This window comes from Schistocerca nitens, chromosome 2 (assembly GCF_023898315.1).
Source record: "Schistocerca nitens isolate TAMUIC-IGC-003100 chromosome 2, iqSchNite1.1, whole genome shotgun sequence".
In the NCBI taxonomy this organism is placed as follows: domain Eukaryota; kingdom Metazoa; phylum Arthropoda; class Insecta; order Orthoptera; family Acrididae; genus Schistocerca; species Schistocerca nitens.
In genome coordinates, this window is record NC_064615.1 from 1165076334 (window position 1) to 1165364691 (window position 288358).

Here is a 288358-nt window from a genome sequence, read left to right on the forward strand (position 1 = left end):
AAATTTTTGATACTGTGATGGGGCAGGAATTGCAGACAGTTTTTAAAGTTATCATCCCCAAAATTTACTTGACATGTTCATTACTGAAGTCAGGTTCCTCACTGTACCACGATTTTCACTTAATAGTAATCCTACTTTTCAAGGAGTTCACGACCTGGTTCTATCGAATGCTGCGAGAGGGATACCATCTGTAGAAGATGCCAGGTAAGAGGCGTCCACAGTACTCTTGCCAATATGTGCCACATATACAAAATTTCAAAACACAGATCTCGCGTCTAAGGTCCACTCATTACATTAGACGCTGGGGCATGTACTTACCACCGTAAGGGGAGTGTTGTAGTTGTATATTTTGAGAGGTGGTAGTACAGACCAAAACAAGACAAAAATGTCCAGTAAACATTGAACAGTAACACTGAACTGCATACCTTAAGATCTATGAGCAATTGCTCGTCTTCGCTACTGCAGTTAATGTATGGGCAGGAATTACTGACGATACACCAATAGAACCTTACATACTACCACACAAGCTGACTTGTGCAAGGTTAAACGACCTGCTTGTCCTGATAGAGGAGGTACCATTCCAACAATAACTGTACATGTGGATCATGGAATCGTTTGATAGAGCACCAGCTCATTTCCTCCAACACGTCAGATGAAGCCACACGCAGACATTTCATGGGCAATGGATTGGCCAGGGACGTCCAATACGTTCGCCGACTCGTTCCCCCAATCTTAATCCCTTGAATTTTTGGTTGTGGGACACTTGGAATCTTTCGTGTCAGCAAGCTTCATGAACACGTCATCAATGCCTGCCAGCACATTCTTGACTAACCTCGAGTTTTTGAGAGAGTATGTGATTCCCTAAAACGTCTGACAGATGCATGCCGTACTATGGATGGGCACCATATTGAACGCCTCCTTTACCAGTGACTCACAGGTGTAGGTCGTATGTAATACTAAGCAGATTACATTAGAAACTCTCCTGTTTCACAGTAAAAGAATGACGTATTCTCATTTGTTTACTCATTTCTTTATGGTGTTCTCTAAGTCGCTGCTAACAGCAAAGAACTTGCAGTGAAAAATAAGTTTCTACATTAGCCAAGATGAAAAGGTGTTCATAGCCCTTTAGGCATGCATTTTTGCTGAACTTCAGGTATATTGCAAATTTTTTTTCTTGTTTTGGTCCATATTACAACCTATAAAACAATGAATTCTTTTTGAAAACCTTGTATATAAGAATTTTAACCTGAAGGCAAATGTAAGAACATATCCACTAAAATGTCTGTAACAAGATGGTGAAATGTTACTTTGATATATTCGTAAAACCTTTTAATTTGTACAGCTGAAATGTTGATGTGCTAGTAGCCGACAATAAATAAATAAGTGAATATAAATTCCAGATCTGACTCAAACTTCCATTTTCACTGACGTTGTCATCTACGTTCACAGCCAGCAGCTGACACAACTCTTCACTGGGCTGCTCGACTAACATTTGTAAAGTATACACACAACTGTATTTAGGAGCAATTAATATGCAATTAATCTTCCAGCTAGTCTCAGCAGTCGGATGTGTAATGATTTTAATCTCCATGTTTTGTTCAAAATAGAAATTAATAATACTTTTGTTTGTTTAAAGATATGAAATTTCTAATTAGCTGCATTTTCCTTCATGTAATCTGTTCCTCACTAAATAAATCTGATCGTTTTTGGCTTGCCTTGTGTCTTCTGGCGGCGAGAAAAAGTTAAAAAATGTCAGATAGGACTGAATGGCTATCACATAATTTTTCTCAGCATGGTAACAACAGAAGTAGCCAGTACATAATTTGCACCAACACAGGTCTCACTCAACAGTAGTCATGTAGCATGCGAAGCTCTCTCTCACATTGTACATTAAAATAAGAGTGTGGAGGCTCGAAGAACATTTCATCGCAGAAATTGCAAAACATACAAAATCCACAGCAACAGAATACACATTCGCATCACTCAACGCTAAGGGGCTATCATTAGGCAAAAAAATCCTATCAAGAAAGAATTCTAGATGTTGATCATTACTCTTTTACAACTGATTTTTAAGGTATCCCGACCTGGTGTGATTCTCATCGTAAAGCTGTGAAACAGGTGTAACAAGGTCAATATCGCTTTCTCAGCAGACATCATCCTACTCATGAAGTGGATGGTGATTGAATCTATTGGTCCAAAAGTTGCCATCATGCCAGTAGTTTACGTAGATATCAAGAAATTTCCCTGCACTTTCTTTACTTCAGAGGTACTAGACAGAAGGAAAGAGAATGTACATACTAGTAAGTAACAATTCACAAATTATGTTAAAAATATTACTCAAAAATCTTGGAGCAGAATCATGAAATATTTTCTTTCAGGTCATGGGATAGAGACAAATCACTAAAAGCTGACAGAAAATATTTGGCCCCTTGTTCTCAAATTAATATACAAATCACATACCAAATACTCTTAATTATGACAATATAGCTACTTACACAGATGATACAACTCTACTACTCAAGAACAACGACACAAAATCTGTAAATAAAAGCCAGTTTGGAACTAAATAATAGTATATAAATATTTACTGAAATAAATTTGCATAACAACATTCTTAAAACACTTTGTTTGGATTTAAGACTAAAAAATCATCTCAATGAAGATATCAATACCTGCACTGATGAACGCATATCAGGAAAATGCACGTATTCAATATTCCGTCAGATAATAATCGCTTAAAATGTAAACTGGGGTAAAGACATAGAATGTATTAGTAAATTCTGGTATCTATAACATAAATATTATCAAAATAATACACTATGCACTAATTCGTTTTAAGTTAAGTTGTGGGATAATTTTGTGGGGAGACACTGCCCAAATAATTACTAATAAAGTTTTCAGAATGGTAAATAGAGCAATAATAATGATATCTAACATTAAATGGAGATAATCATGTAGGCGAGCATTTAAAGCACTTAAGGTACTAACGCAACGAAACATATAGCTCTACAAACTACTATACTGGACAAAACTTAAAAACCACTGTGATGTGATCCTGTTGCTCCAGATACTGACGCACAACACAGGCATGAAACACGAAAACAGAACTTCTTTCCTGATTCTAGACACAACACCATGAAATTAGAACCAAAGCCGTCGTATGCAGGCCACAAGCCATAGAAAAATTCTCTTCAAACACGAGATAAATAAAAAACAAAAGGACTTTCAAAACGTTTTTGATGCAAAACTGTTTGTATAGTATAACCGAATTTATGGACACTATAGTTTAAGACAAATTGTTATGTAATACTGTGTAGAAAACGAGATGTGGCTTGTAATAAAATACAGCCGAGAAGAAATAAACGAGATTGTAGTTTAATATGAAACGGGTTTATAGCATTGATGTACATAATTATAATTTGCAAAAATTAGCTATTAATTATACATATACTTTTCCATACTTGTGACACAATTTCGGCTTGATCCACACAATGCGTTATCTTCTTCTCCCTAAAATCACTCTTGGTCAGATAGGTTTTGTGCTACCAGTAACAAAGTCTCGTTTATCTCTAGGAGGAACTGTCAAACATTGCTGCACAGATTTCTTAGCATATGTTTCGTAAGCTTATAGAACTTGAGAGTGCAACAGTCGTGATTTAGGGTCAAGTGTAAATTGCACAATAATAGCACTCCTCCAGTGGCTGACATACGTAACAAACATGTGTTTTATAGGGCAATAATTTAGAAGTGATGATAACAATGACATGAACATTGTGTATGCGCTTACATATTTACGGCAGATGTTTATGTATGTAGATAATATTGTCATAAATATTATGTAACTGATGAAGCTTATACATGTTTTTGACAAACATTTTAGATGCAAATACCGTAAGTTACACCAGTATTGTCAATACCTTTACGTGTAAATTTCTGTTAATGGTGAATGGCGACGCGAATGTGTCTGATCTGTTTGAATGGCGAACTAGAACTACTGTTTTTCTTTGTCGTCAGTTTCGTAAATAAGGAGATGAAAGAAAAGACATCCACAGATTAATTGTTATTATTGTGATCTGTGGCCTACGTAATCGTAGGTTGTGTACAATCATTGATTACAGCTGTGGTTTCACTTATTCAAAATTACTGGTTTGATTCATAACCACATTGGAGGTGGAAAAGAAAGTGATACTGCTGTGTGTGAATTTTCCTTTAGTTTAGCCTCTGACTTGGTTTTAGTAAAATCTATATTAAATGCCCTTGAGCAACAAGGGATTGATTCGACATTTTATAATAATCAGGAATATACTTGTTACGGCCATAGCCTGAAGTACAGCCAGTCCCCAGGTCGATGTGATGACGCAACAATGTGCTGTCGCTTTCATGCACGTGGCGGCTGCTGCTTTTCGGAGAAGGTCCCACCTCAGAGACTGCGACATGTTCTTTTCTGACAAATCGTCTTCTTTGTGAGTACTATAGTAATTCCTGGTAAAGCCCAGTTTACTCCACGTGAATTCGTTGTGGCATGGTCAGACGAGCAAGAAAAGTCGGAGGACACGGAAAGTGACAAATACGATTTTAAAACTGACAAAATAGATTAATTTCATGATTTTTACACTTTTCTTTCCTCCTGCTGACCAGTTAGGATTAGCGGAAGTTGGACGACCGGGGCTCTACTGTGTCATTATTTGTGATATTTATATCCTTCCTGGCGTTTTTCTTTAAAAGTGGTGGTAAATCAGCAACCGAACAGAACTACCGTCCAACGGTATGTCGATTTAAATTATTCTTATTATCCTTCCGCAGGCTGTTCCACGGAGTAATCAGCAGGCCGAGGTTGGCATACATGCAAATGCGGACCCTACATATGAGATGAAAAGCAGGTTCTCAGACACTTTGAATACTCTGCTGCAAGAAAAAACAAATAATAGCGGAATGTTCACTAGACATAGATGCTGCTCTCGTATAGAGGACGCTAAACAAGGCAAGTAAAAAAAAAGAAAAGGGAGCGTTGACTGCCCTCGGCAAGGAAAATATGACATTATTGAAGTTGACGGGAAAGAAGAACTTATTGTGTCAGTAACAATAGACAACAGCGTTATTTTGTACTACATGCGTACAGAAGGATCGTTCGAATTATTTGAAAGCTGGACATGGAGTTGGCACACATATTGAAAAAAAAAACTGCAAACTAAATACAAAAATACACCCAAAGAAAACATTACAATGCATCTCCGCTTATGCAAGCCTCGTCAGACTAAGTTGTCCAGTCCCAAGAAAAGTTTAGTTCCTAAACCTCTCATATTTAAAGAATTTAACTCAAGATGCCAGGTAGATTTCATAGATCTGCAAAGTAAACCTGACAGTAGGTACAAGTTTATACTCAGTTACGAGGAGCATTTATAACCAAGTTTATGTTATTGCGTCCCCTGAAAAGCAAAAGAGCAAAAGAAGTTGCTTACCTGCTACTTGATATTTCACCATTTTAGGTGCTGCAAGTCGGCTTCAGTGAGGTAATAGGAGAGAATTTTCGAGCCAAGTTATAAATGAACTAAAGAACACGTGGCCCAAAAAGAAAAAAAGACGTCAGGAGCTCATCTCAGTTCGCAAACACAAGATGCGGAAATGCTTAAACATTTAAACGCAAAATTCCCACCAGCTTAAGTTGGAGAATGTTCTCGTCCTTGTACCAGCTCTTGACAGAGGTCTTGGTGATCCCAGAAGCGGTCTTGCAGTTGTCTTGAGCGTCGAGGGCGCTTCCTACAAGCTAGGAACAAAGAATGGTGTTCTAAAGCAACTGTATTCCACAAGAGAGTCTTCTATTCTGCACTGGAAACTACTCACGTTGGAATCCGTGATTACAGAAGAAAAATCATTAAGAACACTCTTTTCTCCACAATTAATGACCGGCTGCCAAGGGTACACTCGACGCAGCTGCGCTACTGTATGTGCGACAAATCGCTGCAGATGTAGAAATCAGAACGTGTTGTGCAATTCCAGATGTCATAAAAGCTTATCTTTTTGTAATAAGTGATGATTAATTGTAATAAATGAGATTTATAATGTGAATGGATTTATAAAGTTTGAAATCATGTACACTGATCAAATATCTAAACAATTGTGCAATTCTAAATGTCATAAAAGTTCATACTATAATTCAAGTGATGCAAGATTTTAATAATAGAGACTGATAAAATGAATAGTTTCTATAAAGTTGAAATAATGCAGACACTCCAATTAGTCACAACTTCTTTTATTCGACTTTGTCCGATGGACTCCTGCCATTTCGTAAATTGGCATGCCAAATCCAGAAATCAAGAAAGGATCGGACGCTGGCCAGTCAATCTGCAGCGACATTGGCCATTTCCTGACTTGGCCGGCCACTTCCCACTTTGGCCGATTTCGCACCTTGCCCCTAACATACACATCAAAACTGCAGCTTCCATTATACTTCTAGATACTGGGAGACTCTGACGTGAAAAAGAAACCATGTAAGGAGGATTCGCATCACCAACACTATTCTCAGCAGTCATAGAAGAATTTTGCAGATCGACAGTTCGGAAAAAAAGAAGTAGGATATGTGTTATGGAACATTCCTAAAAAAACCTACCGTTTACTGATAACATTTTACTATTTTCCTCTATTGAGGATGAACCTCATCCATTACTGTAAGAACTGAACTGAGTAAGTTTCGAAGTAAGCCTGATATAAAATACAATAAAAAAAGTAATACATGTGTCAAACGAAAATTAAACGAACTTCAGTATCCATCCAGCAGTGAGAAACTAGATGTGGGGGATGAATTTTCCTTTGTCTTCATGAGCCATAGTGAAATAACAGCCCTATTCTTTGTGTAAAATGTGTAGTTTTGAAGCATTTATGAGTGACGGAGCGAACGTTGAGTTATTTTGCCTTTGTTGGTAAGCGCTAATATCAAAATACAATGATGTGAAGTTCTGTAACAGCATTCCTGTCGAATGACACCAAAACGGCTGCGGGGTTAACATCTCCATAGAACTACGATCATCGTAGACAGCGTCCCATAGTGTCCTGCGTGAAACACCCAGGACCATGATGTACCATCTGGTGAAAGGTATTTTTGTAAAGCACTGCTGAGAAGCTGTTCAGTAATGTTATTAGCGTCTACGTCTTCTCAACCTACTACACTCTGCATGGTGGAGAGTACTACGTGCCACTGTTAGTGATTTTACTTTCTATTCGCGAGAGAAAATGAGTCTCTGTACACTACAGTAGGTGCTCAGATCTCGCGCATCTGATTCTCACGACGCCTATACGAGACATACGATGGTAGCAGTAGCCACGCATTGTTCGTCGAATGCAGGCTCTCTGAATTTAACCAAAAAGGTTTCGTAAGAACATTACGTTTGTTACACATATTCCCATCTGAATTCCCGAGCACCTCTGTCACACTTTCAGATAGACTACAGTCACCTGTTACGATCCTAGCACTTCGTCTCCGAATTTGTTCGGTGTCTACCATCATGCACACGTGCGGAGGACTTGAAACGCTGAACAAAATAATTGGTCGCAATAATGCCTTTTATGGGATTTCCCTTATTGAGGGACTGCAATTTTACAGAACATTTCCAAAAAAGTCTTCTGTTCAACTCCTTAATACGGATTTTACCTGTACATCCCATTTTCATCGAATCGTAGTATTATTCCTAAATATTTAAACAGTGTAACATGCTCCAGATGTTTCTTACGAATCTTGTAATACGAAACTATTTACCTCTTTCTCTACTTTCTAGCCACCATCTTGTTTTCATCCATATTTATATTTTTATTCATTTACATCCAAATAGCTAACACATTTTTGCGGTAACAATTGCTCTGACTACAAGTGTTGAGTGAAATAAATGTTAGTTCAAAAAATGACTCTGAGCACTATGGGACTTAACTACTGAGATCTTCAGTCCCCTATAACTTAGAATTACTTAAACCTAACTAACCAAAGGACATCACACACATCCATGCCCGAGGCAGGATTCGAACCTGCGACCGTAGCAGTCGCGCGGGTCCAGACTGAAGCGCCTAGAACTCGGCCACCCCGGCCGGCTAATATAAGTGTTAGTGTCAGTGGTGTTGAGAAACACTTGAAATCGTTAAAACTGAACGAAAGTCCAGGGCCCGATGGAATCCCTATCATATTCTACAATGAATTTGCGGCTGAGTTAGCCCACTTTTAACTATAATCCATCGTAGATTCCTCGAAAAATAACTGTGCCCATAGTTGGAAGAAAGCACAGGTCACATCCGTCTACAAGAAGTGTAGCGGAAGTTATTCCCAAAACTACCGTGCAGTATCCATAACATCGATTAATTGCACAGTCTTAGAAAATATTCTGAAACCAAAAATTATGACGTATCTCGAACAGAATGACCCCCTTCATGGCAACCAGCATGGATTCGAAAAACATCGCTCATGTGGAACTCAACTTCCAATTTTCACACATTATATACTGAAACCTTCGGATCAATTCAGTCACGCTCTTGCAGTATTTATGGACATCCGAAAAACATTTCACTCAGTACCGCATCTATGCTTATTATCAAAAGTACGATCGTAGGGAATATGAAGCGAAATTTGTAAGTGGATTGAGGATTTTTTGATAGGAGGACGCAGCATGTTATCTTGGATGGAGAGTCATCGACTGATGTAGAAGTAACTTCGGGTGTGCCCCAGGGAAGTGTGGTGGCTCCCTCGGTGTTCACGTTCCACATTACTGACCTTGCTGGCAATATTAGTAGTAACTTCAGACTTTTCGCAGATGATGGAGTTATCTATAATGAAGTACTCTCTGGAAGAAGCTGAAAAAATATTGAGTCAGATCCTGATAAGATTCCAAAGTGGTGTAAAGATTTAAAACTTGTTTTAAATGTTCAGAAATGTAAAGTAGTATACTTCACAAAATTAAAAAATGTACTGTCCTACGACTATAATATCAGTGAGCCACATTTCGAATCAGACACCTCGTACACATACCTGGATGTAACTCTTTGCAGGGACATGAAATGGAATGATCAAGTACGTTCAGTGGGATTACTTACAGATTTCTCGTGCGCCCATACTAGGACATTGCTCAAGTGCGAGCGACTCTTACCAGATAGGACTAACAGATGATTTTGGAGGTATACAGAAAATGACAGAACGAATGATTGTTTGACCAGTGGGTGAGTGTCACAGAGATGCTGAAGAAACTGAACCGATAGACTCTTGAAGACAGACGTGAACTATACCGAGAAAGCCTCTTTACAAGTTTCCAAGAACCAGCTTTAAGTGATGACTCTAGGAATACACTATAAGCTCCTACGGATCACTCCCGTAGGGATTGTGAGGACAAGATTAGGTTAATTACAGCATGCACAGAGGCAGTTGGAGTCATTCTTTGGGCGCACCATACGTAAATAGAACGCGCAAAACCCCAAATAACTAATACAATGTGACGTACCCTCCGCCATACACTTCGTAGTGGTTTGTAGAGTATAGATGTAGATGTAGTTGTGGACTGTATCTCTATTTCTACTAAGTCATTAAGATTATACTGGGCTCCCAAATACGGTTTTTGTAGACCGATTTCCCAATTCTGATTTCCAAATGTTGATCATATAAACGCTCCAACAACTATTCTGGATTAACGACGAGTATTCACTCGTGTATTAACGCTCCTTTGAGACTTTTTGAAATTTGCATTTAACAGAGGTGTGAACGAAGCGATTGTGTGTGGATTGAAGGAGACTGACCTGGAAGTTGCTAATTTCCTTCAGGTAATGGAAGAAAATCGCATTTTATATTTGTTAGACGGAGAGAGATACTAAAATGATCATGTATTTCCTGAATTAGATAAATCTAAGTCACTAGAAAAGTCACCGTTCGCTGTATTCTGATACTGTTCACTCTCACTGAAAACGACTGCGGAGCCGACACAGGAGCGAAAATGTTAAGCTGTAGAGCTGACTCCCTTGGCGGAGTCGCCTAATCGCCAAGGAGTGCCGCTGTTTGTACCATGACCCTGTGGAAAACGAGCAAACCAGGCACTGCCGATACATATGGAGAAAGCTGTTTTCATTTATCACCGACATCTTTGAGGAGAATCAGAATACGTAAGGGAAACATTTGAATCGTTCTCTATCACCCCGAGACACATAAATACACACTATGTGATCAAAAGTATCCGGACACCTGGCGCAGCAAGGGAAGGTGTTTTTATGTACAAAACAAATATTTCTGTACTTTCTGCGGAGGACAACCAAGCACAGAAACAAATGAAAATATTGCTTGAATTGCTTCACTTGCGAATGAAATGTGATTCCTTTAAACTTTAGACTACGATCAGATCGATTAGTACACCCATAAACAAAGATCGATTAGTACACCCATAAACAACGCAGACTGGCATTTTTGATGAAACAACTACTTCTCCACACAATAAAAGCACCCAACACTGTCGAAACTGGGCGCGGGCACGTCATAGTGACGTTACGGGGAAGTATCACCGCATTTTCCCATGGAGGTACGAACGCAGTGAATCTAATGTTTTGGGCTAGTTAAGATGGCGGACATCGGCTTCAAGTTTGTGACGTACTGACACTTCCCTTCTTTTTTATACCCCCATGATTTGACAGCCGGAGAGACACTAACGCTCCGTGTGGTGAGAAAGCAGACACTCACATGCGTCGAACGGATAATGTTTGTTCATAATTATTCTCTACTTAACTAAAGAAATAGTTTTGTTTTAAGTTCCATGCCTTATTAAATTATCAAGAGACATGAATTATAGTGAAATACATATGCTGCAACTTATTCATACTTTCGAATATGCGCATATCTGCAACTTATTCCGCGAAAAGCCAGAGAATATAAGCAAATATTTCATGTCTGAGAAGCAAATATTTCTCCTGTTGTCCGTTGTTATTATAATAGGCACTTTCCTTGACACTTAAAAATTTTTTATGGGTTCTAATGAGTCGCCCATTCTTCTAACACAAGAATAATTTTTCTAAATGTAATTACTTTTATTTCAAAAGCAAATGTTTTGAAGATTCTTGCGGTTTGTGGCTGAGATTTAGCAACAATTCTGGAACTGGATTCTTCTGTATGTGAAACAGTTTTACTCCTTTTGACACTTTCCTATTATGTCTGTATGCTTTTACCTTTAACTTACAGTTGCAGTTGCTTATTTGATACGTTAAATAATGTAGGTGTTACATTCCATATAGGTTTCTACGTTCCACGTTCACTCATTTGGCTGAAAGTGTAGGGAACAAAACTCTGCTTTGTTGGGTAGATAAAGGACGTCTTTCTGCAAAGAGTTGGGTTTTATTTTTTTTTATTTACACGTCAAGTTCCATAGGACCACATTGAAGAGCAAACCTCCAAGTTCATGGTACGTATCGGTACATGAAATTACAACATAAAACTAACATAGATAAAAATAAAATGTTTATGGATCCGAAAAAAGTCAGTCCATAAGTTTAAGTAAACGCAAACAACAATACAAAGGAATCAGCTTACTTTTTCAGGGAACTCCTCGACAGAATAGAATGAGTGACCCATGAGGAAACTCTACAGTTTCGATTTGAAAGCGCGTGGATTACTGCTACGATTTTTGAATTCGGGTGGTAGCTTATTGAAAATAGATGCAGCAGTATACTGCACACCTTTCTGCACAAGAGTAAAGGAAGTCCGATCCAAATGCAGGTTTGATTTCCGCCGAATATTAACTGAGTGAAAGCTGCATATTCTTGGGAATAAGCTAATATTATTAAGAAGAAATGACAGTAAGGAATGTATATATTGAGAGGCCAATGTCAAAGTACCCAGACTCGTGGACAGTGGTCGACAAGAGGTTCATGAACCACATATTACCCGAACCGCCTGGTTGTGAGCCAAAAATATCCTTTTAGAATGGGAAGAGCTACCCCAGAATATAATATCATACGACATAAGCGAATGAAAATAAGCAAAGTAGACTAATTTTTGTGTCGAACGATCACTCACTTCAGATACCGTTAGAATAGTAAAAATGGCAGCATTAAGTCTCTGAACAAGATCCTGAACGTGCTCTTTCCATGACAGCTTACTATCTATCTGAACACCTAGAAATCTGAACTGTTCAGTTTCACTAATCATATGCCCAGTTTGTGAAATTAAAACGTCAGGTTTTGTTGAATTGTGTGTTAGAAACTGCAAAAACTGAATCTTACTGTGATTTAGCGTTAGTTTATTTTCTGCAAGCCATTAACTTATTTCATGAACTGCACTATTTGAAACCGAGCCAATGTTACACACAACATCCTTTACTACCAAACTAGTGTCACCAGCAAACAGAAAAATTTTAGTTACCCATAATACTAGAGGTTGTATCATTTATATAAATAATAAATAAGGAACAGTAGTGGCCCCAACACTGATTCCTGGGGTATCCCCCCCCCCCCCCCCCCCCCACTTGACGGTTCACCACTCAGCCACTCAGACCCCACATCACAGCCATTTTCAACATTGTTAGTAGTGACCTATTGCTGTCTGTTGCTAAAGTATGAGATGAACCAATTGTGAGCCACTCCCTGTATTCTGTATTGGTCCAACTTCTGGAGCAATATTTTGTGATCAACACAATCAAATGCCTTAGTTAAACCAAAAAATACGCCTTGCTCTCGAAACCTTTTGTGGAACCCATCCAGTACCTAACAGAGAAAAGAGAATATAGCATTTTCAGTTATTAAGCAACTTCTAAAGCCAAACTGTACATTTGATAGTAAATCGTGTTATATAAAATGCTTACATACACAGCCTTTTCAATATCTTTAGCAAACACTGATGGTATAGAAATAGGTCTAAGATTGTCCTACATTATCCCTTCCTCCCTTTATAAAAAGTGGCGTTACTACTGAGTACTTTAATCGATCAGGAAACTGATCATTCCTAAAGGAAAATTTACAAATATGGCTAAATACAGGGCTAACATGTGCAGCACATTACTTTAATATTCTGCTAGTCACTCCATCATAACCATGAGAGTCCTTAGTCTTCAGTGATTTAATTATTGACTCAATCTCCCTCTTATCTGTATCACAGAAGAATATTTCAGACATCAATCTCGGAAACGCATTGCCAAGAAAGTTACATGATTCCCTGTAGAAACTAAATTTTTATTTAATTCGCCAGCAATGCTCAGAAAATGATTGTTGAATACTGTACATATATCTGATTTACAACTAGGAGAAATATTTTTACTACGAAATGACTTTATATCGTCGACCTTGTGCTGCTGAACAGACACTTCCTTCACAACTGACCATATGGTTTTAATTTTATCCTGTGAATTAGCTATTTCCATACCACATACTCTTTGCTATCCTAATAACATTTTTAAGCAACTTACAATACTGTTTGTAATTGGCTACTGCAACTTGATTGTGAATACTTCTAACATTTTGATAAAATTCCTGCTTTGTTCTACATGATATCTTCATCCCTCTAGTCAGCCACTCAGACTGCCTATTACTGCTAGTACCCCGTTTAGAACGTTCTAATGGAAAGCAACTCTCAAAGTGCATGAGAAATATGTTAAGGAAAGCATTATATTTATCATCTATGTTACTGGCACTATAAACATCCTGCCACTCTTGTTCCTTGACAAGGTTTATAAGAACTCTCTATTGCTGTTGCATTAATTTTCCTACATAGTTTGTAATTAAATGTGACTTTTGTTAGAGTACAATATCTTTTTAGTGTTAAAATTTGTGCATCATGGTCTGAAAGGCCATCCACCCTTTTACTAACAGAATACTCATCTAGTAATGAAGAATGAATAAAAATATTGTCTATGGCTGTGCTAGTGTTCCCCTGAACCCTAGTTGGAAGAAACACAGTGTGCATCAGATCATATGAATTTAGCAGATTTACCCAACATCCTTTTTCTTGCACCATCACACACAAAATTTATATTGAAGTCACCCCATATAACTAATTTCTGGTACTTCCTACAAGGTGAATCAAGAGCCCTCTCTAGCTTGAGCAGAAATGCTCTGAAGTCAGAGTTAGGGGACCTATAAACAACAATAATTAGAAGTTTAGTTTCACTAAATTCAACTGCCCCTGCACAACATTCAAATGTCTGTTCAGTGCAGTGCCATGATAGGTCTATGGACTCCAATGGTATACTGTTTTTTATGGATGTTCTGGTGTTTACTTATAATTTTTTGTTGCTGAAGGAAAACGACATTTTCAGAAAATGTCTGTACGCTACAGGAGACTGGTAAATAAACTGTCCTGTGACGTACCGTTACGTACCGCACTAGGTCCTTAGGTAACTAAATAATGACACATGTGGTGTAATTTTTCCGTTATTGTCGATTTTTATGGCACTACACACATTCCCTACTGTAAAAACTGTTACACATCAATATAAGCTGTAGTATTCACATTCATCCGACATCGTATTCAGAAGTGTTGCTTTCTGGCCGGTTAGGGCGCTGCTGTCGCTGTGGGAAAAAAAAGAGGCGGAGTGACACCACTGTTAGGTTAGTCAGCGATTGTGATTGTAACGTTATCGCAAAGGCCATGCCAAGGTGCAAATTTTAAGTTGACAAACCATATAACTCTAAAAATAAGCTTCACACGAAAAAATGTGTAAAATCCAAAGTTGATTATTTTCGAGGGGGATATCTGCTGGTGCGGGGTGGGGCGGGATGCAACTTTAAAATTTCAAATTGGAACACCCATTTTTTTAATTGCAGAATCACATTCTACATAAAAAACTACGTACATTTGTCTTAAACGCTTGTTTTGATTCTTGATAGTTGGCGCTGTAATTAATGAAAATCCATGTTCTCATTTCTGCGCGGAAAATGGTTACCGATAAATAAAAAAATCCTTATTTACTTCGTAAATTTTGATTCGCCAAAACTAAAACTCACCCGGAGAGAGGGGTTTGAGAGAGAGGAATTAGAATTTTACAAATTTTGGCTCAAATATCTGTGGAAAAAATTTATATTTGAGTTTTAGCGCTAAGTGAACTAGTGTTGCATTTTTCATTGGGAATAAAGTGTTTATTCGAGAATAATTGGCGTCTAATGTATCTACGTCATAACAATATAATAAAATGGATCGTTATGTAATAAGAAAAGGAAAACTAGAAACATCTGAAGATTCCGGTCACCATTCAGCCGCAAAAACAACACCAGTTGTACAGGCAGAGCCCAGCACTTCGTCGAAACTTCCACAACAAAATTCATCGACTGATTCCTTATATTCCACGGATATTGGCAATTATTCGGATATATTAGCGTCAGGAAATTTTAGTGATTATATAAAACGCAAGCTTCTCAAAGCTCTAAGGAAACCTGAAAAAGGTTATATCTTTCCTACTTCCGAGATCAAGAAACATATTTCATGGAAAGCAAAATATTCCTCTGTGAGGGCATAGAGATGATGGGAGTCTAGTAGAAAACTAAAATAATCTTGAAAGTACAGTGAGCAACGAGAAAGCTTTAGAGCTCTTCTAAGATTTAGAATTGACGCTGGAGACTTGCAGCTGAAACATCATCTTGAGACCACTAGAGCGAACGCCACTTACATAAGTAAAACAAGGTGTACGAACTTATTTCATGGTGTGAAACAGTGATGTTATCGAGAATACTGGTTGGAAATCGAAGATCCTCGTTATTACAGCATAATCTTCGCTGAGACTATGGACATAGCGCACGTCGCCCAGCTGAGTTTAGCTGCAAAATATGTCAAGGGTGGCGGCAAATTACACCAAAGTTTTTGGGTTTCGTTGATATCCATAAAGACAATGATTTTAGTGGAAACATTGACGATGAACCTCAAGAGAGTGAAGATGAAGAGCGTAGTGTTACTGGTGAAGTATTAATTACTACGATTCTCAGGAGAACGTAAAGCCTTTCTCTCTGTCACTGGAGAACCGTGTGGGTATAAGCTGTGATGGTTGCTCAGTTAATATGTCAGAATTGAAAGGAGCTGTGGCTACAATAAAAAAAAAAAAAAAAAAGCTATCATCGCGCAAGTAGCACCGTGCCGAAGTCATCAGCTCAACCTCGCTATCTCTCGCACTTGCAAAGTTACAAGTGTGAGAAACTCACTTGTACTACTGAAGTGGTATCTTTCTTTACAGCGTCTAGCAAGCGGTAGGCAACACTGAAGAGTCACCTAAAACACTCGCTGCAGCCACATTGTCAAACGAGATGGGTTGAGCGACATGATGCTGTTATTCAATTCGCAGCTGATCTCGGAACAGTTTGCAAAGTTCTTAAAGAAATGCGGTGTTGGAGGGATAGAACAACGGCTGCCAAAGGCAATATTCTCCTTCGAGCTCTCTCTAATTGAGAGTTTATTATCACTCTGTTTACACTGAGTGACATTATGAGCATAACATATCCAGACCACAAAATCTTACAAGACCCTAGCTTGAACGTTGCGATGGCAAAAGCAAAATTAGATTCGATGCTCAGGGTATACGACGGCATGAGGGCTAATGCTGATAGCCACTTTGCTCGTATTGTTGAAGACGTGAAGGTAGTTATGGGAGAGCTAGAAGTGGAGTTGAGTGCTCCTCGTCTTACAAGTAGACAAAGACACAGAGAAAACTACGATCATAATGATGATTATATGTCATATTGCAAAATAACTGTTTTTATTTCAACACTGGACCATGTTACGACTGACATGAGAGAAACGTTTTGTCGAAGAAAATATTTATCACGTAAAATTCAACACACTTTTGCCCACACAACTACTCAAACATGACGGTAATGATCTGGCACGTAAACTGAATTAGTGCTTAACTGAACTACCGTTCTTTGAAGAAGAATCTCTCTTTGTGATTAAAAAAGAGACTAATGGGAGAGATACTTCAATACAAGTAAACGAGCATAAACCCCTTTAATGATCGTGATTCTGTTATGCAGGCGTTGTCTGTTTGTCCTAGACATGGCTATCCTACTTTGCACATGCTGTACAAAATATTTGCTTGTATGCCTGCATCTTTTGCTACAGCAGAAAAGTTTTTCAACATTGCGGCATACAAAGACATGGCTGAGGTCGACAATGAAGGAGGAGCGACTTAGTCGCTTATTTCTGTTGAACTGACCCTGATTGTCCTATTGACGATGTAATTAATCAATTTGGCAAGAAGAATAGGCGCACAGAATTCATCATTTAAGGAAGAGAGCCACAATTGTAACTTTTTTATATCATAAGATGGCATTGTCTTGTACATTTGTGTAATCAGTTTAAATAAAACTTTCTTAAACTTTGCATGTGACTTGATTATTTTTTATTACTGTAAAAGTAAGGGTAGCTCAAGATATCTTTAGCGCTCCCTCCTTGAGGTTTTTCTGTATCTGCCACTGCTTGGGGTCAGTAGTAGTAGTAGTAGCTTTATTCATCAGTAGATGTCGTTTTACAAGGATATAGGACATGTGAAAGTATTTACAAGTTTAGACCAATTCAAAATAAGCTATATCGTATACACATACATTTACATACTTCTAGTTGGACACAGTCATTAGATTTACACCTGGTATATAATACTTTTTTTTTACAAATAACTTATTAAATAATGTAATATTACACTGTTCACTCATATTTCACTATCAGTCACTGCACACCCTATACACACATCATTTCATAACACTGCTGTCTTCAGAGCCATCCCTAACCCCACATTGATTCGCCTCACAGCTCCATCAAGTTGTGGTCGATAATGACTCCGGAACAGCTCAACAAAGTGTATGTTGGTGCCATGAGTCAGGGAAGCTATGTTGTCCAGGTCACCACCTATGTCATATGTCCCATCACTGTCCAAACTGTTTTGTAAAGTACTTACATAAAGACCCTAAGTCCTCTAACACTTAGCCCTCATTTGGCTTGAAGATACTGATGGCTTGGCACTGCCCTCTAAACTTTCCTGTAACTGGGGGCCCACACCTCGCCCATGGCTACTACCTAGCACCAGCGCTTTCTTCTTCCTAACGATTTGTACATTCCTAGGCTTCTTGGCTTCGGCTGAAGTGTGCTGCACCTTTTCTGCTCCTCGTTCTATCTGAGGCTCTTCTACATTTAATTCTGGCAGTGGTACCTGTTTCTGGTGTTGATGCTAAAATTGTCAGATCGCGTTCCGTTTCTTCCTACCCTCCTACCAGTTGCCAGTTCCCAACCATCCTCTTCTCCCCTATCTCTCTTGATCCTTATCAGTTCCTACCTTGATTTCTCCACCTGTGCCTGAAGGGCACAGATTTTCCTTTCATGTTCCCCAATCAAAATATTCCCACTATATACTCTGCAGTTCCAGGAGAGGACCTCTTCTCCCAACAATCTCCCCACTGCATCCATCCCCCCTCCCCCCCACCATCCCAGTGAAACTATTTCCTACAAGATTGGCAACAAATCCCTCTACTCACTACCCTATAACAGCTCCCACATTTCTCACTCATGGTCAGTTTCGAAAAAATAATTAAGTTTACAGAACATTTTAAATTTGTCAAAGACACGAGATTGGCTGTGTATAAACAAAAACGACACAAAGGTCTTATGTGCAATTGTTGTTGTTTTATGCTGATTTAGAGATACAATGACAGAGGAATGAATTAGTAATTACTTTCCTTTTAGAGAATTTACATTATCAGGCATGTTTGATCAGGTTTCTAAAATGTTTATAACTCGGAAAATTTTGGCCTAGATCGCGTCTATCTAACTAGTAAACAATACGAAATGTATTAGTTATTAAAGTTTTAGAAATGTTTAATTGCACTTTATTACGACAGTAGACACTAATGAAACTAATAACTGTCTTTTTAAAACGAATTTTGCATTATCAAGAAAACTTGAGTAGAATTTTTTGTGTTTATGTCACGCAAAATTTGGGGGTACGTCGCGATTATGGGGACTTCTGATAACACGAAGTTTTTTCAAAAACAAGCTCGGCTGAGTCGCTAATATTCAGTTGTATGACAAGAACGGACACTACAGCAAGTATATAAAACAAAGAACATTTAAATTTGACGCTATTTCCTCTTAAATAAGTTCCTTTAGCGGACGAAGAAAATACTGACAGGTTTCAGATAGATTATCTAATGGTAAGACAGAGATTTAGGAACCAGGTTTTAAATTGTAAGACTTTCCAGGGGCAGATGTGGACTCTGACCACAATCTATTGATTATGACCTGTAGATTAAAACTGAAGAAACTGCAAAAAGGTGGGAATTTAAGGAGATGGGACCTGGATAAACTGAAAGAACCAGAGGTTGTACAGAGTTTCAGGGAGAGCATAAGGGAACAATTGACAGGAATGGGGGAAAGAAATACAGTAGAAGAAGAATGGGTAGCTTTGAGGGATGAACTAGTGAAGGCAGCAGAGGATCAAGTAGGTAAAAAGACGAGGGCTAGTAGAATTCCTTGGGTAACAGAAAATATATTGAATTTAATTGATGAAAGGAGAAAATATAAAAATGCAGTAAATGAAGCAGGCAAAAAGGAATACAAATGTCTAAAAATGAGATCGACAGGAAGTGCAAAATGGCTAAGCAGGGATGGTTAGAGGACAAATGTAATGATGTAGAGACTTATCTCACTAAGGGTAAGATAAATACTGCCTACAGGAAAATTAAAGAGACCTTTGGAGATAAGAGAACCTCTTGCATGAACATCAAGAGCTCAGATGGAAACCCAGTTCTAAGCAAAGAAGGGAAAGCAGAAAGGTGGAAGGAGTATATAGAAGGTCTATACAAGGGCGATGTACTTGAGGACAATATTATGGAAATGGAAGAGGATGTAGATGAAGATGAAATGGGAGATACGATACTGCGTGAAGAGTTTGACAGAGCACTGAAAGACTTGAGTCGAAACAAGGCCCCCGGAGTACACAACATTCCATTGTAACTACTGACGGCCTTGGGGGAGCCAGTCCTGACAAAACTCTACCAACTGGTGAGCAAGATATATGAGACAGACGAAATACCCTGAGACTTCAAGTAGAATATAATAATTCCAATCCCAAAGAAGGCAGGTGTTGACAGATGTGAAAATTACCAAACTATCAGTTTAATAAGTCACAGCTGCAAAATACTAACGCGAATTCTTTACAGAAGAATGGAAAAACTGGTAGAAGCCGACCTTGGGGAAGATCAGTTTGGATTCCGTAGAAATGTTGGAACACGTGAGGCACTACTGATCCTAAGACTCATCTTAGAAGCTAGATTAAGGAAGGGCAAACCTACGTTTCTAGCATTGGTAGACTTAGAGAAAGCTTTTGACAATGTCGACTGGAATACTCTCTTTCAAATTCTGAAGGTGGCAGGGGTAAAATACAGGGAGCAAAATGCTATTTACAATTTGTACAGAAACCAGATGGAAGTTATAAGAATCGAGGGGCATGAAAGGGAAGCAGTGGTTGGGAAGGGAGTGAGACAGGGCTGTAGTCTATCCCTGATGTTATTCAATGTGTATATTGAGCAAGCAGTGAAGGAAACAAAAGAAAAATTCGGAGTAGGTATTAAAATCCATGGAGAAGAAATAAAAACTTTGAGGTTCGCCGATGACATTGTAATTCTGTCAGAGACAGCAAAGGACTTGGAAGAGCAGTTGAACGGAATGGACAGTGTCTTGAAAGGAGGATATCAGATGAACATCAACAAAAGCAAAACGAGGATAATTGAATGCAGTCGATTTAAGTCGGGTGATGCTGAGGGAATTAGATTAGGAAATGAGACACTTAAAGTAGTAAAGGAGTTTTGCTATTTAGGGAACAAAATAACTGATGAAGGTCGAAGTAGAGAGGATATAAAATGTAGACTGGTAATAGCAAGGAAAGCGTTTCTGAAGAAGAGAAATTTGTTAACATCGAGTATAGATTTAAGTGTCAGGAAGTCATTTCTGAAAGTATTTGTATGGAGTGTAGCCATGTATGGAAGTGAAACATGGACGATAAATAGTTTGGAGAAGAAGAGAATAGAAGCTTTTGAAATGTGGTGCTACAGAAAAATGCTGAAGATTAGATGGGTAGATCACATAACTAATGAGGAAGTATTGAATAGGATTGGGGAGAAGTTTGTGGCACAACTTGACTAGAAGAAGGGATCTGTTGGTAGGACATGTTCTGAGGCATCAAGGGATCACCAATTTGGTATTGGAGGGCAGCGTGGAGGGTAAAAATCGTAGAGGGAGACCAAGAGATGAATACACTAAGCAGATTCAGAAGGATGTAGGTTGCGGTAGGTACTGAGAGATGAAGGAGCTTGCACAGGATAGAGTAGCATGGAGAGCTGTATCAAACCAGTCTCAGGACTGACGACCACAACAACAACAACAGAAAATACCTGTCATCTCACTTGGCGGCCATCTTGGGAACGTATTGATAGTTCTTTTTAACTAGCAAAAGAACCACTGTTCTTTACTGAATACTTGTTTTTCTTTTTATTTTACTGATTTATTTATTTTGCACTGTGAATTCCAGTAGTTGACCGCTTCCGCAGGAGTGAAAGGCAAAATAACTGTTTCACATGCAGCATTAGTTTTCTATCAATAACAGAAGTATGTGGGTGAAATGTTTTAGTATGCTTTTGTAATAAAGGAAATTCGTTTATTAGTATAATATCAGGTATTTACACAAAATAAGCGCATATAATTTCTGAGTTTTGCTTAATGCAGTACAGGTACCAAAACGATATCAAAACAGGAAGCATAAAATTGTTCAAAACGTTGATTATACTTATACAGTGATCTAGATATTACGATATGTCGTCCGCCTGCTTAGCTGCGTGGTAACGTGCTGGGCTCCCATGCAACGGGCCTGGGTTCGATTCCCGGCCGGGTTGGAGGTTTTCTCCGCTCGGGCACTGGGTGTTGTGTTCTCCGCATCACCGGTGCGCAAGTCGGCCAATATGGCGTTGAATGAAATTAGACTTGCACTTGACGGCCGAACTTCCCCGTATGGGGGCCTTCTGGCCAAGGATGCCATATGCTCATTTCCATTTTTATTTATTTATTTTTTTTACGATATGTCGTCTCGAAATCTTAGTCATTCATCAACTCTCAACTCATGGAAATAACCCTACAAGGATTTTGAAATAGTTTTCTTTCACAATTGAGATTTTCATCCATTTGCGAAGTGTGTAGAGTCAAAAGTAGATTTCTCCAGGCATATATGAAGATCATTAATTCTTCTGCTAATACAAAGCACAAAATTCCATCTCTAATAAAATTACACTGTAGATTGAGAATCCTTAGGGACGTGGAATGAGTCAACAACAAGCAAATTGTAAAAAGACTTTATTAACATCAATGTACCTATAGTGCATAGTTATATTCATACCAACAACAGCTTATTAATTCAAGTAAAAAGAAAATTGCTCCTACCTATAGTGCATCGTTATATTCATACCAACAACAGCTAATTAATTCAAGTAAAAAGAAAGTTGCTCCTTTGATAAAAGTTGCTGCATGAACAGTTACGCTCAATACTTGCTGTTTGCCTCCCACAGGTAACTTAATACTAACTAGATTACACTTGATTCTCCAAACAAAATGATTACTTATATCTGGAAAAACCGAGTCTTATTATCTAATATATAGCACATTCGTATATAGCACAGTTCAGGCATTTCAAAAGTTAAGGTGATAAAACATTTTTAATGCATAGAAGTTTGGAAAGTGATACTCTGAATTACACACTGAAACAAACATAAGACGTTAAAAACATGCAGAGAATGTTTGCAGAATGGGATTCAGATTCGTTACTTTATTTCACACACACAAATACAAAGATAAGGGATCAGCTGTAAGTGCCACCACTTGTGTATGTAACTCTATTTTAAAAACAATCTAAAAATCACTGATTAGTGAGGAGGAGGAGGAGCAGATTAGTGTTTAACGTCCCGTCGACAACGAGGTCATTAGAGACGGAGCACAAGCTCGGATTAGGGAAAGATGGGGAAGGAAATTTGTTAACATCTAGTATAGATTTAAGTGTCAGGATGTCGTTTCTGAAAGTATTTGTATGGAGTGTAGCCATGTATGGAAGTGAAACATGGACGATAAATAGTTTGGACAAGAAGAGAATAGAAGCTTTCGAAATGTGGTACTACAGAAGAATGCTGAAGATAAGGTGGGTAGATCACGTAGCTAATGAGGAGGTATTGAATAGGATTGGGGAGAAGAGAAGTTTGTGGCACAACTTGACTAGAAGAAGGGATCGGTTGGTAGGACATGTTTTGAGGCATCAAGGGATCACAAATTTAGCATTGGAGGGCAGCGTGGAGGGTAAAAATCGTAGAGGGAGACCAAGAGATGAATACACTAAGCAGATTCAGAAGGATGTAGGTTGCAGTAGGTACTGGGAGATGAAGAAGCTTGCACAGGATAGAGTAGCATGGAGAGCTGCATCAAACCAGTCTCAGGACTGAAGACCACAACAACAACAACGGGGAAGGAAATCAGCCGTGCCCTTTCGAAGGAACTATGGTGTCACCGTCAGACACCACACTTGCTAGGTGGTAGCCATTAAATAGGCCGCGGTCCGTTAGTATACGTCGGATCCGCGTGTCGCCACTGTCAGTGATTGCAGACCGAGCGCCGCCACACGGCAGGTCTAGAGACACTTCCTAGCACTCTCCCCAGTTGTACAGCCTACTTTGCCAGAGATGGATCACTGACAAATACGCTCTCATTTGCCGAGACGATAGTTAGCATAGCCTTCAGCTACGTCATTTGCTACGACCTAGCAAGGCGCCATTACCAGTTTATATTGAGATTGTAATTAATGTATCATCAAGAGCGATGTTCTCCAATTATGGATTAAAGTTAAGTATTCAAGCAACTACGTTCTTTTCTTGATGGGATAATTACTTTACCTTGTTCCAGACCTCACGCCAGTCTGCGTGAGCTTAACCGCGTGCATTTCGGCCTCCTCTAGCAACACGGTGTTGGCTCTTCTGCCAACACATCAGGAACCATCCCGGCATTTGCCTGAAGTGATCTAGGGAAATCACGGAAAACCCAAATCAGGATGGCCGGACGCGGGATTGAACCGTCGTCCTCCCGAATACGAGTCCAGTGTGCTAACCACTGCGCCACCTCACTCGGTCACTCATTATTAAACAAAATTATTTTTGTCCGGACACTTTTAATAAGTGCATGGTGTATCTTCTTGCTGTAGAGTATTACTTCATCACATAGCCTTATTTTACAATACTCAATTAGTACAGCTTTTCTCGTTTGATGAATGTGATTATCAAGGGGAGGAGTGTTTGCCGCATGTTTATTAAGCTGAAGGAAAACGTCATTCCATATGTCCTAAGCTGCGGTAACTAATTTCTTAAAAGGGTTTCTCACATTAAAAATGGACATTTGTCTAATACCTTCAGGCCCATTTTGCACAGATAAGGATGATCATTGGGTATAATAGTTGAGCCACCTCTGTTCTTTCTGTTCATTATAACGGTACTAAAAATTTAAGAACATGGTGAAATTTGCCAAATGAGGCACTCCAGTATTTTGTTCAGTTTCCTAGCCAAATGCAATGTGGAAGAAACAGGATGAGGTATGTAAACATAGTCGCTATTTATTACAATGGAAGAGCAATTAGCACTAGTAAATGAACCAATCTGTATGTGTACCAAAAATCTCTTGGAAGCAGCTTCAAACTGCTGGATTGATATTGTGCTCCTCTATTACATATCGCAGCATTAAAAAACAGTTCCAGCAGGTCTTGAGTGAGTTTATATGCCAGTACGAAAATGTTTAGTGGTGCAGATTTGCTTCTGACATCGTCATACGCATCTAAAGATGAGTGTAGGCAGTTAATTATACCTATAAAATCTGTTGCTGTTGACTGAAGCAGTTAAATTCGCTCAGTTTTTTTTAAATATCTGGCAAACTTTTACTTGCTTTACATACTGGCATCACTAAGTGGCAAAAGTAGTAAAATATAGACGCTCATTTTGCATAAAAACCGGTATTTATGTATTTAATTTTTAGTCAGAAAAGTGACGTTGCCTGCCAGACTGATTTTTTGTGTTCGACTCCAGTGGAAACAGTGGACTAAAAGACTCACAATGCAACAAAAACAAGTATTCACGGAGGACCTGTAATTCTGTAGCTTGTAAACAAAAATATCAGTACGTTTCACTTGGCCACATGTATAAACAATAATCACCGCATTAATATTTGGAATTTTGGAGAAATCGAGTTAACTGCACCACTACATGTGTAACTCAAAAGACAAATTGTTTTCTTGTTAAAATCAATGCTTGATTTGAGCTATAAATCAGAAAAACTGTGACAGTCAACTCCACTGCTCACAGTGCGTAATAACAGAAACTCCGCGCCTGCCCCGAGTCACGTGACTTAAATGTTTATTTCAGTGTATTGACGTCACACGCAGTCTATGTTATCAATGGTCTGTGGTGTAGCGTCCATAGAAGTAAAAAAAAGATAGAGACCTTGCCTCAGGTATGATGTCATTACTCAAAACAGACGAGTGGAATCGCAAACTATAATTCTGACAGCGTCATAAAACAACAAAACCAGTTCTCGTTGAATGGACCAGTAAAGTTCTCTGAGGAGATTCTTTTCATGTAAAGTGGCAATCTTTTGCTTGCTTTACATACCGGCATCACTCTTAAGTGGTAAAAGTCATAAAATATAAGTGTGAAAACCGGACATTGTGACAGAAATGAATTTCATTTCTTATAAAAACGTAACAAAATATTTCACACGTTTTGTTGAGGAAACGTCAGAAAAGTAGTGCTGCCTGCCAGACTAATATTTTGTCTTCTACTCCTTTAGAAGCTGCGGCCTAAAAGATTCACAGTGCAACAAAAACAAGAATTCAGTAAAGAACTGTAATTCTGTTACTTTTAAACAGAACTGTCAGTATGTTACACCTGGCCACATGTAAAAACGATAATAATCGCTTTCATATTAGATTAACTACACTACTACATGTGTAACAGCAATAAGGCAGATTGTTTTATTGTTAAAATGAATGCTTAATTTCAGCTGAAATGAGAAAAACTGTAACTGTCAACGCCCCTCCACTCATTTAGTAATAAAAGAAACTCGGCTTTCTGTTGCAAATCACGTGACTTATATGTTGGTTTCAGTGCAACGATGTCACACGCAGTCTATATTACACATTGTCTATAGTGCGGTGAATCTCATGTTATTGGGCTACGTAAGATGGCGGACGTCGGCTTCAAGTTTGTGAAGTAATGACGGCTGCCTTCTTTTTTTTACCTCCAAGGAACAATGGCATTATAATCTTTGAGATTTAGATCTTTATTCCGAGCACCATTCGTCACTGTAGTGGACAAAATGTTACGAGACAGTTCTGTAACACGTGTACTATAATATTGTTATAAACAGTCTTGTTTAATACGTTCCCCGACTTCGTCATTATTGGTAAGATTCTATTGCAACTTGGTTTTAATACTGAGCTTTGGTATTCTGCTTGAATATTTCAAGCAACCATATTAGAATACAATCGGAGATATTTGGTCTTTGACTGGCATTTGTACAGTGAATGAGAGCTACGTCAACTTTTAAATATGCAGTTACTGGTTAACAGTAAATAGCACGACACTTATAGCGATAAAAATGTCGATATGCAGATCGGACAATTTTATTAGCTCATGACGAGATATCCAACCCCGAGGGAGATTTTAGAAGGGAAGTTCTCTGTTGTTAAAACTCTTTCATCATGGCAGTGGAAAACTATTTCTCAAGACATCCTGCTGATAACCCATACGTGCAGAGGCATCCAGAGGCGAGTGTATATCATACATAGTAGGTTGATACCGCACAAATAGTCTAGGGATCCCCACTCGACAATCATAGGTTTTGTTGAAATTTTGTGTGCAGGTTTGTTAAATGATTAAAGGAAGATATACAAATATTAAGCTCGTAAGTTTTAATACTTCGTATGAAGGGTGACAAAGTGTAGCGGTGACGTTTCAGAATTTTTCATCTAGTTTGAAGTGCCATGTTTCAATGAATAATTGTAGTAAAGCTGCATAATTGGGCTCGATCGTCGAATAGTTACAGTTCTGCACATTTTGCAAGTTTTATATCCTTTGGTTCACTATTTTCACCCCCAGCATCATTCGAATTCGCCCATAATTTGTGACAAGTTTAAGGAGTTGCTTTAGGAGGCTTTTCTTTTGTGAACTTGTGTAGTGGCCTGTTTCCCAAACCTAACAAACTTCATAACACCGAGTTCGAGATATATTTGGATGCAGTCGACCGAAACATCTGCCGTAAAAATAAGTGAATGTCAAGCCCTTATATCTTGTAAGGCTTCTCTATCCACGCTTGCTCGAACCGCTACTTGAAAGAGCATCCATTCCTCTATAGAATTTGAAATTCCCAGTATTGCTGCTCTTCCTTTAGATCTACATTTATCCAGCAACATTTTCAGGGCAAGCCCATGACATGTTGATCACTACCTTAAGTTCTATATTTATTTCCCTTACTTCCTATCCACTCTTGCTTTAACCGTTACTTGAAAGAGCATCCATTCCTCTATAGAATTTAAATTCCCAGTACTACTGCTCTTCTTTTAGATCTACTTTCATCCAGTAACATTTTCAGGGCAAGTCCGATATGTGTTGATAACTACCCTATGTTCTATGTTTATTTCCAAACAAATTGAACAAATTCTAGTGCCCGAAGTCCCTGCTATTCTGATACACTTCATGTTCTACAAAAGTTCGGTTTGCAGTTTCATGAACGAGTGTGATACGTTGTAGTACAGAGCATGTGATTCGTTTGCTATCGCCAATGATCATATAGCAAACATTTCAGCGTAGCGTTATAAGAAGTGAATACACGAAGCCACGTACATCGTTTACTCGTGTTTCAAGAATTGGTTTGAAACATCACATCTTAAACATGGCGGTGCTATTACAGTTAGTGTATGGGCTCAATCTCTTTTGAATCTTTTTTTTTTTATTTTGTAAATGGTGCATAATCTACAGCCATTGCCGGCCGCAGTGGTCGTGCGGTTCTAGCGCTGTAGTCCGGAACCGCGGGACTGCTACGGTCGCAGATTCGAATCCTGCCTCGGGCATGGATGTGTGTGATGTCGTTAGGTTAGTTAGATTTAAGTAGTTCTAAGTTCTAGGGGACTGATGACCTAAGATGTTAAGTCCCATAGTGCTCAGAGCCATTTTTTTCTACAGCCATTTGTCATCCATTGGTTGATAAAGTCCTCTTACAGACTTTTCCATCCATCAATATCCTCAGCTGTAGGAATCCATCTAGCTATCTCATCTTTCCTGACAATGTATCTGATATAATTTTATGCAGCGTCACTCAGTGTCTTCGCCAAATGGTTGCGTTAGTCCACACGATGGCACTATTAGGGCGTTCTTTTGGTGCACTTCTATAGTTGAGTCGCCGAAAGAAGGTCCCTGACAAATGACAGTGCCGTTGCCAGCCAGCTTCCAGATGTGAAGCGCAAATAGCTGCAGGCGAAAACAACAGTGCTTTAAAGAGGCGTATGCGGATTTGTGTTGTGTGATAGGATGCGATAAATATGCGAAGTATCCGCACCACAACTTTCAGAGATGTCCGTTCGCTGGAAATGGCTCTGAGCACTATGGGACTCAACATCTGAGGTCATCAGTCCCGTAGAACTTAGAACTACTTAAACCTAACTAACCTAAGGACATCACACACATCCATGCCCGAGGCAGGATTCGAACCTGCGACCGTAGCGGTCACGCGGTTCCAAACTGCAGCGCCTAGAACCGCACGGCCACTTCGGCCGGCTCCGTTCGCTGACTCAACCATAGGATCTTGAATCGACAGGGCGTAAAATTGCACATCGCTTAAATAAAATTTTATTATTATTATGCATAATATTGTCTACCATGTTTTCTCATAAAGTAGCTGCTATTTCCCGTTGACCACTCTCGTTTACGAAACGTAACGCGTAATTGTGGAGTGATTAGGAATTCATGTTGTAAATTTGTTTAAATTACTTTTAACTGTATCGCTCTGGCCGAAGTTGGCTAATGTTTAGAAAGCGATGTCAACGCGTAGCGGTTGTCGCTGCATAGAGACGATATTCGGAATGCGTTACCGTCTGAGGGTGGATGCAGCTAATTAGAAGGTAATGTGGGCCGGCCTGCGACCAGCTTTTCGTCATACGTATCTATTTTACCAAACGTCTAATCCGGTTCATGGCACCAAACCCAGTTGCAGGTTGCCTGTCTAACGGTTTCTAAGGGCAAAAAAAGATTTATTTTCAGTATTTCGTGTAATTATTGACCGAAATTAAAAATTTAAAATGCTGACATGATCTGCTTATGTCAAAGGTTTAACACAGTAAGACAAGTATTGCAGATAGAAACTATTTGTTTGAATTGAGGCACCGTAACTCACTGCTCGCAGATACCCGAACTGTATTCATCCGTTATTTGAGAATCAGAATACTTAGCGACTTGCAACAAACTTTATACACAATTTCAAACCTTTTCGAAACTTCTTCTCGCTTACCCTCCCCAAGAAATTATGAAGGAAGAAAGTTTATAGCTTACTGCATTTTCGCTGTTCATTCAGTAAGACTGCCGCATTAGGCATGACTTTTTAATTTATTACTTCTTTACTATTAGCTCTATTCGCCACGCATTTTGCAGACAGTATCTACGTATACCGCTTAGTGCAAAATCATATCACTGTATGACGCGTAGCTCAGGAGATACGACGCCATAAATACATAAGTGCGTCAAAAACTATCTTTTGCTTAAAATTACCCAGACTAGACCACCAAGAGTTTGATAACGTGAGCATTAGGGACTTCCGACAAACTGCAAAATATTTTCAAAAACCTTTTTAAACTTGTTTCACTTTGGCGCTTAAAATTACCAGACTAGACCACCAAGAGTTTGATAACGTGAGCGTTAGGGACTTCCGACAAACTGCAAAATATTTTCAAAAACCTTTTTAAGCTTGTTTCACTTTGGCGCTTAATGTCAAATATTTTATACATCAACAAAATTGTAAAGCAGTCAGAGTGTTGAAACTGTCTCATGCTTGGGAGTTCAATTCTTTAATGAATCGGGAGCTAACTGGTACATCTGTAATCAGTAAGCCGCCGTACTGTGTGTGACGGAGAGTATTTCTGCTGAAATCTGTATACCGTATACTACGAGTTTCCCCGATTATGTGGATAGCCTTCATTTTTTGTGTTACGTTGGCTTCTTACCCAAATGACTTTTATACGCCAGAAAATACAGACTGATTGCATTGTGTAGACGCACTTTCCTTCACTTTCATCAAAATAAATTCTGGTTGTGTTTCGTAAGGTAAAGGGGAAAACCTTAATTTGTTCTGAATAGAATTGGAGAGAAGAGAAATTTGTGGCACAACTTGACTAGAAGAAGGGATCGGTTGGTAGGGCATATGCTGAGGCATCAGGGGATCACCAGCGTGGAGGGTAAAAATCGTAGAGGGAGACCAAGGGATGAGTACAGTAAACAGATTCAGAAGGATGTAGGTTGCAGCAGGTACTGGGAGATGAAGAAGCTTGCACAGGAGTAGCATGGAGAGCTGCATCAAACCAGTCTCTGGACTGAAGACCACAACAGCAACAATGATGATTGAGCTGTGTGACTCTAGAAGAATGACATAGAGAAATATAGCCGGAAGGCACTTTTTGGATAGTTTTATTTATGCGAATATGCCTTTAGGGCTTTCATGCGTCTTCAGTTGGCATAATACATTTATGTTTCCATCAGCATAACGTTTTTATCGACTGCATTTTTAACGCTGCAGCTGCCTTACGGAAAATAACGATTCTTTTAGCTATCGCGATTCCTGTTAGGTGCAATTTTTTGATCTGTAATATTTAGCTCCTTTTTCCTTCTTTGTGTGCAAGATGGACGTCTTTTACGAAAAGCAAAACAAAATAATGCTCTGCAGTGATGCCAAGAATGTTTGTTTCCTTACAAGATGTACGATGATTTTCGATAGTAAGCCTCATACAAACATTTAAAACATGAATTCCTGTTGCAATATAGAGAATTCAAACAACGTAAGGAACAGAAGTAGTTTATCCAATATAGTGGAGAACAGCTAATCTACTACACAATCTACAACTTGTCATCTGCAAATAACAACTAGATTTAATGCTACCAGGATACACAACTAATAGCTTCATGAGAGTAAGAAAATAAACAAATACAGCCACTGAAGACAGCACAAAAAGTGCTGAAATATGTTTCGGTAAAAACAACGGTGTCTCGCATAAGACGGAATTACTTTCCAGTTTTTCTTAACAAGCAGGGGAATAAGAACTGCAACATCCATAATAGGGTTATTTACAGTCTGCCTCTGAGTTCATTACACGTTATCAGAGATCACAATAAAAAGAGCCTTTTTATAAGCTTATGAGGTTCAGAGCTCCAGGACAGAAAAAAATTTCGCGACACATGCTGTTGGGCGATGTCAAGTAAAACGTCGCCAGAGTTTGATTGAGAAAGCCTGTAGTTAGAAAGCTTAAACTCGAACCCGGAGAATGAGCACGCTAGCATTCCTGAATTGGTTAAATATCAAAGCATGATAACTTCACAAAAATTTGTGTAGTCATGGTAGAGACACCTATAACAAAGCAACAATGTGACTGGACTTGAAATTACTTACAACGAGGTCGCAGAAAGAGCATTAAGTGATCATTACTAACCTTACAGTAAAGCTACCTGATTTTGGGAAGATACGCAACTAACAGTTTTATATGAGAAAAAAAAATAAACAAATGAATCCACTGAAAATAGCACCAAAAGTGTTGAAACATTTCTGGATGAAAACAAAACTATAAAACGGCTTCTTGTATAAGGCAGAATTTCCCTCCATGTAGCCTGTAAATAGCTACAACCTGGAGCAGTAGTCACCATACTCTTCCCACTTGAGTAGAACAATAGTCGGAACATGCTGCTAACATGATAAGATTCAGTACATACACGACCATGCTAGTTAATGACCTAAAATTTTTGTATCAGATTTGTAGCTGCAAAAGATATGCATAAAAGACAAGTTGAATAATCTTTCTGGATTTCTTGCGATAGTGCTTGTCTAGCTGTGAGTGATGTGGGCGCAAATTGTACTTCTCTTCGGCGTTATGAGAACATGTTGTATGTCATAAATACGATGATATATATTTACATTGTGATTGCATTGTGACTATTTAAAATGTTTTTACAGACACGGCTTTCGAAACCAGATTTCCCGCCTTTCACAACTGGTCGGTTTTTGCCTTGAGACCACCCATGCCACGTATTGTTACCACTCAAAACTGCAGTGTCATGTGTGTTCGCACCAAAATATCTTTTATGTTTTCTTCAGCGATAAAAAATTGTTTTCTTCACTTTGAATTTTCAGTTCAATGTGACAGCGTTCCATTTGGTGTTCTCATATTAGTTACTGAAGTACTAGTGAGCATCTAACCACAGAAATTGGATGCAAACACATGTGACAGAATTTAAAATGGGTAATCCAGTTTCTAATCTCGCCTCTGCCACAAACATTTGATGGTCGCATTTTAAACATAATAGCGCACATTCAGTGTTAAAGAAATACTTACTTCAGACTGAACAGTACGGTTGTACTTGGTTGGAGATGAACTCAGCTGAAACTCATTCATTCATCGTTTTGGGCGGCATCGATAAGGAGAACCTATGGGGTGTGGAACTAGTCAAGGAAGACATTTGAAAAAAAAAAAATAATAAATGGTGGGAACGTTACCTGTACGCTGTATTAAGAATAAGCTATATCTGTATTGATTAATGCTATTCATGCTTATGACAGCTAATGTAATCATCAGGAAAGCTACTACTTCGAGCAGACCTGCTGCGTCCTCATTTATGCTAAACAGCTAACATTAATAGTTCAGTATTCGCTTAGTTACATTGGTCTGTGGAGCTATTTTACCAAATAAATCAGTGTTGTAGAATATACATAAAACATAAAAAAGTAATAATTATTGTGTAACGTTGAGAACCGAGCGAGGAGGCGCAGTAGCTAGCACATGGAACTCGCATTCGGGAGGACGACGATTCATATCTCCGTCTGGCCATCCAGATTTACGTTTTCGTGATTTCTCTAAATCGCTTTAGACAAATACTTGAATAATTCCCTTGAAAGGTTACGGTCAATTTCTTTCCCCAACCTTTGCTAATCCCAGTTTGTGCTCGTTGTCGAAGGGGCGTTAAACACTAATCTTTCTTCCTTTTTGTTACGTTGAAATTAAGAGAAGGTTCTGAGCGTCTTTTGAAGTCACAAATTAAATCGTGCCATGTGTTACGAAATTGTATTTGCATCGATGACAAAACATTGGATGCTTCATGTACGTCGCATGGTTATATCCTGAAAACACAGCAGATACAAGCACAATAAACGCACTATGTGATTTTTTCCCGAAGCAGCAATAATACTCTTTCGTTTGACTTTCAGAAGGAGAGCCCTCCATTGTTAGCCCTGTGACACAGTTGAAACTTCATACAGTCAAACAAGTGTGGCTTAGGTGAAAACACTCAATAGTTTCCGAATAAATGAGGCTCATAGTTCGACGCGACTTAATTAATCCGCTTGCGCGGAGTACAGCCAAAGATGACGGTAAGTGCAGTGGCGAAAAACAATTTCGAGTTTTTTAAAATCCATTCTGGTGGTTTTCTTTCCTTTGTTGTCGTGGAAGCATGTGACTTCCAATATTTTTTATGACGTCATGAAATACAGTGGAATTATTGAGACAAATCTCATTACAAATATTTTTTCCCATCACAAATCTTATATAATCTTAGATAATTAATGGTAACTGAAAAACCTATAAATAACAGTATTTCAATTTCATCTTTGATTTTTAATTTTACGCTTAATTTTGTATTCCCCAGAGTGATATCCATCACAAAAACATTTACAGCATAAAAATTCGGAGCACCTCGAGCAACATGCGAAGGTACACATACAACAGTCAGATTTCTTTTAGTGTGAATATTATTAGGAAAAGCAACGTCCTTAACGTTGCTAACTACCACGCGATCGGGAGATAATGTTGCGGCAAACCATGCATACTGAATCAGTTTCTCGGAAGTTGGAGACTTCCACTTTTATGAATCGATACTTTCCGGAAAATTGTTACTAACACTTTTAATTTGTGTCCAGGAAGTCAGTGGCAAATTTGGTTGTCGAGTCCCACAAGAGGGAGACCAGTAAATGGAACGGCATCTGAATATGTATGCAGCAGTCACAAAATCTGGAAAGCTCACAAAGGAAACTTGTGATCAGTTTTTGGACAAAGATCTGCCACCTTACACAGGAACCGTGCCGTTTCTGTATATCGTAGATTCGTGGAGTGTAGAGAAGTCCTTTATGCAATGACTTGTTTGTTGCCAAAATTGCAATATCGACCTTTAAAGGTAATTCCCCCGGAGTATACCGTTCTATCAACCCGGAAAAGTATAGTTTTACTGATCGGTGAGGAATTACATACGCCAATTATTGGAGTGCACAGCAAACTGAAATCACAAATGAAAGCGATGCAATTGAAATACATGCAATTATTCCTTTCGTGAAAATGCTTTGATATGCATAGTTTGTCATCAAATCATGGTTTCTCACAAAATTATCTCCAGATCGGGGGGTATTGTATTTCACGATGTCAAAGAAAAACATTTGAGGTCACGTTCTTTCATGACAACAAAAGAAAAAAAAAACACAGGAATGGATCTGAAGGCGCGCCGATATTCTAAAAGCCGCTGCACTACCACATAGTTGGTCAGACGCCTTGCGAGGCGACTGGTGAGGTCGCATCGAAATTTTCGACGGTAATTTTCTCGGAGACTATCGGCTGTTGGCATCCTTCGACTGTATCATAGAGCGACGTATGGTGTGTTGCCCTTTAAATACGACGAGTCCAGGGGAAAAACCTGATAAGTCCAAAATGGTTTAATAGACCAGCCAGTGTAGTTTTAGCTGGTTTTACAGAACTGGTCAAAAACCCGATCAGTCAAAAGATATTCTGATATCTTGAAAGGATGTGCAGGCGAAAAGCATTATAAGTCCACGCAAAACAGGGGATTATCCTGACAAGTCCAGAGAATGCAACGATAAAATTTTATGACTTAATAATCCCCAGCCCGCGCAGGTCTGTTTTCACTAATGTTATCGTTGTTTTATCATTGTTGCCACAGTCATTGTTGTGTATAAGTTGGCCATTGTTGTTAGCTTTTTGGTGTTTGTGAAGGAAGTTAGATCTAGCATTATATTCTGTCAGTGTAAAATGAATAAAGAAGACAGTGACTCATCTACTTGCCAAGAAAACAATAGAGTGTCATCTAAGAAGCTGACAAAGAAAAGTAAGAAGTATGGTCGCGTTAGAGATTCAAGTCACGTGAAACAGGAGAACCAAGTAAGTGCAAAAACAATTGTTTTGATATTGTCAGTGGTGAAAATAAAAGGAATATTATTAATAACATGAACCACTTTCAAAATCATGATGAAATAAACCTCTATTTGAGTAGTTTAACCACAGTGGTCCCTGTACAGTGCAGGCATCCTAGAAGAGAAGAGCAGGAAGCAAAGTTTCGTGATGCATCATATAAATTCAGTGTTCGTATTACCATTAATGGAAGTGTCCAAGAAGTACATGTGGTGTGCAAGCAAACATTTATGTCGTTACACGGAATAAAGAAGGGCAAGGTAGATCATTTACTGAAGAAACTTAAATATGGAGACCAACCTCTACGAGACGGGCGAGGGAAACACTGATCCCGCCCCCAAGCTTTGAAAGATGAAACACGTACAACAATAAGAGGGCAAATTAAATCATTTAAAGTTCGCAACGGCCACTACAGTTTAACGAAGTCAGAAAAACATTTACCTACCAGAGTATTTGAATATTAAAAAAATGTTCCATATATTCAAGATAGATTAAGGAAAGGCAAACCTACGTTTCTAGCATTTATAGCCTTAGAGAAAGCTTTTGACAATGTTGACTGGAATACTCTCTTTCAAATTCTGAAGTTGACAATGGTAAAATACAGGGAGCGAAAGGCTATTTACAATTTGTACATAAACCAGAAGGCAGTTATAAGAGTTGAGGGACATGAAAGGGAAGCAGTGGTTGGGAAGGAAGTGAGACAGAGTTGTAGCCTATCCCTGACGTTACTCAATCTGTATATTGAGCAAGCAGCAAAGGAAACAAAAGAAAAATTCAGAGTAGGAATTAAAATCCATGGAGAAGAAATTAAAACTTTGAGGTTCGCCGATGACATAGTAATTCTGTCAGAGACAGCAAAGAACTTGGAAGAGCAGTTGAACGGAATGGACAGTGTCTTGAAAGGAGGATATAAGATGAACATCAACAAAAGCAAAACGAAGATAATGGAATGTAGTCGAATTAAGTCGGGCGATGCTGAGAGAATTAGATTAGGAAATGAGACACTTAAAGCAGTAAAGGAGTTTTGCTGTTTGGGGAGCAAAATAACGGATGATGGTCGAAGTAGAGAGGATATAAAATGTAGACTGGCAGTGGATAGGAAAGCGTTTCTGAAGAAGAGAAATTTGTTAACATCAAGTATAGATTTAAGTGTTAGGAAGTAGATTCTGAAAGTATTTGTATGTAGTGTAGCCATGTATGGAAGTGAAACATGGACGATAAATAGTTTGGACAAGAAGAGAATATAAGCTTTTGAAATGTGGTGCTATATAAGAATGCTGAAGATTAGATGGGTCGATCACATAACTAATGAGGAGGTATTGACTAAAATTGGGGAGAAGAGAAATTTGTGGCCCAACTTGACTAGAAGATGGGATCGGTTGGTAGGACATGTTCTGAGGCATCAAGGGATCACCAATTTAGTATTGGAGGGCAGCGTGGAGGGTAAAAATCGTAGAGGGAGACCAAGAGATGAATACACTAAACAGATTCAGAAGGATGTAGGTTGCAGTAGGTACTGGGATATGAAGAAGCTTGCACAGGATAGAGTAGCACGGAGAGCTGCATCAAACCAGTCTTTGGACTGAAGACAACAACAACAACAACAACAACAACAACATATTCAAGGAGAAGTTTCAGGATCAGAACGTGTCGTATGAAACATACCGCACTATATTCAATTCAGATTTCTATATGAGTTTTGGATATCCACGGTCTGATACTTGTGGCTCATGCGATGAGTATCTAGCCAAGAAGAAAAATTTGGCCCATGAATTGCATCTCAGAAAAGAAAAAGTGTTCTATGACAGGAAGAAAAGGCAAAGATGGAATGTCAAAAAATCCATCAAAGGTTGCAATTACGATGGGATATAGCAAAAAGTCGCCTTTTACAAATATAAAGACAACTGAAGTTTATTATAAACGACAGCTTTCTATATTTATATTCAATTTTCATGTTTTGGCAACAGGGGAGGGCTATTTTTACATGCATCCAGAGAGCACAGGCCGAAAAGGAGCAGACGAAGTTCCATCGTTCCTACATAATTTTGTGCAGAATTTTCTAAATCCAGAAGTCAGACACCGGAGATCTTCTGCGACTCCTGCGGAGGGCAAAACAAGAATGCCACTGTGTTCAGATTCCTTCACCATCTGGTCCATACAGAAAAACGATTAGACTATGTAAAGATGACATTCCTCATAAGAGTTAATCATACCTCGAATGTGATAAAAATATTGGTATGATAGGCCAAACTCAGGAATGTCAAATTACAAAGGACTGGTGTCAGGTTTTTCAGAATTCATGCACACACCCTTCGCCTTTTATCATCATTGATGTTAAGGAGAAACTAGAGATAATCAAATGCTGGGCAGAGCATCTGGATAATACAATAAACAAGAAGAAACTCCCTTTCCAGTCGAGGCCAATAAGAGAATTGGAAGTCACATGACACCATGCAGCACTGGTTCGGTATAGAGGAAGCTACAATGGAGCATATGAGCAAGTTTCATTACTTCTTCGTGGTAAGAAAGGGCAAGATTCCAGCCCGAAAGAAGGTGAGTTCAGCCTACCCTCTGCTAAATATGAAGGTATAGTAATTATTTTACAGCAATATGTTTTGAAAGTTTTTTTATTTATTGAAATAAGTATTTTTTTAGTATTAGGCATATAGCTATTTAAATTAAAGGATTCTGATTTTTTGCAGATGATCTTAAAATATCTGCTGAGAAATACAGACATTTACAAAACTTGAAAAGATTTTGCCATAGTGAAGTGCAAGTGTATTTTGATCATCTTTTGCAGTAATCCACCATCGAAAAAGCAGAAGACCTTTTACAGAAGATTATTAAATGATTATACGAGATAATTTGTTGTAACATGAATTTGAAATCTTGTAGTTACCCGCAATATGTTATGGACTTGTCATATTTTTCCTCTGTACGACCTGCCTTCGTAATAAAAATGCATCATATTATTGTAAATCCTATTCAGATGTGTATGATTTGAGCAGTACTCTTTCTCTGAAAGATATATTAAGGTCTAAAACAAAAATGAAGAATATAACTTGAAAAACTAAAATTTTATGAGTCTTGAAACTTTAAATTTCGTCTCCTGAAAAAATAAGAATTGTGACTTATCAAGTTTTTCCCCTGGACTCTTCATATAGTAACGTCACGATGACAGGTTACTAACCTTCGTGTATGGTGCTGTTCGACATATCGCTTGCATTTAGAAAAACTCGCTAACTTGTATCTTAAGTCCATCAAATACGTTCTTTGCCTGAGAAATGGGGAAGAGTCTGTCGTTTGAGTCGCTATCATAATTTTTCGTTTAACATCAGAAAGTTTTTCAGGTTGCTTTCAAACTGAATTTTGATGTCTGACGGGCAGCAAAATTAATTTCGTTAACTGAAAAAGTTACTTCTTGACAGCTCCTTTTATTCCACAGGAGAATGTGTATTTGTGTAATGCACAAAAGGTGGTAAACAGGAATCAGTAAACCACACTTTTACATTTAAAAAAGTTAAATAAACGCACTTGCAAATGGTCACATGTAACCATATATACTTATGAATGTGTACAATGACTCGTTCCACATCGTTACTTACTATTAATTGCACAAGTGATCCACGGAACATAAACTAGTTACCTAACTAAGGTGTCATTAGAATGACGTGGAAGCTTAGTCCCAAACGGCTTTCAACTTTTGCTACATCAATTTCAACAACGGATTTGGAATAGCAGCGGCAGAATATGCATAGCCGGGGGAGATATAAAATTTTACATATTGCTGTACGTGTACATTATGTCATAATGTCTGAGTGTCAGTGTAGTTTGTGCTTATAGTAATTGCCAAGATTTGTCGTTCTCTCGGGGAAAGTGTTACAGCTCTAGTCAGTACACAGTACACTTTGAACTACGCTGCTAGAAGTAGACTCGTGCCTGCCATGAAATTATCTGCCGCATCTGTCACTGTTTTTACATCAGTTAGATAACAATAAACCTACAAATTCATGGAGAATTTTACCATGACACAGAGTAACTCGCCCTACGAGTAATCTTATTTCTGAGATTCTTAGTACCTAACTGATATTTAATGTCATTATTTTCAGACTTTTTAGCGTTTTTATGTGTTTTAGTTTTTCAGGAAGACATACTACTGCCATGGCTGCTACTCATTTTCATCCACATCTTATTCTGGGCTTAAAGACGGGAGTAAAAGGAAATGCCCAGTATATTAAGGGCAATAATGTATTATATCCTGTTGGAGGAGTTCTCGCACTACATAACTTCAAAGAGAAAGAACAAAGCTATATTCGATTGGAAGAGAACGAGAAAGCTTTGACAATGATTCATGTGAGCATGGACAGGTATGACGTGTGATGTTTACTGTTGTATTTACTTTGTAGCGGCCTGTAAAAAGGACCGGCCGCTGTGGCCGAGTGGTTCTAGGCGCTACAGTCTGGAACCGCTTGATCGCTACGGTCGCAGGTTCGAATCCTGCCTCGGGCATGGATGTGTGTGATGTCCTTTGGTTAGTTAGGTTTAAATAGTTCTAAGTTCTAGGGGACTGATGACCTCAGAAGTTAAGTCCCATAGAGCTCAAAGCCATTTGAACCATTTTTTTAGCCTGTACAAAGAACAACTTCTAGTTACTTGGAACAATCCAGTACTCTGCTAGTGGATCGGCGCTGCTATTGTGAACTATTTTCGTGAGTTACAGTAATTATTAGTAAGTGTTAGTATCGGCATTCCTTATGTCATAAAATGATAAATGGCTGATATCGGTATTTAGAACTACACATATTGCTAATGAATATCTCGTGCAGTGGGTGGAAAAGCAATGCTCCTTAATTACAGTCTTTTAGTTGGTATCCACTGATGTAAATTGTTCTGTAAATGTGAAAATAACTATAGCACATTGTATGAAAAAGATAATTCATAAGTTTATTTTATGACTGGGAGATTTGTTCGAATGTATCCCTTACAACAAAGTGTAGTTGCTGTTTATTTGCAAATACTATTTGATAACCTAGTTAAGAAATTATGTACATAGTTTTTAAACATATAATGCCGTATGCATGATCTCATTTCTCTGTCTGAGATATCTTCTCCTTCTGTTTCTTATTCTTGTGCTTTTGTGGAGCATCAGTGCAGGCTCGGCATGGTTGTTAACGGATTTGGCATGGTTAATTGAAGGGGTAGCCAGATGTCCTTCCTCTCGCCACCCCATTACCCCCCAGGACGGAATATATATATATAGTATTATTCGTGTGAAAGTGAGAGAACATTTTATGAATGTTTCTAAATCGTGTAATTGAAGCGTGATTTGAGTAACAGTCTGGTATTCACGTAGTGGGATGTGGGAAACAGCCTAAAACCCGCGTCCACGCTGGTCATCACAGCGATCCTCGTCGCTAACACACCGGGCGGATTCAACCAGGGGCCAGCGTACCTCACCATCCCGAAAGCAGCACCTTAACATGCACGTCTAACTGGGCGGGTACTTCTCCGTCTGCATCTATATTCTTTTGACGGAACACAGGTTTCTTTTTTATTCCCAATAACACAGAAATGACATTTTTTCGTTACAATTGTTTTTGGAGCTTGTAGAATAATTGCGAGTATACTACTCAACATTTATTTTTTACTTTGCTGTAAATGGAATAATTTAATGTAGAACTGCCAAAAAATATTTGAATTCCTGAAGATTCCTCGGTTCGGTTATTAACGTTGAGTTATTTTATATTGCAAGGTTAAAAGAGATTCAGTAGAGATGTTCTGCTCGGGCCCAACGGTTACTGAATTTTATTCTAATAGGTTCAAAGTATATACAGATATAGTGATATAGCGTCACGTATTAGTGGCTGAGATGTATTCTCAGCATAAATAAATTTCAAATTATCTAAGAATTCAGAATAAATAAAGAAAAATGAAGATTAAAAGGCGATGGAAAATTGAAGAGCACTAATATGTAAGACTAAAATCTCCGTGAGTGATTTCTTCAGCTTTCAGTATTCAGTATTTAGCCTCCACGTGCACTGGTGTTTTCGAGGGTTTTTTCTCTTTCGGGAATCAGAAGTCTTGAAACCCAAATGCACAAACACGTCTCATGTGTAAATTTTATCTCATTAACTTGTGGATGGTATCCAATGAAATTTTCAGTATTTCTGAAAGTGTTGATGAGATTATTCGTCAATCTTGTCTCAGAGTGACAGCTGTGGTGTTGATGTTTTCTTCCGTAAGATCAGTCACTGAAGCTCATATTCCATCCTCCTTTGAAGTAGAATGTCTCTCCCCTTTTTAAGCAATTAAACCCATCTTCGAAGTGTGCTGTGGGGAAGAACATACTCTCCATACACTCCAGTAACGTTGCATGGGCCCCTGCCGAAGATTTGCTGAGGCGAAGGTGAATTTCAAAGCCACTAATTGTTCAATGCGTGAGATATTGTTGTAGTATGCGGTACTGAAGTTTTCATAGCTTGCCCGATTTTCGCAGACGGGAACCACGAGTCCAACCAATAAAACTAGTAAAGCGCATTTGTTATACATCAAGCTAATGTAATATCATAAGATTAACTTCTAGCGCGAAAATCATGACTGTGAAAAAATTATTATCATTCTTTATGGAACAGCTCACATATTTACAGAAAACCTACTTTCTGTATTTCAGTAATGGCCAAATTCCTGACAATGCCGCTAACTCCAATTAAACTCAAAGGAGGGCCCAGTTAAACAAATGAGGAACAAGGGTCTACATCTACATCTACATTTATACTCCGCAAGCCACCCAACGGTGTGTGGCGGAGGGCACTTTACGTGCAACTGTCATTACCTCGCTTTTCTGTTCCAGTCGCGTATGGTTCGCGGGAAGAACGACTGTCTGAAAGCCTCCGTGCGCGCTCGTATCTCTCCAATTTTACATTCGTGATCTCCTCGGGAGGTATAAGTAGGGCGAAGCTATATATTCGATACCTCATCCAGAAACGCACCCTCTCGAAACCTGGATAGCAAGCTACACCGCGATGCAGAGCGCCTCTCTTGCAGACTCTGCCACTTGAGTTTGCTAAACATCTCCGTAACGCTATCACGGTTACCAAATAACCCTGTGACGAAACGCACCGCTCTTCTTTCGATTTTCTCTATCTCCTCCGTCAACCCGATCTGGTACGGATCCCACACTGATGAGCAATACTCAAGTATAGGTCAAACGAGTGTTTTGTAAGCCACCTCCTTTGTTGATAGACTACATTTGCTAAGGACTCTCCCAATGAATCTCAACCTGGTACCCGCCTTACCAACAATTAATTTTATATGATCATTCCACTTCAAATCGTTCCGCACGCATACTCCCAGATATTTTACAGAAGTAACTGCTACCAGTGTTTGTTCTGCTATCATATAATCATACAATAAAGGATCCTTCTTTCTATGTATTCGCAATACATTACATTTATCTATGTTAAGGGTCAGTTGCCACTCCCTGCACCAAGTGCCTATCCGCTGCAGATCTTCCTGCATTTCGCTACAATTTTTTATGCTGCAACTTCTCTGTATACTACAGCATCGTCCGCGAAAAGGCGCTTGGAACTTCCGACACTATCTACTAGGTCATTTATACAGTATATATTGTGAAAAGCAATGGTCCCATAACACTCCCCTGTGGCACGCCAGAGGTTACCTTAACGTCTGTAGACGTCTCTCCATTAATAACAACATGCTGTGTTCTGTTTGCTAAAAACTCTTCAATCCAGCCACACAGCTGGTCTGATATTCCGTAGGCTCTTTGTTTATCAGGCGACAGTACGGAACTGTATCGAACGCCTTCTGGAAGTCAAGGAAAATAGCATCTACCTGGGAGCCTGTATGTAATATTTTCTGGGTCTCATGAACAAATAAAGCGAGTTGGGTCTCACACGATCGCTGTTTCCGGAATATGTGTTGATTCCTACAGAGTAGATTCTGGGTTTCCAAAAACGACATGATACGCGAGCAAAAAACATGTTCTAAAATTCTACATGTTGTGTCTAGTTCACACAGCATAGACACAATGAGGTAGCTAGGTGCACGCTAAACTAACGCAGACGGGCTTGAAGTACTGGAACAGGAGACTTATTAATGCACTAAAGAAAAGTACGTAGTTTTATAATACTTAACTTTATCCTCTTGTTGGAATACATCTCTCTTGAATATTAGGAAGCTATAAGCACTGATACAAATGGCGCCTTGCTAGGTAGTAGCTATGGACTAAGCTGAAGGCTATTCTATCTGTCTCTCGGCAAATGAGAGGAAGACTTGGTAGGTCTGGTCGCAAGCTATGTCTTCCGTACAACTGGGGCGAGGTCTAGTCCGTGTCTTGTGACCTGCCATGTGGTGGCGCTAGGTTTGCGATCACACAGTGGCGACACGCGGGTCCGACATGTACTACAGGACCGCGGCCGATTTAAGTTACCACCTAGCAAGTGTGGTGTCTGGCTGTGACACCACATTCCTCCCCCGCAAATCGGCGAACGGTCGTGAGATAAGGCTTCCGCCCGCCGTGGGGAGGACCCCATGTTGACGTATGCGATGAGGTGGGGAGCCTAACAACAGGCGAGGCTGTGCCACCCGCACCCGGCCATTCGGTCCGAGGGGAGCTAGGAAACGCCTGCAAACCTAGTCCAGGGTGCACGTCAACATGGGGTGTATGCGCACGTAATGAGACAGGAGGGGCCGAAGGGTCGACCTCCATGTGATCGGAGCCCCTGACGGGCGAAGACGGCATCTGGTCCGGAGCGGGCAAGAGGTCCATGGTGGAGGACGGCTGGTCACGGGAAGCGAGCGGCGGCGCGTGACCCTGGGAGGCGCCAGGCGGCTGCAGCGAAGCGTCCGCTGCGGGCGGCGCCGGCAGCGGCTGCGGCGGCGGCGCGACGCCATGAGGCAAAATGGAAGGCAGCGTCGGTAACACCTGGGGATGAGGCGAGCCAGTAGATGGGTCCCCAGGGCGCTGACCTGACGGCACCGCCGCTGAAAGCAGACGGGGAGCGGCAGAACCCAGGCGACGACAGAGGCGCAGCTGATTGAGATGCCGACGCACCTCACCAGAGCCCCCAAAACCGAATACATCGCGCGGCCGAGGCAGCGAAGAATGCGCCCTGCGAGCCAACGCCGTGAACCGCGATAGTTGCGATAATAGACAACGTCGCCAGGAGCAAAAGCAGGAGTCAGCCGCTGCACAGGAACCTGATGTGGCGGATGCAGCAAAGACATCAAGGTGCGATGAGAACGACCATGGAGCAACTCAGCCGGCGAGCGACAATCGCGGGGCTGAGAGCGATACGAAGACAAAAAGAGCAACAATGCATCCTCCCGAGAATGCGACTCTTTCAATTTCAACATCTGTGACTTGAAAGTCCGGACCAATCGTTCCGCGGCACCGTTGGACTGAGGCGAAAACGGCGCGGACGTCAGATGTTGAATACCATTGGCCTTGCAGAATGACTGAAATTCTGCGGACATGAATTGTGGGCCATTGTCGGAAACAATAGTCTGCGGAAGACCCTCAATGCAAAAGATAGCAGACAAGGCTTGGATTGTGGCAGAAGACGTCGTGGAAGACATTCGGACAACAAAAGGAAAATTACTGAAAGCATCGACCACAACCAACCATCGAGCATTCCAGAATGGACCAGCAAAATCGATATGCAATCGTTGCCAAGGGGAAGTGGCTTTCGGCCATGCAAAGAATTTCCGCGGCGGTGCGGATTGTTGTTCGGCACACGCCACGCAAGAGGAGCACATATTCGTAATCGCAGCATCGATGCCGAACCAAGTACAGTGCTGACGAGCAAGTTGTTTCGTACGCACTATACCCCAATGTCCTTGGTGGAGAAGCCGTAAGACAGAGTACTGTAACGAACGTGGGACCACGACTCTGGACTGATCATTATCGGAACGCAACAACAAAACACCACGTCGTACAAAAAGTCTCTCCTTGTGAGCAAAAAAACGGCGAACCAAAGGATCTTCGATCCGTGACTTTGACAAGGGCCATTGCGTAGCAACAAAACGCAAAACAGTAGCAAGGACAGGATCAGCAGCTGTGGCTGTAGCTACACGACGAAAATCAATCGGAAAAGATGCGACCACGTCATCGGCTTCCGAATCAATGAACATGCAAGCAAGTTCGGAAGAATCGAATGCTTTATCCTCAGCAACAGGCAAACGGGACAACGCATCAGCGTTTCCGTGCTTAGCAGTGGACCGATACAAGATATCGTAGCGGTACTGCGAGAGAAAAAGTGACCAGCGAATGAATTTCTGCGCTGTACGTGGAGGTACAGGCTTGTTCGGATGAAAAAGCGATGTCAACGGTTTGTGGTCTGTGATGATGGTAAAGTGACGACCATACAAGAAGACATGGAACTTGGTAACACCAAACACGAGAGCTAAAGCGTCTTTCTCTATCTGTGAATAATTTCTTTGCGCAGAAGAGAGCAATTTGGACGCAAAGGCAATAGGGCGATCATGCGAGCCATCTTTGTGCGCAAGCACAGCACCGATCCCGAAATCCGATGCATCTACCATCAACAAAAGGGGTTTCTGGGGATCGAATGGCGTAAGGCAAGTATTTGAAAGTAACGCCGATTTCAACTGGCGAAAGGCGCGTTCGCATTCCGTCGTCCAGACGAACGGAACACCTTTACGGCGTAAGCGATGAAGCGGAGCTGAAATGGAAGAAGCATTGCGCACAAACCTGTTTGGAATTAATGCTAAAATAAAGCAGGTGTGGATGCACACCCGAATGGCAGTCATTTGAAGCGATACAAGCCAAGATGCGTGTTTACCACCAAGACGCGCTGGGATTCTTCGTCCACAGGTATCTGCAAGTACGCATCTGCTAGGTCCAATTTGGAAAAATATTTTCCCGGGCACAGTTTGTCAAAAAGATCTTCCGGGCGGGGCAAAGGAAAAGTAGCAGTCACAAGGTGTGGATTCACAGTTGCCTTGAAGTCCACACAAAGTCGCAATTTTCCGGAAGGGTTTGGCAAAATGACTAAGGGTGAGGCCCAGAGAGAAGCCTGCACACGTTCAATTACACCTTGAGATTCTAAATCGTGCAATGTTCTTGCGACCTCATCACGCAATGCGTGGGGAACATTGCGCGCTCTGAAAAATTTTGGTTGCGCGTTCACGTTCAGTTCCAAGTGTGCTTCATAGTTCTTAGCGCAACCAAGGCCCGGTGCAAAAATGTCTGCAAATTCGTCACATAGACTAGAAACACTGGCTGAAGGCACAGTCTGATTCACTGATAGGACCTGATTGACGATAGACAAGTTAAACAACTGAAATAAATCTAAACCAAACAAGTTCACTGCCGTAGAAGAATGAAGAACGTAAAATGACACAAGTTTAGTTTGTCCCCTGTATGTTGCAATAAGGCTGCACTGTCCTAACACAGGTATATGCTGTCCTGAGTAACTATGTAACTTAACATTTGCGGCACGCAATGGCGGGGCGCCCAGTTGTTTGTACGTGTCGTGATTGAGCAACGAAACTGCAGCTCCGGTATCGAGCTGGAATGGGATCACTTTGCCTTCAAAGTCCAAGTCTACAAAAAGTTTATTGTCCTGCTGACGACAAGAGCGACTGTCACGTGCAATTTGAACTGATACAGGTACAGAAGCACTTGCGACTTTACGGAATTTCCTGCGACGTCGACGCACACTTTTTGTGGGACGAACACAGTCACTGTTAGCTAAAGTGTCACTGGACGGGTGGGAATGAACTACATGAATGTCCATGGGTGAAGGTCCACGAGCCTGATTGTCCTGGGGTCGATTCCGGCGCGAAGCAAAAGGCCTGGAATTTGTGTGATTGTCTGATCGAAGCTTTTTCTGGCAAACACTTTGAACATGTCCCTTCTTTTGACAGTAAAAGCAAATAGCTTGGCGTGACGGGCAATTTTCACGCGAATGTCTAGTTGCACACCGCGGGCATGATTTCACTGCAGTGGCTTGCTTACGCGGCGCACGGGTTTGCGAGCTAGGCTGCCGCTGCTGTGCGGACGGGCGCGAGGGCCGTGTAGCGTCCCGGGCAGCGCGGCCGGCGGGCCGGTTAATGTGACACACGGCTGGCGAAGTTTCAAATGATTCCTGAGCAAAGTCAAGTGTGTCTTGCCTATCCAATATGTCTATCACTTGTTGAAGGGAGGGATTAACTAGTTTCAAAATCTGTTCCCTTATGCGAACATCAGAAACGTTCTGTGCTATTGCATCACGCACCATAGTGTCTGAATAAGGAAGTCCACAGTCACATTCAAATGCACACTCCCTAGTAAGTCCTTGCAAAGTTGCTACCCACTCCCTATTAGTCTGACCGGCCGTACGTTTTGTACGAAAGAACGTATACCGTTTTGCAACTACATTTACTGTTTCTTTGAAATAGGCATCTAAAGCAGACAAAATTTCTTCGTAGGACAGAGTTGCTACGTCGCGTCGGGGAAACAATTTCACAATCACACGGTAGGTAGACACACCGACACAAGAAAGCAAAAACGGCTGCCGCTCATTACCTTGAATTCTGTAGGCTGCTAGATGGAAGGCAAATTGTCGGGACCACTCAGTCCACGACTCTTCGGCCGCCACGTATGGTCGAAAAGGAGGTGCAACAGCGTTTTGTGGCAGCGGTAGCGAAGAAGCGGCGGCCGCCGCATCGGTTTGCAGCGCACGTTGACCCTGGACGAGCTGTCCAAGGGCTTCCAATAACGCCTGCGTCTGCTGATTCTGCAAGCGAAAAAATTCGGACAGTACATCTGGAGATTGTGGCGAAGCCATGACACAAGCGAATCAGAGCAAAGTACAATCAATTTATGTAACGTGGGCGCGGCACCACTCCTCGGCGCCAAATAATGTTGTGTCTAGTTCACACAGCATAGACACAATGAGGTAGCTAGGTGCACGCTAAACTAACGCAGACGGGCTTGAAGTACTGGAACAGGAGACTTATTAATGCACTAAAGAAAAGTACGTAGTTTTATAATACTTAACTTTATTCTCTTGTTGGAATACATCTCTCTTGAATATTAGGAAGCTATAAGCACTGATACAAATGGCGCCTTGCTAGGTAGTAGCTATGGACTAAGCTGAAGGCTATTCTATCTGTCTCTCGGCAAATGAGAGGAAGACTTGGTAGGTCTGGTCGCAAGCTATGTCTTCCGTACAACTGGGGCGAGGTCTAGTCCGTGTCTTGTGACCTGCCATGTGGTGGCGCTAGGTTTGCGATCACACAGTGGCGACACGCGGGTCCGACATGTACTACAGGACCGCGGCCGATTTAAGTTACCACCTAGCAAGTGTGGTGTCTGGCTGTGACACCACACTACAACAGATCGACGTCAGAGATATAGGTCTATAGTTTTGCGCATCTGCTCGACGACCCTTCTTGAAGACTGGGACCACCTGTGCTCTTTTCAATCATATGGAACCTTACGTTCCTCTAGAGACTTGCGGTACACGGCTGTTAGAAGGGACGCAAGCTCTTTCGCGTACTCTGTGTAGAATCGAATTGATATCCAGTCAGGTCTAGTGGACTTTCCTCTGTTGAGTGATTCCAGTTGCTTTTCTATTCCTTGGACACTTATTTCGATGTCAGCCATTTTTTCGTTTGTGCGAGGATTTAGAGAAGGAACTGCAGTGCGGTCTTCCTCTGTGAAACAGCTTTGGAACAACGTGTTTAGTATTTCAGCTTTACGCGTGTCATCCTCTGTTTCAATGCCATCATCATCCCGGAGTGTCTGGATATGCTGTTTCGAGCCATTTACTGATTTAACGTAAGACCAGAACTTCCTAGGATTTTCTGTCAAGTCGGTACATAGAATTTTACTTTCGAATTCACTGAACGCTTCACGCATAGCCCTCCTTACGCTAACTTTGACATCGTTTAGCTTCTGTTTGTCTGAGAGGTTTTGGCTGCGTTTAAACTTGCAGTGAAGCTCTCTTTGCTTTCGCAGTAGTTTCCTAACTTTGTTGTTGAACCACGGTGGGTTTTTCCCGTCCCTCACAGTTTTACTCGGCACGTACCTGTCTAAAACGCATTTTACGATTGCCTTGAACTTTTTCCATAAACACTCAACATTGTCAGTGTCGGAACAGAAATTTTCGTTTTGATCTGTTAGGTAGTCTGAAATATGCCTTCTATTACTCTTGCTAAACAGATAAATCTTCCTCCCTTTTTTTATAATCCTATTAACTTCCATATTCAAGGATGCTCCAACGGCTTTATGATCACTGATTCCCTGTTCTGCTCTTACAGAGTCGAAAAGTTCGTGTCTGTTTGTTATCAGTAGGTCCAAGATGTTATCTCCACGAGTCGGTTCTCTGTTTAATTGCTCGAGGTAATTTTCGGATAGTGCACTCAGTATAATGTCACTCGATGCTCTGTCCCTACCACCCATCCTAAACATCTGAGTGTCCCAGTCTATATCTGGTAAATTGAAATTTCCACCTAAGACTATAACATGCTGAGAAAATTTATGTGAAATGTATTCCAAATTATCTCTCAGTTGTTCTGCCACTAATGCTGCTGAGCCGGGAGGTCGGTGAAAGGAGCCAACTATTAACCTAGCTCGGTTGTTGAGTGTAACCTCCACCCATAATAATTCACAGGAACTATCCACTTCTACTTCACTACAGGATAAACTACTACTAACAGCGACAAACACGCCACCACCGGTTGCATGCAATCTATCCTTTCTAAACACCGTCTGTGCCTTTGTAAAAATTTCGGCAGAATTTATCTCTGGCTTCAGCTCTGAAAAAGAGACTGCAGTGTTCTTTCCAAGATCATGCTCCGATTCTAATGACCTCGTTCGTCGTCGATGGTATGTTAAACCCTAATCTTCCTTCCCTTTGACCGCCAAACTTGAAAGGCAAAAGTGCGGGCTGGAACAAGGAAAAAATCCAGTAAAAATGGACTTCAAAATGCATACCATAACGGCTACGAAATGCCTTACGTGTCGCAAACAAAGGGCGACATACAAAATAGTGTCTTCTTCAGAATAGACATATACAGGTCTCTGCTACATAGCGATTGCTAATGATAGAGGCTACGATGGGTCGGCTAATGAGGTGGCGAACGTTACAGTTGCTATCGAAGAGGGCTGCCACCAGCCGGGCGCGGCGCTTACGTCCTCTTTACCCAGGGGCCACTGTTGTCGCGTTGTCGTCCTGGAGGGAGGACTGTCAGCGTGCGATTGGCTGACCTCTTCTCAAGCCGTCTCTTCTCTGACGTGTTGGCGCTGACTTTACACCGTAACAAGTACCATTCTAGACACGAGATGCAATCAGGTGTATATCTCATTAAGGGTACTACGAATGCAATTAACCTGTTGGTGGGGTAGTTTGGCACCGTGCGTGGCAATGAGTGAGTGTGGTGCGTAAAAATCTCTGAAATATCGAACAAGAAATACTCATAGGTAAAACTAAATAATATATGACTTACGAATGTTACCATATATTGACGGTGAAATGTTATGATGACAGAGTCCTCAACGTTTCTCATCCATACTGTTGTGGCTGGAAGTGGATAATCGTGGTTGGCAGATATCTCAGTACAATGCGCAATGTGGAACACTTCGTACTCTATGGCTTTCGAACTTTACAGTATTAGTGAGTATAATCGCTTATACAATCTTCACCCTGATCCACCCATATTGGCATTAATATTACGTTACGCGTTTTTAATTCCGGGTAGCACCACGGGGCCGATACTAGTTTAGTAATATTGTCTTAACATTATTTAAATGAAGCTGGAAAGGAAGGGAAGTTACTTTATTTCATTAGGCATTTATTTTTCTTTGCGTATACATAAGTATAACATCTTGTTTTCTCAATACTTCCTTCTAAACCATATTTGCAGTTTCCCTGAGCGACTGTAAACGAAGAAATGTGAGCACGCTACGTACAGTACTCCGTCAGAGAAACATGATTCCATTAAGTTAACGCCACAGTACTTGAATGTTTGCTCCTAAGCTTTGTTGATGGTCATACAGTATGCTAATTTAAATGGGAACTGCAGTTGTCTTAAGTTGAAGGCCAACCCACATGACAATAGGGTGTTTGTGGTATAAAAACCATCTGACTATTTTGTTTAGTAGTCATTATACTCGCTCCGATGATGTTACTGTGGAGCTGCGTGATGCAGAGTCTTGTGTCATTACATAGTTTTGGCGAATTTAGATCGCACAGTAAAATGACTCGCGAGCCAACCTTCAATTTGAGGCATTGCAACAGCATTCCAGGTATATTCAACGAACTAAAAAATTCGCTTGGAAAATGTACACTGGCATTATCATCAGTCACTGAATCGATTGAGATGGAAGATGTTTCTGGTCCCAGGATGAGCTCTTGGACTGTGGACTGTCTTGTTGATTTCGTTGACAATTTCGCTTTTCAGCGCCCATAACCAGTCTGAATTGGTGTAATTGTTGGCGATACCCGTTATATATGGATTATAACATTATTACAAAAATCATGTGTGATTCTGAAATGGACGGAATTTGCGTCTGCTGGTTATGTGCCTTCTCCTATAGGTTTCGGCCAAATCCTTGCGCTCTTACGTCTCCTGATGTTTGGTTTCTCACATACGTTGTTAATCTGAGTACCTTTATTTGCAACCATATGAAAGACTTCTTTATGCAGGCATTTGTTTCCTCCACTGCTGTCGATTTCGGAAAATCTAGGAGCCTTTGGCAATAATCGCTTGGCAAAATTAATCAAACACCTCCCATTAAACTGATATTATCCGGTACGTCCTCCAGTGTTCCAATTAATAAAAAAAATGAAATAATATATTCGCACCTGCACAGTAAAGTTCGTAAGACACAGAGTATACAGCTTTTCCTAAGCGTATTTATTGCTCCATATTTCGCGGATTTTTGCTCGTCACACTCACTTACCACTACGCACTGTGGCAGAGGGTTGTCATGGAGAAAAGTCTATTAGGACGTGAACATACAATCCTGAAATGAAATGTAAGGAATCAGTGGACATGAAATCCAAAAAATACAATGAAATTAAATTATATAAGTGATTAATGTAATTAATAGAGGAAAAATCAGTCACGCAGTTATCTTGAAGAAGTCTTGCACAAATAGCTGACTACAGGAACTTCTGGTCTGAGGCACAATATGCACCAGTTTTCACGTGTTATGATGAATTCATTGTCTTCAGTGCTTCCAGTAGGTTCTGCATCAATACCACGTTTTATGGGAAGGCTACTGCTTTCTAATAAAGTAAGTTTGTCAAACCAGGGTAACATATGTCAACACAGTTTCAATCACAAGTTACAAGAAAACTCATGTTGGTTTCTATAGATGATATTTTAGCATTTATTTATTACTATGATTATTTATTATTACGATTAATTTTGCCTGCTTATTCACTGGTTATTATTATTTTTGCATAGATCATATTCTCTTGGAACGAAATATAAAAACAGAAATTAATTTCTAATATTCTTATTTTTATTCTCATGGAGTGGATACCATCATTTCTTTGCTTATTAAAAAAATGAATTTGTATATAGTCATATAAAATAATTTAGTGAACATAATATAGGTTATAGTAATATTAACAACTATTACGCTGTATCATTACAAATGTGTTAGATTTTCAGCCTTTATTACGTCACAGAAAGTAAATATAGCTTCAGTATGTACAGAATATCAGAAACCAAATTTTGTCATTCCAATATGGTAACAGCTATAATTTCTACATTAGAATTTATTTCAACTCCAAGTTCAGTCTTTGTATTCAGGAATTTGGTAAAGCAATCTGACAACTTAAAATTTTGTAGTTAATATTGTAATGTTTTAAGTCTGAGTAAAAACTTACAGTATTAGAAATGCAGTCTGGATTCATAATTGAGTGAAAAAGCTATTCATTGGTAATAGATTTCTAATGAACAGATATACAGTCTATCAGCCTATAAGAAACTAAACTCCACCCGAACAGGCCCAAGGACGTTGGTAATTTTTAATGGAGCATGTGTGGGAATAGTCAGTGAGCTCATAAGAATATTTTTCGACCCAAACTAGGTCAGCCCAGATCTCTAATTTGAGGTGATCAGATCCATAATAGCCGCCCGGGATTAGCCGAGCGGTCTCAGGCGCTGCAGTCATGGACGGTGCGGCTGGTCCCGGCGGAGGTTCGAGTCCTCCCTCGGGCATGGGAGTGTGTGTTTGTCCCTACGATAATTTATGTTAAGTAGTGTGTAAGCTTAGGGACTGATAACCTTAGCAGTTAAGTCCCATAAGATTTCACACGCATTTGAACATTTGAAAATCCATAATATGAATGTCAAAGCCTCAAAAATTTGTGATAATATTTTTATAGCAATGTCTGTTACATTAGATTTGATTGGTAATTGAATTGCATTTCCCAAATAAGTAAGATTTTGACTTTTAACAGCATTATTAGTACTTCTTCTTACATTCTCTATAACAGACAACGATGCTGATGTACGATGAAACTCCTGCCCAACACTAGCAGGTGCTGTTGCTCATGGAGTAGATTTTCAGTAGATTTATTATGTTTTTTGTTACATTTAGGATGTGTAGCCACACTTAGCACCAACGTCTTTAGTAGTCATTAATTATGAATGGTGATATTACTGGGCAAATGTATGGGTATATATCCACACAAAATTCATGTGGGCTGCTAGAAGAAACATTAAATTTCTATCATTTGGTGTGGCATTAGTATGATGATGAATTTCCTATTAAAAACTCTTTGGTGGGAGAAAAAGAAACTAGCAAAGTATCAAAAAATCGGTAGATGGAGAGAAATAATTGTATGCAGAAGTTTTCAAATAGTTCAAATGGCTCTGAGCACTATGGGACTTAACGTCTTAGGTCATCAGTCCCCTAGAACTTAGAACTATTTAAACCTAATTAACCTAAGGACACCACACACATCCATGCCCGAGGCAGGATTCGAACCTGCGACCGTAGCAGTCCTGCGGTTCCGGACTGTAGTGCCCAGAACCGCACGGCTATCGCGGCCGGCAGAAGTTTTCACCTCGATTATTTGATCTCATCTCATTATGATTCTTTCTTAGAAAAACAGAAAGATGTGTAACCTAGATGGATGTAAAAGTACTTCCTCTGCTCCTAATGTGACTGCATCTACAGTAATCCCTGCCGTTGGGAACTTTCTAGTAAAAGTGGGAAACTGCCTGAAAATCCCTGTGTGGCAGGTGAAATTAAGCCCAATCTTTTTATTAAAAGACACAAGGGAGGCTTCACAAATACTAATCAGATGAGAGCTGCACTCGAATAAAACTGATATATGATGGACCTAAAAATATGTATAATTGCAGCATGTGGGTATGCATAAAAAATATAATGACTGGTTCTTTATCAGAGAAACTGGTAATGACGAAACAGTTTGTATCCAGGTCTTTGACATAGTGATGTTTGCTCCTCTCTTTCGGTCTTTGTCAGTTTCTTACTCTATAGGGGCCTCACATATGGTTGGAAACGGTACCTGAAAAATACTTTGAATAACTGTAAATAGGATAGGGAATTACTGTCTACTGAATGTACTAACAAGCTACTGTAGTAAGATGGATTATATTCTTGATAAGATTCGTTCACATTCATGACGACCAAGTTCTTTATAATCTCCATAATTATATTTAAAATCTTAACTATACAAAATTTCCTTGCTAGCAGTTGTCTTTAAGAGTTCGTCAGTATCACAGTTTCCGTAATTAGAAAAAAGTTCGCCGTTGGAAAATTTAATGATTGTTGCTCATCAGAAAAGTGTATGTCATGAAACAGCCATAGCAGTCTTTATCAGTTCTTCACACGTAAATATTAATGCACCTGCCACATGATATTTATCATAAATGCCAGTACGAAAAACGTTTAGCAGGAATTCAGATTAATTTATTCGACATTTATGTTGCTCCAAAATTGAAGTCCTGTACAGCTCACAACGAAAATATAACCGAGTTCTACAGCAGGCAGAGGGCAGAAAGACATGGAGACTGCATTTATAAACTGAAAAGCTTGTGCCCCCAGCAACCTCATGCAACCATACAGATTATGTTTATTAAAACAGATTATTGCCTTGTCGTTTCGTATTTCGCAGTTGGAAAGGAACATTTTCCTGAGTGAAGCCCAGCAATAAGTATCATCCGATCTTATAAAACAAAACAAACAGAAATTTTTAAAGGAATCATGTGCACACCTAAATGCTTTTATGGAACCATTCAAAAGCGGATTATTGCTGAAAATTTCGTGATACAAAACCCAAGTGCCATACCACATCACTGATTGCTAGATTATATAATAATTACAATTTCAAGACTAAGTCAGAACCTAGAAGTAGATAATTTACATAGTTTTTATGTTTTGCATAGTGTTAGATTTTACCAAAATTATTCATTCAATATTGAAAAATATGGAAAAATCAACTCTGCTGCAAGTGTATTATACGTATATACAATTTCAGGTTTCTGCCAAACCTGGAGTTTACATTTCTGTTTCCTACAGCTCCTAGAAACATAACATAACGTGCAATAACTCCAAAAATATTTACGTCACATTTTCCGCAAAACCTCCAAAATCAAGACGTTTGAATAACATTAATAGCGCTGAAAAGGTGATTACGAGTTTAAATTCGCGAGTAGAGTACTGAACGACGCACATATAGTATTCAATAAGAAAGAGATAAACACGTTAAACGTTTTAAATACAATGCAAGGTAAAACATATCGGACATCACACTAAAACAACTTGTAGTGGCAATTAAGAATGCAAAAAACTGCAAAATTGAATAGCAATTAAAAATCTGCCATAGGTTACAAAATAAACACACTTCTAGAGAAGGAACTAGTGAGATATGAAGATAACTGTAGTCTCAAACAAAATGTTTCAAAGGCAAAAAGCAATATAAACAAAAAAATTAGAGAGAATCAGCTAATAACCACAAAAGCAGATAAAGGCCACACGATTGTAAATGTGAAAGATACTGAATACGTGCAAAGCACTCTTTAAATTTTTTACAGAAAATAACATAGTTCACAACTTAACACAAACTCAAATAAAACAGCTGCATATGAAAATTAAAGGACAGTTAAAGAAAATATATTTCTTCCAGACAGAATATGAAAAGACATACATCACCATCCCAAACTACAGTACATAAGGAAAGATGTTCAATCAGACCAGTAGTTAACAGTATGAACAGTCTTGCACACAAACTATCTTAAAACTCATTTTTTTTTATAAAATTTACTTCGCAATTGAAGAAACTGATACTTTAACGAACAGTACCACATTAATCACTGAAGTAAGAGTAATAAATATTCCATATGGTGCCCACTTTATATCACTAGACTTCATCAAGCGGTATTCTAATATCCCTGTTAAAGTAGCCATTGCTGTCACAAACAATAATTTATTAAAGCACAAAAAATTTATTCAATTTATAGAGTTACTGAACCTCAACTAGAATTATTTTACATACACTGCCAATATTCATCAACAATCAGATCGACTAGCCATAGGCTCATCCATACATGACACAGTAGCAGACATTATCATAAACCATCTAGAAGAAAAAATATTCAGCACCCAGGAACACTGCTTAAAGACATAGAGCATTACAAAATACAAGTAGCAGATACGTTATTTATAGCCAAAGGTGACATCACTAACATCAAAAACTTGATCAGTTAGGGGCGCAAGAGAATAATTTCACAGCTGATTATCAGAAACATAATAGCAGTCATCTGTGTACAGAAAATCACAACAGGCACAATATCAAGATATACAGCAAAAGACAATATCCAGCATCACAATTGCTGCCACATCATTTCATCCATATATACACAAGAAGACTGCATACAAAACGATGGTACAAACATCAAACAAAATTCCATTGAACAAAGAACGTAGAGAGAGGCAAATTGCAGTGGCTACAAACTTCCCCAGCTCAGTGATAGGCAAAATACATAAGGAAACAGCAAAAGGGAAAAAAATTCCTGGCTCTTCTGATGGAACTAATAATACCTTACTTAGGCAGCATTTCTCAAAAAAATAAATAAATAAATAAATAAATAAATAAATAAATAAAAATTAAAAAAATAAAGAAACGCAAATCTACTTAAATCACATAATGTGAACGTAGCTTTCTCCATAAACTACAGCATAAATTAGTGCACATCTTAAAAAATAAGAAATATAAATTCTCAGACTCCCGAATATACAAAAATACATGTAGAACTAGCTCAACTTAGTACATAGGCCAGACTGGTAGAAAATTTCGTACTACGTCCCCTGATCGCAACTGGTATGCACATAAGCAGTTCATAAATTCAACAATGGCAATAGACATAAAAAACGTTGGACATAATTCAGAAACATAAAAGAAGTTCTTGAGATACTCTGTCACTTTCATAAAGAACATACAGTGGATTTAATGGAAGGAATTTTTATACATCATAAAAAGCAAGGAGAAAAAATTCTCAATAATAAAGTGGATAGTGAATCAATAAATTTTCTCAAATATTTCTCCTGCATATAATAACTGTAGTAAATTCCAAAAATGTGTTCAGTTCTTCTTACACTCTACTCAGTACCTTCACAAAAAAGTATAAAATAGAATACAAAGCATAACTGATAATTTAAAAGTCAGTAATTGCCAATAATGGTAATATAAAAGTTGTAAGTGACAACTTTACGTAAATAATGTAATCCAGAGATAATGTCTGACTGTATCCAAACCCTTCGTGAAGCTGTACTAACATGATATCCTTGTAGCTTATTTTGATTTCACAAGCGAACAGTCCGAGTGATAGTTTGCATGTGTGTGGGTTTCTGTGTAATGGAGGCAGTACAGTACCTGCAAGTAGGCAGACAAAAATACAATTTCTTACATAACATGTAAAAAATCGCAAGATTTATTGTTGTGGGTTGGCAGGAGAGCCAACACCGTTTTATTAGAGGAAGCCGAAAGGCACGCGTTTTAGCTCACGCAGGCTGGCGTGAGGTCTGGAACAGGTCAAGGAAATTAGAATTTAGAAAAACGGACGTAGCTGGTGGAATACTTAACTTTAATCCATTAATGATGAGCGTCGCTCTTGACTGTACATGGTTCATAATATCAATAGTAACTGAACATGGCGCCTTGCTAGGTCGTAGCAAATGACGTAGCTGAAGGCTATGCTAACTATCGTCTCGGCAAATGAGAGCGTATTTTGTCAGTGAACCATCGCTAGCGAAGCCGGTTGTACAACTGGGGCGAGTGCTAGGAAGTCTCTCTAGACCTGCCGTGTGGCGGCGCTCGGTCTGCAATCACTGATAGTGGCGACACGCGGGTCCGACGTATACTAACGGACCGCGGCAGATTTAAAGGCTACCACCTAGCAAGTGTGGTGTCTGGCGGTGACACCACATTTATCTTACCCAATTTTCCGATTTCAGTATCATAATCTCGGAAAGATAACCACAGTTCAAGAGAGGCAGAGCAACACACATGCAAACTTGAGTCAAAACACTTACGAGTTAATATTTGCACTTGATAACGAGAAGAAATTCTTCACACGTATCGTCGTAAGCATGGAAAACCTGTGCACTGTTTCATTATTTGAATCAAAAGAGTGCACACATACTAAAATTATCAAAGAAGATTTTAACGATCCATCTGGCAAATACTGCTCTTATAATGGGATAAGGTATGTCACAAATAATAATATGTATCAGATAATGAGACGAAAGAGAGAGATGCAGAAGAGTAATGACAGAACTGCATTTAGAGCGGTCTGACATTGTTTGATTGGCAGCATGGATCATCTGGAGTCTCGATTAGCATCACAAGTAGGGGCTACCATCGATAAATTAGCAGAAGAATTAACGCGGCTGCCGAGGAACAGAACGATCGAAATACTTACCCGACGTAGCAGCTGCTTTCTTTATTCTTTTGACGCTTCGCCACAGAGTAACAGATTTTACCAGCATGGCGCCTTAACTGTAGGTCAATACGGCAGTGCGACAGACAACACCGAGCGCGGAAGGACGTTTTGGCTCCTCAAAGTGCAGCTGAAGCGTTCGGGTGGCTGGTCAACCAGAGGACCAGAGGCCTATTCGAGTACTCGTATCTAGTAAAACACAGTCGACTTAGAAGAGTTGAACTTATTTTTATGACCTATTTAAAGGGAATTTTTGCAGCAGGTTCTGAAGGAGCCACTATGTGTTTTTACCGTCAGTTTTACTCACAGGAATACGAGGTGTGGCTAGAAAAAAACCGGACTAGTACTGGTGAAACAATAAAACGAATGCAATAAGGCTGAAAGTCGCGTGGCCTGTCACGTGACTCTCGCTCCGCCTTCTGCTCGAGTTTCATCTGCCTCCTGCACTTAGTCTGCCCGTGGCGTCTGTTTTAAGTAGTTGACGTTTTGTCTGTGCGTCGGAAAATGTTGAGTGTACAGAAAGAACAGCGTGTTAACATCAAATTTTGTTTCAAACTAGGAAAATCTGCAAGTGAAACGTTTGTAATGTTACAACAAGTGTACGGCGATGATTGTTTATCGCGAACACAAGTGTTTGAGTGGTTTAAACGATTTAAAGATGGCCGCGAAGACACCAGTGATGACACTCGCACTGGCAGACCATTGTCAGCAAAAACTGATGCAAACATTGAAAAAATCGGTAAACTTGTTCGACAAGATCGCCGTTTAACAATCAGAGCAGTGTCTGAGTTAACAGGAGTTGACAAGGAAAGTGTCGAACAAGTTTACCGATTTTTTCAATGTTTGCATCAGTTTTTGCTGACAATGGTCTGCCAGTGCGAGTGTCATCACTGGTGTCTTCGCGGCCATCTTTAAATCGTTTAAACCACTCAAACACTTGTGTTCGCGATAAACAATCATCGCCGTGCACTTGTTGTAACATTACAAACGTTTCACTTGCAGATTTTCCTAGTTTGAAACAAAATTTGATGTTAACACGCTGTTCTTTCTGTACACTCAACATTTTCCGACGCACAGACAAAACGTCAAGTACTTAAAACAGACGCCACGGGCAGACTGAGTGCAGGAGGCAGATGAAACTCGAGCAGTAGGCGGAGCGAGAGTCACGTGACAGGCCACGCGACTTTCAGCCTTATTGCATTCGTTTTATTGTTTCACCAGTACTAGTCCGGTTTTTTTCTAGCCACACCTCGTATCTCTATGCGTGCAGGTGGGCCCTTGCTAACGGAATTGGCTCCGTTTCAGTTAAAGCGCCATGTGGACGATTATTTGTAGCTTGATAATACCTATTGTGCCACAAAAATCGGGGAAATACCTCTAACGAATATCATTGCGCCATCGTCATGTCAAGGCCACGTAGCGAACATTAATTTTAATTAATGTTCCAATTTCCGCACTTAATAACTCCTAAAGCTTTTCAGTTAATTTTTGTCTTTGATGACGCCTTCTACTATATTTTACGTGTTTTTTTTTTATCTTTGTTGCGAGTACGGCTCCACAAGGAGATGTCAATTACTTAAAAGTTGGCCAAAAATAAAAAATAATAAACGTCGCTATCATATTGCATAAACTTTAGTTTCTTATTTAACTGCTATAACATTTTACTTTGTACATAGAATAGGAGCAGAGAACCATATTTGGGATTGTACTGCTGTCTAAAATAACAGAGGAAATGAAATACACCGCCTGACAAAAAATCCGAAGCCCACGGAAGGGAAGGGGAAACGAAATGACCTTCACGGCTTGAGATGGAATGTAATGTTATTTCAGTGATTACAATATCGAGTCAAATTTACAATGAACTTGGCAGCATGAGCCCTCTTATCAATATGACGTCGCGCCCCGTCGGGCGTCGATGCATCCACTGGTTCGGATGGGAAGACTGTCATAAAGCCGTTGTGTACTCTAGTGAGGCAAGCCGAACCACGACTGCTGTAACTGGTGCTGGAAGTTTGCACCGGGATGGTGCTGACGTCCGAGCTGGTCCTACACTTGTTTTATTGGGGACAGATCTGGCGATCTTGCTGGTCACAACAGTAATACAACACTGTCGCACGAGAGGTAATACACGAGGAAGCAGGATGTCCGTAAAGTACAGTTGTGTCCTCAGAGTTCCCTCAGTCAGCACCAGCAGTCACCTGAAGTCATGACCGATGGCTCCCTGCACCAGGAGCGACACGGCTGCACCTCTCCAAAGCACTGGAAGAATGGGACCGCTGCCAAGTCGCTGTCACACTCGCCGACGGTGGTCATCTGGGATAGTGCATTCATCGCTGAACACATTGCGAACCCATTCATCAGCAGTCCTTGCTTATTGGTCACAGCACCACTTCACATACAGCCGTTTGTGTTGTGGTGTTCATGGCGCAATATATGCATGGGTCGGTAACTCGATAGTGCCCCTGCTGCTGTTTTCCGATATGGGCGTCCACAGAGGATCCAGGAGGGCCAGGGTATGGGGGATTACCATTGCCTCTCTTTCGCACTTGACGCTTGACGACGAGTATGCCGGACGTCACGTTCCCACTCAACCCAATACTGGACCACTTTCACATCCGAATGCCCCACAAATCTGAATATTGCACGATTTGACCAGCCGACCAAACAGAGACTACATTGAGGGCCCTTTCAAACACTGCCATGTTCTGATAACGCTGTCTAACTAAAGTATGCGGCAGCTCCGTGTTTTCCACAGTGATCACGCAACATCGCCCACTGTTTAGGCCCTTCTGTGCCTTACCAGCTCTGGTAACACCACTAAACATGAACAACAGTAACGCACTTTGGTTGCTATTCTAGCTGTGACAGAGAATTGCCACTCTAATCAATTACTCACCGATGGTGAGTAGCTATACGAAGCTGACATTGACATCCGACCATCTGGATGCTTCACTTTTCTGTCAGGCAGTGTATTTATCACGTATTTTACGTTTTTTTGCGAACTGAAAAATTTCTTTTTCAGAACGATGGCAGCTATTGTGTATCAAACAGACGAACGTTATATTTCGGTGTATGATTTGACAACATTGAAGCAAAAAAAAGTAATCTGTGTTTCTCCTGACATTCCTGGCAAGGAAATTGTTGTTGCCTGTTTCACATTTGATTTAAAGTTCTTAATGGTAATTCTTGGCAAGCCTCAGTGGATGCTACTGTGTTATGAGTTACAAACGGGAGATCTAAAGTCCTCAACACAAGCAATTAATGAAGATGGAACAGGAGAAGTCTATCAGGTCAGTGATTTCATCTTACATAAAACAGTAATCTAAAAACTGTGTTGATGAATAACTGTATTTACAAGTCCAGAAATTTGTGCTGACAGGGTTCGTTCTGTCACCGTCACTACTCCTTCTTGACTCTCTGACAGCAATGCTCCTATAAATATGTGGTACTGTGTGCAGTGCAAAACCATATTTAATTTTAGACGTCGGTTCCAATGGACATTTAGGACCGATGATTGCAAAATTAATTAATTTTTTCCCTTTTTATATTTGCTCTTTATGTTTCAAAAGGCAGTTTACGATAAAACTAAAAATAGCAACGTTGTCCCTTGACTAGAGAAATGAATATTTGACTTTTGTTTCACCGGTGCCTCCCGTAGTGAGAAAAATTAATGTTACAAAGAGTACAAAATGATATGTGAAGTGGAATTCTGGTCAGAAAAATTGAAAATTCAACTGGATATGGCGAATTGTGAACAAATTCGCACTTATAACTTTTCAGTAACGCAAATATGTTCTGAACGTTCCACAAAAATATTGATTACAAAAGGCTTTATACATATTCTCCCACAAGAGTTGCTACACTACTACATATTTATGGAGCATAAACACACACAAAAAATTTACTTAAAATTCCGATATATTTTGCTAGTCTGAAGTATTAATCCTGCAAAAATTATACTTAAGGTGAGAGAAAGAAAAATGAAATGATCTTACGGCATTGTTGGCCGGGAGACCCCATGCGGGGTGTTCGGCCGCCAAGCGTGCAATTAACAGTGAAGATAGCAAATCATTTTCTGTAATCTTAATATTTTGATACAGTATCAATAAGAACACAGAAATGCGGTGTTATCATGTTGGCCAATTTGGGTCCTTAATGTTTGTCCTGTTACTTATCTTACCCTGCATATGAGAAGGATTAGCTGCAAATTTCTTTCACTAGTTCCCTTCGAAATTTGACATTCAGTAAATCTGTAATTACAGTAAAGGGAATTATTAATGTATTTTTGCTAGGTTTATAAGCGTTTAATAATTCATTTACTAAGCGCGCTCTCCAAGAAGACACTCGGTACGGTGAGTGATGGAAGTAACAGATTCGACAAAAGTCACATGACGATGCTCGACTTTGGACCGATATTCACTTGTTTCAGGTGACTACGAACCTCAGCCTGGCGCACACTGGCACTGTAGGCACCTTTCTCTGTTATCTTTGGTGAACTGAGCTTTGTTGCGTGTGCTGTTAGCTATACGTGTCCACGGCCAGTTTAAGGACCGAGCCACAAGAGAGGCCGGTTAGGACGCCAAGCGGAGGAGGCGCCTAGTATAAAATTAGTATACAGAATGTGTCGTAATTAATAGTGAAAACTTACGCGGCTCAAAGTATTAGATAAAAGATGCAAAGAGATAAGTGTGAATTTGTTGTTAAAAGCCACCACTGACTTCAGTATCAGTTCTCCTCAGTGGAGATATATTTGAAACGTAAACTTTTAGACTCAGTCCCCATCCAGTTGGGCTACCTCAATAAGAAATGTAATACTCCTTCAGCACGCCACATGTGCTGCACACTGGTATCTGCTAAAGAAGATTCTCCACGTGACTTCTCTGCAGTAGATAACGAATTTTTTCTGCATTTGCCTATCGATGGTGTATTTTGAAGAAGCACATATTTTATCTGAGTGTAACACTTGTCAGCGGTACCCTTTGGGAGAGCCGAATAGATGCCTTTGAGCCTCTTAGATAAAACGATGAACAAATGCAAAATTTTGTTTATAAAGACAGCAAAGATTACAAAACAGGTGCTTTTGAAAGAAAAAGTGCCACTGGTATTCTTGTACAGTTCTGACAAGGCTGAAAGTATATGGTTAACAAAAGCAAATATGTACGAATAAACAAGAGTCCGCAAACGAGTCTTGACTGTGTGGGCAGCAGCCACCACTGACTTCAAAATAAAATATTGTCCTGGTTAGTATTTTTGACAAGTGAAACGGTCTATTAATGTAGACATCATATTTCTTGCACTGACTCTGCCGTTGTGTAGTAAGGACAAGATAACAATACGTTAATGGAGTCCCAACTGTGAAAAACTGATGAAGGAATTGCTACACACAGTGTCTTACGATTACCGGTATATTAAAATTCCGTGAATGAGCAACCTTAATTTTCTTGTTATCGGATCTTTACTTTGTGCGTAAAATTAATTTTTCACCTGCTCCATAGGAGTATGACCTTATAAATTTTTTAACATTTTAAAAATTATACTTACTTCTGAAAACTGATGAGTGATAACATACGACGAACTCTTGTAGAAAGAGGTCCTTTTGAAGTACCTCATAACGGTCATATCACGCTTTCTTGGAGTACTCCGGAAATTACTTTTACATCTGTCGATTTTGTTTCGTCAAGAGCGACGTGTTGAGTTCTGTATGCAAAGAAGTCATGAATCCAGTCGCAAATCTGCTCTGATACCTGACAAGCTCGTATTTTTTTCATTAAACAGTAGTAGGAGACCGTGTCAAATTCCTTTGTGAAGTCAAGCAACAGGGCATCAACCTGAGCGCAATTGCCTACGGCGCTGTGGATATCTGGAGGAAGAGAGCGAGCTCAGTTTCACAGGACCTTTGTTTGCGGAATCCATGTTGATTTTTATAGAGGAGATCTTCCTTGTCCAAGAAGGTTCTTGAGTATAAAACATGTTCCATAATTCTACAACAGATTAAGGTCATAATTCTTGAGCATAAAACATGTTTCATAATTCTACAACAGATTGACGTCAACGATGTAGGTCTGTAATTGTGTGCATCTGGCCAACGGTATTTCTTAAAAACGGGAACTACCTGCGGTTGCTTCCAGTCGCTAGGTAGCCTCGTTGTTCAAACGATATACGATAAATTACTGCTAGAGGGGGAGCAAGTTCTTTCGCATAATATTTGCAGAATCTTATAGGTATCTTATCTGGTGCTGACGCCTTTCCACTACTGAATGACTGTAGTTGTTTTTCTATTCCGGGATCGATTACCTCAATATCTGCCATTTCGATGTTCGTACGACGTTTGAAAGGAGGGACAGTGCTACGATCTTCCGCGGTGAAGCAACTTCGGAAGACGAAATTCAGTATTTGGGCCTTCTCTCTATTATCTTCTATTTCGGTGTCAGTATGGTTCATATGTTCAAATGTATGTGAATTCCTAAGGAACCAAACTGCTGAGGTCAATGGTCCCTAAACTTACACACTGCTTAAACTAACCTAAACTAGCGTATGCTAAGAACAACACACACACATCCATGCCCGAGGGAGGGCTCGAATCTTCGGTGGGAGGGGCTGCGCAATCCGTGACATGGCGCCTCAAACCACGTGGCCACACCGCGCGTCGCCAGTATGGTCACTGAGTGAGTAAATAGATGCTTTTGACCACTTAATGGTTTTACATGCGACCAAAACCTCTTAGGGTTTTTACTCAGATCGGTTGACAAAGTTTTACTTTCAAAGTCATTGAACGCTTCTCTCATTGCTCTCCTTACGCGCGTTTCCGTTTCGTTCAGCTAGGTTTTTACTTCTCTTGAATCTGAGACGAAGTTCTCTTTGTTTATGTAGCAGTTTTCCTTAAGAAGTTACTCGGTACAAATTTGTCTTGGGCATTTTGCACGATGCCTTTGAATTTTTTCCGTTCTTACTCCACATCTTCGTCGTCATGCTGACTGCTCAGATACTCTGAAATTTAATAAAAATATCTTCCTACTTTTCTTAACATTCCTTGTAAGACCCATTGTAATAGATGCCTTGTGATCACTGATACCTTTCTCTGCATTAACTGACTCGATAACTTCAGGTCTGTTTGTTGCCAGGAGATCTAAGATGTTACCCTCACGAGTTAGTTCTCTATCTGCTCAAAGTAATTTTCGTACGAGACATCCAGAACAATGTCACACGAATCCCTGATAGAATGACACTCCCAGTCTATACCTGGCAAGTTGATGTCACCCTCTATTACAAAGGAAGAATCGGGAAAGTTACTAACGATATTCTGCAAGTTCTGTCTGAAGAGCCCTACCACTGGAGGTCCTGACCCAGACGGTCTAGAAAAGCATCCGATTACCATTTTTGACCGATCTTTGGTACTTAACTTCACCCAGATTATTTCACAATCAAAATCCGTGATAACCTCGTCTTCATTGGCGACTAACCTATTCCTACGATAAATACAGCAATCTGAACTTAGGATTTCGTTGTCATTAACGTCCAAGTTCAACCAACTTTCTGTCCGTAATACTGATAACCTTCAGTAAGCCATACTAATTCTTGAACCTTTCCTTGGATGCTCCTGCAGTTTTCTAAAATCATATTAACCTTTTCTATCTCCGATCTGCGGTATTGCGGCTAATTTATCAGGGAAATAGTCTTTGCTCACTAGGGAGGGTTGCACGCCGCGTGTACTCCGCTACCCTAGTAGCCGCTTCCTGTCGTATAGTGCACACCTGACCTACTAAATGAAACCATACAGATCTGCAACCGATAGCGGAGATCGAGAAATTCGCATGCGATACCGTCGCAGAGTCGTCTCAGTCTCTGATTCAGACGCTCTACTCTGCTTCAAACCAGAAGACCGCGATCAACCATGGGTACGATGTTACAAATAGACAGCTTAACCTGCACCCCGCGTGCGATACTAGTTGCCTTCACCAAATCAGTGATCCGCCGAAAGGAGCCGAGGATGCCCTCATAACCCAAGCACCAGGCGTCATTCGTGCCGACATGTGCCACTACATGCAGCCGGTTGCAACCAGTGCGCTCGGTAGCAGCTGGCAGAAAACATACCGAGTGCACACTGCCATTTCCCGCCGTGCTTCCTATTTCCCTGAGGGGCTCTATCACCCGTCTAACATTGGAGCTCCCGGTGATAAGCATACCCACTCTCTGCTCTTGTCCGGTCTGGACAGGAAATCGGTGGCTGGGCCAATAGAAGAAGCATCTCATGCTGGCTGAGAATTATCAACACTGGGCAACACCTCGTACCTGTCGTTAAGACGTAGGGAGCCAGCCGCACGGCCTGCTCCCTCTTTCGCCTTCCGCCCACTGACACGTGACCCACCACTGTCTGCCACCCACTCTGGAGTGAGAACGGGCCGGTCAGATGTTGCGTATCGGAAGCTGCAGTGACATACAGGTCACCAGGGGATTCCAGTGGCACCAGACGTGTTGCAGGTCTCGTCTCCAGCGCTCATAAGTCACCACAACTTAGAGCACTAGCCAGAAGACTGTCGACGGTAGTCAACGCTGCTTCCAGCTGTTTACGGACAGCAGCCAATTCTCCTTGTGTCCGCTGACAATACTTGTGCAGAGCGTATATGCACTAGTAAGAGATCTAGTATACCGACAAATGCGGTCAAATGGATCGCATTTGATGTCAGTAGTACATATCACCGACTCAGGTGACAGAGGGTGGAACTCCGTATAATGCCAGTCGGCTGTGTGCAGTGTTAGTGAGTGCGTACATGCCGTCACTGCAGATAGGAAACAGACGCCATGAGTGACAGCGAGCGTTGTATTCATAAACCACGGCTGTGACAACGCCATGCGGAAAACAGTTATCATATGATGAAAAAGCAATCTCGGTGTATACGGGAAATGAGGCTCTCTGATCGTCAAATAGCCAAGAAGTTGAACCAATGAAGTACAGAGATTGATAATTTCGTGAGATGGGCCGTATGATATGGACAGAAAAGAAAATATGGGGAAAATAGAAAATTATCTGAGGCATAGAAACGATTACTGTCAGCCGCAGGAAGGGCCACAAACCGTTATTCTTCTCAATTTGTTGCCGATTTACAGTTGCCAGTGACTGCCAGACATGTACGGCAAATATTGTCACAACATTTTGCACTCAAGAAGTGGCTGTAGAAACCTGTTCTAACATTCAGACATAAAGAAGCTACTCTGAAAAGCATATGTCATGGACTTTAGAATGGGAAAAATTAATCTTCAGTGATGAGAAAAAATTTAATTTAGATTATCCAGATGGATTTCAATATTACTGGCATGACTTGAGAGCAGAACAGCTGGTAAGAATGAGCAGAAATTTTGGTGATAAAAGTGTTAAGATTTGGAAAACCGTCTGCGTTAAAGGCAAATCACGCATTCCTTGACTGAACACTAGAATGAACTCTTACATGTAAGCTGACATGCTAGAGAGAGAGGTGATTAGAATGTATGAGAACGTATGGGACGAATGTCTAATGTTTCAACAAAACAATACATCTGTGCATGTCTCTGCTACAACCAAAAACTGGTTTGAAGATAATGGTGTTGATGTTTGCCTGGCCGGCACATACCCGGATTTGAAACTAAATCCTTGGTGAATATTTGGAAGGCGTGTTTATCGCAGCGGAAGGCGTTTTCAGGCCGTATGAGAGCTGAAAAGAGCGATACGAGAATAGTTGGCGATAATTTCACTGCAAGAACCGCAAAACCTAACAAAACGAATGTCAAAGAGAATTTTTGAGGTAATAAGGCGAAACAGAGGTTGGACAAAGTACTGATAGTGCAATAACGCAACAGGCCAATGAATATATTTATACCAATTTTCATTTAGGAAATGCGAACAGCTTACTTTGTTACTCTGTGTTCTGAAAGAGACGATGGAATTCCGTAATGATATTTTACGTTAGTTCGGTTCTGTAATGGAGAGGCCAACAGATCAGAGCGGAACTGTGTGTAGGGCCGCTGCTCCAGCGCTGCGTCGCGCCAGGGTGTAGTCGGGCCGGGGGCCGGCGCGGCAGCAGGCAGGCTCGCACGACTGCGTGAGTGGCAAACGCACAGACGGGCCGATCTGCAATCTTCTTCAAACGATTTTAAAGAAATAACGTGAATCTCACAGTTTTATTCGTCAGCTTCCAGATGAACTGCTTATCATTTTGTTAATAGTCATAGATACTGTGATATTTCAAAATTAATCAATCTACTGCAAGATAATCGAATAGTTTGCTATGAAAAATAGAGGTCGCTATGAATTTGCGTTTGGTGCATGTTAGGTCATATGTACTACCAAATTTAGTTAACATATTGAACCGTTCTTTAAACTTGGACTGGGATCAATTGCTCACTCCATTCTCGAAAAAATGGATGGTATATAGCGAGTCCGTTCCGTTCGTGCGCCCGGACGATAAAGCGAGAATGAAATACTCATAATAGCTTCGTATCTCATAAACAGTTTTAAATATGGAAACAAGATTTTGGCAAACGATAGTACGCAAAGAGGAGAGCAGGTTGCCATATGGTTACCGTGTATAACTTCTTATCCAGTACGATATGCAGGTGAGTACAGGTTTTACTCAGTGGATTAATGTACTTTTTAAGGGTTATCAACAGCTAATGAAACGAGAACTGTTACAGGTTCCTAGAAAGCGGAATTAGTTTTTGAGGCATAGCTCTGACTTTCACAACAGGATTCATAATCATTGTAAGGATTATGGAGTCAAATGCCAAAGTGTTGTGGAATTGCCCTCAGTCACGACACATGACTGCCTTCTGAAGATGATTTTCTAAATACTGTAAATGATTTACAATACACAGAACTTTCCAAATCCAATCGGCGATGTTAACAGAAGACATATTCTTCTGAAATGCTCAGAAAATTCTGGTACAATGTTCACAACTATAAAACATTTTCATTTTTCAATCATGCTACAAGCAGTTGCAAATCCTCACAGTAAATTCAATATAATCGGTGTCGGGTGATGTGGAAAGCGAAGGGACGATGGTAGATTTGATTCTTCTAGTGTATTCTTCTAGTGTAATTCAAGTAGAAGGGCTTAACATACCACCAGAGTTTCCAAAAACAAAGGCGTCCGGTGTGTTGCCTGTTGTGTTCATTGGAGATAACGCATATCCCTCGTTAAGGTACTTTATCAACTCTTACAGCCTATAAGTTTTAGATCCAGGGAAAGAATATTCCGACAAACGCTTTTCCTGACCATGACGATCAACTGAATGTGCTTTAGGAATAATGAGAGCTAAGTGGAGCATATTTTGGAAGCCAATACAAACCTCACGAGAATTTGCTGAAGATACTGAAAATGTACATGTTCTCCGCAACACTGTCATTGACCTGTTAGGATCCCTCAGCGTCGATCAGCAACACACAGTAGAAATCCAGCGTTCTATACAAGGCACTTACCTGACAGGACGAAACAAACATTAACACAGTTTCAAATGAAGCTGTCAAAACGAGGTGGTTTTGAAAACATTTTTTCACATAGTAAAACACTATTTTCATGTGTTTGTCAGCCATGCTACTTCAACTTTATTATCTCGTATCTTTTCAAGAGAACGAAAGAAATAATACATTAAGGCAATGTATTCTGTACTTGTAGTCTGTAATGCTGCTGCCACCTCTAGTTGTTTTTCTCGTTTCTTAACGGATGACGAGTAAAAACAGCTGTTGTTAAGGCTCCCGCTGAAGCCACTTTCTCAGCACTACAAAATGAACACAAGCGCCAGCAACAGTAGTGAAGTGACTCAGTTATGCGCACAAACAGCCAAATGCTGCCGGCATTGGCCGAATACAGCCAGACACTCAAATACTCTGGTCACCGCACACAGAAGCAAACGCCACTTTAATCACACGCACTGAACAACAATGGTTTGTTTCGCCAGTGCTGTTCTTCTCGCCATGCCGCACTGCTGTGATCGTGTCGCAGCACGCCACCGTAACCGGGGTCTTATATGTAAATACTACTTTCATAATACACTACATACACCAACGCTTCAGACATTGTACTATTACTGTCGTAGATACCCCACCTTCATACTACATTCCACTACTGTAGATGCCTTGCAACATCTTAAATACTACACTGAATAGATGTACGACGATGTTCATGAAGCGAACGAAAATTCTAAAGTCTGCTACTGGTAAAAACAGTGTAACTGTGTTTGCAACAAAGCTACAAGAATTCACATTTCATTGTTGTGCAGTGGTCTGGTATGGAATTATGTTTTGGATCGACCAGGTCAGCAAAGCTTCCCAAAGAAATACTACAAACTTACCGAGTGCTATGGATCTAGTTGAAACTGTTAACAGTTTGTTTGGAGATGATATTACCAGCAGAGGGTTTAATCGCATGGTAATTCATGGAAAAGTACTTGCTGACATACTTGGCTGTGATTCAGACTTTGAAGAAGAAAAGGAAATCCATCAAAGGAGAGTGAAGAAGCAGTTTACTTATGAGTCTAACGAGGTACCCATTAATGAATGTGGGGGTTTCCTAAGGTAATTTTTTTCTACCTTATTGCTGATTGAGCTATCTACTCACTAAAATATAGATTTGACCTAATGGACATTCGTAGAAAGGGCTTCAGCTATTTATGCAATATTCATAATCTGCAGACGTGGAGAGGTGAACAATTAAAACCCACATACTTGGCTCTTGATACTGCATTAAGTGATGTTGACAAATGTGACATCATTGCGAAGCGACTAAACGACGAAATTTTGATCTTAGCCCCAATTATTCCTCCAGGAAGTCAGCATAAGGCTCACTATTTTACATTACAAAAGCAAATTTATTCAATTTTTGGCAATATTTTGGGAATCTTATGAATTCTCCTGACGTTACCATTTATCTGGAACTAATGGTCAAAGAAAATTTTCAAAAATCAAGTTGATAAATACCTACCTTGGGTCAACACTTTCTCAGGAATAATTATGTGGTCTGTCAGCCTTTTCCGTTGAAAGCAGTATCATGAAGTCATATGAAACATTAGCTAGTAGCTTAGAGACTAGAATAATTTCAGAGTTGTCACCCAAGGGAAAACTGGCCAGTACATACACTGAAAAATTGTACGAATTATACATGTCTCTATTAATGAAATATTTTTATTTTGTATCACACAGAAATTTGTGTTTTCCTTTTCTCTTTTGTACGTAAGAAATTTGACCATTTCACCGATTGAAACTACTTTCGTGGCAAACTTTCTGGTACTGAGTTTTTTCTCATATAACACTAAACTTATTTAGTTGAAGAGTGTCTTTGCTTGACATGTCAATATAAAATCAGATTTTTTCTTGTATTTTCGTTGCAATTTTTTCCAGTGGCGAATGAAATAATTTGTAAATTATAGAATTAATAACGGAAATTTTATATGTTCATCCTTTCCACTCAGTCCACTCAGTTTAATACTTCTTATCGTAGCTATAAAAATACAGCTGGTCCAGGTTCTTTCTGCTTTTCACTTAAACTGAACCAAGTTGTTTTCTACTGTTATTTAACCCCTGAATAAGATCCAGAAATGTACTTCTATTACGAAGGAATGTTTGTGAAGTACATATTTTAAAAGAAAAAAAATTCATTTCCAGGATCATTAAATTTAAATTTGTTGTTAAAAGTCTCGCCATGAGCCCAAGGAAAGGCGTCTAGGTCTGAGGAGGGGGGTCCTTCAGAGGGAGGGGGGGGGGGGCAAATGACATGTCATTTATGGGGAAAAATGTTTTCAACCCGGTACTGGTGGGCTGCATCCAACTCAGGCCAAACGCAGTTCAGATACTTTTGGGCATGATAAGATCCTCGAAATGCTTTAGATTCGTGCTTCTGCGTTACATCTGGCAAAACGTACTTTTTAGCTTTGAAATGTCGTTTATGAGTAACGTGCATCGATCCCTGGTAAATTTCAGGCTAATTTGGACACCAGAGATATTCCTTAGCGAGAGACTTTTTGTTGACCTGGAAGGGGTAGCGTAGTACGAAATAGAAGTTAAGTGTTTTCAAAGTACCACAGTTGAGTTAATGCTGGTACTACCAGGGGACTACAAAAAGTAAATTACTCATTCTTGTGGTAGACCAAATAATTTTTATTGAACACAGCACTACGCTTCAAAGTGACACAGGTACGTGACAGCATTTGTAAACGTAGTCACCAAGTCTCCATAAACGACGACGGAACGTTCTACCAATCACTCTGTTCCCCGACGACAGAAATCCGCTCCTTTGTCACGGAGCCACCCGACAACCGCTGTGTGGGTTGTCCTCATCACTGGAAAATCTGCAAGTGCTGCGATCAGTTCCTCGACTGGCTGTGCATTGTCGTCTGTGGTCGCTGTTGATGGCCTTCCAGCCTCATCTAGATCATCCACATCCGTATGGCCTTTGTTAAATTATTTGCACCACTTCGCCAGGACTGCACGCGACACTGCATTTGTTCCATATACCGCGACTATACCACAACAAATATGTGAGAAATTTAGGTATTCTGCCCACAAAAATTGCACTGTCAGTTTTGGAGTGCGTGTCCTCCATTTCACTCGCACATTTGCATGCACCTGTTATCGGTATCGCAGCTGCAGGACACCCAGAACACAGTCTGCCTCTGACAATCCACCGCCCGCATCTCGTGGTCGTGCGGTAGCGTTCTCGCTTCCCACGCCCGGGTTCCCGGGTTCGATTCCCGGCGGGGTCAGGGATTTTCTCTGCCTCGTGATGGCTGGGTGTTGTGTGCTGTCCTTAGGTTAGTTAGGTTTAAGTAGTTCTAAGTTCTAGGGGACTTATGACCACAGCAGTTGAGTCCCATAGTGCTCAGAGCCATTTGAACCACTTTTTTGACAATCCACCACTTTTGTTGTGCAATAGTCTTAGCTCGTGACGACATGTGTAACATACTTTTTGAAGTCCCCTCGTACTTGGTTATACTTACACATAATCAACCGAAATAATTTGGAAACAATTAGTAACAAATTAAATACCTGTTTCAGGCTGCGCCCAACCCCAGCGACAACACAGTGATTTGCGTTGTCGGTCCCGGCCTGTTCCGTCTCCTTAGCGTGCTGGACAACTCATGGACGCAGTACGGATACGCTATGACCCAATATGTCCCATTCACGTGCGCCTCTTGGGTCACGTTCGACCGTCTCGTCTGTGGGACGAAAGATGGCAGACTAATAATATTCGAATCTGGAGATCTGAAGTATATCTATGACATGGCGGAAACTAGTCTGATTGACACGAAAAGTTTCGAGGAGTAAGTAAGTTTTAGCTAGTCCACTTTTGAGGTATAGCTATAACCAGAGCTCCAGACACAGAAAGTTCTTCGATATTTTTTGTAAATTTTCCGAAAGTTCCCTTATAAAAGACAAAGTCTGAATCAAGTCAAGAAGAAATTAAAGACATTAGCTGGCAGTGGGTATTGATTTAAATGAATGAGGAGAGATGAAAATTTGTGCGTGACCGGGATTTGAACCGGGGCTTCCTGCTTACTAGGTAAATGGGCTTACCACTACGTCATCCAGACACAGTGGTCATCCAAGCCACTATCTTCAAAAAAATTCCTTTGTTTCTTGATTTTTAGTGGCCTTAGGATATATATGCTTATACAAAGTTCGAAGCTATGAACCTAAGACTGTTCACTTTCTATAAATTGTTATATTGCTCTGTATTAGAGAATTTTTAAGTAATCAGTTACACACAGATGATTAAAAACGCATTATGGGCTGTCAGAACAGCTGCGTTGAAGATTTCGTTTTGTTTCAGATAATTGCTACAAGATAACTGCTGCTGTAAGTAGACTGCTTTACCGAAGTAAATTTGTTATCTCCTCTCGAGAAAGGGCTCGTCTCACACAATTGGTGACTTATAAGTCGTGAAACGCGCGATACAACTGGTGGAAGTAGGTGAAGAGGCAGACGTGGTGAAGTAAAGGATGAAGCGAACGAACAACTGGGGGTAACGGCGAGGGGTCAAGAAGCTTGAAGCGGCGCCATCTTCCGAGGACTGACACTCTCATCTTCCTCAGACGAGGTGTAAAAACGGGGTCGACCTACTTACCCAGCTCCAAACTGAAGACAACACATTCATTCAGCTTGCTGGATATCAGAAGGAAATAATAATTTTTTGTGTTTAATGCTCATCATGGTAACATTTTTCAAATCTTCTGACAGATTAACACTGTCAGATCGGAACACGAACATGGGACGCGCAGCTCTGACCCGCCCACACAGCTGTATTCCCACCAGTATCTGATTTCCTACATTACGAACTTCACAGAAGTTCTTCTGCATACACTGCAGGACAAGCACTCCAGGAAAAAAGGATATTGCGGGGACATGGCTTGGCCAGAGCCTGGCCGCAAGGGCGCCCATCCTTGGGGGCAAAATGGTGGTCGCGCACCCCCTCCCCACTCCGCCAACTATCTGTGAAAGGAAAACAAAGTGTCGTCAGATGTTTTTCAGTCAAGAAAATGATTCAAAAGTGGGTGTTATGCAGGTTTTTGACAGAATCAGAACTGGAACTTTCTTATGTCTACTTGAAATGGCCATTCATCTTCCAAAATATTAAAAATACTCCATACCCCCAGGTCTAGTCTAGTCCCATACTGTCGTATGGGTGCCCTTGAGCCTAGGCAATTGTTTCCAAAATGAATTTTTTTACTTTGCAACGAAGAGAGCACTGATTCGAAACTTCCTGGCAAATTAAAACACTGCGCTCCACCCAGACTCAATCCGGCAGAGCACTGGCACACGAAAGTAAAAGGCCCCATGTTTGAGCCCCAGTCCGGCACACAATTTTAACCTGCCAGGAAGTTTAGAATCAGCGCACACTCCTCTGCAGAATGAAATTTCAATTCTGCCTTTTTTTTAAATCGGCTTGCCTTCTATACTTGTGCTAGTTCCAAATATTAACTTCGCCGATGTGTTAACAGAAGTGGCAATCGTATCTTGCACAGCTCGAGAAAAGAGAAAAGGGAAGTTGTTGCCAAGAAAATCTGAACGACCTTAGCGTCCTTTTTCTTGCCAAAAATGTTTTTCACATCTAAAAGAAAAAGAGCTAGCTGAACCCATGGATAACTACGTGGAGCTGTTGTTTCAAAATTTTTTTTTCCTCAGCAACAGAATACAGGGTATTCTGTATGATTAAGGTATTTCTTTCGAAAGGTACTGAACGTTATCTGTATTACGTAACAAACTATGTGAGACTGCTTGTTGATGGTAGTGATATAACTTATAGCCTAGTTGGCAAGCTGAACTCGAAGTAATTTAAGATTATTAAAAGAAGGTGGCAATTTTCACTTTGTCTACTTTTATTTTATTAGTTCACAACTAGTGTCTGCCTGTTGAGCTACTCACACGTGATTTCCTGGATAACACAACACTATCTCCATCTATAGAAATGTAATGATATGAATGTAAACTTAACCGAAATATACTCTTTGGAGTACAAAGATATTGACTTTATCCATTACGGATACTTTAGGACCCATGACTGTTATTTGAATGTAAATACATATAACTGCAACCAGTCACTTTTTTGAATAGTTATTTATTATTTCATGAACCAGTTTGCAAACCTTTTCAAGTTCATCTTCAGATGATTTTCGGGAAGTAACATTACTGTTTCTATCATAATGCTGGGTGCTGGATTTTGGCGGTATGGGCAGCTTTTCCTGTTAGTACTTATCTGTCTGCTTCAATTCTAATGGCCAGCTGGTACATTACTTCACACGCTTTTACCGTATCTGTAAGCATTTACACTGTCATACAGAAACTTTGCCAGCATTCAGCATGCGTCTGGTGAGGTTGTGTTTATTGCATGGATTATTTTCTCTTCGGCATTAGCAGAATCTACTGAGAAAATGTGTATTCTGTAGAACTGTTTGCCTATTAATAGGAGTATCTGGCTGATTCTGACTGAAAATTTCGATTTATTTTAAGAGATCCATTTATTTCCCTTCCTTCGCAGAGTGCAGAATTTGGAGATTTTTGTCCATGTTTTTGGATGTATGTTTTTTGTTTAGGATAGGTAGTGCAAAGGCACTTATATTTTTAATGTTGGACTTTAAGTGATTTATTAAATGAGTCTGTTCTCTTGATGGTGTGTCTTATGCTATTATCATTAGTATGGTTTTCAGTATTACAGTATTCATATAGCTTTGTTTTGGATGTTTTATTAAAAATGATCCCATAGATATTTGTAGTTTTTAGATTATTTACTGTGGCTAAATTTTCTTTTATTACTATTTCTTTGATGATTTCATCTACACCAAGTTGATACTTTATTAACCTCCATATTAGTAAGTGAAAATATATCTTCTTATGAAGTTTTGGATGATGAGATTTGTTATTGATTAATTTGTCTGCAGTTCTCATCATCATCATCATCATCATTTAAGACTGATTATGCCTTTCAGCGTTCAGTCTGGAGCATAGGCCCCTTATAAAATTCCTCCATGATCCTCTATTCAGTGCTAATATTGGTGCCTCTTCTGATGTTAAACCTATTACTTCAAAATCATTCTTAACCGAATCCAGATACCTTCTCCTTGGTCTGCCCCGACTCCTCCTACCCTCTACTGCTGAACCCATGAGTCTCTTGGGTAACCTTGCTTCTCCCATGCGTGTAATATGATCCACCATCTAAGCCTGTTCGCCCTGACTGCTACATCTATAGAGTTCATTCTCAGTTTTTCTTTGATTTCTTCATTGTGGACGCCCTCCTGCCATTGTTCCCATCTACTAGTACCTCCAATCCTAGCTACTTTCATATCCGTAACCTCAACCTTGTTGATAAGGTAACCTGAAGCCACCCAGCTTTCGCTCCCATACAACAAAGTTGGTCGAAAGATTGAACGGTGCACAGTTAATTTAGTCTTGGTACTGACTTCCTTCTTGCAGAAGAGAGTAGATCGTAGCTAAGCGCTCACTGCATTAGCTTTGCTACACCTCGCTTCCAGTTCTTTCACTATGTTGCCATCCTGTGAGAATATGCATCCTAAGTACTTGAAACCGTCCATCTGTTCTAAATTTGTTCCTCCTATTTGGCACTCAATCCGTTTATATCTCTTTCCCACTGACATTACTTTCGTTTTGGAGATGCTAAATCTTCATACCATAGTCCTTACATTTCTGATCTAGCTCTGAAATATTACTTTGCAAACTTTCAATCGAATCTCCATCACAACTAAGTCATCCGCATATGCAAGACTGCTTATTTTGTGTTCACGTATCTTAATCACACCAAGCCAGTCTATTGTTTTCAACATATGATCCGTAAATAATATGAACAACAGTGGAGACAGGTTGCAGCTTTGTCTTACCCCTGAAACTACTCTGAACCATGAACTCAATTTACCGTCAACTCTAACTGCTGCCTGACTATCCATGTAAAGACCTTTAATTGCTTGCAAAAGTTTGCCTCCTATTCTATAATCTCGTAGAACAGACAATAACTTCCTCCTAGGTACCCGGTCATATGCTTTTTCTAGATCTATAAAGCATAGATACAATTCCCTGTTCCACTCATAACACTTCTCCATTATTTTCCATAAGCTAAAGATCTGGTCCTGACAACCTCTAAGAGGTCTAAGCCCACACTGATTTTCATCCAATTGGTCCTCAACTAATACTCGCAGTTTCCTTTCAACAATACCTGAGAAGATTTTACCCACAACGCTGATTAAAGAGATACCTCTGTAGTTGTTACAATCTTTTCTGTTTCCATGTTTAAAGATTGGTGTGATTACTGCTTTTGTCCAGTCTGATGGAACCTGTCCCGACTCCCAGGCCATCTCACTTATCCTGTGTAGCCATTTAAGACCTGACATTCCACTGTATTTGATGAGTTCCGACTTAATTTCATCCACCCCAGCTGTTTTATTGCACTGCAATCTATTGACCATTTTCTCCACTTCCTCAAATGTGATCCTATTTCCATCATCATTCCTATGCCATTGTACCTCGAAATCTGAAACATTACTGATCGTATTTTCACCTACATTGAGCAACTCTTCAAAATATTCCCTCCATCTGCCCAAGGCATCCACAGGATTCACCAGCAGTTTTCCTGGCCTGTCCAAAATACTTGTCATTTCCTTCTTACCTCCCTTTCGAAGACTGCTAATTACACTCCAGAATGGTTTTCCAGCAGCTTGACCCATAGTCTCCATCCTGTTTCCAAAGTTTTCCCAAGATTTCTTCTTGGATGCTGCAATTATCTGTTTGGCTTTGTTTCTTTCTTCAACATAACTTTCTCTGTCTACCTGAGTTCTAGTATGCAGCCATTTTTGATAAGCCTTCTTTTTCCTTTTACAGGCTGCCTTGACTGTATCATTCCACCAGGCTGTTTGCTTCATCCTACTTTTACACTCTACTGTTCCAAGACATTCTTTAGCCATTTCTAGTACTGTGTCCCTGTACATTGTCCATTTCTTTTCCAATGACTGTAATTGACTACATTCAAGTAACTGGTACCTTTCTGAGATCGCTGTTATGTACTTGTGCCTGATTTCCTTATCCTGAAGTTTCTCCACTCTTATCCTCCTACATATGGACCTGACCTCCTGCACTTTCGGCCTCACAATCCCAATTTCACTGCAGATTAAATAATGATCAGTGTCATCAAAGAATCCCCTGAATACACGTGTGTGCCTCACAGCCTTCCTGAATTCCTGATTTGTTATTATATAGTCAATGACAGATCTGGTTCCCCTGCCTTCCCAAGTATACCGGTGAATGTTCTTATATTTAAAAAAGGAGTTTGTGATTACTAAGCCCATACTGACACAGAAATCCAAGAGGTGTTTCCCGTTCCTGTTGGCCTCCATATCCTCTCCAAATTTACCCATAACCTTTTCATACCCTTCTGTTCGATTTCCAATCATGGCGTTAAAATCACCCATGAGCAGAACACTGTCCTTGTCCTTTACTCTAACAACTACATCACTGAGTGCCTCATAAAAGCAATCCATCTTATCTTGATCTGTCCCTTCACAATGCGAATATACTGACACAATCCTAATTTTCTTGCTAGACACTGTCAAATCTATCCACATCAGTCGTTCGTTTACATACCTTATTGCAATTACGCTGGGTTCAATTTCTTTCCTGATGTAAAGCCCTACACCCCATTGTGCTATTCCTGCTTTGACTCCTGACAGGTAGACTTTGTATTCTCCCACTTCCTCTTCTTTCTCACCCCTTACCCGAATGTCACTATCAGCTAAAACGTCCAGCCCCACCTTTCTTGCAGCCTCTGCCAGCTCTACCTTCTTCCCAGAGTAGCCCCCATTGATATTAATAGCTCCCCATCTCATTACCATTTGTTTGCAAAGTCGTATGTTATGAGTCCCTGGTTGTCAGTTAGAGGTGGGACTCCGTCACCTCCAAAGGTCCAAGGCATTTTGCTCTGATTGTTGCCAGCATCATATTTAAAGTTCCATGAAAGCTGGTTGCTAGCCTTACTTGCCCCGAGTCCCATTGGGTTTTACCCCTAACGGCTGAGGGACTAACTGGTGGATTTGGTACTCTTTGCCGTATGCGCACAAAGGTGACCACAACTCAGAATATGTCCGAGATGCCCAGCCTTATTCCAAAGTAACTGGTATCCCGACTGTCGGAACCACTTAACTTGGCCACTCATACGTTGCCTGTGGTTCATGAACTAGGACATCACTACAGGAACCCACACCATGAACCACCTGCAGTTCTTGGATCTTGAAAAATTCCTAATTTGTCAACTGAATCTTCTTTCTTTATTGTAGTATCTAAGAAGTTAATAGAGGTATTTATTTCAATTTCGCTGGTGAATTTGATTTTATCATGCGTTTTCTTTAGTTTTGCATGCGTTTCCTATATCTTCTTGTGTATCCTTTAATAGAACAAAAGTTTCCAATATCTGTTAGGTTTATGATATTTTTGTTATTTTATAATACTTTTCATGTCCTTTATTTGATTTTAGTTTTTATTTCGATACTGTTTCATTTCTTACCATTTTTAGCTCTGTTCAAATTCATGTATAAATATGGTCATAGCATTAGAAATTCTATGCATAGCTTTATTCTTTGGTCGATGTGATACCTATGCCAATGTCAAACCAACATAGCAGCATATGTTAACCAGAACGAATAAAACACTCAAATAATCTGCCATTTCAATACTTATGACACATTTTTCTACTGCAGGTACATTTCTTTCTAATAAGTATGTACTCATATCATTACGTTCCTGTTAAGAGAGATAATGTAGTGTATTATTGCCTTTTGTAAAGAATATCACTTCAGGACGGCGGAAGATAAAGATACTAAGTGTGAATTTTTAGCTCTGTTCAAATTCATGTATAAATATGGTCATAGCATTAGAAATTCTATGCATAGCTTTATTCTTTGGTCGATGTGATACCTATGCCAATGTCAAACCAACATAGCAGCATATGTTAACCAGAACGAATAAAACACTCAAATAATCTGCCATTTCAATACTTATGACACATTTTTCTACTGCAGGTACATTTCTTTCTAATAAGTATGTACTCATATCATTACGTTCCTGTTAAGAGAGATAATGTAGTGTATTATTGCCTTTTGTAAAGAATATCACTTCAGGACGGCGGAAGATAAAGATACTAAGTGTGAAGCGATGAAACAAATTCAACACAAATGGAAAATACTACCTCCTTTTGTAAATTTATTGCTCTGGTACTGGCTGTGAAGAGAAAAAACACACAGAGATTTGTTTTATAACACTAAAAAACGTGTGAGGCCTCCACTGATAGTTCATTTACAACTTAAAGTGCATTTGTCGATGAGAATAGTTTCATTTTTGTAGCAAAGTAAATACCCAGCCACACAGTGTATACTACAGGACACTTCAGTGAAATAGCATCCCGAAAAGTAGTGACACACTTTCATATAGGTTTGAACTGAGGATTTCTATGCTTTCAGCTACACACTTTCAACTATACTTCAAAGACAGCCAAACATTACAGTCACTTCATGCTAAGGCATTAACCTAATATTGCAGTAAAAATGTTTGTCATCTTCTGCTGATAATGCTACCTTACGTTGTCAATCAATAGGCATTACACGACACTATCCCTCCATACACCACTATATTACAGCGAAATGGTAGCAAATTACCCCTTCATAACCGTGTTTCAGCAAAATTGTAATAAATTTCGACACACATCGAGATTCGGGTTTCGTAACTGTGTTTCAAGTAATTTGTAAACATGGCTTGCTCTTTTTCCAGCGGGATGATAGGAAACAAATAAAAAATGCCTAGCTTTCTTGTAAAATTGGCTTACTGATTTACATATATACATGTATACAAATAATAGAATATTATTTATTTCATGCCATTTTTCATTCATTCAGTAATAGTAGCTAGTAACAACAGCAGAAGCAGTAATAATTGTAGTAGTACTAGTAGTAGTAGTAGTAGTAGTACCCTTCTTTTCATGACGCCTTTGTAAACTCTTGGTATTACAATGCATGTTCCTTTTAAGTAACGGTCAGCTTGATGGAGTCATTGTCCATGGAAAATTCTTTGTATAGCTTTTGGGCATCTTTGCTAAAACATTTCTAACAACTTCTTGCCACGTTTTTCATCTTCAAATTCAGTATATCTTCAAATTGATTATTCAGTTTCAACTTTTCAACTGATTTGAGGATATATATTAATTGACCTATACTGGTAGGGAATCCATTATTTTGCCTCTCTGAGATCCACTTTACTAACTGATCTACACATTCTTCACCTTGTTACATGTAGGACGCATCTGCCTTTGAACTGGCAATTTTATAGAATTTTTATATATGTGACTTGTTCTGGAAGCACTGTACAGTTTACTTGCACTTGCTGTGATCTCATTTTTTACAGCTGCCAAAGCTTGAAGCCTTTGATTTTCTTTGTACTTGGTATCTTCATCTCAAGTTACAGCTGGAAAACTGAAGCAAAATAATATGCTAAGATATGTGTTTTGTAACAGTTCATATGTGGAATCAGCATTGTGACACTAAATTGGTCTAGGTGTAAAGTGTAAATTAGACAGTAACTGCACTCTTCCAGTAGCTGACAGTTACAAAAAAGTAATTGGGATGCCTGTTTGTGTCAGATACGATTGCTTGTCTACTTAGCATAGTATTTTAGCCAATATGTGTTTTGTGCAGTTATACACTTGGTCAGGATTTTGAGTATAGTCTCATTTAGGCCTACAATGAAATGACAGGTGCCTACTCAGCATGTTTTGAACCACATGTGTTTTGTAACGATTTAGACATCTGAAACACTTAATTTTAGAGCCTCCAGTCAACGTTTTAGACATTAATTTTGACAGATCTCATAGATTTGGAAATAACGTTATGACACTTGACCTAAACAAAATGTGTGTGTGTGTGTGTGTGTGTGTGTGTGTGTGTGTGTGTGTGTGTGTGTGTGTGTGTGTGAGTGAGTGTGTGAGATGAGTCAAAGGTTTCACTGACATAACTGTATGTCAGATTACTGTTCACTCAGCATCTTGCCCTCTGTGTCCTTCAGCTGAGAGTTCAAGGTCAAAGAGGCCTGGAATTGGTGTACCATTCCTACTGTTTCCTTAAGTTGCACCGAGGAGGGGTGAATACAATCCTTTTGAAAATAAAGCAGATAGGATTAATTTGTGACCTCCTCCAAGTGATTACAAAGAATCTTTGCAAAAACACCTGTGAAAAGAAAATGTTTGCACAAAGAACGAATATAAAATTTTCTAACATTATTATTCGCGAAAAATCGTGAAGTAAATGCTTCCACATTGACAGAAATACGTAAGAAACTGTCAGTTACCTTTGTCGCGAAAGCTGAACATACTAATGACAAGGCCGAGGGAGCACCCACTTACAGCTAATATAATGTCGCCCCCTGCAGACTTGTGTGCATGTATGACTGTGTTACTGCGCTACTGCCCAAGGGTCAAAGTCTAGAAACAGCATGCTGTGAGACTATAACAGTTACAAGAGCGAACAGTTAGGTAAACCACTATGTGATCAGTGGCAGACTGTGGCCATGGTATATGCATTCTGGGTCTGTATGAACGAAGTAAATCCACGGCTGGTTCGAGATCATTCTTCACACAAGCGACACATCATTTGGTTCTCATTCCCTCTCCGACATTATTTGCTCTTATTTTCTATGGGATGTTGTTATGAACTTTGGGTTATTTTTTAAAAAAAAATAAATACTACATAGACATTCCTCTAGAGCAGAAATAAATTTCTGTGTCGTATTCCTATGCTAAATATTAAAAGAGGAAACAATAGTTTCTATTAAATAACTGCTGAGATATATTAAAGGTGTGTAACTATATCTACTGTATTGATATAGCTTCAGTAACAACGTGCTATTTATTAAACTAGATCGAAGTAATGTAAGGATAACGCTTACGTTATTTTGTAGCCTAAGGGTGGAATTGTATAATTCTCTAATTTACAGACTATTTCACTTTCCGGTAGAAAAATAGGGCAAAAACACAGAAAACATTATCTAATTTTATACAGACATGTTAAATAAAAGGAAAGTCATCAGTAAGTAGTAAAAGTTTTGAAAATTTCACTTGAAAGTTGTTTAAAATTGATCAATATGATCAGTTTTTTTGTACAGGTAACTGAAGAGGAAAAGGTAACACGGAAGTGAAATATTCTATGTGGTGTCACCGCCAGACACCACACTTGCTAGGTGGTAATCTTTAAAACGGCCGCGGTCCGTTAGTATACGTCGGACCCGCATGTCGCCACTATCAGTGATTGCAGGCCGAGCGCCGCCACACGGCAGGTTTAGTCTAGAGAGACTCCCTAGCACTCGCCCCAGTTGTACAGCCGACTTTGCTAGCGATGGTTCATTGTCTACATACGCTCTCATTTGCAGGGACGACAGTTTAGTATAGCCTTCAGCTACGTCATTTGCTACGACCTAGCAAGGCGCCATATTCAGTTACTATAATTACTTCAAGAATGTATTCTGAACAGATAATATTGTGAATCATGTACCGTCAAGAGCGACGTTCATCATTAATGGATTAAAGTTAAGTATAGAACTAATTACGTCCGTTTTCTGAATTCTCATTCCTTGTCATGTTCCAGACCTCACGTCAGTATAGTTCTTCCCTCCTCATGCCAGCCTGCGTGAGCTAAAACGCGTGCATTTCGGCCTCCACTCGTAACACAGCGTTGGCTCTTCTGCTAACACAAAATTCTATTAATAAATTTTTGTGAGGGTCACACATAAAATGTCTTCTTCAGTAGGAGCGAGGTGTACAGTAGACTACAACTGATCAAAAGTACCCAGACGGCCTTATGTAATGCGGAAATGACCACTATATGTAACACGGGGCAGACCCACCAGCATAAAAAGGAGGCAGGCTGTATTCTGTTATCAGAAGGGAAGCAGCAGCAGCAGCAGAATGGGTCGATCAGCAGAGTTAAGTGATCTTGAATGTGGGCTAGTCACTGGACGTCACCTGAGTAACAAATGCAGTCAGGGTATTCCAACCCTTCTAAACCTGCCCAAGTCAAGTGTCAGTGACGCGACTGTGAAACTACGACCAGGCAGACTTCTGTTACTGACAGATAGTGCATGTCGAGAATAGTGGAGCATGGTTGTAAAAAATCGCATGAAATCATCGAGATTTCCAAAGTGCTATCAGCAGTACATCTACAATGAACGTACTTAGAGAGTTAAAAGGAATGGGAAGACAATTTTTGGGTGGCTCCGCATAAGCCGCACATTTCTACAGTCAAAGATAAGTAACACTGAGGCAGTGTAAAGAAGGATGTCACTTGAATGACTAGGCGCGAATGATTTGGAGTAATGAATTACGCAATACCATGTGGCAATCCGACGACAGTGGTTTGGTTAGGCAGGTGACTAGAGAACGTTAACTGCCATCAAGGGCAGTGCCAGCATTGAGGTATGGAGGAGATGGTGTTATGGTGTGGGGGCTGTTTTTCGTGATTGAAGTGTGGTCCCATTATTTCGCTTAAGAAAATTCTATATGTGGCTAATATGAACCTATTTAATTGCAATGAGTACTGTGCATAGTAGACGAATAGTTCGAAGTCAATGATTGATTGTATTAGTACAACAATGCACCTTGTTATAAAGCAGCATCTGTGAGCCAATGGTTTGTGGACAATAGCATTCCTGAAATGGACTATCTGTCAAGACTCCTGGCATAAGACTCCTGACCTGAACCTAGTGGAACGCCTTTGGGATGAGTTACAAATTTGAGATATTGTTGTACAGTCATACTTGTAGGTTACAGAATTTGTGATTCTATTTCTGTCTGTTGTCCTGGGTCTGACAAGGTGAAGGAAGTAGCGTGTCTTTCACGTCAAATACTCTTGTTCTCTGCTCTTAAATCATGAAATTTTAAAGAGGAGACTGCTGCGAGGTGTGAGAGTGTTTCAATAAAATTGTCTATTAAAGTACTTACTGGCATAATGATAGTTGTGGAAGTACTGGTATAATTATAGTTGTGGAAGTATGATAAAAGCGTAATTAAAAGCGAGGATTAAGTTATGCACTCCACATCATTATGCTATATTTCAAATTAGCCTTTAAAACATATACTATTTTCTAGAAATTCTTTTGTTTTGAAGTTGTTTACTAATTTATAACCACGTTTGGTTTTGAAGTTCCTTTGGTAATCGTTTTTCCGACTAAATTATCAGAATTCAGAACCATATAATATGCAGACAACCATTGTTGATGTAATGGGATACATTATTACAGTAATTGCAGCAGAAGACAGAGCACAAAGCAACAATCAGGCCACGGCTACAGTGTGCCAGCACTGCCCATTTAACTGTGTGGCCATTCAAGTGATGCTCCTGCGTCATCAGTCCAGATGCCGACACGTGGGCCAGTCTGTAGGATGTACTGGAGTCTGACCCACTGCCAGTTAGAACAGCTGCCCGGTCATTGCCTCTGTTCCAGGTCGTTCAGCGTAACATACATATGCAGATACTACCGCGAAGTCAGCAGGGAACACCAGCATTTAAATCCAGCCAAAGTAGCTCATCACTGTTGAACAGCTGGGGCAGTTATGTGACGCCCAGTCTCTGATGGACAGCGCCATGCCGATGATGTAGCCGTATCTACCATCACCAGGCCTCGAATCCTTGCCCATCGCTTGAGCACCTGGACGTTCGGACTAGTCAGCAATTTGCTGCCTTATCTCAGTATCCAATTATATACTACTGGAAAATGAAAAAATGAACAACATGATGCAAGTGAGTAAGGCATTCCGTACTTACGGGACACGATCAGAGTGCAGTTAATGTGGTGATAAAAATGCGCAGTCCTGCGGATAAACCATGAACCATATTGTCAGCTGTGGAACGCTGCAAGGTTCATAGCAGTTCTTTATCTCCAGAACCAGTAGCAGCAAGTTTACCACGGCATGCGGAAATCCGTCTGCGTCTGCAACATTGTTAACATGTGGGTGTGAGCCGTTGCGCAACTGACAGAGTTTGTAGTCGTAGTGTAGAACTGGGCTACAAAAATATACTTTTTTATATTAGGTGCATTGTGCTGACACCTACTGCCAGGCACTCCATATCAGCGACCTCAGAATCATTAGACATTGTGAGAGAGTAATGTGGGGCGCTCCGCGGAACTCACGGACTTCGAACGTGGTCAGGTGACTGGGTGTAACTTGTGTCACACGACTGTACGCGAGATTTCCACACTCCTAAAACTTCCTATGTCCACTGTTTCCGATGCGATAGTGAAGTGGAAACGTGAAGGGACACGTACAACAGAAAAGCGTACAAAGGATCTCGTCTGTTGACTGACAGAGACTGCCGACAGTTGAAGAGGGTCGTAATGTGTAATAGGCAGACATCTACCCAGATCATCACACAAGAATTGCAAACTGCATCAGGGTCCACAGCAAGTACTATGACAGTTAGGCGGGAGGGAGGAAACTTGGATTTCATGGTCGAGCGGCTGCTCATAAGCCACACATCACGCCGGTAAACGCCAAACGACGCGACGCCTCACTTGGTGTAAGGAATGTAACCATTGGACGATTGAACAGTGGAAAAACGTTGTGTGGAGTGACGAATCACGGTACACAACGTGGCGATCCGATGGCAGGGTGTTGGTATGGCGAATGCCCGGTGAATGTCATCTGCCAGTGTGTGTAGTGCCAACAGTAAAATTCGGAGGCGGTGGTGTTGTCGTGTTTTTCATGGAGGGGGCTTGCACCCCTTGTTCTGAGTGGCACTGTCACAGCACAGGTCTACATTGATGTTTTAAACACCTTCTTGCTTCCCACTGTTGAAGAGCAATTCGGGGATGGCGATTGCATCTTTCAACACGATCGAGCATGCACGGCCAGTGGCGGAGTGATTACACGACAATAACACCCCTGTAATGGACTGGCCTGCACAGAGTCCTGACCTGATCCAATAGAACACGTTTGTGATGTTTTGGAGCGCCGACTTCGTGCTGCCATTCCTCAAGAATCCTTCCACCACCTGACTGAATGTATGCCTGCGGGAGTGGAAGCTGTCATCAAGGCTAAGGGTGAGCCAACGCCATATTGAATTCCAGCATTACCGTTGGAGGGCGCCACGAATTTGTAAGTCATTTTCAGCCAGGTGTCCGGATACTTTTGATCACATAGTGTATGTCAACTATCCAGGCCAGCACAATCCTCAGATCTGCTCCCCATGGAGAATTTTTGGGACTGGATGAAACGCTATCTTGCGCGCTTTGCAGGTCTGGCAGGAAATGGGCCAAATGAGTCACCAGGTGCAAACTGCATGGCAGGCAATTCCGCAAGATTACATTCGAAATCTCTACTATCGTTCCCATGGGAGAATTGCAGCCTACATTGCTGCAAAAGGAGGGTATAAATGGCACTAGCACTGAAATTTCGCACACCCTGTCGTCAGTTCCTCGGATGCGAATGACTCCGTGGTTGTGATCGTTTGTTGTATACACTCTCAAGAATATGTCATTAAAATTTCTCTCTGTTGAGTTGACGACTTCTTGGTGTTATTTTATCGTTTAGTATTGTAATTGGTGTCAGAAGATGAAGATGAAGATGTAGATGAAGACGGCAGCCAGTTCCATGGTTCCATAGCAGTACCTTTCCGAAGACGGAAGAGGTGTAGATGAATGGGAGACAGGGAGTTGAAGAATCGTCTGGGATAGCAAGATATTTAAGTAGCAGGCTGGACTTTAATATCCACTCGTAGGATTCCCTACAGCCTGGGCTTGACCGTTCCCTGATTTCCCTATAATGTGAGGTCAGATACTGGTGAACTATTTTGTAACGAACCGAGGGCGATCCGTAACGAAGTGCAATTTACCTGTGCACTGTCACATCCTGTAGTTTGTTGGGCATGCGGACAGAAAGAGGGCTCTACGTCAACCAGTGTCCAGAGTGTGGCTGGTTCGGGCATACGAAACCTTGGGTACCCCAAAAACCTCGATAATTCCTTAAGGATAAGCCTTAATCGGCATTAGGTTTTCATTGTAAATAGCGATTATGCAAAAAAAAAATGTTTTAGGATGACTAAGGGCAATAGGAACAACATGTATTTTAGTAATTAAAGATATGTGTCATGTACAATGTACGTTCATGGCTAAGGCAAGAATATTAGGGGCTGTAGTCTGGGGAAATGTAGCCCCCAGTGAAAATAGTTCACAGATACCACTGGATTCATTAAAGTAGGTTTAAGCAACAGTATAGTGCCAATAAATTAGAGCAAGAATAAAGAACAACAACAGTATTGCTTGGTTAGGTTTCACTGTTCTCACGTCAAGCGGTATTGTATCGAAACAGCAAAAGCGCTGAGATACCACCTTGATGCAGGATAGTCGCTGGCTGTGACGTCATCAGTTAAACCGCTCCAAGTCCCTCGAGAAGCAATGTTCATGGTAGCAGTAGTTCCACCATCAATATCCGATCAAGCGAAAGCAGTGACATAGCGAGTCTGTCAGATGTTGAAAGATATGAGAAAGCATTGGAATTAAAGAAATTTTTTGTACGACACAGGAGGAACAGATATAGCGTCTTTAGCCGGCCAAGAATCAAGAAGCTTTACAGAGTTATTGGGCAGCACAGGTCGGGCTGATACAGCTGGCAATGTTACCACTTGATAAGTATCTCGGAGAGAGAGGAATTAATAAAGAGTGAAAAGAGTGATAAGTTTCAGAAGTTCCGATAGATTCCCCAGCCACGATGTCTTGACACTGAACCTAGGTAGGGTACCATGGATCTCCTACTGTTGTAAATAAACTTTTACGAATTACTGAGAAAGATATCACGCTGCAAAAGGATAGTGTGCAAACTGGAAAGCGTGCACAGGCCAGTATTTGGCACTGCAAGTATCATTCGGTTTGCATAGGTCAGTTTTCTTCCCAGTCGATTAGGGAAAGGTTTAGCCCACGGTATATGTATTCACCTTCTTAGTTGTTAATGATAGGTAGTAAGTATTAGTGTAATCTTGTAAGAGGTAATACGGCGAGGAGTAGATGACACCAAGTTAAATCTTAGTGCTTAGAAGGCACACTGATACCCACTCCCTCTCACGTAGTGGAGCCAAAAGGACAGAATTAACTACGCACGATCACACTGTGTGTGAGCCAAGATCGAAAGACGTGTGAGTAGTGATAAGGGCCAAGTGTCACCATGAGTGTGCTGGAAATATGAAGTGTAAACGCGTGTAAATAAATCTGAGCTTATGAGACAGCAAACTTTTCAGCGTAAATCCGAGGATTTATGTTTTCCTAGGAAGGAGAAATTGTAAGGGGATAAATTATTGCAGCACTTGGAGCAGAAGATGAAGTCTAGAATGGTAATCAAGTCACAGCTGCAGTCGGTCGGCACTGGTCATTGAACTGCGTGAACAGTGGAAGCAACACCTTGTGTCGTAAGACCATGTGTACCATCACCAGGCCAACAATCAAGAAGTACTGTATCCTGATCCACAGTCAGGTATGAGACTGGTTACCACATCTGCTCCAGATCGTTTGGATTAACACACAAACCCAGCGACTACCACTAATTCAGTGGGGAGCAGCAGCATTTAAAGCTGACCAACCCAGCTGTGAACATTGACCTGCTCAGACAGTTACGGGACACTCCGTTTGTGATGCACAGTGCCGTACTGGTGACGCGGCCGCATCTACCACCACCAGACCTTGGCGGCGCCTGCCCGGCACAATTTCACTCATACCGCACCGAAAGCGGGTCCACCAGTTGACGGTAAACGACATATTCACCTCTATCGCCATCGTCACTAGCAGTTTCCGGATCCCATGGTGGTAAACAAACAGTAATAAAGAGCTTTGTTTAACCTCAGCAGAACCTTCTTCTGCTGCACCTGCATCCATCTTCAGAAGAGAACCACCGACGACACCCAGCCAAAGTCTCATGCTCAAATGTGTTTCAGGACCTTATTGTCATCAATAGTCGATACATTTATTAAGTTGTGTAAAAGCAAAGGTGTTTTAACTGATAATTATTGTGAAGAAATAAATCTAAAAACATTTCACATTTGTTGTAATTCTTTCCTTATTTTCTAATACTTTGGGTTCTGTAGGACATTCTTCACATTCTTTTTTTAGCTAGCCATCTGCAACAAAATAAAGTTATTGTGATTTGATGTGCGAATTAACAAATTACTTGACCCATTAAGGTAATTTCTTGTACAAAAATATTAGTTGTCTGTATTTTCATGCTATCTGCCCTCATTTGTGAATGAAGTTCGAATTTTTTGTTTGTTTCTGTTATTTCCAAAACAGATAAACATACAGATGGTGATAGATACTACAAAAATGACTAAGTAATCACACAATACAGTCACGAAGTGATTTGTTAACCGGCCAACCACACTTGCTTCGTTGCAGATGGCAAGTTACACAGTAAGGAAAAGAAGATCGTACAGAGCCTAACGTTCCAGATAAAAAGAAAAATCACAACAAACATAAAATTTTTCAGGCTTAAATTCATCACAGTTATTACTAATAAAACATCTTTGTTTTGTACAGAACTGAAATAAAAGTACACCCTGATGATGACAGAACGGTGCTGAAAAATGTCTGGGCGTCAAAAAGGAACAGTTGTTTGCATAAATAGATGGACCTGAATTTCCGTATTATATGCTATTATCTACGCGAAATTCAACTATTAGTCACTAATCTGGTAATAAGCTACGTGTGAATCGGAAGTTGCATCGTGCAGTCATTTAGGCATATTATTGACTCGATTAACGTGTGTCAAATTTATTCCGCAATTACGTAAACAGGGATGACATATTTAAGTATTTTATCATATGTTATAATAAGCAAAAGAATAAATCAATAAACGACAAGAAAATAGAGATCAAAAGTTGATGAAACGATAAAAAAATAATTTATTTAGTGTTTGGCATCTAAGTACATTTCAAAGTTGAATTACATTATTTCTAAATACTTAATTACAAACAAACATCTTGTCCTTGTATGTATTTGATGGAATTGGCATTGCCATCAGCCATTTCTCATCATAATATCATCGTTATTACTATTATTAATCGTGTGGTAATTACACATCACTTTAGAAATAAAATTTAACATATATATATATATATATATATATATATATATATATATATATATATATAATTTACAAATCTACTGACTTACTATTTATATAATTGATCACATCTGCTGCGGTATCCAAGAAGATCGAGGGGTTTTCAGGGTACGAATTTCGAGGGCACTATTCAATAATGTGGGTAACAGTCTGTTTTGGAGAGCCACACATGCAGCCGCAGTGGTAGCTTCTCCCCATCTGTACACTAGGTCACTGCATCTACTGTCGTTAGTCCGGATACTGTTGAGTTTGCTCCATGTCCTAGGGGACAGATCAAGTTCCCATTGTTTGTTGTTAACTTGGAGAAAGCTATTGAACTCTAGTAGATTGTTGTTATAGCATTTTTGCGTCCAAACTTCGTGCAGGTTGAAGTTATAGTCTACCAGGTTGCAAGTTGTTCTGAGTAGGATTGGCGAAGGGAGAGGACATTTGGAGCAGAGCTTGTTGATTCGGAAAGCAGGAATTCCACTTAGCCATCTATATGCCCTGAAGCTGCACTTTTCCCTGATGTGTTGGATAGTCTGCCTTGGTGCACTGCAGTCACATGCTGGTGAGGACAGCATTCCCCATTTAAAAAGTGAATCCGCACTTCTTCCACGTCTCATTGTCAGCTGGTTGAGATTTGACCATATCTTGTGGGGCCGATTAAACACAGGGTCTGTTAAGGTAATAACTAGAATATTGGTGGGGCACTTCGAGCCACTCTATCCTCCAGGTATTGTTGGTATTAGTACCAGTGAGACTGTTTGCAAGTGCAAGAGAAGGCCGGCCGCGGTGGTCTAGCGGTTCTAGGCGCTCAGTCAGGAACCGCGCGACTGCTACGGTCGCAGGTTCGAATCCTGCCTCGGGCATGGATGTGTGTGATGTCCTTAGGTTAGTTAGATTTAAGTAGTTCTAAGTTCTAGGGGACTTATGACCACAGCTGTTGAGTCCCATGGTGCTCAGAGCCATTTTGCAAGAGAAGGATGTTTTGAAGGAAGTCTGTTGACTCTGAAATCAGGGATGTTAGAATTCTCGGTTAGTACAGGATTTGCTAAGATGTTGATGTATTTCCTAATCGAGACACCTTTCCTTCGCAGGTTTCTGAGTGGTACGTTACTCAGAAAATGCAGCCTAATGGTGGGAGTAGACCTAATTGTTTGTGAAATAATACACATCGTTTCGTTAAGTTGGACCTTAATTTTGTTTACATAGGCGCCGTTCAAACATGCCCGTGGACAGTACTCTGCACCGCTGAGTATACCAAGCTCAATGCATAAGCCCGCAGAGTTGTCGCTGATGATAGCCATGTGGTTCCACAAGCTTTTTGAAAAAGTTTATTTCTTGTCCTCAACTTCGCAGCAGTTTTTGCGAGGTACGATTTAAAAGGCAGGGTTCTATCCAGCGTGGTACCTAGAAATTTTGGCTCTTCAGAGTGGTTAAGGCAGATGTGATCAATACAGACTTTCAGAGCCCTGTTGGCTTGTCAATTATCAAGATAGCAGCAAGTCACTTCGGTCAAAGCAGCATTAAATGTGAGTCAACAGTCGGAAGTACTCTGAGTACAGACAATTCCTTCCATAGTTTCAGAAAGAGAAAGTATTGTGGCTATGACCGACTCATTAATTTCATATCAGTAGATGTTAGCCTCAAACTGTGGCTACGACTGTCTGCTTATGACGCTGTAGTGTACGGCGATGCGTCATTGAGTGACGCTAGAATGATACAGGCTGACATAGGTAAAATTTATATTTTGTTTTATGACTGGGAGATTGCTCTGAATGAAGAAAAATGTGAGGTAATGCAGACGAGTAGGAAAAACAGTCGTGTAATTTTCGAATAAGCCCGCTCGGCTAGCCGCGCGGTGTAACGCGCTGCTTCAGGCTCTCCCCGGCACGGATTACTGTCGAGGTCTGGCGTGCAGGCCAGCCTGTGGATGTTTTTTAAGGTAGTCTTCCGCGAATGCGGGCTGGTTCCCCTTATTCCGCCTCCGTTACACTATGTTGGCGATTGCTGCGCAAACTGTCTCCAGGTACGTGCACACCATAATTACTCTACCACGCAGCAAACATTTGGGGTTACACTGGTCTGCTCGTCTGGTATGAGACGTTCCCGGAAGGGGGGGGGGGGGGGCACTGGGGGCCGAACCACACAATAACACTAGGTTTGGTGTTGCGGTACGGTGGGATGGGATGGGGTGGGTAGACTACTGTGTCCTGTTGTGGGGTTGTGAACCACTGAGGGCTACAGCGGGACGAAGCCTCTCCGTCGTGTCTAGGTCCCCGGTTTCATACACAATACACAATGTTCGAATATATTATTGGAACGGTGGTCTGATCATTTAATATTAAAAGACTACGACCAAGGTGTGGACGGGGCCAAGGAATTGACATATCATACGTGATTTAACACATAAATAATTTATTCATAACATACAATACATAACACCAACTACGTAAATCCTGCTTCGATGCCTACAATTGCCCAAAATTGGAGGGCCACCACTTTCGAATTGGAAAGGCTTTAATTTAAGAAACTAAAACGCCTATTATAATTTTTAAAAATTATAATAACACAACACATAAATAAGCGCTAAGTGAACGCACTCTTAATTCTTTAATTATTAATCACAAACCGTGGGTTTACCACATTTTAATTCTCATTGCAATATAAAACATAAATACATGAATTCACAATATAAAACATAAATACATGAATTCACAAGTATGGCTTGAAAATTTCTACTTGGACAACCTATGGTCCTAAAGCTTTCGTATTACATTCCAGCCATCGATACGAGGGCCACCATAACAGAAGTACTCTAGTTGCTTTTAGGATAGGTGCTCCCATTAGCTTAATCACTGAGCAGATATTTATTTAAGCGACAGGAAAGATAGTTAATGCAAATAGAAGGTATTTCTAAAGGTTTTTTTTCTTCCTTTTAACAAGGGGTTTTAGTAAGGTGGAAATTACACTTTGAGGAGACGCAATAGCAATCTAGCGGGCACGCCTTCACGAGGACGCCATGCCACTACACACGTACTAAACTAGCCGCGTATCCGCTGTTCAAGCTAAACATTAACAACACAGTTCCATATTCCTGACACCCAAATAGTCGGGATCCCAACAAAACCAAAAATCCCAAGAGCGCAAGATCCAGCATAGCTTCAGAACAGATGTTACTTCATGCGGTTGCCTTCACAAATACAGGTATCGAAATGAAAACAAGAACGTGTAACAACATTCCCTAATCAGCACAATGTTCTTCTTTAGGTCCCGGTAGCGCTATACAACGCTGACATGCCCATGTTAACAAACCTCTAAGGCAACACCCTTCCAACTGACGAGCCGAAACCGATGTGACCCCTTATCAGCTCTATGACAGGACTCGAACCCCCAACTACTGTCAGTGCAACTCACTTAGAATAAATACAGCGCAAATAGTATGGCGGACACATATACCCAGGGATTAACAGAACATTAGACTGAACTAGAATTAGCCTTAATAATACAGCACTAGATCTTGGGAGACAAGGAACTAACTCACCACCCGAAATTCTGCAACCACAGGGCGGGAGGATGAACTACCAAAACATAGAAGTGCAAACGTACACAAATAACTACAAAAATAAACCACTACACCGGTTAGCAACGATACGTGGAGGAATCTGCACTGTCAGAATTGCACCAGTGAACAGAACAGAGGATTGCCACAGCGGTGGCCACAAGGCGGGAAAGACGACTGGATGAACTCAATCCCAAAGGGCGATCAACTTGAAACATTCACACTGCTCCACCGCCCCATGATGGTTACTGTTTGTTTGCCTTCGTCGACGCAGGCGATGATTAGACTGCCATCCGCCTCCCGCGGACAACCAGTGAAGAGCGGACAGAGGGGCCCAACCAGGCCGGCGTTCCTCCACGGGTAGAAGTGCGGGTTAGTTAACAACACCCGTACGCGGAAGGCAGGATGTCGACGTCACCAGAGCAGACACGAAGGCCACTGCGCGACAACCTCCTCCAGCGTGACCGCGCTCGCCTATAAATAGTACAGGCCAAAGAGTCTGCTGCAGTGAACACGTGAGTCGGTCGTGTTACAAACCTACGATTTCTAAGTACACCAAAGGCAGCACTCGCAATCGATAGTGGGTACACTACGGGCGGGAGTTCAAACGAAAGAGCTTCATAAAAGACAAACCCTGAACAACAGCGGAAAAACGAAATAGAAGCGAAGCAATAAAAGACAGCAACGAGATGCTAGAGCCCGATTGCGCCCAAACACTGTCGATTACCAAAAATATTGGCTCCACACGACGCTCAGGAAACGAGCCATGGAAAGATGGAAGTACACACGGCTCAATTATTAGTGATGTACTGTTTGGCGGAGTCATGTCTATGAAAGACCTAGCTGTAACGTTCCAAAGCGATGTGAAATGAAACGAGAACATATGGTTGATTGCAGGGAAGGCAACGCTCCACTTCGGGTTCATAAGAGAATCATACAGAAGTGTAGCTCATTTACAAAGATTTTGCGAGGCACGATTTAAAAGGCAGGGTTCTATCTAGCTTGTGCCCAGATATTTTGTCTCCTTATAGTGGCTACCTTTGAGGATTGCTCGAGTGCTTGGGATTCCCACCAGGTTAGATTAAAGGAATACATCGAAGCAATTCAGAGACGCACTGTTAGGTTTGTTAGCTGCAGGTTTCGTCAGAAAACGAGTATTACGAAAATGTTTCACGAACTCAAATGGGAATCTCTGGACGGAATGTTTCGCAAAACATTATTGAAGAAGTTTAGAGGCTAAAATCTCCAACTGATGGCTGAACGGTTCTGCTGCAAGCAACTTACATCTTACACAAGAACCTCGAAGAAAAGAAAAAAGAAGTTACGGCTCATTTGGAGGAATATCAAAAGCTTCTTTTCCCTCGCTCCATTTGCGAGTGGAAAAGGTAGGGAATGAGATGCGTCCTATGATGGCTTGGGGAGTATGCATGTAGGTCTAAAACCACTGATCAGTTAAATTTGTTGATTAGTTACTTATACGAGGGTTGGAACTTAAATAGTGGCAATTATTTATCCACAACCGATACAAAAGAGTTACATGTTTGGACCTGTCACTGTCCTTCAAAGTAGTCACCAGCATTGTGTAGAACCCGTTGCCACCAATGTGGGAAGCGTAGCATACCGTTAGCAGAGCCTGTTCTGTTGATGGTGCGAGTGGAGAAGTTGTTCCTTCATCTTCGGAATCAAATCAAAGTCACAAGGACCTAAGTCCGGGGAGTTTGGTAGATGGTACAGTACTTCCCAGTCCCATCGACCGAACAGAGCAGTCACAGATTGCGCTGCATCCGCCCGCGCATTGTCGTGCAAAATGATGGGTGGGTTGCGCAGAAAGTGTCGCGGCTGTATATGTATCATTATAATTACTTTCTTTTGTGCAATGAATACTTTTTCGCCGCGCGGGATTAGCCGAGCGGTCTAGGCGTTGCAGTCATGGACTGTGCGGCTGGTCCCGGTGGAGGTTCGAATCCTCCCTCGGGCATGGGTGTGTGTGTTTGTCCTTAGGATACTTTAGGTTAAGTAGTGTGGAAGCTTATGACCTTAGCAGTTGAAGTCCCATAAGATTTCACACACATTTGAACATTTTTTGAACACTTTTTCCTCAAGCGTGGAGTTCCCACAAGATTTTGCAAAAACAGACGTAATGTCTGATGGGATAGCAGCAATCAGTGATTGTATAATGTTACTTATAATCCGTCTTGGTTGCAAAAAAAAAATGCAATGACGGATTATAAGTAACATTAGTTCCCACAAGACATCAGTAAATGAAAATATACAAAATAACTTACTGTGTTCGGTATCTCCAAAGTTGCCCTTTATCCTTATAGTAACAGTAACCAAACCGAACTATATAGTTTTCCCACATTAAGATTTCAAAAATAGACGCACCCAAGAACTTAGAACTTTCTAGCCTGTTTGCCATTTCTTTTGGTGTACTTGGGTAACAAGAGGTATGATGCATCTGACAGTACAACACAGGATGAGCTGTGTTCTTTTAAAGTTAAAGAAAGCCCTTTTGTTCAAAGCCAGACAGTAAGTTTCACAAAAACAGCATTTCCTATTTTCTCCATTGATACGTCTTTGTTCCGCTTGACAACAGTACATGTAACATCTGCAGATAGGACTAATTCTTGATTCAAATAAAATGGGAGATCATTAACATAAATGAGGAACAGTAGTGACCAGTGATTGGTCCCTATGGGAACTCCCATGGTAATTGTTCCCAATGCAGATGATGTGGCGTCACCCGTTGTAATACCCCAACAACCTAGTGTAAAGTCCTACATTCTATTTCTTAAACCGGAAGTAAACCAGACATGTGCTGAAGTACGTATCCCATAAAATCGTAACTTCTCGAAGAGAATATTATGATTGCCCGTCTTAAAAACAATAGCTTGTTTCGCTTTAATTTAACTCTCGTCAGAACCTTTGATCAACTGTGCTTTTGGTAGAGATTTATCTGTTGTCTATAGGTTGTAATGTGAACCATTTCGAAAACACCGCCAGGCTCTGCAGAGAGCACTGCTATTTCTGCTCACAACTTTTTCAGGTTGCCACCACTAACGCGTCCCGAAACTGAAACGGAAGAGGACGTTCGAAGTACTGAGATCCGCGAGATAGTCTCCGGTGCGAAAGGCTTTGCATATAATTATGGAGAATCGGCTGTTCATTTCTTCGAAAGACTGAGTGCTAATGCCTACTCAAAAAGGAATGTCTTTAACATTCCTTGTCCTGAAATCGCTGAGAGGGAACCTGGCATTAACTGCATTCAGAATCTGAGTATGAATAATGATGGAGATTATCTCGTTGCAACTACCCGCTACTCACAGATATATTCTGCATTTTTAATGGGACCCACTATAGCACAAGTGAGTAATTTCTTCGAAAGATCTCGTTTTGCATATTTTTTGTGTCGTCAGTGCTGAATATATCTATCGATTTGTTTGATAGCAACCAGAAATTGAGTTCGATCTATTGGGAGAAAGTTTGCATCATGGAGAGATAAATGGACTTTCAACATGTCGATGGAAACCCATTTTCATAACGTGTGGCAAAGCTGATCGCACCGTTCGAATTTGGAACTACGAAGAACAGAAACTTACGATGTCTGTGCAGTATCAGGAAGATGTATACTGTGTTGCTCTGCACCCAACTGGTGAGTGTTCGAATTCTGAATCACATAGTATTACTTAGCTATTTGGAAGTACTTAGGCTTTCAGCTAGTAGTTTGTAGCATATCCTTGCGTTATTAATACAGCACTTAACCTTAACGTCTCTGGACTACAAAAAGGGAAAGTGTAGTATAAACTATAGAAAATCGTTTGAAAGGTTGAGAAATGAGTCCAATCAGGGTTATATTTGCAGAGAAAATTTTGAATTAAAATAAGAGTCGTGTGGCATTGTCGTCTGTGAGATACTGATATGTTTGCCTCTTATCCAGGGAGTTTTATCATCCTCTGACTACAATAATCCCTTTCCTAGCGGAGTGTGAATTGTGTTTTATATGTTGCGTGTAGGTAACTGCTATACATGTGTACATAGTATAGTGGCATGCATGTTTTCTATAACGACAAAAGAAGAGAAAGGGTGTGTAATTATAAACACATGCCTCCAGATGTGTAAGCACACACTGCCCTACTCCCTGTCCTGACCGTGCCTATAGTATCCAATTCATATTCTACAGGCGCCATTTCGACCTTGGACCTTTGTCTGCACAATCACATTGGTATGTATATTTTCCTTAAAACTTACGGATATGTTAACGATTAAGCTTATAGACTGAACAGGATAAAAGGGCACTGAAACCGATTGAAACAGTGTCTGGTCACCAGAACGTTATTAAAGGACCGATAGAGAACATTCGGTAAATTAGAAAAACGACGTAAGTAAGTGATCAGAGGACACAAAATGGAGAAATACAGCACGTTATTGAGGGCGATCGACAGAAATATTCATGATGCCACATGGCATAACAATGGGGCATGTTGCCTCATCGGGCCATGTGACCAGTGGTAAAACTTATGCTTGGACACATAAACGCTTTGGGATCAAGTACAGGTTGTATCAAGGAAATTTCAACCTCCACCAAGATTTGCAGAAACGATATACGTTCAGTATAAACTGTAACTTACTCCATGTCGTAGATCCACACGAAATTATTATAACCTAGCAGTGGCATGGAGGCGTTGGTGACCGGATGCAATCGTAGCTACGAGTTGCCATTGTAATTCCAGATGATCTGATAGTTGCAACTGGTGAGAAGCAAGATCATGACTTTCTTCAACCAACCGGGAATCTATTACCGGCTCTTCTAGTGCCTGTAGCATTCAGTTGTAACTGTCTCAACATGGCGCCTAAACTGCAGGACCATATGGTCCAGAGACTGACTGGACCATCCACGGAAGTGTATCTCGTCGGCAGAAGAAACCGGGTGCCAGTGAGGCAGAGCTCTTGCCGTATTACTTAACAGCTCGGGTTTCAAAGAAAACAACCGACTGCGCGGAGAGCTCTACTTTTCCGTGCCCATTTGCACAGTTTTGGGCAGGTCGATTACTTCAGTTACATTGCCAGACAACGACTTCTTGTAACCACTGGAACCGTTTCTGTGGTGCCTCTCCGGTGCATTCATGCGCGTAGGACCATTCAAACACCTGTATACCGCGGCGTCATTACTGTCTATTTGTTATATCATGATCACAATCACAGCACAAATAAAATCACTACTTAAAATACAGTTAAAACTAGCTTAGCCCCCGCTGCTTTGCTAGCGTAGACTGTATGGTCTGCAAAGATTTTTTTGTTTATTTTTATTTTATCGAATTTTTCTTGTTCGCAAATTGCAACACCTTCTCAGCTTTTCACACTAATTAAGGCCATATAAGCAAAGTCTTTTCCGATTGTACTTCCGACCAAAAAGCGATTCTGGTAGCTGGAGCCCAAGATTTTATAATGCCTGTTGCGTACTTGTGGAGATATTTCCATAGCAACTTTCATCCCCTAACAAATATTTTTTTGTGTCTAACCGAGAAATGAAATAGCAATTTTCGTAAATTTAGCTTTAAAATTTTTTTAATGTAACGAAATCTTTCCTTAAAAATTTTCATCTCCTATTGCACTCCCTTAGCGGATGAAATTGCAGAAATAGCAAAACACGTATTTTTTTTTTATTTCTAACAGAGGAATCAAATACCAAGTGTCACAGATGGAGCGTTAAAAAATCCTTCAGTAGTTCTTTACTAAGTATTTATTTTCAAAAAACTTTCACCCCATAAGTGGCTGAATAACCAAAAATGCTGAAACACGTATTTTTTATTTTCTGGCTGAGGAACAAAATACCAGTTTCCGTAGTTCTAGCTTCAAAATTCCCTTAATAGCGACATGATTGCAAAAAGTCTTTCATCGCCTATTTCACCCCCTTAGGAGTGGTATTTCGGACAACCATTCTGCCCATGTGGGCAATTGCTGACGGTCCGCCACATTTTAACGTCCTGTCCGGATTTTAACACACTGCGTCTTGATCTTGGCCTGTCATGTACTCTAGATGCCATTTTAGCGGATGACCCACGAGCAGCTGCTCGCGTTCTTCGTTTTATCAACTTGACAAACCTCTCTAAGGACATTTGATTATGCTGTTTTTTTTTTTAATCCTATGCCTGTCAGTCTGTCTTTTATCGTGTTTTCCCTTTTAGTTGCTGTTTTAAACTTGTGCCTCGCGGTGCATTCCTAACGTAGTCGGGGCGCTAATGACCATTGAAGTTGTGCGCCCTAAAACCACACAAAAAACCCTTCTTAAACAATGCCTACAGTATAAGTTCCACACCTTCTCCAAACTTCAAGTTTCAATCCTTAGCGTTTCACGCTGCGCGATGATAAGTCGGTGAATCAGTGTGACCCTAATTCACCCCCTTAGATGATGAATTTCAAGAACACAGTGAAACATATTTTTTCATCTCTAACTAAGAAGCCAAAAACAAATTTTCGAACATTTAACTTTAAAAACGTCTTAGCAATGAAATACTTTCATAAAACGTTTCACCTCCTATTTCATCCGCTTAGGGACAGAATTTCCAAAAACAGTGACATGCGTAGGTTTTATTCCTAACAGAGAAACCAAATACAATTTTTCATAGGTGTAGCTTCAAAAATGTTTGCACAATGAGATACTTTTATAAAAACTTTCATCCCCATTATACTCTCACAGGGGTTGAATTTCAAAAACAGTGAAACACGTATTTTTTTATTTCTAAATTAGAAACTAAACTTAAATTTTCATACTTGTAGCTCTAAAGAAGCTTTCATAATAAAATATTTTCATAAAAAGTCTCATGATCTATTTCACACCCTTAGGGGTTGAAATTCTAAAAACAAAAATTTATAACTGAGAAGTCAAATATCAGTGTTCGCAGATGTAGCTTTAAAAATACTTACTTTAGTGGTTCTTTAATAATGATATATTTTCGAGAAAAGCTTTCACCTACTATTTCACCCCCATGGGGTTAAATTTCCAAAATGTTGGAACACGTATTACTTTATTGCTGACCGAGAACCCAAATACCAAGTTTTGTAGGTCTAGCTTCAAAAGCGCCTTAATTGCGACATATTTCAAAAACCCTTATCCACTATTTCATCCCTTTAGGATTGGAATTTCGAAAAAAATCTTCATAAACGACACATATAGTATAAGATACGCCCGTTCTGCAAATTTCAAGTTTGTGTCTCAAGCGGTTTGGGCTGGATGATGATGAGTCGGTCAGCCAATCAGTCAGAATATTGCCTTTATAGACTGCTCGCCATTAAAATTGCTACACCAAGAAGAAATGCAGATGACAAACGGGTATTCATTGGACAAATATATTATACTAGAACTGACATGTGATTATATTTTCACCCATTTTGGATGCATAGATCCTGAGAAATCAGTACCCAGAAAAACCACCCTGGCCAAAATAACGGCCTCGGTACGCCTGGGCATTGAGTCAAACAGAGCTTGGATGGCGTGTACAGGTACAGCTGCCCATGCAGCTTCAACACGATACCACAGTTCATCAAGAGTAGTGACTGGCGTATTGTGACGAGTTATTTGCTCGGCCACCATTGACCAGACATTTTCAGTTGGTGAGAGATCTGGAGAATGTGCTGGCCATGGCAGCAGTCGAAAATTTTCTGTATCCAGAAAGGCCTATGCAGGACCTACAACGTGCGGTCGTGCATTATCCTGCTGAAATGTAGGGTTTCGCAGGGATCGAGTGAAGGGTAGAACCACGGGTCCTAACACATCTGAAATGTAACGTCCACTATTCAAAGTGCCGTCTATACGAACAAGAGGTGACCGAGACATGTAACCAATGGCACCCCATACCATCACGCCGGGTGATACGCCAGTACGGCGATGACGAATACACGCTTCCAATGTGCGTTCACTGCGATGTCGCCAAACACGGATTCGACAATCATGATGCTGTAAACAGAACGGATTCATCCCAAAATATGACGTTTTGCCATTGGTGCACCCAGGTTCGTCGATGAGTACATCATAGGCCGTTGGGATCCAGCACAGCGTTCCGTATTACCCTCCTGAACCCACCGATTCCATATTCTGCTAACAGTTATTGGATCTCGACCAACGCGAGCAGCAATGTCGCGATACGACAAACCGCAATCGCGATAGGCTACAATCCGACCTTTATCAAAGTCGGAAACGTGATGGTACGCATTCTCCTCCTTACACGAGGCATCACAACAACGTTTCACCAGGCAATGCCGGTCAGCTGCTGTTTGTGTATGAGAAATCGGTTGGAAATATTCCTCATGTCAGCACGTTGTAGGTGTCGCCGCCGGCTCCAACCTTGTGTGAATGCTCTGAAAAGCTAATCATATGCCTGTCACAGCATTTTCTTCCTGTCGGTTAAATTTCGCGTCTGTAGCACATCATCTTCCTGGTGTAGCAATTTTAGTGAAACGGCCGAACAGCGCGGCGCGGAGCTCCGCATGGGTCAGCTGCCGTCGCGTTGTTACCGGGGGAGGGCAGGGCAGGGCGCGGCGCGGCGCGACAGCCGGCAAATGTGCGAGCAGGCCCGTCAGCAGTTTCTCTCAAACGTTTTGAAAGAAACTACTCTGTGAAAAAATTTGATTCCAGCACATCTCATAGCCTTATTCGTCAGCTTCCAGATGAACTGCTTACCATTTAGTAACCGCCCTACTTCTTTTGATATTTCAAAATTAACCAATCCACTGCAACAAAATCGAATAGTTTGCAATGAAAAGCAGAGCTCGCTATGAATCTGCATTTGGTGAAAGTTAGGTCATCTGTTGCTGCATACCAAATGTAGTCAACATATTGAACTATTCTTCAAACTTGGGCTGGGACATATAACTTACTCCATTCTGGAGAAAATGGATAGTACATAGCACACTTAGTTCCACTCGCGTCTCCAGGCAATAAAGTGATCAGGAAATATTCATAACACCATTTATCGCATTAAAGATTTGGGGTATTCAAATACGACTTTGGCAATGATACCACACAAAGAGGAGATTAGATTGGCATAAGGTTAATGTGCTTAAATTCCTTATCTAACCCGAAATAGTAACTACAGATTTTTTTCAACGGACTAATGTAATTCTTTCAGGTCCTCGACAGCTGGTGAAATGAGCATTGTTACAGGTTCCTATAAAAAAGAAGTAGTTCTCGAGACATGGGTCTGACATTCATAATAGGATTCATAATCGTTGTAAGAGTTGTGGAGTCAACTACCGAAGTATTGCAGGATTGCCTCCAGCTATAACACATCTCAGTGTCTTCTGAAAATTATTTTCCAAATACTGTAAATGATTCATAAAACGTAGAGAACTTTCCAAATACAGTCGATGATCCTGACAGAAAACACATTTGCCTAAAACACTCAGAAAATTCTGGCGCAATGTTTACAACTACGAAACAATTTCATTCAATCATCCTACCAGCAATTTCAGATCCTCGCAGGAAATTCATTACAGTCGATGTCAGGTGATACGGGATGGCAAGCGAAAGCGGTAATTTCATTCTTTTAGTGTATTTCGCTTGGTGCAAGAAGGGGAGCTTAATATATCGCCAGACTTTCCACTAACAAAGACATCAGGTGTTTTGCCTTTTGTGTTCATTGGAGATAAGGCATCTCCACTGTTAAGGTATTTTACGGTCGATGGGTTTCAGATTCATGGAAGGAATATTCCGAGAAATGCTTTCCCAGGCCATGACGATTAACTGAATGTACTTGACGAGTGATGGACGCTAAGTGGACCATATTCCGGAAGCCAATACAAACCTCGCCAGAATTTGCTGACGATACCGTAAAATGTACATGTTCTCCTCAACACTGTCATCGATCTGTTAGGATCCCTCAGTATCGGTGAGCAACACACAGTAGAAATCGAGCTTTCTATACAAGATACTTACCTGACAGAACGAAACTTTCACAGAGTTTCAAATGAAGCTGTCAAAACGAGATAGTTTTCAAAACATTTTTTCACATTATAAAACATTATTTTCATGTGTTTGTCAACCATGCAACTTCAACTTTATTATCTCACATCGTTTCAAGACAACGAAAGAAATAATACATTAAGGCAATGTATTCTGTACTTGTAGTCTGTAATACTGCTGCCGCCTCTAGTTGTTTTGCTGGTTTCATAAACGGATGACGAGTAAAAACAGTTGCTGTCAAGCCTCCCGCTGATCTCACTTTGTCAACAGTGCAACAAAAGAAATAGAAAGGGTACCAGGAAACAATAAGTCACAGGAGGGTAATTGTTCCTGTGTTCTGAGAATATTTCGTACTTGCATTATAGCCGCTGTCCAAAGTCTGTGGGCATGGTCGTTCACTAGCAGGATTAGTTTGGCATCGTGGTCACGAAGTGATTCGGGCACTTTTGCGGTACAACATCGCGCTTGGTTTAAACATGGACCAGTGCTTTGAAGAAATGACTCATGTACTCGGTAATGTTGTGTCCAGGTCGTACAACTATACCCAGGTGGCACAGAGAATTCTAAAGAGGGATTTCCCTCTGGCGGATGCTGAGAGAACGGGAAGGCCACGATCATCAGTTATGGATAAAAACGTTGTTGCTGTGAGGAAAATGCTAGGCGAAAACAGGCAAGTGACCCATAAGCAGATAGAGGATACTCTAGGGCTAAATGCACCAGTAATTCGTTCGATTCTGCATCATCATTTGCAAGTAAAGAAACTTTGTTTTCTGTGGGTGCCGCATAGACTGCCGGAAGAGCAATAACACGTCGTGTGACATGGTGTCCGGAGGCGTTGAAGAAGAATAAGTGAATAACGTCGTGACAGGTGACGAGACTTGGCTGTACAATTAAGACGTGCCCACTAAGACTCAAAATAAAGTTTGTGTCTTTGAAGATGACGACACACCCGTAGCTGTCAGAAAATCCCGATCAGCAAAGAAAAAAATTATAGCTATTATTTTTCTTTTTTTTTCAAATCGAGTGGAATTTATTCCAAGATGGCGGCGATAGATATGGAAGCATTGCAATGACGTCATGCCAGGAAGTTCATATCTTGGCGGGAAGATAGATCATTTGGGCTACTCCACTAATATAACCCCCTCCCCTTCCCCAGAAAATGGTGGGAACTACGAATTCCAGGAGGACAATGCAACACATCATAGCTACCTCCACTAACCTAAGAAAATGGCGAGGAAAAAGGTCAGTTGTTATCCAACCGCTACCTCTTCCTAGGAATCTGTGGGAAAAGGACTCAGCGTGTGCTGGATAGGATGGATAATCATCATCATCATCATCATCATTTAAGACTGATTATGCCTTTCAGCGTTCAGTCTGGAGCATAGTCCCCCTTATAAAATTCCTCCATGATTCCCTATTCAGTGCTAACATTGGTGCCTCTTCCGATGTTAAGCCTATTACTTCAAAATCATTCTTAACCGAATCCAGATACCTTCTCCTTGGTCTGCCCCGACTCCTCCTACCCTCTGCTGCTGAACCCATGAGTCTCTTGGGTAACCTTGCTTCTCCCATGCGTCTAACATGACCCCACCATCTAAGCCTGTTCGCCCTGACTGCTACATCTATAGAGTTCATTCCAAGTTTTTCTTTGATTTCCTCATTGTGGACACCCTCCTGCCATTGTTCCCATCTAATAGTACCTGCAATCATCCTAGCTACTTTCATATCCGTAGCCTCAACCTTGTTGATGAGGTAACCTGAATCCACCCAGCTTTCGCTCCCATACAACAAAGTTGGTCGAAAGATTGAACGGTGCACAGTTAATTTAGTCTTGGTACTGACTTCCTTCTTGCAGAAGAGAGTAGATCGTAGCTAAGCGCTCACTGCATTAGCTTTGCTACACCTCGCTTCCAGTTCTTTCACTATGTTGCCATCCTGTGAGAATATACATCCTAAGTACTTGAAACCGTCCACCTGTTCTAAATTTGTTCCTCCTATTTGGCACTCAATCCGTTTATATCTCTTTCCCACTGACATTACTTTCGTTTTGGAGATGCTAATCTTCATACCATTGTCCTTACATTTCTGATCTAGCTCTGAAATATTACTTTGCAAACTTTCAATCGAATCTCCATCACAACTAAGTCATCCGCATATGCAAGACTGCTTATTTTGTGTTCACGTATCTTAATCTCACCCAGCCAGTCTATTGTTTTCAACATATGATCCATAAATAATATGAACAACAGTGGAGACAGGTTGCAGCCTTGTCTTACCCCTGAAACTACTCTGAACCATGAACTCAATTTACCGTCAACTCTAACTGCTGCCTGACTATCAATGTAAAGACCTTTAATTGCTTGCAAACGTTTGCCTCCTATTCCATAATCTCGTAGAACAGACAATAACTTCCTCCTAGGAACCCGTTCATATGCCTTTTCTAGATCTATAAAGCATAGATACAATTCCCTGTTCCACTCATAACACTTCTCCGTTATTTGCCGTAAGCTAAAGATCTGGTCCTGACAACCTCTAAGACGCCTAAACCCACACCGATTTTCATCCAATTGGTCCTCAACTAATACTCGCAGTTTCCTTTCAACAATACCTGAGAAGATTTTACCCACAACGCTGATTAATGAGATACCTCTGTAGTTGTTACAATCTTTTCTGTTTCCATGTTTAAAGATTGATGTGATTACTGCTTTCGTCCAGTCTGATGGAACCTGTCCCGGCTCCCAGGCCATTTCAATTATCCTGTGTAGCCATTTAAGACCTGACATTCCACTGCATTTGATGAATTTGGACTTAATTTCATCCACCACAGCTGCTTTATTGCACTGCAATCTATTGACCATTTTCTCCACTTCCTCAAATGTGATCCTATTTCCATCATCATTCCTATGCCATTGTACCTCGAAATCTGAAACATTACTGATCGTATTTTCACCTACATTGAGCAACTCTTCAAAATATTCCCTCCATCTGCCCAAGGCATCCACAGGATTCACCAGCAGTTTTCCTGGCCTGTCCAAAATACTTGTCATTTCCTTCTTACCTCCCTTTCGAAGACTGCTAATTACACTCCAGAATGGTTTTCCAGCAGCTTGACCCAAAGTCTCCATCCTGTTTCCAAAGTCTTCCCAAGATTTCTTCTTGGATGCTGCAATTATCTGTTTGGCTTTGTTTCTTTCTTCAACATAAGTTACTCTGTCTACCTGAGTTCTAGCAGTGGATAGGATGGATATATGTCTTTATTTAAACAGTCCTAATTTAAACAATTTGAGGCATTAACTCCATCCAGTGTGTTCACCATGGGGTGCGGAGTCTTGCTGACCTAGTACACAGTACCAGCCACCAGAAGGCAACGTTAGCCCTCCTGTGACATAATGCAAAGTGGCGGTCTGAGGGAAAATGGCGGGAAAAGGACTCAGCCTGTGCTGGGCTGCTGGAGAGAGGAAGGAGTGTACTTTATTTATATTGAAACAATTTATTAGGGATGGATTTGAGATAGTATATTTATTACACTGATACAAAAGACTCGCTCTGATGTGCTTGGGGTCACACTACACAGTAGACAGAGCTTCCAACTACTTGTGAATCACCGCAATAATGCAGTACACTAATGTACAGACACGCAAACAACTCGTAAATTACCGAAATAATACATTCCACACCCAACAGAGCTGCAAACAACTCGTAGATCACCGAAATAATGCATGTAAAACGCTCTGCAGAGACGCTTGCTAATTGTAAACTGTCGAAATAATGTATTGCACAGCTTACAGTCCTGCAAGCTACTCGCAAATCACCGAAATAATGCACTACATTGATGCGCAGAGAGGCAAACAACTCGTAAACTGTCAAAATAATGCATCTACAAGACTATGCAAACATGCTTGGTAATCATCAACTGTCGAAATCATGCACTGCACACCTGTTCACAAAATAATGCAACAGACACCAAAACAATTCGTAAATTGTCAAAAGATAATGCGTGTGTAGCGCTCACAACACAACAGCTGAAAATTATCCAGTGCACAAACACTCAGTGCATGTAAAAAACACTTTCAAACTATCATTAACTGCAACTATCAGAGAATCCAATGCACGCACGTGCTTTGCAGGTCCAGCTGAATGCTAGCCATTAGCTCTAGCGCCGCTGCCGACGGCATGTGAAAGTCGCCTGTGGTCCAGTGAATATCTAATTGCCGAGCGACTCACCCTCACAGATGCTGCAGAAATCCGTTCCATTGCTTCTCAGAATAGCACAGGCTGCTTTCTCCCTAGCAATCCTAACAGGACATGTGAGCTGTGTCTAGCACGCGTGCACGAAACCTGTGGACTGACGTCACAGGTTGCGCTATAGAAATCTGTTCCTGAATAACATAGACTGCTTTCTCTCCCTTGAGATCCTAACGGGAGATGCGAGATGCTTCTAGCCCCCGCGTGTGAAACCTGTGGATGCTGATGTCATAGGTCATGCTATAGAAATCATTTCCAGAATAACATCAACTGCTTTCTCCCTAGCAATCCTAAAGGGAAGTAGAGAAGGGGCGGTTTAGCTATGATACTGAAATTGGGAAACACTCATCACTGGTCAGTGTTGAAATTACTGTTAACATTGCTAAATTTGTTCACACTATCAACTGTGATGCTTATTATTACAGTAAATCGTTGGTGCCTTTTCCATCCCATCCGTCCACTGATATGCTGTTGGTTGCCACGTAATGATTGAATGACATCGCTTGTTTGGGTTGGAGAAAGAGTTTTGATGGAGGGGCAACACCATCTGGGGATGACTAGCACCGAAACAGTGACCGCTTACACGACTGCTCTATGAGGAATCAATCGAAATGGAATGCAGTGCCATCAGCTATTCCATCACTATGACAGACGAGTTTAAATGTAGAGGTCATCAGTCACCTTTAGACAGTAGTTTGGAATCTCTCCATACGCTGCCAAACCCTTCCAGTTTCCTTATGTTGTAACTGCCTTTTACTTAAAATCATCCAGTGTATGTGGTGTGTTATGGTAGCCACAATAACAACATGATTTACCCAGCGCGACGTCTAGTTTTCTGTGAGAGGCAATGGATCAGAACGTGTTAATGGCAGTTTAGAACCAGACACAGATCTCAAAGTCTTGGCGGATAAACAAAATGTATGGCAGTGTACAAAGCGTGTTACTGCATGAAAAAAAAAAAAAAACGTTTCAATCAACTACTACACAGGGTCACAGGGAGCATTCTTGCGGCTTTCGGTATAATCTGTGGGATACGGTCATCCTCCTACAGTACAGGTGATGAAACTTTAAACTGGTCTGTGCAGTGGATCAATACCTGTATATTTAATAGGATTGTCACATGTGCTCGATGCCGGCATGCGTATGGTATTTGTTTTCATTATATGGGAGGAGAGAGATGCTGTAAAAATCTTATCAAGTTCTCTATCGGATGAAGTTAGTAGAATTTTTATAGTTCGTAATTTTTCTCTGGTGGATGGTACGGAATAAACGTGATAGAATGTTGGCGTGATAAACGTGAATGGGCCCTGAGGGATGTGGATCTGTAGTGCCTGTTTGGAGAAGCACCACAATGGAGTAGCAAAATCCACGTCCTTCTCCCAGTTCCCGGACTGTCTTTTTTAATACCTCGTGTTGCAGGAGTAGGCTCCGTTTCCATTGAATGGCCAAAACACAGTTCTGTGGCAGTAACTCAGCTTAGCCTGTTTCTACACTTTCTCTGACTTCCACTCAGTTCCAACTTACAATGGAACGATCACATGCGCAAAGCTGCAAGGATGGTAGCACAAAGTCTGAGATGCACTTGCGAGATGCAAGGGACCACCTAAAACCACATTGGAATTTTACTGTAGCAGATAGGCTCGAGAAAGGTGACTTGTTTCGTGATATGAGAGTGCCAGAAATATGATTCCCAAGTGGCTGTACTCATTAAAGGACTTCTCCATAGGATCCGACGCAGGTATGTGGTTTAATGGAAAGACTTGATTCCAAATCATAAACATAATTTCTACCAAAAGCGTAGCACTAGAGATCTGAAAAGCTAGTGTACATTTCTTACGACCTCAGTCTGCACATTATCTACTACTGTTTGTGATCCTTCTCAATCAATCATCGCCTATAACTCAATGGATACATCACAGAACCTCTGACTTGGCATAGAGACAGAATGCATTACAAATACTAGAGAAATATCTAGTGGCGGCGGCGTGAGGGAGTTGCAAATACCGGTTTCATACCACGCTCCTGAACCTAATCACTTTCAAAATTCGGTAATTTTATTATGAGGGTGCACTGTCAGTGACGTGTAACCACACTGCTGGTCTGATAATATACACTCCAGTGATCACCGTCTAAATGCAGTGTCCAGTTATTTGTCTGGAAAAACCGTGTCATTTGGAGATAATGCCATACGTGGATTTATAAAGCAGGTATAGCTTCTAACATGGATACATGTGTGCACCTGTAGAACCAAGACCACTTGTGATGGTAATATGACGGTGTTTGTTTTAACATATAGCGGATTGTAAAACGATTACGCCTCTCTTTCTAAGATACAGTAGCACCACTCGCAAGAAAACTTATGAGGCATGTCCACCCATCGTTGATTTTCGGTCAGTATTATTTCGTATTGCTGACAATCAGCTGACTTAGCAGTAGGGGATGTGTGATAGGTTCGCCTTGAGCATCAGGCTTATAAAGTATGAGAGTAATCCAACATGTGCAAAGGAAATGACTACGTAAAGTCGTGAGGAAGGTATGGATTTGAAGTGGAATACTATGATAGCAAAGGGAAGAGTATGTCAAGTCATAAGATTGGTACAGATATTTCTATTTCCAGAGCCACAGCCGTCAGCAGGGTTATTTCCGATACTTTGCTCATTGTCGAATGTCATTCATTTGAGACCGTGATCGTAATATTTAATTGAAAGTACAGGGATAAAATATACATGAAGCCGGTATTTTTTCCTGGGACGATTCTGTCCATGTGTGTTAGGTGTGCAGCGCGGTGACCTGTAGCGGGAATGATTCACGTTTCCGGCTAATTGTAGGTACCGTCCAAATGGAGACGCCTGTTGTGGTGTAGGAATGTAGCTGACTTAACCGTGTCGTCCTCTAGACGGCCGAATAGCGAACTGATACTTAGTATGTGTTGGAGAGCTTTCGTGATCGCGTGGAAATTTGAGAAGATTCAGTATGGACATGTGTTTGCACTGGACCGTTATTCCCTCCCATGTATATTGTTATCTTGACTGCTTCTGCACATTTCGCGCCTTTATTTAGTTGAGGGAACATCGATTGTGGTGTGTGCATCTAGGAGGTGGAAGACACATTTTCTGGTTCTCTAGACATGAGAAACACCTTGTTGACTTTGTAAATTATAGCGATGATTTGGAATGTGTTATATCACCGACATCGGTATTTGCGACTGGAAATATCAGTTTCCCCTATTTTTTTTTTTTTCAAGTTCTCAAGTGAAGGTCTTCACAGACGGGATACGTTTCTAGTTACTCAGTGGTTTATAGCACGCTCCCCCTCACTTAAGTTTCGGGTTTGTAGAGAAATAATTCCCAGTTTATACCTTCGGAGTTATGTTGCGTGAGCAATTGGTAGGATACTGCTACGTGCTTGATATCGAGAAGCATCGCGTAAATGGTACACTATTCTGGCAAACCATGTGAAAATACATGTGTTCTTGTAACCCCAAGAGTCTGGAGATGGGTGTAGAAATGCAAGCAAGCAGGTTGGGACCAGAAACAGTAACGTCTTTGTGTCGAGGTGGACCGTTCCCAGCCGCGGACAGTGCTCCCACACCAGCAGCAGCAGCAGTTTGATGGGTAAATTCAATAAGGGCCAATCAGAAATCTCCATTCATTCACAAGACATCCTTCTTGCTGGGGCATGGGAGTGTCTACAAACTCATTCGAACAAGATTGAGGCTAGGTATCCGTGGAAAGTTCTGAGAAAGCAAGTGTTGAAAGACAAGTTGAAGCAGACCATCCATCTCTGGTGGTGATGTCGTGACTCATCAGCCACTGTGGCCTTAGGACATCTCCAGACCAGTAGCTGTAGGATACCGAAAATTCCATTTTTCTCTGCTGTAGGACGTTGCTTCGAGTTCTGTTCAGCCTGTAGGCTGTGCAATGCATTATTTCGACAGTTTACAATTAGCAAGAGTGTCTGCAGAGCGTTTTACATGCATTATTTCGGTGATCTACGAATACTTTGCAGCTCTGTGGGGTGTGCAATGCATTATTTCGGTAATTTACGAGTTGTTTGCGTGTCTGTACCTCAGTGTAATGCGTTATTGCGGTGATGCACAAGTAGTTTTAAGCTCTGTCTGCTGTGTAGCATGACCCCAAGCACGCCAGAGCGAGTGTTTTGTATCAGTGTAACAAATATGCTCAGGCGAACAGTGTAACAAATATACTATCTCAAATCCATCTCTAAATAAATTGTTCCAAAATAAATAAATACACTCCTTCCTATCTCCAGCAGCCCAGCACAGCCTGAGTCCTTTTCTCGCCATTTTCCTGCAGACTGCCATCTTGGATTACGTCACAGGAGGAATAACGGCGCCTTCTGGTGGCAGTACTGTGTACTAGGTCAGTTAGACTCCAGACCCCATGGTGAACACACTGAATGGAGGTACTGCCTCAAATTGTTTAAATAAAGACTGTTTAAATGAAGACATTCGTCCATACTATCGAGCACATGCTCAGTCATTTTTCCACAGATTCCTAAGAAGAGGTGGCAGTTGGATGACTTAGGTTAGTGGAGGTAGCTGTGGTGTGTTGCATTGTCCTGATGGAATTTGAACTTCCCGTCATTTTCTGGGGAGGGGAGGGGAGGGGGGAGGAGGTTAGGTTAGTGAAGATGGCCCAATTGACCTATCTTCCCGCCAAAAAATGAACTTCCCGGCATTACGTCATTGCGAAATTGCCGTATCTATCGCCGCCATAGTGGATCCGCCATCTTGAAAAAATTTGGCAACAATGCAACATGGGGTGGTGCCGCCCTTGTCCCACTACTCAAATATACTGTTTCCTTCCTCCAAAGTAACGATATCAGCAACCTCATCACAGTTACTCCCACAACTTACAATTTCATCTCTCCTAAACAAAATCTTACTTCTTTCAGCTGAATCAGCACAAATTTCATCACAGATAACGCCGTGAACATCCACCGATATCCCATAAGCTTCATTCTTAAAACTTATTTTACATCCATCGACAGAGTATAAAAATCACCATCAATAGCTCCATTAACTTTCTCTGATACATCACACAAATTGCCGCTATTGCATAGCGTCACATCAGAATTCACAGTATATTCGAATTCCTCAAACTCAGATCTACCTCTGCCTCCATGACGCCTCTGCCACTCTGTGCTTCAACATATCGTCTAACACATTTTCATATTCATCCTTCAACATGCACACACATTCATGTTTTCAAGAAGAGCCATTGGTTCCCTTCCACCAATAGAAATAAATGCACAACTTTCTTCCTCCGAGAGATCTAAATCAGTAGCTTCAAACATCGCAACTTTAGCACTTAACAACATGATGTTTACCTTTTCTAAAAGATCTAAGTAGCTATATTTCAGAATGTCTGACATTTCAGCATTTACGGTGCGTGTGTTCTTCAGCTAAGCGAGTAACCGTTGTCCAGAATCCCTGCACTGAGGATTTTACAGTTTCCGGCAACGCTGACTGCCATTGTACCTGGGTAGGGTCGAACAGATCCCTTTGCTGGACCGGCCGTGGCGCGTCCTGGGATCCTAGTCCCGCCGACTAGCGTTCAGCTGCATAAACAAATTCGCCTCACGTCGTGCCAATTCTTGGTGGCCGAGTAACTTGTGTACACATGCATAATTTTGCAGCTGCTTTTCATTATGTGAGATCTTTCAAGTGTTTAAATGGTTCGAATGGCTCTGAGCATTATGGGACTTAACTTCTGATGTCATCAGTCCCCTAGAACTTAGAACTGCTTAAACCTAACTAACCTAAGGACATCACACATATCCATGCCCGAGGCAGGATTCGAACCTGCGGTTCCAGACTGTAGCGCCTACAACCGCTCGGCCACTCCGGCCGGCTTCAAGTGTTTAATCATGGCATCAGTTTGGCTAATGTTGGTAGTCCCAGCTGACTATAAAAGCAAATTATTATAAGCTCGGAATACTACCACTGATGTTGAGATAATAGACTTTGAGAACTTACTAAATGACTGAAAATATTTTCACGGAAGTTGGGACAGCACTTTCCCAGAATAAAAAGTTGTTGGCACTGCAATAAATAACGATCCTGACTTTCTGAGTTGTGCAGTAAGAAAAGGAAATCATTTCATAGTGAAACCAGATATGAAGTGACACATGTGAATTCAGAACATTTATTCAAGATAAATGTATTTTATTTCATTATTGACAGAAACTCATTATAAAACAATTAAGATTTTAGGTGAAACCTTTTGGATTTTATGGAAATACTAAAGGATGACAATCAGGTCACTGAGGTATGCAAGTTATTTATCAATGAATACCGCAACAACGACATTTAGAAGAAGAAATTAAATATTTTAAAACGTTTCACACTTCAAACTTAGAATATATTACTTTGGAACCATTAGAAAAAGATGCACAAGCTTCAAATTTCAAGCCTATTTCCGAAAGTATGTGTAGCTTTGCGCATCTTTTACACTATTCCAGTGAGCGTAACTGAAGCAGGAAGATTATTCAGTACTCTGGCTCTTGTTGCAAATCATCTTAGAGGGGGGGCGGGCGCTACACTGCAGTTGTTGTCGTAATGCGGAAACGGAGAGATTGATCTGACGTCAAAAAGGGCACGATCATTGGCTTTTGGGACAAGGGTGGAAGTATTTCCGAAGTGGTTTGTAAATTGTTCCCGTGCCGCCGTGGTTGAAGTATACTGTGCAGGGCAACATGGTGTTATCCAAAACTGGCACTGAGACAAGTGTGATAAACTGAGAGCCATAGATGACAGGAGCGAATGAAGGCTGCGGAGATGGTACGGGTGAATAGATGTGCAACAGTTGAGCAACTGACCGCTCAGCTGAACCGAGGGACTGTCAACAGTGTCTCGTCAATGACTATTCAGCAAACATTGCTGTGTACAGACCTCCACAGCAGGTGCCTGGTCCACGCACCCATGCTGATGCTGTTCGTCGGTGACGAAGGCTGGAATTTGCACGCCAATACCGCAACCGGAAGCCCAATGAGTTGCGACGGTGGTGGCCTTTTAAGACGAATCACGTTTTATGCTTCATATATGCCAACGGCATGATCGACAACATCTCGCAGATTTGGGGACCGTGGCAGCTGAATGTAATTTGGCAAGGGAACTACACTTTGATGCTGATGATTCAAACATTTGTTGAATGAATGGCTCGCAAAGCACTATTGACGGTGTGATAGACAAGTAGCTATCCGTTGCACCATCTGACTGTGGTTTACACATAAGCGCACAGATGTCTATTTACTGAAATGTGTGGGCATCTAGCCGTTACAGAAGACCTCATATGCACCTTGTTTACACAGGATTTCGTGCCATTCATTACTGGACATTACTTATCAACAAAGAAAGGTTTAATTTTATGCCCTCTATTACATCAGAAAACTGAGAACAGTTATGATGATAAACATAGTACAATGTTCTATTACAGTCAAAATGTAGTGAAACAAAAAGAAATTCGTAAACCATGTCTCCAATTTCCCACTGCAGCTTGTGTAATATCTTTTTATTTTTTCTCGTCATATATATGTTTTCTTTTCGTCATTAGTAATAAGAAATTGATTGGTACATCGCCACAGAAGACGGAAAGGACAGGATTTTAAAATAATCCTTGTAACAAACGAAAAATGTCAGGAGAATATTCAATTTTTTGACAACTTTTGTTCCAATCTCGCTTGAGAGTATTTATGTTTTACATCTCATACAAAAAGGACGTATAAGTTTTACTGGCGCGTCTGCAATGTTGAAATAAATAATAATAATAATAAACATATCATGATATTGGCCTGCAATTGCAAGAACAGGCAGTAATTTCTCCCAACCCAGCAAAACGTCCATATACATACGCTAATTATCAAGGTTTAATGGATGGACTGTATGACCGGCAATAGCACAAAATTAGAGGTAACCAAAGAACGTTAGCATAACTTAATAATGACTTATATATATATATATATATATATATATATATATATATATATATATATATATATATATATATGTGTGTGTGTGTGTGTGTGTGTGTAATACCCAGAATGATTGACTTTTGTTAAGCAGCAAATTTGATGCGAAATATGGTTTGTGTGAGTTCAGTGTTGGTACGTTGGATTGTATTTTTCTTACATTGCGAGGAAGACTGTTCTTGGCACCAAATTTAGTTTCAAACAGAACTCATGCTTTAATTCCAGTACTGCCAAGTAGTAATTATCTCTCATTACGTAAATTCCATGCCGATTCATACTCTCTGTGTTAAGCTGTTGGGCTGCCTCCCAGCACGGTTATTACAAAATCGACCAACAAGGGCTAACACAACTGGCGACCGATTTTCCAGGACCAAGTCATCTAAACATGTACCAGATTTTTTCTAGCGAATGTTGAATGAATATACGATAGAAATTTGCCATTATTGTGTAAAAGAAAAACTAATTTTTGTCTAGTTTCTTAATGCGTGAATGCGAGTGCAACAAAAGCCATATGATATCAAAAGGAGGAGCAGAGAATTGAAAAGACCAATTTATCACCAATGGGAGACGTAAGTGAGCTGCTTGACTACGCAGAGAAAGTGGGAAATTTGCGCAATAGCTTGCACGATTACGCTTGAAGCGCCTCTATTATCATATTTATCTTTCTTTCCTTTTTCCTCACCATTTCTCTAGTAGAAAATGTATTAATCGAAAGGACTAAAAAATCATACCAAACTTGATTCATCGATATAGTGTAAATTATTACAATAATTTCAATCATTTGTGTCGTAATACTATTCGACAAATTAACAGGAATTTATAGAAACACGATTTCACAGGAAATTGGTGATTTCAGGTCTAAGATTTATCTGCATAAAAATTTTTCTACTGATTCTTATTAAATTTTGGGTAATTGCTAGCACGATCAAAATGGATGAAAATTGCCCATGTTGATCGTAATTGTTGCGGCCACATGTAGTAAGCGTTGCTTCACGCAGTGGAGAATGGCAAAACAGAGGCACGCCGGCGACCGAGGCGTTGTGAAGTAGGCAGGCACAGATAGCCTTGGTGACAGCAGCAGTCTACCCACAGGCTGGCGCAAGGACGCACACAGACCGAGCGCCGGGCAAAGCCTGGAGAGTGCTGAGTAAGGGGAAGTGAGGCCAGCACGCTAAGTTACGCTGCAATATACTGCGAGAGTAATAACAAAAAGCTACCACCGAGGGTAAAAAACGTCCTCCTGCCGGATATATAAATATTGGAGCGCTGGCAGCAACAGGCAGAAGCCATTAGGAAGCAGTTCGGATCTGAGGACGGACGTGGTCCGTGTCCGAATGTTCAATCTTCGTAGGTGACTATTCCGGAAGTCTGTTCCTGTTCGCAGGAGTCATATGTTCGCCGCCAGATGTCAACTTCAGCTCTGGAGGTCGGTCCCATTTCGGTCAGCACCATGGCTGACTAATTACAGTGAGAACTTCCAACAGGACTGGCCACAGCGCGGTCTCGGTCACAGGCGCCACCGGGGAGTGACGCCCGGACTTCACGGCAACTCGGCCCCACGGCGCGTGGTCCGTCAACGACAGGACCTTTCGGACATCGCGACTGACGGCTTCCCAGCCGCCGGTGCAGTAGGCGTCAGCAGCTGACGCGGCTCCGTGGGCGTGCCCATATTGGGGCGCCGAGCGGCGACGAGTTCATCTCAACCACAGAGCTTCCTGGCTTCAGCGGAGCACTGGTAGCCTGAGGCTTCCGAGTGCGATCAATGGCGCGCATTGTCGGACAATCTACACAGCAGCAGCCAGGCGGAGGGATCTGCAGGGCTGTGCTGGGCTGGGTATACCACACGGAAAGTGTCAGACACACATGCAACCGGGACAAGTGATGCCGTAGTCACATTGACAGAGCAAGTTAAGAAACTGATTGAAGAAAATAAGTTGCAAAAGCAGCACATGCAGAGGATAGGGCAACAACTGTTGCAAAATACTCATTCAGGCTAAGGAAGCGATAGTGCAGAATGCAAAGGTACTGTCTTTTCGGGTGTGGCAGATTGTTCAGTGGCTAATTTGATACCTTCCTTCTCGGGTAAAACATCAGAGGATGTGAATGTTTCCATTGGTGACGTACATAGTACGGCTAGACTGTGTGGCTGGTCAGATGAAATGTGTTCGCAAATGGCGAGGTTACAATTAGTATGTGACGCAAAGACTTACGTGGCATACCACGAAGGGTTAAAGGATGCTACTACGTTCACAGAGTTGGCTGATGGATTATTGCAAAGGCTTAGGAAACAAAACAGTGCCAGATTTTTTAAAGAAAAATTGGGGAGGATGATGCAAAAAACGGGTGAAACGGTAGAAGAATTTTCAAACAGAATTAGGAGAACAAATGTGCACACGTATGAGTTAATGCAAGATGTGAGTGCAAATGAAGTTCTTTTGAAAGGAGCAGCGAATAGAGGTTTAGACACCTTTTTCGGAGGGGTGTCGCTGGATCTGTGACGCCGGGTATGGATGGAAAATCCAAGTGGCTTAGCAGCAGCATTACGCGTAGCTACACATTTGCAGGAAGTGGATAGCGCCACTAGAAGTCGCAATGACAAGAAAATTTTTTCGTCTTCCAAAGAGTATTATCGTTGAAGGGAGCAAGGTCATTTTAAGGGACAATGCTGGGAACCTCAGTGTTTCAATTGTCAGTAAATAGGGCATAAGGCACGGCAGTGTAAAGCCAAGAAAAAAATGGTTCAAATGGCTCTGAACACTATGGGACTTAACATCTATGGTCATCAGTACCCTAGAACTTAGAGCTACTTAAACCTAACTAACCTAAGGACATCACACAACACCCAGTCATCACGAGGCAGAGAAAATCCCTGACCCCGCCGGGAATCGAACCCGGGAACCCGGGAGCGGGAACGCTACCGCACGACCACGAGCTGCGGACTAAAGCCAAGAAACTGGTTAATGATACATCAGGTAAAAAACTGTTTAACGAAAAAGGGAGTCCAGAATGAGATTTTCTCTCTGAAGCGGAGTGTGCGCTGATATGAAACTTCCTGGCAGATTAAAACTGTGTGCCGGACCGAGATTCGAACTCGGGACATTTGGCTTTCGCGGGCAAGTGCTCTACCAACTGAGCTAACCAAGCACGACTCACGCCCCGTCCTCATAGCTTTACTTCTGCCAGTGCCTCGTCTCTTACCTCCCAAACTTTACAGAAGCTCTCCTGCGAACCTGCAGAACTAACACTCCTGAAATAAAGGATATTGCGGAGACATGGCTTAGCCAAAGCCTGGGGGATGATTCCAGGATGAGATTTTCACTCTGCAGCGGAGTGTGCGCTGATATGAAACTTTCTGGCAGATTAAAACTGTGTGCTGGCCCGAGACTCGAACTCGGAGCATTTGCGTTCCTGCTGTCGGGAGGAATTCCCAGTAAAAAGAAGTACTCAGAGAGTGCACGAAGAGGCGGATTGTAGTTTGATGGTTTGGATAAAAGATAAGTGGCGAAGAGCTTTGATGGATACTGGAGCGCATGTATCAGTTGTCAGTGAGGACCTCGTGGGCAAGAAAGGATTGGAAGACTGTGCGCAGTAGGTGATAAAAAATTAGATGCACTAGGGACAGCACAGCTCAAGTTTAAGATATGGAACGTGTGGTTCTGGGAGCAAATGGAGGTGTTGTCAACTGTGGAGCAGGGATTTTCAGCGATACTTCAGTTGGACTTCCTGATTAAACATCACGCCAAAATTGACCTTTCGCAACATACGCTGGAACTCGATGGGAACTTGTTCTCAATGGGTACAGCCGTTGCAAATGTTTCAGAGTCGCAAGGTGCACCGATAGCTAAGGTGGTACCAACTAAATTGCGTACAAGTGCAGTAAAGGTGATGTCGTGTGGCAAAGTACGAACAGGTACAGGGAAGTTGATCTGGGTACCAGTGGATGTCGATGTGCCACAGTAGGGGCTATTCTTGGTAGAGCCACTACCGAGTAATGAGTTTTTAGACGAAAAGATTTGCTTTATTCGTAGGAGTGTATCACGGGTAACGGACATAAACGGGCAGTTTATGGTTCCGGTGAGTTTAAATAACTACGGGCGGGATAATGTCGATCTGCCGAAGGGATTAGTAATAGCCACAGCAGAGTTAATGGATGAAGAGGACATCGATAGTTCGAGGCTAGACTATGATGTAAAGCAAACCATCAGCACATCTGCACTTCGTGACAAGGTAAATCATTTGAGAGGAAATAATCGTTCAGGTATGGAAGCATTATTACTAAAATATAAAGCATTGTTTGAAGCACAGGGTACGTTACCTGCTACACCGATAACACAGCATTATATTCCAACAGGGAATCACGCTCCGGTGTATCATAAGCCATACAGACTACCGAAACAATTACAACCAGTAGTAGAGCAATTAATAGAGCAACAACTGGAAGATGGGATAATACAGCACAGTAATAGTCCTTGGTCTAGTAGCGTGGTCCTAGTTCCGAAGAAGACACCGGACGGGTTGAAAAAATTTCGCTTTTGTTGCGATTACAGACATTTAAATGAACGGACAATGGTGGACGTATAGCCAATTCCGAATACCACAGAAAAGTTAGACAACCTAGGGCAGTGTAAATTTTTCTCCACTATGGACTTGCGAAGCGGTTATCGCCAGATTGAAGTATGTCCAGAGGACAAGCCAAAAACAGCATTTACGACGCATAGTGGTCACTTCGAGTATAAAAGAATGCCGTTTGGACTAAAAAACGCTCCAGAAACATTTCAGAGGTTGTTGGATGGAGTACTTCGCGGGTTGAAACCGAAAATATACATGGTGTATCTGGATGACATTATAGTTTTTTCAAGAGATACAGAGCATCATGTGGAATGGTTAGAGGAGGTGTTTAAAAGCTTAGAGGCAGCACGGCTAACATTAAGTTTGGACAAATGCCATTTTGTGCAAGCACAAGTAAATTATCTCAGGCATGTTATCAGTCAGGACGGGGTACGGACAGATCCTCGTCTCACTTCTGCAGTAGGAGATTTTCCGGTTCCGCAAACGGTTAAACAACTGCAATCGTATATTGGTCTTGCGAGTTATTATAGAAAATTCGTACAGGGGTTCACAGAAACAGCGAGGCCACTTACTAAGTTGCTAAGAAAAGGTGTTACCTTCCAGTGGATGTCAGAGTGTGAGAAAGCATTTCAAGAGTTGAACCGGATACTGACATCGGGATCTAGTTTTTAAGTTTCCAGACTTTTCGAAGGAGTTTATACTGCAATGTGATGCATCTAATCATGCTCTTGGGGTTGTACTTGGGCAAGAAATTGATGGCAAAGAACATCCGATTGCGTTCGCGTCTCATCATCTTAACAAGGCGGAACAAAATTACTCCACGACGGAGAAGGAATTGTTAGCGGTAATATATGGGATTTCGTACTTTCGATGATATCTGTACGGCAGAAGGTTTAAGGTTTTGACGGATCATTCAGCTCTGAAATGGTTATTAGGTCTGAAAGACCGAGCGAGTAGGCTAGTGAGATGGGTGCTGAAACTCAGTGAGTTCGATTATGAGGTAGTACACAAGCCAGGTGTGAAACATGCCAATGCTGACGCACTGAGCAGGAAAGTGGCAGTATTACGAGTAACAGGGGTGACTGAAGATGAGTGGAGAAGGGCACAAGCCGTGGAGAGTAATTGCCAATTGTTCAGATTGCAACCGCAGTTCCTAGTACAGGACAGGTTACTTTGCAGGTCGACGAAATGCTGCCCGCGCGTTGTCGTACCAGCAGCATTAAGATCTGAAGTTTTGTTACTGGTGCATGACCATTTCTTTCAGGACATGGCGGGAGAAGAGCTACGGATAGGTGGATAGTGGAGAAGTTTTCGTGGAGGACACGACGTCAAGATGTTGACGAGTACGTCAGGAATTGTGTGCCATGTGCACAGTGTGCAGACTTGTGCCATCAAAAGATTCAACTTCAAAGATTACCGGAGGCAGACAGACCTTTCCAACAAATCGGAATTGATGTATTAGGCCCTTTTAATAAGAGTGCAGCAGGGAATAAGTATGTGTTGACAGTGATTGACCACTTTTCTAGGTATTTAGTCAGGGTCGCATTACCAGATCAGAAAGCAAGTACGGTGGCACAAGCTTTAGCTAATAATTGGTTATGCTGGTATGGGATACCTCAGTCCTTAATCTCGGATCGAGGTACTAATTTCACGTCTGATCTGATGAAGCAACTGTGTAAGTTACTGAAGGTAAAGAAACTATGGACTAGTCCATTCCGTCCGCAAGCAAATGGACGAATGGAGAGAGTGCATCGCAAGATCGCTAAGATGTTGAGTCACTATATAAATAGTCAACACACCGACTGAGATGCGTACTTGCAATTTGTAACCAGTACATATAATGGTAAGGTACATACGTCGACAGGATTGTTGCCGTACGAAGTGGTGTATGGGCGGAAGATGCCATCACCTTTTGACATGCTTCGTCCAAGGCTGGGAGCGGAGGGCGAGAATGTAAGCCAATTTGCGAAAACCATTAAGGAAGTATGGCAGAGAGTTAGACGAGCTAACCAAAAGCGTTGGAACGACAAGAATGAATGGGAAGTACAACGACGAAGTTGCCACAGTACAGACTAGGCCAATGGGTGCTACTAGCTAATCCATATGCTCCAAAAGGGAGAACCAAGAAGTTCACAAAAACAAGTTCCAGGGACCGTACCAGGTAGTGGAAATCACATCACCTGTCAATGTAAAATTACAATTGCCTATCAAGACAACGGTGGTCACGTTAGTAGAGTTAAGCCGTTCCAGGGGGTAGTAGATCCGTGTATATGTACTTCTCCTTCCGGCAGAAGGCGAATATAAGCGCCAGAAGCAGACAGTAAATGGGGTATTAAGTATAAGTTGCGTTCGAGGGATGTCTAGTTAGCAGTAATTATCATGTGTGTATTATTTTTGTGCACGGAATAGGGTTACTTTATTAGTATTAAGGGGTAGTGATGGGAGTTTTTTCCTTCCCTCAGGCACTCAGCATCCTGCAGGTAAGGAACGAGATGCGGCAGCTACAGGTGTTGGTATCGAGTGTGGAAACGGTTGCATCTAAGAACGGAATATTACGGGACGTGCAAGAAGAGTACGAGGCTTTGGATAGGTCATGTAAGGAAATAAGGGAACAACTGCGCCAAGTCGTGAGCATGATTCCAAGGAGGAGAAAGAGAGTAAAGAAGGGTTGGTTGAATGCAGGTGGGAAGTTGCTGAAAACAATTTTTGGAACAGCGGATAGAGACAATTTTGAGGGTTTGAACAATTCTTTAACAATTATTCGCGACAGGGAGGAAAGCATAGGGAAGTGAGTGGATATACACACAACAGAGATACGGGCATTAGATACAGAGCTGTTGAATGTAACACGCGTGGTGTGTGGGATTGCTACAGGGTTACGAGCATATATAGAACAAACACAGAAATTACTGAATGCGGATCTGAAACAGGTACAAATGCGATTGGATATTGTGGAAAGGAAGCTGGAAATGACTAAATTGCTGCAGGAACTGGTTAACAGCATTCGTGATGGACGAGTGAGGATGGATGAATTGCAAGAGGCAGTACATCACGCATTGCACGGGCTGGTGAGTGTGACGTTGATGTCACCAGAAAAATTCAGACGGAGCCTGCAGCAGGCAGAGGGAGAGTTTCCAGAGGGGGTAGAGCACGTAGTGCCGATAATTGAAGCGAGTGTGTCACTTTTTTATCATATGTCTAGGATTAAGGTAACAACGGATCTAGTTAAGATGTATATAGAGATTAGATTTCCAGTAACTAGTGTGGGGAGACAGTATCACTGTTACACAGTGCATCCTCATCCGGTCAGAAGGGGGCGCAGGGGGAAGGGCGAACAGTTCAGGACACAGGAGGGTTTATTAATTTGTAAGGAGGGGGATACTCATGCTACTATGTAGAGTTTAGAGTTGAGTAGATGTCTAATGGAGTCAGTTTCCATTTGTCCATCATGGGTTGTTTTCATGGGCAAGGGGTCGTGTGAGATCCAGTTATTTAGGGCAGAAGCAGAAGCTTTGGAGTGTTGCAGAATAATAATGAAGCCTATTCCACATTTTCAGTAAGTTGGGAGGCATTGGTTTTATTCAGTATTTGCTACAGAGAGGATATCAGCCAAGCGTTATGACAATGGGAATTGGACAGCAACCACGGAGATGGAATTATGGGGCAGTGGTTTGCTAATCAACGGGACAAATTGTGAAATAGTAGGGGACCGTTTCAGCTTACCATCGACAGTCATGGGAGTCACCAAGGTTACAGATACTCATCTGCCCCAGGAGAAAATTTGACGTATAATAACAACACCTTGGATGCTACACTATTGCAAATGATAGATAAACTAATAGATTCGGAGAAAGGTCAAATTTCAATCCAGCAATTATTAAGGCATGTGGAGGAGTATGGTACCAGGCGGAAACGTAGCATAGTGACCAATGGTATTTCAACCAGCACTATTACCGTGTTGATTGTATTTATCGGTATAGTATATGTCTTATTAAAACGGAGGATGCAGCATGTTAATGCAAGACCCCTCCATGACATTCCTGTAGAATGGATTACCAGTAGGGCATGTGTCAGGGCAACCTGGATGTATATAGGGAAGAAGTAGAATATAGGATAGAACTAGAGTTAACGTATAGGGTAAATTCGGGGACGAATTTAATTATTAGGAGGAGGCAGTGTTGCAGCCACATGTACGAGGTGCATTCAAGTTCTAAGGCCTCCGATTTTTTTTCTAATTAACTACTCACCCGAAATCGATGAAACTGGCGTTACTTCTCGACGTAATCGCCCTGCAGACGTACACATTTTTCACAACGCTGACGCCATGATTCCATGGCAGCGGCGAAGGCTTCTTTAGGAGTCTGTTTTGACCACTGGAAAGTCGCTGAGGCAATAGCAGCACGGCTGGTGAATGTGCGGCCACGGAGAGTGTCTTTCATTTTTGGAAAAAGCCAAAAGTCACTATAAGCCAGGTCAGGTGAGTAGGGAGCATGAGGAATCACTTCAAAGTTGTTATCACGAAGAAACTGTTGCGTAACGTTGGCTCGATGTGCAGGTGCGTTGTCTTGGTGAAACAGCACACGTGCAGCCCTTCCCGGACGTTTTTGTTGCAGTGCAGGAAGGAATTTGTTCTTCAAAACATTTTCGTAGGATGAACCTGTTACCGTAGTGCCCTTTGGAATGCAATGGGTAACGTTACGCCCTCGCTGTCCCAGAACATGGACACCACCATTTTTTCAGCGCTGGCAGTTACCCAAATTTTTTTTGGTGGCGGTGAATCTGTGTGCTTCCATTGAGCTGACTGGCGCTTTGTTTCTGGATTGAAAAATGGCATCCACGTCTCATCCATTGTCACAACCGACGAAAAGAAAGTCCCAATCACGCTGTCGTTGCGCGTCAACATTGCTTGGCAACATACCACACAGGCAGCCGTGTGGTCATCCGTCAGCATTCGTGGCACCCACCTGGATGACACTTTTCGCATTTTCAGGTCGTCATGCAGGATTGTGTGCACAGAACCCACAGAAATGCCAACTCTGGAGGCGATCTGTTCAACAGTCATTCAGCGATTCCCCAAAACAATTCTCTCCACTTTCTCGATCATGTCGTCAGACCGGCTTGTGCGAGCCCGAGGTTGTTTCGGTTTGTTGTCACACGATGTTCTGCCTTCATTAAACTGTCGCACCCACGAACGCACTTTCGACACATCCATAACTCCATCACCACATGTCTCCTTCAACTGTCGATGAATTTCAATTGGTTTCACACCACGCAAGTTCAGAAGACGAATGATTGCACGCTGTTCAAGTAAGGAAAACGTCGCCATTTTAAGTATTTAAAACAGTTCTCATTCTCTCCGCTGGCGGTAAAATTCCATCTGCCATACGGTGCTGCCATCTCTGGGACGTATCGACAATGAACGCGGCCTCATTTTAAAACAATGCGCATCTTTCTATCTCTTTCCAGTCTGGAGAAAAAAAATCGGAGGCCTTAGAACTTGAATGCACCTCGTAATAAGCGTTGCTCCACGCAGGGGAGAATGGCAAAACAGAGAGGCACGCCGGCGACTGAGGCGTTGCGAAGTAGGCAGGCACAGATAGCCTAGCTGGCAGCAGCAGTCTACCCACAGGCTGGCGCAAGGACGCACACAGACCGAGCGCCGAGCAAAGCCTGGAGAGTGCTGAGTAAGGGGAAGTGAGGCCAGCACGCTAATGGTTCAAATGGCTCTGAGCACTATGGGACTTAACATCTGAGGTCATCAGTCCCCTAGAACTACGTAAACCTAACTAACCTAAGGACATCACACACATCCATGCCCGAGGCAGGATTCGAACCTGCGACCGTAGCGGTCGCGCGGTTGCAGGCTGAAGCGCCTAGAACCGCTCGGCCACTCCGGCCGGCCCAGCACGCTAAGTTACGCTGCAATATACTGCGGGAGTAATAACAAAAAGCTACCACCGAGGGTGAAAAACGTCCTCCTTCCGGATATAAATAGTGGAGTGCAGGCAGCAGCAGACAGAAGCCATTAGGAAGCAGATCGGATCTGAGGACGGACTTGGTCCGTGTCTGAATGTTACATCTTCGTAGGTGACGATTCTGGAAGTCTGTTCCAGCTCGCAGGAGTCATCCGTTCGCCGCCAGATGTCAACTTCAGCTCTGGAGGTCGGCCCGAGTTCGGTCGGCATCGTGGCTGACTAACTACAGCGAGAACTTCCAACAGGACTGGCCACAGCACGGTCTCGGTCACAGGCGCCGCCGGGGAGTGATGCCCGGACTTCACGGCAACTCGGCCCCACGGCGTGTGGTCCGTCCGTGATGGGACCTCACGGACATCGCGACTGACGACTTCCCAGCTGCCGGTGCAGCAGGCATCAGCAGCTGACCTCACGGCGATGCGGCTCCGTGGGCATGCCCGTACTAGGGCACCGAGCGGCGACGAGTTCATCTCAGCCACAGAGCTTCCTGGTTTCAGCGGAGCACTGGTGGCCTGAGGCTCCCGAGTGCGGTCAGCGGCTCGCGTTGCGCGCATTGTCGGACAATCTACACAGCAGCAGCCAGGCGGAGGGATCCGCAGGGCTGGGCAGCGACGACGAGGGAGAAATTGTAAAGAAAGTTGAATAAACAATCGCAAAACTCAGTCTTTGGCACAGCCACTGTGTCTGCTGCTAACGAGTGGTGCAGAAGTCGAAACATAACACAGAAGGTGCAATCGGCCAAGATGGCAGTGATTTGCACGAACAGAAAGTGAAAATGAAGCGCCTACCGCGCAGCTAGCAGAAAGCCGACATAAGTCAGAGATAGGTATCACAGATGTAATAAACGACATCGCAGATACACAACAAACTACGACAGCACAGATACACAACAAACTATGACGATACCATGTTGACTATCGATGAAATTGTTTCACGCATCCTCCGACGCGATATATCGCTGCTAAACAAAACAGAGGAACGTGAAACAGCAGTGTATTTTGACAAAATAGGACGGACACCCATTATCGGTAATCCAAATATTAACATGCAAAGTACAGCTTTTAGCAACTGCCGTAGTACCGCCAGTGCGCTGTTACAGCAATTACCGACAACTATGAGAACGAAACTTAATACAGTTACACAACAGCTTAGTAACTTGAACACAAAATATGGCGATTTGTCATAAGGTTTTTCAGATTTCGAAACAGAACAAAAAAGAAGATTTTCAAAACAGTGTGACACAAAAGTTCAATGATTTGACAGAAAATCTACACACAGAGATATTTGAAAATTTAATTAAAACGGGAAGTTATTTCTGTCGGCGAAAGTATTGATGTTTTGAACGAAAAGGTAGTTTCAGTTAATAACAATCAAGAACATGTAGAAAGTGAATTTAAAAAAATCGCGGACACCAATAATAGTATAAGAGCAAATCAAAACCTAAAGCATTGACCGCTACTGTCAACAAGCTACATAAGGACTATGAAGGTTTACCATTGGCAATAGAGCAGCTAACATTAAGAGTAGAAAGCTTGGAATTAGAGTCAGAATGTGCCAAATGAGAAAGAACTCAGATAAGGGAAAATTTAGACGATATAACCATAAGAGCAGAAGCAGGTACCTTACATGAAAGTATTACATTAGCACAGAAGGTAGTATCTGAATGCAAAGCATTTGTAGACGCGGTAGAAAAGGCCATGAAGAAAAGGGAAACCGAATCATCAAATGAAGTAGGTCAGGTTGCTAATATTCAACTACCTGTGCCCAAGACGGATGCGTGTAATAGTTATCCACATCTTGTTACAAGCCTGATAGCGAGCACAAATGAAGATTGTAAAATTCGTAATTTACCTCCCCCAGTACCTACAACACATGCGCAATTGCCACACTTGCAACAACATACCGATGTCAGATAATGCCGCGTGTTTAACATCCATCTTCGCTGATGAAGGGTTGCTTAGGCTTAGGCAGTTTCCCACGTATTCGACAGATGGAAAGCGGATGAACCCGGTAGCTTTTATCAGTGCGTTCTGCAACGTATGTACAGAGGCTCAAACGATAAGATTTGTTGCTGGTTACACCCAAGGTGACGTTCTTCTATGGGACACTGAAATGACAGAACGTTGTCACAGTTACGAGCTATTTGAACCTGCTTCCTTAGAAAAGTTCTGTTCGGAAGCCGTTCAAGAAACGGCTCCATTGAATAGCAAGCATGGAAGCTTGCAAGGTTATTTCGAAAAGTAGATACTGGACCAATCCCATATCACAGGTGGATGTACTGAAGATATTAAAGAGCCAACTTTCGCCTCACATAAGGTAAACATGTTTAACTACACCAGACACGACACTGAGTACTATTTTTCAGTTTGAACAATGAAACAATGGAGAATCTAGGATGGAATAATGACAACATTATGAAGAGGATAGTTGCTCCTCACTATATAGTGGAGCTGCTGAGTTGCAGTGAAACCAGTCAGCAAGCTAAGCTGCAACCACTGTGCTGCATTCTATTGTCTGTCTGCATGAATGGCCACTGACAAACTGTGAACACGAAACAGTGGGACCAATGAGTTCTGAGCAAACTCCCAACATGACATTCTTCATTTCAATGACTGCTTAACAGCTGTGCTATCTATATCCTTCCCACCAATACCAGCTTCTCTGAACTGCACAGGAGGGAACTCGCCCTGCAATATATCCTATGTTCCCATAAACTTTCTGGCCTCAACCTTTGTTAGTCATTGTCTTTACCCACCAAGCCTCTTCCCTGTTCCCATTCCAGCACTAGACAGCCCTCTATTCCACCACCATAACCACAGCCTCTTTACTTCTCTTCTTTGTCTGCTGCTGCCACCCCCCCCCCCTTTCACTCTCTCTAACCTCTCAAATGCATCTAGCTGCCCTACCTTCTCCCCCATCTCATCTCTGTATGCTCACAAGCAGCACATTATCATCTCCCACCCTGCCCTGCTATCCCTCTCCCTCCCCTACCCAGTCTCCTCCTTGCCCTCCCCCCCCCCCCTCCCCCCATCTGGTTGCTTGTCACATCATGCACTGCTGCTTGCATTCTAGCCTCAGCAATTAGATACTATGGCCACATGTGAGTGTTGAGTTTGTGTGTATATTGTCTATTTCTGATAAACACCTTTTTGGCTGAAAAATTGTTTGCTGACAGTCTTTTTGTTGTGCCTGTCTGCAATTCAGCACCTCCGCTATATGGTAAGTAGCAACTATTCTTTTCATAATATTGTCAGAAGAAAAAATGACATTCATTACTCCAAATTAAGATTGTCTTTAGTGAAAAGGAGTACACAATGCTGTAATTTTTGATCACTTACTAAAGGATATAAAATGTGCGATGGACAGCAAAATACAATCTGTAAACAAACTGAGAAAGTTGCTCCTTGACAACTTCTTCCATTCCATAGAAGAATTTATGTTAATTTAATGTGTAAAAGGTGGTGGGTATGTCTTGTTAGCTCACAACATCTGTATCTCTCTCTCGCTCTCTCTCTCTCTCTCTCTCTCTCTCTCTCTCTCTCTCACTCTCTCTCTCTCTCTCTTTTTAAAATAGCTTATAAATGTTCAGAATGTAGCCATATGTACAAATTAATTAGCAATGTGAATGTAAAATGACACATTCCACATCATTATGATCTATCATGCAAAATCCATGCAACATGAAACTAACTAACTTAATGTTGTGCTGGACTTGTTTAGTTTTTTAAAATGTGTGATATGGATTTTTTGAAAAAAAGGAAGGTTCACTAACTGGTTTGTCAGTGAGAGTCACCATCAAATATTGTATTTCTGTGTTATGTTTGGACTTTGGTTATTGTGCACTGTCATATTTAGTTGCTTAGAGAAGTTAAGCATACTCAGTTAAAAGTTTGTCATGCTTCTTTGTTGAATTTAAGCAGAAACCCTGATAACTAAATCTTGAAACATGCATGCCTGCCTTCTTTCCCATTGTCACCTTGTCTAAGGTTCACATTTTGTGTTCACATAAGCGCTGTCTCAGACATGAGGGTATTTATCTTCTCACTTAATTATGAAGAGCTGTGAAGGATGTACAGAGAGGGAGTAAGTACTTCAATTTTCTGGAGAAAACTTGTCTCAGCTCTACCAGTCTGTAGCTCTTTGATTTTGTTTCAGTACCAGCAGGGATGAGTTTAGTAAGGAGTCACAAAAACATTCGGTTTAGTTTCATCAAGGGTGTAGTCACTTTCAGTAACATTTGGGTCACTCCTAAAATTTAGCAGGCAGGTATTCACTGCAGTTATAGGCTAGACAGGATGCCTAGTGACAGTAGTGACTCGGAGGCACAGCTCATAGTTCTGTTTCATGTATCATTCTTCTACCTTCCCCATTACGTGCATTTTCCGTACAGCAAACCCTCTCTCATAGGAAACCTTTTGTGTGATGCTACACTGGCTCCACATGATGTTTACAGTTTCTGCTTTAACCAACTCACTGACTGTCTATTTAAGTTCCTTTCAGAAACTTATGGCATCCTTGCTATTTTTGTCACTTGTTATCATGCTGGCATCAACAGCATGGTAGAATGTTTCCACAGAACACTGAAATCTGCCCTCACCTGTTATTAAATAAAATGTTCTGTTGCCCTGCTACTAGCTATACTAGGATTGTGAGTAGCCCACAAGTCTGACTTGGAGGCTTCTTTTGCCAACTTGATTTACTGGCAGCCACTTGCCACATCAGGTTGTTAAACCATAGCCACTACCTACCACTGCCTGTATACTAGCTTATGCACAGCACCATCAAGATTACACATACATGTGCGGATGGATATGTGTGTGTGTGCGAGTGTATACCTCTCCTTTTTTCCCCCCTAAGGTAAGTCTTTCCGCTCCCGGGATTTGAATGACTCCTTATCCTTTCCCTTAAAGCCCACATCCTTTCGTATTTCCCTCTCCTTCCCTCTTTCCTGATGAAGCAACCGTTGGTTGCGAAAGCTTCAATTTTGTGTGTATGTTTGTGTGTCTATCGACCTGCCAGCGCTTTCATTTGGTAAGTCACATCATCTTTGTTTTTAGATATATTTTTCCCATGTGGATTGTTTCCCTCTATTACATATATATATAAAATGTCTGCTTGTGTCTGTGTATGTGCGGATGGATATGTGTGTGTGTGCGAGTGTATACCTCTCCTTTTTTCCCCCCTAAGGTAAGTCTTTCCGCTCCCGGGATTTGAATGACTCCTTATCCTTTCCCTTAAAGCCCACATCCTTTCGTATTTCCCTCTCCTTCCCTCTTTCCTGATGAAGCAACCGTTGGTTGCGAAAGCTTCAATTTTGTGTGTATGTTTGTGTGTCTATCGACCTGCCAGCGCTTTCATTTGGTAAGTCACATCATCTTTGTTTTTAGATATATTTTTCCCATGTGGATTGTTTCCCTCTATTATATATATATATATATATATATATATATATATATATATATATATATATATATATATATATATAATGTCTGCTTGTGTCTGTGTATGTGCAGATGGATATGTGTGTGTGTGCCCAGCGCTTTCATTTGGTAAGTCACATCATCTTTGTTTTTAGATATATTTTTCCCATGTGGATTGTTTCCCTCTATTACATATATATATAAAATGTCTGCTTGTGTCTGTGTATGTGCGGATGGATATGTGTGTGTGTGCGAGTGTATTCCTGTCCTTTTTTCCCCCTAAGGTAAGTCTTTCCACTCCCGGGATTGGAATGACTCCTTACCCTCTCCCTTAAAACCCACAGCCTTTCGTCTTTTCCTCTCCTTCCCTCTTTCCTGATGAGGCAACAGTTTGTTGTGAAAGCTTGAATTTTGTGTGTATGTTTGTGTTTGTTTGTGTGTCTATCGACCTGCCAGCACTTTCGTTCGGTAAGTCACATCATCTTTGTTTTTAAATATATTTTTCCCACGTGGAATGTTTCCCTCTCTCTCTCTCTCTCTCTCTCTCTCTCTCTCTCTCTCTATATATATATATATATATATATATATATATATATATATATATATATATATAAAAAGAAAGATGATGAGACTTACCAAACAAAAGCGCTGGCAGGTCGATAGACACACAAACAAACACAAATATACACACAAAATTCAAGCTTTCGCAACAAACTGTTGCCTCATCAGGAACGAGGGAAGGAGAGGGAAAGACGAAAGGATGTGGGTTTTAAGGGAGAGGGTAAGGAGTCATTCCAATCCCGGGAGCGGAAAGACTTACCTTAGGGGGAAAAAAGGACAGGTATACACTCGCACACACACACATATCCATCCACACATACAGACACAAGCAGACATATTTAAATATGTCTGCTTGACACACAAACAAACACAAATATACACACAAAATTCAAGCTTTCGCAACAAACTGTTGCCTCATCAGGAACGAGGGAAGGAGAGGGAAAGACGAAAGGATGTGGGTTTTAAGGGAGAGGGTAAGGAGTCATTCCAATCCCGGGAGTTTCTAAACATAACTGTCTATGTTTTGTAATATTATAAAGGAAGAAACCTCCTTACCTGCAATACATCGTAAAAGAACTGATGATAGAACCGCGCCACACGAATGCACGCACACGGACTACCATTCCGCACCTCACGAGACTGCTGCTTCTGGCAATAATGACTTACTTCAATGTTGCCAATGTTACCTGTCCTTTTTTCCCCCTAAGGTAAGTCTTTCCGCTCCCGGGATTGGAATGACTCCTTACCCTCTCCCTTAAAACCCACATCCTTTCGTCTTTCCCTCTCCTTCCCTCGTTCCTGATGAGGCAACAGTTTGTTGCGAAAGCTTGAATTTTGTGTGTATATTTGTGTTTGTTTGTGTGTCTATCGACCTGCCAGCGCTTTTGTTTGGTAAGTCTCATCATCTTTCTTTTTAGATATATTTTTTCCACGTGGAATGTTTCCCTCTGTTATATATATATATATATATATATATATATATATATATATATATATATATATATATATATATATATATATATATAAGCAAAGATGATGTCATAAATGATGTCATAAATGGAGGAATTTCACGTTTATTTTTTCGAATTGTTCCAACCACTGTCAGCTTGTCATTTTCCAACAAGTCAGCCGCAAGTGGAATTGATGTGAACCAATTATCACATGTTACATTTCTGCCAGATTTGGATATGCATTTCACCATTCTTTTGACAATAGCATGAGGTGTGTTATCACAGAGATAAGGCCCATCCAATTGCTTTCCACAGTATATTTCTAAATGACTGGTATAGAACATCCTAGCATCTGTAAGTGCAAACATTTTTATACCATATTTTGCCAGTTTTGATGGAATGTATTGTATAAATCCACATCTGCCCCTGAATGCATCCAGCATTTCATCTACTGTAACTAGTTCTGATAAACTATAATGTTTCTTGCAGTTTTCATTGAACTGATCTATCAAGAATCGGACAACAGCTAATTTGTTTGTTTCCTTCCGATGAGCTCTGTTTCTGACATCATCAAATCTCAGACATGTCAGCAAGAAACGAAAAGGTTTATACCCATTGAAAGTCTGGAGTACTCCACTCCAGTACCATCTGCAGCCCAGAGATCTAGTAAATTTGTGTGTGATGTTCGTAGAACACCCGCCAAGAAAAGGAGTCCTAAACAAGCTTTGATTTCTGTAGTATTAGTGTATGCAGCATCTCTTTCTCTGGAATACTTAGAATGGATGGTAGCAATGTAAATATTAGTGCAGCGAACAATTTCTTCTAAAATGTCATCTGTGAAGAAAAGTTGTAAACAGTCAATTGGATGCTTGGCATTTTTTGCTCACCTATAACTCCCAGTAAATGCTTGACAATATTATGTTGAGGTCTTCTTACTCTTCTGTTTTGGATTAGAGGTCAATGGCCCCATTGCATACAGTCTTTCCCAAAATACAAGTCAAATTTTTCGATAGAATCACTTTCATCCAGCGACTGTTCACTATCTGAATAGTGATCACTTTTGAATATTGACTCCAGACTCATTACCAAGCTCTTCATCCAACCACTGCAAAACCTGATAGTCATCCACCGTTCTTCTGAAAAAAAAAAAAGTGTATAACTTATTTCACTAATCGGTGTTGGTCAATGAAAAGGCTCATAATTGTATGACGGTTTGGATAATAAATAAATAAAAAAAGTTTCTAAACATAACTGTCTATGTTTTGTAATATTATAAAGGAAGAAACCTCCTTACCTGCAATACATCGTAAAAGAACTGATGATAGAACCGCGCCACACGAATGCACGCACACGGACTACCATTCCGCACCTCACGAGACTGCTGCTTCTGGCAATAATGACTTACTTCAATGTTGCCAATATTTCGTTACGGAAGGAGGGGAAGGTAGAAAAAGCTTCTAATTGAAATTTTGAATTTATAAGTGATTGTTGATGGAAAGATAAATCTGCAGACTCACAGTCCGCGGTGCGTGTAACGGAGGGTTAATACAAATCATTCTCTTTCAGTCTCTAAAATATGATGTTTGCTATGTACATATAGAACAATGTCCTTCAAAGTAGTATGAAGTCTCAATTATTGCCGGAGTGAGCCACGCGGACCTGACCATTAAAGTTTCAAATATCCATTATTTCATCATACGTCGCTGCGCGGCAATGTTGACAGACCAACACTGGCCAGTATTGTGCGCGCAATCGTATATTGGAGTGTGTTTTGTGTTGTCTGCTGATAACGTGCTGCATTTAAAGCACATTGTTTGAGGATTGCTGATGTTGCTTCACTGAGGAAGTCTGCACGAAGTCATCTCTCGTACCATGTGTCAACTGTCCGTAAAGGACTCACAGGTAAGTGATAAGAAGTTATCTTGCTGGCTTGCAAGGACTGCATGGCATACAATACTTATTCACTGACCGTTGCACACATTAAAAATAAAACTGATACACACAAAGTGTGGTTTAAGGAGTTGTGACACAGACTCGCTTTTCGACGCACAAATTTTCACTTTCACTTTGACAGGCGTTCGTGAACTAAACATCGTCCTTCATCTCACTTTCTCTTTCTAAAAATAACACTTTCACAGAAGGATAACAAGATACCTTGACTAATAATATTTACATAGTTTGTTTATATATACATATATATTCTTAATCTAATGGTCACGTCTGGTACAGAACTGTTGTCAATCATTTTCTTTGTGGCTCTCTCTTGCTTACCAGTTAAAATTTACGTCTTCCACTTAAGACTATTTTTTAATCTCCTCTTATAAACTCAACTACCATTTCATTTATTCTTTACTTTCAAATTATTATTACATTCTTAATTGTCTCAAATACAAACTAATTGACTTCCTCTTTGAGAACATGCCTCTTTTTATTACTCTTTTCATTTATGTGTCCATGAACTTGTGTTTACTGTGTTATTTAAATTGAGGACAGCCTCCAGACAGAGAGACTGCCTCCTTTTAACTGCTGAATACTATTTGGTTAAAAATATACTGGCGACTCAATTGCATGCCAAACCATTGGCTTGACTCTAATTGGCTTCAGCAAGCAAAGTTTAACTGATCTCATCGCAAACCTACACACTTTTCATATGAGTTGCTTTACCCAGACCGTACAAGTAAACCTCTATGAGCTGATCCCTGGAATAGGATGTTTGAAGGATTATCAGGGGTCAGTATCTTGGATTAGATTTTATAAAGGAACACAAAAATCAGCATTTAAATAATCTGGACATTATGAAAATTATCATACTAAACAAGAAACATTTATATGTGAGCACTTATGTTTCTGCAGTTGCTTTTTGCATGTCATTCACTTAGAAAACATAGTTGATTCATTTACATGCCTTTATGCATGTGCTTGTTTGACCAATTATTTAGTTGGTTACTTGACTCTCTAGTCTTCTACAAGAAGCTGTCATCCACTCAATTCTTTTTTTAACTTATAGTATAGCGTTATGTCTACCCCTTCTTTTACTAGGTACACCTTCGAATTTGCATCAGCATAATTTACCTGCCATAGACTTTAAAACTCTGTTCCTAATGAAGTTTTCCACATACATTACTTCTTCTAAGCATTGGATCTTACACATGTTCTTGAGCATATTATAATTAACTCTTTTTTTTCTTTATTTAGGTAATGTGTCGCTGTCATTACGATATCCTCTGTTATTAAAAAAAAAATTACCACATGAGCATGTGTATATACTTCTGTACTAACTTAAAACTAGTACTAATTTCTCTCTTTGACGTTTTCCTTTACCTGTATTCAATTAACAGATCAGTGCAAATTTCCCTCATACAGTCAGCTCTGTATGATGACCTCCAGACGTATCAACTGCTGGCTTGTCATTTTTCTTGAGTTATCATTCGACGTTGACGACTTACCTTGTTCTCTGATGATGCTTTGTAATTGCCTCATACTACTAACACTTGTAAATTTCTTGTGTTACCATTGTGGAATTTTCTTAAGTCGTTATGGTGGAACAGATCTTTAATCCTTCCAGTCACGGGGTTGGCTAGCAAGTAACTTCCTGTGTGCGGCTTCCTGACAATAACATATGGGCCTACACAAACGCGCTGCCACTTATGATTTTTCTTTTGTAGCTTCTATGGCTTGAAATGAGTCCTTAGTAAGATTGTCTCACCTTCTCTATATTCAACAATCTTATTTACCTTTTTGTCAAATGCTTTCTTATGGAGGTTTGCATATATTGTCAGTGAAATCAACGCCTGCCTGATTTTGGTTTCTAAACTAGTTTCTTGGTCTTGCACCTTAGGAAGAGGATTGATCCATTCATTTCGCTCTTTGTTGGCTGATATGAGTTCATGCGGCGTGAAGCCTGTTGACAAGTGTGGAAGATTATTAATAATCTCTTCAAACGGAGTAACAAATTCGACCCACTTAGTCTGCCTGTTAGGAACATAGGTCCTAATGAATTGATTGAATTCCTTGAATATTCTCTCAGTCGGATTCAATTGAGGTCAGTTATAGGATATTAAAATTTACTGAATGTCGTGGCGAGCGAGGAATTCACACCAAGTACGACAAGTGAAGGTCGAACCATTGTTGGACAGCATCGACTCGGGTACGCCAAATCGTGGGAAATAAAAACACCATACAATTGTCCTGGTGCAAGAAGATTTTGCTGCATACAATCTAATGGGCTTTTTGAAATTGTCGAGAATGGCTATTAGATACTTTGCACCTCCCCGTCCTGTCGGGAACGGTCCAGCCAAATCAATACTCAGGAGCTGGTTTGGTTGTTACGGAAGAATAGGATTGAGGGGAATCAACACAGAAATACTTAGTGCTTTTGCCTTCTGGCAGATGATACAATCAGTTACCAACTTATGTAATTCGTGATGCAGATTTGGAACATAACAATATGAAGACATTTTTCTTTTACATTTCTCTGGGCCATGGTGACCCCAGGAAATGTGTGTGCGCCACAATAGATGTTCAACAAAACCTTTTGGAGTACATATGCACCATCTTTCGATCGGTCCAGAAGTTTTGTGAAATAGAACTTGATTATGCAATTTATAAAATCTCGACACTTTATGATTAGGCTTTCCTGTGACAATCTGCTTAACTTTTCTTCATTTTGAATCAGTATCTTGGAGAGCTCAGATATCTTTACACAACTGAAGAAAATATTTTCTGTGGATTGGGTCTTTAATTAAGAGTATCCGGTAATTGGACATTTGTTCCACTAACTCGCTGGTTTCAGTCAATCCTTCTGGTGATCGGGATAAAGCATCAGCAATGATATTATCTTTTCCTTTAATATATACTATTTGAAAATCATATTCCTTATAGACATGCACCAACTGGTTAAGCGAGGATGTTGAAGCTTGCATGTTTGAAGAAAAGAGAGTGCCTGATGATCAGAAAAGACTTTGATCTTCTTACCGTAGATGTAGTAGTTAAATCTTTTAAATGCCCAGTTGATGGCAAGGGCTTCGAGCTCCGTAACAGAATACGATTTCTCACATTCTGATAAGACTCGACTAGCAATGCTGATTACTTGAACTTGATCACGTCCATCAACGATGTCGATTTGGAACAAACAGGATCCAATGCCCACAGACAAAGCATCGGACATAATACAAAATTCTTTATCCATCTTAGGATGATGAAGAATATTGCTGGTAACAAGACTATTTTTAATGTTTTCAAACCCTTTCTGACACTCAGAATCCCAATTCCAATAAACATTCTATCTTAACAGATTATGAAGAGCTTCATTGTTGAAATTTCCTGGCGGATTAAAACTGTGTGACAGACCAAGACTCGAACTCCCGAGTTCAAGTCTCGGTCTGGCACACAGTTTTAATCTGCCAGGAAGTTTCATATCAGCGCAAACTCCACTGCAGAGTGAAAATCTCATTCTAGCTTCATTGTTCATTGCCTGACTCGATGTGAAACATCTGAAAAATGACGCAATGCCTAAAAACCCTTTCAGCTGTCTTTTTGCTGTGGGTGTGGGAATCGTCTTCATTGCTGCCAACTTCTCAGGATCAGGCCTAATCCCTTCTGCTGTGATGATATGTCCTAAGAACTTGATCTCACTCTTACCGAATTTTGACTTTTGAAGATTGGCCATGACTCCATAATTTATAAATCTTTTCAATATTTTTTGCAGTGTTATCACATGGTCTTCCCATATTTTCGAAGCTATTAGGACATCATCCACATACACAGTTACTTCATCCAATAACTCCGGTCCTAAAACATAGTCTAACACTGAAATAAAAACTCCCGAACTCACATTCAGTCCAAAGAGCATAACTGTAAAGTGATAAGATCGGCCTGCGAATATGAAAGCCGTGTATTTTCTTGACTCGGGCGCTAATCTCACCTGCCAATAACTGTTTTTTAAGTCAATTGTGCTGAGGAATTTAACTCCATTAAACTTCTACAAGTGTTCCTCCCAGGCTGCGGGTCCTGTTCAAATTGGCACTATTATTTTGTTTATCAGCCTTGTGTCTAACACTAATCTCACACTTCCATCAGATTTTAAAACTGATAACAAGGGACTGGAATATGGAGAAAGTGACGGCTCAAACACATTCCAGAGTAACATTTTCCTAATCTCATGTTTGATAGCTTCACGTCGTGATTGGGGAACTGCATAACTTGTTTTGCAGTAGGTATTATGGGGAAGCACCTCCATACAATACTCATATACCTTTATTACTCCAGGTTTGTTGGAGAATGCCGTATCTGTAATTGGAGAAACAACAAATAACGATTGGCGTGAGTTCCAAATTCTGTTTATTGCCAACAGTTCCACAATACTAACACAACTTGGGGCTCGATCAAGAGCAGCGACTGGGCTGCAGAGTCCAAGTCCGGCACGGTAAACAGACATAGCACAGTGTAGCGTCGTTCCTGGGTGTGACGTCGACGTAGCAAGTAGGTAGCCCGACACGAGACTGCCAGGCGTGGTGGCATATGCGGCTATATAGGGTGAGTAGAGGAGGAATATGCCCACCATAACTGAGTCCGCTTGTGGTGTCCTGTTATGATTGGCGGCATGGGATTACGTGACTATCTCTCGGGAGGACGCTGGCCAAGGTTGCGGTGACAGTGTGGAGGCACTCAGTGTGTGAGGCCTGCACCTGCGCTGCACAGCTGTGCAGAGCTGCTCATAAGTGGGGTGTGCCAGCCGTTGGCTGTATGACGTAAAGACCGCGGCCACACAGCTGCAGTCGCCATGGTGTGGGTGCTGACTATACCACAGATAATATCTCCATATGACTAACTAGCAATTCAAAAAGTTCACTCCTTTGATACTTAGTCAAACCAGTCGCTTCTAAATCTTTGTTATCTTACCCAGTCTTCTCAGGTAGTAAGTCAACATATTCATCCTCACGAATATCTACAGAATTGGTTTCATCATCTGCCCGTCCATAACTTTGTCTGTCAGTGAAGTACCGCACCTTAAATTGACATTTGTTAAGCACTGGTTTTATCTTGCTGTGTAACAATGTTATTGCTACCTCCTGCTAGTTCACTGTTAATCTACAAGTCTCATTTTCAATGTCAATTTTTGCTTTTGTCAGTCTGAGGAATTCCATTCCAAGGAGGCATGGTACCGATAGGTTCTTTGCTATAAGAAAATTGCACATAACAGAAATAGAGTCAATATTTACTTGAAGTTGCATTTGCAAGATTACATGCTGTATCATAGGCCCTATTGCTCCAGACACTGTACAGCCTTGTGCAGGGAGCGATAAAACTTTACTCACTGAGGAAATTTGCTTGAACAAACATGAAGATAAAACACTAACATTTGCTCCCGTATCAATAATAGTGATTATGGGCACGTTGACTACTGAAATCTTGGTAGAAGCCTGAACTTGGTCATCCCATATGCCGTCTCTGTCATTATTGTCAGTCTCTTGCAATAAGTCATTACGTAAGTCGCTGCCTTTGTCATACCTTATTGCATCTACTTGAAATGAGTTGATAGATACCGTGCCCCCATCTTGTTCTGCAGCATTCTTGTGGAGGCTAAAAAATGATTTTTCTAGTTTTCCTGATTGTGGTGGTTCTCCCTATCAGCTATCACCCTTAATGTCTCCTCCGTTTCATGTTGGTGTTGTGACTGTGGCACGAAGGGTGGTGGACAAGTTTCTTGTCCCGTGTACGATCCACTTTGTGCATAATAGACTTTTGTGGTCTATTGCTGTTTCGGCTTTGGATTTCCTGCATAATCATTTGAGTGACCAGAAAAATTTATGTTTGTCGGAGGTCAAAATGTATTCTGGCCCATGTAGTGTATTGTGTTGTCATTATTAGCAGAATGTTGTTGTCCTCCACTAGTCCCATGCCATTTATGTGATTTCCACTCACACGTCCTGTTAAAGGCTGGTCCGCTCTGATAATTTCCTTGCCGTACTGATTTTGTGGATTATTGCGTGTTGAGTTTTCGTACTGTGGCCGTTGTGTACTATCCATTGGATTGTACCGTTGTTTATTACTATCCTTTGGTCAAAACTGTCAATTTCCGTTCAACACGTGTTGATTTTTGTAGCCGCCGGACGGTTGGTAGAAAGCGTCGCTACCACGTGCTCTTCCCTCATTGCCAATGTTGACTGCATAACCTCCACTGTTTCATCTGCTCACTTCATTCGGAGCGCTACCAACATTTGCTACCATGTCTTCGCAAATCAAATCCAATGAGTCTAATATGCAAAGAAATGCTTCAGTATCGTCCTCGGAAACATTAACTAATTTCTCCCTTATAGAGATGGCCAATTTAGTTTTCAAAATCATGATCACATCTTTATTTGTAATTGGCAAGTCGCAGAATTTAATTTTTGCTAAATATTTTTTGAAATATCTTCTGAGACTGCCGTGTTTCGAGTTGAACATTTTGGCATTGAACACTTCTTTTCTTAAGCGCAGCTGAACACCATCACTCCAAAACTTGTTCAGAAACATCCGCACAAATTCATTGTAGGTCCTGCACTTGTCTGTCATTTCTATTCCCCTTAAGGTGGCATCTCCTGTTATATACCCCGTTACAAACTGTATTCTTTGCTTGTCTGTCCACCTGTTTGGAAATACTCCAGAGAAGTTTGACAAAATACGATAGGGTGTGTGTCATGTTTTTGCGGGTGAAAGGTTAGAAATGTTTTGTGTTTCAATACACTTTCTTCCTGCATTTTGGGTTATGAGTGTTGGTGGGCTATTCACTTCAGTGTGGTTATGCACTGTGTCTGTCGGACTGTGGTATGACGTGTCATCAAGTGGAGGGCTGTAATGAATTTGCCTATTGTCATTTCGATATGGGGAGTGATTCCATTCGCTACCCATCAGATGTGAGGGACTTCCCACTTTGTTCTTTACTGTCTGCACCTCTTCAATGACCTGCTGCTTCCATTGAGGAAGGTCTTGTGCTAAAGTTCACCTTATCTGTCCTAGCTCAGATAACACAGTGTCTCCCGATTTTCCTGGTTCCACCAAAAGATCATAAGTAACTTCCCTTACTACTTCCTTCAGTTCTGTCTTTACCTTTTTTTTTTTTTAATCAGATGGTCTTTGGATTTTATCCATCTGTGTAGCAGTTGGATAACACTTCGGTGTGAGCCTTTATCATAATTTTTACCTGCTCCTCTATGTCAAATGATTCTACTTGTTTCGTCAAATAATCTATCTCCTTTCTTATATTAGTGACAACCAGTTTCACGGCGCTGACCTCCTTTGACATGGTATCACAATTACCCCTTAATGCTACAGTTTCGTTATGGTATGCTTCTACCGTGGCATTAATTTCACCCTTAGCAGCTCTTAGTACTGCATCAAATTTACTAGATACCTGCTTGAATCAAATCAACAAAAATAAGTCAATGATATAATAATGAAGAGTTTATTTATTATTCATGTCACCCCAACAAAGCATCATCAGTAAACATAGAAAAACAAACAAAAAACTATATAAAAGTAAAATGTTAAGCTCAATCTCAGCCTCAACCTGTTTACGGATCTCTGTTTTTACTGCTTCAATTTGCCTGCTTATTTCCGACTTGACCTCACCCAATTGGATTATCAGATCAGTTTTCAAGTCGGTAGTCATTTCAGTTTTTTTACTGTGTCAAATTTTCCATTCACCACTTCAAATTTTTCATTTACCACATCAAATTGTTTATTTAAATCAGTAAAAGCTCGCATTAGTTCTTTTTTGTTTTCCTCTTCTTGTTCAGCTCTCTCTCTTGCTTTTTGTTCCTTTTCTAACAGCAATTGTTCCTTTTCTCTATCATTATTTGCCATCTAATTTTGGATTTGAAGGAGCATAGCATTTGTATCTACAGTCCGGTTGCTACCCACAGGAATTGTTTGGTCTGTGTCAATCATATCACCGACGTTAGCCACCGCCTCCACTCACATGCTAATTGCATGTGAACGCAATGAATATTGAGTGCTGTTCATATCGTCACTGTCACCTGCTGTTGGGATGAATTTCTGTTTACCCTCTGCCATCTCGTAGTGTCTGTTTGTCAACAGTATTATGTCAGCTACACGTGGTCTGCTATGCGGGTCATCTGTCCTTTGCTTGTGACATCAGGTCACATGCTGTCTGTCAAGTATGGGAGTTGCACTAACCTAAAAAACGACTGTGAACTGAAGCAGAGAAGACAAGATGGAAGACGGGCACAGTAAACAACTGAATTAGCACACAGCACTAGCATTTTACATGTAACACGACGCCACACACATTGAAATCAAGACTGAACAATGGGATTTAGACACAAAGTTGCAAATCCTACTAAATTTTTACTAAAAAAAATAATTTTAAGCTGATTTTTTAAATGTGCAGATGGAAATAAAAGGAAGAATGGCAAGGTGGCTCAAAAGACAACTGTACTACTGAAGCGTTACAACTGCATATGAAAATTTTTTCGTAACTTACAGTTGATGTCTTGAAATTCGGCAACTGGATATAAAATTTCTCTCTGTTTTCTGCTGTCAACTCGTCTATCCTGTTTGAAATTTTTGTCTACAATTTTTTAAGCACGTAGCATGCACATGAAAAATAAATGTATTGTTAGATACATCTATATTAGCAGCAAAGAAGACTGATTTTCGTGATTTCAGTCAAGTCCCTGTTCGGGTGGCAAGTGTGGTGGTGCTTTATATCAATGATGATGTGACTTACCGAATGAAAGCGCTGGCAGGTCGATAGACACACAAACAAACACAAACATACACACAAAAGTCAAGCTTTCGCAACAAACTGTTGCCTCATCAGGAAAGAGGGAAGGAGAGGGAAAGACGGAAGGATGTGGGTTTTAAGGGAGAGGGTAAGGAGTCATTCCAATCCCGGGAGCGGAAAGACTTACCTTAGGGGGAAAAAAGGACGGGTATACACTCGCACACACACACATATCCATCCACACATATACAGACACAAGCAGACATATTTAAAGACAAAGAGTTTGGGCAGAGATGTCAGTCCAGGCAGAAGTGCAGAGGCAAAGATGTTGTTGAATGACAGGTGAGGTGTGAGTGGCGGCAACTTGAAATTAGTGGAGATTGAGGCCTGGTGGATAACGGGAAGAGAGGATATATTGAAAAGCAAGTTCCCATCTCCGGAGTTCGGATAGGTTGGTGTAGTGGGAAGTATCCAGATAACCCGGACGGTGTAACACTGTGCCAAGATGTGCTGGCCGTGCACCAAGGCATGTTTAGCCACAGGGTGATCCTCATTACCAACAAACACTGTCTGCCTTTGTCCATTCATGCGAATGGACAGTTTGTTGCTGGTCATTCCCACATAGAATGCGTCACAGTGTAGGCAGGTCAGTTGGTAGATCACGTGGGTGCTTTCACACGTGGCTCTGCCTTTGATCGTGTACACCTTCCGGGTTACAGGACTGGAGTAGGTGGTGGTGGGAGGGTGCATGGGACAGGTTTTACACCGGGGGCGGTTACAAGGGTAGGAGCCAGAGGGTAGGGAAGGTGTTTTGGGGATTTCATAGGGATGAACTAAGAGGTTACGAAGGTTAGGTGGACGGCGGAAAGACACTCTTGGTGGAGTGGGGAGGATTTCATGAAGGATGGATCTCATTTCAGGGCAGGATTTGAGGAAGTCATATCCCTGCTGGAGAGCCACATTCAGAATCTGATCCAGTCCCGGAAAGTATCCTGTCACAAGTGGGGCACTTTTGTGGTTCTTCTGTGGGAGGTTCTGGGTTTGAGAGGATGCGGAAGTGGCTCTGGTTATTTGTTTCTCTACCAGGTCGGGAGGGTAGTTGCGGGATGCGAAAGCTGTTGTCGGGTTGTTGGTGTAATGCTTCAGGGATTCCGGACTGGAGCAGATTCGTTTGCCACGAAGACCTAGGCTGTAGGGAAGGGACCGTTTGATGTGGAATGGGTGGCAGCTGTCGTAATGGAGGTACTGTTGCTTGTTGGTGGGTTTGATGTGGACGGACGTGTGAAGCTGGCCATTGGACAGGTGGAGGTCAACATCAAGGAAAGTGGCATGGGATTTGGAGTAGGACCAGGTGAATCTGATGGAACCAAAGGAGTTGAGGTTGGAGAGGAAATTCTGGAGTTCTTCTTCACTGTGAGTCCAGATCATGAAGATGTCATCAATAAATCTGTACCAAACTTTGGGTTGGCAGGCCTGGGTAACCAAGAAGGCTTCCTCTAAGCGACCCATGAATAGGTTGGCGTACGAAGGGGCCATCCTGGTACCAATGGCTGTTCCCTTTAATTGTTGGTATGTCTGGCCTTCAAAAGTGAAGAAGTTGTGGGTCAGGATGAAGCTGGCTAAGGTAATGAGGAAAGAGGTTTTAGGTAGGGTGGCAGGTGATCGGCGTCAAAGGAAGTGCTCCATCGCAGCGAAGCCCTGGACGTGCGGGATATTTGTGTATAAGGAAGTGGCATCAATGTTTACAAGGATGGTTTCTGGGGGTAACAGATTGGGTAAGGATTCCAGGCATTCGAGAAAGTCTTTGATGAAGGATGGGAGACTGCATGTAATGGGTTGAAGGTGTTGATCTACATAGGCAGAGATACGTTCTGTTTGGGCTTGGTAACCAGCTACAATGAGGCGGCCGGGATGATTGGGTTTGTGAATTTTAGGAAGAAGGTAGAAGGTAGGGGTGCGGGGTGTCGGTGGGGTCAGGAGGTTGATGGAGTCAGGTGAAATCTTTGATGAAGGATGGGAGACTGCACATAATGGGTTGAAGATGTTGATCTACATAGGCTGAGATACATTCTGTGGGGGCTTGGTAACCAGCTACAATGGGGCGGCCGGGATGATTGGGTTTGTGAAATTATTGATGACATCTTCATGATCTGGACTCACAGTGAAGAAGAACTCCAGAATTTCCTCTCCAACCTCAACTCCTTTGGTTCCATCAGATTCACCTGGTCCTACTCCAAATCCCATGCCACTTTCCTTGATGTTGACCTCCACTTGTCCAATGGCCAGCTTCACACGTCCGTCCACATCAAACCCACCAACAAGCAACAGTACCTCCATTACGACAGCTGCCAACCATTCCACATCAAACGGTCCCTTCCCTACAGCCTAGGTCCTCGTGGCAAACGAATCTGCTCCAGTCCGGAATCCCTGAATCATTACACCAACAACCTGACAACAGCTTTCGCATCCCGCAACTACCCTCCCGACCTGGTAGAGAAACAAATAACCAGAGCCACTTCCTCATCCTCTCAAACCCAGAACCTCCCACAGAAGAACCACAAAAGTGCCCCACTTGTGACAGGATACTTTCCGGGACTGGATCAGGTTCTGAATGTGGCTCTCCAGCAGGGATATGACTTCCTCAAATCCTGCCCTGAAATGAGATCCATCCTTCATGAAATCCTCCCCACTCCACCAAGAGTGTCTTTCCACTGTCCACCTAACCTTCGTAACCTCTTAGTTCATCCCTATGAAATCCCCAAACCACCTTCCCTACCCTCTGGCTCCTACTCTTGTAACTGCCCCCGGTGTAAAACCTGTCCCATGCACCCTCCCACCACCACCTACTCCAGTCCTGTAACCCGGAAGGTGTACACGATCAAAGGCAGAGCCACGTGTGAAAGCACCCACGTGATCTACCAACTGACCTGCCTACACTGTGACGCATTCTATGTGGGAATGACCAGCAACAAACTGTCCATTCGCATGAATGGACAAAGGCAGACAGTGTTTGTTGGTAATGAGGATCACCCTGTGGCTAAACATGCCTTGGTGCACGGCCAGCACATCTTGGCACAGTGTTACACCGTCCGGGTTATCTGGATACTTCCCACTAACACCAACCTATCCGAACTCCGGAGATGGGAACTTGCTCTTCAATATATCCTCTCTTCCCATTATCCACCAGGCCTCAATCTCCGCTAATTTCAAGTTGCCGCCACCCACACCTCACCTGTCATTCAACAACATCTTTGCCTCTGCACTTCTGCCTGGACTGACATCTCTGCCCAAACTCTTTGTCTTTAAATATGTCTGCTTGTGCCTGTATATGTGTGGATGGATATGTGTGTGTGTGCGAGTGTGTACCTGTCCTTTTTTCCCCCTAAGGTAAGTCTTTCAGCTCCCGGGATTGGAATGACTCCTTACCCTCTCCCTTAAAACCCACATCCTTCCGTCTTTCCCTCTCCTTCCCTCTTTCCTGATGAGGCAACAGTTTGTTGCGAAAGCTTGAATTTTGTGTGTATGTTTGTGTTTGTTTGTGTGTCTGGCGACCTGCCAGCACTTTCATTTGGTAAGTCACATCATCTTTGTTTTTAGATATATTTTTCCTACGTGGAATGTTTCCCTCTATTATAACTATATATATATATATATATATATATATATATATATATATATATATATATATATATATATATTGATCAAATTATTATTCTCTTGTGAAGATTCAGAAATCTGTTGTGAGTTTTGCACCACTTCTTGGTGGGAAGAGCAAAGACTTTACAAAAAACTTAAGTACTGTAAGTGATACTTTATATTTCACCTGAAATCGTTTGCAGAAGGTGTAGCATTCTCAAGATCAAGAACAGAGTTCACATTGCCGCTTAATTTATTTGTGTCATGATCATGTTTGATCACGACCGGATATGAGACAGCAACTATGACAGAGAAACTTAAGGGGCCAGACAGAGCTGGAAATTTTCTTTGCTATACTACACCACACATTAAAAGAATTTGGCTTTAAATCACAAACAAGGTAAATAGCAATGCACCTTCTGCCTTAACTACAACTTTTGCCGACATGCAATCAGTCCCTGGTAGCTGTATGAAAACTATAAAAACACCGTTATTTCTGTTGCTATTAATAGGAGATGGATAGCATAGAAATACTTTAAGTACTAAGCAGGCACTACTGCATTTGAGAGCACAATAACTTATTTAATTACCTTAGTCAGTATTGCTAACAACAGTCTTCATACAATTTCAATTTTCTATCTTTCTGGCTGTTTCCTTAAATAAAGTTCTTTAACATCTTTGATATTTCATCTGAGATGCACTCATAAGTTCTTACATAGGACTGAACAATAGTAATATTTTATAATAACTATTTAGAGATTGTGGACAATGCCATATACACGTCCGCCGTCTTTACAAAATATCACGACTCTGTTAACAGAAGAGGATTACAATTCTTCAGCTGTCAAAAAAATAAGAAAACACAAAATATCTCTGTTGATACAATTTATGAACAATTCATATTCCGCACCGTGGTGCATAAGGTATTCTTTGAAATATCAGGTGGTCGCTGCTCAGTGATGATCTTAAGAAATTTTTACACAAATTGTATGGCTTTTATGAGCCTGCACGGTTAGATTGTTCAATGTAAGTTTATTTAAGCTATCGAAACCGATACTAATATTACAAGTCATGTAGCTAGGACGGAGAGGGATAGCAGAGTAAGGGTATGGGAGGAGCTAGTGCCACGTTTCGGAGCATGCGGGACATGGCAGAGACAGCATAAGGCTGTCGAACGCAGCATAGGGAGGCTGTCGACTGTTTTGGGATAGGGTGGGGGGAGGGGGAAGGAGGATCAGGGGGCAGAGATATAAGGGGAGAGGAAATAAGCAGTGAAAAGGAAAGGGCTAAAGTATGTGCATTGCTGGGGTAGAAGGCTTGTATGGTACTGGAGTGGGAGTGGGGAAGGGATAGGCCAGTAGAGGACAGGTCTGATGAAGGTTGAGGCTAAGGAGGTGGAAAAAAGGATGTGTGGGGGGGACAGTTCCCACCTGCACAATTCAGAAAATCTGGTGTGGGTGGAAAGATTCCAGATGTCAGACTGTGAAGAGATCATTATAGTGAAGCACAGTGGGCAGTGTGCTCAGCAGCTGGGTGGTTCAGCTACCCCTTGGCCACAACTTGGCAGTACTGTTCATCTGGACACACAACTTGTTAATAGTCATGCCTATGCAGAATTTGGCATAGTGGTTGCAGCTAAGTTGGTAGGTGTAATGGCTACTTTCACAGGTGGCCTGCCTTTGATGGGCCAGGAGATGCTTGTGACAGGACTGGAATAGGTGGTAGTGGGGGCGGGATGTATTACATAGGTTCTGCATCTAGGTCTATTGAAAACATCTGAGCCATGAGGCACGGGTTGGTAGCAGGAGTGGAGAAGGGATAAACAATGATATGTCATCAGTTCAGTGGGTTGTCGAATACCACAGTGGGAGGGGTGGGGAGGATGGTGGGAGGATACTGTGTAGTGCCTCAAGAATTTCGGGGTAAATTCTAGAGACACTCATATTTCACCAACTCGAACACACGATATTTTAAGGATGAGTGTGTGATAGTGGAAATGTGTGTACTGTGCCACAGTTTACGTGTGTGCAGGAAGGGTGTGTATTATGAGAAGGCTAAAGTTGTGGCAGTCTATCGGTGCTGACAAGTGGTGGCCGTGCACACCTCACACGATATTTTAAGGATGAGTGTGTGATAGTGGAAATGTGTGTACTGTGCCACGGTTTACGTGTGTGCAGGAAGGGTGTGTATTATGAGAAGGCTAAAGTTGTGGCAGTCTATCGGTGCTGACAAGTGGTGGCCATGCACGCCTCGGAAGCCCTGTGTCCAGTACGAGGAGTAAACAAGGGCTGCCCTTTGGCAGTAGAATAGTAGTGACTGTTGGGAACACATTAAACATGTCTTATCTAGAGACTTGTATATACTCTGTTGTTTGACTTGCTAGGGGCAAGAACTGTTTTGACAAGGGTCATTAAAACTGAAAGAGACTGTAATGGTATATGTTAAGTACTAATGTTTTCCAGATGTAGTTGATTTTCGAGACTTGTAAGTGCATGTAAAACTTGTGTAGTTGTTTTATTGTGAAGAAGAAAATATAGCAAAGTTGATATGAAAGGATTCTGAGAGTAAGGAATAATTTAAAAAGTAGAAAAGTAGTTCAGTATCATTTCTTCAACCAGCATGAAATCTCCAGCACAGTTGTCTATCCCGAGAAGAAGATCGGCTGCACACAGTTGGTTGTTGGTTGGTTGTTTTGGGAAAGGAGACCAGACAGCGAGGTCATCGGTCTCATCGGATTAGGGAAGGACAGGGAAGGAAGTCGGCTGTGCCCTTTGAAAGGAACCATCCCGGCATTTGCCTGGAGCGATTTAGGGAAATCACGGAAAACCTAAATCAGGATGGCCAGACGTGGGATTGAACCGTCGTCCTCCTGAATGTGAGTCCAGTGTCTAACCACTGCGCCACCTCCCTCGGTTGGGTGCACACAATACAAAAATCACCCACGAGATATGTGTGAGTCGTGCACCCCAGTACCACACAGTCTCCGGTTGTCAGGAAAACGTTAGAACTTCTCATTTCAGGACACAATGAGAGGCAGTCCAAATGCTGGTGGACAATGTGATTCAGTTCCTCCTGTCCTGGGGGGCACTGAGTCACAAAAGGAGTGCTCCTTTGTGGTTGGGCAATGGGTATGTGGGACATGGTAGTTGACTAAGGACACATGGCAATGTAAATCTGTTTCTGCACAAGGCTGGAAGGATAATTTCAGCCTCTGAAGGCCTCTACATCTACATGGTTAGTTTGCACTTCACACTTAAGTGCCCGACAGAGGGTTCATCGAACCATTTTTGTACTAGTTCTCTACCATTCCACTATCAAATGGTGCACGGAAAAAAGGAACACCTAAATCTTTCCGTTCGAGCTCTGATTTCTCTTATTTTATTACGATGATCATTTCTCCCTTTGTAGGTGGGTGTCAAAAAAAAAATTCGCATTCAGAAGAGAAAGTTGGTGATCGAAATTTCGTAAATAGATCTTGCCGCAAAGAAAAACCCCTTCATTTCAGTGACTGCCTCCCCAACTCACATATCATATCAGTGGCACACTCACCCCTATTGTGTGATAACACGAAACGAACTGCCCTTCTTTGCACTTTTTCGATGTCCTCCGTCAATCCCACCTGGTAAGGATCCTACACCGCGCAGCAATATTCCAGCAGACGATGGACAAGTGTAATGTAAGCTGTCTCTTTAGTGGGTTTGTCGCATCTTCTAAGTGCTCTGCCAACAAAATGCAGTCTTTGTCTTGCCTTCCCCCACAATCTTATCTATGTGGTCTTTCCAATTTAAGTTGTTGATAACTGTAATTCCTAGGTATCTAGTCAAATTGACAGCCCTTTGATTTATTCAACTTGTTGTAGACCCAAAATTTATCGGATTTCCTTTAGTACCCATGTGGATGACCTTACACTTTTCTTTGTTTAGTGCTAATTGCCACTTTTCACACCATACAGAAATTCTCTCTAGATTATTTTGTAATTGGAACTGATCATATGATGATTTTACTAGACAGTAAATTACAGCATTATCTGCAAAAAATCTAAGGGGGCTGCACAGATTATCGCCTAGATCATTTATATAAATCAGGAACAGCAGAGGGCCAATGACACTACCTTGCGGAATGCCAGATATCACTTCTGTTCTACTCGATATGCATCCAATTTGATTAATAGTTGCTTGTGAGGAATAGTATCAAAAGCCTTCTGGAAATCTAGGAATTTGGAATTGATCTGAGATCGCTTGTTGACAGCACTCATTACTTCATGAGAATAAAGAGCTAGCTGCATTGCACAAGAATGATATTTACTGAATCCATGTTTGTTATGTATCAATAAGTCATTTTCTTCAAGGTGATTCACAATGTTTGAGTACAGTATGTGCTCCAAAATCCTACTGCAAATTGAGGCCAGTGATATGGGTCTGTAATTCAGTGGCTTACTCCTATTTCCTTTCTTGAATAGTGGTGTGACCTGTGCTACTTTCAGTCTTTAGGAACAGACCTTCCATCAAGTGAGCAGTTGTATATGATTGCTAAGAAAGGTACTATTGTGTCTGCATACTCTGAAAGGAATCTGATTGGTATACCACCTGGACCAGAAGACTTGCCTTTCTTAAGTGATTTGAGTTGTTTCACAACACCTAAGATATCTACTTTTACGTCACTTGTGCTAACAGCTGTTCGGGTTTCGAATTCTGGAATATTTACTTCATCTTATTTTGTGAAGGAATTACGGATTGCTATCGTGCAGTGACGCCATTGCCTGTTTTTTTGCCACTGGTGTACTTTAGATATCACCAGAATCTCTTTGGGTTTTCTACCATATTTTGGGACAATATTTCATTGCAGAAACTATTAAAAGCATCTGACATTGATGTCCACACTAAATTTCGAGATTCTTTGAAACTTAGCTAGTCTTGGGGATTTTGGGTTCTTCTGAATTTGGCATGCTTTTTTCGTTGCTTCTGCAACAGTGTTCTGACATGTTTTGTGTACCATGGTGGATCAGTCCCGTCTCTTATTAACTCAGGCGGTATCAATCTATCTATTGCTGTCGATACCGTATCTTTGAATTTGAGCCATATCTGGTCTACACTTACATAATTAGCTTGGAAGGAATGGAGACTCTCTCTTAGGAAGGCATCAAGCAAATTTTTACCTGCTGTTTTAAATAGATATATTTTGCATTTATTTTTAGTGGTTTTGGTTGATATGGTTTTGAGCCTCACTACAATGACCTTATGTTCACTAATCCCTGAATTCATCATGATGCTCTCTATTAGATCAGGATTATTTGTGGCTAAGAGGTCAAGTGTGTTTTTGCAACCATTTACAATTTATGTGGGCTCATGAACTAATTGTTCAAAGTAATTCTCAGAGAAAGCATTTAGTGCAATTTCAGAAGATGTTTTCTGTCTACCTCTGGCTTTGAACATGTATTTTCACCAGCAAATCAAGGGTAGATTGAAGTCTCCACCAATTATAACTGCATGAGTGGGGTACTTATTTGTAATGAGATTCAAGTTTCCTTTGAAGGGTTCAGCTATTATATCATCTGTGTCGGGGGTCGACAGAAGGAGCCAATTATTATTTTGCTACTGCTGTTGAGTATAACCTCTACCCAAAGTAATTCGCAGGAACTATCTATTTCAACTTCACTACAAGATATACTACTACCAACAGACACGAACACACCACCACCTGCTATATTTAATCTATCCTTTCTGAACACGGTTTGCGCCTCTGTAAAAATTTTGGCAGGATTTATATCTGGCTTTAGCCAGCTTTTTGTTCCTATAATGATCAGCGTCAGTGCTTTCTATCAGCACTTGAAGTTCTGGTACTTTTCCAACACAGCAATAGCAATTTACAACTACAATACAGACTGTTGCTTGGTCGATTCTCGTCATTTCTTTGCCCTGTACCCTTTGAGACTGGAGCCCTTTTTTATCTTTTCCAAGACTGTCTAATCTAAAAAAACCACCCAGTCCACACCACACAGCCCCTGCTACACGTGTAGCCACCTCCTGTATGTAGTGGACACCTGACCTATTTAGCGGAACCTGAAACCCCACCACCCTATGGCACAAGTTGAGAAATCTGCAGCCTACATGGTTACAGAACTGCCTGAGCCTCAGATTCAGACCCTCCACTTGGCTCTGTACCAAAGGTCTGCAATCGGTCCTGTCGATGAAGCTGCAGATGGTGAGCTCTGCCTTCATCTCGCTAGCAAGACTGGCAGTCTTGACCAACTCAGATAGCCACCTGAAACCAGAGAGTATCTCTTACGATCCATGGTGACACACATCATTAGTGCCAACATGAGCCACCACCTGCAGTTGGCTGCACCCTGTACCCTTCATGGCATCTGGAAGGACCCTTTCCACATCTTGGATGACTTCCCCTGGTATGCACATGGAGTGCATATTGGCTTTCTTCCCATCCTTAGTTGTCATATCCCTAGGGGGCTCCATCACCCGCCTAACGTTGGAGTGCCCAATGAGATGCAGTCCCACCCTCTGCGCATGTCTCTCAGTGAGACCCTTTCCATATTTGGAGGGAGCTGCTCTTTGCTATAGATGTGACTACCGTGGGTGATTTAGCTGTATGGAATGGTCTTCTCTGTGTGGAATGGGTGGCATCTGCCTATGTGGAGGTATTGTTTTTGGTTTATAGGTTCAATGTGAATGGAGGCACTGATGTACACATCCTCTAGGAGAAGGTATATGTTGAGGAAGAGTGCTTGTTGGACCCATATGAAGTGAATGAAGGAGAAGGTGTTGAGATTCTAGAGGAGTGTGTCATCAGTGAATCTGAACCAAGTGAGTCAATTGGGATTCTGGGTGGTAGGAAAGATTCCTCTAAACAACTCACGAATGGGTCATCACAGTATGATGCCATGCTGGTGTCCGTTGCAGTACCACAGATTTGATTTTAAGTGATGCCTTCAAAGGAAAGTTAATTGTGCAAAAGCTATACTTGGTCATGGTGACGAAGAAGGAGGTTATAGGTTTGGAGTCAGTAGGACAATGGAAAAGTAGTATTTAACAGCAGCAAGGCCATTGGCTTTGAGGATGTTAGTTTAGTGGGAGGTGGCATCAACAGTGATGAGCATGGTGCTGTACAGTAGTATCCATTATTGTGTGCAGTAAAGGGCATCAGGTAAAATCCAGATTGACAGTGGGGCAAACGAAAGGTAAGGGGCTGGAATTTACTGACTACTAGCAACTTATACTGACTCAGAAGTAGGAACTGGTGTGCACCAAGAAAAGTATGCCAAATAGTACTCCTTAGGAGTTCACAATTGTTTGTGTTCATCATGCCTCCTGTTACATCAAAATTACCATAAAAATTAAGACCTTAGGTTTGATAAATGATGTATTGACTATTGATGGCAGGATTGCTCTGCAATGAACAAACAGTAAGTGGATCATGTGCCCTCTGAAGTTTAACTTCAGGAACATATACATTGATGGCAAAATCAGCTGAGAAGACTCTTCAAAGATCTTTTGATTTCTTGCAGTGTTGGAATACACAAATTATTCAACTGTAGCTCATTTTGTGAATGGCATTGTTAAAGAACTGTGGCCTCAGGGAATTTAAGAAGAAAAACTTCTTGTTTTGTACTCCAGTGCTGTGGCAAACATGCTAATGGTGGCAACTGCCCTGTGTGTATTCTGCAGTAGCTGCATTTAAACAATGGAAACATCAAAAATGTAGGAAAAGATAGATTACTACTAATCATAAAGACAAATGCTAAGTTGCACAATTAAAAGAAACTAACACAGAAACTTTCAGCCACTGCCTTCAATAGGAATAGGGAAACAGACCATTCATTCACATAAGCAAGCATACTTCTTGCATATATGACCACCAACCTTGGTACTTGCACTAAAGATGTGGGCAAGAGTTGTTTGAAGTATTATGTTCTATAACAATGCACAAAAAGAAAATTATGTAAGAAGTTCCTTAAACTGTTTTAAAACAATTACAAATTTGTTACTTCATTTACAGTGTGGTAAATATGCCACGGAAGCACCAGAGGGGCGCTTGGAGATAGCGAGTGTGGTGATAAAGAGAAACTTAAGTTCAGATTATAAGCTGTGAAATGAGCCAAAATGATTCAGAGGCAGACTTTAGTTCATTTCACAATCTGCTGAAGCACCATGAAAATAAATAAATGAAATACTTTGGCAAGCACACCAGGTCACTCAAAAATTTCATTGCACAGGAAAAGCTTGTTCTTGTGATCCAGCTAGACATAACATAAATAATGGGGTTGTTTACTCTAAAGAATGTTGCACAACCAGACAAGAGAAAGTGATACAGTACTAGCAGTTCAGAGCATCTTGTCAGGGTCTAACTGAATTATTATGTTTTTAAAAAGATATCTGGCCTTTCAATTAGATTTGCATCCAACATTAAGAGAATACATGTAGCAGTAAATATTAAGATCATATTACAGTACCTTAGATTGACAATATGAAAGAAATGGTAAAATTCATTACTGCCCATAACATACACAACTACTGGATGTCGCACATAAAACTGATATGTCTCACGCACTGGTTAATCATCTCTAGTTGAATTGCTCATGAACTGGCAACACTGTCTCAGAAGGTAGCCATACTACATTTCATCAGAAAGTTGCATGCATCTGTATTTCATGTGCCATATGTTGTGAGGAGCTCATTTTGGCTCTGATCACTATGGGACTCAACTGCTGAGGTCATAAGTCCCCTAGAACTTAGAACTACTTAAACCTAACCAACCTAAGGACATCACACACATCCATGCCCGAGGCAGGATTCGAACCTGCGACCGTAGCGGTTGCGCAGCTCCAGACTGTAGCGCCTAGAACCGCTCGGCCACTCTGGCCGGCAGGAGCTCATTTTGTTGAGTTTTTACAGAAATGGAGCAATTTGCATTAGAACAGAAAATTGATATTGTGGAGTGTTACATAAAGATAAGCTCCATCAAGGAATATAAAGAAATGTTTCAACTAAAGTGTCCTGGTAGGAAACTCCTCTCGACCAGCACTATTCGAGATCTGTACAAGAAATGAAAGGCTGTAGGTTCTGTTCAGAATGTGCAGAGCGATAGACAACTGACACTGAAACAATAGACAGATTCACATGGACATTATGAGAAGTCTCTGCAAGCAAGTGAGAAGGTTTGATTTGATTTATTTCATCTTGTAACATACAATATTCAGACCATGTGATCTGTTGTACTGGAGACATGTCAGTATATAATTTTAGGGATTTAGTTTACAGACTTTTGACAATGTTGACTGGAATATTCTCTTTCAAATTCTGAAGGTGGCAGGGGTAAAATACAGGGAGTGAAAGGCTATTTACAATTCGTACAGAAACCAGATGGCATTTATAAGAGTCAAGGGACATCAAAGGGAAGCAGTGGTTGGGAAGGGAGTGAGACAGGGTTGTAGCCTCTCCCCATTGCTATTCAATCTGTATATTGAGCAAGCAGTGAAGGAAACAAAAGAAAAATTCGGAGTAGGTATTAAAATCCATGGAGAAGAAATAAAAACTTTGAGGTTCACCGATGACACTGTAATTCTGTCAGAGACAGCAAAGGACTTGGAAGAGCACTTGAACAGAATGGATAGTGTGTTGAAGGGAGGATATAAGATGAACATCAACAAAAGCAAAATGAGGATAATGGAATGTAGTCAAATTAAGTCGGGTGATGCTGAAGGAATTAGATTAGGAAATGAGACACTTAAAGTAGTAAAGGAGTTTTGCTATTTGGGGAGCAAAATAACTGATGATGGTCAAAGTAGAGAGGATATAAAATGTAGACTGTCAATGGCAAGGAAAGCGTTTCTGAAGAAGAAAAATTTGTTAACATTGAGCATAGATTTAAATGTCAGGAAGTCGTTTCTGAAAGTATTTGTATGGAGTGTAGCCATGTATGGAAGTGAAACATGGACGATAAATAATTTGGACATGAAGAAAATAGAAGCTTTCAAAATGTGGTGCTACAGAAGAATGCTGAAGATTAGATGGGTAGATCACATAACTAATGAGGAGGTATTGAACAGAATTGGGGAGAAGAGGAGCTTGTGGCACAACTTGACTAGAAGAAGGGATCGTTTGGTAGGACATGTTCTGAGGCATCAAGGGATCACCAATTTAGTGTTGGAGGGCAGCGTGGAGAGTAAAAATCGTAGAGGGAGACCAAGAGATGAATACACTAAGCAGATTCAGAAGGATGTAGGTTGCAGTAAGTACTGGGAGATGAAGAAGCTCGCACAGGATAGAGTAGCATGGAGAGCTGCATCAAACCAGTCTCAGGACTGAAGACCACAACAACAACATCAACAACAAGAACAGTTCACAGACTTAAAAATGATAACAAGTATAGTTATCAAACAATTTTCTAGCAATACAATACTTTTACATTTTTGTACAATTTTTTATTTATTTACAGAGATGTTAGTTGCCCTGTTTAAATTATCACCTCATCATTATTAACTTTATTAACTCAGCCACTGAATTATAACATTTTTCCACTAAGAGTTCATGTAATTTTTTCTTTAGATGACCAATTTCCATGCTCAGAATACCACAGGCCCTTAACTCATTGTATATTTTCATTCTAAGGTATTGAGAAGTCATAGAATAGAGCTTTAATCAGTGTGGAGGGAGCATAAAATTTTGTTTTTGCTTAGTTGTGTTGGTGTGTTTGAAGTGAAATTCTTTGAAAAGTTCAGGTTTACTGTACAGGAAAATTAGAATTTCAAAAATGTATAATGATGGGACAGATAATATATTTAATTTTTTAAACAATGGGTGACATGAGGTTCTTGGACGTGTGGCACACATCTTCCAAATGATTCTTTTTTGAAGTTTTAACATCTGTACCGTATAACTTGAATTACCCCAAAAAATTATGCCATATTTGCTGACAGATTCGAAGTAACTATGGTATACATTTTTTTGGCTGTCCATGTCTATTACATCATCATCACAGCAGATTGGTGTATCTAATGCATCATGCACTAAAAGGTATGAATTATAAGCCTGTGATGGTACAAGATTTGAAATTTGAGTATCAAGAAGAAAGAGTTCATTATTGTAACTGGCTGCTAACATCAATTGCTAATGGTTAGGTGGACCCCTTCATGTCAGGTGAGGCCTGGTTTCACCTGTTAGCATATGTAAACTCCCAGAATTGCAAATACTGGTCACAGGACAACCCACATATTCTGGATAAAGAACCTCTCCACTAAGAGAAGATACATATTTGGTGTGTGTTGTCCAGCATGCACATTATTGGCCCCATATTTTTCAGTTACACCTCAAACAGTGCCAGAGATATAGAAATCTTTGACTCTTTCTACGCACAATTAACTGATGCAGAGAAACTGTATGCAGTATTCCAACAAGACAGAGCAACTGCTCACACATCCTATCAAGGTACGGCCTACATCACCAATGTTTTCCCTGAAGACAGGCTTGTAAGTAGAGGCCTCTGGCCCCCAAGATCCCCAGACTTAACATTGTGTGATTTTTATTTATGGTGCACACTAAAAAGCAAAGTGTGTGCTGACAGTCCTCAACAACAACTGATCTTAATCAGGACATTACTGGAGAAATGAACAACATCACACCTGCAGAATTACAACATGTTGCTTCTAGCATCCTCACATGAAGTTAGCAATGCCCGGATGCCCATGGCCACCACTTCCAACATACCTTATAAACAGTTAACTACACATTTTTAATGTTACTATTATCTGTTCTTTTTAAACTAGTTCATTGTAACTTGAACCTAGGTACGGCACATACCACTTCTATGTGGGACAAATCTGATGGATTACCCTGATTAGGAAGACATCATATGCAGAAGAGTATGCAGGTATATTGAAAACAAATACATGTTGGTGTTCTGTACTATTGCCTCTGGGCAGGCAATTTCACCATATGTAATATGTAAAGTGGAGCATTCATGGTCTATGTTAATTAAATATGGCTTTCAAAATAGTAGTGGCATGTAGATGTGTAATTTATTAATCAAAACTTTATCCCAATCATGTTTGTTTTATAAAAGTAGTGGCATGGACCACAGTTACTTCAAGAAAGGGTTACCATTTCCCAGTGCCAAAAACAAAACATTACTCACAATGCAGAATACAGATACACAGTAACATTAAACACTTTGTCTCTGATACTAGGTACTTAACTGATGGATAAAAGTATTGCAACATCAAGAAGGAGTTGTATGATATAAACAACAGTTAACAGGCATGCTTCTACATCTGAAAGGTGATGTCTGTTCAGATTTTGTTCTGCCATGTAAGAGTGGTGCTAGTAGCGCTACTATGAGGGTGCAAATCGTCTTTGCATTAAATACATGCTGTAAAAATTATGAGTGTCAGTTATCTTTGAGATGAGCTGATGTTGGTCAAGAACGTTTTAAGGCAACAAAGATGCAATCTTCAACAGCTCATTGAGTTTGAACAAGGTCTTATGATAGGTCAATGAGAAGCTGGATGTTCCTTCTGTGATATTAAGCATTATCAAGAATGTAGCTACTGTACTTGACTGCTTGCAGTGGCACTCATGAGAATGTATGGCCAGAACAAGACTGGACTCTGGATGTCCACGTGGCACTACCAAGAGGGAAGATCATTGTGCTCAGTGTATGGCTCTGGCAACTCTGAGCCAGATGCCCTGTACCATGCATTCCACAGACCTCAAACCACTGCCATTTGCGACTTTAGTGGTGTGAAGCATGAGTTCATTGGAGAACAGGGTGGAGGTCTGTTGTGTTTTCTGAGGAAAGCTGGTTTTGCCTCAGTGCGAGATGGCCATGCATTGGTTAGGATGAGGCCAGTTGGTCTGCAACCGACCTGTCTGGATACTGGACACACTGGACCTACAATTGGAGTTATCATCTGGAGTGTGATTTTGTATGACAGTAGGAGCAATCTTGTGGTTATCCCATGCACCCTGGTTGCAAAATTGTGTGTCTGTCTGGTGATTCAACCTGTTGTTCTGCTGTTCCTGAACAGCACTCCAGCAGATATTTTCCAACAGGATAACAGTCACCTGTATACTACTGCTATAACCCAACGTGCTCTACAGAGTGTCAACATGTTGCCTTGATGTGCTCAATCACCAGATCTGTATCCAATTGAGCACATATGGGACATCATCAGATGACAACCCCAGTACCATCCACAAGCAGTATTAACCATCCCTGTATTGACTTACCAAGAGTAACATGCATAGAACTCCATCCCACAAAACTGACATCCGGCACCTTTACAGCACAATGCAGGCACATTTGCACGCTTGCATTGAACATTCTGGTGGTTACATCAGTTGTTAATGTACCAGTATTTCACATTTGCAATGGCTTATCTTGTGCTTAATTTAACTTGTGACCTTGCAATGTTAATCACTTAAATTGTTATCTAGAGAAATGTATTCCTGAAATTTCATTACTCCACAATAATTATTTTCTGGTGTTGTGATTTTTTTACCATCAGTGTGTTAGTGGTTATTAGCACTTTCTATTCCAAATCATTCTTTTTTTTAAAAAAAAAAAAAAAAACTTCGCAAAGTTAAAGTGTTTGAAAACTGGGCAAAAACAGTTCTTTGTTATAGTACCTTTATTTATTTACTATATTAATGCATCCTCAACAGGTAACTTAAAGGTCCAACTACTCTTTCAGGACTGTATGCTACTATTGGATTTTCTCATAAGATCCGATATGTAAAAGTGCTTATTGATGACCTAGAGTCTATGAGAGCATTCCCTATTAGAAGCTGTGTTGAATGTGCTTTTAGCTGTAATGGTCATTTATTTGCTGCTGTCAATGGAAATATAATACAAATATATTCTTGCATAACATTTCAGAATGTTTATACTCTGAAAGGACATAATGGGAAGGTAAAAACTTTTTCATTTCTTTATCAAGGTTATATTAAAAAAATAATGATCAAAAGGGTCTGTAGCTTTTTATTCCTTTTAGATTCGCTCACTTGCTTGGATTGAGTCTGACGACAAACTTGTTTCTTGTGGAACTGAAGGTGCTGTTTATGAATGGTATATTCCTTCAACCCGGAGAGTAGGTGAAACAATAATAAAGAGCTGTGTTTTCTCTGGGATAACAGTCTTTTCATATGGAGGTTCTCTGTTTGCTGTTGGAAGTGATGGAAAACTGAGGGAAATAAGTGATTCTGAGGTAAAAAAGGTCATTTTCATCTAAGCTGATTTTCTTTTAAACAGAAGCAATTTCTGGATATGATACTAGCATTATTATTACTATAATTTTATTTTTACAGGTCATAAATGAAGTGGACATTTGTGAACAACTTGATTGCATTACTATCACACATGATAACTCAGTTTTATTCATAAGTACTTCATCTGGCACTATTTTCTCCTATCCATTGCCACTAACTGAGACACCTCATCCCAGGAAACAGGCAATTCACAACCACTCAATTACACGTGTGAGTACCATTTTAGTATTATATAGTTGTTTCTACTATGACAATCAATCTCATACTTTCAAGAAGAAGTTTATTGGTGATGTAAATTGTCTGCAAGACTCTGCCTCTGTACTCACAACTTCTGTTGACAATATCTTTGACAACACTATACTCCCTGCTATCAACCAAACCCTTCAGTTTTCACAATGATCCTTTCAGTTCCACCTTAAAATTCAGTCAATAATAATTAAGTAGAGCAACTGCCAATTCTACCTTCAATCTAACAACACAGTTGTCTTCTTTAGCTTATTTATGCTCTAAAATATCTGATCTAGATTTCAACGGTGAACTACTCTGAAAAATACTATTTTTACTTTTCCAAACAGAACTCATCTATAAGCTGAAACTACTAAAAGAGTGAAGAACAGCATAACTTGTTTCACAATCATTCAGACCTACAAAAGCCCCGTCCATTCAATCTTAAGTTTTTGCAGATGTCACTTAGATTTCTACTTCTCCCAAATTCTATTTCAGCTTACAAGTTCATGAAAGCCATGCTCCTTATCTTACCTTTCTCATACATGTCCTTTGCCAGCCATTTAAGTTCACACACCACTTCAAATTCTGACAATATCTCCTGTAATTCTGCACATGCCAGTACCACAAATGGGGGAAGCAAAGCTTCATGTGTGCTGCTCATTTGTCACTGTTCTGGGTCCACTGTCATATCTCTACATGTGTATATTTCATTCTCTTCATATGCTCACTTATCACACCCTATCCCAAGTTAGTTTAACTGACTGCTCCTGCACAGTGGAGAATTTCTGTCAAAATTTGTTCCCTCCATAAATTATGATTCCATTACCATCACACACAAATTCCACTTTTATAAACCTTACCCAAATTACACTTGCATTATAACCTTTAACATCCCCATTCGAACTCATATAGAATCTAAAGTTAATAATTTGACACCAGCATAACACGCTGGTGCTTTTTTATGGTTTATGATGTATAACACAGCACCACATGCTAATGACTGAGACAGTAACATAAAATTATTAACTTTCATTATACACTGTTACTCATCTTTAACTGAAGGATGATTGTGTTGTAATGTGGCAGACCAAGAGTCACTGTATTACAGTGGCTGATTCTTTATACACTAAACAGCCTGTTCCACATTCTGTTTCAGTACACAAATATTCAAACTCATGTACTTACTTTTTCATTTATGTTAATTACCTGTAAAACATATAAAGGTTCAAGTTATCAGACATGTAAACATTACTGTTTTTACAGCAGGACTGCACACAAGGGGTCCAACCCCAACAAATGTCGGGGGCCGGGGTTTTGGGGGGGGGGGGGGGGGGGGTCTGTGGAAAAAAAAAAATATATCTCTCTGTGTATTCTTGTTCTTTATTCACTTATGATTTTTTTGAAGACTGAAATTTGTGCTGAACTGTCTGTGTTGCACTATCATACAAGCACATTCAGTCAATCAATAAATCTCCACATCCAGCCTTTGAACATTGTCAGTGACAAATAATCATAACTTTTCTAGAGATTAAATATACATTTAAATGTGGACTGAATTATTTTCTAAAAGCCATCTGGTGACAACATTGATAATGGGCCTACAGGAACTCAGAGACTCTAGTGTTATGACTTTGCTGTTTCAAATTCAAGTGCTGTGCTCTTATTTACATTTATTCAGTTAGCAGCAGTGTGCAAGCTGTGTTTGTGAAAGTGAGCCTTCTTTGCTTGTGCAGCTACTACAGGTATCATGGTCTACCAGGTGGTTGTCTTTATATTGTTTTTAATGTGAGATAGGTTACAAAATTTTAAAAATAATTTAGTACAACTTCTGTCATTTTTCTTTAAAGCTCTCCTTATTCGTGTAAAGATATTTTAGTAGGTATTTTCATTGTTTATTTCTAGGATAATGTTGTGTTATGAACATAGCATAGCATAGAAGTGATCAGAAAAACATAAACACAATGAAAAGTTCATGTAAGAGACACAGAAAAAAACGGTAGGTAGCTACTTGTTACCAAAAGATAATCCAGTGTCAAATGTAAGTCACCATTCGACATTAAAAAAAGCAGAAACTTGTTCTGAGTGATCACCTAAACTAACTGCATCTGATGTAGGCAGGCATTTTTCCACCCGATGAAGGAAAGTTAAGTGAGCAAAAATCTTAGTCTGCACCCCATGACCATGACTGGAATCCAGTTAATAATAGTGATAGAGACAAGACTGTTGAAAAGGGCATTTCAAATGCTGCCCTTAAAACTGTTCCACAACAGTTTGTAGACAAAGTTGGAAACTTACAAGCATCACTTGTATTCCAAATGCTCTAACAACAAATTTGAAACTATACTTCATTCTTCCTGATCATGAGAACAGTTCGTTGCATAAAAATAATTATTTAGCAAGGAGATGTTATGAACAAAGCCTAATGCATTCCACATTTCAGATACTATTTCTTATGTGAGCTCTTAAAAAGAATTTAAGATGTTAATATCTTTTTAACCCCACGAAATGTGACTTTCAGAAGAAGTAGCCACATACAAGAGGCAGATAATGGTAAATTCTTGTGGTTAATTGAGTTATTGACTAAGTATAACTCATTTTAGGAGAATATACAATTTATGTTAAAAGCCATCAAGAGGAATAAGAGAAGGTAGCACACTATTTATCTTCAAGAGCACAGAATGAGCTATTATCTTTGTGTGAGGATATTAAACAAAATCTTAGAAGAAAGGTAGGAAGCTCTATTTTCATTTATTTGTGATGGTACTCACGATATGTCTAAGACTCAACAGAATATTCTGATGCAGAGGCATCCAGAAACATTTTCACCATGTTTGGGGATAATGCCATTGGACACAGCATGGCAATAAATGGGTTTCTTATTTTAAGTAGGATCGTTTCAACTTCAGCTACTCTCCGTATTCAGGAAGACCTTGCGGCGTTTGATGAACATTCTTTAAATGCATTAGCCCACAATGATCCACTTCAGTGTACTCAAGTACTCACAGATGTGATGAGCTGTGATCATTCCACCATCATGAAACATTTACATGTAATGAGGAAGGTTCAAAAATCAGTTTTATGGATATTGCATGCTCTAAGCCAAAATAAAAAATCAGCTGATAGCCTTATGTGCAGCTCTGCTTGCTCATCATCAGTTGTCTCATGAACACTGACCATTCCTATCCTGTAACAGTAATGGTAATGACAAATGGTGTCTTTATGTTATCATAAAGAGAAGAAATAAAAGATTGAGCCTAAACAAAGCAGCAACTCCCCATAGAAAGTCCTCATATATTGACAAAAGATAATGTTATACATCTGGTAAAACAGCAGTGGTGTGGTGTACAAGACTTGATTCCCAGAGGTATAACCATTGCTGCTGACATTTGTTGTCAACAGCTGCGATGTCTTGCAGATGTAGTTCGAGAACAACAATGAAAAAGACTGCATGAAGTGATGCTAGTCCACCATAACACCTGCCTGGAAACACTATATGAGAGTTGTGCTGGAAAGTCATTCTGCACTCACCTTATTCACCTGACCTTGCACCCTTGGATTTTCAGGTTTTCCACACTCTGTTGAATTGTTTGAAGGAAATCATTTTGTCCATTCACATGATACTACACTGTATGCCTGGGGACCTCAAAACATGAGAATGAAAATTTGTAATAAATTAAAAGGGAACAAGTTGATGCAGATGAATTTAGGTCACTTCAAAAGAAAGCTATATGAGGTACTGACACTGAAGTGTTATTACTCAGTGGATGATTTCATGCAGGACAAGCTGGAAATTTGAGCTGGATTTAATGTGTTACATAGATATTCCTTGTAGTGTTATTATTTATTGTAGTGCTATTATTTATTAATGTAAATATCATTGTAACTGCATTATAAATGTCTCCTGTATGCAAACCAAGTGGACTGCAAATGTACATCATGAGATGAATAAAACACAATTCACGATTCAATTCACGAGCTTCAAGGAACTTCTTTTGTGGACAAAAATGGATTCCAGTTATTGCCCAGCAAATTTTTCACCTCCACACCATGTGATTTCTACAGTTGTGGAATCGAAAAGTTACCCCAGCATTGAGAGACTGTTGTGAATAGTGAAGGAGAGTATATTATTGATGACTAATTCTCTGTTATGTGTATCTGTTGTGTTTATTAAATTTATGGGAAAACATTATGAACTTATGCACCAACCCTATATTGAGAACATGGGATGGTAATGACAATTACTTCAGTACTGGTACTTCTTATAATTACTAAATTCAAACACCATTAGCTTCAGGATATCTTTACATTTCTAAATAATTAGTTATTCAACCTTCCTATTTATAATTAACAGTATTGTTAAAATAACTTTTACATTTAATATACACATTTGGGAACTTTGTTGCAATAATACTTGTTCCATAAATCATAAATACAATATTTCATAATGATGTGGAACTGTCAGTTTAACATAAGGTTTCTTTACATAGTTAGCTATCTGTCAGACTTTTAATGCTACTTGGTAAGTGACCAAAAACTTTTGTGGTAGCTTAATTCACCCCTTTCTGTGTCAAAATCATTCTTTCTTCTAGTGTTGTAGCTACACATTTTGCTATTATTTTTTAGTTGGAATAGGTTATTTATAACAAATTTCATAAGTGAATAAATGTATTGTGAAGCTATTGTGATATCCCTAGTTACTGAAATAAATGTCTGCAAAGTGATCTTGGGTGGACTCCACCTATTATTCTGATTACTTACTTTTGTGCAATGAGTACTTTTTTCCTTAGTAATGAATTACCTCAAAATATGATTCCATAAGAAAGCAGTGAAAGAAAATTGTCATATTAAGCAAATTTATGGTTATTGCCAAAATTTACAATAACCCTAATAGCATAAGTAACTGAACTCAAATGTTTCAGCAGATTATCATTGTGTCAATGTGTTTCTTCCAATACAATTTCTCATCAGTGAACACACCCAAAAACTTGGAATATTTTGCCTTAGCTACAGACTCTACATTTATTAATGGTGTTGTGCCATTTACCATACAGAACTGTATATAACATATTTTATCAAAATTTAATGACAGTCCATTTGCAGAGAACCATGCAATAATTTTCTGAAATGCATTATTTACAATTTCCTCAGCTAATTCTTGATTTTTTTGGATGTGATTACTAGTGCTATCAACAAAAATAACTATATGAAGATAGTAACTGTTCCGAAAGAACAGATACCAATGATGACCATTCAGCTTCTCTAGAAAGAAATGATAATTAATCGAAACCCTCAGCTGCCAACAGGTTTTGTCGATATACCTCGATGGGTACAGTTGAAAATGTGTGCCTAGACCGGGACTGGAACCCAGGATCTCCTGCTTACATGGCAGACACTCTATCCATCTGAGCCATCAAGGGCACAGAGAATAGCACGACTGCAGGGACGTATCCCTTGCATGCTTCCCATGAGACCCACATTTCCAACTGTCCACAACCTACATTTGTACAGTTCCAAAAGGAAATAGAACTAGTTTTGCATCTTCATGAGTACAGAGTTGCAAGTAATTAATATATATATTAATATTAATAAGGGATCTAAGACTGAACCATGTTGGACACTGTTCCTGATACCTCCGCAGCTAGGGGACTCTTCTGATTTCAGCAGACCATCTGCACTGTTAATTTCAACATTCTGCATCCTTACAGTTACATATGAACTACACCATTTGTGTACTGCCCCACTCATACCACAATATTTCAGCTTATCTTGAAGGATTTCATGATTCACACAATCAAAAGCATTTGAGAGATCACAAGAAACCCCAGTGGGTGATGTTCAATTATTCAGATAAACACTTTTAATATTTGATCAGTAAAGGGGTATACAGCATTTTCTGCTGGGAAGTCTTTTGGAAAACCAAACTGACACTTTGTTACAGCTTCATTTTTACAAATCTATTTCTACATCTATATTTATACTCTGTAAAACACTGTGAGGTGCATGGCAGAGAGTACGTCCCATTGTACCAGTAATTTGGGTTTCTTCCTGTTCCATTCGTGTATGGAGCATGCGAAGAATTATTGTTTGAATGCCTCTATGCATGCAGTAATTAATCTGATCTTATCCTCACAATCCCTGTGTGAGCAATACAAAGTATGACTCCAGAGTAATTATTTAAACCAGTTCTGTAAACTTTGTTACTAGATTTTCTTATGATAGTTTACATCCATCTTCAAGAGTCTGCCAATTCAGTTCCTTCAGTATCTCTGTGACACTCTTCAATGGATTAAACAAACCTGTGACTATTCATGCTGTCCTTCACTGTATGCGTTCAATATTCCCTGTTAGTCCCATCTGGTAGGTGGGTCCCACACACTTGCCACATGTTTTGTCCACAAGTGAACATATATGATCATCCCTACACAGTGTTACACCTGGGTATTTGTATGAAATGGCTGATTCCCACAGTGACATATTGATATTATAGTCATAGGATATTATGTTGTTTCCATTGTATGTAGTGCAAAATTTTAAATTTCTATACATTTAGTGCAAACTGCCAATCTCCGTGCCATGTTGAAATCTTATCAAGGTCTGACTGAATATTTATACAGCTTCTTTCTGATAGTGCTTCATTATAGATAACTGTATCATCTGCAAAAAGGCTGACTTTACAAGTAATATTCTCTACAAGATCATTCATTTACAACATGAACAGCAAAGATCCCAAAACACTTTCCTGGGGCACACCTGAAGTTACTTCTATGTCTGATAATGACTCTCCATTCCAGGTAACATGCTATGTCCTCCTAATCAAAAAGTTCTCAATCCAGTCACAAATTTCACTTGATACCCCATATGATCATACTTTTGTCAATAAACATATATCCAGTACTAAGTCAAACGCTTTTTGGAAATAAACAAACACTGCATCCACCGGATTGCCCTGATCGAAAACTTCCAGTATGTCATGTGAGAAAAGTGCGAGTTGGATTTCACATGATCGATGTTTTTGAGAGCCATGGTGGCTGTCACTGAGGAGGTCATTCTGTTCCAGGTACCTCATTACATTTGAGCTCAGAATATGTCAAAGATTCGACAATAAGTTGATGTCAACAATACTACATGGTAATTTTGTGGATCACTTCTACTACCGTTCTTGTAGATGTGAGTGGCCTGAGGCTTTTTGCAAGAACTAGGCATGGCTCTTTGTTTGAGGGGTCCATGATAGATTGTAGCTGGAAGAGGAGCTAACTCAGCTGAAAATTCAGTGTAGAATCTGACAGGGATTCCATTGGTGCCTGGAGCTTTGTTCAATTTTAACAATTTCAGCTGTCAACCAACACCACTGACACACTAATTTCATTCATTTTTTCAGTGGTATGAGGATTCAATTGGGGTAATTCTTCTGGGCTTTGTTTTGTAAAGGAGCATTTGAAAATGGAGTTAATGAAAGGTAATGCAGAAGAAGTGTCTCGAATCGTAAAATATGTGGGAATTTTAAATCGACACATGATCTTGTAAATGTGGTCACATACAAGGAAAAATTCTGAAGTTGGCTTCTATATATAAATAAATGTATGTATTGCAAGGATTTTTGGCTTAGCTGGTCTGTGCACACTCCTACACTGGCATCCCGATGAAGAACACTGCAGGATAAGTTTATCTCTATCAAAACCTCAAAAATGTGTAGCATCAAAAAAGAATGTCTTCTGCCTGTTTTAGGTGACAATGCAGATATTATTTATTTATTTATTTATTTCGTGTTCCATAGATCCATATGGGAGCATATCCCTGGATATAGAACGAGTCAAAGTTTTTTACAGATTATTGTTTTGTGCACAGATACATTGATCTTATCATTAGGTTAAAGAAACTGTGAAGTTTAGCATATACCCTTACATATTAGTTAAGATACAGGACATCTGAAGGAATATACAATCATACATAAATTTGGGTATTGTTCTTAAGTTATACAGGCATCATATACAGACATACATAAATTTGGGTATTGTATCAAGTTACACTGTACTTACAGAGTATGATTAATCAATTGTAGAGGTCACACAGTAAGGTTTAAGCACAAACAAAAGATTCTATGCATTTTTGCTAAGAAATTCATCAATACTGTAACACGATTCATCTAAAAGGAACTGCTTCAGATTTTCTTTAAACTTTGGCATGTTTCCAACCAGTTCTTTAATGTGCGGTGTGAGGGCAATAAAAATCTTGGTGCCACTGTATAAAACCCCCTTCTGGACCATGCTTTTCGTTTTTAGCTCATAATGGATATCCAGTTTCCTTCGGCTGTTATAACTGTGGTGCAAGCTATTGATTTTGAATAAGTTGCTATTTTTTGAAACAAAGCACATCAGGGAAAAAATATATTTGGCAGATGTTGTAAGGATTTGTAGAGCTCTAAACAGATCCCTCCATGAGTGCCTAGTATGTACTCCACACATAATTCTTATTGCTCGCTTCTGTGCATGGAACACTTTTTCTGCTATTGGTTGATTTCCCCAAAATATTATACCATAGGCCATAAGTTGGTGAAAATAGCCAAAATATGCAGTTTTTATTGTAATCATTTCCCTAGTGTCTGAAATTATTCTTAAGGCAAACGTTACTGAGCTTAGCCTTTTGCACAGATCTTGAATATGGTGGTGCCACTTCATTTTGCTATCTATATGCAGACCCAAGAATTTGGAGGACTCAACCTTCAAAATCTTGTGCTCACCCATTTTTAGGTTCATTTCATTTGTAACATTTGTGTTAGAAGAGAAATGAATGTAATTTGTCTTTTTTAGGTTGACTGTAAGGCCATTGGTTTCAAACCAGTTTGTCATATCTGCAAAAGCTTTATTTGCAGCCTCATTTGACACATTCCCTGAGAGATTATTAACTGATAAAGTGGTGTCGTCAACAAACATGAGTATTTTCCCATATTCTGTACATAGTGCTAAGTCATTTATAAATATTAGAAAGAGCAGTGGGCCTAATACTGAGTCTTGAGGTACTCCTGCAGTAATGGAGCCCCATTCTGAAGATACCTGGCCACCATGCAGTCCTTCCACGATTACTTCTACTTTCTACCACGCAGATAGGATTCAAGCCACGTGCCTACGGTTCCACCCATTCCTAGGGTCTTGGCTTTACTCAAGAGAATATGGTGACTTACACTGTCAAAAGCTTTTGACAGGTCACAAAATATTCCAGCCATCATCATATTATTATTTATGGCTTCCATAACATTGTCAAGAAAGGCATGTATTGCATCCACAGCTGATACCCTTTTCCTAAAGCCAAATTGGCTACTGCTGAGGATGTTATATTTACTAAGATGCTCAACCATCCTGCTATGCTTCAATTTCTCTAGTACCTTGGAGAAAACTGAGAGTAATGAAATTGGTCAATAGTTTGTAGCCTCAGTCTTTTCTCCCTTTTTATAAATTGGGTCATATAAGCCCATATTTTAGCCTGTCGGGAAAAACACCTTCTTCCAATGACGTATTACTAATATGGCAGAGGACTGTACTTATTTCTTTACAACAGTATTTCAGTAACTTGCTGGAAATGTTATCAACTCCAGCAGAATTTTTACATTTTAAAGAAATAATTATTTTTTCTAATTCTATCACTGTAGCTTTTTGAAGATGTATCTCATCTATTTGTTAGTTAAGGTGTTTTGCAAGTATTCTGTAGCTTTCTTAACAGAACCCTGGCATCCCATTTGGTTGGTGACTGTTAGGAAATGATTGTTAAAGATATTAGCCACCATTTTGGGAGCATCCACCGAAAGGCTCCCAGTTCTTAAGCTAATCACTTCTTTGGCAGATAGGCTTTTCCCTGTCTCGCTTTTAACATATTTCCATATGGTTTTCATTTTGTTATTTGATTTGTCAATTTTCTTTTTTAGATACATACTTTTCTGGATCACCTTCCTTAATATCTTAGAGTACACTTTATATTGCCCCATCACTGCAGTATTGTTATACTGTCTGGCTGAGGCATACAATTCTCTTTTTGTTTTTCATGAAATTTTGGTGCCCTGGGTAATCCATGGCTTAAATGCAGGGTTACATTGATTTTCTCTGACTCTTATATTTGGAAACACCTCCTCAAAAAGATTTGATGTTAAATTAATAAATACATTAAATTTTGTGTTGACACCTGCTGAGTTGACTACTTCAAACCAGTCAACAACTAACTGTAGCTTCTGCCTGTATGTCTCCATTGTTTCTTCATTTATTGGTTTCACATTTTTCCAGAAAGCTTTTGGTTTTCTGTTAAGATTTAAATGGAGAATTGTCAGAAGTATAGCATCATGGTCAGACAGCTCATTTAGGACTTGACTGACTGTCAAGATACTGTGCCTAGACTTATCAACAAACACATTATCAATTAGAGTACTGGAGTGGTCAGTTAACCTAGTGGGAAATTCAACTAGTTGCATTAGGTTGTAACAGCTCATTAGTTGCTCCCCTTCATTCTGTCATAGCTTTCATTCCAGAAATTTACATTGAAGTTGGCTAGTATTATGACTGAAATGTTTTTTCTGTCAATTTTGATAACATTGGTTCAATCTGTTTGAGAAAGATTCCAAGATTACCTGCAGGTGCTCTGTAAATTGATAATATGACTACTGATACACTATTTGTTGCCAGTTCTATACCACACACTTCAAAGTGTTGCTCAATACAAAATTTGCTTACATCAAGAGTTCTAAACACTACATTATTTCTAACATAAATCACTGTTCCACCCATCTCCATGTTGGATCTGCAATATTGAGATGCTAACCTGAATCTGTCTAAGGACAACATCAGTGAAGCATAGTATATCTGGTTGCTTTTCTCTTTCAATATCATTTCCGATGAAGCTACTCATCAATGCATTACTTTTTCAAGAATTTTGGATAAAACTTTCAGAAGTGAGATTGGGTAGTAGTTGTCACCATCAGATCTATCCCCCTTTTCATGCTGTGGCTTAACAAAGGCATATCAGTTTATCCAGAAACAGTGGCGGCAATAGGCGAAATCTGAACGATGGTGACTAATCAGCTTTTCGAGGCCTCTTTCACTTTACAGTCAGAAAGAAAATGTTAAATTAAATGAGCTGAATTATACATGAACAATAATTATGCACAAATTTTATTATTGTAATGTGCAAGGATTATTCCAATGAAAAAAATTATATTAAACACACACACATTAGAATAAATGAAACTTCCAGTTTTTTGCCTCATTGTATTTTTTAAAAATTACATCGTAGATAATACCAGCTGCTATTTATGCTTCAATATTGACAGTACTGACAATGCAGGTAGTCTTTCTTGGCACATCACACTTCTTAAGTATGTCTTAATGAATTTTAGCTTTGACACAAACTTCTCTTGGCAGAAGCTGTACTGACCAAAACTTTGAGCATTAATTTGATTGTTATGTGAAGATTTCGGTATACTTCTTCCAAATTATTTTTGTGATATGAACTGAATAAGTTGTTTTGGGTCTTTGAGTCCTGTAGGTTGGATTTTAAAAGTTAGAGTTCCTCATAAAGTTTGATAGGCTGTCTGTTGCTATTTTGCCTTCTCAAACTATTGTACGTAAATCATTACAGTGTTTGTGAAGGTCGTCCTTGGATAACAATTTCAAACAATTCATATACTAAAGAAAACCAAATTGTTAAAAATATTCATTGACCACTTTGAATCGACATTCAGTGTCCTATTGTTGTGTTGAAAAAAGCTAACTAATGCATTCAGCAATTGTATAGATTCATCAATTTATTCATAACAGAACATTTGTTTCATTCTGTGCTATTCTTTTTTTTTTAAACTGTGACTCAGTTTTGTAACTACTTTTTTCTACAGACAATCAAGCTTCTGCAATGCTTGTTTCAAGCTGTGTTACATAATTCTTGAATCCAATCACGAAATGAACGTAAAGTGTCAGTAGCGACTTTCAAGTTCTTTGAACTGATTGCCATAATTTACTAACATTGTTGACACGTAGTAAAACCTCATACCACACATGGTCCGCAGCTTGTGGCCTAGGGGCTAGTGTTGTTGCCTCTGGATCATGAGGTCCCAGGTTCAATTCCCGGGTTGGGGGATTTTCTCTGGCCGGGGACTGGGTGTTTGTGTTGTCCTCATAATTTGTGAGAGTGACTAGATTGGATTGTGAAAAGAAAATGGACTGTGTTAAAATTGGGACTTTTGAGTGCACCACAAACCAAACATCATCATCATTGTCATATGGCACCTGAATTGCAATAATAAACTCAAAAGTAAATGTTTTCTTCAAGACTGCTTCACAGTTGCTGAGAGTTTCGGAATCGTCAGTTGTATTTTTCAGGTCACTCACACTTTTGATGATGTAATCAAACTGCAAAAATATCGGTTTTACAGCTCTGACTCTACTTTCCATCGTGTTTCAAACAGAGCTTTCAATGTCAATTTTGATTTAGTTTTACAAAGAGCCCAACACTTGCTTCATTTTGTAAAAAGCACATGGACATTATTGATGAAGGTGGAAAACATTTCAGCTGTTGTAGAAGTGTTAACAGTATCTAGCAAAAGCAAATTCCAATAATGGCATCTGCAGGGTTTGAACGAATCACATGGATTAATATTGAGTATTCTTGTTCTAACACCTTTATTAATGTCAACCAGATTGGCACCGTTATCTTATCCCTGTCCTTGATGGTTTTGTAGGTCTAAACCATTATTTTCTATTTCCTTTTTGACCAAACCTTAACAGCTCTTGAAAATAATAACATGATATCACTGGTATTATGTGACCTAAGCAAAGCTTTCGATTGCATTCCTGTTGACATACTACTGGGGAAACTAGAGTTTTATGGGGTGAGAGGGAGCACTTTATCTGTGATAAATTCTTATTTAAGTAACTGAAAACAATTTGTTTCAGTCAGAAATTTAAATTCTTCCATCATGGAAATCAGCACAGGTGTACCACAAGGGTCTATCCTTGGACCATTCTTCTTCATTGTCGCTATTAATTATTTACCTAAAAATATAGCTCACCCATTTGTGTGTTATGCTGACGATACAACACTACTTACCACACATCAGAACATTTCAGATCTGAATAACCTAACAAAACAAACACTAGATAAGGCCCTGGACTGGTTTGCAGCCAATAAGCTCCTATGCAACCCTGACAAAACACAACAACTTCTAATGGGAACATCAAATGTAGTAGGCAATAAGTCGGTAAAACTCTTAGGTATTCACATTGACTCAAAAATATATTGGGAGGAACATGTCAAACATGTATGTGAAACAAATATCTTGGGTGGCATACCTTCTCTTGAAACTAAGGGAGGTAGTGAGCTTGGAGTACCTCAGGGTGACATACTTTGGGCTATTCCAGTCACATATTTCATATGGTCTGATTATATGGGGGCACTCCCCTCACATGAAGAACGTATTGAAATTACAAAAAAAAGTCATACGTATAATATGTAAAAGAGGTCATAGGGAGCACTATCGTCCTCTTTTTTCCAGACTCAGAATACTTACAATTATAAATCTATACATCTATGTGTCTGTACTCTATATTAAAAATAATATTTCAGAATTTATTGCCAAAAGGGAAATACACGAACACAACACCAGGACTGACGGTAATTTAGACATACCGCACCACAGATTAGCGAGAACAGGAAATTCCCACAAAGTTAACCCACTCAAAATGTTCAATAAACTGCCAGTTCATGTTCAGTCTATGGATACAAATTCTTTTAAAATTAAGTGGTACAGCTGGCTGTCAGATCATCCATTCTATGACATTACAGAATTCTTTGAGATGCCTGAGGAGAATATAAGCATTTAAAAGTTGTCTGTAGTTAAACATATTATTTTGTGCTGTGGTTAATCGTGTGCAATTACAAAGTTTATACTATAAATAATAAAATACCATATTATATTAGATTATAAGATAGCTTGTTGTGTTAATTTTTAAAAGCTATCCTTTGGAATTTGGTACACTGCCATGCTTCAAATGTATTCTATAATGTTTATTTTATTATTCTGTATGTACTAGTACATCTTGTATGACGAAGCCAATATCATTGTAAAATGATCTACGGTGAATAAAATTCTTGATTCTTGATTCTTTAAAATGGCATTTGTTAAATACTCTCCCATTGTTTCTGTGATGGCAGTAAACCCAATGAAATGTTCCTCTATCTCTCCAGATGAGTAATTACAAAATCTTAATATTATTGACATTTGAAACTTCCTGGCAGATTAAAACTGTGTGCCGGACTGAGACTCGAACTCGGGACCTTTGCCTTTCGCAGGCATGTGCTCTACCAACTGAGCTACCCAAGCACGACTCACGCCCCATCCTCACAGCCTTACTTCTGCCATCTCCTACCTTCCACATTGACATTTCTTCCGCACGACTCGGATCCCTGGTACAATCCAGCATGAAGGCATAATACTTTGCTTGTTTGACTGTTTATAATTTCATTAATAACATATCTGGACATTAATGTAATTAATTCATTTTGTACCAGTATGTTGTGGCTTGTATGATGCTGACAAAGTTGCTTTTCGTTAATACATTGCAAGTGCTAGACCATATTTGAATAACAACTGAAATAAGTCTGTAAAATTTCCACTATTTCCGATATTGCTCAGGTTAAGGGATTGTCGATGCCCTCTAAACACCAGATTGTGTGAAGCTAAGTACTTTATTATATCAATCACTCTTTCAAATTAGTTATACCAATAACTTTGTGATTTCATAATCAGTCCCTCGTTTTACTTATTTATTATTTTTCCGTGTTTGATTCCTTTATAGAATTCCATTCATATAATCATGCACTCCATGTGTCCTTGAATTTGTTCATGTATTTGTAATATCCTACTTAGAACTTTCCAGTCGCAACATCCTTCTTTTAGCATCTGAGCCTGCAAATGTAAAAAAAAAGTCGACATGGAAAGCAATTAACTTTGTCTTGAGATATGGAGTAAGCTAACCATCTACAATGTCGGTTTTCACCATTACTCAATTTTCTAGTAAAATGAAATTTAGTAAAATGTCTTTTATTTGCATCTTTGGTGTAACTTTCATCAGGTTTCTCTAGGTTTCGTTAGGGACTATTTTGAAATAAATTATGATGATGAGGATCTGTTACTAGAAATACCAACTTTCCTGGATCTAATTTATAAATGGCTCTCTTATATGAATGGTTTGCTCTTGATTATCAGTTTATTCAGCTCACAATCTCGGATCACAGCAGTTTCACCCAACTCTGATGATGTGTCAGAAAGTGTAGCAGATTCTTTGACCCTGAAGCTGCTTCTGTTTCAGTAACTAAAGACACTTGGATAAGAGCTTCATCAGAAGTATCTGGAGCAATTACACCTGAAGTTTACTTAAGAAATTTCATATATTCGAACTCATAGCTTTGTTGTATATAATCATCTCAGCTTTTCTTTTTCTTTTTGATACACCAGATTCCCATTTTCACCCTCTGCCTCTGCCTCTTGAGGGTCCTCCAGACATGATGATGTAAAAAACATTTTGTGCTACAGACTTTCCTTCTCATCCCGTCCAATAAGTCTCCCCTGATCCGGGTATCTGGCTGATTTTTCTAAAGTGTACCCCTTTCCCTAAACCTCTCCAGTCCTTTTCCTTCACCCCTCTTCCTTCCCCTTCAACTCCTCCACCAGAAGAAGGAGCCCCTTGCTCTGAAAGATTGTAAAAGTTAAATCCTTTTGTGTGTGTGTGTGTGTGTGTGTGTGTGTGTGTGTGTGAGAGAGAGAGAGAGAGAGAGAGAGAGAGAGAGAGTTGGCCTGCTGACGCTTTGTGAGGAGATTTTTTATCTGTCAATTTACATTGTACTATCAATAATTGATTTTTTCATTGAGTTTTTATAGAAATCTAGTCTACCTGTCCTTTCAGCTGCCCTATTTCCCTTTCAACAATATTCCAAATTGTTTTATCTACATCTACACTCTTCACAGCACCATGAGATTCATGGCAGAGGGCATGTCCCACTGTACCAGTCTTAGGGTTTCTTCCTGTTCTATTAACATACAGAGCATGGAAAGAATGATTGTTTGAATGCCTCTGTGCATGCAGTAAAAATTCTAATCTTATCCTCACGATCCCTATGTGAGTGACACATAGGGGACTGTAGTATATGGCTAGAGTCATCAATTAAGACCGGTTCTTGAATCTTTCTTAATAGGCTTTCTTGGGATCATTTATGTCTATCTTCAGGAGTCTTCCAGTTCAGTTCTTTCAATATCTCTGTGACACTTGACCATGGATTAAACAAACTTGTGACCATTCAAGCTGGCCTTCATTGTAAATGTTCAATATCCCCTGTTAGTCCTCATCTGCCACAGGTTTCACAAAGTTAAGAATTATTCTAGGGTGCGTTTCATGAGTGATTTGCAAGCAATCTCTCTTGTGGACTGATTGCATTCCCCAGTATTCTATCAATAAACCAAAGCCTACCACAAGTGAACCTATGTGATCATTCCATTGTATATACCTACAAAGAGCTACACCTGGATATTTGTATGAGTTGGCTGATTCCAACAGTGACTCAGTGATATTATAGTCATAGGGTACTACATGTTTTCATTTTGTGAAGTACAAAATTTTATATTTCTGAACATTTAGAGCAAGTTGCCAATCTCTGCACCATGAGTCTTACTAAGATCTGACTGAATAATTAGCAGCTTCTTTCAGATAGTACTTCATTGTGGATACCTGCCTCGTATGCAATAAGCCCCCCTTTTCTATTAATATTGTCTGCAAGGTTGTTCATGAACAGCAAGGGCCCTAACAAACTTCCCTGGGGCACACCTGAAGTTACTTTCACATCTGACAATGACTCTTGATCCAAGACAACATTCTGTGTCCTCCCAGTGAAAAAGTTCCCAATCCTGTCACAAATTTCACTTGATACCCCATATGATCATATTACTGACAACAAGCATAAGTCCAGTACTGAGTCAAATGCTTTTTCGAAATCAAGAAACACTGCCTGTACTGGATTGCCCTGACAAAAAGCTTCCAGTGTGAGTTGGGTTTCATATGATCATGGTGGTCATTCTGTCACAGATATCTCATTATGTTTGAGCTCAAAATATGTTCTAAGAGTCTACAACAGGTTGATGTTAAAGATACTAGATGTTAATTTTGTGGGTCACTTCTACTACCATTCTTGTAGATGTGTGTGGCCTGCAGCCTTTTGCAAAACCTAGGCACAGTTTTTTATTTAAGGGATCTATAATAGATTGTAGCTGGAAGAGGGGCTAATTCAGCCTCAAACTCAGTGTAGAATCTGACAGGGATTCCATCGGTGCCTGGAGCTTTGTTCAATTTTAACAGTTTCAGCTGTCAACCATCACCACTGACACTAACACTAATTTCATTCATTTTTTCAGTGGTATGAGGATTAAACTGGGGCAATTCTTCAGGGTTTTGCTTTGTAACATTTGAAAATGGAGTTAAGCATTTCGGCTTTTGCTTTGCTACCCTCAATTTCAGTTCCTGTCTCATTCACTAGGGGCTGAACATTAACTTTGGTGCCACTAACAGCCTTTATATATGACCAGAATTTCTTTGAGTTGTGTGAAAGATTATTTGACAATATTCTGCTACAGTAGTCATTGAAGACATCATGCATTCCTCATGTTTCATTCAGCATCTCTCTATCTACAGCCCTATGCTTTGTTTTATACCTATTATGCAGCACTCTCTGTTTCTTTAGCAGTTTCTTTACAGTGACTGTATACCATGGAGGTTCTCTCCCATTTTGAACTGCTCTACTGAGTACATATCTATCCAGTGTGTGGTCAACAAAGTTCCTCATTGAGATATGATTACTGATTTTTTGTTTAGTTTACTGAACATATGTATCTTTCTGCTTGTTTTAGTTGTCCTATGTACTTTGGTAATCAATGTTGCCATAACCGTGTCACAACCATTGATAGCAGTTTGATTTGGATATCCTTGAAGAGGTCAAGTCTATTTGCCAACATTAGATCCAACACAATTTCATCATGAGTGGGGTTCATAACTATCTCTTCTAGGTTGTTTTCAGAGAAGGCATTTAGTAAAGTTTCACAGGATGTCTTCTTACACCCACCACTAACAAAACTGTAATTTTGACATTTAACTGCTGGATGATTAAAGTCTCCACTGGTGATTACAGTATGTTTGGGGAACTTTTGTACAAATGTACTGGAGTTCTCTCTGAAGTTTTTGGTTACATCAGGAGATGATCTGATGGGCAATAGAAGGCTCCAATTATCAACAGTCTCACATGTAGCTTCAATTTCTATCTTACCGGATTTGAGTTTCTGTCTGCTGCGACAAATACACCACCTCCATCTCCCATTTGCCTATTTAGTCAACATACACTTAAATTTCCCTCCAATATCTCACTGCTATCAATTTCACATTTCAACGAGCTTTCTGTACCCAGTATTATGTGAGCTCCACAGTTTTTTATGAGTGCTTCAAAGTCTGTCACTTTGTTGCGAAAGTTTTGGTTGTTTACCATTACAATTTTATCACTCTCATATGTGGGACATATTTGTTTTCATTTTACATTAATACTTCTGGGCATTCTACAGCTACCATTATCTGGATTAGATGAAGAGTTGCCTAAACTAAAAAAAACCTGTGTGTGCACTCCACTCGCAGTCAGCTACGTGGGTAGCACCCTCTGACGTGCAGTGCACACCTGACCTTTTTAGGGGAACCCTACAGTTGTCATCCGGTGGCACAAGTACAGGAAGTCACAGCCTAGCTTCTCACAGAACCTTCAAAGTCTCTGTTTCAGTCCTTCCACTTGACTCAGAACCAAAGGGCCACGATCAGTTCTGGGGACAATGCTGCAAATTGTGAGGTTCATTGATATTTCACATGCAAGGTTGGTCTTCTCAACCTTCTCTGTCAGTTGCTGGAATGACCCAAGAATGCCCTCACAGCCCAGACAAATGGCATCATGTGTTCCAATGTTTGCCACAATCTGCAGTTGGTTGCACCATTTTCCCTCAACGGCTGCCAGAATAGCCTCTTCAACATGTTGAATTAGGCCTCCAGACATACACACTGAGCGCACATGGTGCCCTTCCATAGCCCTTGCTGCCATTTCCCTGTGGGGTACCACCATTCGCAGTATGTTTGAACTGATGATGATTAATAGACCCCTACCATTTTGCGTTTTCCTCCTCCTGACTCCGGACAAAACAGGTTTCCCAAAAACAGGTGAAGTGAGTCTCACTTGCTCAGTTTCAGTTTCAGTGAAATACAGCACCTCAAACTCACTGGTTAGGAGGATTGGAACAACATCTTGAGTCCTTGCTGGTCCCCATGCACCCAGTTCAGGATGCCTAGATCTACCACTGATATGCCACTAGCAGTCAAGTGGAAGGGTAATGACAGATCCTGAAGACAGGATCCTCAGGAGAGGACAGTACTTGAGGTACCTCTGCTACAGGTATCACAGGTACACAACTCTCAGGAGATCTTCCAACACACCGATTTGCATCAGCTTTCAATCAGTTGACAATAGTCAGGGCTATTTTCAGCTGCTTATGAACATCAACTAATTCATCCCATGTTTGAGAATAGCATTCACACTGGGGCTGTATTTTGGCTGGTGCAGTGTGTTATAAGGCAGTAAAAAACAGCTTTAAATCAAGCCTGCTGATTATCTTTAAATCTGTTGAGCTAGAAAGTTGCTGATTTCCTATAAGAACTGAAGCATATATGCAAATCGAGATTTCTACTAGGGCAGTACAACCTGTGGTAAAATTCACTATTTTCCTAACACATTTTGATGTTAATTATAGTTGTTAGCATACTCGAAAACTGATTTAATTTACCAAAGAGCCATGATCAGTTCTTTCATTTTGAGACAAGCAAGCTCAACTTATATCTCAGTCTCTCACCTCAAACATAGTGAAAGTACCATAGATCTCACAATGCAAGTTTTCATAGGGAGTTATCAGTTTACTCTAACCTCTGACAACTAACCATAAGTATCTTCTGATTAGCTAAAAGTACATACAATAAGCTATCCATACTTTCCCACCATAAAACATTTACATCCAAATACATCTTATATTTACACACAGAGCAAATCACTATAACTTCTCTTCCTTCCTATGACATAGCATTTAATGTAAAATATCAGTTCTCTCTTCTCTATATGTTGCAAATCATCAGTAGCACATATTTCATCTAGAATGACCTCAGTGTATCATATCTTAGTCATAGAGTGTGTAAGTCAACATGTATGAGTTACAGGTTCCCTCAGTTTATACAGTCACACAAGAAGTCATTTATCAATTTTATATACGGAGTAAATAACATAAATCACTAGTTTTCACACCTGTTGTGCTTGTCCACATTTGAAATATAAATGATAACTTTCAATTTAACTAACCACATACCTAAACCTAAGTAAAACTCCAGTGTATGCACACAGCAGTGTTGACGTATACTTCATGTCTCCAGCCTATACAGATATACATAAGTAATACTTCTTACATTAAACTTTTTCATAATGTTGTCTGCTACTAAATGTGATGATGTTCACTACATTCAAATTCGTTGAAGTTGTTGCATGCTTACATAATCAATAAAAGGCCAGGCTTTACCCAGTGGTAAATGCAGCAATAGATGCCTTGCTAACAGGCCACTCAGCTACAAACAATGTCAAATGGTGCATGTTGACACTGCTAGTTGTGTAGCAGACTGAATTTGTTGTTATATGGCTTATGATGTGGCAGAACAATCCATCAATCCCATGTGCACAGTGTGCTTGTCATCATGTGTAGTGGTGCAGTGAGATAGGTGAAACCAGTCCTGTCAGTCCATTGTCCTCTCCTGCATCCAGCAATTGCAGATCCACATCATAGTTGCTTGGTTCTCTCTAACACAACCACCAATTTCTCTCAAGGATAATTTGCATTCCCTATAGGCAACTACTCGTCCTTGGCCAAACTCCATGACTTGCTTGAAAGATGATAGATATCTTCTGAAAGGCATACTGGAGGTGCTTAAAGAAAACAACAACATGAAAGAACAATTCCGATATGTCCACATGGTCTTATGTTCCCCCTTTATAAGCACTTGCAGGTAGTGCTACTGGCAGCCATGATGTGTGCCTGCACTGAAATGCTAATAATATGCATCTCTCATTACCACAAATGCATGCTGCAAATTTTGCCTGATGTGGATGCTTCCTTCAAGGTGGTGCATTTTGGGTGGCCCACAGTGTACATGTGTCTGGTAGCAAATGCATCAATTCATTGAAGTTATTAGTAAGTGCAGAACATGTAATCATAAAAATGTCAAAATGTCTATATCAGTTTATGTCTCCCATTCTCTTATGGTGAAATGAACAATGAACATAATCTGTCATATGTGTTTATAGAATGTACTGCAGCTCACAAAACGGAAGCATGACCTTCACTCTAATTGTGTAGAAATCAATGTTCACTGTATGGATTTGCTTTAGCACAAAACCTACACTCCATACCTAGATAAATGAAATGTAATACAATACACAGTCTGGTGCAGTTTATACAAGGCCAAATGTTGACATGAGCAGCATTGTATCATTATCCATTAGGAAGTCAATTATAATTTTGAATTGCTATGTGATTACTTCAGTTGCTAAATTTTAATTTTTCTTCCACATAACAATTCATATCTCAAAGTGCAGCAGAGTAATTCACAAATCCATTTTCCAGTATCTCTCCTGTGTGTTAATACCACAAAGCAAAGCTCAAAATCTCAAAAATGAAATTTTGTGTCATTTCCTTGTCACTGTAGGCTTGTACCATGGGAAGCATGGAGGGGATGTTGGTTGGTGGCTGGTATCCTCTTTCTAGAACACAAACTGCATGCATATATTAAGTGGGTTCTTTATTCATAAGAATAGAAAATTACTTAACTCAAGATATTCCAGGTGTTGTGGTACAAGCTCTCCATAATGGTCCATGTTAACCTCACTGCTGGTGAAGTACCAGTCCGCTATGTAGATTGCTCTGGTCACTATGTGCTGCCTACACCTGTCTGTGACTCCAAGTGCCTGGGCTCCAACTGCAGCCTCAGTGACTCACTTGATGACAGAGTGAAACTCACTGGGCCCTCCAGTCTGTGGTGGTGATCTAAATACAGGCAGCCAAGAGGGTGTTAGCAGAGTGTTTCTTGCGAGTCTGTCTTTGGCCTCTATTAATCTTCTCACAATCTCTTTGCAACATGGTCTGCTTACACGAGCTTACACCAGCATACAAAATGTAAAGTACTTTCAGTTCTCAAGATCAGTGATCTGAGAAACAAACATAGCAGCATCTCCTCATACACATGATAAAAGTACCACAGTGTAATGTAATGTCAATATCCATAGTCATCAATGTATCACTGTGCTCAACATAGCTAAATAAACCTTCCACTCATAAGTAACTGTGTGCTCGAGATAAGCATGTAGAACTCACTCCATATGTGTTGAACTTCAAGTAGTCTCAATTGTAAATAATTAATTATCTGAATATGTGGCTTGGGTTATGGAGACAAATGCCATAAGATTCTGTTAGTGACTGCTGATCCAATACTGTGCAATATTCAGGAAAGAAGTGTTGAAATCTCAAATGCATGCACCTAATGGTTCACCAGACACATGACAGAGACAGTTAGTTAACGAAAAATAACCTTTCAGTATAAAAAAGATATATGGAATTGATGGCATCTCCAACAAGGTACTAAAAAGTTGTTCCCGACAGATAAGTGGGATTCTCAGCCACATAGGTAATAGCTCACTGAAATAGTGAATTTTTCCTGATAGATTGAAATATGCTATTGTTAAACCATTGAATAGAAAATGGGACAGGTGTGATGCCAACTACTGCCTAATCTCATTTCTGTCAGCTTTGAAAAATTCTTGAAAAAGTAATGTGTCCAAGAGTAGCTTCACATATTTGGTTTCCAGAAATGCTTTTGATAGAAAATGCTATACATTCAGTGACCAAATATTAATAGCTCTGAATGACCAAACATCATCCATTGGGATTTTTTCTGATTTCTCAAAGGCTTTGGACATTGTGAATCATGAAATTGTTTTAGATAAACTGAAGTATTGTGGTATGAGTGGGACAGTGCACAAATCATTTAATTCCTATTGGAATGGGAGAATGCAGAAGGTAGAAATAAACAGTACAGGTAGTCTGCAAAAATCATCAGAGTCCTCTATGTGGGGAGGTATCAAGAATGGTATCCCTCATCATTCAGTCTTGGGTCCCATATTGTTCTTAACGTATATTATTGAAGTCAATAATATACATTAACCATGAAGATGCAAAGCTAATTATTTTTGCTGATGATATTAATGATGACACCCTACAAACAAGAATTAGCTGAGGAAATTGTAAATAATGTCTTTCAGAAAATTTTAAGTGGTTCTCTGCAAATGGACTCTCATGAAATTTTGATAAAACACATTATATACAGTTCTATACAGTAAATGCCACAACCCGTTAATAAAGATAGAGTCTGTAGCTAAGGCAAAATATTCTAAGATTCTGGGTGTCTTCACTGATGAAAGATTGGATTGGATGAAACACATTGACAGATTGATGATCTTAGAAACATTTGAGTTCAGTTACTTACAATATAAGTGTTATTGCCAATTTTGGCAATAAATATATAAGTAAATTAGCTTACTATGCATATTTTCTTTCACTGCATTCTTATGGCATTATATTTTAGTGTAATTTATCATTAAAGAAAAAAGTATTCATTGCACAAAAGAATGTAATCAGAATAATAGCAGTAGCCCATCTTGCCAATGTTTATTAAGAAACTAGGGATATTCACAACTGCTTCATAATATAAATTTTCACTTACATAATTTGTTATTAGTAACCCGTTACAGTTCAAAAGCAGTAGAAATGTGCATATGTGGGATAAAGGCTGACCTTCATTACTTTGGCTGAAATCTAACTTTGCCACAGAAAGGGGTGAATTATGCTGCCACAAAAGTCTTTGGTCACTAACTAAATACCATAAAAAGTCTGACAGATAGCCAACCAACATTTGAAAAGAAATTAAAAGAATTTATGAATGACAACTCCTACTAAGTACATGAATTTTTAGATATAAATTAGTAATCTTACAATTAAAAAGAAACCTAGTTATGCCAGGCAAAGAAGCATTTTGCTAAACTAACATGTTCTACATCATTATGAAGTATTGTCTTCATAATCTATGGGACAAGTATTAATCTAATGTGACATCAGAAATGGATTACTGTAGAAGGAAGTGTCATGTAGCTGGGGCCCTGCGTTTACCACACGCATGATGCACAAACATGTTTGCATCCCCATGAGAGTATGCAAAGCATAATATAACATGACATTTCAAGTAAAGGAAGTAATATATAGCAGTCATCAGTTCAGTTTGTTTGTCTGTATACCTTCAGCTGTGTTTCATTCCTGAACCCATTAAGTTTCCTAGCTTTTGGATGGATAACATTCCATGGATTTGGGTATGGATTTACTAAAATTTCAGATAGTCTACTGTATATATCAAATTTCTCAATCTCACTGTTCATGGACTTTGATTTGACATAGCTCTTAGTTAACACAATGTCTCCACTCTTGAAGTGTATAGGTTTCACTCTGTTGTCATGTGTCTTTCATTTTTTAACAATAGTGTTGGTCCATGGTCTTCATAACTTTGTATTCTCTCTCAGTAGCTGAGAGATAGAAGTTCAACTAATTCATTAATAGGGTATGCAGGCTACTTATCATATAAAATTTGATGTGGAGAAGAATCAGTTGTGGTATGTTGTAAACTGTTTAGTACATACCCACAGCAACCAATACAATCTATCCAGTTTGTGAGTGATCTTTGCTTCAGCAAGTTCTGCACCGAAAACCCATCTCCCTGATATATCTCTCAGTAGGATTATAAGATGGGGAATAAACAGAAATAAGTATGTCTATTATGTTACAATCATCAGTAAAATCCTTCCAGGCCATTGACATAAATTGATTTGCATTTTGAAAGAATAGTATTGGGGAAAGAACAGTGTGAAAGCAGTCTTGTGTTATTTTGGTTATAATTTTTCAACCAGTAGCTTCCCTCAAAGGATAAATTTAAATGAATTTAGGAAATAAGTCCACCATGTGAAATATACACTCCTGGAAATGGAAAAAAGAACACATTGACACCGGTGTGTCAGACCCACCATACTGGCTCCGGACACTGCGAGAGGGCTGTACAAGCAATGATCACACGCACGGCACAGCGGACACACCAGGAACCGCGGTGTTGGCCGTCGAATGGCGCTAGCTGCGCAGCATTTGTGCACCGCCGCCGTCAGTGTCAGCCAGTTTGCCGTGGCATACGGAGCTCCATCGCAGTCTTTAACACTGGTAGCATGCCGCGACAGTGTGGACGTGAACCGTATGTGCAGTTGACGGACTTTGAGTGAGGGCATATAGTGGGCATGCGGGAGGCCGGGTGGACGTACCGCCGAATTGCTCAACACGTGGGGCGTGAGGTCTCCACAGTACATCGATGTTGTCGCCAGTGGTCGGCGGAAGGTGCACATGCCCGTCGACCTGGGACCGGACCGCAGCGACGCACGGATGCACGCCAAGACCGTAGGATCCTACGCAGTGCCGTAGGGGACCGCACCGCCACTTCCCAGCAAATTAGGGACACTGTTGCTCCTGGGGTATCGGCGAGGATCATTCGCAACCGTCTCCATGAAGCTGGGCTACGGTCCCGCACACCGTTAGGCCGTCTTCCGCCCACGCCCCAACATCGTGCAGCCCGCCTCCAGTGGTGTCGCGACAGGCGTGAATGGAGGGACGAATGGAGACGTGTCGTCTTCAGCGATGAGAGTCGCTTCAGCCTTGGTGCCAATGATGGTCGTATGCGTGTTTGGCACCGTGCAGGTGAGCGCCACAATCAGGACTGCATACGACCGAGGCACACAGGGCCAACACCCGGCATCATGGTGTGGGGAGCGATCTCCTACACTGGCCGTACACCACTGGTGATCGTCAAGGGGACACTGAATAGTGCACGGTACATCCAAACCGTCATCGAACCCATCGTTCTACCATTCCTAGACCGGCAAGGGAACTTGCTGTTCCAACAGGACAATGCACGTCCGCATGTATCCCGTGCCACCCAACGTGCTCTAGAAGGTGTAAGTCAACTACCCTGGCAAGCAAGATCTCCGGATCTGTCCCCCATTGAGCATGTTTGGGACTGGATGAAGCGTCGTCTCACACGGTCTGCACGTCCAGCACGAACGCTGGTCCAACTGAGGCGCCAGGTGGAAATGGCATGGCAAGCCGTTCCACAGGACTACATCCAGCATCTCTACGATCGTCTCCATGGGAGAATAGCAGCCTGCATTGCTGCGAAAGGTGGATATACACTGTACTAGTGCCGACATTGTGCATGCTCTGATGCCTGTGTCTATGTGCCTGTGGTTCTGTCAGTGTGATCATGTGATGTATCTGACCCCAGGAATGTGTCAATAAAGTTTCCCCTTCCTGGGACAATGAATTCACGGTGTTCTTATTTCAATTTCCAGGAGTGTATAACAGTATCCTCCTTTTGCTTTAGACAATTGGGCAAATAGACCAATACCAACTAGGTCCATCTGTTTGTCAGGTATTACACTTTGCAAACAACCTCTACATTTCTGGTTGTTAACTTTGACTCTCTGACATCCATCATAAGTGGCAAGACATGTATGCATTTCAATGAACCAAAGTGACCAAAGCTTTTGTGTGTGTATTTAATGAACATGTCAGCGTACTGGGCAGGCCAACAAAAATTCCATCTATCACTGTCTTGTCTGTGTCTAGAGAATAATATACCTTTGTAAACTTAACAATGTAGCTATACTTTCTCATAACCTTTCTTCCCCAAGTAACTTTTCATCAACTTCCAATGATCATGATATTGGTTTCTTCTCAATTGTCTGCAAATTTTCATGATATCTTCTCATCTTTCACTGTCTTCATATGCATAATTTTGAAATTTCTCCCTGGATTTCCATTTCTGTGTTCATCATTGCCCCCTTTAATGTACTCTGCTGTGTAGTCAATTTTTTAAAAATAAACTGCCCACCTTGTGATCTACAATTTACATTCCTCAACATAACAAAGGACTTTATGATCTAAGTAACTTTATGTTCAAGTAAATAATTTCTGAATTTCTTGAATTTCCGAACTGTTTCTGACAACTCCCCTTTTCTTTAATGATGTAAGTTTTCTCATGTTTCTGTCAAGTTCTGTTCATGAATGCAAATGAATGATGTTCTGTAACTCAATAACTACCTTCTAATGAAACAAGTGAAGATTCTGAATCACTACTACCAGTCATTAAACACAACGGCAATGTCAAAATCTGGTCTGCTTAGAAATTCACTAATAGTAAATTGTTCTTTTATCCCATAAAAGGCAATTTGACACTTTTCATTCCATTCCTTGTAGTATTCTTATTCAACAGATTGTATAAGAAAGGTGCATTTAAAACTTTAGTCCTGGCATATTCTCTACCAAGACCAAAGAATGATTTAACTCCCTCTTAGGCTCAGGGCCAGGAAATTTTGCAATGGCTTGGATTTTCTCATTATCACGGAAAATTTCCTTCTCTGTTAATATGTGGCCAAAAAAATTTTGTTATTTCACAACAAATTTTCGTTTTTTCACTTCAAAATCATATCCCATGGTCTCAATTTTTCCCCAATTTTTCTCAAAGTACTCATATGATCTTTCCAGGCCTTAGTGTGTAAAATACTGTCTTCTACATAAATAGTTAATTTGGCTAAAAGTTCCTTTCCAAAAACAAAATCCAACCTCTTAATAAATCCAGGTTCAGAAACATTCAACCCAAATGGAACCATGCAATACCAAAAACACATACCTGTATATAAAAGTGCAGTATACTTTCTGTAATCATATTCTAATTCATTTTGTTGAAATCTAAAAGTTAGTTTGAGACTAGGCATGTATTTTACATTCTCAAATTTATTCAGTGACTCATCCATGTTTCTGAGTGATCAGTCTCTCTCTCAAGTACTTATTCAAACATCTTGAGTCCATAACTAGCCTGATATCACCATCTTCTTTAGAAACTACCACCAACAGGTTATTATACTGATTACCGCTTCCTCTTCTAAACCTATTAGCCTGTGTATTGTATATATTTCCTGTCATCCCAAACTGCTAGGCTCTCCACGAAGCATGGTTTAGTTTACAAATCCATTCCTTCTGTTTGCAAAATTCCCACAGTTAAATATTCTGTCATTACCTCCTCATTGCTTACTTCTTTGTTTCTGACCCCTTTTACCATCCCTTCATCTGTTATTCCAATTATGAGTTCATAGCTCCAAATCTGTAATTCTAATGGTTGCCCATTATCATGATAATTGTTCCTGTTATCTCTTCTTCTGTCTCTGTCTCCATGATCAGCATTGCCCCCCTCTCCCATCTCATTATGATAAAATAAATGTTCCCTTCCCTTTGTCTACGCCTCTGTCTCTCATTTCTTTCCCATGACATATCTAGTTAATCAATATTTTAAAAATTGTTCAGTGTTGTCATCTGGTCCATATACTAACCCCCACTGCATCATATATTGCAAACAACTCTTTAATGGATCTGTTTGTATTACCTCATCTAACAGTTTATCTAAGTGTACAAATGTTTCAAGTTGCTGTTCACAAAAATCTTTCATGTGAGTCCTACCATCTTTGAAATATGGTCCATGCAAGAATTTTGATTTAATCCAAGCTTGTTTGGTTTCAAACCAAAATTTGTTCAAAAATATATGTATATTTTTTTAATTCTGCAAAAGTCATATCTGTATGTATGAGGGTTATTTGGAAAGATCTTGGAATCACCACAAGAGGTTAGTGCTTGCGCAACATGTTGTTCGTGCGATATTCACCGGACTGTTGTCTGTAAACATGTGCCACATCAGTACTCTTGGAAGAGAGCTATGGTGGTGACATGGCTTTGTTGTTGTTCATGCTTAGTGATTTGCAAAGATGGAAAAAATCGAGATTTGAGTAGTGATTAAGTACTTCGTAAAGAAAGGTATGAAAGCAAAGAACATTCATGTTGATTTCCAGAATAGACTGGGGGGACTCTGCTCCTTCATATTCAACGGTTTCCAAGTGGAAAAATGAATTTAAATTTGGTCGGGAGAACTTAGATGATGATCCGTGCAGAGGTTAGCCAAGATGTTTCACTAATCCAGAAATCATTGCAAAAGTGCACAAAATGGTCATGGAGGATTGCTGATTGAAAGTGTGTGAAATTGATCACACTTCCTAGATGTCATCTGAAAGGGTATATCATATTTTAACTAAGAAATGAAAAAAATTATCTGCCAGATGGGTGCCACGGCTCTTGATGCTGGATCAAAAACGAGTGAAAATGGACATTTCGGAACGATGTTTGTCCTGTTTTAGGGGAAACAAACAAGATTTTTTTGTGCTGGTTTGCGACCACAGATGAAACTTGGTTGCACTACTATACTTCAGAGACAAAACAACAATCAAAGCAGTGGAAAAATACTGATTCTCCACCACCAAAGAAAGCAAAGACAATTCCTTTGGCAGGAAAGGTCATGGCATCAGTGTTCTGGGATGCAAAGGGGATTCTGTTTGTAGATTATCTCCCACCTCAGCAAACAATTACTGAAGAATACTATGCTAACCTCATACACAAATTGCAACAAAAGATTTGCAAAAAAGGCCAGGTCTAGCAAGAAAGAAAGTCATCTTCCATCAAGACAATGAACGTCTGCACACATGTGCCGTTACCATGGCAAAATTACATGAACTAAGGTATGAATTGATGCCACACCCACCTTATTCTCCTGATATGGCTCCATCAGACTTAAAGATTCACTTCAAACGAAGTATTGGTAGCCGGAGTTGACAAATATTTTGCAGGCCTGGAGGAAACTCATTTTCAGGATGACATCAAGGCACTGGAACATCGTTGGACCAAGTGCATTAATCTACAAGGAGACTACACTGAAAAACAAAAGAAGTTTCAGTGATGTAAGTACTTTTTTTCTATTCCATTCCAAGAATTTTTCAGACCACGCTTTGCATATTCCGATTAGTCCATGAAAGCGTCTCACCATCTAAAAATTTCTTGTGAATTGAAGTTTCAAGCTGTCTAAAATACTGCTAGTGAAATTATTGATACAATGGCAAATAAAGTTCATGGGGTGGAGTTCTCCAGTCCTTTTTGTTTATATTATTCTGAATACTACTGCTGCTACAAAAATTTTGGTTGTAACATTTTTCTCAATTTCATCTAACTTTGCTCTAGATTTGAAATATTACTAACACATATACCAACAACACCTTTTGCATCTGACAAGTTACTGCTATATACTGATTCACTGAATTTCACATTAATACTGTCACTTTCACTTTTAATCGTAGAAAGTAAGGTTTTAAGCCCCTTACATTTCTCTCTCATACATTGATCAGTTTGTTTCCTACCTTCTCAGCTTTATTTTCTGCAGAACTAATACACCCTGTATTTGCATGCATTTTGAACTCATTTAAATCCACTTCTAAGTCTTCAGTTATTTCTATAGTTTTCTCTACCTAAACTCTGACATAATCTAAATCTTTTATGATACATTTTAGTGCTTGACTTTACCTCTCTAAGTTTTTACCCAGATGATCTAATTTTTTGCCTAATTTCTCTGTGTTTTTCAAATTTTTTCTCAGTATGTCTGTCTAGATTCAGATTCAGATTCTTTATTGGTCATTCAGCATTATTACATGCAATAGGCTTCATCAGTTCACTTAACCTATTAATTTTACAAAATAAATTTTTACATATTTAAGTTATTGGGCATTTCTAAAAATTCTTCTAATGAATAGAATGGATTAGTTAACAAGAAGTTAAGTTTTCTTTAAATAATTTGTCAGGCTTGATTGACTCATTTTTAGACAATTTGTTATACGAGGGCCGTTCAGAAAGTAACCTCCGGTTGATTTAAAAAAATACACCAAGTTAAATAAAAATATTTTAATATATACATCTTACAACTACATCTTTGCACTATTTTTCTACATAGTCTCCATAGCAATTGAGGCACTTATCGTATCTCTTCACAAGCTTTGAAATTCCTTCTGCATAAAAATCACCCGCTTGTGCCTGGAGCCAGCCTGTGACTGCATCTTTGAGTTCTTTGTCGTCATCAAACCGCTGTGACCCGAGCCATTTCTTCAAATGCATGAAGAGGTGATAATCACTTGGCGCCAGGTCTGGGCTGTAAGGTGGATGGTTGATAACGTCCCACTTGAAGGACTCAAGAAGGGCCGTTGTTCTGCAAGCAGAGTGAGGACGGGCGTTATCGTGCAAAAAAACGATACCGGAAGTCAGCGTACCATGGCGTTTGTTCTGTATAGCCCGTCGTAACTTTTTTATTGTTTCACAGTACACGTCTTGATTAATGGTCGTACCACGTTCCATGAATTCAACCAACAACACCCCTTTGGCATCCCAAAACACCGTTGCCATCAGTTTTCTGGCAGAAAAATCTTGCGAGGCTTTTCTTGGTTTGGTAGGCGAATTTGAATGTGCCCACATCTTTGATTGTTCTTTTGTCTCAGGGTTCACGTACTTAATCCAGGTTTCGTCACCGGTCACGATTCTGTTTAACAATGGTTCTCCTTCGTCCTCATAACGTGACAGAAAGTCTAATGCAGAGGCCATTCTTTGAGTTTTGTGGTGGTCGGTAAGAATTTTGGGCACCCATCGTGCACAGAACTTACGGTAACCCAATCTTGCTGTCACTATCTCGTACAAGAGAGTCTTAGAAATCTGTGGAAAACCGGTAGACAACTCCGACATTGAGAAACGTCGATTTTCACGAACTTTTGCATCAACCGTCTGAACGAGTTCGTCAGTCACCAATGATGGTCTACCACTCCTCTCTTCATCATGAACGTTTTCTCGTCCACTTTTAAATAAACGTACCCATTCACGGACAACTCCTTCACTCATAACTCTTGGTCCGTACACGGCACAAAGCTCACGATGAATAGCTGCTGCAGAATATCCTTTGGCTGTAAAAAAACCTTATGACAGCACGCACTTCACATTTGGCGGGGTTTTCTATTGCAGCACACATTTCAGACTGCCACAAAAACTAAACTAGCGCAGGTACAACGTTCACTCGACCACGGCTTGATGCCAACTGACCTGTTGAGTGCGTGAACGCACAGATGGCGTCGCTACTCCCCCCACAACCCGCACTGTGACCAATCGGAGGTTACTTTCTTAACCGCCCTCGTATATCTTGATTGCCATATACTTATGACTATTGTTAGTTTCAGGTAATCTATTTTGTGGCAACAGCAGAGAAGTACAGGTTCTTGTATAGTAGTCATGCCTTTGATTTGTTACACTTAAATTAGGTTAGTCACCAAGTATGTAGTTAACACTGTCAAGAATATATAAATTAATAACCATTAAAATTCTATATTTAATGAACAATGGTTTACAATGTGTTCTATTATCTACCTTAGCCATTACTCTGATTGCTTTCTTCTGGATCACCATAATTTCATTTATTTTTCTGCTGTTTCCCAAGAGTATTAACCCACACCTTAAAACGGATTGAAAAAAGCCAAAGTACGCTGTACTTACGTACTCAAATATCACACAACACATGAGTCTCTTCAACAAATATATAACTCTTGACAACCTAACCACTATGTGATCAACATAAGAGTTCCATGTTATACTGTTGTCAAGTACGATACCTAAAAACTTTGCCTTTTGTTTTTCTATTTTTGTAGTCTTTTGATAGACTGAACCACATATTCTGGGTCTTTTCCTCATTTAACAGCAGAACATTTGCATTAAACCATGATGTTGCATTTTCTTTTGCCAATTTCACACCACTTACAAGGTTATTAAGTACATGGTTTACAGGTAGAAAAGTTGTATCAACTGCATACGTATATGTCTTAACATCTATATTTCCTGGTAAGTCATTTATTTGTACAAGGAAAAGAGGTGGTCCCAATTTAGATCCCTGTGGCACTCCGTGTTGAACCTCGAGAATGTTTGACAGATGGCTTCCTGAACTCACCACCTGTTTCCTTTTATTGAGGTATGATTTGATGAGTTTTAAACTTTTATCACATATTCCATAGTACTCAAGTTCAGAGAGCAAAAGTGAGTGGTCAACACAGTCAAAAGCTTTTCTCAGATCACACAAGGTTACCTGCGAGTGCGCATGGTCCTCGAATGCTGCTATAGTGTCTCTGACTATGAGCTCTATGATATGTATAGCTGACGTTCCTTTTCTGTAACCAAACTGTGATGCACTTAACATACCATTTAGTTCTAGGTACGCATACATCAGCTGATATATTATGCCTTCAAAGACTTTTCCTAGTAATGGAATAAGTGAAATTGGTCTGTAGTTTGCAGGATCAGATTTGACACTCTTCTTAAAGACTGGAGTTACCTTGGATAGTTTTGAGAGTATCGGGAAAAAAACCCTTCTATGAGACACAGGTTTATAGAATATGTTAATTGTGCTGCAATGTAATGAATGATTTCTTTCAATAGATCTTTTGACATATTAAAAATATCTGTGCTGTATGAATTTTTCATTTCTTTGACTATTTTAAGAACTTCATGTTGATGTACCTCTTTAAAGTGTTTCAAGGATGATCTGGCCCTATTACGATTCAGGTTTGCTCTCTTAAGATAATCTATACATGCTACATTGGGTTTATTGATCAACTTTTTGATATCATCAGCACAGCTTACAAAATATTTATTGAATGTATCTGCTGGTATTGGGGCTGTTTTGTTAAAGTTTCTGACTTCACCTTTAACAGTATTAATTACTGACCAGGCTTTTTGCATTGGTTTTTATTATTTTTTTATGAGATTTGTGTTGTATCTTTCTTTTGCCAATTGTAACTCTTTCTTATACAGGTTCTTAGTGGTTTTTTCAAGACCCGTAATTTCTTTAGAATTGTTTACTTTGGCAAGGAACTTCAACAGCAGTAGCTTATTTTTTAGATTCTCCAGTTCTTTGGTGTACCAAAATTTACTCTTTCTCATTTTGTTTATCTGATTTCTCCCCAATGAGTGAAAAAGAAAACATATTAAAACTATTTCCTTATGACTTAAGCCTTGACTTGGTGATCAGATTCTGTCTGAATCTCCACCTACTGCTCCCCTTTTGACTGTATATCAATTTGCCACCTCCTCTACTTCTTTCTTGTCTGCCCTACTTAATCGGGCAGGTACATTAGAAAATTATGGGAATTAGTGAAATTCGGTGGCAGGAGGAACAAGACTTCTGGTCAGGTGAATACAGTGTTATAATTATAAAATCAAATAGGGGTAATTCAGGAGTTGGTTTAATACCAAATAAAAAAAATATGAACACAGATAAGTTCCTATGAACAGCATAGTGAATGCATTATTGTAGCCAAGATCGACACGAACCCATGCCTACCACAGTAGTACAAGTTTATATGCCAACTAGCTCCGCAGATCATGAAGAGATTGAAGAAATGTATGATGCAATAAAAGAAATTATTCAGACAATTAAGGGAGATGACAATTTAATAGTCATGGGGGACAGAAATTTGGTCCTAGGAAAAGGAATAGAAGGAAAAGTGGTAGAAGAATATGGACTGGGGGTAAGGAATGACAGAGGAAGCTGCCTGGTAGAATTTTAGTACAGAGCATAACTTAATCATAGCTAACACTTGGTTTAAAAATCATGAAAGAAAGGTTGTATATGTGGAAGAAGCCTGGAGACACTGGAAAGTTTCAGATAGATTATATAATGGTAAGACAGAGATTGGAATCAGGTTTTAAATTGTAAGACATTTCTAGGGGCAGAAGTTGACTCTGACCACAATTTATTGGTTATGAACTGCAGATTAAACTGAAGAAATTGCGAAAAGGTAGCAATTTAAGGAATTGAGACCTGGATAAAATAAAAGAAGCAGAGGCTGTAGAGAGTTTCAGAGAGAGCATTAGGGAACGATTGACAGGAATGGAGGAAAGAAATGCAGTGGAAGAAGAATGGGTAGCTTTGAGGGATGAAATAGTGAAGGCAGCAGATGATCAAGTAGGTAAAAAGGCAAGGACTAGTAGAAATCCTTGGGTAACAGAAGAGATATTGAATTTAATTGATGAAAGAAGAAAATATAAAAATACAGTAAATGAAGCAGGCAAAAACGAGTGCAAACATTTCAAAAATGAGATCAACAGGAAGTGCAAAATGGGTAAGCAGGAATGGCTTGAGAACAAATGTAAGGATGTAGAAGCATATATCACTAGGGGTAAGATAGATGCTGGCTACAGGAAATTTAAAGAGACCTTTGGATAAAAGAGAACCACCTTTATGAATATCAAGAACTCAAATGGAAAACCAGTCCTAAGCAAAGAAGGGAAACCAGGAAGGTGGAAGGAGTATATACAGTGTCTATACAAGGGGAATATACTTGAGGGAAATATTGTGGAAACTGAAGAGGACGTTGATAAGGAAGAAATAGGAGATATGATACTGTGCGAAGAATTTGACAGAGCATTGAAAGACCTAAGTTGAAACAAGACCCCTGTAGGAGACAACATACCATTAGAACTACTGACATCCTCAGGAGAGCCAGCCATAACAAAACTCTACCATCTGGTGAGCAAGATGTATGAGACAGGCGAAATACCATCAGACTTCAAGAATAATATAATAATTCCAATCCCAAAGAAAGCAGGTGTTGATAGATGTGAAAATTACTGAACTATCAGTTTAATAAGTCATGGCTGAAAAATACTAATAGGAATTATTTAGAGATGAATGGAAAAACTGGTAGAAGCCGACCTTGGGGATGATCAGTTTGGATTCCATAGAAAGGTTGGAACACATGAGGAAATACTGACCCTATGACTCATCTTAGAACATAGGTTAAGGAAAGACAAATCTACATTTCTAGCATTTGTAGGCTTAGAGAAAGCTTTTGACAGTGTTGACTGGAATAATCTCTTCCAAATTCTGAAGGTGCAGGGATAAAATACAGGGAGCAAAAGGCTATTTACAGTTTGTACAGGATCCAGATGGCAGTTATCTGAGTTGAGGGGCATGAATGGGAAGCAGTCGTTGAGAAGGGACTGAGACAGTTATTCAATCTATATATTGAGCAAGCAGTAAAGGAAGCAAAATAAAAATTTGGAATAGAAATTAAATTCCATGGAGAAGAAATAAAAACTTTGAAGTTTGCTGATGACATTGTAACTCTGGCAGAGACAGGAAAGGACCTGGAAGAGCAGCTGAATGGAATGGATAGTGTCTTGAAAGGAGGATAGAAGATGAACATCAACAAGAGTAAAATGAGGATAATGAAATGTAATTGATTTAAATCAGATGATGCTGAGGGAATTAGATTAGGAAACGAGTCACTTAAAGTGGTAGATGAGTTTTGCTATTTGGGGGGAAAATAACTAATGATTGTTGAAGTAGAGAGGATACAAAATGTAGACTGGCAATGGCAAGGAAAGCATTTCTGAAGAAGAGAAATTTCTTGACATCAAGTACAGACTTAAGTGTCAGGAAGTCCTTTCTGAAAGTATTTGTATGGAGTGTGGCCATGTATGGAAGTTAAACTGTACAATAAATTGTTTAGACAAGAAGAGACTAGAAGCTTTCAAAATTTGTTGCTACAGAAGAATGCTGAAGATTAGATGGCTAGATCACATGACTAACGAAGATGTACTGAAGAGAATTGGGGAGAAGAGGAATGTGTGACACAACTTGAATAGAAGAAGGGATCGGTTGGTAGGACATGTTTTGAGGCATCAAGGAATCATCAATTTAGTACTGGAGGGAAGTGTGGAGGGTAAAAATTGTAGGGGGAGACCAAGAGATAAAAATACTAAGCAGATTCAGAAGTATGTAGGTTGCAGTAGTTACTCAGAAATGAAGAAGCTTGCACAGGATAGAGTAGCATGGAGAGTTGCATCCAACTGTCTGTGGACTGAAGACCACCACCACAACAACAACAACAGCTACAACAACAACACCAAAGAAATGTAGATGTTTTGGTATTAAAATTTTCATTCTTCGAGACACTCTAAGTAATTATATTTTAGATTATATTGTTTACACTGGCGCCATCATGGAAATGGAATGTGGAAATGCTGTCTGGGGAAAATCAGGCGATGTTGTGAGTTTGTTATTGCCATACCTCAACAAGGGACTTTCCATTTGTTTAGACAAATGGTACTCAAGCCCCAACTTATTCATATGGCTTCATAGGAAGTGTACCAATGTCATTGAAAAGTACACAAAAGCTGGAAATATTTGACACTGTTGCCTAACAAATTGAGAAAAGAGGAAATACAGTTTAAGTTCTGTGGAACATTGTTGGCTCTAAAACAGATGGACAACAAAGAAGTCTGGATGCTTTAAACCATAAATAGCACAGATTCTGTTGAAACCAAGAAGAAGGAACATGAACAGGCCAAAATAAACTGAAAACGACTTGTCTAGTGAGCTACAGTAAGTCAGTGGATGCTGGCAATAACGTAGACATGATGCTGAGTTCTGTAAAATGCATTCAAAAGACTATGAAGTGGTACACGAAGTTTGGGTGCTGAATGTGAAAACAATTTTTGAAATAAAAAAGAAAGAGGGAAAGCCACTGACGAAGTTTCATTTGGAAATAAACCATCAGTTGTTGGATAAATTTCATGGACACACAGGTAAAACTGAGATCTACAGACATCAAAGTGAGAAACTAAATTTCGACTGAAAAATAGAGAAGGACATTATCCAGAATTTCTTGGAGCACTGGCGAGATAGGAAGTTCCCCAGATACATAGCATTGTATGTGCTACTAATTCACAGCAAAAAAAATGACATGCATAAGATGCAACAGGGGTGATGTTGTCTTCTGCATGGTACCACATTCCGAAAAATATCACTCACTAAGGATGGTTCAGTAAGTACATATGTTTCAGGAACAGAAAAGTAAAAAGAATAACAATAAAAAACAGAAATAATAATAATAAAAAGTGTATTTAACTGTTGGTGGCAGCCCAAAGTTTGTGTCAGAAATGATGATTGGAAACCATTAATACATGACACATGCAAAGAGAAAATGGTGAACAGGAAACAAGATAGACTTTTACTGTCAAATTTTTGTTACAGAAGGAAGTTTAGGCTTTAATTACAAATGAGTCAATAGGCACATCAAAAATTGAGTTACAAAAGTCTTTCTTATTTGAGACAATTTGCTTTTGAAGTTCAATAATCATTATTTATTTAAGATTAGAGTAAGAATTGTTCATCCAAGTTTTGGGGATCTTTCTTAAGAAATGCTCATTTATAAAACTGTGTACCTTGAAATGTGTATGTCTGATGTTAATGATATTATATTGCATAATAGACAAGTATAATGATAGTGCAAATCTCAAGTTACAGAGTTTTTAAATTACAAATACAAAAGTTTTTGTGATTTTCTCCATTCAGGAGAAATGTGTAACAAAGTGTGAGGTAGCTGTAACAGTCTCTTTTGTGGCTATCAGAAAATGCAACCAATGTGACCTTATATTGTGACATTGATTTTATAAAGCATATTATTGAAGAGTAGCTCTAAGCTCATTGGCACCTACAATTCACTGATAGTGGTCTGTTTCCTGCCATAGCCTGCAGTGGTTGTCAGCTGATTTAGTCACCCACTGGTGAGGAGCACAACACTTTGGCCACATCAGCCAGCTGGCCAGGCAGGACACTCAGGCTTTGCAGCCACAAAAGGGATAAATCAAGGAAGTTAAAACTGCTTGATCCCTTCACAGACTTCATGAAAATGTATAGAAAGGAAAATCTGTGCACAAATGCTTATCTGTGTGGTCTGTTGCAGTTCCCTATTAGGCTGTTTGTGATATTCATAGTTCTCCTTCACTCACAGTACACTTCAAATTATTATGGTCAGTCATAGGCACTATATGTCTGCAAACATGTATATCAGAAACAGTTGTCTCCTTGGTTCATTGAGCCAGGGTGATTGCTACACTTATACTAAAAAAATACTCCTTGTCTTCACCTCTGCATCATGTTAAGAGTTATTTATCTAACTCATGCTCACTAATCCACAAATCCTGTGCATAAACTGCCCTTTCATACTGTCCAAACAAAGGAAAACCCAGATTGGAATATGAACCATTATGAAAAGGACAGCTTGCTGTTCAGTCTAAAGATGACACATTGAGTTGCAGCCAGGCAGAACAAAAATACTGTTACAAACTATGCTTGCAGCCAAAGACTTGTTCAGAAAAAAGGGAAAACGCACACACATTCACAAAAGCAAGTCATGCACATGTGACCACTATCTCCAATCACTGTGGCTAGACTGCAACTCTTTCATTGAATAAACACAGCAATTGCTGCTTTTGTTCAATGCAAGAGTTGAAGGGCAGCCAGAGAAGCAAGAGATAGCAATCATTTGTGTCTGATGTGTGCCTGCTTGTGTGAATGTGTCTATTTCTTCTCATTCATATTCATAAATCAAGGTTTCTCTAATCACACTCTTACCTCCCACTTCATAATATTGAACACCCATAACATAAACCCTCAAAAAAGAAACAACCTAATGCTCCCTGTATGAACATTACTTCATGGAAGTCAGAATTATCCATTCACCCAGTGTACTGTAAAAGACCTGGCCAAACAGTTGCGTGACAATAGCTTCCATGATTATTTCACTTTGTGTATGAGTATCAGTAATACTAATATCTTTTAATTCAATGTAAAAGTATTTTGTATAGTTTCAGTATTGGAATGTAATAAACATCAAACTCCAAGTACACAAATTACTACACTCACGTTGGAACTATCCATCCACTCATTGTACTTCAGCAGGCCTGGCCAGCAAATTCAATGTAAAAGTGCTTGGTACAGATTTCATATTCTACTGTAATATTTTTTGCCATTACAAATGTAAACTGTTATTTTCATTATTTTCTTTTCATCATAATGTAGATATTTGCTTTGAATTTAAACTAGGAAAAATATCTCTGCTGTATGAACAAGGTTCTGAAATGCTTGCTAACTTATGATTGGCTCCGTCTTTTAGTGCAGCTGAGACATGAGAGAGGAATTCCCTTTTAGAAGCCTAGTGAGTCAATGCTGTTCTAAATGTTGAGTTGCAAAATCTGATAATTCACTTTTTTTTTAATTTTTAGAACTGGAGCTAGAGTGTAAGTTATGTCAAGCTAAATGCTGTGATGCTATTTTTTGTGAAAACATCAGAGCAATTTCCATAAAATGTTCCCTGCTTAGCAGAGCAGACCAATTAAGTGTTAAATTTATGAGCTTTACATATATTCATATTGGACCATAAATACATGCTTTATTAAGCTGATTAATGCTTCTCAGTTTATACATGTATTTTATGAAAGTGTGTGTCCCTATTAAAACATCATGAAAATGCACTAATGATAGTATAAAGTGATATAGAGTCGGCAGCTTCCTTTCTTTGTGATCATATTGCTTGTCTGCATTAACTAATCTTGTTAATCCTAACCTCATATTGATTAACTCTGCTATGTTTACTGCCTAAAATGCAGGAAAGTTGATGCTTGTATTTTCCATGCACAAAAACATAATGATACTCATTCATGTGCCATAGAAAAGGAGGCTTGTTTAATATAAATATACTGCCTTCTACTCACTGCATTATGAACTTTATTTCCTAACATAGTGATAGAAATATACATCCCCAAATAGATGAACATGGTTATGATAAATATGTGACTGCACTACTTATTGAAAGCAATATTAAATACTAAGTGATGAAATTAATGAATTTTTATTATCAGGTCAGCTGTCTCAGTTTACATATTTTGTAGCAATCAATGACTGCTGTGTGATTCAAGACTATTATTATTGACTTTCTGTTTGTATTCTGCAGATGTGCATTACTGAGAATAACGAGTTACTGATCACCTGCTCTACAGATGGAATGCTCTGCTTATGGTCAATTGCTCCACCCCGTAGAAAGAAATCAGCTGCAATGCTAAGTACTTTATATTTTGAATACATACTTGTGAATAAAGGACATCTGGAAGAACTGACAAACTCTATTGCAGAATTAAATCAGAGAATTGGGGTACTTGAAAAAGAATATGACTATCAAACACAACAGAATGAAGCAAAGTTTACTGAAGAATTGAAGGAGATAGTCAGTAGTTACCAAGAGTTCATGGAAAATATGAGAGAACAGTCAGAGGTCTGATTAATGACATAATCTGTCTAAACCTATATTTCCTTCTTTAATACTGTCATCCTGTTGTGGAAGCAGCTTACTTAAACACCTGATTAATTCTATTTTGTATGTCTAATTTGATAACAGAGAGTGGCAACAGATCATGCTCAGGAGCTGATGAGCTTCAAGGATGATATTGCGAAGAAGAAGTCATACTATGAAATAGAAGTACAGAATTTTGAACTGAATTTTGAGGCCAAATTAATAGAAAAATATAACAAATATCAGGCCCAAGAAGACAAAATGGCAAGGACAAAGGCTAAATATGAGAAGTATGTAATCTGTTATTTTTATTTTATCTATCTATAAATTTTACATAGGAAGAATAAATTCACCAATTAAAGTTTTTCCTCCCCTCCAATACTTACCTGCAATATTATCTAGAAATTAGTCACTATCTGTATATTTAGCTATAATGTAATGAGTATAATGAATAATTATAAAAAAAGGATCAGCTTCACTAACTTCCATGTCAAAAACAGTGTCACCTACTAACACTGAACGGCTCTAACTTGATACTCTTTTTCTTTAGTTAGCCTGGGTGTGTGAATGACTATTTATTTCTATTCAGGGATTATTTTATTTCACTAAATGATTTAACTATTGACATGTTTTGTAACAAGATAACACTTTATGATAACAAGTGCTGTGATGGAAAAAAAAAAGAACTTGGCTTATAAAACAGGTGATGACCTGGTCTCATGGCACCAATGAGCACTCTATCAAGGTGTTCTGTTATCATGCTCAGTCATGACTTAATATAATTGTGAGGTTGATAAATGTTGTGATGGAAATAGTATTGATGGCAGCTGAATTGTGTTGGTATCAGTTGGGGATACTGACAGGGGGAGTTTCACAATGTGTGGCTTACCCCTAAACAGGACTGAAGAGATAAGATTGATCTATCTGATTTGTGACATATAGGAGGAGGATCTGAGAGCACACATGCTGAGTTGTCACTGGTAGGAGAAGTCTATCCAGACAACACATTCCCATGCCTAAATATCTATTTATTTAGTCCTTCTAATTCTACATCTATAGAATATATATACAAGGATATTGGACATGGTTAGGTCTGTACAAGATAAAATACAGTTCGTATTGCATTCCTAAGGACTAGATATTTAAGTAATTTAGTAAAGAGTCATGTATACAACAAACATTAGAGTCAACATTAAAGGAGAATATTCATAACACATCTTTATTTTTGTTGTTTGGTTTCTAGGTACTCTCTCACATTGTAAAAGCAATGATCAGTTAAATGTGCCTTTAGTTCAGCCTTAAAACAACTGAGTTTACTTACTGATTTAATATGGGTAGGCAGATTATTGTAAACTTTTATCCCAGTATGTAGAGTGCCTTTTTGGCACAATGATGTTCTCACCTGTTTGGTATGAAGATCACATTTTTGTCTTGTATACATGTATATCTTCATTCTTTAATAAGATATCTGGGTGTCTATCAATATATTATTTGATGAAAACTGATGTTTTGTAGATAAAAATGCAAGGAAGGGGAAGAACTGACAGTTTTTTGAATATGGGTCTGCATGATTTCCTATTGTTTACCCGTTCAATAATTCTTAATATTATCTTTTGCATCCTGAAAAGTTTAATATTTGTTGTTGCATTGCCCCAGAAGATTATGCCATAATTAATTACAGAATGCACATAGGAGTAGTATACATTTAACAGGCTGGCTTTGCTGTGACACGTTTTTAAGATCCTTATCATGTAGCAGGTTTTGCTTAGTTTTCTTTGCAAGTATTCAATGTGTACCTCCCATTATTTGTTGTTCTAGAGCCAAGGTACCAGAAATTTTGTGCTGTCAACACTTTCAAGAACTCTGTCCCTTAGTTCTATTTACATGATTGGATGTTACCTTCCTTTTCTTTGTTTATAATTAGCTTGTTATAGCTGAAACACTGTTCTATACTGTTCATTGTTTGTATAGCAGAGTCTTTTAGTTTTTCTTCTGTTTCCCACTAATAAGGAAGCTTGTATTATCTGAAAATTGGAGGGTAGTTTGGCAAAGCTTGTTGTACATAAGAAACAGAATGGGTCCCAAAACTGATTCTTGGAGGATGCCATATTTCACGTTTTCACATCCTGTATAGTAGTAGCTGATTTTGTTATGGTCAGTATATTGCACTTAAACTACCTGTTTGATACCACATAGGTATGTCCTGAGCCACTCATTAGCTTGATTAATCCTGATTGGACAATCTTCTGCAGTAGGGCATTATGGTCAATGATGTAGAAAGCTTTGGATAAATCAAGATATATGCCCATCACAAACTCACTCACATCCAGCTTAGCATAGATTTCATTAAGATATTCAAATATTGCACATTCAGTTGAACAGCCTTTCCTCAAACCATGCTGTGAAGAAGAGAGAATTTTATGTTTATTTAGGAAATCAGACAATCTCTTATAAAACTTTTTTTCTAAAATTTGTGAAAATACAGGCAGTAGGGCTATTGGTCTATGGTTTGAAACATCTTCTGGATTTCCAATTTTGAGCAGTGGTTTCAGTTTTGCTGTTTTTAAACATGAAGGGAAGGTTTCTGATGCCAGTGAGATGTTGCACAAGTGCGTCAGTTCAGCTAAGGCAAGAAAGTATTTTTTAATAATCACATCTGGTATTACATCAATTCCACATGAGTACCCTGTTTTCAAGGTTTTTATAACTGAAGTGGTAGAATACAAGGTCTACCTGTCAGGAGTCAAAGCAGGAATAGCACAATGGGGTGTAGGGCTTTACATCAGGAAAGAAATGGAACCCAGCGTAGTTGCAGTAAGGTATGTAAACGAACGACTGATGTGGATAGATTTGACAGTGTCTAGCAAGAAAATTAGGATTGTGTCAGTATATTCGCATTGTGAAGGGCAGATCAAGATAAGATGGATAGTTTTTATGAGGCACTCAGTGATGTAGTCGTTAGAGTAAAGGACAAGGACAGTGTTCTGCTCATGGGTGATTTTAACGCCAGGATTGGAAATCGAACAGAAGGGTATGAAAAGGTTATGGGTAAATTTGGAGAAGATATGGAGGCCAACAGGAACAGGAAACAACTCTTGGATTTCTGTGCCAGTACGGGCTTAGTAATCACAAACTCCTTTTTTAAACATAAGATCATTCACCGGTATACTTGGGAAGGCAGGGGAACCAGATCTGTCATTGACTATATAATAATAGATCAGGAATTCAGGAAGGCTGTGAGGGACACACGTGTATTCAGGGGATTCTTTGATGACACTGATCATTATTTAATCTGCAGTGAAATTGGGATTGTGAGGCCGAAAGTGCAGGAGGTCAGGTCCATATGTAGGAGGATAAGAGTGAAGAAACTTCAGGATAAGGAAATCAGGCACAAGTACACAACAGCAATCTCAGAAAGGTACCAGTTAGTTGAATGTAGTCAGTTACAGTCATTGGAAAAGGAATGCACAAGGTACAGGGACACAGTACTAGAAGTGGCTAAAGAATGTCTCGGAACAGTAGTGTGTAAAAGTAGGATGAAGCAAACAGCTTGGTGGAATGACACAGTCAAGGCAGCCCGTAAAAGGAAAAAGAAGGCGTATCAAAAATGGCTACATACTAGAACTCAGGTAGACAGAGAAAGTTATGTTGAAGAAAGAAACAAAGCCAAATAGTAATACCAGTATCCAAGAAGAAATCTTGGGAAAACTTTGGAAACAGGTTGGAGACTATGGGTCAATCTGCTGGAAAACCATTCTGGAGTGTAATTAGCAGTCTTCGAAAGGCAGGTAAGAAGGAAATGACAAGTATATTGGACAGGTCAGGAAAACTGCTGGTGAATCCTGTGGGTTCCTTGGGCAGATGGAGGGAATATTTTGAAGAGTTGCTCAATGTAGTTGAAAATACGATCAGTAATGTTTCAGATTTTGATGTACAATGGGATAGGAATGACGATGGAAAAAGGATCACATTTGAGGAAGTGGAGAAAATGGTCAATAGATTGCAGTGCAATAAAGCAGCTGGGGTGGATGAAATTAAGTCGGAACTAATCAAATACAGTGGAAAGTCAGGTCTTAAATGGCTACACAGGATAACTGAAATGGCCTGGGAGTCGGGACAGGTTCCATCAGACTGGACAAAAGCAGTAATCACACCAATCTTTAAACATGGAAACAGAAAAGATTGTAACAACTACAGAGGTATCTCTTTAATCAGCGTTGTGGGTAAAATCTTCTCAGGTATTGTTGAAAGGAAAGTGCGAGTATTAGTTGAGGACCAATTGGATGAAAATCAGTGTGGGTTTAGGTGTCTTAGAGGTTGTCAGGACCAGATCTTTAGCTTACGGCAAATAATGGAGAAGTGTTATGAGTGGAACAGGGAATTGTATCTATGCTTTTTAGATCTAGAAAAGGCATATGACTGGATTCCTAGGAGGAAGTTATTGTCTGTTCTACGGGATTATGGAATAGGAGGCAAACTTTTGCAAGCAATTAAAGGTCTTTACATGGATAGTCATGCAGCAGTTAGAGTTGATGGTAAATTGAGTTCATGGTTCAGAGTAGTTTCAGGGGTAAGACAAGGCTGCAACCTGTCTCCACTGTTGTTCATATTATTTATCGATCATATGTTGAAAACAATAGACTGGCTGGGTGAGATTAAGGTATGTGAACACAAAATAAGCAGTCTTGCATATGCGGATGACTTAGTTGTGATGGAGATTCGATTGAAAGTTTGCAAAGTAATATTTCAGAGCTAGATCAGAAATGTAAGGACTATGGTATGAAGATTGCTTAGTGTATTCATCTCTTGGTCTCCCTCTACGATTTTTACCCTCCACGCTGCCCTCCAATACTAAATTGGTGATCCCTCGATGTCTCAGAACATGTCCTACCAACCGATCCCTTCTTCTGGTCATGTTTTGCCACAAACTCCTCATCTCCCCAATTCTATTCAATACCTCCTCATTAGTTATGTGATCTACCCATCTAATCTTCAGCATTCTTCTGTAGCACCACGTTTTGAAAGCTTCTATTCTCTTCTTGTCCAAACTATTTATCATCCATCTTTGACTTCCATACATGGCTACACTCCATACAAATATTTTCAGAAACGACTTCCTGACACATCTATACTCGATGTTAACAAATTTCTCTTCTTCAGAAACGCTTTCCTTGCCATTGCCAGTTTACATTTTATATCTTCTCTACTTTGATCATCATCAGTTATTTTGCTTCCCAAATAGCTAAACTCCTTTACTACTTTAAGTGTCTCATTTCCTAATCTAAATCCCTCAGCATCACCCAACTTAATTAAACTACATTCTATTATCCTCATTTTGCTTTTGTTGATGTTCATCTTATATCCTCCCTTCAACACACTATCCATTCTGTTCAACTGCTCTTCCAAGTCCTTTGCTGTCTCTGACAGAATTACAATGTCATCGGCAAACCTCAAAGTTTTTATTTCTTCTCCATGGACTTTAATACCTACTCCAAACTTTTCTTTTGTTTCCTTTACTGCTTGCTCAATATACAGATTGAATAGCATCGGGGATAGGCTACAACCCTGTCTCATTCCCTTCCCAACGACTGCTTCCTTTCATGTTCCTCGACTCTTATAGCTGCCATCTGGTTTCTGTACAAATTGTAAATAGCCTTTCGCTCCCTTATTTTATCCCCGCCACCTTTATAATTTGAAAGAGAGTATTCCAGTCAACATTGTCAAAAGCTTTCTCTAAGTCTACAAATGCTATAAGCATAGGTTTGCCTTTCCTTAATCTTTCTTCTAAGTTGTAAGGACAGTATTGCCTCACATGTTACAATATTTCTATGGAATCCAAACTGATCTTCCATGAGGTCAGCTTCTACTAGTTTTTCCATTCACCTGTAAAGAATTCGTGTTAGTATTTTGCTACTGTGACTTACTAAACTGATAGTTTGGTAATTTTAACATCTGTCACCACCTGCTTTCTTTGGGATTGGAATTATTATATTCTTCTTGAAGCTTAAGGGTATTTCGCCTGTCTCATACGTCTTGCTTACCAGATGGTAGAGTTTTGTCAGGACTGGCTCTCTCAAGGCCGTCAGTAGTTCTAATGGAATGTTGTCTACTCCAGCGGCCTTGTTTCGACTCAGGGTCTTTCAGTGCTCTCAAACTCTTCACGCAGTATCGTCTCTCCCATTTCATCTTCATCTACATCCTCTTCCATTTCCATAATATTGTCTTCAAGAAGATCGCCCTTGTATAGACCCCTCTATATTCTCCTTCCACCTTTCTGCTTTCCCTTCTTTGCTTAGAACTGGGTTTCCATCCAAGCTCTTGATATTCATGCAAGTGGTTCTCCTTTCGCCAAACATCTCTTTACTTTTCCTGCAGGCAGTATCTATCATACCCCTTGTGAGATAAGCCTCTACATCCTTACATGTGTCCTCTAGCCATCCCTGCTTAGCCATTTTGCACTTCTTGTCGATCTCATTTTTGAGATGTTTGTATTCCTTTTTGCCTGCTTCATTTACTGCATTTTTATATTTCCTCCTTTCATCAATTAAATTCAATACTTCTGTTACCCAAGGATTTCTACTAGGCCTTGTCTTTTTACCTACGTGATCCTCTGCCTTCACTACTTCATCCCTCAGAGCTACCCATTCTTCATCTACTGTACTTCTTTCCCCCATTCCTGTCAATTGTTCCCTTATGCTCTCCCTGAAACTCTGTACAACCTCTGGTTCTTTCAGTTTATCCAGGTCCCATCTCCTTAAATTCCCACCTTTTTGCCGTTTCTTCAGCTTTAATCTACAGTTCATAACCAATAGATTGTGGTCAGAGTGCACATCTCCCCTGAAAATGTCTTACAATTTTTAAAAAAAATGGTTCAAATGGCTCTGAGCACTATGGGACTTAACTGCTATGGTCATCAGTCCCCTAGAACTTAGAACTACTTAAACCTAACTAACCTAAGGACATCACACAACACCCAGCCATCACAAGGCAGAGAAAATCCCTGACCCCACCGGGAATCAAACCCGGGCGTGGAAAGCAAGAACGCTACCGCACGACCACGAGATGCGGGCTACAATTTAAAATCTGGTTCCTAAATCTCTGTCTTACCATTATATAATCTATCTGAAACCTTCTAGTATCTCTAGTGTTCTACCATGTATACAACCTTCTTTCATGATTCTTGAACCAAGTGTTAGCTATGATTAAGTTATGCTCTGTGCAAAATTCTACCAGGCGGCTTCCTCTTGAATTTCTTAGCCCCAATCCATATTCACCTACTGCATTTCCTTCTCTTCCTTTTCCTACTGTTGAATTCCAGTCACCCATGACTATTAAATTTTCGTCTCCCTTCACTACCTGAATAATTTCTTTTATCTCATCATACATTTCGTCAATTTCTTCATCATCTGCAGAGCTAGTTGGCATATAAACTTGTACTACTTGTAGTAGGTGTGGGCTTCATGTCTATCTTCCCACAATAATGCGCCACTATGCTGTTTGTAGTAGCTTACCCGCACTCCTATTTTTTTATTCATTATTAAACCTACTCCTGCATTACGCCTATCTGATTTTGTATTTATAACACTGTATTCTCCTGACCAAAAGTCTTGTTCTTCCTGCCACCGAACTTCACTAATTCCCACTATATCTAACTTTAACCTATCAATTTCTCTTTTTAAATTTTCTAACCTACCTGCCCGATTAAGGGATCTGACATCCCACACTCTGATCCGTAGATCGCCAGTTTTCTTTCTCCTGATAATGACGTCCTCTTGAGTAGTCCCTTCCCGGAGATCCAAATGGGGGACTATTTTACCTCCAGAATATTTTACCCAAGAGGATTCCATCATCATTTAATCATAGAGTAAAGCTGCATGCCCTTGGGAAAAATTACAGCTGTAGTTTCCCGTTGCTTTCAGCTGTTCGCAGTACCAGCACAGCAGGACCGTTTTGGTTAGTGTTACAAGGCCAGGGCAATCAATCATCCAGACTGTTGCCCCTGCAACTACTGAAAAGGCTGCTGCCCCTCTTCAGGAACCACACGTTTGTCTGGCCTCTCAACAGATACCCCTCTGTAGTGGTTGCACCTACGGTATGGCTATCTGTATCATTGAGGCACGAAAGTGTCCCCACCAACGGCAAGGTCCATGGTTCATTGGGGGTTCCTAGTAGTATATTTCTTAAATTTAAATAAACAAGATAAATAAATATACTTTTTAAGTTTTGTGTGTATTTTTCTATTTCAGAGGTTAAATTTGTGTTTTTTAACTGGAAGTGTCAATTCTGGTAGTCTACAGCACAGTTTTCATTTCTTCTGAACAGCCAGCTACACAGCTCATTGAAGTGTCAGATTCCATCAGGAAGGTGGAGAGTTGCATATGTGAGAGTCTGTCTGCTTTTGTAGTTTACTTCTTCAGTTAGTCTTGCTAGGATGGATATGATGTGTGCATGCTGTGTGCAGATGCAGGAGGAGCTGGTCACAGTTCGTGAACAGCTGAATTTGCTTTTGGCTATGGTAAGTCACTTTCAGGCTGGTGTCTCAGGGTGTCATGGGGGACACCTCAGGTGTCACTTGTTTTGCCCATGAACTCTGCTGTTGAGGCACCTCCTGAAAATGTGGATCTGCCCTCATATCAGTATGAGTGGGGGATGGTAATGTGTTTGCATCACTCGTTGTGGAGGACTAATGTGGAGACTGGACATCTGGCCTCACCTGTTTGGTCTGTTAGTGAACAGGTGGCCATTACCTCAGCAGGAACTGAGCAGACATACATGGACAGGGATTTTATAGTTACCTGGAGCTCCAAAGTTAGGCACATTATGGAGACCCTTGGGAGATAGCATTCAGGGGTGGAAAGAAAGCCAGTGTGCAGTCAGTATGGCTGTCTGGTAAGCATGCAGTGTGCAGTCATTTGCCAGTGGTGGCTCACACAGAATCAACAATGACTGCTGTGCTGGTTCTGAGGACATCCTCAGTTCATACAAGTGGCCAGCTAAGTAGTGAAGGCTACATGCCTCTCGCTTGCATTGCAAGCAAAGCTCATAATTGTTGCAAGAGTTGGTTGGGGTTCTTGGGTTTAGAGCTGAGTGGTCACTCTCAGGCAAAGGCTTTGCCATTTCAATGAAGGCCTCGGCTGCAGATTCCTGGACCTGTGTTATTGAGTGGGGAGCTGTAGGACTTCCCCTGAAAGGTCAAGGTGCACTACACAAAGAAAGCAGCTACTTGGGTGGCAGAGTACTTATGGACAGCACATGGTTGTTTTAGGCAAGGCAGTAGTTTGTGATACTCTGATGAACACTCACCAGATAAACAAATAGCAAAATCAGACTACAATCAGAGTAAAACACAGAGGATGTAGCTACTTCATTAGCTGAGTACTTTCGGTGTGCACACGATTTTTTAGGCTAGGTGGTAGTTTGAGGTACTCTGATGAACACTCACCAGATGATACACAGATAGCAAAATCAGACCACATTCAAAGTAAAAGCACTTTGACTGTCAAAATTTTATCACTAAACTGTTGAAGTATTTGTAACAAAAATTCTGAATTTACTGGCCACCAGGAAAATTCTTGCGCTCAGATCAGTCTTGGGACTGAGGGCTGGTTGAAACCTGAAGTAGAAAGCTCTGATAAACTTAGTGAATCATGGAACATATATTGGAAAGACAGATCAGATGCCAGAGAGATCATTGCAGTTGACAAAAATATTCACTGCTGAGTCTGAAACAGAGTGACAGTGAAGTTATCTGGTCACATACAACTGTTCTATGTGAAATCAAGTTAATTTTTAATTTTTTTGTGGTCCAATTCTGCTGTGACAGTTTTAGAGTCATTCAAAGATAGTGCATGGTCAGTAGTGCTTATGTACCCAGATCATGCAGGAGAATGCAGTATTAGATGGAGACACCTCTAATCTAGTGAGTATAGTCTGGGATGTCTGTGGATTCATTGCAGGGGGTACAGACAGACAATCTTGCAAAGTACTTTTGAAAATTGACTTGTACAGCTAGTTTGGGAGCCCATGCACAATGGTAGTATCTTAGACCATCTAGCTACAAGCAAGCTGGATCTTAGGTGTCAGTATAGAGACAGGGATTAGCAATCATGATGTCATCATAGCAACTATGGTTATGAATGTTAATAAATCATTCAAGAAGTCTAGCACAGTATTTCTCCTAGAAAGAGCAGATAAGCAGTTGTTAGCATCTCACTTAGCCAATGAACCGACATCATTTATTTCCAGTATGATGTACACTGAGGAATTGTGGGCACAGTTTAAATTGATTGTAAATCATGCTCTGGAGAAGTATGTGCCTAGTAAGTTGATGAAGGTTGAAAAAGATCCGCCATTGTTTAACAACAAAATTCAGAAAATGCTGAAGAAGCAAAGGCTGTTGCACTCTCAGTTTAAAAGAGAATGTACAAATGACAACAGGCAGAGGTTAGTAGAGATTTGTACATCTTAAAAGGATCTATCTACAAAGCATGCAACAACTACCGCCATCCTATCTTAGCAAAAGCCTGAGAAATTTCTGTTCCTATTTAAAATCACAAAGAGAGCCTCAGATGACTGTCCAGTCACTCATTGACCAGTCTGATGTGTCAGTAGAAGATAACAAAACAAAAGCCAAAGTTTTAAATTTTGCATTTAAGAAATCATTCATACAGGAGAATTGCACAAACATACCTTTCTCTGACTGACACACAAACTCCCATATGGACAACATAGTGATAGGCATTTCTGGTGCAGAGACACAATGGAGAGAAATAACTGAAAAAGTTGAAAACAAATGAGTCAGTAGGTCTGGATGGAAATCAAATCCAGGTTTACAAACAGTATTCTATGGCACTGGCCCTTTAGCTTGCATTTTTCATGAATATTTCACCATGAGTTAAGTCCCAAGTGTCTGATAAAAAGCACTGGTGACTTCTGTAAAAGAAGGGACCTTCAAAATTACAGACTAATATCCTTAGTGTCAGTTTGATACAGAGTAACTGAGCATATTCTGAGTTAGGATATAATAAATTTCTTTGGGACCAAGAAGCTTTTGTCCATTAATCAACATGGTTTTAGGAAGAATTGCTCATGCAAAAATCAGCATGCCCTTATCTCACCTGATACCATGTGAACTATGGATGAAGGGCAATAGGAAGTTTCCATATTCCTAGATTTCTGAAATGCATTTGACACGGTGCCATGTTCCATACTGTTAATGAAGGTACAAGTATACAATATAGGTTCCCAGATACGGGAGGTGCTTGAGAACGTCTTAAGTAACAAAACACAGTATTTTGTACTCAATGGTGAGTATTCATCATAGGAAAGCTTATCATGAGGAGCACCGCAGGCAAATGCAATAGGGCTGCTGTTATTCTCTGTATACATAAATGAGCTGACAGACAAGGTCAACAGTAATCTTCTGCTGTTTGCTGATGATGTTGTTGTGTAAGGAAAGGAGTCATTGTTGAGTAACTGTAGGAAAGATGATTTAGACAAAATTTATAGTTGGTATGATGAATGGCAGCTAGTCCTAAATATGAGAAAATGTAATTTAATGGAGACAAGTAGGAAAAAGATACCTGTAACTATAATATGGCATTACTAGTGTGCTGTTTGACATGATCACATTATTGACATATCTGGGAATAATGTTGCAAAGTGATATGAAATAGTACAAGTGTGTGAGGATTGTGGTTGGTAAGGTGAATGGTTGACTTCATTCTACTGGAAGAATTTTGGGAAAGTGTGGTTCACCTGTAAGAGAGATCACATATAGTATATTAGCGCAACCTGTTCTTGATTACTGCTTGAGTGTTTGGAATCCTAACCAGGTCAGGTTAAAGAAAGACCTTGAATCAATACAGAGGCATGGTAGATTTGTTACCAGTAGGTTCGAGGAATACACAGGCATTACAGAGATGCTTCAGGAACTCAAATGGAAACCCCTGGAGGGAAGGCAACATACTTTTCAAGGGACACTACTGAGAAAATTTAGAGAACCAGCATTTGAGGCTGACTGTAGAGAGATTCTACTGCTGCCACCATACAGTTTGTGTAAGAACCGCGAAGAAAAGATATGAGAAATTAGGTCTTATACAGAGGTATATAGATGGTAATTTTCCCAATACTCTATTTTTGAGGGGAAAAGGAAAAGGAGAGGAAATGACTAGTAGTGGTACAGCGTACCCTCTGCCATGCACTGTAGGGTGGCTTGTGGCTTGTGGGTGTATATGTAGGTGTAGAAGTCTGGTAGTGTGGAAATTGACAGAAGAAGTGTATATGTGAGAGATTAGTTGAGTAAGAGCAAGATACTGCTGTATTTAAAACTGTAAAAAGGGATTGTGAAAAGTGGGATGACAATGAGGAAGAGGGACTTAAAATATTAGGCCTTTAGAGATAATGCCCAGTGACAAGCAAGTTTCAAGAAACAGAACATGAGTTTCTATAGTGCAAAATCATGTTTTTGAAAATACTGAATATAATATCTTATGGGAATATCATGGCCAAAGAGGTTGGTCTGGAGTATTAGAGATGGTGAGAGTGACAAAAAGGAGGCAGAGAAAGAAATAATGAGAGAAAAAGGGAGACAAGCAAAGAAAAAGATTAGAAAAGGTATATACAGGGTTATTACAAATGACTGAAGCGATTTCACAGCTCTACAATAACTTTATTATTTGAGATATTTTCACAATGCTTTGCACACACATACAAAAACTCAAAAAGTTTTTTTTAGGCATTCACAAATGTTTGATATGTGCCCCTTCAGTGATTCGGCAGACATCAAGCCGATAATCAAGTTCCTCCCACATTCGGCACAGCATGTCCCCATCAATGAGTTCGAAAGCATCGTTGATGCGAGCTCGCAGTTCTGGCATGTTTCTTGGTAGAGGACGTTTAAACACTGAATCTTCACATAACCCCACAGAAAGAAATCGCATGGGGTTAAGTCGGGAGTGCATGGAGGCCATGACATGAATTGCTGATCATGATCTCCACCACGACCGATCCATCGGTTTTCCAATCTCCTGTTTAAGAAATGCCGAACATCACGATGGAAGTGCAGTGGAGCACCATCCTGTTGAAAGATGAAGTCGGCGCTGTCGGTCTCCAGTTGTGGCATGAGCCAATTTTCCAGCATGTCCAGATACACGTGTCCTGTAACGTTTTTTTCGCAGAAGAAAAAGGGGCCGTAAACTTTAAACCGTGAGATTGCACAAAACACGTTACTTTTGGTGAATTGCGAATTTGCTGCACAAATGCGTGAGGATTCTCTACCACCCAGATTTGCACATTGTGTCTGTTCACTTCATCATTAAGAAAAAATGTTGCTTCATCACTGAAAACAAGTTTCGCACTGAATGCATCCTCTTCCATGAGCTGTTGCAACCACGCCGAAAATTCAAAGCGTTTGACTTTGTCATCGGGTGTCAGGGCTTGTAGCAATTGTAAATGGTAAGGCTTCTGCTTTAGCCTTTTCCGTAAGATTTTCCAAACCATCGGCTGTGGTACGTTTAGCTCCCTGATTGCTTTATTCGTCGACTTCCGCGGGCTACGCATGAAACTTACCCGCACGCGTTCAACCGTTTCTTCCCTCACTGCAGGCCGACCCGTTGATTTCCCCTTACAGAGGCATCCAGAAGCTTCAAACTGTGCATACCATCACCGAATGGAGTTAGCAGTTGGTGGATCTTTGTTGAACTTCGTCCTGAAGTGTCGTTGCACTGTTATGACTGACTGATGTGAGTGCATTTCAAGCGCGACATACGCTTTCTCAGCTCCTGTCGCCATTTTGTCTCACTGCACCCTCGAGTGCTCTGGTGGCAGAAACCTGAAGTGCGGCTTCAGCCAAACAAAACTTTATGAGTTTTTCTACGTATCTGTAGTGTGTCGTGACTATATGTCAATGAATGGAGCTACAGTGAATTTATGAAATCGCTTCAATCATTTGTAATAGCCCTGTACTTAACAGCACACAACAACCTGTTGTAGAGAGTGCTCTGCAGTGTGACACTTGTGATCTCCATTCTTGTGTCACCACACACGCCATCTGGATTCTTCCCCTCCAGCGGCAGTATCTCAGAACTCTACAGAAGGGAACTGGCTTTACAACATTGCCCTTAATTTATTGTAATTATTTTCTTTAATTTACTTGATCTCAGCATTTCTTCTCAGTAACTATTAATTTCTTCATTCCCTTTTAGTTTTCTTTGTTCTTTACCTTCTGACCTATTTTTCCCAGCCCTCTACTGCTACCACATACAATGGAGTTGGCTTTCTGTTCCTATTAACTCTTGCATGATATTTTGTCAGTAATCTCAGTCTTGCTTATTACTCTATTTTCCACCTTAAGCTATCAGGTTTTCAAATCTTGTCCAGTGCAATCCTCAAGAATCAGTTTTTCCTTGTCATTCCATCCAGTAAGTACCTCCTGACCTGGGCTGCTGGGTAACTTCTTCACCTTGAAAAATTTGCACTAATTAGTAAACAACAATTTGGTTTCACATCAGGCATATCTACAACCGAAGCAATTTACACACTTACAGATAACGTCTTAGAATGCCTTGACAAGAAAAAATTATCTGTTGGCATATTCTGTGACCTGACTAAGGATTTCGAATGTGTTGATCACACAATACTTTTAGGAAAAGCAGCCCAATATGGAATCCGTGGACAAGTGGGTAACTGGCTCAGATCATATCTAGAAGACAGACAACAAAAAATAGTATTAGATGTTAACAATCTACAAGTAGGAGAGGTAGAGTCTGACTGGGGAACAGTACATCATGGAGTTCCACAAGGGTCAGTCCTTGGTCCGCTCTTGTTTATTATATACATTAATGACCTATTCCGTCCTCAGTTAGTGCTACCAATATCACAATGTTTGCAGATGACACAAGTATAGTGACAGCCAGCAAAACCTCCACTGGCGTAGAGTTAATTACCAACCAAGCACTTGAAAATGCTCTAAACTGGTTCACGGCAAATTCTCTAGCAATAAACCTCAGCAAAACAAATTACATGCAGTTCCAATCCAGTTACATAAGCCCAGAAGAGATTAACATTGCTCACAAGAGCCAACAGTTACAGAGCGTTCAGTGCACATAGTTCCTAGGCGTTCCCATAGATAACCGGCTCAACTGGTAATTCCACATACAGCAAACACTAAAAAAGCTTAGCTCAGCAACATTTGCCATTCGAATAATCTCCAAAATTGGAGACATCAACGTATCAAGGTCTGCATATTTTGGCTACTTTCATTCAGTGATGTGCTATGGAATAATCTTTTGGGGCAACTCACCACTTTCAAAAAAAATTTTTGTAAGCCAGAAAAAAGTAGTCGCATTATATGTAGTGTCCCTCCAAAAACCTCATGTCGAAATATTTTTAAACAGCTAGGTATATGAACCACTACCTTACAATATCTCCTCTCACTCATGGCTTTCACTCTTCTCAATTCCTCTGAATATGAAGCAAATGAGGCATACCATCATTATAACGCAAGACGGAAAGGTGATATGCACTGTGAATGGAAAAATATCTCTCTGGTACAAAAAGGGGTAAAGTACACAAGTACAAAAATCTTTAACGCACTCCTGAGTGATATAAAGTTTCTAAAAGAAAATAAAATGCTATTCAAAAAATAGCTAAAGGAATTCCTACTGGAAAAATGTTTCTACTCTTTAGATGAATTCTTCAACAGAGATAAATAATTTGAGTAGTAATTCAGATTATTTCCTGTCATTGTTATCTGTATTGTTTTTTTATCACTATTGTATTTTTATATTGTATTGTATTGTTTATTGTCTTGATTATATTATTGTATTGTACCAGTTTTGAATCATTCATCTACCATGTGTAATATGCCAGTATGTATTGTATTGTATGAGATTGATATTGTATCTGCTTTGACTCATTCCACATCCATGCATGATCACGCATTACTGGATCTATGGAATATGCATCTCAAATAAATAAAAAATAACTTTCCACATTTCCTAGACCTCGCCAGTCCTTTTCCTTCATCCCTCTTCCTTTCTCTTCAACACTTTTGCAAGAAGAAGGAGCCACTGGCTCTGAAAGCTAGGACATTTTCATAACTATTACATGTGTTTTCTCCTACCACCAGTTGAGAATAGATTTTATTTATACAGATATACTATATTTTCAAAAATTACTTTCATTAATATAAAATCAGTCATTAGATTGAAACGGTGAACAGGACACATCATGTGTTCCTAGGTACAGTATCCTCCATGTACAATACTCTTACATACTGTTCTTGAGTAGCTATATGATCTGTCAGTATCATCTCCAGGATTCTTTTGTACAGATATACTGGGGTGAGGTGTGGTGAGATGGGATGGGTAGAGGGAGAAAGAGATGGGAAGAGGGAGAAGGGATTGGAGAAGGTAGCTGCTAGTTTGGAAGGAGGCAGCAGGTGTAGGGGATAGGAATTCTGGAGGAGAGGCAGCAGATCCATGAAACAGAAATATGATGACACGCAGGCAAAACAACTGGTGAGTTTGTGTGGTACCTGATGATCGACTGGAAGGGTGCCAACTGGATAGAGGAATAGGAGGAGGTTAAGTAGAGCATGTAGGTGCATTGGGTTAGCAGAGATTGAGGCCAGCAGCAATGCAAGGGCAAAGGATATGTTGCAATGATATCTCCCTAATGCATACTTCAGAAAAGCTGCTGGGTGAGGGGGCTCAGATCCATATAGCTTGGGCTGTGAAGCAGCAATTGAACTCCAGCATGTTGTGCTCACCAGAATGCTTCATCCTTGCATGGTTAACTCTGCTTTGGCTATGGTTTGGTGGTGGCCATTTATTCTGGTGGACAGATGGTTGGTGGTCACGCTCACATAAAATGCCATGCAGAAATTACAGCAGAGGTGGTATATAACATGTCCACTTACAAAGGTGGCTAAGCTTCTGATGGGATAGGATAAGCCTGTGATAGGAATGGAGTAGAATGTTCTTGGTGGATCAATTGGGCAGGTCTTGCAGGTGTTCCACAGGGATACAAGACCTGTGGCAAGATGTTAGGAATGTGAGTGGTATTCCATCATGCACCTCATGTACACAACATCATGGTACATCCCTATTCTACTCACAGTCTCAACCCCTTGCCACAGGATTCATATCCCTATGGAAGATCAAAGTGCGAGGTATGCCTGATTCACCCACCCAGAACAGCCACAGGCCCCTCAGAGGCTTATCATATTCCATCAGAGGCAGGGCATCCTGCAAAACCAGCTATATCACATTGTTAGTTGTAACCACACTCAAGTCCAAATCCAAAAGCAGGTTTGTCAATGAAATTCAACACTTAGAACAGAAATCACATTTTTTACACACATCAACATACAGCCAAAGCAGAATTTAACTCCTCAGTGGAGAGTGGAACTGCATGGAGCGGACAATAATGTGAAAACACTGAGAGAAATACATGCTTGAACATAAATACAGATGGTAGCTAAGCCTGCACGTCACACTGTTGTATTTGGTCATGAAGGCACCTGTGCAATATCCTCAATGTGTTGCAAGTGTCGGTCATGGTTAGAACGGTATTTGTTTCAGTTGTGAGTGCATTATGTTAGAGGTAAGTACATTCAGATGTGGGCAAATTGTTGGTGCTCATATGGTGGCTGCTTTCATAACAAGGGTAGCCATAGTGTTTGGTGTGTCCAGAGACTCTATATCATATACAGTGAAAGTAGAAAACATCATCCACTAAGACACAATTCAGATGAAATAGTGTGATGAGTGACCATGAGTGGATACAGTGAAAGTGGAAAAATGACATCGACTAAGTCACAATGTGGATGAAAGAGTGTGTTGTGGCATCATGATGGACGATTGCTGAAGAGGATTGTGATGAAAAGTAAGAGGATGACAGCTGCAAAAGTCCCTGCAGAACTGAATGTGACATTGCAAATGTGTTCAGTAATCAGGGAATAGAGGGCAAGGTGGAATTCCAAAACCGCTCATCCATGATGCAAATGCCAATAAAAGGGAAACATGGTGCTGAAGCCATAAAACCAGGACTATGGAGCAATGCAGAAAAGTCATTTGGTTGAATGTTTGGTGGAAGGTGTTCAGTGATGTTTTGGGCAGCAATATCTTGGTATTCCATGGACCCCATTGTTACTTTGCAACATCACATTATTGCCAAGGGTTATGTGACCATATTCACTGACCTGGTCCATCTGATGGTACAGTGTTTATTCCCTAATGGTGAAGCTGTGTTCTAATATTACAGGGCCCCTGTACACACAGCCAGCATCATCCAGGACTGGCTTTTTCTGACATAGCGGATGTATTTCATTTTTTAAACAATGGTCTTTGTGGTAATTTTGTATCAACTCTTAACTACAATCTGTCCACTGAATTAGTTAGAGCTTTCTGTCTTCCTAGCACACTATAATTTAAATCCACAAGTTATTCTTCTCTTTATTTTTTATGGTTTTTTAGTTCAATTTTCCAACTAAACTATCTGCTTTATAAATTCTTCCTGAGTGTTCTTCCCAAATTTGTCTTTAAACACAGCAAGCCATTGTTTATGATCCTCCAATACAATACTTTTATTCTAAGATTATGTTATTATTGATATGTGATCATCTATGGAGAGATAAATAGTTGACTACTGATTAGAGCAGGTTTTTGGTTCTAGAAACATATTGTAGATGGTAGCTGCACTATTTCCTTCAAACCTTGTAGGGAATTTTAAAGTAAAAAACAATCCAGTGCTGGAAATCAATGATTCCAAGTGCTCTTGATCACTACTTCTGACAGAAAATCAATATTAAAGCATCTACAAACAATGATTCTGCAGTTAAGTTTTGCATAACCATATAAAAACTGTCTCCAGCTATTTTATGAAGATTAAAATTCTTCCTGCTGGTGGGCTGCAAACATCTACACCTACATGTATACTCAGTAAGTCTATTTATGGTTTGTGGCAAAGGGTACTGAGTGTACTACCATAACTCCCCTGCCCCCATTTTCTGTTCCATTTGTGAATGGCCCATTGGAAGAATGATTGTTGATAATCATCTGTATCAGCTCAAATCTCTCTAATATTAATGTATTGGTGAAACACAGGCTTTTTAAGCTATGGTAACTGAAGGATTCCTCCAATGAATCTGTCTGGCACAGCCTTTTCTGCAGTTAGTTTTATGTGGTTGTGCCATTTTAAATAGCTCTATATATACACTTCTAGATATTTAAAAGATATTACTGCAATTCTGTCATTATGCAGTAATGGCTCTTTCTGTCTATTTGCCCACAGTATGTTACATTTGTTTATGTTGCTCAGCTATCAAGCCCTACACTACGCATTGACACTCTGCAGGTTTTCCTGTATTTTGTTACAGTTTTCTAGCATAGTGATTTCTCTGCATACAACAACATCATTCATCATTATCCGTTAGGTCATGAAAGTAATGGTCCTATAACATTCTGTTAGGGGATGCCTGAACTTACTTTTATATTTGAAGATTTCTCTCAATTAAGAAAGACATGCTGTGTCCTGTTTTCTACAGACTTCTGAACCCAGTCACACAGCTGGTCTGATATTCTTTATACTAATATTTTCTTCATTAGGTGGCAATGCAGAGCTATCAAAAGCCTTCAAGAAGTCAAAGAAAACTGCAGCAACCTGAGCATTGGTATCTAATGCCTTCTGAGTCTCATGGATGGACAGAGTGAGCTAGATTTCACATGAGTGTTGTTTTTGGAATCCACATTGAATGCTAAAGAGGAGATTTTTGGTCTTCAGAAATGTCATAATATGCCAGTACAAAGCATGTTCTGAAGTTCTACAACAGACAAACACCAGTGATATAGACTTCTAGTCTGCCCATCGCTTCCCCCTGAAAATAGGAATGACCTGCATTACTTTCCAATCAGTAGAAATGCTTTGCTCCTCTAGCAATCTACTGTACAGTACTGCTAGAAGTGGAGCAAATTCCTTTGACTGCTCTATGTAGAATGATGTCGGTTATCTATCAGACCCAGTGGTCTTTCTTCAATTGAACAATTTCAGTTGATTTTCTATCCTGTGATCTCTGATTTTGATATCTATCATTTTGGTATCTGCATGGATATATTAAGGAGGAACCTCAGTATGATCTTCCTCAGTGAACCTATTTGGAAAAAGGAGTTTCATATCTCAGCCTTCTCTTTTTTACCCATTATTTCAATGCCATTATGGTTGCAGAGTGTCTGGACAGATGGCTTTGATCTGTATACTGATTTAACATAATAGCAAAACATCTTAGGAGTTTCTGTCAGACTGATGGATAGAATATTATTTTTGAATTTTTTAAGCTCTTTGCCCATGGCTATCCTTATCTAATTTTGGTGTCATTCAGTTTTGATTTATTTGTGACATTGTTGAAGACTGGAGATCTAAGATGTTACTTCCATCACTTGGTTATCTGGTTAATTGCTCAAGGTAATTTTCCAGTAGATCATCTACTATGATTTCACATTACTCCCTGTCCTTACTACTCACCCTAATCTCTTGAGTCTTCCAGTCTGTGGCCAGTAAGAGTGGAACACTTACTACTTACAATCACAGTTATATTTTATGGCTTGCCAAATTTCTGACACAGAAAGACAGAAGGCCATGTTCCTGTCCAGAAATCCCGATTAGTATCATCTAATACAGAAACTACAGCTTTTAATGAATCTGGTGGAACTTGAGTTGCTTAGAATGTTCTCTTTATTACAGGAACATTTTTTGACAATGGTTAGTGCTGCCAAGTTAGGATTTTGACAGTGAAAAAAGGGCCTTAATCAGTCTTATGCAGAATGGCCTACTGACCTACGTGGATTAAGTATAAATTACAATTTTAAATTTTTTTACAGGCAGAGCTACATGGGCTGTCTAATCAGGGACTTTATTGGGAGTCTTACCACTAACTCAGAAATTAGGATCCACTGACAGAAGAAGTGCAAATAGCTGAAGCCTATAATGCTGCCTTCACAGCCCAGAGTTTGGTTTTAACTGAAGAAGATGTTGGTGCAGTCAGCTCTATGTCACGAGTCATGCAGGATGTCACCCAACTCTGGCAGGGCTTCACCTGTTCCTCAGCCCAACCAACTTCTTAAACAACCTTACCAGTAGCAGCAAGCTACATCATCAACAATGCTATGGACCAGTTATAGACACTGCTCCCTTCAGTGTGTATGCAGCACAGATCCCATACAATATGCCAGAGTCGTAGCAAAAATGGACACTTGAAAGAGGTGAATTATAGCAGTTCTGATGCAGATACACCCCACTCTTTGAAAATGAACCAAGCGAGACTTCTCAGAATGCAGCCCAGACAAATGTATCAAGGTGTGTTCATATGCTAACATTATGTGAGGTTACTCCTGGAACCTGTGCTTCTGTGTCCATGATAAACAAACCCAGTTACTGAAGTTTAGTGTCACTGCCTTTCCAAGTAGTTGAGATAAACTTTTAGACCTATGGATGCATAACCTACTCTTTCTAGGAAATATTCCAGTTTTATTCGCTTACAATCAAGTCATTTCTCCAGAATGGTAGCTGAGCACAAAGTAGATAATGTTTTTGGAATGGACTCCTTGCACACTTTTTTTTACAGTTCATAAAACAGTGCATGCCTTGCAATCTGAAGCACCTTTCCCTGCTCTAAAGACTCTCTGTGATAGATGTACTCAAATTTTCTCACCGGAGTTAGTGAAAATTTTGAAGCTCACATTGCACATAGAGCGACAAGTATGCCACACTTCTTGAAGGCTCACTCAATACCCCTGACCCTGTAGGATCCACAGAAAACAGAACTGGACAGACTCACTAATGATGTCTTAACAACTATTCTCCACTCTAAATGGACCAATCCACTGGTAACAGTACATAAACCAAAGAGCATCTTATGACTTTGTGATGATTTTAAAGAAATGATAAATGTACAGGCTGAAGTGGAAACTTATTCGCTACTGATCCCAGACAAACTATTTGAAAAATTATGCCACAGTGCCTTATTTATTAAAAGGCGGAGGCTAATTTTCAAATTCCCTTGGATGCAGCATCACAAGCTTACCTAGAGTTGAATATACTATATGCTATCCACCATTATAATCGGTTACCTTTGAAATCTCTTCAGCCCTTGCTGCTTTCCTGTGTTTTATGGATCAACTGTTATTTGGCATTCTAAACTCTGCTGCATACCTTGGTAAGACCATGGTTACAAGACCTGTTCCAGAGGACCATTTTCACAATCTCAAGCTCTTGTTCCAGAGACTGACAGCAAGCGGACTCAAATGCAACAGGCACAAATGTTCTTTCCTCCAACCATCCTTGACATATTGGGATTTGAACATCTCAGTCAATGAATTTGAAAAATGGAAGATTACTGTCCACACAACTCAGTTGACACTCAGTGTGGTGGCTGATGGGAGCAATTGTAAAGGTGTTCCCCATTTACAGTCATTCCCATCAGCCACTGCACCAAGTGCCAATTTAATTTGCACAGACAGTATGTCCTGGCCACCACTCAAATGAAATGATGTCGTTTTGTAACAACTTACAAGGCCACATCTTTTGAAGGCAGCAATCTGCTGAAATTGTTTCATGGTCTCTTGGATGTGCTGTGTCCACCACAGGCACATGTTAGTGCTTATATCCATTCCTTCCACAGAGGAAGGGGGGGGGGATAGGGGTGAGTATCCCTAGTGGGGATCCATGAGTTCAGATGCCACCTAATATGGTTTCGTGACATAATCTCTGTCCATCATAGGTCTATGATTTATATCATGCCTTCAGTCTGTGGTATCAACTTTGAAGCTATCATCCTTGTCAACATCTGTTACTTCTCCAGCCCCAGCAGACTCTTTGGTCCCATGGCAGCTCATGCACCTTCCGTTGAGCCTTACCCTGCTCTGGCCTTCTGCAGCTATTCCCACAGACATCAGTCTGCCATTGCTCCCTGTGGCAGCTACATTGAACAACAAACCACCTAAGTTCTCCTCCATTGGTAGCTCCTGGCAAGGAAAGGGATATAAAGGTACCACCTAATGTCACTACGGCAACTGAGTAGCTGATGCAACATCATGGCTGACTGCTGTGATGCTGCTACCCAGATGGTGCTTGTCATCAGCATTGTATCCTGATGGGACAGTGCCTGTCCCCTAATCATAAGCCAGCCCAGATCCAATCTTGAGTCAGTTGCAAAGTGCATACTGATTGTCATGCTGGTTAGCCTTGCAGTGTTGTGATTTGGAGTCAGGTTGTTACTGGCAAAACTCTGTGATGAATGGGATATGGATTCGATTGCTTAATCTAAGATAGCTTTTACTGCACACAAGGTGTTCTGTAACACATTTGGCAATAGTGCAACTTCTTACAACTACTGAGGTGAGGCAAAGTCATCTCAATACACCTTTGAGTTGGACCTTTGATGCCTAGATTCCTTTTCCAGAAGGAAGACATGCCAGTGTGTGGCATGTACCTGTATGTTGTACAGATTGTGGTGGTCTACAATTTGGAAACATACCAACCTTCTATTCTGGGTGATGACAATGACAGTGACCCCAAGCCTACACAAGTTTTCTTGCACCTGAAATTTAATGGATAAGAATTTAGTTTTAATTTTCTTACATTTTTTAATTTTGTGATTGTAATGGGCTGAAATGCGTCTAACCTTTACTATTACATAATGTTTCTTTATACTATATCCAGCATTGCTTTTTTTAAAACTTTTGTTCCAGTTCTTCTGTTATGTTGACAGATGTAACTGATGTTTCATCTACTTTATATGGCATAGAACTTAGTCATGTAATAGCACTAATGACCACAATGCTGTGCATCCCTGATTACAATAATAGCAGTCGTAACCAAGATATTGGTGTAGTCAAATTAGTTCATAAGAATGGAGATGTAGCACCTCTGGTAACTATGGGTCTGCTCCACTTATATTCTACAATATTAAAAATACTAGAATTGCATGCATTAACAGATTAGTCTCTATTTTGAATCTGATGACATATTTACTCCTCACAAAATGAGTTCAGATCCAGCCTTTCTAAAGTTAAGGTAGTTGAGTTAACAGTAGAAATTCAGCCAGATGTTTTGAAAATAAAGAAACATAGAGATAAACTGTGCAACACTGTTGGACCTAAAGAAGCGTTTGATACAGTACCCCACAATATCTTATCAAAAACTCCACCACTACGTAGTAGTATTACTAATGCAATCTTTCTTGTGCATGGACAGTAGGAAACAATTAGTGAAAATAAATAGTCAGAAGTCAGAGTGTTTTCTCATTATATGTGGTGTATCTCAGTTATCACTTTCAGGGCCTTTCCTGTTCTTTATTTAAATGATTTATCCACAGCTGTGGCATTTAATGCAGTGTTATATAAGCACCCCCCCATGAACCATGGACCTTGCCGTTGGTGGGGAGGCTTGCGTGCCTCAGCGATACAGATGGCCGTACCGTAGGTGCAACCACAACGGAGGGGTATCTGTTGAGAGGCCAGACAAACATGTGGTTCCTGAAGAGGGGCAGCAGCCTTTTCAGTAGTTGCAGGGGCAACAGTCTGGATGATTGACTGATCTGGCCTTGTAACATTAACCAAAACGGCCTTGCTGTGCTGGCACTGCGAACGGCTGAAAGCAAGGGGAAACTACAGCCGTAATTTTTCCCGAGGACATGCAGCTCTACTGTATGATTAAATGATGATGGCGTCCTCTTGGGTAAAATATTCCGGAGGTAAAATAGTCCCCCATTCGGATCTCCGGGCGGGGACTACTCAAGAGGACGTCGTTATCAGGAGAAAGAAAACTGGCGTTCTACGGATCGGAGCGTGGAATGTCAGATCACTTAATCGGGCAGGTAGGTTAGAAAATTTGAAAAGGGAAATGGATAGGTTAAAGTTAGATATAGTGGGAATTAGTGAAGTTCGGTGGCAGGAGGAACAAGACTTTTGGTCAGGTGATTACAGGGTTATAAATACAAAATCAAATAGGGGTAATGCAGGAGTAGGTTTAATAATGAATAAAAAAATAGGAGTGCGGGTTAGCTACTACAAACAGCATAGTGAACGCATTATTGTGGCCAAGATAGACACAAAGCCCATGCCTACTACAGTAGTACAAGTTTATATGCCAACTAGCTCTGCAGATGATGAAGAAATAGATGAAATGTATGACGAGATAAAAGAAATTATTCAGGTAGTGAAGGGAGACGAAAATTTAATAGTCATGGGTGACTGGAATTCGTCAGTAGGAAAAGGGAGAGAAGGAAACATAGTAGGTGAATATGGATTGGGGGGAAGGAATGAAAGAGGAAGCCGCCTTGTAGAATTTTGCACAGAGCATAACTTAATCATAGCTAACACTTGGTTCAAGAATCATGAAAGGAGGCTGTATACATGGAAGAAGCCAGGAGATACTGACAGGTTTCAGATAGATTATATAATGGTAAGACAGAGATTTAGGAACCAGGTTTTAAATTGTAAGACATTTCCTGGGGCAGATGTGGATTCTGACCACAATCTATTGGTTATGAACTGCAGATTGAAACTGAAGAAACTGCAAAAAGGTGGGAATTTAAGGAGATGGGACCTGGATAAACTGAAAGAACCAGAGGTTGTAGAGAGTTTCAGGGAGAGCATAAGGGAACAATTGACAGGAATGGGGGAAAGAAATACAGTAGAAGAAGAATGGGTAGCTCTGAGGGATGAAGTAGTGAAAGCAGCAGATGATCAAGTAGGTAAAAAGACGAGCGCTAATAGAAATCCTTGGGTAACAGAAGAAATATTGAATTTAATTGATGAAAGGAGAAAATATAAAAATGCAGTAAATGAAGCAGGCAAAAAGGAATACAAACGTCTCAAAAATGAAATCGACAGGAAGTGCAAAATGGCTAAGCAGGGATGGCTAGAGGACAAATGTAAGGATGTAGAGGCTTGTCTCACTAGGGGTAAGATAGATACTGCCTACAGGAAAATTAAAGAGACCTTTGGAGAGAAGAGAACCACTTGTATGAATATCAAGAGCTCAGATGGAAACCCAGTTCTAAGCAAAGAAGGGAAGGCAGAAAGGTGGAAGGAGTATATAGAGGGTTTATACAAGGGAGATGTACTCGAGGACAATATTATGGAAATGGAAGAGGATGTAGATGAAGACGAAATGGGAGATAAGATACTGCGTGAAGAGTTTGACAGAGCACTGAAAGACCTGAGTCGAAACAAGGCCCCGGGAGTAGACAACATTCTACTAGAACTACTGATGGCCTCGGGAGAGCCAGTCATGACAAAACTCTACCATCTAGTGAGCACGATGTATGAGACAGGTGAAATACCCTCAGACTTCAAGAAGAATATAATAATTCCAATCCCAAAGAAAGCAGGTGTTGACAGATGTGAAAATTACTGAACTATCAGTTTAATAAGTTACAGCTGCAAAATACTTACGCGAATTCTTTACAGACGAATGGAAAAACTGGTAGAAGCTGACCTCGGGGAAGATCAGTTTGGATTCCGTAGAAATGTTGGAACACGTGAGGCAATACTGACCTTACGACTTATCTTGGAAGAAAGATTAAGAAAAGGCAAACCTACGTTTCTAGCATTTGTAGACTTAGAGAAAGCTTTTGACAATGTTGACTGGAATACACTCTTTCAAATTCTGAAGGTGGCAGGGGTAAAATACAGGGAGCGAAAGGCTATTTACAATTTGTACAGAAACCAGATGGCAGTTATAAGAGTCGAGGGGCATGAAAGGGAAGCAGTGGTTGGGAAAGGAGTGAGACAGGGTTGTAGCCTCTCCCCGATGTTATTCAATCTGTATATTGAGCAAGCAGTAAAGGAAACAAAAGAAAAGTTCGGAGTAGGTATTAAAATTCATGGAGAAGAAGTAAAAACTTTGAGGTTCGCCGATGACATTGTAATTCTGTCAGAGACAGCAAAGGACTTGGAAGAGCAGTTGAACGGAATGGACAATGTCTTGAAAGGAGGATATAAGATGAACATCAACAAAAGCAAAACGAGGATAATGGAATGTAGTCAAATTAAGTCGGGTGATGCTGAGGGAATTAGATTAGGAAATGAGACACTTAAAGTAGTAAAGGAGTTTTGCTATTTAGGGAGTAAAATAACCGATGATGGTCGAAGTAGAGAGGATATAAAATGTAGACTGGCAATGGCAAGGAAATCGTTTCTCAAGAAGAGAAATTTGTTAACATCGAGTATAGATTTAGGTGTCAGGAAGTCGTTTCTGAAAGTATTTGTATGGAGTGTAGCCATGTATGGAAGTGAGACATGGACGATAACTAGTTTGGACAAGAAGAGAATAGAAGCTTTCGAAATGTGGTGCTACAGAAGAATGCTGAAGATAAGGTGGGTAGATCACGTAACTAATGAGGAGGTATTGAATAGGATTGGGGAGAAGAGAAGTTTGTGGCACAACTTGACTAAAAGAAGGGATCGATTGGTAGGACATGTTTTGAGGCATCAAGGGATCACAAATTTAGCATTGGAGGGCAGCGTGGAGGGTAAAAATCGTAGAGGGAGACCAAGAGATCAATACACTAAGCAGATTCAGAAGGATGTAGGTTGCAGTAGGTACTGGGAGATGAAGAAGCTTGCACAGGATAGAGTAGCATGGAGAGCTGCATCAAACCAGTCTCAGGACTGAAGACCACAACAACAACATAAGCATAACACAATTCTCACCATGTGTGGTACCAACCTTGGCTGGTTTGGGGAGGAAAGGGACTAAACTGCTGTGTTATCTGTCCCTAACAACCTTGAATCTTTGCAACAGTATATGGTGGTAGCAACAGATAGATGGGCTTCTTGGTTTCAGGAAAATGTATTGCAGAAAAATGACAGTAAAAATGAAGACATTAGGGTCTGTCCGAATGCTACCAGTTAAGATAGTAAAACAGTCAAACTACTAAAATTTCATATAGACCAAAAACTCAAATGTGATTCCCACACAGGAAAATTATGTGGTATAACAGCATATGTCATCTATCTCCTGTATGTGCTGAGTTATGGACTATGTGGTAATTCTGAAAATGTGAATGTGTTATATTCATCTCATAACGTACACAATTTCAGAACATATGTCTGATGTCAAGGTTACAATTTGCTTATTTAAAATTTTGTCACACTTACAATAATACTGTGTGGAGAATTTACTTACTTAAAATTTGTCAAACTTACAGTATTTACATCTACTATATCTATGATAAATTTTTATTCCATTTTAGGGGTCCAGCTCAAAGCATCACTTTGTCCTTCATGAAATCTTCCACAGAGTAGTAGCACCATGCAATTAGAAAATCATGTAACTTGCTTTTTAAAATATTAATCTTAATATTCATTACGTCACACCCTTTTATTGTGTTGTGAATTTTTGTGGCTGTATACTGAGGAGTCTGAGCATACAGTTTTAAGTGATGAGAGGTGAGCATAAAGTTTTCTTTATGTCTTGTGTCCTATGAGTGTTGAAAATGATTTTCTTTGAATAGATCAGCTCTGCTGCATAGGAAAAGAACCATCTCAAACATGTATAAAGAGGGGACAGTTAATATTTTTAGGCCTTTAAATAATGGTTGACATGATGCAGAGGCATGTTTCTTTTTTGCCACTTTAAAATTCGTCTAACATTTCCAAGTTTCCCCAAAAAACTATGCCATATCAATAACTGATTCAAAGTAGCTATAATATGCTATTTTCCTGATGATGATATCAGTGGCACAGGCTAAAATTTCCATTGCAAATGCAAGGCTCTTTAGTTTATTTGCTAGATATTCTATATGATAATTCCAACTCAAAGTTCTGTCTAAGTTTATTCCCAGGAACCTGACTGAATCAACTTCTTCCATTTTTCTGCTTGTTGTGAGTGACACAGATTTCTTCAGTTTTTGACTGTTTGGTTTTAAAACTCATCATGTGGGTTTTTGAAATGTTTAGGCGTAAGCCATTTAGACTGAACCATGTTTCCCCCTTACTTAACATATTCATGACACTCTGTGGTATATTGTCAGAATTTTCATTTTCAATTAGGGCAGAAGTATCATCTGCAAACAAAACTAAATGAGTATTTATATTGAGAGGCAAGTCGTTTACATAGAACAGGAATAAAATGGGTCCAAGGCTCAATATTAAGTTTACAGGGTAAAAGAAAGCTACCAGATGCATTACAAGACTTAGATCACATGAATCATGGTTAGAGGGTAGATTAGAGTAGATTTTATATCAAACAACTTAATATAATTATGGTACCTGGCATGTATATCAATAAGTGTCTTGTTTTCATTAAAGAAAATGTAAGAAAGTATGACCAAATTAGATCAGTCCATGACCATTATACACGATGTCTGCATACAATGCCATATGCTAGGCTGGCATAGACCCATAACAGCTACAAATTTCTCCATTTTGTCTATTTCATCAAATTACCTGAAAGTGCCTTCACAGTGCCAATAAATAGATTCAAAATGCAAATGAACTATAAATAAACAATCCATTGAACTTTACAACCATAATTTATGCTATGCATGTGTTTTATATATGCCATTGCTTTGTGCTTATTTTTATTTATCTATTGTGGTTTTTTTCAGCTAGTTATTCAACACATTTCCCTTGAAAAATCTGTTATGTAATTATTTATTCTAATCATTATTTGTCTAAGTATGTAATCTGTCTGTATTGTATTATTTTCTTGTATTTACTGCCATTTACTAGTACTTGATCATTTTGTTGGGTGATAACCAGTTGCACGTAACAATGCTCCAGAGGAAATAAAGCATTTGTGTTTGTACTTCTTCATGCACAGCTCTTTGCTAATCTGATATTCATAATGAAGAACAGTATTGTTGTTATTCTATCCTGAACTTTTAATAGAGTGACGATATACATCTACATCTACACCCATACTCTGCAAGCCACCTGACGGTGTGTGACGGAGGGCACTTTGAGTACCTCTAAAGGTTCTCCCTTCTATTCCAGTCTCTTAATGTTCGTGGAAAGAAAGACTGTTGGTATGCCTCTGTGTGGACTCTAATCTCTCTGTTTTTATCCTCATGGTCTCTTCGCGAGATATACGTAGGAGGGAGCACTATACTGCTTGACTCCTCGGTGAAGGTATGTTTTCAAAACTTCAACAAAAGCCCATACCAAGCTACTGGCATCTCTCCTGCAGTCTTCCACTGGAGTTCATCCATCATCTCTGTAACGCTTTCATGATTACTAAATGATCCTGTAACAAAGCACACTGCTCTCCATTAGATCTTCTCTATCTCTTCTATGAACCCTATCTGGTACAGATCCCACACTGGTGAAGCAATATTTAAGCAGTGGGTGAACAAGTGTACTGTAACCTACTTCCTTTGTTTTTGGATTGCATTTCCTTAGGATTCTTCCAATGAATCTTAGTCTGGAATCTGATTTACTGATGATCAACTTTATATGATCATTCCATTTTAAATCACTCCTAATGCCTACTCCCAGATAATTTATGGAATTAACTGCTTCCAGTTTCTGACCTGCTATATTGTAACTAAATGATAAAGGATCTTTCTTTCTATGTATTTGCAGCACATTACACTTGTCTACATTGAGATTCAATTGCCATTCCCTGCACCATGCGTCAATTCATTGCAGATCCTCCTCCATTTCAGTACAATTTTCCATTGTAACAACCTCTCGATATACTACAGCATCATCCGTAAAAAGCCTCAGTGAACTTCCAATGTTATCCACAAGGTCATTTATGTATATTGTGATTAGCAACAGTCCTACGACACTCCCCTGAAGCACACCCAAAATCACTCTTACTTCGGAAGACTTCTCTCCATTGAGAATGACATTCTGCATTCTGGTATCTAGGAACTCTTCAATCCAATCACACAATTGGGCTGATGGTCCATACGCTCTTACTTTGTTCATTAAACGACTGTGGGGAACTATATTGAACGCCTTGCAGAAGTCATCTACCTGGGAACCCGTGTCTATGGCCCTCTCAGCATGAGCTGGGTTTCACACGATCATCTTTTTTGAAACACATGCTGTTTCCTACAGAGTAGATTTCTAGTCTCCAGAAAAGTCATTATACTCTAACATAATACGTGTACCAAAATTCTACAACTGATCGACATTAGAGATATAGGTCTATAGTTCTGCACAACTATTTGACGTCGCTTCTTGAAAACGGGGATGACCTGTGCCCTTTTCCAATCCTTTGGAATGCTATGCTCTTCTAGAGACCTACAGTACACCTCTGCAAGAAGGGGGACAAGTTCCTTCATATAATCTGTGTAAAATCAAACTGGTATCCCATCAGGTCCAGCGGCCTTTCCTCTAGTGTCGGCCAACTTGGGAGTAGCATTATGGGAGAGGAGGTGGCGTGTGAACGTGCCTTCCCTGAATGCATTGTGAACCATCCGAAGAGATGAGAGCTTGAACACATGACGGGTCGCACTCTTGTGGGAGGGACACGCTGTGCACTATCTTGATGGTGAGTTCCTGGTGAGGGTCATGTCTGTGCTGTCGGTGAACAGTACAAGCCCATGATTATCGAACACCATAATCGACAGGTCATTGACATGGTCAGGTGGCACATTGCAGCACAAAATGAAGGATGGGGCATCCACATCGCTAGTACCTGAAATGTTTTCAAAACCTGTGAATGGGGATGATGATGAGATGCCTGAGGAACCCGCAAACTGCGGTGGTGACTTGTTGGGCAGAGAAAACCCAACTGTAGGTTGAACAGACTCATTAGTAGGTTCATCAAAATAACATGCACTCAGGTAGCCCGACTGGGATGGCAGAGGGTGTCGGAGTCCACGAAGGAAGGCTTTAGCCTGTGTAGAGATATGGTTTGTGGGCGATCTTATATCATAATGTCGAACGTCATCTCACCCCTCTGGAGTACTTCAAAGGGGCCAAGGTAAGGGGGTTGTAAGGGTTGTCTGACAGAGTCATCCCTGAGCATGATGTGTGAGCAAGTGCTGAGTGCAGTCGGCACATAAGTGTCAGGTGGGGAATGGCTGACAGGTTGGTGTAGCCGGGTGTTTCTAAAGTGTGCACGCATCCTTCTGATAAAGTCTGGGAAGGAGGGGAATCCCCGGGATCTTGGGGGAGAATTAGTTCCCCAGGTAAAACCAGGTTTTTGCTGAAATCAAATTCGGAAATTGTCCCATGTAAATCTGGTTTAAATGTAGAATGTAGGGCCAGCAGCACACAAGGAAGTGCCTTGGACCAGAGACAGTTGTGGCACCTGAGTGCAGTTTTAAGGGTGTGGTGCCATCATTCCACCAACTTGTTGCTTTGTAGGTGGTAGGCTGTCGTATGGATCTCTTTAATAGCAGATTACAGAGAATCGTAAAAAGTGCAGATTCAAACTGTCGACCCTGGTCGGTTGTGATGGTGGACAGGCAACCGAACCTAGTGATCCAAGAAGAAACGAATCCTTTGGCCACAGTTTCTGCTGCGATGTTGGGTAAGGGGATGGCTTCCACCCAATGAGACATTTGGTCTATTGTGGAATTGCTAAAGTAGAGTTTCTCCTTGTTGAAGGTCATAGGTCATTGTCCATTAGCTGTGAAGTAACTGACGGCGAAAGGTTGTGTTGGCCTGGTCATAAAAGCTGGGTCTCTTAATCTTCATAAAGAATGTTCAGTGATGTAGCCATGGCGCTGGATGTGAAACCTGTTGATTCTATACGACTGACGCAGAAGTCACAGAAGAAGTCGAACTCTTTTGTCCGGGGTCACCAATATGGGATCCTGGATACAGATCATAATATACATAATAAACAGTTCCCAAATTTTCTATATATACATATATTTTACCTTAAAGACTGGTACACATGAACACTGCATCAAGTACAAAGGCAGACTGAATTAAACATGGAAGCTCGTCAGAAGGGTTAATGTTCCAAAGATTGTAATTTGTGTGGTCAATGTGACCTATCGATGCCACACATTGCTTTATTTCATTTGCTTATTTACTTAGTTTAATGTGATATGGATAGGGCCATCAGGTCCTCTCTTACATTGGATGAGGGTTCCACACATACAGTATCTTTTTATATCATAATTACATAAGTAACAACATTTATAACATGACAAATTGTATTAAAATGATCTGAGCGTCTGAAGTGGCAATGTGAGTAAATATACTGACTATGAACTGATAAAGTTAATACTGTCAGTACTTTTACTACTGTAGCTGCTGCTGCTAATAGTGACAATAGTAATAGTAATAATAATAATAAAAATAAATGACAATAATAACAATAATGATAGTGGCAGATATAAAAGTAATTTAGTGGTGTACAAAATAGTTTTCTGGCATATTGAGTTCTGGGTAATTTAAACTTAAGGACACTGTATCAGCTAAATATTTTGGGAAATGACAAAGATATAGTTGGAAAGAAGGATGTAAAATGGGTAATGAGTGCATTTAGGCACAGTGGTATTCCTTATTGTTGCTGTGTTCTGAAGCTGGAGATGTTATTCAGCTCTCCAAAATAATATGGGAGATTAATGCAGAGTCCAGTGGCATATCCTGTAAATGTTAACATAGTTTTATCTGTAATGGAACTCCACTTTGCAGTTATTTTTCCACAAGTTCTCAGTGACATCACCAAAAAATGAGTTTTGAACTTTCATCCGTACCAGCAGATCCTTTTCTATGGACTTGTTGGGCAGTGAAGGCAGATGACTTTGTCTTTGCCATTCCTAATGGAGGTCTTTTTTCTTTCCAGTACCAAGAATGATTATTCTACTGATGAAGATTTAGATGGTATGGCTAATATCAGTTCACGGAGTTTATAGGGTTCTGGAAGTCCACTGTAAAGTCCATTTTAATACAGGAAAATTTATATTTCTCTCACAAACTTGTCTTCAAAATGTTGCGACATAAACATAGCATTCAGTTCAGACCTTAGACCATAATTTTTCAGTATCTCCTCAGGAAACACGTCTGCAAAGCACGAGAACTTTGAGTCTGATATTTCAATCGGGCAGTGAAACAAATTTGATGCATAAATGCATGATTATAATATCTAATATTTCGAAGTACATCCACATTAGTCATCATTTACAGATGTTTCTGTGCATGTTTCTTACTTCTGTTCCTTGGAGTATCGCATATGCTTTTAATCTTGCATCATATTTTCTCAAAGCCATTGCATCTCTTAGCATGCGGCTTTTCTTTCAAGTCGTCCACTTCTTTGTTGCAAAATACAATATCTAAGAATTGTGACTGCACAGTGTTAAATGTGACATATGTTAGAGAAAACAGTCCTTCAAACAGACACAAAATCAAGTTAAATTGAAAATCTCATAACAGCAAGAGAAATTCACATGCTTCATTAATAGCAGTTGTGTCCCAATTTTGTGGATTTTTCAGAATGAATTTGTCCAAATCCTTAAATTCAAATCCATAATCTAACAAAGGTTTTACCAGATAACTTGAATAATTCAAAGTTGTTTGCACAAGATTTGGAAATTTCTTCTTCACATTGTATGCAACAAGTTTGTTATAAATACAAAATCAAATAGGGGTAATGCAGGAGATAGGTATAATAATGAATAAAAAAAATAGGATTGTGGGTAAGCTACTACAAACAGCATAGTGAACGCATTATTGTGGGCAAGATAGACATGAAGTCCACACCTACTACAGTAGTACAAGTTTATATGCCAACTAGCTCTGCAGATGATGAAGTGGTTCATGAAATGTATGATGAGATAAAAGAAATTATTTACATAGTGAAGGAAGACAAACATTTAATGGTCATGGGTGACTGGAATTCAAGCGTAGGAAAAGGGAGAGAAGGAAACATAGTAGGTGAATATGGATTGGGGCTAATAAATGAAAGAGTAAGCCGTCTAGTAGAATTTTGCACATAGCATAACTTAATCATAGCTAACACTTGGTTCAAGAATCATGAAAGAAGGTTGTATACATGGAAGAACCCTGGAGGTACTAAAAGGTATCAGATAGATTCTATAATGGTAAGACAGAGATTTAGGAACCAGGTTTCAAATTGTAAGACATTTCCAGGGGCAGATGCGGACTCTGACCACAATCTGTTGGTTATCAACTGTAGATTAAAACTGAAGGAACTGCAAAAAGGTGGGAATGTAAGGAGATGGGACCTGGATAAACTGAAAGAACCAGAGGTTGTACAGAGTTTCAGGGAGAGCATAAGGGAACAATTGACAGGAATGGGGGAAACAAATACGGTAGAAGAAGAATGGGAAGCTCTGAGCGATGAAGTAGTGAAGGCAGCAGAGAATCAAGTAGGTTAAAAGACAAGAGCTAGTAGAAATCCTTGGGTAACAGAAGAGATACTGAATTTAATAGATGAAGGGAGAAAATACAAAATGCAGTAAATGAAGCAGGCAAAAAGGAATACAAACGTCTCAAAAATGAGATCGACAGGAAGTTCAAAATGGCTAAGCAGGGATGGCTAGAGGACAAATGTAAGGATGTAGAGGCTTATCTCACTAGGGGTAAGATAGATACTGCCTACAGGAAAATTAAGGAGACCTTTGGAGAAAAGAGAACCACTTGTATGAATATCAAGAGCTCAGATGGAAACCCAGTTCTAAGCAAAGAAGGGAAACCAGAAAGGTGGAAGGAGTGTATAGAGGATCTATACAGGGCCAATGTTCTTGAGGACAATATTATGTAAATGGAAGAGGATGTAGGTGAAGATGAAATGGGAGATATGATACTGCATGAAGAGTTTGACAGAGCACTGAAAGACATAATTCGAAAAAAGGCCCCGGGAGTAGACAACATTCCATTAGAACTTACTGACAGCCTTGGGAGTGCCAGTCCTGACAAAACTCTACCATGTTGTGAGCAAGATATATGAGACAGGCGAAAGGCTATTTACAATTTGTACAGAAACCAGATGGCAGTTATAAGAGTCGAGGGACATGAAAGGGAAGCAGTGGTTGGGAAGGGAGTGAGACAGGGTTGTAGCCTATCCCTGATGCTATTCAATCTGTATACTGAGCAAGCAGTAAGGGAAACAAAAGAAAAGTTTGGAGTAGGCATTAAAATCCATGGAGAAGAAATAAAAACTTTGAGGTTTGCTGATGGCATTGTAATTCTGTCAGAGACAGCAAAGGACCTGGAAGAACAGTTGAACGGAATGGACAGTGTCTTGAAAGGAGGGTATAAGATGAACATCAACAAAAGCTAAACAATGATAATGGAATGTAGTCGCATTAAATCGGGTGATGCTGAGGGAATTAGATTACGAAATGAGACACTTAAAGTAGTAACAGAGTTTTGCTATTTGGGGAGCAAAATAACTGATGATGGTTGAAGTAGAGAGGATATAAAATGTAGACTGGCAATGGCAAGGAAAGCGTTTCTAAAGAAGAGAAATTTGTTAACATTGAGTATAGATGTAAATGTCAGGAAGTAGTTTCTGAAAGTATTTGTATGGAGTGTAGCCATGTATGGAAGTGAAACATGGCTGATAATTAGTTTAGACAAGAAGAGAATAGAAGCTTTCAAAATGTGGTGCTGCAGAAGAATGCTGAAGATTAGATGGGTAGATCACATAACTAATGAGGAGGTAATGAAAAGAATTGGGGAGAAGAGGAGTTTGTGGCACAACTTGACTAGAAGAAGGGATCAGTTGGTAGGACATGTTCTGAGGCATCAAGGGATCACCAATTTAGTACTGGAGGGCAGCATGGAGTGTAAAAATTGTAGAGGGAGACCAAGAGATGAATACACTAAGCAGATTCAGAAGGATGTACGCTGTGGTAGGTACTGGGAGATGAAGAAGCTTGCACAGGATAGAATATCATGGAGAGCTGCATCAAACCAGTCTCAGGACTGAAGACCACAACAACAACAACAACAACAACAACTATTGGATTCACTCATTTTGTGAAATGATGCCAAAATATCGTTCAAACACACTGGTAACATTCATCTGTCACTTAAGTCACTATTTTTTGATGAATTCAAGATAGCAGAAGAGAAAACTTACTAAATGCAGTCTTACTATTGTGTGCATTTATCCATGTTTCACACGAGTTTGGCATGGTGTCACAAACAGAAAAATGGGAGTTGAGACTACGACAGTGCCTTGCTTGTATGTTTCAAGAACTACTACAAGAGAGTGTCCATGCAGCACACAAATTAACTGTCAGTTCAAAGGGAAGAAAGTAAGAACTGTGAAATAATTGTTATAATTTAAATATTAAAAACTCACTTATAGTGACTAATATATTCCATACAGCAAGCAATGCTTGCACTACATGCACAGACATATGCCTCTCCTAGAGATGTGTTCCTCCTACTGAGAAGAACTTTGAGAAAATTACTGAATGACAGAGGGGGAGAGAAAAGATTTTACTCTGATGGGAACAATTGTTTCTGACATGTTGTTCAGACATGGGGATTAAGGATGAGGAGAGATAAGAGGGGCAATGAGGAGCAAAGTTCACTGATAAGACAGTAGAAAAGTGAAGGGTATAGATATATCTGCACTTGTCTGCACACAGCCAGGATAGGTGTGCCTGTGATGGTGAAATATGATCAAAGAGTCAAACATCACAGATATAATGAAAACGGGCAGTCATAACTAGTTCCAGGTCCCTTGACTTTTCCTAAGAAAGGCCTTGCAGGATAACATCATTCTAATCAATAATCAGAGGTGTAAGTGTTTGTACAAGTTTCTTTTTCAGGTCAAAAGGGAAGAGCTTTTTATATTTTTATCAGGCATAGAGAAATACTGATGCCTTCTCACACACTGCAGTTATATGATTGATCCAATTCAGATCCTAGACTCTTTTTCTGAAGGAGGGAAGTTGGTATTTGTCCCATTTAGATTCCCAATATTTTAGGCTAATGAGCCTAGAGTGACCATCCAGTACTGCTTGAATTTTGAAGAATTGAGCTTTAGCCATATATCCTGTGCCAATTTTGGTAATGTGCACAGGTTGGTATTGAGATTTTTGATAGCTATTGCTTTTGCACTTGCAAGACACAACTGGTGGTCATCAGCGAACATGTGGTATTTGCAATATGTCACAACTGATGACACATCATTTACATATGATGAAAAGAGTACAGAACCTAATACCAAACCCTGTGAGATATCTGATACTAGCTGCCTTCATTGTGATTTTATGGAGCCAGATATGACAAATTTCAGGAGAGACATCAGGTATGAATCAAACCATTGCACTGCACTTCGTGAGAAATTTAGGCTGCTAAGTTTGGCAAGCAAAATGTTGAAATCAACAGTGTCAAAGGCTTGGCTGAAGTCTAAGAAACACATGAAGAAGCAGATGTTAGTTACCTCTTGTCCATACATGTTATCTTTGTTAAGGTAGATGTTGTGCTGTGATGTTTATGGAAACCTGATTTGTATTTTGTGTAAGTTGCTTTAATTAGGTCATATGTTAGCTCATCATGGACTATTTATTCTAAGGCCTTTGGCAATGCCGGAAGATGTGAATAGCTCAATAATCAGAGGGTACTGTGACAATGTTTTCTTTCAATAGTGGCTTAACTGATCCCTGTTTCCAGGCCTCAGAGAAAACACTTGTGTTTAAGGAGTGGTTGAAAATACAGTGGAACCTTTCATAGCAAGCGTAATTCATTCCAGAATGTTAGTTGTAGTGCAAAACACTCATTAAGCGAAACAATTTATCCCATATAAATTAATGCAGATTCAGAAGGATGTAGGCTGCAGTAGGTACTGGGAGATGAAGAAGCTTGCACAGGATAGAATAGCATGGAGAGTTGCATCAAACCAGTCTCAGGACTGAAGACCACAACAACAACATGATAATGTGTTCCATCCAGAAAAAGTACTAAAAGATTTATCTCATTCATGCCATTTATTCAAAGAAAATTATACATACAGTATTATGTACTTCATTATTTGTGATACAGAACTAATTATTTTTTACTAGGAAGCTAACTATAGTCATTTGTTTTGCTGATGCTTCAACACTTAGTTCTAAAAGGAGACACAGCATTATCATCACATAAATTTGTAGCACTGCTTCATTGGGGTGACTATTTTCAATGTGTGATACAACCAGTTCCCATGCTTTCAGCATTTCTCTTCTTGTGCCAGAAGACTGCTGCTTTGCTGTTACAGCTTCCTCCTCCTCCTCTTCCTCTGAAGAACTTCTCTCCACAACTTCCTGCTGTGGAACACACTGCAACTCCATAAGCTCTTCAGTGGCCATTTTTTGGCTGTGATCTTCCACAAGCTCATCAATATCATTGTTATCCACTTATAGTCCCATGCTCTTGGCCAAAGACACAATCTCGTTGACTACATGTTCCACAGGTGACTCAGACGCCTTAGTCACATTCAACAATGCACTCAGGCCAGAGCTTCTTCCAAGCAGAAGTGAGAGTTCTCTTCGTAACCCCTTCCCATACCTTATTGAGCATCTTGACACAGCCAATGATGTTGAAGTGATATTTACAAAATTCTCTGAGAGTGAGATTGGTAGCTTCAGTCAAATCAAAGCAATGCTCGAAGAGTGCTTTAAAGTAGAGCTTCTTAAAGTCAGAAATAATCTGCTGGTCCTTAGGCTGGAGTAACAGAGTGGTGTTGAGAGGCAGAAATTGGATCTTGATGAATTGAAATTCTTCAAGGAAGTGATCTTGTAGTCTTGGATAATGGGCAGGACCATTGTCCTTAACAAGCTAGACATGGAGTGGCAGATTCATCTCAAGCAAATATTGTTTTCACCAAAGGACCAAATACTTCAATCACACACACACACACACACACACACACACACACACACAAATCATGTGTCGCCCAAGCATTGTTGTTGGAGCTCCACATCACATTTAACTTGCTCTTCTGGGCTTTACACTTCTTGAAGGCTCATGGGGTTTCTGAATGGTAAACAAGCAGCAGTTTAATTTTCAAGGTGCCACTTGCATTGGCACAGAATAACAGTGTGCGACTGTCTTTCATTGGCATGTGAATGGGCAATGCACTCTCCTCTGCTGTTATAAAGGTATGCTTCAGCATCTTTTTCCAGAACAGACCCATATGATCACGCTTAAAAACCTGTTGCAGCAGGTAACCCTCGGAATATATGAGCATCTTGAAGTTGCTGATGAAGTTCTCTGCTGTCTTTGTGTTGGAGCTGGCTGTTTTGCTGTACCTCACAATGCTGTGGTTGCTTGTTCTTCTCTTAACTTCTTGAACCACCCATAGCTTCCCTTAAACACTTCTTCAGCTGCTGATGATACTGGCATCTTCTTAATGGGGTTGGGAAAAATCATTCTCATCTTCTCACAAGTTATGTTCCTGTTTATAGTGTTGCCTTGCAATTGATTTTCATTTATTGATATAAGGAGCAACCTTTCAATATCATCCAGAATACGAAACAGTTGTTTAGATACTCTAGTCTCTCCCTTTGCAGCATCTCTCCCCTTAATCTTGTCCTTGTTCTTGAGGATAGTGCAAATATTTGACGTACACTGATTGTATGTGCATGCTAAATCCGCCATGCTCACATCACATTCATATTTTTTAGTGATTTTACATTTCATTTCTAAGGCCATTTTCTTTCTCTTATGGTCATCTTCTTGACATTTTATCTTCAGGGACATGAAAGTTATTAAAATTGGCACACAAATAAATCACTTTATGAACACAAGTTTTAAAAAAATATGTGATTACAAGCTGTACTAAGATGATTGCAGAAAGAGTGCTAAACCCAGATTGCAGTATGTACTAAAGACATTGTTCATATACCGCTGCCAACAATGAAAAGTGTCCAAATTGTTGGATGTTTCCCTCACAACAGCTGGTGACATCACTCTAAATCATCGTCACTCGTTATGCAAAACATCACTTGTTAAGTGAGTAATTTTTTTACAATTTGTTTTGCTCTATGTCCAAATTGCACATTATGGGAGGTGCTCGTTAAGTGAGGTTCCAGTGTATCTGTTATAGAGGGCAGTAGTGGATCAATGATAAGCCTCCTAATTTGTATTGTGATGCCATCATGTCCAGCAGATGCTGATCCAAAACACACAATCTCTTTCTTAACAGTATTGAAGTAACATTACTGTAGACAGAATTTTTTGTGGCTACTATCATTTCCTTTGTAGTTAATTTGTGGATTTAGGTAATGTGAAGTACTTGGTTAGTTCTTCAGCTGGGACAAGGAGATCAGCTCCAGCATTCATTTTGATAATACCAATGCTGTGCAGGGCTTTTCCCTGGGATAGCTGGTCTACTTCTGTTGGTGGTTTATGTAAGGCCATGTCTGAGTTTTGCATTTGTCACAGGTTTTCAGTGTGTTCTCTGGAGATTCATGAACTGTTTTAGTTCCTCAGTTAGCCAATATTGCTGAGTAAGTTTTTTCATAAACCATGAAGTTTTTCATTTATGTCTGAAAATGGAGTGGAAGACATCCCCCAAACTATTTATTGTGCTTCAATTGCAAGATCGGATAAGTTAATGTGTTTGAAGTCTCAGTATGTTGTCAGTTTATGGTTTCTTTCTGGGATACTGTAGGGAGTACATCAGGAAAATAATGTAATTGGTGGACTTTCCTGGTGCAGATATTTGAGAGGTATCAATTACTCTGCCTGGGGAGTTTGTTACAAATATATCTGTGAGAGTGTGATTGCTGTTAGTATGACGGGTACAAGCAAGCTGAAATAGTGACATTTTTGAAGATGAAAACATCTGCTTGAATTTCACAATGGAAGAACTGTTGTGTAGAAATTTATGTTAGTGTCACCAGCTAGAATTATATGCTCATACATCAATTCAAGACTTGAAAGAGCAGCATCAAAACAGGTAAACCCACCTACTTTATGAAGTTTGTAGAGGAAACAAATCAAGGAACTTTCTGTAAGGGATTTAATCTCTATTTATTTATTTATTTATTTATTTATTTGATTAGCCATCCGTAGACATTTTGCAATGTATGGATGTTGTCAGTTTGGATACAGTGATTTTTGCAGATACATTGACACTTTTATATGCATTTACAGAGTATACGAATACAATGACATTTATCACGTAAATTACATTCAAACAATTAAATATTCACTTATTGTTTAGAAACAGTGTTCCTGAAAATATAGTTTAAGGGTTTTCTGTAACAGTACATGTTGTTAATTTCTTTGATGTCCTGTGCAGCTTGTTATACATTTACAGAATATACAATACAGTGTCATTATGTCACTTAAATTACATTCAAACATTTAGATATTCACTTACTGTGTAAAAACAGTGTTCCTGAAAATACAGTTTAAGAGTTTTTCTGAAACAGTACATGCTGTTAATTTCTTTGATTTCCTGTGGCAGCTTGTTATACAATTTTACACCCTGATACAAGAAACTTTTTTGGGTCTTATGCTTGTTTCTCCTATCTAGATGAAGGCAGTGGCTTGTTCTTGTGCTATAGCTGTGTAAAATGCTGTTTGTACTATAATTCACTATATTTTTCTTTATATATACTATAGTGTGGAACATAAATAAACAGGGAACAGTTAGAATACCAAGTATTTTGAATAGTTCTCTGCAGTGAGCCCACTTACTGCTTTTAGTTATAATTCTCACTGCTCTCTTCTGCACTTTAAAAACTGTTTGTAAGTTGAGTACATTATTTCCCCAGAAAATTATCCCATAGCTTATGACTGAATGTACATAGCTAAAATATACAGTTCTTAGACATTCATCGCTGCATACTGAGGAGAGAACTCAGTGCGTAACATGTTGTAGATATCTTTTTTGTGAGTTTTTTGACATGTTCACTCCACCTAAGCTGGCTGTCAATATGCAACCCTAGGAATTTTGTGGTGGGCACTTCGTCTACAGAGGTGTTATGTAGCTTTAACTTTAGGGGACTGTTTTTTCTGTTTATTCTAAAGCGTATGCTATTTGTTTTCTTAATATTTAAGGTCACTTTATTCTCTGTAGACCATTTGTAGACATCTTTCAGTGATTCATTACAATTTTCCAACATTTGTGCTGATGTCTCACTGGTGATTATAATATTGCTGTCATCGGCAAACAATATCTTTTCTCCATGTCGGATATATTGTGGAAAGTCATTTATATAAATCAAGAACAACACCGGACCCAGCACACTTCCCTGAGGGACCCCAATATTAATATGTTGTGGATCTGACAGGTGTTTTTCTATGAACTTTGATCTATTGGAGACATGCGAGATCTCTACCCACTGTACTCTATTTTTTAGGTATGAATGGAACCATTTGTTGATTACACCTCTTACTCCTAGTGCTTCTAACTTAAGTAATAGATTCTGGTGGTCAACTGTATCAAAGGCCTTTGACAGGTCAAGGAATATGCCAGATACATAGTTGCCTTCATCCAGTGCTTCTAGAACCACTTTAGTGAAATGTGCTATTGCCATTTCTGTATCTCTGCCTGGTCTGAAACCAAATTGGTCATTTGAAAGAAGGTTGTATTTGTTTAGATAGCTCATAAGTCTGTTCTTCATTATGGACTCTATTATTTTGGAAAATGATGACAGTAGGGCAATTGGCCTGTAGTTCTCAATGTTTTCTACATCATCTTTTTTGTGTAAAGGTAAAATTTTTGCATGTTTCAGATAATCAGGGAAACAACCGGCTTTGAAAGATTCATTTATGATATTGGTTAGGGGGGCTTTGATACTATTTATGCATTTTTTCAGCACAGACATTGGAATTTCATCTAAACCTGCTGAATTTTTGCTCTTTAATTTCCTTACCACATTACATACTTCTTCCTCAGTAGTGGGTAGCAATACCATTGAATTTGATGTATATTCCCGTGTTCGTGGATTATGAGATTTTGAAAAATTTTCCTGTAACTTTGTAGCTATACTACTAAAGTAAGAATTAACAAAGTTTGCTAGTTCTTTTGGGGTACTTGTTAGGTTTTCTTTGTTCCTGATTTGGGTGTTTATTTGCCTATGTGTTGCTGTTCCTGTCTCTTGTTTCACTATAGTCCATGTAGCTTTACTTTTATTTTTAGCTAGATTTATTAGTCTATCATTGGCCTTTTTTTTGCAACATTGAGCACCTTCCTATAGATTTTTTTGTAGTTTCTGTAGTAATGAAGAAAATCTGGATCACTGTTGTTGTTTTTTATAGAGTTTAGGTATTTAAAAGTTTGGGCAGATTTTCTAATTCCTGTGGTAATCCACTTATTTTTGGTGGATGTTCCAGTAGAACTTAGTGCTTTGGGGAAGGCTTCTTCGAATATTATCTTAAACTCCGACATGAATTTGGAGAATTTCTGATTCACATTATTTTCTGAATATACTTCTTCCCATCTTTCATGTCTTAATTCTAAGCAAAATTTTTGTATTGCTGCGTCTGAGTAGACTCTTTTAAACATGTGGAGGTTTACTGGTTTTTCTACAGAAGCTTTTACTTTTATGATTTGGCATAAATGATCTGATAGTCCAAGATTTTTGACAGTTATGACACAGTTTTCCCCACCTATATCTGTAGCTACATGGTCAATGGTAGATGTTGAGTGTTTGGTTATTCTTGTTGCACAATTAACTAAAGAGGACATGCCAAAACTATTCAGAATATTCAGAAAAGTGTTACTGGTTTCATCTGCCTTAGCTGTGTTAATGTTTAAGTCACCACACAAGAGTATATTACTTTTCAGGGATGACACTTGTTCTAGGCTTTGCATAAGTTTTGAAAAGAATGTTTCTAAATCACCACTGGGAGAACGGTATACACATAGTACAATTAGTTTTTTGGGCATATCTACAGCTGGTATCTCTACTGCTGACACTTCAAAATGCTTGTCTACACTTAGTAGGATAATATCATTCCTGACTTTAAATGAAATACCACTCTTAACAAAAATACATGATCCTCCACCTTTCATTGAGTTTCTGCAATAAGAACAAGCTAGTACATATGAGGGCAAATTTATGTATTGAATTTCATTGACTTTGCACCAGTGCTCTGTGATGCAGATAACTGGACTGTCTAAGGATTGTAACTCAACTTCTAGCTGTTGCACTTTGCTTTTTATACTCTGAATGTTTTGGTGAAGCACTGTTAGAGATTTAATGTTACTTATCTTGGAGGTTTCTTTTTCATCATGCTTGTGACTAAAAAATCTTGCAGATGGGAGGGAGGCACTCTCTTCCGTCTGCTTGTTGCTCCATGTGAGGTTGTGTACTTTTCTGCCACTGCTGATGTTGGAACTGCTGCTGCTCCTGTTGACTGTACTGCTTCTGTTGATTGTGCTGCTGCTGACGGTGCTGTGTCTGCTGTTTCTGGTACTGCTGCTTTTAGTGACACTGGTGGCAGTTGTGCTGGTGTTTCTGCCTCTATTTTTGTTGATGTTACTCTTTCTTCTACTAGTGTTGAGTTTTCATCGTTTTTGCTATTGGGATAGCCTGGGATGGCGGCTAATTCTGCTGTAACCTCCTTTGAATGTGTGTTTTGGTCACCATTGCTTTCTGCATGAAAGTCCAGTGGCATAACAGTTTCAGTTAAAAAGTCGTCTTGCATGTTGAGTTTGTCTAAAGTTTCACTGATTTTTTCACTGAGCAGTCTTTTGCCTCTTCTGTTTAGGTGCATTCCATGATTTATGTAGCTGCATCTCTGAAGAAAATTCACACTGAGAAAATAGGCATTTGAGTAGGCTTTACAGATTTTCAGGAAATTCCCTGTTTGCTTTTTTAATTTCTAAATTTACGCAAGAATTAGGTATGAGATCATGCCTATGAGGTATTCCTGTTACTATCACTGTGTCCTTTTCGGTAGCATGAAGAGTTTTCTTTAGGTTGCGGACTGCAGTTGCCAGTTCATTCCTATACACATCGTTTGCGCCCGCAATCAGTACAATGCGCCGATTTTTGTTTTGTAATCTGTCTTGCTCAATGTTTTTAGCTACTTCCTGTATAGGAGCCCCTGGTTTAACATATCCACACGCTATCACATTGTGTTCAGCACGCAATATTTCTGCAAGATTTCGTCCATGGTTATCAGAGTAAACTGTTACTTTTGTACGTTTATAACACTTTTTCGTCTTCGTTCTTCCGATAATGCATTTATCAATTTTGAATTTGTTCACTTCACACGTTTCTTCCGCTAGGCCTACTGTGTTTACATCAGTCTGTACAGTTGTGTAACAGTCTTGTGTTTCATTGCACTCAGGAATTGTGTTTATGCACTTTTCTTGTGAATGTTTGTTTAGTTCACACGTTTCGCGGCCTATCGTGTTTGTGCCTGGATACAAGGCATCAAAACGATTCTGCAACGGTACTTTGTACACTGTTTCATCAGATTTGGAGCGGAACTTTTTAGGTATTTCAAAGTCACGGCTAGTTTCTGTTAGTATGCCGTTACAATGAGAGCTGCTTGAGATATACTTAAGCATGTTGAGAAGCACTGATGCGTATTTTTTGCTAAGTTCAAGATCACGCTGCAATGCACTCGCTACACAATCTTCAACACCAGAATATACCATTTCTGTTGCGGCTCGGCGTCCGTTACAAGTCACTACGCCGCAATTACAGTCCGAGTTTTCCAAATTTACTTCTGCAATACATTTCGTATGACACCAAATTTGTCTCACAGAACAAAGTCTGACACCTTTACGAACAATTTCGCTACAATATAAACAGCTAACTGATACTTTTAAGTCAATTTCTGGAGAACGATTTATTATTACTTCCACACGTGACGCCATCTTGCAATCTATTAACATATATTCGACTTCTTTATGTTCATTATTGTTGGATGTGAATAATACAGTAGGTGATAAACCAAGGTGTATTTATGCCCCTATTCCATTCCCTCATCAGTTAAATCTGTCATGCCTTAGAAAGATGTAGCCATCTCAATTTACTGAACTTATGAGAATAGTTGTTTTTGTTAGGTCTCTGACAGGTGTATTACATGGCTGTTTATGTATTCAGATATGTGATGGAACTTGCCAAGATCCTTTAAGTATTTACTTCTTTCATTTTTGTTCTTCTAGGCAAATAGGTGACATATTGGAAGAGAAGAAACGGGCAATGTCTGAAATTCAACAGAAGTATGAGCTTAAACTTCACAATAAGGAGATGCAAATTGATGATGTATGTCCATAAGCAGTACTTTCATCTTATAAATGTAGACTACATGTAAGATATTACATTTTAGAGACTAGTCCATGTCATGTTCATGTTGGCATATATTGAAAACATTCAGACTTTTTAAGGCAGTATGAACTGCATAGCGAATTGTGTGGCCTGTAATTATGCTTTCTGCTTTGATTCAGTTAATCTATGGAAAATTCCATTAGTTGTATGCATACATGATAAATGAAAACATGACTTCTGTCGTATAGTTGAAACAGTGTAAGAAGCCATAGTGGTCAGTTCTGAGATGATTAAAACTGTTGGACAAATGTATGACTAGCTCAAATATGGCTTCAGATGGAACAAAATGCCTTTCATTAAAGTAATGAAATGCTAGGCAGCTTCATCAGCCCTGGATTTCTCCAAGTGGCAGCCTTTTGTTTCGCCAGTAGCTCTCTGAACTGAAATTATTTTTATTCTTCAACTCAGAGCCCAGGAAACACATTGGAAATCAGTGGGATTTACTTTGGTCAGACTGGATGTTTCTGGCAATCAACTATGCATGTTACCTCATACTAGAGGCATTCATATGCAAAGTGGAGTGCCATAACCTGACCTAACTATGGAAACAGGGCAGCTGGCCCAGCTGCAGGCAGGCACAATTGAAATATACTCACATATAGATTTCAGCACACACATGACCCGCAACTCCAACATCTTGGCCTGGCCTGAGATGCTGGAGTTGTGTGTGAGGTGTTGCTTGCTTGTGTGTGTGTGTGTGTGTGTGTGTGTGTGTGTGTGTGTGTGTTTTACTGATGAAGGCTGTGGTCAAAAGCTATGTGTGAGTGTCTTTTTATTGTGTCTGTCCACAACTTTTGTACCTCATTTAAACTAAATTTCATAAATATATGTCAGTGATAAGCACCACAGTAGAATTCAAAGTTATCCATAATCTACAGCAATCTTCAGCACTGTCATGCTTGCTTTATAAATTGATACAGTTCTGCTGGTCATGAACTGTAACTTAACTGATTTATGATTTTTCTAGCAGCTATGTACCACCTGCACATATGAAGCATGTTATGATTACATTTAAGAAATTCATCTTGATTTACAATATTATATTTCTGTCTTGTTCTATTTTCATCTGTTTCCAGTATTTTGTAATCTGTGTCAAAACATTTTCAGCTGGACAAGCTGGTAGTTTTAATCATGAGCAAGGATGTTAATTTTTCTAATTCCTTTGAGGGAAGTGGCCATTGTACTTATTTTTCCAGGCACACGATTGCACTTATTCACGATTCACCCAAATCACTACAGGTTGATGGCTTGAATAGTTCCTTTAGAAAGGACACATTCCTTTCCTACCATATCCTCATTTTGTGCAAGTCATCCTCCGCTAATGATCTAAATGTGCAGGACAATAAAATCTAATCTTTCAGTTTACTTGCAATTCAACTTTACAAATAGACTTCCATGTTGATTGAAACCCCTATTAAAATTATCACCAGAGTTGATCAAAACTTGAAAGCTTTGGGAGATCATTATAAACCACAATACATCCTCCTCAGCTCCAAAATCAGTTGTGATCTGTGGTGGGCTCTTTACACTGTGTCTGCGTAGTACTTTTTGGGGATTCTTTATATTTTTTTTTCTCTGTATTAGGATGTTAATTTCAACAGTATGTCCACTGAAAAAACTTAAGCCACTCCTCAGAAACTTCTCACACAAAATTCCATCTCCTTTTATTTTGAACTATATTAATTTCTTCAACTGTTCTCCAGTCTCCCCCCTCAGTTGGTGTCAGGGTCAACTAATTGTATTTGTAGATGCCACTCCTCCTCATTAACTTGTTGCAAATACATAACTTCTGTTTCTGTAGAACTCAGTAGTAATGCTTTGTTGTATAAATCAACTATTTATCTGTTGAAGGCAAATCAGTACCGAGTGCACAATATGGAACATCCAATGACACAACATTCCTCTAGTAATCAAAGATGTCTCATATGAGCTAACTGAAATCATGAGAATTTCATGGTCCATGTCCAAGGACACCAAACCTGTTTACTGCTTCTTTGAAATGTTCTTCCTTATCGATTTTAATACTGTAATTATCCAACACTGAATTCACTACTGGGAAAACCAGTTGATAATCATTATAATGAATGTCAGAAATAAAATGACTGTGCTATGTACCCTAGTTCAGTTATCTTTATGTATCCCAAACAAGAAACATCACAATAATTTATTTTTGGTAAATAGAGGTAACCAGAAGACAGTTTCCATAAACCAAATAAACATCTCAGCAGCTTACTGCTTTCTGACATAAAATAGATTTCAAAATAATTATATCACCTTAACCATTAGAGTGCCTGTTGCAGACGGAAGCATAAAAATCTTTCTAGGCAATATTTACTGCTCAAAATATTTAAAGGATTGGACAAGACATCACACATTACGTGAGGATAAATTTTTAGTTCATTTGAGTATTTCAAATAGCAGGATAAACACTGCCTAACAAAAAAGAGAGGCATCCAGAAGGCATGGTAGATTATCAGTGTAACTTTGTTCACATACACACTATCAGTTGGTACATAAACATTTAGAGTCACAGTTCTGTGTGACAGAGTGGCCACCAGAGTGCACTAGTATTGTTCATGATTTATGTTGTAACCATGCCTAGTAGTACATATAAGGGGCATGAACAGCATCATATGTTGATTGAATCACTGCGAAGGACCACATACTTGGATGAGCCATTATAAACAGCATCTGACAGAGTGTGAAATGGATCTCATTGTCAGTCTCCATTTAGCACGCTGGTCAAATCATGCACTATCCAGATTTGAGGGGAATTCAGATGTGACAGTGGCCCAATGTTAGACTACATGGAAATGTGCGGTCTCATGCACTCAGTGTTAAGGTTCCATTTGGCCACCTCTGACCACAACAAGTGATGATCACCATATTGTGTGCCAAGGCCATTGTAATCCCCTCACACTTTTGCCTGCTGTCTGAGAACAAGTAATTGGCTCCCCATAATATTCTGTCATTCTACACCACTGATCAGAGACTAGCAACAGATGGACTAAGGAATTACTGTCCCAAATATAAACTACAATTAACACCTTAACACAGATGGCTGTATTTTGCTTGATGCCATGACCATGCAAAGAAATGGCTCATGAATGGCATTGCACTATGCTCAGCAATGAAACACAGATCTGCTTTATCTCGAATGACCATTGCTGAGCTGGCCGGGATGGCCAGGTGGTTATAGGCGCTACAGTCTGGAACCGCGTGACCACTACGGTCGCAGGTTCGAATCCTGCCTCGGGCTTGGATGTGTGTGATGTCCTTAGGTTTGTTAGGTTTAAGTAGTTCTAAGTTCTAGGGGACTGATGACCTCAGATGTTAAGTCCCATAGTGCTCAGAGCCATTTGAACCATTTTTGAATCATTGCTGGTAAATTTTATTCTTCTAGTGTTTGGTAGACACACAGCAGTGTAAGGGTTGACATAGTTGTGGTCCTCAGGGATAGATGCATAAGTGATCTGATCCACTGTGCCTTCCAGGATGACAAGATCACCCAGGAAGTGCCATGGAAGCATTCCACAGATCATAACGCTCCCTCCTCTGGCCCGGACCCTTCTGACGACTACTACATCTACATCATCTACATCGACATTTATACTCCACAAGCCACCCAATGGTGTGTGGCGGAGGGCACTTTATGTGCCACTGTCATTACCTCCTTTTCTGGTTCCAGTCACGTATGGTTCGTGGGAAGAATGACTGCCGGAAAGCCTCCGTGGACACTCGAATCTCTCTAATTTTACATTCATGATCTCCTCGGGAGGTATAAGTAGGGGGAAGCAATATATTCGATATCTCATCCAGAAACGCACCCTCTCGAAACATGGACAGCAAGCTACACTGTGATGCAGAGCGCCTCTCTTGCAGAGTCTGCCACTGGAGTTTGCTAAACATCTCCATAACGCTATCACGCTTACCAAATAACCCTGTGACGAAATGTGCCGCTCTTCTTTGGATCTTCTCTATCTCTGTCAACCCGACCTGGTACGGATCCCACACTGATGAGCAATACTCAAGTATAGGTCGAATGAGTGTTTTGTAAGCCACCTCCTTTGTTGATGGACTACATTTTCTAAGGACACTCCCAATGAATCTCAACCTGGTACCCACCTTACCAACAATTAATTTTATATGATCATTCCATTTCAAATCGTTCCGCATGCATATTCCCAGATATTTTCCAGAAGTAACTGCTACCAGTGTTTGTTCCACTATCATATAATCATACAATAAAGGATCCTTCTTTCTATATATTCGCAATACATTACATTTGTCTATGTTAAGGGTCAGTTGCCACTCCCTGAACCAAGTGCCTATCCACTGCAGATCTTCCTGCATTTCGCTGCAATTTTCTAATGCTGCAACTTCTCTGTATACTACAGCATCATCCACAAAAAGCTGCACATAACTTCCGACACTATATACTAGGTCATTTATATGTAATGTGAAAAGCAATGGTCCCATAACACTCCCCTGTGACATGCCAGAGGTTACTTTAACGTCTGTAGACGTCTCTCCATTGAGAACAACATGCTGTGTTCTGGTTGCTAAAAACTCTTCAATCCAGCCACACAGCTGGTCTGATATTATGTAGGCTCTTACTTTGTATATCAGGCGACAGTGTGGAACTGTATCGAACGTCTTCCAGAAGTCAAGGAAAATAGTATCTACCTGGGAGCCTGTATCTAATATTTTCTGGGTCTCATGAACAAGGGTGTCACACGATCACTGTTTCCGGAATCCATGTTGATTCCTACAGATTAGATACTGGGTTTCCAGAAACGACATGATACATGAGCAAATAACATGTTCTAAAATTCTACAACAGATCGACGTCAGAGATATAGGTCTATAGTTTTGCGCATCTGCTCGATGACCCTTCTTGAAGACTGGGACTACCTATGCTCTTTTCCAATCATTTGGAACCTTCTATTCCTCTAGAGACTTGCGGTACACGGCTGTTAGAAAGGGAGCAAGTTCTTTCACGTACTCTGTGTGGACTTTCCTCTGTTGAGTGATTCCAGTTGCTTTTCTATTCCTTGGACAGTTATTTTGATGTCAGCCATTGTTTCGTTTGTGCAAGGATTTAGAGAAGGAACTGCAGTGCGGTCTTCCTCTGTGAAAAAGCTTTGGAAAAAGGTGTTTAGTATTTCAGCTTTATGCGTGTCATCCTCTGTTTCAATGCCATCATCAACCCGGAGTGTCTGGATATGTTGTTTCGAGCCACTTACTGATTTAACGTAAGACCAGAACTTCCTAGGATTTTTTGTCAAGTCGGTACATAGAATTTTACTTTCGAATTCACTGAACGCTTCACACATAGCCCTCCTTACGCTAACTTAGACATCATTTAGCTTCTGTTTGTCTGAGAGATTTTGGCTGCGTTTAAACTTGCAGTGAAGCTCTCTTTGCTTTAGCAGTAGTTTCCCAACTTTGTTGTTGAACCACGGTGGGTTTTCCCCGTCCCTCACAGTTTTACTCAGCACGTACCTGTCTAAAATGCATTTTACGATTGCCTTGAACTTTTTCCATAAACACTCAACATTGTCAGTGTCAGAACAGAAATTTTCGTTTTGATCTGTTAGGTAGTCTGAAATCTACCTTCTATTACTCTTGCTAAACAGATAAACCTTTCTCCCTTTTTTTATATTCCTATTTACTTCCATATGGGATGCTGCAACGGCCTTATGATCACTGATTCCCTGTTCTGCGCTTACAGAGTCGAAAAGTTCGTGTCTGTTTGTTATCAGTAGGTCCAAGATGTTATCTCCACGAGTCGGTTCTCTGTTTAATTGTTTGAGGTAATTTTTGGATAGTGCACTCAGTATAACGTCACTTGATGCTCTGTCCCTACCACCCGTCCTAAACGTCTGTGTCCCAGTCTATATCTGGTAAATTGAAATCTCCACCTAAGACTATAACATGCTGAGAAAATTTATGTGAAATGTATTCCAGATTTTCTCTCAGTTGTTCTGCCACTAATGCTGCTGAGTCGGGAGGTTGGTAAAAGTAGCCAATTATTAACCTAGCTCGGTTGTTGAGTGTAACCTCCACCCATAATAATTCACAGGAACTATCCCCTTCTACGAGGTGCATTCAAGTTCTAAGGCCTCCGATATTTTTTCAAATTAACTACTCATCCGAAATCGATGAAACTGGTGTTACTTCTCGACGTAATCGCCCTGCAGACGTACACATTTTTCACAACACTGACGCCATGATTCCATGGCAGCGGCGAAGGCTTCTTTAGAGACTGTTATGACCACTGGAAAATCGCTGAGGCAATAGCAGCATGGCTGGTGAATGTGCGGCCATGGAGAGTGTCTTTCATTGTTGGAAAAAGCCAAAAGTCACTAGGAGCCAAGTCAGGTGAGTAGGGAGCATGAGGAATCACTTCAGAGTCGTTATCACGAAGAAACTGTTGCGTAACGTTAGCTCGATGTGCGGGTGTGTTGTCTTGGTGAAACAGCACATGCACAGCCCTTCCCGGACGTTTTTGTTGCAGTGCAGGAAGGAATTTGTTCTTCAAAACATTTTCGTAGGATGCACCTGTTACCGTAGTGCCCTTTGGAATGCAATGGGTAAGGATTACGCCATCGCTGTCCCAGAACATGGACACCATCATTTTTTCAGCACTGGCAGTTACCCAAAATTTTTTTGGTGGCGGTGAATCTGTGTGCTTCCATTGAGCTGACTGGCGCTTTGTTTCTGGATTGAAAAATGGCATCCACGTCTCATCCATTGTCACAACCGATGAAAAGAAAGTCCCATTCATGCTGTCATTGTGCATCAACACTGCTTGGCAACATGCCACACGGGCAGCCATGTGGTTGTCCGTCAGCATTCGTGGCACCCACCTGGATGACACTTTTCGCATTTTCAGGTCGTCATGCAGGATTGTGTGCACAGAACTCACAGAAATGCCAACTCTGGAGGCGATCTGTTCAACAGTCATTCGGCGATCCACCAAAACAATTCTCTCCACTTTCTTGATCATGTCGTCAGACCGGCTTGTGCGAGCCCGAGGTTGTTTCGGTTTGTTGTCACACGATGTTCTGCCTTCATTAAACTGTCGCACCCACAAACGCACTTTCGACACATCCATAACTCCATCACCACATGTCTCCTTCAACTGTCGATGAATTTCAATTGGTTTCACACCACGCAAATTCAGAAAACGAATGATTGCACGCTGTTCAAGTAAGGAAAACGTCGCCATTTTAAGTATTTAAAACAGTTCTCATTCTCGCCGCTGGCGGTAAAATTCCATCTTCTGTACAGTGCTGCCATCTCTGAGGCATATTGACAATGAACGCGGCCTCATTTTAAAACAATGCGCATGTTTCTATCTCTTTCCAGTCCGGAGAAAAAAAATCGGAGGCCTTAGAACTTGAATGCACCTCGTACTTCACTACAGGATAAACTACTACTAACAGTGACAAACACGCCACCACCGGTTGCATGCAATCTATCCTTTCTAAACACCATCTGTTTCTTTGTAAAAATTTCGGCAGAATTTATCTCTGGCTTCAGCCAGCTTTCCGTACCTATAACGATTTCAGCTTCGGTGCTTTCTATCAGCGCTTGAAGTTCCGGTACTTTACCAACGCAGATTCGACAGTTTACAATTACAATACCAATTGCTGCTCGGTCCCCGCATGTCCTGACTTAGCCCCGCACCCTTTGAGGCTGTTGCCTTTCCTGTACTTGCCCAAGGCCATCTAACCGAAAAAACTGCCCAGTCCACGCCACACAACCCCTGCTACCTGTGTAGCTGCCTGCTGCGTGTAGTTGACTCCTGATCTATCCAACGGAACCCGAAACCCCACCATCCTATTGCGCAAGTCGAGGAATCTGCAGCTCACACGGTCGCAGAACGGTCTCAGCCTCTTATTCAGACCCTCTACTCAGCTCTGTACCAAAGGTCTGCAGTCAGTCTTGTTGATGATGCTGCAAATGGTGAGCTCTGCTTTCATACCACTAGCGAGACTGGCAGTCTTCACCAAATCAGATAGCCGCTGGAAGCCATAGAGGATTTCCTCCGATCCATAGCGACACACATCATTGGTGCCGACATGAGCAACCACCTGCAGATGGGTGCACCCTGTACCCTTCATGGCATCTGGAAGGACCCTTTCCACATCTGGAATGACTCCCCCCAGTATGCACACGGTGTGCACATTGGTTTTCTTCCCCTCTCTTGCTGCCATATCCCTAAGGGGCCCCATTATGTGCCTTACATTGGAGCTCCCAACTACCACTAAGCCCACCCTCTGCAACTGCCTGGATCTTGCAGACTGAGGGGCAATCTCTGGAACAGGACATGTTCGGCCGAAGATCAGTATCAGCCGGAGACAGAGCCTGAAACCGGTTTGTCAGACAAACTGGAGAGGCCTTCCGTTCAGCCCTCCAGAATGTATTTCACCCCCTGCCACACCTCAAGACGACCTCCCACTCTGCAATGGGTAAGGGGTCAGCATCAATGTGGGCAGTATCCTGGGCAGCCACAGCCGTAGTCCAATCGGGGGATGCGTTGGACGAGCTGGCCGTCCCCGACAAACCCCCATCCGGACCCCCACAGTGATGCCCATTGGCAACAGCCTCAAGCTGTGTGACCGAAGCCAACACTGCCTGAAGCTGCGAATAAAGGGACGCCAACTAACCGAAAAAACTGACCAGTTATTGCCACATCAACACACCCTGTCCAACGTGTCTACAAGAAATGTTCTATCACTGATAGCACTTGACATAGTGAAACAACAGTGGTCATAACAACATCCAAACTGACAGGGATCATAAATGAGTATTAAGCTTTGTCAACAAAAACAATTGGCTTCAAACCCAACTGGAGTTGCTGTTGTCATTGAATGATGGGCCATGTCAATCAGTTTCCAAACACAGATTGCAAATTGATCTGCAAGGAGTAGACATTAGCATTCAGGTACCTTACAAAAGCTGCCCTCCAATAGTAAATTGGTGATCCCTTGATGCGTCAGAACATGTCCTACCAACCGATCCCTTCTTCTAGTCAAGTTGTGTCACAAACTCCTCTTCTCCCCAATTCTATTCAATACTTCCTTATTAGTTGTGTGATCTACCCATCTAATCTTCAGCATTCTTCTGTAGCACCACATCTCGAAAGCTGCTATTCTCTTCTTGTCTAAACTCTTTATCATCTATGTTTCACTTCCATACATGGCTACACTCCATACAAATACTTTCAGAAACGACTTCCTGACATTTACATCCATACTCAATGTTAACAAATTTCTCTTCTTTAGAAACGCTTTCCTTGCCATTGCCAGTCTACATTTTGTATCCTCTCTACTTTGACCATCATCAGTTATTTTGCTCCCCAAATACCAAAACTCCTTTACTACTTTAAGTGTCTCATTTCTTAATCTAATTCCCTCAGCATCACCCGACTTAATTCGACTACATTCCATTATCCTCGTTTTGCTTTTGTTGATGTTCATCTTATACCCTCCTTTCAAGACACTGTCCATTCCGTTCAACTGCTCTTCCATGTCCTTTGCGGTCTCTGACAGAATTACAATGTCATCGGCGAACCTCAAAGTTTTTATTTCTTCTCCGTGGATTTTAATACCTACTCCGAACTTTTCTTTCATTTCCTTTACTGCTTGCTCAATATACAGATTGAATAGCATCGGGGAGAGGCTACAACCCTGTCTCACTCCCCTCCCAACCACTGCTTCCCTTTCATGTCCATCGACTCTTATAACTGTCACCTGGTTTCTGTACAAATTGTAAATAGCCTTTTGCTCCCTGTATTTTACCCCTGCCACCTTCAGAATTTGAAAGAGAGTATTCCAGTCGACATTGTCAAAAGCTTTCTCTAAGTCTACAAATGCTGGAAGTGTAGGTTTGCCTTTCCTTAATTTTTCTTCTAAGATAAGTCGTAGGGTCAGTATTGCCTCACGAGTTCCAACAGGAATCTAAACTGATCTTCCCCGAGGTCAGCTTCTACCAGTTTTTCCATTCGTCTGTAAAGAATTCGCACTAGTATTTTGCAGCTGTTACTTATTAAACTATAGTTCAGTAATTTTCACATCTGTCAACACTTGCTTTCTTTGGGATTGGAATTATTATATTCTTCTTGAAGTCTGAGGGAATTTCGCCTGTCTCATACATCTTGCTCACCAGATGATACAGTTTTGTCAGGACTGGCTCTCCCAAGGCTATCAGTAGTTCTAATGGAATGTTGTCTACTCCCGGGGCCTTTTTTCGACTTAGGTCTTTCAGTGCTCTGTCAAACTATTCACGCAGTATTATATCTCCCATTTCATTTTCATCTACCTCCTCTTCCATTTCCATAATATTGTCCTCAAGAACATCGCCCGTGTATAGATCCTCTATATACTCCTTCAACCTTTCTGCTTTCCCTTCTTTGCTAGGGTTTCCATCTGAGCTCTTGATACTCATGCAAGTGGTTCTCTTTTCTCCAAAGGTCTCTTTAATTTTCCTGTAGGTAGTATCTATCTTACCCCTCGTGAGGTAAACCTCTAAATCCTTACATTTTTCCTCTAGCCATCCTTGCTTAGCCTTTTTGCACTTCCTGTCGATCTCATTTTTGAGACATTTGTATTCCTTTTAGCCTGCTTCACTTGCTGCATTTTTGTATTTTCTCCTCTCATCAATTAAATTCAGTATCTCTTCTGTTATCCAAGGATTTCTAGTAGCCCTCGTCTTTTTACCTACTTTATCCTCTGCTGCCTTCACTATTTCATTCCCCAAAGCTACCCATTCTTCTTCTACTGTATTTCTTTCCCCCATTCCTGTCAATTGTTCCCTTATGCTCTCCCTGAAACTCTGTACAACCTCTGGTTCTTTCAGTTTACCCAGGTCCCATCTCCTTAAATTTCCACCTTTTTGCAGTTTCTTCAGTTTTAATCTACAGTTGATAACCAACAGATTGTGGTCATAGTACACATCTGCCCCTGGAAATGTCTTACAATTTAAAATCTGATTCCTAAATCTCTGTCTTACCATTATAGAATCTATCTGATACCTTTTAGTACCTCCAGGGTTCTTCCATGTATACAACCTTCTTTCATGATTCTTGAACCAAGTGTTAGCTATGATTAAGTTATGCTATGTGCAAAATTCTACTAGACGGCTTCCTCTTTCATTTATTAGCCCCAATCCATATTCACCTACTATGTTTCCTTCTCTCCCTTTTCCTACGCTTGAATTCCAGTCACCCATGACCATTAAATTTTTGTCTTCCTTCACTATTTAAATAATTTCTTTTATCTCATCATACATTTCATGAACCACTTCATCATCTGCAGAGCTAGTTGGCATATAAACTTGTACTACTGTAGTAGGTGTGGGCTTCGTGTCTATCTTGGCCACAATAATGCGTTCACTATGGTGTTTGTAGTATCTTACCCGCACTCCTATTTTTTTATTCATTATTAAACCTACTCCTGCATTACCCCTATTTGATTTTGTATTTATAACCCTGTATTCACGTGACCAAAAGTCTTGTTCCTCCTGCCACCGAACTTCACTAATTCCCACTATATCTAACTTTAACCTGTCCACTTCCCTCTTTAAATTTTCTAACCTACCTGCCCTATTATAGGATCTGACATTCAACGCTCTAATCTGTAGAATGCGTTTTCTTTCTCCTGATAATGATGTCCTCTTGAGCAGTCCCCACCCGGAGATCCAAATGGGGGACTATTTTACCTCTGGAATATTTTACCCAAGAGGATGCCATCATCATTTAATCATAGAGTAAAGCTGCATGCCCTCGGGAAAAATTACAGCTGTAATTTCCCCTAGCATTCAGCCGTTCGCAGTACCAAAACAGCAAGGCTGTTTTGGTAATTGTTACATTGCGGGATCAGTCAATCACCCAGATTGTTGCCCCTGCAACTACTGAAAAGGCTGCTGCCCCTCTTCAGGAACCACTGCATAAAAATAAAAAAATACTGTTAAAATTTTGTTAACTGTTCTCGACTTTCATGAACAACATACTTTTTAAAAAATACTGATTTGTAAGAAAGATTCAGAACGTGAAAATATCTGGTAGAACTATTCATTGAAAACAATAAACATTTTCTTTAAAATTTGGAAATATAAATTTCATGATTAGATTTAATACTTGCATAAGGTGGGCATAAAGTACCCCATCCCTGATGACTCTCCCACCTGTTGGTACTGATAAGGTTAATGTTGCCTGAAAGATCATTAAAATAGAAAATTAACATAACACCTAGTATGCCAACACACTTCCCTGGGGCACATCCATAGTTACTTCTACATATGTTGATGACTCTCCATCCAAGATAACTTGCCTTTCCACCAAAAATACCTCACTCTAGTCAAAAATTTCACTTCATGCCCCACATGATTGTACTTTTGATAATAAGTGTAGATGTGGTAGTTAGTCGAATGATTTTTGGAAACTGAGAATCAGTGTATCTAACAAATGCCTCGATCCTTGGCTCTCAGCATGCCAAGTGAGAAAAGTGTGAGGTGGGTTTCACAGGTTAAAGAATCAATTTAGTGAGGATTGTATTAGAATTTTGAAATTTTATAGGAAATAACCCACTAGATTAGTTTCATTAGAATATATCTTTTTCTTCCACTTTTCTTATTTGAAACTGAAAGGAAATTTTCTTCTTATAAGTTATTTTCAAATCAATTTACTATTAAGTGACTGATAAACATGTCTTGCATTACAGCTACTCAAGGAAACTCAGGACCGAGTACAGGAACATGAAAGCATTGTAACACAACTAGAAGATGAAGTCGATGCAAATGTTATTAATATCAAGGAACATTTTGAAAATTTGTTAGAAGAAGAAAAAATTGCAAGTGCAGAACTACGACGTGAAATTGTTGGAACAAAAAACAAATTCAAGAGGTTCTGTAAAACTCTTTTTTTAAGAATAGCAATGTACTGGGTAAATCCAGAATATATTTCCAAATTTTCACTGAACAGTATAGAATTGTTTAAAAAAATTATCAGTGGCTTACACTAAATAAGTATTTTGTTTATCAGAAGGATGTATATACTATCTTTCTACACTAAAAACATAATGACCGATATAGATTTGTAAATTAACATTTTTCTCCATAAATGAATAATGAAAGTAACAATACATAAAAGAGGTATTTGGCTTTTTGATAGGGAAAGTCAGTTACTTAATGGGAAGCAGCTCATCTCAGTCATTTATGATTCAGCAGAAAATAGCTGTAGGCTAATCTTTTGTTGATCCTGTCACATTAAGTAGCCTCATATTATATCTCACCAAGAAAGGTAATTTGGAACATGCGAAGCGGAAGAAATGGATCTAATCCACAAAGGATGTGAAGGAAGCACGACAGAGAGACAAGTTCCGAAGTATACCTGATTTTTTATGGTAATGTAAATAATTTAGGAGTAAAGGTAACAATTCACTGAATAGTAGAGAAGTCAGCAACAGGCATGTAAACGAGACTTGCTCACAAAGGTTCAGAAGATATCACTTGGCTGCTGAGGGGATATTGGAGCTGTTGGGGCTGGAAACTGCACAGTAAAAGGAGAGAAGAAGTCAACAAATGAAAGCACAGGGATGAGGGTCCATCAATCTATAGACCTAGCTAAGTAAGCGACTGAGATATGCAAAACACTGATTTAATATGTAGGGAGAGGGATGAAGGAGGAGGGAGGAGGACTCTGGGTACAGGAGTGTTAGTGGGTGAAGATGGGGACTGGTAGAGATTGGATCCAGGGGGATTGCAGGATTGCAGTTTTTGTTGATGTGACATTATCCACATTTATGATTCAGAAATTGTTTTGTTTTGTGGGGTGAGAATGGAGGGTTTTGATATAGGTAAGGAGGTTGAGAATCTAAATGGCACAGGGATCTTGAAACAGCCATTGATATTGAGGGAGCCATACCACAGAAATCCATGAATGCAGAATGACAGTTACAGCCAGCTCAAGTGAGTGGCACCCAGTGTACACTGGCATTCACATTTAGTGTTAGGCCAGATTTTGGTGTGGTTGCATGAGAGTGAGGCAGACAAAGCAATGACAGGTGAGCAACAGTACCATGCAGACACGTATTCCAAAGTCTGATTGTTTTAGCCACATATCACAAACGTCAAGCATAACACAAGTGTCTCACCAATGAGTACAAAAGTTAATTTGGCACTGTCCATTCATTTTGTTTTCATTTACTGAGGAGTGTGTATGCTCTGAGATTAATGTTCAAGTAGAATTTATGGTGCAAATGCCATTTACCTTAATTGCCAGTGCCTAGAAATTTATGAAGAGACCTTATTTGTCAGTTGTTTGTTTACTGACTTGTGTCAGGTAAATGCATTTATGACAAAGATGCCATTTATCAATTCCCACCACCTTACTGTCACCATAGCCTCTTCCCTGAACATAGTGCATGGCTGTGACAGTAAAGCCAACTCACTGCACAATTGACTTGTAAACAGTGATATCCACACATTCTCACTTCGTAATTTCTTTCTTTCTTGCTTTTTGTCATATTTATTTGACACAAATTAATAAATGGCCAACTGACAAATAAGATCTGTTCTTAAATATGTATGCAATGTAAATGGCATTTGCATAAAGATTTCATCACAATCACTGAACCTGGAAGGTGTACAGTCCTCAGTGATAAGAGTGCATTGCTCTGTTATATGACCATGGGAAGAAAAAGGAAATGTGTCCGAGACAAAATGAACATTCTTATTGATCCATGGAGCACCGTGTAGTTCATGAACTTGTTGAAATGAAAACAAAAGCAAATGGACTGTCTGTATGCACTGGTAAGGAGCTCGCATTATGCTTGACCACCTTGCCCTGTGGGTATGAGAGGCAGATTTCAGAACAAGTGGCTGCATTGTACTGTTGCCCAACTCACGGTGCTTTGTCTACCTCACTCCTGTGCATACCACACCATTGCCAAATTTAGTCTGATGGTAGATCTGCCTGTAGGCAAATGCTAGCCATTCATTCTGGCGAAACATCAGAAAAATTGTCCAACAAAGTTTGCCTGAAAAATGTGAGACAGAAGCCAACAGGCTATTTATGAACAAGTGTATCTCACAGACTGGGGAGACAGCAAAGTGCAGTTTAGAATGGTTGGGAAGGATATGCATTGCTTTAGGGTATGATAAAAGATGTGCGTCCATGTCCCTCAATAACAAACATAAGCTCAAAGTATCTTCAACAATATCCAAATCCTAATTTATGTACCTGTTCACTGGTTTGTGCCTCCACTATATGACAATCAATTGTCATGTATCGTACATTTGAGTTCCTACTTTTCAAAACTTTTAAAGGTGCTGTCATCAAAAGAAAAGCCTAAAGGAAACAAAGGAAAACTAAAAAGTAAGTGTACAACTACAAAATGGAAGAAAAAGTTACACAAAATCCAAAATCAACAGCGCCAAAAATAGGGGGTAGTCAGAAGTAGCGAAGGAGTAAATTGTGAACTTTAAAGTATGCCTGATGAAAATTATTCCTGTATCTCATGCTGCCTTTGATGGTTGCTTTACTGAGACTTATTTTCTCTCCCTGTCTTCACCAGACCTCAACATGTCAAAAGCATTAGTACTTCCCATATATCTTGGCAGAAGGCCACATTCAAAACATGATGGTATGTTTCCCTTAGGAAAATATCAGTTTGTAAGGAACTGTAGTAATTAATAGTTAAGAAAAAATTGTATAATGTCTTCACAATATTGCTTTTACAACAAATAAACGCTGAACGGGAATGTAAATTACCACAAGTGACAACACATGCAATGTTCAGTATACAGTCAATCCAAGACCAAGTATATATATGACATTGTTAATAAGAATAGATGAAGTCACAAGTATGTATGTGTCTAGTTTTGTTAAATCACATATGCCCTGAAATGGACGTTTTTCTTAAAAGTGATCTGGAAAGATATCAATTATCACAAGTAACATTTTTACTGATTGAACTGTCCTCTGGTGTGCTTCCAGTTAATAGTGTCCAATGAGCACAATATTTAGGTGATCAGACTTGTCAGCATCAGGTGTGCAGCTGAACAGAGCTCATGGTGGCAAGGGCTGGCACATGGCAGTCTTATATTCCCTCCCCACAAAGGTGGTGGCTACAGGCATGATGGAGTTGGCATTTGCGGTAGTGTAAGTGTAGTCATTCCATCCACTCAAACTGCCAGACTATTGTGTTTGCTGAATGTCTTCTTAATTAAACTCATTGTTGGTTCCCAACATTACAATAGCTGCAGTCCTGGCTGATTAGATTGCCCTTGGTGTAAATTCTGATGGCCTCTCTAATGACACTGTCCCAGTATTTTGAAGTCTGTGATAAAGTCCTAGTACATTCAGTTTCTAATGCATGAGTCTTGAACAAACAGTGCCCTGTAGCTGACAACTTGTTGGGACACCTTAGTTGAGGGTTCCACTGGTGTTTTGGCTTTGTAAAAGGGGCAGAATCATGTGACGATCACAGTTGCAGGTTCTCTGCTTGAAGAAGGGAGGGGGTGGATGGAGGTTGTGGATGGCAGTTGACTCCTGACAGCAACTACAAAGCCTTTATTTCAGTAATAACTTATTACAATTGCTGGATGACCCTCAAGGTGAATTTTCATATCCTTGTAATATACCAGCAGAGGTGGTGGCTAGCATCAGGCACTGGGAATGACTGGCATGATGACACATTGCTGATACAGAGACAGTGGAATGTGCTACTGCTGTGTGTAGTAAGTCCAGTCTTCCCTCAATGCTTGCTGTGTCGATGTGCGGCATAGCTATTGTGCCCAGCAGGGACCGGTGAGGCATGATGAGCATGTGAGGCATGATGAGCTGTGAGTGGATCAGCAATCTTCAAAATTCGACCACCTGTATTCACCCATCCCTTTTCCATCTCACTTGTAGGATTAACTCTGTGGATCAATGCAACTGAGTCTGCAACTGTGCAAATACTGACCATAATAGCTAGTATTCCCCCTGTGTACCACTGAACCCTGTCTGATTATCTATCCTGAAATGCAGTTTGCTCAAATGTTACAATACACTCTCATGGTCCACTGATGGTCTGACATAATTATGACTGTTTGTCTTGAGAACATGCCACCAGCTGATATGGGATGTGTCTTTATGGTTTCTACCATCCTACAACAGCACAGCAGGCTTAGCGAGATGAAACTTCCTGCTTTGTTTTTGCTTCCTTTTCTGAACTCACTGCAAGTGTTGTGTCTGCTTCCTCACATTCTGGGGTAGCAACCTTGTGCCCTGCAGGAAAAGGAAATACCACTGTTAGTTGTTTATCTTTGCTCAAGGTCTAAGTGAATAATGCTGAGTCTTGCTCGCTATGAATTATCTAGTTTTCCCTGCCTCACATTTCTCTTTTTCCCTTTTTCTCTGACTTTTGCCTCCCTCCTTTCATAGGTCCTGCCAACAAAGGAGGCGCTTTCCAGTATTACCCTTATGCGGCCTAATTCAACTCATATGAATTACTGTGGGTTGACTCGGGAGCTGTAACTTGACAGTAACAGGTGATGTCATTTCAATCATCTGGAGGGGACCCTGATACTGCAATACATAGCTTTTTTTCCCTTTGGCACATAAGGATTGGTCATCATTACTCACAGACCCAGATGATCCTTTGGCAACACTGCTTTACTATTATTAGTTCTATCTTGCTGCTCCACAGCTTTAGTATCCACCTTTGTCACTTGCCTCCAAATAGTTTTCAACCTTCACTTGCAGTTTTGAGCTGTTCTGAAGAGGATGTTAGTGTGGCTTATTATTTTTGATAGCTTAAAAAACTGAAAAAGAAAAGGAATTACTGGGTGTGCACATACAGTGTCATAAATATGAAACATAGTACGGCTGTGGTTTCTTGTGAGGTCTCTCAATAAGAAAAATACCATGAATTCTACAGGATGAATCCAGACATTTGCAATTTTTGGAGCAACTAGTATTCACGTACTCTCACAAAGCGGGACACATATTTTTCCTCATAAGAAGTTACTTATTACAATAAGGTAAGCTGGTGAAAGCATGTGAATGATGCTAAAAATGCCACTATGAGAAGTTTGATTTTTGTAAGATCACTTAGTATGGAACTTTATTCACTGTGGTATAGACATAAATAATGGCTATAATTAATAAACCTTGGGCAGTATTTCTACAACAGTTCAGTTTCAAAAGTAACAGTCTCTAATATACTTCAAATTAGTGCTTCTGAATACTCTTCAAACAGAATAATATACCACTTTGGAAATTGAACTGTTGTAGAAATACTATCCTGGGTTTATTAATTATAGCCATTATTTATGTCTTAACTCTTACATTACTCAGTCACTTGAGCAAATTCCTTCTTTTATCTTTGACAGCAGTTTGTTGAAATAACTCACATCCACTCTCATGAAGTAATGAAATTCTTCAGATCTTTAGTCTTCAATCCCTTCATTAACAGGAAATATATGCCACTGCCTTCATCTCTTTTTCCCAACCAGGTCTGAATCCAAAGACATATCACTCTGTGTCATTACTGTACCCTAATCCTAAGGAATACAGGCACCAACAGGGCAATAGCTCCAAAAACAACTGCATGCTCCATATGCAAAATACTTTATAAACTTAAATTTAGGTAAACATATTCTTGTGTTACCCAGTGTCATAACATAAAATGAATAGTTCAGCCCATAATTCAGAACAGTAGTAAGATTATTCCATGATAGTTACATAAGGGAACAACAATTACTTAATAAATAATAATAACAAAAATAAAAACAATTACTTAATAAATCCAAACCCTGAGCTCTCAGAAATTTTTAATCTGAATGAATGACCTCACAAGAAATCAGACAGTTCCCTTCAAGATTTGCATGACATTGCCATCTAGTGCACATGCATGGATTCACACAAAGCCTATCTTACACGAATAGTGTAATTGGGCAACATGAACCAGTGTGCAACTCCGCACATGTACAGTTGGGGTGCTGCTGCATAGGTGTAAACCTTAGATGCATTGTAAAATAGGGGCTTTACATCAGGCCATGCACTTTTAGATTTTACCAAATGGGCAGAAATACCTTGCATGTATTAACTAATAGTGACACATAGGAGTACTCACCAGTTCACATTAACAACTGAAATGTAAAAGAAAGAGAGAGAGAGAGAGAGACAGAAACAGAGAGACAGAGACAGAGAGAGAGAGAGAGAGGTTGGGGTCGGGGGGGGGGGATGGGGGGGTGGAGAAAAAAAGAAAGAGAGAGACGGGGTGAGGTAAGAGATCATAGAGAGAAGAGTGTGAATGTGGATTAATAAAGTGACGTCAGAGGCATGTCCATAGGGATGGAGGTGAGTGTGCAGTAGTGACTAGGAGACAGATCAGGAGGATTACAGGATCAAAGGTATTGTTGTAATAACAATTCTCATCTAAATAAATCAGCGATGACTTCCTATGCCATTCATATGTTCATAATTCTTCAACCTTCTTCCTCAAGGGAACATTCCCCTTGTTTTCCAAAGTGGAGAACTTGGGGTATTACACCCATTCCCATAATCAACAAGCATCACTGTCTTTCACTGAGACTGAAACTAAGGCACATTTCATCTGGTGGACTGGTTGCTATGTCCAATTTCAGGTGGAGGCAACCACAAAAGGATAGAGGACTTTTAACCACCAGCAATTCAACCTGTGGCAATGCCAGTAAGTGATGGGGAGGATCACTGTCTACCTCAATGTAAAGGTCTGGATGCTTCATTCAATATGTTGAAGATGATGTTATGGTAGCCATTGAGAGACTGAGGTGCAGCCAAGTGAAGGTTGTGGGGTACGTTGGAATGAAAGATGCCTGTTATCTCGGCTGCTTGGCTCATTCTTACAACTTGCAGAGAAAGCTGAGAACAACACTTGCGTGCACAGAATTTCAACAAAGTTCACAAGCTGCATCATATCCCAAAACAGATAAAGTCTCCGGTTCTGAGTTGAGTGGATGGCTTCAACAAGAGATTCTGAAGGTTCTTTTATGAACTAGGCTGAAACTTCCTAGACTTACCACATGGATCTGAGACCTATATAGTCACCCTAAATAGTTTCAAGGGTGCATTACACATCCAAGGCTGCTCTCTAGGTAGCTGGCTATGACTGGGATGTACAGAAGTGTTGTTCAGACTAGATAGCTCTCCATCTAATCCAGATGGTGATAGGTGTAGGAAACACCAAAGTATTGGTGTAAGACCCAAAGAAATGCCTTTTCCATTCCCAACCCCCATAGATGAAACTATTAAAATGTTAGTGTTCAACTGTGAAAGCATTTAAATTAAAGTTCCAGAGCTTAAAGCAATCCTAAAAGCAATGAATTTCTCACAATACTAGGTACAGAAAGCTGAAAAAAACCTGAAAGGATAGCAGTGATATGATTGGGTTAAATCTAAGAGCATATTGAAAGCATTGTCTAATAGTACCTGCAGTGCAACTGTTTGAACATTGTGGCTGGTTGCAGTTGAAAACATGGTGTTATAGTCATGAAGAATACCAACTTGTTCCAATATTTTTTGAGCAGAACTATGAAGCAAAGTGCCACTGCTATGGGGAACAGATGGTAGCAATTGACTTGTTGTTTATACTAAATTTTGTGGTTTTGTTGTTTTCATTATAAGACATTATGTTTTAAAAACCTGATTTTCAGAACAGTATTTTGTCAAAGGTTCCTCATTGTAATTATTATCACAAGTTTTCAGAAATTGAAACTTTTGATTTTTATATTGGGGGGGGGGGGGGGGGTTGTTGTATGATTGCAGAGGTGTGTTCTGTTCTGGCACTTAAAATTTTAGAAATGAAGCTATGGTGCTACATATTGAGAAATGATAAATAATGCACATCTGGCTGCCAAAAGGGCAAAGTGCCAAGCCTCCAACAACTACCACATCATAATCTTATTGAAAGACCTCTCACAAATACAAAGAGTTCAGGTCATAATGCAAATGCTGTCAGTGCACCAAAACTAATGTTTGAACATTCATGGATGACACAGGGGCTAAAATTGAGGGAAGTAAAGCAAAGCAGAAGTACTGAGCTCTTTTTACAAATGTGCCTTTATAAAAGATGATGCAGGAGTACTGCCCCAGTACACTTTCGGCACCACTGCTGAATTTAATGATACATTTTGTAGTGTCAGTGACATTAAGAAACAGCAAAGTTCCTAAAATTAAATAAGTCCAATGGGGACCTAATAGCTCTATGCAGAATCTGCTGCTCAGTTAGCTCTCATTTTATCTGTAATATAAGATAAATTCCTTGAACAAAAAATGGCACCCAGTATTTGATAGAAAGAAAGAAAGCACAGGTCATGCCAATCTGCTCATATAATAATGGTAGCAGAAGAAATCAAGAAAGCTATATTGGAATATCTTTAAAATTATTTGTTGATTGCGTTCCAGAGATCTGAAAAAATGTAGAAATGACTTCATATAACTCCTTAAGACATTGTTTCATTTATTCTTTATGATCTGATTGGTTTTGCTCAAAGACCATTGTCCAGCAGAGATTTTTGTTAATAGCAGGAGTTATGTATATACATCCATAAAGCTACCAATGAATCTTCTTCTTCTTCTTCGTCTTCTTCTTCTTCTTCCTCCTCCTCCTCCTTGCTTTTCCCATTTCTCAATTGGATAGACATTGTTACATGGATTTTCGGAATGTTAGTGACAGCTGGTAGCTGGATGGGACTTTCTTCCTGATGGAATTTGTTTGAACCATCTGTCTGTGTCTAGATTAAATCTCATGTTCAAGTGAGACAACATTTTCTAAATGATTGTGTAGCATGGACCTGTGGCAGCACATGGGTACTAGGCCAGTCTTGACCTAACTATTTTGTAAAGCAATCTAAAAATCAGATTCAGGCTGGCCGGCTCTTCAGCTGTTTTCATAGTCCATGAGGCAGTTTGTATCTGAGGCAAATTCACTTCCCCAAATCACCAAAGCAGTATGTTAACACTATTGGCTATCTGGGCAGGTCTTAACATCTATCTCTGCATGACAAAAATCATTTAAAGTATAATATTTGGACATTGTGTTTTTTATGTATGTAGGTAACTCTTGCTGTTAACAAATATCTGTGCTGGGTAATGATCTTTGATCAGAATTTGTTGCACAAGATAGAATAAATTAAACACCAGATTAAGGTGTTATGTGATGTCATTTCTACAGTATTGCTGACATCTGTCTACTTAGAACATATCCTGAAGTCAATGTTAGATGGCATCTCAGATTGAATGACCTCCTCCACGTTAACCAGTATAGATTTCAAAAAGACCTGTCATTAAAACCCATCTTGTGCTTTCATCCTTGAATGAGATGTTGAGGTAGCTGCAGTATTTTGGGATAGCAAGTGAAATTTGTGGCTGGGTTGGGGATTATTTGCTAGGGAAGAAGCAGCATGTTATCTTGGATAGAGAGTCATCAACAGTTGTGGAAGTAACTTCAGGTGTGCCACAGGGAAGTGTATTGGGACCTTGCTGTACATGTCGTATATTAATGACCTCACAGAAAATGTTAATAATAGCCTCACACTTTTCACAGAGAGCACTGTTATCTATAACAAACTACTATGTGGTGAAAGCTGCACAAGTATTCATATAGATACTGAAAGAATTAAAAGAGGTGCAAAGATCAATAACTTGAATGTAAAACTGTCCACTTTAGAAAATACTGATATGTAGTATTTTATGACTAAAATGGCACTGAGTCAGAATTGGAATCGTCAAGACACTGAAATACCTGTGTGTAACAATTTGTGCAGATATGAAAGGGAATGATCATATAGTCACAGTAGTTGGCAAATAGACGGCAGATTTTGGTATGTTCATAGGATAATGCAATCAATCTCCATATGAGGATGTTTACAAAACATTCATACAATGTATCCTAGGATACAGATCATATGTGTAGACCCATAGAAAATGGGGCTAAGAAGATATATTGAATGTGTGCAAAGAAGGGTCACAGATTTGTTTCATCCATGGGGGTGCAACACAAAGATGATGATGAAAAACCTTAACTAGCAAATGCTTGAAGGCAGAAGAGTCTTTGGAGTAAAGAAGTACATGCAGATATGAAGCTGAACTGGAACACATCCTTTGCCAGTGCTCTGACTGCATTTCAACATGCCATGAAACAAGGAATATTTTTCCCATGATCTTTCTCACATCTCCCAAATTAGTTCCACAACTGTACTCAAAAGTATGACACATTGATTATATTCCTATGGAAGACCCACGTGCAAGACCCAACCAAAACAATGGCTACTGCCAATCTGTTGCCAAGACAGTAGCAGATCATGTTCAACTTCAGCAGTTGGCTCATAAGTTGTGTCCCCTGGATCCTCCTCCAGTACCAGTTTCTCTGAATTACTTAAATGGAAATTGTTCTTAGAAGGCATAAGTCTCTACTAACCCCCTCCATCCCATATCACTTTATTAATCCATATTCCCACTTTTCTCTCCATGGTGTTCCCCTTATTCTGTTCTAAGTCCCCCCCCCCCCCCCCTCCAATTTCCAGCTCACTTATTGTGTCCATTGTGTGCCACATGCAACTTGCCCTAACAGCACCAGGGCAGGGTTGCCGTGCTGCATTCCTATTCCATTCCCTTGATACATTTCCCCTCCATTCTTCAGGCTCCTTTCCCTCCACCCCACATTTCCCCTCAGAGTCTCTTGCTCCTTTTGTATACTCCACTTGACACAGTCCCTCCTCTCAGGTCTGCAGTGCTGGGACAATGTAACCAACAGTACAATGTAGCTGTGTGTGTGTGTGTGTGTGTGTGTGTGTGTGTGTGTGTGTGTGTGTGTGTGTGCATGCACAGCAGTCAAGAAGGACATTGTTTGAAAACTCAGCAATGTTTCCAGTCTTTGATGATAAAATATTCTGAGTTGTTAGACCATGTTATATTCCTCTTTAAACTTCATCACTGCTCAATATTTCAATCCCTCAGCTGGGGCACTCAGTTTTCAATCTTTAAGGGAGACATGTGGGATCCTGAAAAAGTTCCTAGCAGAAGGACTGAAATGTCAAGCAGTCAACTGCTAAATATGTATAACAATTAAATATACATCATAAATTCCTTCTCTCTCCATCCCTCAGCCCAGCTTCTCATCACCCCTTTCTCCATACATCTCCTCCTACCCCCATCTCTCTGTGCATAACCTCTTGCTCCCTCTCTATGTCCATTTCTGTCTGAACATTCAGTATCTTCGTATATCTTCATAACAGCCTCCCCCTTCTAATTGTCCATCTCCTCCTCTCTATGTCCATTTTTGTCTGAATCTCCAGTAGAGTATTGTGCAAAAATCTGAAGTAAATCCGTTAAGATCTTTTTTAGATTTTTGGTAACAATATTTCCCATTTATATATTACATATATATTTATGTATCTAACATATTACAAAAATATATAGCATACGTCAGTCTGAATGTTCATTAGAGTGTCATGTAAAGACTGGAAGTAATTTGGTCAAGAGCTTTTCATGATTTTTGGTAATAATGCTTACCCTTTATATATTACATTTATGTATTTATATTTTATGTATATAAAACTGTGAAACTAAATCTTTTTTTATGAAAACATGTGACAGCAGAACTGTCAAACCGAATGTAATTTCTTTATTTTCTTTTTTTATGAAGAATACCATAATGATCCATAACTTTGGAAAAAAGAATCATCAAGTGATGATCTTTCACAACTGATTTTTATTTTGACTTTTCAGTGGATTTTCCAAAAATTTTCTTTGGTACAAACCTTGTCCTGACAATTATCAACATAACAAAGAGAAAAATCAACCAAATCTGTCAAGCCATTATTAATTGATGAGATTTCATATATATGGCAATTGATGTTAATTTCTAACTTTTCCGCAGATCGGCCAAGCCATTCTCAGGTGACGATCCTTCACACATGCGGTGACTGATTTTTATTTATATAGATGACAAGAGCCACAAAGACCTGCAGATTTATCAGTGTCATTTATATGCCTGCCAACATCTCAATACATGAGCTATGTGATGGATGGATCCTTCGCTCATTCTAATATTCAAAGTAACAAATTACGAGAAATTGCAGTTAACACCTCAGTGGTGAATTGAGGTTATTTTAATATACATACATATGTACAGTGCGTTTTTGGTGCATAGAAACTTTGTCTGCACACCAGATAAAAATTCCTCTCAGGGGTTTGATCAATTGTTTCATTAATAATTAATGTCAAAACTTGTTTGATTATAGAAACAACCCCTGGAAATTGCATGTGTCTGGAACGTGCAGCCTCACGGCCTCACACTGAAATGAACACACAGTCATATCAGAGAGATACTTGCCCTGTTGAAAGTGTGCAGTGGATATACATAAGGAATTTATAAAGTAGCTCTGCTGGACAAGTCCAGGGGAACTACAGTGTTTCCACAGTTATGGCCCTCTTTGAGTTGTTTAATTACTGAAACCCTTCAAGCATTTTTTGATCAATATAGTTCATTTATATGGAGCAATTTAGTGTAATCTTTACAACATGATCATTTTACTTAAGAATTGCCTAGAAGTATTTTCGTCCAACTTCTTGATTGTGAACTGCAGGTCCATAAATGTTGGTTTGTGTGAAGAACAGTACAGAACCATTCAGTTCTTTCAGCATTAGTTGTCCACAACAAAAACTCATTCTGAATATACACAGGCTGTTAAAAAGAGCATCCATATTCCTACATGAAATAGTGACACTCAAAACTAGAAAAAAAAAGTCTTGCGAACATATGCCTGGAAGCACATACTTGTTGAAATACAAACCATTCTTTCCTATAGTATCCATCTGTCCATTGGCACTATGGGACGTGTTCATTGTGGTCACCATTTCAATTTCAGACATCCTTCAGCCTTTCTTCTCAAAGAATAATGAACCCATGCAGACACACCTGGCAAACATTGGAGCTGCCATTTGCAGTTGGAGATGAAATTCACTTATGCTTTTAAATGTCCCTGTAGGCAGAAATCTAAGGGATTATGGTCAAGGGATTGGGGAGACCATGCTACTACCCCTCATCAGTCAATCAATCTCTCAATAAATATGTGTGTGCATTTGTATAAAACCTGTCATATGAGCCCCAGAAAATGTGATGATGCACATGGGTAATTTGTCAGACTGAAACTGGTGACCAACAGAACTTTTTAATTTACCTAGTAAAGTGCATGATGCTAATAGTCAGTTTATCTGATAAAATATATGACCCTATGAGCCTGTTACTTAGAAGTTCTGCTCACACATAAATAATAAAGTGATCCTGATGTCTTCCCTCTATGTTAATAAACTGAGGCCCTGCTTACATGATCACTTGAGAATTTGAATTTCTTCTGGTAATTTATTGTATGACACCCCATCTGAAAATAAAATGCAGTGCACAGATCTACAATCTTGCATGTCGGTCTTATGATATGAGACCTTTCACAGACTGTAATTGATATGAATAGAGTAACTGCTCACGCAGAATTGACTATGTTATGAGTTATCCCTTCAGCAGCTCCCATTCTTTGCACACTTACACTCCTGGAAATGGAAAAAAGAACACATTGACACCGGTGTGTCAGACCCACCATACTTGCTCCGGACACTGCGAAAGGGCTGTACAAGCAATGATCACACGCACGGCACAGCGGACACACCAGGAACCGCGGTGTTGGCCGTCGAATGGCGCTAGCTGCGCAGCATTTGTGCACCGCCGCCGTCAGTGTCAGCCAGTTTGCCGTGGCATACGGAGCTCCATCGCAGTCTTTAACACTGGTGGCATGCCGCGACAGCGTGGACGTGAACCGTATGTGCAGTTGACGGACTTTGAGCGAGGGCGTATAGTGGGCATGCGGGAGGCCGGGTGGACGTACCACCGAATTGCTCAACACGTGGGGCGTGAGGTCTCCACAGTACATCGATGTTGTCGCCAGTGGTCGGCGGAAGGTGCACGTGCCCGTCGACCTGGGACCGGACCGCAGCGACGCACGGATGCACGCCAAGACCGTAGGATCCTACGCAGTGCTGTAGGGGACCGCACCGCCACTTCCCAGCAAATTAGGGACACTGTTGCTCCTGGGGTATCGGCGAGGACCATTCGCAACCGTCTCCATGAAGCTGGGCTACGGTCCCGCACACCGTTAGGCCGTCTTCCGCTCACGCCCCAACATCGTGCAGCCCGCCTCCAGTGGTGTCGCGACAGGCGTGAATGGAGGGATGAATGGAGACGTGTCGTCTTCAGCGATGAGAGTCGCTTCTGCCTTGGTGCCAATGATGGTCGTATGCGTGTTTGGCGCCGTGCAGGTGAGCGCCACAATCAGGACTGCATACGACCGAGGCACACAGGGCCAACACCCGGCATCATGGTGTGGGGAGCGATCTCCTACACTGGCTGTACACCACTGGTGATCGTCGAGGGGACACTGAATAGTGCACGGTACATCCAAACCGTCATCGAACCCATCGTTCTACCATTCCTAGACCGGCAAGGGAACTTGCTGTTCCAACAGGACAATGCACGTCCGCATGTATCCCGTGCCACCCAACGTGCTCTAGAAGGCGTAAGTCAACTACCCTGGCCAGCAAGATCTCCGGATCTGTCCCCCATTGAGCATGTTTGGGACTGGATGAAGCGTCGTCTCACGCGGTCTGCACGTCCAGCACGAACGCTGGTCCAACTGAGGTGCCAGGTGGAAAAGGCATGGCAAGCCGTTCCACAGGACTACATCCAGCATCTCTACGATCGTCTCCATGGGAGAATAGCAGCCTGCATTGCTGCGAAAGGTGGATATACACTGTACTAGTGCCGACATTGTGCATGCTCTGTTGCCTGTGTCTATGTGCCTGTGGTTCTGTCAGTGTGATCATGTGATGTATCTGACCCCAGGAATGTGTCAATAAAGTTTCCCCTTCCTGGGACAATGAATTCACGGTGTTCTTATTTCAATTTCCAGGAGTGTATTTTGGTATCATCTTCTGCTCATTACAACACCTACTCCTCAATATCAGGTGTACAAGCCGTATGAGGCCTACCATAATTTCTTGACCTTGATGAAATTATATTGTGTCTGTACATATATTATGTCTGTATATGAGATTATATTATGTCTGTAAGTCACTGACAACCTGTATAACATTTTTTTTAGATTAAGTATGGCATTGTGAATGTTGTTCAGTGTACATGTCATGCATCTGTTTATCAATGCCACTGGCTATACTGTAACATAATACCATAGCCATGAGGAATAATAGGACTACACTTCACTTTTTATGCTGTTCACAGTCCATAGAATCACTAATCTTCTCCAATGCCAGTAAGATCTTGATATGAGTTGTAGATCTAGGATACAGTTGTAAGTGCTTTTCTTGACAATAGCATCACAGACAGAGGACTAATTATAGAGAAATCCACAAAGAATAATTATGCACCACTGAGTAGAAAGGCCCACATGTCAACAAGTAATTTTCTCCAGGTGTGTTGTTTATCTCTTGCAAGAATAAAGGACATTTTTAAACATCCTGTGAACTTAGAGCATCTTAATACAACAGAAATGTTTGAAATTCTGCTGTGCTATAAATTCCTTTGGTATTAAGATGGACAGAAATCAAATTAGGATAAAAATGTAAAATGTTCATGTCTCTTATTGGTGTATAAATGCTGATATGGGGACAGAGTAAAGTCATAGTGATTACAATTGAATGGTTGTATGTGGCAATGCTGACATGAGGATTTTCTGTTATAACGTCAGGTTTAACACATATATTTCACAACGACACAACACATATAAGTTACAGAGTAAGTTGACAAGCAAGACATGTGTACACGTTAGCATTCGAATGAGCACTGAGTCCCAGTCTAGCGGCCGCTGCTCAGCTGGCCACTTGGGTGGCACAGCTGCTGCATGGCTGGCAGACAGCGCCGCACGTAGAGGACACACATAATTGCATGGCAGCGCTTTGAATGATCGGCGAATCACAACACTTTTCCCCCCTTTGAAATTGTGGCACGGGTCTTGATGGAGGTGTCCTGGAGATGGCTAAAGTCCATAGGCATTGTTTGACTCGCCGTAAAGTCTCGAGGAGGAGGCTTCCTGTATGGACAGAAGTGTCCCCGATGATAACGGGTTGAGATGACAGGAGATGTAGGGGTCGAATATGCTGGGGCCCCATGCACCAATCTGCCCATTGCGGCAAGTCCAGTTGATATGACAGGAGACATGGGCGATGTGTCAGCTTCCGTTGGAGGAGGAGGCGAGTAGATTTGCTCTGACAGAGGATGGTCATCCAGTTCCTGCATGGGCACGTCTCTGAGTGGCGTCCGTTCTTGTGCTCGCATTGCGATGACGGTGAGAGGGCTGCGTTGTGAGTATTGAGAGATGCCAAGATCCCGAGCGTCAGGTAGAGCCAAAGGTGGTGTAGCGGCATTCGGAACAGGTGTTGTTGGCACACACGCTGAAGCTGGTCCGAATGACACACTGAAACACCCGTGTCCGTCTGGATGGCATACAGGCGTCTGCCACGGTGTCTTAAGATGCGGCCCGGGCTCCATTTTGGCCGCCTGCCATATCCCCGTACCCAGACAAGGTCGTCGGCGGTGAACCAACCAAGTGAAGGCACCCACGGCCGTGAGGTGGAAGGCCGCAATAGATGAAGTAGCGTGCATGGCTGTCGGCCATGTAAGAGCTCAGCCGGGCTGTGGTCGCCCATGGGGGTGAAATGGTAAGACGCCAGAAACTGGAGAAGTGCATCATCAGCAGCAGAAGAAGTCAGAAGTTTCCGCATCTCAGCCTTAAATGTGCTGACCAGTCGTTCAGCCTCACCGTTGGATTGTGGATGGAATGGTGGGACCGTGACATGCATAACACCGTAATGAGCACAAAAATCCGCAAATTTGGAAGAGGCAAATTGCGGACCATTCTCAGCAACAAGAGTAGAGGGGAGGCCTTCCAAAGAAAAAATGCGGGCGAGAGCACTGGTGGTTGCCACAGTTGTAGGCAACGTGCAACGGACAATGAAAGAAAAGTTAGAGTAGGCGTCAATTACGAGGAGCCAATAAGTACCTAAAAAGGGTCCTGCAAAGTCAGCATGAATGTGCTCCCAGGGCTTCTCAGGCGAAGGCCATGGTGACGAAGATGAATTCGGGGCAGCGGCCTGTGACGCACAAGGGCCGCAGGCAGCGACCATGTGTGCTATTTCAGAGTCAATACCAGGCCAGTACACATGACGGCGCGCCAGAGATTTTGTGTGAGACACACCCCAGTGCACTTGGTGAAGGAGGCGCAAGACCGTCAGAAAAACGGTGTGCAAGGACTGCACCAACCCCGTACTGAGAGGCGTCTGTGGCAAGAACAAGATGTTGGTCAGGTCAATAAGTAGCCAGGCACGGGGCCTGTTTCAGCATAGTCTTCAATTTCTGGAAAGCCGCTTCGCATGACGCGGACCAGTGAAAAGGCACGTTTTTATGCAACAGGCGATGCAACGGCTGAGCCACTGAAGCTGCAGACAGTAAAAACTTGTGATAGTATGCTATTTTCCCCAAGAAGGCCTGCAGTTCCTTAACAGATGTAGGGCGAAGAAGGGCATCGATCGCAGCGACAGTTTGCTGAAGCGGACGAATACCATCCCGAGACAGTTGAAACCCCAAGTACGTGATAGATGCCTGAAAAAATAGTGGTTTCTGAAGATTACACTTAAGACTGGCAGTCTGTAAGACATGAAAAAGTGTGCGGAGATTTTGAAGATGTTCTTCAGTGGTGGAGCCAGTGACAACAATGTCGTCCATGTAATTGATACACCCAGGGACAGGGAGCAATAATTGTTCCAAGAATCACTGAAAGAGAGCAGGGCCGCTAGCAACCCCGAATGGCAAGAGTTGGTATTGATAGAGGCCGAAAGGCGTGTTAAGGACCAGAAACTGCCGGGAATCAGCGTCGAGAGGAAGTTGATGATAAGCTTCTGACAGGTCAATTTTAGAAAAATACTGGCCTCCAGCAAGTTTAGTGAACAGTTCTTCAGGACGGGGCATACGGTAAGTGTCGATGACGCATTGAGCATTTACAGTGGCTTTGAAATCGCCACAGAGATGAATATCACCATTTGGCTTAGCAACGACAACGACAGGAGAGGACCACTCACTGGAAATGACAGGAAGCAAGACCCCTGAAGTAGTGAGACAATCCAACATCCATTTTACCCGATCACGAAGGGCCACAGGAATGGGCTGAGCCCGAAAAAACTTAGGCCGAGCAGTGGGTTTGAGCGTGATATGAGCTTCAAAGTCGTTTGCACAGCCTAACCCAGGAGAAAAAAAGGGACGAAAATGTCGTTGACAAGGAATCCAGTTGAACATAAGGAATAGCATCAGAGACAATATTGACAGAGTCATCTATGGAGAACCCAAAAACGCGAAAGGCATCAAAACCAAAAAGATTTTCTGCATTGCTCTGGTCGACCACAAATATGGGAACAGTGCGAACGACAGATTTGTAAGATACCTCAGCATTAAACTGTCCCAAGAGAGAAATCTTCTGTTTATTGTACATCTGTAATTGCTGAGTGACAGGTGACAGGAGTGGAGAACCCAACTGAAGATACATCTGAGAATTAATTATAGTGGCAGCAGAACCAGTATCCACTTGCATACGAACATCTCGACCAAGGATTTGGGCAGTGAGGAATAACTTCCCTGAAAGGGAAGAAGTGCAATTCACAGACAACACAGAATCATAATCAGCGTCATGTTCATGAACATCATGTATGCGTCGGATTTGTAAACAGAAGACATATGACCTTTCTTTTTGCAATTGTGACACACAGCCCAACGTTGGGGACAATCCTCGCGTGAATGTTTCGTAAAACACTGCAGACATGAAGGAAGTTGCCGGGGGTTTTGCTGCAGTTTCTTAGCGGGTTGTTTACAGCTAGGCCGAGGCTGCGCGTGGGAGCACACTGCGGCCACGTCGGCCAGCGGGGACACGCCGCATGCGTCGTCAACAGCGCACAGAGGTTGTATTCCCCCGAAATCACCCCACACCTCTATTTGAGCCCCAGCGGTGCGAGAAATTTCAAAAGACTGTGCAATTGAGAGAACTTCATCTAGAGTCGGATTCGCCAACTGAAGGGCACGTTGCTGAACTTCTTTGTTGGGCGCCGACCAGATAATAGCATCCCGTACCATGGAATCGGCATAGGATTCTTTGTGAACATCAGTAACAAATTGACACTTTCGACTGAGGCCGTGAAGTTCAGCAGCCCAAGCGCGATAGGATTGATGTGGCTGTTTTTGACAACAATAAAAGGCAACACGAGAGGCTACCACATGCGTTTGCTTTTGAAAATAGACAGACAGAAGTGAGCACATTTCAGCAAATGACAAAGATGCAGGATCCTTCAAAGGAGCCAATTGCAACAACAACCGATACATTTGAGGTGAAATCCAGGAAAGGAACAGAGACTTACATGGTTGTTCGTCCGTGACATGAAATGCCAAGAAGTGCTGTCGAAGACGTTTTTCATAATCAGACCAGTCTTCCGCCATCTCGTGGTAAGGAGGAAAAGGAGGTACAGCCAATGACGAGAAACGCCCCGCATTTGATGCCGCACCGAAATCACGAATCGCCACCGTGAGAAGCATTTGCTGTTCAAGGAGATTTTGCAATAGTTGCTCGACAGTAGCCATGGAACCCTGTGGGTCAACGGTGAAAAGGAAAAATCCCATCCTCGTTGCCAATTGTTATAACGTCAAGTTTAACACATATATTTCAGAACGACACAACACATGTAAGTCACAGAGTAAGTTGACAAGCAAGACATGTGTTCACGTTAGCATTCAAATGAGCACTGAGTCCCAGTCTAGCGGCCGCTGCTCGGCTGGCCGCTTAGGAGGCGCAGCTGCTGCATGGCTGGCAGACAGCGCCGCACGTAGAGGACGCGCGTAATTGCGCAGCGGCGCTTTGAATGATCGGCGAGTCACAACATTTTCATAATTAGGGTAGTTCTTCATAGGTATCTGCATACCATCTGTAATCTTAACTGTTAGGAACTATGGCTATTCTTTAAGAGCATCCATATCTAAATAAGCCAACACCAGTATTCATGTTCATGATAATTTTGTGTCTATCTTCATAAGATGACTGACTCTGCTTTCTATGCAATCTGACCATTCAGAGAAGAGGTTACTGATGAAAGAAATTGAGACTGGTTCAGTTAGCATCTAGTACATCACAGTCATCCAACATAATGCAGACAATCTTTTAGGTACACATCCAATGTTCTCCAGTTCCACAGTATATCATTATTCACTGCTGAATGCAGTCAGGTTACGTTTCATAAAATACTGACTTTGTGCCAATAATGAAGTCACATTCATTTTAATTTGAATTTTTTGTGCCATTGTTACACAAAATCACCGGGGTCACAAAGTATCCTAATTTAGGTGGGACTGTCCTGCATTTCCAGTTGCAAACCCAACTCCTGTTTAGACCTTGTTGGATTCGTAAAAATTCAGATCACAGGAGTACGGACAATATTACGGTCTCCACTTTAAAACGTGTGAAGCAAGCAGACAACCATACAACAGTGGTGCACTCATGCTTCCTACAGCCAACTGAGTGAGTTTGAAAGGGGTCAAACTGTGGCTTTCTGACTCGCAGGATGGTCCTTTCAGAGAATTGCCGCACAAGTTGGATGTGCTTTGTCGGTATCAGTGATCGTGTGAACATTCTCACACCTGTAGATGAGGTTCTGGATGTCAGAACAGCACAGACACCTGCCAGAATTGTTATATCATATGGGCAGCAGTGGCAGACTGTACAGCTACCACAGCACAGATAAGAGGGCTTGTGAGTCCAGATGTGTCAACATGAACTGCAGTGGGAATAGAGGTACACACATCTCTAGCCCTTCTTCCACTCGTGCCACAGCATAAACAAGCACGGCCAGACTAGACTGGTGCTGTGAGAGGATCACTTGGAAGATGGAATGGTACACTGTGGTCTTCAGCAATGAAAGCAGATTCGCGTGCACACAAGTGATGGTCTTTTGTGCATACAACATGGTCTCGGTGAGCCCGTCTCGTAGAGTGCGTTCGTCAAAGACACACTGGCCCCACCACAGGCCTTATGGTCTGGGGTGTGATAAGCTACAGTTCTCATTCACTTTTGGGGGTTCTGGAAGGGTTGCTAACCAGTGCTCACTATATATAGAATGTTGTTAGACCCATTCTTTTGCCATTCTTGCAAGAGGAAGGTGGTGCTCACCCTACACTGTCTGTGAAACTCACCATGCTCTGCAAGATGTGCAGAAATTTCCCTGGCCAGCATAATCTCTAGACTTGTCTCCAATCAAGAACATGTGAGATATGATGGGATGAGAAGAGACTTGTGTGATATATTAAGCAGCAACTCTTACAGAACTATGTAAAAGGGTTGAGCATGTGTGGAAAAACATATACCAGGACAGTATTCACTACCTGTTCAACTAACTGGATTCCAGATTCAGTGCCTGCATTGTCACCTACGGACGTTTTCACCACGTACTAATATGGGTGTTTCAGCATTGTCGATACCTGGTACCTCGGAACCTCTTGTGCTATTGATCTGTAATTGTAA

The 288358-nt window shown here is 40.2% G+C and overlaps 1 protein-coding gene across 1 annotated transcript; it reads left to right on the forward strand.

Annotated features, from left to right (window-relative positions):
* The first annotated feature begins 39635 nt into the window (after nucleotides 1-39635).
* LOC126235626 (cilia- and flagella-associated protein 57-like) lies at nucleotides 39636-207788 on the forward strand. Its single transcript, XM_049944338.1, has 11 exons — nucleotides 39636-39841; nucleotides 62452-62719; nucleotides 74449-74714; nucleotides 99676-99994; nucleotides 100077-100281; nucleotides 164364-164581; nucleotides 164664-164876; nucleotides 164977-165147; nucleotides 206191-206508; nucleotides 206632-206816; nucleotides 207770-207788. Exons 1-11 carry the CDS (start codon nucleotides 39636-39638, stop codon nucleotides 207786-207788), a joined length of 2388 nt encoding a protein of 795 aa, XP_049800295.1.
* Nucleotides 207789-288358: the final 80570 nt, after the last annotated feature.

Coding starts and splice junctions, on each gene's coding strand:
- LOC126235626 (XM_049944338.1), top strand. CDS start 39,636: ATGGCTGCTACTCATTTTCATCCACATCTTATTCTGGGCTTAAAGACG. Junction 100,282..164,363: donor TGTTGCTCTGCACCCAACTG/GTGAGTGTTCGA, acceptor CTACTCTTTCAG/GACTGTATGCTACTATTGGA. Junction 164,582..164,663: donor TGAAAGGACATAATGGGAAG/GTAAAAACTTTT, acceptor TATTCCTTTTAG/ATTCGCTCACTTGCTTGGAT.